The 288,358-nt window shown below is 35.4% G+C and overlaps 5 protein-coding genes and 1 non-coding gene across 11 annotated transcripts; 2 read left to right on the top strand and 4 right to left on the bottom strand.

Annotated features, from left to right (window-relative positions):
* Positions 1-5,130: 5,130 nt before the first annotated feature.
* Positions 5,131-7,816, bottom strand: LOC142977694 (uncharacterized). Its single transcript, XM_076121768.1, has 2 exons — positions 7,740-7,816; positions 5,131-7,661 (listed from the first exon to the last, which is right to left on the bottom strand). The coding sequence occupies exons 1-2, from the start codon at positions 7,792-7,794 to the stop codon at positions 6,691-6,693; spliced, it is 1,026 nt and encodes a 341-aa protein (XP_075977883.1). The 5' UTR covers positions 7,795-7,816; the 3' UTR covers positions 5,131-6,690.
* A 128,571-nt stretch (positions 7,817-136,387) lies between these two features.
* Positions 136,388-136,460, top strand: TRNAA-AGC (transfer RNA alanine (anticodon AGC)). The gene has a single exon. It is a non-coding gene; the product is annotated as a tRNA-Ala (tRNA).
* A 155-nt stretch (positions 136,461-136,615) lies between these two features.
* On the bottom strand, positions 136,616-138,203 carry LOC142977747 (glutaryl-CoA dehydrogenase, mitochondrial). The gene has a single exon (XM_076121829.1). The coding sequence runs from the start codon at positions 137,955-137,957 to the stop codon at positions 136,686-136,688; it is 1,272 nt and encodes a 423-aa protein (XP_075977944.1). The 5' UTR covers positions 137,958-138,203; the 3' UTR covers positions 136,616-136,685.
* Positions 138,204-155,830: 17,627 nt separating this feature from the next.
* Positions 155,831-163,281, bottom strand: LOC142977712 (UDP-glycosyltransferase UGT5-like). Its single transcript, XM_076121786.1, has 5 exons — positions 163,124-163,281; positions 162,802-163,039; positions 160,977-161,575; positions 156,701-156,923; positions 155,831-156,377 (listed from the first exon to the last, which is right to left on the bottom strand). The coding sequence occupies exons 1-5, from the start codon at positions 163,124-163,126 to the stop codon at positions 155,869-155,871; spliced, it is 1,572 nt and encodes a 523-aa protein (XP_075977901.1). The 5' UTR covers positions 163,127-163,281; the 3' UTR covers positions 155,831-155,868.
* A 4,922-nt stretch (positions 163,282-168,203) lies between these two features.
* Positions 168,204-288,056, bottom strand: chas (chascon). 6 transcript variants are annotated; one of them, XM_076121793.1, is made up of 12 exons: positions 287,769-288,056; positions 264,457-264,559; positions 240,209-240,245; positions 239,924-240,093; positions 239,656-239,734; positions 239,186-239,376; positions 185,077-185,229; positions 182,857-182,958; positions 181,051-181,201; positions 180,777-180,863; positions 172,041-173,259; positions 168,204-169,831 (listed from the first exon to the last, which is right to left on the bottom strand). In XM_076121793.1, the coding sequence occupies exons 2-12, from the start codon at positions 264,538-264,540 to the stop codon at positions 168,643-168,645; spliced, it is 3,462 nt and encodes a 1,153-aa protein (XP_075977908.1). In that variant the 5' UTR covers positions 264,541-264,559; positions 287,769-288,056; the 3' UTR covers positions 168,204-168,642. The 6 variants fall into 6 exon arrangements, with proteins under 6 accessions (XP_075977908.1, XP_075977909.1, XP_075977905.1 ...); XM_076121794.1 differs by lacking the exon at positions 287,769-288,056 and adding an exon at positions 275,135-275,338; XM_076121790.1 differs by lacking the exons at positions 264,457-264,559; positions 287,769-288,056 and adding exons at positions 240,341-240,616; positions 261,695-261,924.
* On the top strand, positions 185,236-186,241 carry Ntmt (N-terminal methyltransferase). Its single transcript, XM_076121795.1, has one exon. The coding sequence runs from the start codon at positions 185,558-185,560 to the stop codon at positions 186,224-186,226; it is 669 nt and encodes a 222-aa protein (XP_075977910.1). The 5' UTR covers positions 185,236-185,557; the 3' UTR covers positions 186,227-186,241.
* Positions 288,057-288,358: the final 302 nt, after the last annotated feature.

Genomic DNA, 288,358 nt, shown 5'->3' with positions numbered 1-288,358 from the left:
CCTAACGTCAAACACTTGACACGAATTGGACTTGGCTACGTTGTCTTCACTCATCGGTTTTAATGAGATACGTCACGATTTGAGCAAATCAATGTTGCTTTAATTTTGCTCTGTATTTCATTAATAGCTTTCTCCCGTGACTTCGTCCACCACCTTAATTTTCCCATTATGCGTCATTTTCCCGGGGTAAAAAGTAGCCTATGTCCTTTCTCGGGTATTAAAATATCTCCATACCAAATTTCATACAAATTGGTTCAGTAATTTAGGCGTGATTGAGTAACAGACAGACAGTCATACAGACAGAGTTACTTTCGCATTTATAATATTAAAGTATGGATTAATTGTGTGTTATTATTCGCGGTCCCCACAACAAACGTACACAATGCTATTTGTTTAACCAAATCTAATAGGATATTCTTCGGAAGCAACTCTATTACCCACTATGTATACGAAGCGGAATAATTCCTTGGGTGTGTAGACAGAAATTAATTTTACATCGGTCCGGAACCGCCGTAGGGACCGAGTGGCGCGCAAGTAATTATAAAATTCATTCACTCACCTCATTTCGTACTTTCAAAATATCTAGGGTATAATATTCTTGAATTAAAGTGTAATTCCATTGCGGTGTTCTTTTATGTAAAGATTTGTCTTACATGTTTGTTCATCTATCTATACTTATATTATAAAGCTGAAGAGTTTGTTTGTTTGTTTGAACGCGCTAATCTCAGGAACTACTGGTCCGATTTGAAAAATTCTTCAGTGTTGGATAGTCCATTTATCGAGGAAGGCTTTAGGCTATATATCATCACGCTACGACCAATAAGAGCAGGGTACCAGTGAAAAATGTTACAAAAACGGGGAAATTTTTGACCCATTCTCTTTTATGTGACGCAAGTAAAGTTGCGCGGGTCAGCTAGTTCATCATAAAGTTAGTGGTAATTCTAGTGTCAGAATTGTTTAACAACCGGGTTTTACGTGTCCTCCAAAGCAAATAAATGTTTAGCTCAAATACCTCTTTGCGGTCACCCATCTATGTAACGTCCGCGTTATGGTTACTGAACCCCCTGATCGCTTACTCGACAGACATATTGTTATGATAACTATTTATAAAGTAACAGTATTCGTTGTTTTCGTCTGGAGTCCATCGGTAGTACTTCGCGAATCTGTGCTATTAAGTAGTGTCAACTGAACACTTGCATTTGTATGTGTGAGGTCATTGATATTATAGTTTCTATAAAGATGTAAAGTTAGGTAAGCTACTCTACTGCACATGGAGTTTCTTCATAGTATGGTTCCTTGTCCACCGAAAAATATCACGATATTCGATCAAATTAAGTGATTTTGTACATATTCAGTCACAATTACTCAACTTAACTTGTTCATAAGTGGCATATAATACAGGTAAATACTTGTATGTCACAGAAAGTGTGTTCACCGATTCCGAAATAAACATATGCTTACGAAAATCGAGAATAAGCCCACTGTTTCGTTTTGTCAAAAAGCCAAGCGAGATAGTCATACAATACGTTGCTACATTAAAATACCTCACGTAACCAACAAAACCGACTTCCCTATCACATTTGTCAAAGAGAATCACAAGCCAACGCTAGTAACAACCGTACGCGAACAATATATCATTTCACAGATTCTTCAAACATTCACATTCCGGCTAGGTATACTCGTACAGTGTATACACGAACGGTGCAAAAGTTATCTAAGGAAACATGTTGAGTACCCCCACCCTTTAAAATAAATCATATGTAATACCGCATCGAGGGTGCGGAGTATGATCCTGCGCCTGTTCTTTGAAATTACTTAGAAAATAGTAGTTCTTATAGCAAACACAAGGTGCGCTAATCAATTTCTTATATAGAACTATCGATAGGTACTTTATACCAGAGTTGATAAAAAAAATATATTCTGCAATGCAGAACTATTCGCTTTATGATTGGAGCTTTGCCTACGATTGAACCTATTTACCTTGAATCTAGCTTGAAATTTAAAAGCAGGTTGCAATGACCGTGATTTTAAACTGACAAACTGCAGTGACAGGGTTAATTCCCGAAAATAATAGTTAAGAGTTGATAAGAGTTTAAAATAGCTACTCTGAACAATGTTTAGGAATTTTAATCCAAGGTTGGGTAGAAATGTGGATTTTCCTGTCAGTACATTTGCAGCAGTGGCTTTGAGTTTGGAAGTGTGCCAGATCGATGACAATAAGCTTACCCGTTATGTCATGAGACCTTAACTTTTCTCAGAAGTAGATGGACAATTGACTGCATGTACTCTTTCTATTTCTTTCTTAGCGTTAGTGTTAAAATTTACAAAATATGCCTTAATAGTAATTATTACAGAGTTCTTTAATATTACATACGTTCATTTTTCTTTCCCATTCAAAAAAACTGCTTGCTGATATAGTATTGTTCAGAATACCAGCGTAAAGTAGCCAGTCCACTAATATTATCTACTACCACGTCAAATTTCATTCACATAAGTGTAGCCGTTTTCACGTGCAACAGGACCAAACAAAACACACGTGTTTAGACGTAGGTGGAGTAGGAAGCGTAAAGTGAACTCAAACAAAGCATCAACTCAATAAACAAGACAAGAAATGTTCCGGTTAGATATTTACGACGTCATTGACAAACGCTTCTCAAAGCATCACAAAGTTTTAATTGCGAGCGCCATCTCGCGGGAGTTAGTAGTATCAATATTTTAACGAGCTCACCGAAACACCGGGGAAGTCATAAACGTTTCTATACGACTGCGACCACTAGAACATTTCTAAGCCATAATGACGCAAATAACTTTCGTGTAGTCTATTAAAGCTGGCAAAATACACGTTTGAATGTACTGAAGTATTTTATTTGAAGCTTGCTGCTTATGTCATTCAACATTGCAGAGTTTATGCACCATTTAGGACGGATTTTACAATTATGACATGGACTTATAATATCACTAGCTGACCCGCGCAACTTCGCTTGCGTCACATAAGAGAGAATGGGTCAGAATTTTCCACGTGATGATATAAAATATGTTTTTTTTTTCACGAAAAATATTCTCAAAATTATTTATATCTTTTAATATAACGAAATCGCGCTAAGGCATATCCGCCATTAAAACAGTTGCCATGACAACGGAATTTTGTTAATTCAGTGTCATTATATTATTGAATATTCGCGACTTCGTTCGCCACCTGAATTTACCCGGGAAATGCGTCATTTTCCCGGGGTAAAAAGTAGCCTATGTCCTTTCTCGGGTATCAAAATATCTCCATACCAAATTTCATGCAAATTGGTTCTGTAGTTTAGGCGTGATTGAGTAGCAGACAGACAGACAGAGTTACTTTCGCATTTATAATATTAGTATGGATAATAATATATGCTTGGTCTATCAGTTACAGCTTTGTAGAAAACAGTACAGAAAAAACTAAATTGCCTGTTCCCTAAATTTCAAAATCAGTTTTTGCCCAGTTGTTACACCTGTGAAGTCCATCAAAACTGAAAAAACCTGCAGTACACAAAATTCGGATAGTTACAAACAAATTCAATCATGATACACACCGAAAACACCAACAAAACTATACATAAAACGGGAAACAAATACGAAAAAACAATCATCAAAGGCAAGGAAAAAGTCTAACGTGGAATTCCAACCGGTAGTTTAGAACCGGCGAACTAAAGCAACAGATTAAAGCTATATACTGCAATAAAACGGTAAAAGGTTAAAGGGAAATGTAGGTACGAGCAACAATAAACGAGAGCAGAATATTCGCTTTGCATACTGCAGTAGGAATGCGCTCGCACCGAGTACTTCGAAATTAGAACATACTTTGTTGTAAATTTTGCGTAACAAGCTTTCCACTAAGCGTATTACGTTTGGTAAAATTTTGTCAGAATACAATTGGGTTTCAATTCGGAACTAGAAATGTTGCAGTTTCTTCGGAAATAGTTTGCACAGCTTTTCTCTGGAACTGAGGATCCTGTTACCAAATACAATCATGTTTTATTAGCGCATGGAATGGAAAAAAAGGTGACATCAACGAACTAGAACTAGAATAAATTTCAACAAAAAACATGTATTTAACAACATTATAGTAATAATTTTCGAGGACAAATTCTAAACACAAAAGCATTTTATTTGTAATATATTTTTTTTTACAAATTTCAAAAGTTTCCTTAAAGTACTTGAATAAAAATACAAAATCAGGAAATGCATTAAAAGTAAGTATCAGAAAATAAAATTTTAAAACTAAAGAAAGTAAGCTTAAAGTAATAATATGGAACTACGCAGCTACTTAGTGTACTTAGCACCTTTCAATAATGCTCTTTATTCTGCAGAGATTCCAAGAAAGTAGGAACAAATGAATTTTCTTTTAACTACGTTACAGTAACCTCGGGAAGAAAGTTCAACTAGCACTTTGCGGTTTTTTAACAGAAATAAAATTGAAAAAGAAGGGAAACTAGCTACCTTTCAAAGAAAAATCTTTATTTAGAGCTTCATCATTTTCTAGAATCTGGTAAAAGAAACACATGTCTGTAAATGTTATTTAAGCAAAGTAATGTTTCTCTTAGATTTGTACTGTAAAAATTTAAGTAGAGAATACTTTAATACCTGCATTTAAGTAGTATAGAACACATAAGAAACTCAAAAACCACGACACTAAAAAACCTCAACTGTAATTTAATAAAAAGTGGTGAGAGCTTAAAAAGACATGTACATGATAAAACCAACTGCATAATGCAAATTGTTTTAAAGGAAGGACTAAGCCTATCTTCGCTTGACGAGTGGCGAAACTTCAGAACGGCCTCCACATGATTTTAGTATTCAGGTGGTGCGCGTCGAGCCGCCAGACATTAACCTTTAAAAAGGGGTCAATGCGTCAAGTTTTGTCCCCTAATATCTTATTCTGGACGACGATTTGTCGAGGGTTCTGTTTGCTGAGACAAATACTTACTGTGAATATTAATCGTGGTGCAACATCATTATAAAGACCATTAAACTCCGTTCATAAGATTTTAATAACGGGGACACCCTTGTTAGAATGTCATTTCTGAAACGTGAACCTTGAAGTCCTTTTAGCAGTTGCAAACTTATCTAATATTTGAAGTTCAAGGTTTAACACTGATGTGTAGGGAAATATGTAGGTATATTTTGGCAAATTAGAAGCTTTTAACAATAGCTGAAATAGTAAAAATACATTACAAGACAAAAGTAAAAGATACAATAACGGTCCCAGATAATAAAGCGTCTAAGAAAAGAAAATAAATTGATATAAAATTGAGAATCGATCGGCGCTTCCTCTCCGCGTAACAATAACACTTTAAAGGAAAATCTACTTCCTGCTCGAGTACATTTTACAGGGAAGTTCGAATGGCGAGTGACTCTGTCAGGTGAATAATAAATGTGCAGAAAGTCACCTGTGCTTTTATTTCTGTTGGCGGCCGCGCCGTAGCCGCTAAACATGCCTCACTGTTGCCGAGAATACACTCGATTAAAAAATAAGATACTTTAACTTTACCACGCTGTTGCTGTATTGTTTTGCACGCTGAATGCAAGAACGTTTATAAATAAGTATTTTATATAGCAAGTTAGTGCTGTTTGTGTTACGGTCGTGGATTTATGTAATGTTACTTGTAAGAGTAGTACTTATCTTTAAGCTGCAATGTAAATGTAAACCTTTGACATTTTGAAGTCGAGTGTGAAGTGCAGTATTTATTATGTATACAGTAGAAATAATAGAAGTATAATAAAGCCTTCAAATAATTTTCTTATAAATCTACGAAATTTTGCGAAATTTCGTCCAACCGCAGTTAAAATTATACTTACTTATTATTGCATATTATAGTAGTTCACATGAGCTAAGATTTGTATTAAAAAATAGTAAAAAACAGCAATATTTGCTCTTTTCGTATGAGCAGTAAATAACCTGTGTTTTGAAATAGAGACGCAACACCGAGACATGCGACGCGACATATGAGGGAAACACTTGTTGCCGTCTCTCGCTGAAGCCAATCATTTTTTTAAACGACATCTATTTTATAAAATGGTTTTAAATCTTATTCTGTAATATTTTCAAAGTCAGTAGGTGGAAGATAAACCGAGTCAGTAGTAAGTGATAATTGTCTCATTGGGCTTAATGGAGTCCTCAAGTATAGCATTTTCTATACCTTCCTTACATTTTTAATAGCAATTTAATAAATAAATATATAAAAACGTTGTGTGCTTCTCTCGGGTAAACAAACAATAAAATACTTGAATTGGGGTGCACCAATAATAAAACCGAACTAATTTAAAGCCGATCTTCCAATAACAATGTTATACACATGAGTTGGAATACAAAAGCCGATGCTTGCTTTACGAGTGTGTTCTAACAATACCAATTTTAGAGCCATGTCGAGTTGCAGTAGTTACCGGCATTGTTCAGGTTTTATGATTCCAACGCTCGTTGGATATGTGAGAACACTGTCATATACATACATAGTTATACTCAGTAATAGGATACTTTTATTTGGCGTCTGTTCAATTAACATGAACCTCAGTTAACACAATTCGTACAACAATGCGTTGCGAAAATAGAATTTTATTTAGAAGCTTCTTCAATGTAGTTACAATTTCGACTCATTTATCAAATTCACCGCTAGTAAAAGTGTTTAAATAAAAAATCTGTAACGACTACTTTATAAAAATCTAATAAAAATGATACCGATTGTACGGCTCAAAGCCCGGCGCTTTAAGAATAGGTCTATGCAAATACCCGTCATAATACAAACCTGCTAATGGTTTGAATTCATTTGACGTCGGTAACATTTTCCTTAATGAAGAGAATCTCCTCCATCTATCATCTTGTGGCGGCGGCAGAGGTGATCCATTTGTGTAAGAATTTGTCGTAATTGATAACTGATCAATCTCAGCATTGTTATATAGGGCGGGTGGATAGACACCTTCTATTAGACTGTCAGTCTCATTTACTGATGGATACCGAGTAATGTTCAATGGATCTGACGGCGCAGGCTTTGTTATATTTTCTTTTAAAATGTCTGTACTAGTAAAGTTTTTCCATTGATCATTTTCTAGAGGGGGGTAAAGAATATCATCCGGATTCTTGACTGTAATTGTCTGTGAAGTTACTTCTTTATTGTCATATATTGCATTAGGATATGTTACCGTAGCTTCTGTAGTCGTATCCAATATTGTTGTGAGTTCTTGAGTACTTACTTCTATCGCTGTAGTGGTTTCCGTAGCAGTAGTTTCACTTTTTGTTGTAGTTCCATCCGTTGTTGCATTATTATCATCATTGTTGTCATTACCTGCGTCTTCATCTGTTTTGACATTTTTCATATCTTTTTTGCTATTGTTCCCTCTGTCTAAACCTTGACGAAAATTGACTTCTATGTCGCTGTTTACTTCATTCGTTTGAATGTCGTTGTCTCCTTCCATGATTGTATCAGAAACAGCAGAAGAATCTTCACTAAGCGCGTCATTTATATTTATTTTATTCAAATGTCTTCGAATATCTTTTATTGGAACAATGAAGACTGGTGTGATCAAAAACGCTGGGAATTTCGCTGCGATTGCGTCTTGATCAATTTTGAAGTCCCGTACGTAACCAAATATAGCCAGTTCATTCTTGCGTTTCACTTTGTTTGATTTATTTTCACCTTAAAACAAATTATTGATAAGTATCACAATTATATTCACTTAACAAAAATACTTATGTTTTAAATACTAAAACTTACAAAGCACTGTATTATTTAATATGAAAAATGACACAAAGAGAGCACTGAACTGCATTTTGCGTAAACTGATAAACAAATGGTGGAATCCATCATTAGAAAATAATGTAGATTGTGTCTTGCGTAACTCGGAAATGTTACAGTATATGTAAAAAAGTTAGAGTAAAACATTGTATCTAAATATTTTTAAGAAAATGACGTGATAGTGTTAGACACACAATAATTGACTTTTCATTAATGGGTTTTAAAAAATCTATTCGACATAATATGGTTCATTCTCAAAAAGTTTACCTCGAGGCCTCACTAAAATGATTCATAAAAAGATTGATAAACGTACGGTAAAATGAAAATTCCTCTCATTCAAAATATTATACTTACGTTTAAAAGGAAACTTGTTTAGTTACGAGTTAATTTAAAACCTCGTTTCGCTCCACAAAATGTACTCGCAAAACATCCAATTTTCTTATTAAAATGTTTACGTTTCATCTGTTTTCATCAAATTTAATCTTATAACCCTCCTTCGCGTGTACTAAGTGAAGTGAAATCGAAAATAAACATAAACCACATCAAAATGCGGGCTTGACAAGCCACCCACTCTGCTTATGCTATCTTTCTTTCACAATATTTATCATTTAACGCGTTTACCATGTTACGTGAACATTCGTATGTTTGTATCATTTAAACATTTCCCGTATCCCAAGTGGGAGGTTTTATTTATTTACTTTCCTGGTCCAATGTATTAACATCATCTTTTAGACTTGTAGGTTGAAAACATACGATTAGCGCCGGAGAACTGATCCACAACAAATTGTAACCGAATATTGAATCAGTTGTCTTAAACTTATCATGACTGTATTTTATGAACCCTTTCGTTTTTTGAGTAGGCTATGAAATTAGTCTACCTAATTCTTTGCTTTTTTCTGTTACGAACAATTAACACTTAACAGTATCACCATGTGTGTTGAGTCAATCTTTAAAGCAGGAATTTGTATAATTCAATCAAAAGATAATATATCTCTATATTACAAGTTATATACGAAACATTTGTATTAAGGATGACCTAAATGTTTCTATAATTTATTTTATATTTTTTACTCACTCCGATAACACACTGTATTAGTAACCAGTCCTTCTATAAACACCCTTCACCTAGCTTTCCTACAACTCAGATACATAATATTCCTATCTAATATTACGATATGTTTCTCTAGAACTACAACAATGTAGAGTGGAAAACTTTTCAATAGAAACTTTTGTGGTATTACACTGAACATGAGTTCAGTAATAACAAGAATATTTTGATGGTAAGTATATTACTTAAGTTACTCGGAGTATTTTAACAGTTGTTCTTCGCTTGGAGTCCGTGGGACGTAAAGCTGTACCAATATTGTTGTTGAACAGAATGGGGTTGTTTTAAATGGTGTTGTTGCTTGAATAATTGTTGTTGGATTTGTAGCGTGATTCATGATCAATGACTTTATATTATTTTATGATATACTAATGCGAAAAATGCGATAGTTTGTATTAACGTATGTATGATTGATACTCAATCACGCTTAAATTAAATAACGGACAAAGAAACTCGGCACTATGTAGTTCTTGTACCAGATACTAGCTTTAGCCCGTGGGTTTGTCTTAAGCATAACTACATTGCTGGCAAAAAAGGCAATTGTTAGTAAGAACTGTCAATTTTCTTTTTTATGTATAAAACTTGGTTGTCAAACCTTCCATCAAATTTTGACTTAATGAGCAACTGTACACATATTAGCTGATGCGGCCTGTGATGTAGACCATGACAAATCAACATGTTACAGTTTATAATATATTTCACACCAAAATAGATGACTTCTTTGAAAAGCAACATGCAAAATTAATGAACTGATTATATTCCCAGCAAATCACATTAGCACACGTGTCATCGGCACGTGTTCCCAAATTAACACACCTACGAAACACCCACTCGAAATGAAACTCAACTAAAAGTTTATTGATACCGATATACTCTCATAACACAAATAGAAGTAGAAAACAAAAGATTTCAATATAACAAAAGTATAATCAAAAACAGACATCGATGACAGGTAAAAAGCAGCCATTATTACGATTTTGTACAAATGAAAGCGTCTCCCTTTATTTCGTCGGTCTTCGGTAAAAATAAAATATCCTTTGAAAAAATAATATCAACTCCTAAGGGAGCGGACGAGATGACAGTTTTAGAACAAAGCATTTTTTTTCCTATTCGACGAACACGTGTACTTTTTGTAATAATTGATACCGTTTATTTATATAGGTATCAGAATATAATACTATTGTGTCACGTATGAATACAATAACAGGCAAAGCGGAGGCGTATTAATTCACCCACGATTCGTTATTTAGATAATGGTCCCGTGACTTTTCCTACAGTTTCTCAATGATGCGTGTCGCTACAATCAATTTCTTCATCATAATACGGCCTACATAAGCATACGAAATATACTCATTTTACTGTAAGACACACTCAGAAATTCGATATTAAAATATATATACAAATGCTTTTTATCTCAAAATAACTGCTGAAATTCGGTCTAAGCTTCCAGTTACACAGCAAGTAATAAATAAATTCCAAATATAGAAGCAAGATATTAAACATATTACTCGTAACATTGTAGGTATAATATTATTATTTATGAACTAATATAATTCGCTTTACAAATATGATCTGAATTTTGATAAAACGATGACGAAACAATACGATAGCCCTTTATTTTAGATGAGTGACAGAGATATTATATACGTTTTATATTACGATAGGTTTCATCATATGCGTCGACAGATGTCGCCCGAGGCGCACGTCAGCTGTCTTCGTGACGTCACCATCAGCAGCATTATATTTGCGAGATTATTAAGCTTTATTTACAATATCATATATCACGTTTTAGGCACTTCATTATGATGCTTGCCGCCCACATGTACCCGACAATGGCGACAATTATACTGTATATTCCATGTCAAATTATACAAATGTCTTTTTGAAAGCTTCCGTCAGCGTTGTTTACAACTCAAAAATAATAGGAATCACGTAATTACGCACGGCATGCAATCAACGCCCTAATTGAACATTAAACTAAACCAATGTTCCGATGCCTTCTATTTTTATACGGGCCTTGTAAAAACTTTTTCTTTAACATTATCGTCAGAGGATTTTCACGAGGCTTCATTATCAAACAAACGTTCTCTTAACAACCGTGAATAAAAGAAAAGCAGAATATTTTCTAACTAAAATGTACCGGTAGGTAAACACTGACCTATCCTTGTAAGATTCTAGCTCGAGCTCGAACGTGATCATGAACCCCTATAAACCCAACCTCACACGACAGGCACAATTCCCTCTATTCTATAGATTTTAATCAAACATTCTATACATTTAATCTAGCGCAAGTAACAACGGTTTGAAAGGACATGCTATATAATGACGAATACATAACTGAACGTATTCACTCGAAATAGGAGCACAGTAACCCATTTTAGACTCAGCTGTCCAATTTGAGCCAAATATTCAAACTTGATGTGTCGCCTCAACTACCACCAAGATGGAAACTACTGTTCTGTTTTAGGAACAAAGGTACAACCGTTACTACGAGATCTCGATCCATCCAATATCTGTATGAATGGAATATTGAATTATGGTAGCCGTTTGCAAGTATTGAACCGTTTTGTAACCTTTGCGGAAGTGCGTGTGGTGACAGTCATGGATTTGTCGGTGTTTCGTTTCCAATATGTTTTATTCAGATATGTAGGACGATAAAGTTCGAAACAAGGTGATCGTGTAGGTGACTTTGAAAATACAAGTGGAAATCCTACGCGCTCTTTTTAGAGATTTGAGAGTAGGCATACGTTCTAAGGGTGACATTTAACTATAGAGTCTTGTTTAACTAAGCAACTTAAGTATATTTGTTACGTTTATTGTAATAGTGGCCAGGAAGGCCCCGTATTTAAAGACCACAATAAAAGTATTATTTCTCATAAATTTAGCAGTTTCTTTTTTACATATTTTTATCACACCTCTCTAAATGTCTACATTTATTCTTTTTACGTTGCCTAAAGACGGTATTTGTTACAGAGCAATCAACCGTTTTTCTTGCGTTACTTCCAAACAAACACATTCTCTAAAATATCACCGTAATCTTCAAATCAAGTGTTCGGTTCCCTGAACACAAGCCTTTACTAAAACCCTCGGGAGGAACATCTCTTGTGGTTAGTCTAGACAAAATATTATTATTAATTAATATACTACTAAGACCCGAATTGAAACGAGAACTTACCCTAAAGACATTAAGAGGCTTACGTACTATATTAATAATATTATAACGCAACGCCAATCACGGTTGGGTTCGATACAAGGAACATGCGAAATTTGAAGATAGCAAGTTAGTAGGAGTTCCACGGTTATCTACATAGTTATATTATGTGTGTGCTCGCTTTGTCATAGTATATTGTTGAAGCAAATTTAAATTATATTTCGCCAAGGCTTCGGCGTTAATTTATTAACTATCGAAGTATCAATATCTAATAATGTTGAGTCAATGACTTTTATTGTGTTAATAATTCATAGAGTTTAATGAACGTTGCTTTGATTTTGCGCTAATAAATTTAATTGGAAATGGGACTAGTATTTTATTGACTGAAAAGCTTGTTTAAGTAAAATGTTGATAGCATCTACTCAAACCCTTTTTATTGAGATAAAAAAAAAACTATTATGCAATTATTACTAAGGCGTTCTTAGATAAACTAAGATACAGATGTTATTATATTTGTATTCTTACTGCCTCGTTCCTTTTCTTATTGCAATTATGCGTAAATAAATCCGACTAAAACTTTTTACTTTTGCCCTCTACAATATCAAGATTGTACATAGTACCTATTTACTTTATATTTGAAATATACTTCATAATACAACACCTACAATAGTTTGGTACTCTTATCTTGAAATACGACAACATTGTGTTCTTCGAGGTATAAAATAGTGAAAAAAATATTTTCTTTCAGACTTCGCCGTGACGTGGGGCAGTCCTCAAAGTCAAGTTATTACAATGTTATCTTTACTCGAATACGAAGAACTTTCTTTACGTTTGAGTATGTGTACGGTCAAAATAAAAAAAGGTATACATTGTAGCATTTTGACTTTATTTTTATGTGTATCCATCATGTATGCTACTGCTGATCTAGCCGCTCTAACTCGATTTCTGGGTCGGACAAAGTTCTATTAGTTTTTTTCTAATTTCTGTTAGACAAAAATCTCAATAGTAATTTGTAATCGTGCCCGTCTTAACGTCAATAGGCTCGTCCAGTGTTTAATACAACTAATACCGTAAATTGGCCAACCTTTGCCTACACCTACGTGTAACAGGCGTGATTTTATGTATAAAATAAATTTATTGTTTATTTAATTTAAATAATTTTACCATCACTATGTTTTTACTGTTGATTAATAGCAATAATTAAATGGGAATTCAAATATTCTTACACCCAATTTTAAGAACTATAGCCTAGATTTTGTTTATTTAGGACAAAAAATGGAAAAGTATTTCCAAAATAATATATCAGTTAAACTATGTTTATTATATTAGGGTTTAGTATCGGGTATCTGAGGTCGTCCGCCGGGAGTATTTCGATACCGATATACGCAGTTACAGGTCCGATCCATAACTTGCGGTCCCACGACGGCGTTCAGCGGTCTATTACAATTATGTTGCCGCGATTACTTATTGCTTTTGTTATAGTTCACGCATCACTTCTGTCTGATTTCAAAACTTCGTAGACTCAGTAGAATATTAATGATTGTTTTCTCCTTGAGAATGTAATTATTTTGTTTAGAATTGTTTTAATAGTTCGTGTATTAATTTTAATAGAGTGCTCTACTAACATTAAAACTGTAATAACGCGATCATGTCAGATGTAAGCGGTTTGATTTAAATGTCGAATACACTATTCTAGACGATTTTAAATATGATTTTCGTACATAAATTACTTTTCATTTTATTTAAGAACTAGAACTTAAGTAGGTATAATCCCGTGATGTTGAAATAACTTGTTTCTTTTTGTAAGCTTTGTGCTACGTATTTTTTTGCTCTCGCAAAATTTATTTACCGATTCATTTATATTAAACTCATTCTTATTTTATGCCCTAAAAATAGGTACAAACCTTTTCTCAGACATTAATCTTTAGTATAAGATAAGACTCGAGATATTTAAAGTCCCAAAAATGGTAAAACCTAATTTCCTAAGACGCTCATAAATATGACAGTCTAAAAAGTTCTGTACTTTAAGTCTTTATACATTGTTATCTTTTATGAACATTATCCATTTACTTTTAATTTTCTTCATACTTATTTTCTTAACATATTACTTGTTGGAATATATTTAACTAGAACTCGAGGAACACATTAAGTAATTGTATCGCTTGTGCGGGGAAATATCCTAACTCTTATCATCCTCGATTAACGGCACAGAAGACGTTGTTTAATGTTCGTAATATATTGTGTATATATTATTCTACGGAAATTGAGTCGGCCCACGCAAAAAGATGGCATGTTTGAGTTTGAGTATGTTTGTCTTCAATTTCGGACCGGTAAAATTTTTATTTCTAAATTGTGTCGATCGGGTTCAGTTCGGCTCAATGTCTGAGCGTGAAAACGGAGAATCCCAATCTCTCTTTCACATTACTCCACCTTTTGTACACTGCGAATTTACATAAAGAGCCTCACTCGGTCCTTGGGGTACCTTTCCGGGTTTTCCATTTTGTGCTTGAATGCGACGTAGCGGCCGGGTCCTAACTATAGCCTGAATCTGGCGGCAAAGCGGCTGCCTCGTTTTATTTCGATCGAACCACAAAAAGGGTTAGGTTTTTCAACGGCTGACTGTACATTTTTTGGTAATTGGAAACTATTCGCTTTATGAGGGTACTTTCGAGACCTCGGTAATGTAAGCTAAAGGATATTTTAGCTTTAACGGTACATTGAAACTGTTAATCTTGTGTTTCGATTTAGTGCGTACCCTACCGAGTAAGGGACCCAAATTACGGAGCGTACATACTGTATATGTTCAACATGACCTAGAAAAGTTTTCCATTAAATCGAAAAGAGGTATTGGGGAAAATAAACTAGAAAATGTATTTAATTTTCCGTAACGGCATTGGCACTTCACTGAAGTCTGACAATTGTGATAAATGTTCTTTAGAACTAGCAATGAAATATAACCGGCAGTCAGTAGACGCAATCACAACTTGGCACGTCAACCACTATCGCTATATGATGTGTAGATGTGTCAATACATAGAAAAAGAGACGAAAACTTCAAGAACACGTTCTATTACCCAACTGAACTATTCTCACCTCCTCGTCTCGCCCGTTCGTCTCATAAAGTAAGAAAATCGTCGGCCGCGGACGATCAGCGAAAGTAATCTTCGCAAACATTCTACCTCCGGGCGGAAAACAATTTTCACTGATGTATTTTTTTGAGAGGCTCGTGTGCTCCGGCATTATTCTCGAGTAATATAGGATTCGAGTTTTTTCTACCGTTCGTAATTTAAAGAGGGTTATACTAGCGACTTTTTTCCTACAGCTCAAATTATTTGGACCCTATGTGGAGCGTCCATTGTTGACCGCAAATTCAACGCCGCGATTCCTCATGAGATAAGCTTCTAAAATTACCACATTTCTCTTTCTACCACTATTTTAGTTAATCCGAATTTCAAGCTAAAAATTCTCAGCATTTTGCTGTCAAGTAATATCTCAGCGTAAATTTTACAAATAGCAGACAGTTATATTTTATCAGATTAAAATCTTATTTTATAAAACGTATTTATTATTGAAATTAGCAGCATTCCAAAATGCACGCAAATTAAACTTAAACAAAAACTAATAAATTATTCAAATACAAATAGCAGACATTTTAACTCTGCAAAGACTAACGATTTTCGAAATAATCTCTGAGTTTTCGTTAAATAATGGATGTGCGTCATAAAAGTCTATTAATAATATTTTCCCGAAATCCTATTGCTTCCTTAACGTTGTTTACAATTCCAACCCGTGACGTCCAAAATAACGTAATAGAAGAATAATGATAATATTTTTCACAATCTCACTTCATAAATAAATGGAATAAATTGTCCCAGTGGGAGGTGCGGTGGATGTAGGTATTTATTTATAGGATCTGAGCACAGGTGGGTTCGGGTCTTAGCAAACGTGTTTTACGCTGCCCCCGGGCACCCCGACGTGACGCATTGGCGGCCCGAGACCATTACATACACCAGCATACATAACTTCCTACCGTAATTATTGCTGGTCTAAAACATAAGTCTAAGGTAACACTCCGTTGCGCTTTAGGAGATTGTCTTTTGATGTTGGCGTATGATGCATAGCTTTTTTATCGTTCAACTTATTTATTGTCTTATTTAATATCTCAGATTATCACTATGGCTAGTTAAATCTGCCCCGAAAGGCCAAACAACCAGAAACCGTAATGTGTGTTCTAAGTTCTTAGTACCGTATAATAACAGATGGCATTGCTCACAAGCCTTAAGTACACGTTATATTTCAACTCTTATAACCTTAAGAAAACCCAACCACAGGTAACTTAGTTACTATTCAACGTAAAAGTTTTTCTGTGATAGCTCTATCGGAGACTCTTTGTGCCTTAAGCTGGATTAGACTAAATGACTTTTGTTGTCAGGCCCTAACAATCGAGGTCAAGTTCAATAATCCTCCCTGAAGGTCACAAAAAGGCGAAACGAATGAATAAGAATTATTTACATTGTTGAAAGTTCTAACGTCACTCGAATAGAAAGCTTCTTAAATCTTAATACAATATTTTTATGGAGGAAACAGAAGGTTTAACAAAAAATAAATGATAAATATGATTCTGTTTTTTTAACAATGCAAATAAAATAATAAAACTTTAACTCATAGTCATAATATATGACAATATACCTCGATTGTCCAAAAATAAGAGATTCTCGTGTATAATTTAAGAAATTCTTATTATTGTTCAAATAGTTCAAAATAGTAGGTTAGTTTGGTAATGTTTGCGGTAATATTTGGCAATCGACTCATCGCCATTTATACAAAAGTACTAACTTCTACTATTAAACGAAAAATTAAGGGTTCCTATTATTTTACAGAGTAGTTATCCTTTCCACCCAGTTATCCTTTACGTTACAGATAAAAAAGCAAAAAAACTAAATAAAAAATTGACATTTTCAATATACCAACGCCATCATTTAATTTTATTTCCTTTGCTACAGTTAGGCTGGAATTGTCGATAGCCTGCAACAGTATAATATTCGTAAGCTACGGATTAGCAGACTGTCGATATTTCGCAACAAGTTTTATCTTTACGTTCAATTGCTGTAAGCCGGATGCCAGAGAGATGATACTCCATTGGAATGGACCGGAGAGATAAGTGAGAAATATTTCATCAAATCTATTTCATTTTTGTTGTTTTGGTATAAAAATTATCTATATTAATTGTCACTGCTGAGTATTTCCCATAAGGTATGGCTATAATTTTACTTATTTTAGGCTACTAGCATCTTCCACCGTTAAAAAAATAGATTGATATTTAGTTGAAAGTTTTCTTCGTCCCTAAACTGTTTCAAACACAGTTTCACTTTGATAATTTAATTTTCGGTTGCAATATCTTACTAACTCTCATCTGCACATATATCGTGTTTGCGATCTTAGATTAACCAAACCAAACATTGATCACGGAAATATCTACTCCAATCTAACCTCCTATCATAGCGATACTCAACGTGCCTTCGCAGAACACCGAACTTCAGAAGTTCATAAATTAATTATTATCTTAACCTACATTCTAATTCCCTGTAATTACATTTCAACCATCAACATCCTCAATGTATACACGCGGTTTTCTTTCCTAATTTCCATTACGAGAATGAATGCGTACAAGAAACTTCTCGACTCATAAAAAATAAATAAAATGAGTATATTATATTTAATATTCACCGCGTACGATTAAATGAAAACATTTCCTTTGAGCCTCTTCAGTAGCGGTATAAATAAGGCCCTTGACGTAAAATGACGAAGATTTTTTCACGTTTTTAACTTGATTAACTTTAAGGGATTCTCGTAAAAAGGAACCAATCTATTTCTGAGTACAGTTGTATAAAATTTAAGGTGCAATATTTTTTCTTTTTCATTATTTGTTTGTTTTTAAATTTTGTTAAAGCAGTGGACATTCATAGTATGGCTCGCTCATCATATTTTTTTCTTCGCGGCAAAAATAGAACCGCAGACGGCGACCATTGTTGTCTTTTTGCTTTTAGTTTTTGTTTGCTCAGCGTTCAGGTGTTGACTCAAAAATATTGCAACGCTTTTTAGAATGAAACATCGGAAATTGAAATCATTTTCTTGTACAGACTTTTCTTTATGACCAGACTATGGGTTTATAAAATAAATGTCGCCCGGAGGTTTGTAATTTTTATGTTGATCTAAAAGAGTCTGTAACGAGTTTATTTTATTACTTAGTATTAGATATTCAATGTTGTTTTTTTGATTGCCTCTGTGGCACAGTTGTTTAGGTCGCCACGCCGATATCATTGCGTCGTAAGGCCGTGGGTTCTATTCCTACACGGAATTATTTGTGCGATCCACAAATAATTGGAAAAAAACAAAGATTGTTTGAGAAAACACGTTAAAAAGTTGTATTTCTTTGCTAGGCAGAACTTAGACTTCATCAATACTAAAGGATTTACCACAATAATTATTCACTTAAACAAATTCTTTATTACAAAAAACCCGATGACATTGATAAAAGTTCAGGAACGTGGATCGATATTGCACATTTAACAGCTCCGAGTTTTTCCCGTTAAACTTTTGTTGAACCCATAACTTTGGCCGTGGAAATTTAATCAATATTCCCTTTCGCGTTTAAAACATCCTTTTATATTTTATTTTGATCCAGCTTTCCACTTTATTAATTTTCGTCGGACAACAGAATTCTTTTAGTAGGTCAACGTCGCTGCTCGCTCCGAATGAATCCGGATCATTGATTTCCCAAGCGCATGGTAAAACCAAACGTGCCTTATTTAAATACTGAAGTCCTGCCTTTGTCGCAGTATTGTAGGCGTTCGAATAAAATTGGCTATTGCACACAATATTCCACGTACATTTGCGAGGTACAAAGATTGTTCGGTGGAGTGTTAAATCGCTATGCGACACAACTTAGATCCATGCTAACAAACTATTAGTCAACTTTTAGGACAAGTAAAAAAGTGATCTTATGCTTTTAATTATTAAAGAAGAACTAGATAATAATAGATCGAGTTACTATTTAGTACTGCCAAGCACTGAAAAAAAAATTAAGATTGTTTTAGACGTAACTAGGATACAGCCCGATGATGACATTCTCTGCTAGGTTAATATTCTCCAGTAGTCGCCTTCGTGAGATGTAACACACGCGACCAACTCGCCACCATGTTAACACACGAGTCTAACGCCATTCTAACAAGTAGAAACAAAATCAATATTCATTACGTTAATAATCATAAGGCTTCAGAACACGCCGAACTGCTGAATAATTTATAAACACAGGTATGTACCGGCCAAGCCTACATTAATCAACTTAACTAAGATTGTTCTGTGGACGTTAGAATTGGGTATTTCATCAAAATATCATCCTAAACAAACATATGGCCCTAAACAATATGAATTATTCAGCAATAGATGACGGGGTTCAACAACAACACGTTTGACTTCACCAAAATTCGAATTATTTCCTTAACAAGACCCAAACTTGTACCTTCGAACCTATAATTATTAAACCACTAGTTAGGGGTAGTTTACTTTTCAATTTTGGTGTTGATTGCTAGTATTACAGTACCTTAAGGTTGTCGAACAAATATCAAGCAAGTTGATTGTTTAAACCAGAATTGCTAAGATAAATATCTTGTTTTCGACCTCAATATTATTTCGTAAATTAAATTTCTTAGACTTGTGGTAGTGTTAAAAGCTATGACTTACTCGGCTTTTGCTTGTACCTCCTCCTCCCTCGTAGTTATTAGATATGATATTTATCTCTAAAATATGTTTGAAAATGTAGGCCTAGGTAGCTGAAAAAAATTAAAAACATTAATAAACCTTAATTGCCTATATTGAAAACTAATTATGTTTGTCCTAAGCTCATTAGGTATCATCAAAAATAAATTAGTCGACAATTCAGCGACCATTCTCCGTAATTGCCATCAAACTGTGTAATATTGAAACAATTTAAGTTTTCTCAGTACCTCCCAATAAATTGATACCAAATAGTAATCGTCTTAGAAGTCACCGTTTACATTAAATTAATTTACAAGGCACAACCTCATTTCGATTTAGCCTTGATAGAAATTCGTTGAAATTAATTGAAACCAATATTTAGATAATATTTTAGAGACTGTAAAAACACTGTCTAAATTAAAGTGAAATATTAAGTTCTCAATGCTTCTTATGAAGTTTGAAAGTATTTTAATATAGGTTTTATTATGTCTAAAAAATAAAGTAAATAAATTTAAGCTTTCATTAAGAAACGATGATTCCTAGAAAGACACAAGTTATTTATCTTGAATGTCAATATACCATTATAAAATATTTAAATAACGACCATTTTAAATCAAATATGTAGGAGTTTCTAGCTAATATACATAAGTTGTTTGACTGGAATCTTAGAATAAAATATCTAAAACAACAGCTTTCTTTTTACGTTGCATTAAGGTCCTTTAATTTCGCGTCGTAAAGGTACAGAATCAGATAAAATCATTAAATCAGTGTCATTCCGATGTCAGATCGAAATCCCTGCATTTTCCTTAAACGAAACTTGTTGGAGAATAAGAGAGACGCAAGATAAAGGTATTTAGTAATGTTTACCTTCGATAAAAACTTTTACATCCATCTAAGGCAAGCTACTTACAGTTATTTATGTTTCTTTGCCAACTTTAATCCTTTTCTTTTTCATTGATAAGAGAGGCTTCAGCGAGTTTCAAAGTTTGTAACTGCTTTCAGAGTAAGCTACTTTTTATTATTTATAAAAAAGTATCCATTTAGGTAATAATGGTTATTGTCTCAAAAAGCAAAGTTTTAAGAGTATTTTAATCTGAGATTTCTGCTGTTCATTGAATAATTTAGATGTTTAAGTTTTTACGCGATGCTTTCTTGAGAATTGTTTTAAAAGTTAATGTTTTACGGCACGGGATTGTTACAGTACTTTTACGTTTGTTTTTAAACCTTTTGTTGTAATAAATTTAATTTATTCGTATAAAAGGTCATGGTGACATGAATATTTTTAAAAAGAGTCACGATTTCAAACAACGTAGATGTTAAACTAAAAATACTTGTAAAAGTACCATAGTCTATCATATCGGTAGGTTTTGAAAGCTCTATTAAAATATTCTTTAGATCGAACGTAGCCTATATGAAGGTGGTTTAAGCGTCAGCTCTACCATGATTACGTATCTGAGGAAATCAAAAGTACGCGAGGTTTCATTACCATGTTTTCCTTCATCTTAAGAACTAGTAAGTAACCATTATTCTTAACATAACTTCGAAAAGTAATTGAAATGCTGCTTTAGGTCGAAACAGTCGAGCGCTTATCTTAATGAAGAATACATAGACCAATTGGATATCACAGTAATTTACATTAGCAATGAAGTAAGATTTGTTTTACAATTACTAATTTAATTTAAGCAACAAATTCTAAACTTACCACTTAAACTGTAGATATAAATAAAAACAGATAGCGCCGTAGAAAAACGTTTCTATTAAACATACTCTAAAGTTGAGAGCACTTTCCAAGAAGTTGAAGTGCTTCTAAAAGTATTTGAAGTAAAGCCGTAGCAATACGGATTTTTATGATACATTTTGTTGTTAAATGGATAAATAAAATTATAACTTTTCGTTGGTGTGCCTTAATTGTAATCGCTCTAATCTATGCGATAGGTATGAAAGAAAACTATAAACTTTGTTTTACTCTATACAGAAAATTTATTCGCTCAGAGATTGTTAATGCATGCTTTTTTAATTATGTACTGTTCTCAATGTAAGTGAACTACTTGTTTTTCTTGAGAAATAAATGTCTTTAAACTGAACTATGTCTTATTCAAAATTTGTAGTCGTTGCTGGTAGAATCTACATTTGATTTATATAATATTAACTTTGTTACAAGGTTGGAAAGATATTTATTAGACGAAAAATACTTGTATGGTAAAACTAGAAAAGCTTAAGCTTATTCATCCTACGCAATACTTAAATTTTATAAACAATTTCGGTTGGTTAAAAAAAGTGTATAAAGCAAAGCAAGACATTTAAGTATATACATAGAATATATTCATATTACGGTGCATTTACTTCTAAAACATATTACAGTGCGTTAGAATTAAATTTAAAATCATATAAAACGCTGCATTAAGTAAATATCAACGGAATCAATGACCAATTTGAATGCGTATGACGTTCAAATCGTTCAATATGTCTGTGAATGCACAACTCTGTATAAAATTTGCCAATGACTGGCTAAAATTAGTCCAACGGCAATTGTTCAAGCCTGCTGTTTCGATTCATACAAATAGTATAGCATATTCATCGTTGCTAGTAATATAGAGTAAATTAGATATTAATAATACCGAAATAGCAATAGTAAGCTGAATATACTGCTGACTGCCTCCGTGGCGCAGTGGTTTAGGTCACCACGCCAATAACATTGCGTCGCGGGTCGCGATTCCCACAGAGGGTTTGATTCTCACACGGAGCAACTATTTGTGCGACCCACAAATAATTGTTTCGGGTCTGGTTATGGTTTGTGTCCGTTGTTTGTATGTTTGTAAAAGTCGCCGCGATGCAAGAGCAATCCTTAGTGCGGCAGTTGTCTTCTAGAAAATGAAATGAAGTGAATATTAGAATTAAAAGAGCAAATATCATCAGTTCGAAATGTCAATTTGTTTTTTATATTTTTGTACTTGTAATGGAGTAGGTACTTGAGGCTGTCGCAGTCACTAGTTGATTATAAGCAAGAGCGTCTCGCAAAAGGTAGTCAATGCCAAAACATACCACCAGTAGCTCAATTCCCTACAACTATCGACTACCGACTACCGACCTGTCATCGAGAAATTCTGTATGAAAATCTAATCAGCGCCTCTGACGGGTGTCGCAGGAAATATTTTGGACAGTACATTTTAAATGCCAAAACGATACTCGATAGTACCGACTGTACAGAATCGCGCTTCTAGAACATCATTCATTTTTTTAATAATGCAAATTAAACGGCCAATAGAAACCTGTACAAATATTAGTATAGCATTATACGCAGGCATTTTATTAGGCATATTTTGTTTATCATTTATATTTTCCATCGAATCACTAACTGAATCAAAGTACAATCGGCGCGAGTTCGAAGAAATACCTACTAGGTATTTTCTGAATTATTTGTAAGGTATTTAATTACATAAATGAAAATTCAACATCTAAGATTTGTAATTAGGAACATTTAGGCACCTGTTATTACTGATTCTCACTAAATTAATTTGAAACGTTTCGTTGTATTTCTCTTAATGTGTGTTTCGTATTATTAATATTCAATATCCAGGACTTTGAAGTAATTCTTCTATGAAATCTGTCTTAGAGGTTATTTAGAATCCTGCTATTGGTGTGACCGTCAACCGGTTGTTAGTTAAACTTAATTTTATAAATAATATTAAGGATCTGCACAACGTAAGTAATTTTTTTAATAGCAACACAGTAATATCAAAATAATCGCCAGTCAAGTATAACAATTTGTATGATTGCGGATAACGAAAAGTAAGTTTGCAGGAATCGTAACAAGTGATAATCTTTAATCCTTGTTTATAACATGTCATGAGAGTAATAGCGCGATTCTCTACTCTCGGAACTGTCAAGTTTTGAAAGTTTGACAGTTAAAATGTACTGCAAATATAGTATCTGCGTCGCTCACTAGAGGCGCTGATTATATTTTCGTGCAAAATTACTCGATAGCTCGCCGGCTGTTCTATAGTCGATAGTAGTAGAGAATTAGCTACAAGACGTAGCTTTTACTTGTATATTCGGAAGAGGACTCAAATATGTTTGAAAATCAACTTACAAGATAGTGTAAGCATTCGTTCTATCTCAATAACTCATCTGTCAAAGTGGGCAAACGTCATCGTTATTCAATTATGTCGAAATCAGCGCGAGCATTAAGTAGATCACTTCTGATTCCCTAGAGATGCGCGCGTGACGTCTCGTCTGTGGGGGGTTTGGTAGACTATAAGAACAATATTATTTTATTGTGTTATAGATTATGGAAGGGAGACTGCTTCGAATGATCATTTTGAATAAACCTATATTATTTGCTTGTCTGAAAAAAATATTAATCTATTTGAATGTGAATCATTATCACAATAAAGCAGTCATCTTCAAAAAATTTATGCAGATCAAGAAATTGATTTCAAGTGTAAAATGGATGACTGGGTTCAACGAATACGGTAACTTGTATTAGACATAGGTTTTTTAGTGTTTGAAAGTCGATAAATAACTCATTATACAACTCACTAATACCACTCGTAATAACACTTGTTACAATTGTCGACCATTTATTTTTGTTAGAAAATAAATAAAACTTATTTCAATTAATTCAAAGGTTTGTGAAAAAAATGTTCAGCTTTACAAAATAAAATATTACAATACACCAAATCTTATAGATCTCACGTTATCGAAAACATCAATAAACCGAAGGCAACAGACTGTACTCTGTTGTGAATATATTTTTGACGTGCATTGTGCCTCAGTCCCGTGGGTACTGGCTGACAGGCGCCCTCAACTTGCAGGTAATCCATTAAAGCCGTGAGTAAGTCGCCCTACAATAACATAATGCCTCCCTCCATAGTTCGTAGTGCCTTCGAATTTTAGCCTAGCAACTGTTTTCTTACCACAAGTGTGTAACCTAACCTTAAATGGAGTTTGAAGTACAAAGATTTATCACTTACCTATCTCTGCTTCTATTAGCGGACTTAATGTACATGGCTATTTGAAAGAATCGACAACGCGTTATGAACTATGTTTAAAACCCTTTAAGAGGTTATGTTTGTATTTACTTCTAAAAACAAATATTTGTATTTTTATGTATTAATATGTATATTTTTTAATTTTTTAACAGTGTTGGTGCTAGTGTTTAAAAAAACCCTAAAGATTTTTTTAAACACGAACCATGATAAACTTAACAGTATCTGGGGGCACGGAAGTGCCCCCGCAAGTCGAGCAAAAAAAAAGCGGCACGGCCGTAACATCCTTTTCTCGAAGCAATTCGGGCTATTTTTGACACCCCTATAATTTCGTAGTGGATAAAACAAGAAGCCTGGATTTTCAGCAACTAATCAGTCATTGTATAAACACGGTATATTTAAAATTTCAGTCAATTTGAACCAGTCGTTTAAGAATGACAACTTGTTAAAATTTTGAATTTTGTCACTCACTGATTCACTGACTCACTGACTCACCGATCATCAAAAGTCTAAGGTACTTCTAGCAGACTTAGAAGCTTAAAATTTAGAATACAAATAGGGTTTAGTGTCTTAATCATGGGAAAAATTCAATATTTTCTAATTTCGGTCAAGTTTTCTAAATACACTAACTGCAACAATAACTTTGTAATCCCATATAAATGTATAAGATTACAAGGTTACATTTGCAGTTAATGAATTAAATTATTATTTCTGTAGAAAATAAAATAAATAGGTGTAAATATGTATCTACTATATGAGACATAACGGGAGAGGGTATAGGGTGGGTAAGGGTGTTTAGCCCATGAAACTGAACAACATTCCCATAGGAAAATATGTTGAATTATGAAAAAAATACGGCTTTCCATACAAATTGGACTTATGTTTGCTCTATTCGCTCTACAAAAAGAAGTGAGATGCCATCAAAAACATTCTGTAAAAACCTCAAGTCTCGCCGTAAAAAGTTGTGAGATCGATATAATACCAAGTCGATTAATCTATTTAGTCTCTACTTAAAGGACCTTCTGTCTTAAGTTATTACGTATGTTGTTATCATGCCAATTAAAAAAAAAATACCTTTAAAACAAATAGATCGACTTGGTCATCGCAAGAAAACACAAATTCGCCATTAACATTTCAGGAGCATTAACTTCTCGTCGTGCTGTGTAGTGTGATACATACTAATAATCAAATCATGCGATGGCCAGGTCGGTCTATTTGTTTTAGAGGTATTTTTTTAAAATTGGCATGATAATAACATACGTAATAACTTAAGACAGAAGGTCCTTTAAGTAGAGACTAAATAGATTAATCGACTTGGTATTATATCGATCTCACAACTTTTTACGGCGAGACTTGAGGTTTTTACAGAATGTTTTTGATGGCATCTATAGTTTATTTAGGGTTTGATGCAAAACAAATCTATTGTAACAGCCATAGAAATAACTATTAAGGGTCCTATCAAAATCCAATTGTGTAAGGTCAAAAGGAAGTATCTTTAGGACTTTAAAATAATTTATCCTTTATCCAAAGTATTCACTTCATTTAAATGGGCGGAAATGAAACCTTTAGGTTGCTTTGAATCGGGCAGATCGGTCATAAATCAGTTTTTATTAGATTTCAATATTACCTATAGATATTAAACGAGTGAAATTATTGCGAATCTTTCAAAGTAATGGCGTACTCAAATGTGTAAGAATTGTATTTTATGAATGCGATATTTTATATAAGTTACTTTTAGTAATAATTTATAACTATTGGTACTGGTAACTGAAGTCCTGTGTACTAATTTGTACAGGCTCTAATGTGATCAAACAAACGATTGTAGCTGTAATGACTAAGGGCAGTAATAGCATTTGTAATCTGCCATTTCTCACCTGCTTCCCGCCCCAGCTAAGCAGTAGCTTATTATTCAAAGTATGGTGATTGGGTGCTCCTTAAACGGGAGCTTTGATTATCATACTTGAGCGTGCGTCTTACTCCAAAGACACCATCAATCCTATTTGGCTCTAATTATAGGAACTAGTTGCAAATCTCGTTCGATATAGACGCTAGCATTTAACCATTACAGTTACGGGAAAAAGATAATCTTCCCCTGAGAGCAGCAATCATACTTCCAATTCTTGTCGAAGAGTTGAACTGTTATAGCAATACACTGAATGGCTGACAGGCTAACATTTATATTATTAGTAAATACGAGTTACTTCTACATCGTACATTTTATTCTGAAACAAATTTCACGGTAAAAGAACTTTAACTTTGAATGTTATCGCCAAAACGCTGGCACATTATGTTGCATAATATTTTAATATGAAGCCAAATAGGGAATTTATTCAAGTATCTTGTTGCGCTCATAAATAAGAAGTGCAGGAGTAAAAGAGTGGTTGTGTGACAAGATAGCTGGGACACATCCTCCCTGATGGTTCCGCCGCCAGCCCCGTGGCACGGCCGTGCATTACTGAAATACTTTATTTTTCACATTTTGTACGGGACAGACGCGCGGTTCAAACGCGTTGTCTTGAAATTATGAAGAATGTTCGTACTTAAACTTTACTTAAGAATTAATTCCTTGATTTTTATTTTGTCCATAACTGTCTATGAAAGTATCTCCGAACGTCTAATTTAATCCAGAGATATGTAGGTGGGTCAACCCTTAATCTGTGTTTTCACCAAAAATAAGTGAATCTGTGATCTTATTGCTTGTATCTTTTTAGCAAAAAAGAGTCATCAATTTTAGATATATTTTATGTAATTGTACTCCCTTTATATGAATTCCTAAATATACATACATTACTGCAGCTACTGCGAATGTCAAGACAATAGAGACTTCCGTTATTCTTGAACTACGATCGAGATACTCCCAGAATACTCCTTCGACACCTCATTACAAACGACGCTACCAATAAACAGCGCCTATAATATTAATGACAACATACATAATACATAACTGATGTCTAAATATTTGATGGCGAAAGGGTAGGGTTCCAAATGATTACGGAAACTCATTTACGTCTATTTGGAATGCAATTAAATAGCGCGACGCAACTGATGCGAGTATTTTAAGGTGGTGTTACACTGATGAGTTTAACCACAGATATGTTTACTGTGAAAGCTATTATAACGAACCAAAACTATGTTAGAAATGCTACTGAAATTGTTAAAATAGTCTTTTTAGTACATTTCTCAAACGGAAGTAAAAATTACTGGCACTGGAATTGGTGGAAGTCTCTGGTCGCCAATTGGTATTCTGGTGCTTAGAAAAGTTATCTAAGTTTCCAATAGGCTCTGAATTCGTCTTGGTGAAAACAATTAACGTCCTCGAGCAAACATGTATCTATTACTTTATCCTTAAATAACAACGATCTCTGACAAAGTCTACAGCTTTCACCCTCTTACAGACTTTTCGAGAACTTACCAGCATTTTCATTTCAAAAACTACGAAACGCCCTCAAATTAATGACTACTCTTTGAATGCAAGCCCAACAATTAGATACCACTAAACAAGCACATTTAAGCGCTAACTATCCCCTAGTTAGTGAATAGACAATCCCCCTAACCCCGTGTTAAGTAACAAGCATTGATTAACTACTGCGTTATTCAAACGTAACTATTAAACGGAAACGCTAAAGGGTATGCACGTGCATGTGTAATGTAAATCGACCGTGTTGTTTGTGGATACTAGTGCGCTAGTAGCTGCGGCTATTGGGCTGGTGTTCTAGGCTTAGTTTACTGTAGAAACCCTTATCTAGTACTCTAAGAATATCTAGCACGTGTACCAAGTAGTACCGCAATTTTTTACTATGATACGAGTTTTGGCAGTTGAAATTGTGTTAAAATAGTTCATGCGGAATACGCTTGGAGCGCTGATTAGTGTTTCATACAACATTTCTTGATAGTAAACCAGTTTAGTCTATAGTGGTAGAAAGTTCCCTCTGTGGCGTGATATTCTACTCTCGGTTTTGTCGAGTATCTGGAGTTTGACAGTCAAAATTGGTAAAAAAAATAGTTCATAGGGAATACGCCAGAGGCGCTGTTCAGACTGTCATACTATTGGTCAACAAGATAGCTACTCTGTTATTGATAGTGGTAAGGAATCGCCCCTAGGGTCGTTAAGGTGTGGGTGAACTTTATAAATAACTGTTTTATAGCTAAAAATACGTTTTGAAAGTATCACGTTTCAAATATTTTTCGTGAGATAATTTATGGATAAAAATGTTACTTACAAATTTTAGAGATATTATCAGCCTGTCATACTCAATTTATTATGATATTCTGTAAGATAAAATTTTAATACAGTTAGGTAATTTTTTTTCTTAATAGCCTTTTTTATTTTTTTCAATAGTTCGAGCATATTTTAAACTTGTTATTATCTTATTTTTTATCTTTCGATAATTATGTTTTATTTATCTCATTAAAGGTTTTTAAAGTCGACCGTTAAGATTGCAACCACGTTTAAAACGTTCGTTTGCTTACAATTTGTGAATAAATCATTCTCTTCGGAACAACAAGATAGTGCGTGTTGCTTTGGCAAATTTATTTTTATATTTTACAGACTTTGAACAGGACTTTTGAGAATATTTTCTAAGGAAATGTTGATGTGCATTTTCGTGGAAAATTAGTGTTATAATGTGACACAATATCTTTATTACAGTCCATATGACTGCATACGTTTGTGTGCACGCATATTATGTTTTCTTGCGCTAGTCAATGTGCAATTTTTTTACACAAAATACGAAAATTGGTCTGTTTTTGCAATAAAATTGCAATCAATTACTTCAACATATCGTACTTCACAAGTTAATACCATATTTTTTTTGTGACATTTTTTTTTATTTTGACAGTAAACAAAAAAAGGTATAAGTTTCCTGAAAATCCTGTAGTTCCGAATAAACTTCATTATTTATTTACGCAGCGTTAACATTGAGTTGAAGAGACACGGTAATTTTGTTTCAGGCTGTAATCCGATGAAACGGACAATTACTAGCACTTATCTAACAGGCCGTAATTACAAAAGTACGAAGCCGTCTAGAAAAAAGAAAGTGTGCTCGAATTACTCAGAAATCTAGTGAGCGAACATTCGAGTCCAATTTGGTGGTGGTACTACAAAAAATACTTAAGTACTTGTATTTACTTGGCACAGTATTAGTAGTATATCATTTGTTACCCAAAGATTAATATCGGTAGCGCGATTCTTTACAGTCTGTACTATCGAGCACCGAGAGTTTGACATTTGAAATGTTCTAGAAAAATAGTTCTTACGACGCCCGCTAGTGGCTCTTATCAGATTTCTATACAAAATTATCTTGGTAGTTAACCGGTGGAAGATAGTTGATAGTGGTAGAGAATCGCGCTACAGATGGTATTTTTTAAATATTTTGGTATAAAATAAAACGTGGTATAATGAAATGCCATTATTAATGAAGAAGTACTTTTAAGGAATAAAAAGTTGTTACAACAATTCAAAAACACAAGTTTTCAATTTGTTATTCTGTTTGAACGTTTTCCTCCACCGTTAATTCAATAGATGATTAATTTTTAAAACACGTGTATAAATTCGGTATAGTTAGGCTGAAAAAAACCTTTTCTTATTAATTATCTAGCGAAAATCCGATCAGCGCCTCTAGCAAGTACCGTAGGAACTATTTTTACAATAACTTTTAAATATCAAACTTTCGATATTCTATTTGCAGAAATGCAAAATGCGATAGAGCTTTGTAATTTCCTACACTGCATTATTCTCGGTCGGGGTACCCGAACTTTTCTTAGTCTGGGACCACTTTTATACTATTCTTGTCAGTAGGGACCACTTTGTAAGTATATTAAAAATAAAGTGTAACAATCATCTTGAAATTTTAAAATCATTGCGGACCATATTTGGTCTTTCAGTGGTCCGCGGACCACTGTTTCGCCAAAGAGATCTTTACATTTGGAGTAGTAAACGTAAAATATTGGATAACTTATTTTCAGATGAGGAATCAACATGGCAAGGGGAAAGTTTGTAGCGGCGAGCCAGTAATCGTTTATCTTGTTCAAGGTGAAAAATAACTTCATATTTCCAAGTTTTGCGATATATTTGTACGTGTTATAGCAACATTTAAACTGCGAGAGATATCGTACAGTTTAGAGTTCACGTTTTATCTGTAAGAAGTGGATGTATATTATTTCAATAGAGCATACTTCTGCCTCTACGAATTTTACTCTTAACAGTCTATTTATGTCTAAACTAGCTCGAATGTTTGTTAAATAACTAACTGTTTATATATTAAATTTATCAACTACATAGCGTGTAGACAAATACAAGTAATGGTTTAGGTGTATTGTTTATATTTTATGAGCCATATTCACCTTACTACAAATTATTAACAGGTAGGTATTAGGTATAATAACGTCCTCCTAGCCGATACGGCTACGGCGGTCAGTTTCATTGAAACTGGCCATCTATGCAGGACTTTGTTTATAGTGTCCAAGTGTGTGCACAATACACAGGTACACTCTCTATTCCATCACTCTCATAGTCCGGTGCGACGGATAACCGACACAACCAGTGAGAGGTCAGGCGCAGGACCGACGGCTTTACGTGCTCTCCGAGGCACGGAGGTCTTCGACCTCAACTTCCCAACTCCGGGCAATCTCTAAGAAATTCTTAACAGAAAATCTCAGAAAAGACTTTTTGGCCCGACCCAGGATTCGAACCCGAGACCTCTCGCACGGCAGCCGCATATACTACCGACCGCACCACAGAGGCAGGTATTAGGTATACCTATATAAATAATAACTCCCGAAACACTTGTTCTTCATACTAATCAATATAGGTACATTTTAGGATCATTACGACTTATCAATGTTCAAGAAAATCAACAATTATTGTCATCGTTGTTTTCTTTTTTTAATATAAACTTAACAGGAACTTTTTCAGTTCAATAAACCTTTTGTCAATAAAATGTAATTATGAAATCGACAACATTGTCTTTTTCTAAATTAAAACAACAGTCATCGATAAAGTTAATTATTGTTTGTACATATTACAAACTCATATGAAGTAACCAATTTTAATTATAGTGTTCGTGTAAAGCAGCGACGCAAAGCTATTATTAAATACGTACCATTCCTCGAACAATCGTATCGAACGGGAACTAACTTAATATTTAAAACTATCCTTTGTCCTGCCATCGTATTGGAAACAGTTTTCAATAAAGTGGTTTATTAGAAATACTACACTTATGATTGAAGTCAAAGTAATGGTAATTATTTTTCAATTTATACGAGCCTGATTCTGTAAAGAATTCATGGGTTTAAACTACTTGTAGTATATTGATAAATCGGAATTTCAGCAACAGTTCCATAACAAAACATGTCCTTTCTAATCATTTTGTACTTTGTGCCTATTGTATAAAAAACAGCGCCTAATAAAGTCCTTAGAACACAACATTTTAAGAGCCAAAACTGTACTCTCTAAATGTGTATAACTGGAACTGTAGGTTCAATATTTTATCGAATTTTTCTACCTTTATTATTTGCGTAACATTGATAAATAGTTTTTTTCATATCCTTTATTATTAAGGAAGATATCTGAATTTACAAGTGAACATTCAAAACATTTTTTCTTCAGGGATACTACCTTTTTCTGAGCGAGTGTAATGCATGATGCTCTTCAGTAGCCAATCAGTCAGAAAGCACCAAGTATAGTTGTTAATTAAGATCATCGCTTGATTCCCGCATTGAAGTAATGTTTGTATGACCTGTGGATGCACGCTGAGTGTTTGTGAATCATCTACGGAAGGAGTTCAAATGCCCTGTACTATCGGCCCACTTACAATCAGATGTACGGCTTTCATGTTACACTGGACTACGCATTGCTTGAGAGAATAAAACCTACTCTATTTACATACTTATGTGTAGTTTATTTAAATAGGTATTGTTTTATTACAACGTGTCATGTGACTTTCTACGGTCGGTATTATCAAGCATGACATTTAAATTATGCTTAATAGTTGGTTCTTACGGAACCCGCTAGGGGCGCTCATCATGTTTTCATCCAATATTTAGCGATATTGTAAGTGAAATAAAATTGCTTCTCTAAAACATCAAAATTCTGTAGAAACAAAATTCTTTATAGTAATGATTATTATTATTTTAACCTTATAGATATATTATTTACAAAACGGGCATACAAATTAATTACAAAATAATTTATATATTTCGATTTTGGTTTATAATAGGTTTCCACTAAACATTTAACGTGCGTGTTACGAACAATTCTCCGACACATTTGCGGTGACGTGTCTATTCAGCTGATCGGTTTAATATAATACGTAATAGAATTTACATCACAATGTATTGAACATTCATGTATGAAATGCTAAAATCAAATTAGAACTGACGCACTTTTCGTTACATACAAATGTGATAAAGTTTCGTATACACGGATACGTCGAGATGAAGAGAAACACGCAATAACAGTAGCGCAATGGTCTTTAGTTGGTACCATGGACTAGCGAGCGTTTGACAATTAAATTTACAAGACTAAAATAGTTCTTGCGAAATACGCTACGGGCGCTGATCAGCTTTTTACAAACAAATTGCCCGAAATCACCGCAGAGAGCACTTGCGTCCACACGTTCGTCTGATAGTCGCAGTGTCTCTGTTCTATTACCTCTCTATCACTACAGTTTTGACGCGAACACAGAAGTGTGTCTGAAAAAGGTTTAAACACAGACATGTCCAGATGATAAAGAACTATCATAAAGAACTGTATTTATTTTATTACCAAAATAAAAAGTTTCCGGAAAACCAGTTCCTACTTATTTTCAAAACCGATTGCAATAATTATAAAGATATTTTCGTGCCAATTATTCATAATAGCTTAATTAATTGGCAAGTTTCCCCATGTAAGCACGGCTTTACACCAATATGTGGATGGTATTGGTAAAATTTGTATCTACTGTTCGTTGCATTTTGTACTAATTAAAAGCTCGTACATTTGATTCGCTGCTCACGCGGAACCGCAGAAATGTATGGTTTGCAAAATCAAACCCCTGTGATGGGAAGCTATAATTAAAAGGAATGCAAATAAAAATATTTATTCTCATTGAGGTTGAGTTTAAACAGGATGTTATTTATGGAACGTTAAACATACCCAATGTATGATCCATACTCGATGTATTAAATTATGGTGAAGTAACTAGTATGCTATAGGCTATTACGCTAAAATTATGATTATAGAATTATCTTGTCAAAAGAAAAGGTACCTTGTTACATTATATATTGTTATGGATTTAAAAAATATCTTGTTTTGTGCCCCGGGCTAAACGAAATATGGCACAAACGGATACAACTCAAAAACAAGTTTTTCCTCCAGAAAGATTTCTTTGTATCATTTTATTTTGCTATAAATTTTGTTCTAAACTCTTGTCTGAAGATCATACGTAAAATTCAAACATATAAATGTAATTTTCAGCTCCGTACATATTTACTAAGTTTACTTCAGCAAGTTACTTGGGCGCTAACTAAACACAACTTTTAGCTTTCCCAAGAGAGCCTTGGGGACTTGTCTGGATAAAATTTCGGTACCTATGCGAAAATCTAGGACTTAAGTTTTTAATTGCTGTAAGCAAAGTTCCATTTGGGAGTTTAAACGTGGTATAACTTGTTGATAAAGTAATATTTCATACTCAGTTATTCAATTTTAGTACAAGGTATAAGACTCACAGTGACATTCAAGCAGCCGGTGGAAAAATAAGTAGAATATAATAAGTTCACAGACTTAGGAAACGTGTAAAATATGCAAACTTTTATCTGTTATTAAATACTTTTACGTAATCTAATTATATATGTTTCTATGTGATTAAATAATTATTATACAGTTTTTACCATAAAATAGTTGGCAAACGAGTTTCAACAGATTTATTGTCTAAAAAGAGACAAAATCTAATTTAATGTTTTGTTACTACACAAAGAGCAAATACATTTAACTGTAACACAGGGCTACCCTAGTACAGGCTCCAAGTCTCTCAAAGGTTTATTTTCTATTGTGTACCTATATTCATTGTAATACTGAAAAATTGTACTTACCTTTGAAGAGAAATAAATATATATTTTTTTTTTTTTTTTTTTTTATTTACATACGTTACGTTAAAACTTGTCTTCACATCAAACTATTCACAACCAATCCGACAAGCCAAATCAAAATCTGTGCACAAAAAAGAAACAAAAAAGAATTTCCAACGCAAAGGCACATGCTCTATGCCGACGCTGTTTGCACTTAATTAGCAACAATCGCTTCAAGCACTTTATGACGCTGGTTTCATCACGCCCTACCTACTGATATGGGGATTTACGTTTCTGTGCGCTGATTTGATGCTTTTGATTCGTAGTCGTACATTACTCGCAACTTGCGCTGTTGTATCTATGTATGTTGCTTTTTTGACTGTAATTTGATTTACGAGTATTAAGTTGATCAAATAAAATAGCACTGGACATTTCAATCATAAGGTGAGACGATACGTCAATTACTTAAATAAATAAAAGTCGTACTTACAGAACTCTCTTGGCTCTTCAGGGCATAATAATTAAATTATTACTTGTAATACTATGTATAAGATAAAATAAATTCTACCCATATATTATACCAATGTATATTTCTCATGAATGTTCTTTAAAACAGAAATACGCGAATATACATTTACAAATGTTCCGTATATACCAAAGGCACACATTTCTATTTTTGGTTCAGATTGAACTTTAAGCATGAAATGATGGTGAATTTCGTTCTACTCATTTTGTGTTCCGAATATTCGAACATCAAAGTCTGGCAGAGTATAGATTTTAGCAGTGAAACTAAGATACTCTCCGTACATAGCGAGTAGCGACATCGTTATCTCGATGTAAGCGATACGTCACGATATTCTCACAGCTCCGCAGGTTCCAATTAATTCGAGGGAGGTACCTCTTCCCAGCCAGCCTTCCTATAGATTACTTTTCGTATAGATTATATTCTGGGTGGAACAAATTGAAATGGTTTTCAGTTGACTCTGTGAAAAAATGTATATCAGAAAATACAACCTGGAAAATGTAATGCTAAGGTATCTGTTGTATATGAAAATAGCTTCAGCTCAGACATTTCTACGAAAATGTGACAGAATTCTAACACCTACAGAAGCGCTAAAAGCCAGACGCTTCCACGTGTTATTATTCAGCCTACATTTGCAATATTGAGACGAAGTAATGTATTGTTTATGTAGTGATAGTGATTTTAATTTTGGCTATGAGAATTGAAGAGATTGCACTCCAAATTTGAGGCGCCCGTAGCCAGTTGCGCTAACCGGTCGGTAAACGATCTGTGGGTTAAGCAAACCTTGGCGCGGTCATCCCATAGATGGGTGACCGCGTAAAAAGTCAGTCCCGCTTGTTGTCAATTAAGATAACAGTCGTTAAGCCACGTCAAAGGCCTTCGGGTGCTTGAACAACTTTGTCACTAGGTTGAATATACACTAGGCATACATTGTTACTGCATAATTTTGATTTCGTAAATATGCAATTTTATCAACAATTGATATCAGTAATTATCTACAAGATATTTTTATCGAGCGCTTAATGCTTTTACAAACGAAACCCTTTCTTTAAGCCGGGATAATGCCAAAATAACTAAACAAAACTTTCAACTAAATTTTCTGAGTATTTAAATTAACTTTGATGTTCAACACTTATTTTAAACCCTTTGTGAAAACTTTTCTTGTACGTTTTAGATTCAAATGAGCAACTGAAAATACATTGTTTCGTTTATTTTATAGTTATGTATAGAAAACAATAAATAATGGCCTCTAGAACAAAAACAATGTAATAAATACGATTTTATCTTTTAATAAGTTTTCACTACATAAAACAATATTTAATTTTATTTCTCGATAAAAAACATATTTTTTTTACCATTTTTCTTTTACTGAATCAAAAATTAATGTACTATAAGCATAATGTATCTATAATAACATATTTTTCATAATATGAAAGTAAACATCAAAGTGACTAATGTTATAAATTGATAATGTTGAAATATGATCGGTACATACATTTACAACGAATAATATTTTAATGCTTGAAATAGCACATCCATTTATTTCTTTTTAATCATAAAATGTTCACTTTATGATAAAAACCATATTAATAATAAAAAATCACTATAAAATGTTTCTATTAATAACGTGAAATATCATTGATATAACTCATAATTCTCACTGGCGACCGTACTTACTACTTATGATTTCATTATTTTAATCCATCCATCATATCAATAACAAATAACATTCCCAATAGACAGGCTCACAATAGAAGATCTCATTTTTTCATAATAATATCCCCAAGAAATGGGCCATTATCTCTTATTTATCGCTTAACTCGACAATTGTATGAGACTCAACTCTTTTTTCTCAATAATAATTCTTTTACGTTCATATAAAATTGTCATTTGTGTACACTGTCTAAAGTGTAATACGTTTTTATGAATAAATATTAATCTGAGTGTCCATTTTAATTTACATAAATCCACTCGAACAATATTAAAAAAGTTATCAAATAAAGTGTGTCGCCGAATGCATTTGTTGATAGATTTTATAATACAAATACATGAAACATTAGTCAAATGGAATTATTTTGTATCGGGATATTAAAATCTGTTGAATATGTGTGCGTTGTTCATGAATCCATTAACATCGTTTGAGTTTCATTTGTGTTGCCATCCAAAAAGGTCGACACCGTTGCTCCCTGCTTTTACCATATGTTTTAGTATGATGCCATTTGAAATGAAATACATGTCATTGTGATTTTTTTTATTTATTTGAATATCTCTCTTGTTATACCTAAAGACAATGTAGCTCGATTCTCTATTACTATCGACTACCGACAACCGACCTGTAATCGAGAAATTTTGTATGAAAATCTGATCAGCGCCTCTGACGGGTGTCGTAGAAAACATTTTGGCAGTACATTCTTAATGTCAAAATTTCGATAGCTAGCCGGTTGTCGGTAGTCGTTAGTGGTAGAGAATCGAAGTAAATGGTCAAGTATAGCAGTGGTAGCAACGTAGATGAAACATGTTCACCCTTTACATTGTCAATCACAGTAGACAATGGTGGGGAGGCTATTTTACATAATACATAATAGGTATACGTTATAATGCACATTTTTGATATACATATTAACATAATTCATTACTAAACTTTCTATAATTTGTCTGAACACAATGATTACTTCTGAGACATTATAGAATTGAGTCATTATTTTTTATGGACACCTAAATAAAATTACTCACTGGAATAATTTATATCAAAGACAACAAATTCCAAAAATAAGTACATAAACTACACACGTGTTTTAATATTTGTTTCGTCTCTGTTAATTATAAAGAAACGTGTAAGGCGCTTAGTGTCCCGAGACAAATAGATACTTTTACAAAGAGACGGCTTAATTGGAATCGCATTGCAAACGAAGAGGGGACTCTACAATAAAATTCTAATTAACAGTTACACGGAGATACAATAATTTAACTCCCAACTCAAACATTTGTCGTTTTCATAGCGAACCACAAAAATAATTGACAGAGAAGGTACGCAAAGGAAAGCCCGGCCTCTCTCTACAGCGCATTAAACAGACTGTTTAAAGAAAAAAGTTGTTTGCGCTTATTGTTAGAGAATATTTCCGTCCAAATATAAAAACCTTGCATCAGAAAAAACTTGAAAAGCATTCTCAGCGCGAAAACTTGGAGGTTTTAAGCTCACTCAAACTGGAAAGTTAGGCAAATGACACCGCCGGGACAGAAATATTTGCAATCTTCTCAAAAACCGAGATGGGATGCTGTCTTGAAGTTTTTCCAAAAGGAAGTTGGCCCGAAACGAGTGGCGTTCTGTCGCCGCCGCTTCATAGCTCAAACAAGACAATAGATACCAGAATAGTTGAAATGTTAACTTTTGTTCTTGTCGTTGACAGCCAGCCTTTTCAGCGAGGATTTCTCATTTCTTAAGGCCTAGTATTTACCGAGAATAAAGAGACTTCCGTGAGATGTTGACTGGACTTAACGACTTAGTTACATATTTATACTGAGACCTGCAGCTTAAAGCTGAATCCGGTGAATGAAAGCAAATGATTTGAAGCCATTAGCTTAAACATTAATATTTACATTTCTTTATAAACAGTTTTAAAAGGGATTCATATTTCTATCCAATACGGTATATATACAAAGATTAATACATATGTGATAGTAACAGTGTTGTCTCTGAAATGTCATCGCCGATCAACTAAAATCTTCAAATAAGATCCAAGATCGCCTAATGAACACAGGTGAATTGTTACTACAATGTAGTCGTCGTAAATTCCTTACCTTAGGATCAACATTGTATGAAAATTAAACTTTAGTGCTACTATATAATACGTTCGTAAAACCGTATTTAATGATCTGATATTTGATTAATAGGGAAAACCGATTATTACTGCAAAAGGTTGTTTGTGACAAAGTAACAATAAACTAATCGATTGTAGGTCTGCTACACCACGACAGTTTTAGTAGATAAATTTCAAAACAATTGATACAGGCAAAATAAAAAAAAAAATGAAAATCATTTATTACCAGTCTAGTATTACAAAATTATGCTTATATCTACGACAACCCCACTAGGCGCAGCCTGTATCGGGGCTAAATCAAGCCTGCCTGTGACAAAAGAAAAGGGAGGTCCTCTTGATAGATTGACACGCTTTTGGAATTTTTGTGCTGAATGCCTCAGTCTATCAGAGACAATGAAAAAGACAGTTAATTCATCAAAGCAGTCTTTAGCTGACATAGGACGTCAAACAGGTACAACATTGACAAAACGTCACACGTCAGGAAGCAAACTTTGTCGCCCGTAAAAAAAAATGGACAAGCTTTGCCTTCACGCCCAGGACGTCGGTCAAAAGACACAAAAAACCTAAGGTGACATCCATTGACACGAACATTTTAATCAACAATTCAAAAGTCCGGCCGCACAATACGCCGGGGGCATAATCGCCGCGTGTCGCGTGCGGCTTGTTCGGGAAATGAAAATCGGCGGCGCACATCCTTTCGTCGAGCGATGCTAAATTGGAAAAGCAACACCTGTGCCTGCCGTGTTTTCAAACAACACTTCCCGCTCATCCGAACACTATTGACGTTGCCAACTTAGATTTTATGCGAGCAAACTGTTAATTGTAACTTGCTTGTTTACGGTTTGTACAAGACTTTTCCAGGAATTGATCGGTTTATCATTAAGTTGTGGAAGTTGAACATAATTTTGGAATGTTAATTTTAATTGAGTAGCTCCTTTGATGCTTTGCAGCTGTGTTTGATATAGTTTAACAAGATTATTCTAGAGGGCACAAAAACTTCGTAACCCAATAACTATATTATGGAACTACAGATTCATCTTTGGTAGTGACATAAAGCAGTGACGCGAAAGTTCTTAAAATAAACCAATCACATTTTGTTGTAAATGAAAACATACCTGATACAAAGTTCGTATATAAACATTATAATTATAAAACCGACAAACATTTTTCCAACTCAAGCCAAGGTTGGAGGTACACATGATAATTCCAAATATAATGGGGTGAGGACACGTACCGCAGGAATTATCGAACGGGTTGAATTCAACGCACTTTCCGAGTTGAGAATTAATTAATCCGGATTTAGCCTTCCCTCACGGCAACATGAGATAAAATGAAGCAGTAGACACATACTTAGTTGCGAAATGACGTTAACGCCACACAATTTTGTACCGTATTTAAGACCGTATATACTGTAATAATAAATGTTACGTTAGTCAGGTGTTATAATATTCTGAATAAATAATTTGGTTGCCTGGATTGTGGCGTTATATGAAGCCTAAGATTATAATTGTATTTTTGGGGTAAAGATCTATTTTAGGATATTTGTGACATTATTATCCGTATTTCTCGTGTACCTGCTTTAGTCACATTTGAACACATAATGACGTGAAATACACTTACAATTAATTAAACCGTGCCTATCTCACATTTCAAAGCTTTTTTTTCGACCAATAGTAGGTCTACTTTAGGTACAGAAAAAAAGTAGGTCATGCATATTTGCTAGTTTTTAGGATGTTTTTACTTACCGTGGAACGTGATTCGTGGTCAATAGATAAAGAGGACCAAAGTAAGTATACATGATCCGAAAACTACCTCATATTTGTACATACATACATAGTAGTCTAGAAGTTTAGTTGGCTATATAAAATGAGACATATTAGTCACTAGCTGACCCGCGCAACTTCGCTTGCGTCACATAAGAGAGAATGGGTCAAAATTTTCCCCGTTTTTGTTACATTTTTCACTGGTACTCTGCTCCTATTGGTAGTAGCGTGATGATATATAGCCTATAACCTACCTCGATAAATGGGCTATATAACACTGAAAGAATTTTTCAAATCGGACCAGTAGTTCCTGAAATTAGCGCGTTCAAACAAACAAACAAACTCTTCAGCTTTATAATATTAGTATAGATTCAACGAGACACTTCAAAAGCTTAAAAAGGCTGATTCAAAAAATTAGATGGATATTGAATGTTGTAGGTTATTTTAAAAGGTCATAAGTAATATATACAGCCAGATGCATTCCACTAAGAAGCTACAATGTGGATATCCGCAGCAGCTGTTTACGTAACGCAGATAGTAATCAATTTGAAATCGACCGTTCGGCATCGAATACCGGCTCGTTTCACATATCGAGCCTCGCCCACCATTTCATGTCAATAGGGCTTTTGTATGGAAACCGCACAGTGGTCTAGGCAAAGGTGGTCTGAGCAATTAGCAGATAGCATTGCCTCCATCTACATCATTTTGAGATATACGGTCGGTACGTTCAGGTAATCATTTGGTTGGTTGGATATTCATTCAGAATTGTAAAGTTCATAGAATACTTTTTTTATTTTGAACGCAATAGATAACTACTTAATTTATATAAATTCGTGTGCTCGAGTTCATAAGATTGCTGAACACAACAGATTACTCAACAGGAATGTAATGAGGCAGGCTAATAGAGTAGGCTAGGCCTGAATTTAATATTTATTTGGGAAAGAAAGTAATGCTTAAATAAATAATTGACATCCCATTTTTTAAAAGATTAATCCTGTAAAATGTAGGTACATTGTTTAGCATCGGGTTAAAAGTGCTAGTTTATATCAGTTTACTTTAGTTCGATTCTTTATTACTATCGATTACAGACAACCGTCTTGTCATCGAGAAATTTTGTACGAAAAATTGATCAGCGGCTCTGACGGGTATCGTAGGAATTATTTTGGCAGAACATTCTAAATGTCAAAATTTCGACACTCGATGGTACCAACTGTGCCTACAGAATCGAGCAACGGAAAGTTACTTTAATAATTTCATACTAAAGAATGTATGTTAATTTTCACAGTAATGTGTCACAGTGTATTGCTTATAGCGTGGTTCGAGCCCTTTACTAATAGCAGCCTACTCTTAGCAATATCAGACGATACGAGTGAATGAGCTTATGCAATTTAGTAAAAGCTATAACTAACTTAATTGAGCTCTAATATCTGCTATGGACATAAGTGCTTCATTACTAACAAAGAGAGTAAATAGATACTGGCCAAAATGCTGACTACAAATTATAACGAACGGGTTAATTCTTGTAACTTTTCTTTATTGGTTTTATGGTTGTTTAACATCAACATCAAAATACTGTGCTTTTGAATTTCAAGTGAGTCGACAATCTTTAGTTGTGTAGCCTCAGTTGGGTAGCCTTTTGTTAATACCTCATGTTCAAGCCCTTGAATTACCTCTATTTGTGAACCTAAAATAGGTACACTTCTTTCTAGTACTTTAAAAAGTAAGTTCTTTCAAAAAATGTCTGCAATATCCCAAAAGCACACCGTTAAAATGCTTTTTCTCGTTTACTTTTATTTAAACAAGCTAACATTGTTTAAAGAAGTATGCAAAACTTTATTTATTGGATATTGGAACACACTATGCAGGCAGGAAATTGATAATTTTGGATGTGGTCCAACACTCCGACACTACGATAAAACGAACACAGCTATCAACGAACGGCTTATACAAGAGCATCTCCATAAAAAACAAACTATATTACTATTAATATAAAAATATATTTACAGACAATTAGTAACATTTGAATTGTAGGTAAACTAAATATAACTACCGATGTTTATACATCAACTACTTCAAAATAACCCAGAAAGCTAATTAAGCATTTAGCCCAAATTACCCGTTATTACACAAAATTAGTGTAATAAAACTCGGAACGTAACTCGAATGCCTGGCATAAAAACCCAAACCTAGATTAAAGAGCATTTAAAAAATCATAATAATACGATTTGGGTGTTTAAAAACGCGAACATCACACAAAAAGCGTCGATATTTGATAAATACGGCTCTGATGGAATATAAATTAAATAAGTCGTAGGATCTCCTCGCTGAGATTTTTATTGATGGGCGTAATTTATTTGAACGGCACCCGCAGTGTGCTTCGGGAGAAATATGAAAGGCATTACAGCAAAAAGGCCTCTCCGAATTTATGAGCATCTCTTTCGTTGTTTGATAACGTTCGAGTTTTCATGGCGGTACGCGCAGGTTTCAAAACGTTCGTCGATTGGCTTAAAAGCTCGGAACTCGAGTCGAAAAGAAGGCTAACATTGATATTTCAAAGGAGTTATTTAATATCAACAAGTTTCCTAGTATCTGGTGTATTTACGGTAGCTATGTTATCGATTGGCGGCTTACAGTGCCTCGTGAAGCTCTACTAACTAAATTACAAGTTGTTCAGTTAGTACCAGGGGACGATGTTAAATCGCAATAATTGCTACGCTAATACAGCAAACGTGAGATGTTGCGATATTGCTGCTACGTAATTTTATTTCATAACCATTCTTGTGTCTTAATTTTACCGTTATTGGATTTATTATTTATGTTTATTACTACGTAGGTATATGATTTATTTCTAACAAGTTCTTTATTATTAGAAACAAATTTATTGCTGTTTGAATACTATTAGTATTGATCGATACGTACAGCAACTTTATATTATAAAATAAGGTCATTATAAATATGTAGATACTTTGCATGAAGATCAACATCAATATAATTTTTGTATCATATTGAAATATCAATATTGAAAAACTCTCATTATTCAATTAATTTACTTTTAATATAGTCATAACATTGTTATATTTAAACGCAAACTAGAGCGCACTTACTACAATAAGTATTTGTTTGCTGCCGCTCAATAAATAAACATTGTTTCTCATAGTTTTCAAATTTAAATTAAACCACGCAAAATGGCGGATACAAACTAAAAACGTACGTTATTAACGAAATACCGAAAAACCTTTAACCCAAAAACTGTGGCGATATAGCAAATATCCACATTTTTACAAACTCAAGTAAGCATACCGCGGCTGAGCGTCGGGGGCAAAACGCTACATATATTTTTGTAATTAATTTCCCAGGTGTGTAGTAAACAACTGAAGAGAACCCTATTCCATGTTTATGCTTCTTCCCAGGGCACTTTTATGAACATATTAAGCTGTCAAACATAAAATTTTCTTTAGTTTCCACTACGCATGTTTAGTGGTTACAGCTTACTAGATATTTGGTGTTCTTTGCGGAAATCTAGAGTTAAACTGAGGTTATTTCAAAACGTGAATAAAAATGTTACTTTTACAATTATTTTACAAAATTATCTTTATGTATGGTTAAGTAATTTTTTGTACTTATGATGTAAGTATTTTAATATCACCAATTTGACTTTAAACAAAGGTTTAACTTAAATTTCTTTCTATTATTTTTTATTGATTTGTGAAGTTTATCTTCTCACATTTGTAAAAAAAAAATCCATAACCTATTTTAGACTTTTTATTACGATAACTTATTTAAAATTAAAACAAAATTATAATTTAATTCACATCAGGTACCTTAGTATTACGTTGAAAAATAATCTTTACAGCTCTAAAGTTTAATTTGTATCGTGCAAGCATTATAACGCAATCCCTTCCGTACCCTTCCTCGTTTTACGTCCGTACGTTGTCTAATGAGCGAGAAAGAATGGACGTATGAGAGATTAATGTCTCGACGGCGGACTAAAGCCCCGCGCACATGAGCGACTTTGGGATAAGTTGTGCGAACTTGGTGTGAATGTTTTGTTTTGATATTTGGAAAGACTACTTTTTGTGTTAATGAAATAATTTATTTTTGAGACTAGAAAAGTAATAGTTTCAATTTACTGATTAAAACTTACAGCTGAACTATTCACTAGTGTGTTCTATAAGAAAATATAATGTTTTAAAAAAAATATTTTATTTGTATGTTTTTATTTAACATGGTTCCGATTTTATTTTGTCTCGAAAATAAATTCAATAGCTAAGAGAATAAGAGAGAGAAACTAATGTTATTTTTTTAGTATAAATAAAAGTATTTACTAAGTAGCTTTTAAACACAAATACATTATACATAGCTGTAACGGAAAATAAGAAGCCCTTATTATGCTTGGATAAGAGCCAGTAAAAAAGAAAAATCGTTCGTCTGCGGTCCACTCATAAGGCAAAAAGTATAAAACAAAATATGGGCTCCCTACAATTTACTTAAAGTGCATTACATGTGCCAGCACGAAACGCTACGACAATATTCCCAGAAGTCGGTTCTAAATAAAAGTTTTGAGCTAAATACTGCAGTCTGGAGTTCACGAGAAAAGCGTAGCATGCGGGTTACTGCACAAAAATGCTTTGGGGGTTTTCCAATAATTGGTTTATTAAGAACTTAAGGTTTCGTGTGGTTTTATTTCCTTGTGTTTACTACGAAAGAGGTACAAAGTTTTTTTAAAACGAAATGGCTAAATACCTAATTTCCTGTTTTATATTTAAGGTTTATTACAATTGTTTATTTGAAATGTTGCTAGTCTTGAAGAGACACATAATTAAAATGGTCATACATTCAATCACGATGAATACAGCCGAAAATATCCCAAACAATAATGCATTTGGGAATCGATTCTACTCAACGTTCTGGTTAGCGGCAAGCCAAAATTCCCAATGCAGCCAACGTGCAACCGTTTATGAAGTTTGCACATTTTGGCTTTTTTCTTTTCTCCAATTTTACGAACTCAGCAGCTCAAGTTTGCTGAAACGTGATTGAGTAACACATGGAAACAATGCTTCATTTTATTTTTGGGGTCCGGATAAAAAGTGGCCCTTTCTCTTCTCGTAAATATCCTACGAGGGATTCAACGCTGTCCTTAGTTCCGCTGGTCCGTGAATGAGTATCAAACAAATAATACGATTAGGTTTACACATCGAAGGTTGTGTTCAGGAACACGAGGAGATTTTGTTTGAAACGTAAAATGGTTACTGAATACCACTTGGGTGCTGATTTTCTACGTAACTTTGGTTATTTGAGTAGCCTTTGTTGTTTAAGGACGAATTTTGTTAAATTCATTTAATATTTTAATATAATATTCGTTGCGTGGACAAGATATATTCAGTTGATGACTCGATGCACTTTTTAAGTAGTGGTAGAAATAGTAAATAGGAAAGCGGGATAGCGCTGCAAAATGTAGGGGCGATTAGATAAACAAAATTTTGTTTATTAATAGTTCAGTTTATTATATTCGTCGTTATTTACTTTGGATTTTAGCATTAACATTCAAATCTAAATGGCTGTCGGTAAATACATTAATATCAGCAAATCCTAAACATGTATCAACAAGCACACATTTCCACGATATTAATTAACCTTATTCAATAATAACTAAATTGAACCGCAAATGCGTTTTGAATAGTACTCACGTTCGCAGCTCTAAACAAAATTCCTAACTACTAACAGGATCGTATAATAATAAATTCCGATGGACCCGAGAGTGCCCTCCCAGGATCCATGGTACTGAATACTTGAATACCATCGAACGCTAACGAGCGCCAATGAATGTCGATTTCCCGTTAATTCCGACGTATATTCGTATATTTCTAGAGGCTACCGAGAAATGATAATTACAAAATATTTCATTAATATTGGACAGTGTATTTATAACGTGTATTGGGCACGGTGCCACGCCAGCGTGCTTTTATTACTGAGAAAAGCAATGTTAATTTATTTAATCTTTAATCAGATTGAAGATTTTTGTATTCTGATAATTGAATTCATAGAATAGGAAATCAAAAACGTCGAATTTATTTTAATTGAAAATGTTATCTCTATATATAATTTATGAGGATGAGGCCGCATGGTATGTTTAGGTGTCTAAAAGTAAACAAACAAATAGGACCTTTTTAAAATATTTAAGCCGGACGCAAAACATATTACAAATAAAGGAGAACTAAAATAGAAGATTGCAAAGTGAATGCAGCTTATTTCGTTAATTGACTGTTTATTTTATTTGCGCAATCATGCCAGACGTTTTTCTGATTCCAGCTTAAAGTTAAACCGTTTAGATCAGTAATTATAATAACACCGCAATGACAATACATCCAAATTCCATTATAATTTATATTATTTGTGTTCCGACAATATTGACGTATAAAACGTAATTACTATTAAAATTAAATATTTAAATAATCACATTAATTTTAATTATGTTTGCTTTTGGCAGAAGCTTACCAGGAATTAAATTTAAATACGATTTTAATAAAATATATTCGTCCTGCCACTTTATTCGCTTCACCCCTCGAGTGCTGCATACATTGGAATAAATATCTCGCATAGGTCAGGATGTCCGTACCAAACATCATTGGCCACTGAAAATAGTATTAATATTTCGTCAACATCTTATTACACATAAAACAATCCCTAACTAAGATATTAAAGTACAAAATGAGTCCAAGTAACCGCGTCAGATAAATCTTCGGAACAAAAAAACCTTTATAATTAACTTAACATTTGCTCTCGTAAAAGTTAAGTAGATGCCATAAATTCTATTTTCTTCTAGATTTATAAGAAATAAAAAGGAATTCACGGAAAGTCCCTAAAACTTTTTTGAAGAGTTCTCAACTTCAGCATTAGAAAGGAAATTATCGTGGCCCAGAGGTATAATTTCAAAAGTTCCGTGCTGAACGGAGTGGGCCGCCAACACCGACAACTTTTAATGTATACTTCAGCTTCATACACTAATGTGATATTCAATTCTTTTTTGCTGAAGTTTGATGCATATATTCTGCGTAATAATTCGCGGAACGCGATTTTTCTACTACTATCGATTAACGAATAAACTAGCTACCAATTTTGTTAGAAAAACTGCAACGAAATTCTCTGCCACTATCGAAAAACAGCTATTGAAAAAAATATTATGAAAATCAGATCAGCGCCTTTAGCGCGTACCGTAGGAACTATTTTTGCAGTTTATAATTGTTAAACCAAATACTTCCTTAATACCTACTGAAGGAAACCTCGTAGGTCTGACGTTTGACAATTATTTGGTCAATGGATTGCCGTTGACCAAACAATTGTGGCTGACTAAGGTTTTAAAAATTAGCGAGTTACATGGCTTTAAAAATGACACGTTGTGTCATATACTATATCATATGTGGCCAAGAAATTAGATTCTGCAATTACAAAAACCAATAGGCAATATTTCTATACCTGCAAGTCAGGCTGCAACATATATTGTACAGTGTACACACAAGCGATACTCGGTGTAGATACGCAATAGATCATTGAACACACTAGAATATTGATGGTACGTAGTTACCTATCATCGTAAATACTCAAGGTATGTACAATATGTACATACACTATTGTACACATGTTCCTTAGCATAGAATTCGCAGTATATACCTATTCAATAAAATATTCATACATAATTCACACTTGTTATACCTGAAGATGTGGGCAGGAGTGTACGAACTACACCCACGTTGCGTCATTTCGTTAGTTCCATTAGATACTAGATGACCCAATAGACGTCACATTACTAGAGCCTCCGCCTCCGTTACCCTCTAGACAACTATTGAGAAATATTCTGATTGAATTAAAAAAACCAAAACTTCTTTGTCCACCCAGGAATCGATCCCGAGACGTGTTGCTTTAAAATTGTCTATTTTTTTTTACATTTATTTAAGTGACAATTTACAGACTGAATTGTTAACTATAATTCTTTTTTGAAAGTGTGGCAGTCTATACATTATTATACTCGTGACTCCACACTAAACATCACTAGATTCTATAAAAATACCGAAAAAAACAAGGTAGTAATGAAATACGTACCATGTTTACTAGTACGCGATACTATGTCACTTAGAGAGTAAGCGTAAAATATACAAGCTGTTGGAATAGCATGTACCAAACAGCATACATGAGTACGTTAATGTAGCAGCACTTTTGTGACATACTCTGCTCAAGTACTCAAATACTGGCTGAGTAGAGAAATACTGCGCTTTGACACTGCTCTTAAATAAAAAACATTTACCTACATTCGATTTTAAAACACATCGCTGATTTTTTTAAGCCATGATTAGGAATAATTCATGCTATTTTTTAATTATTGTTAATGTCTTATTGACATCGACAAGAAAATATGAGTAGTTACGCAGAAAGTATCTTCTTGTATCAAAGCACTGCCTAAATTGGCGTGTCCTAGTATGCGTGGCAATAAAAAAAATGCTTAAAGTCAAATACTAAGATCAAATAAATGCTAAGTCAGAGCTACAAATATACAATTGAAAATCATTTTTTTGAAAAACAAAACAATATCTTTAAAAAGTAATTTCAAACACTGACAACAGAAAACCTCATAATTACAATGCAAAACACATTTTCTTTGTGACAAGAAGTATGTATCGTTACACAAAATAATGTGAACTACACTCGTTAACAGTGAACAAACAGCTAACCAAAAACGCGAGACTAAAGTACTTGCACTATCGTCCGACAACTTAGTAGAGAGACTCATGCACGACTCATCTGGATAATAATTAATAATAATTCTGTGTCTGTTCAAAATGAAGTAGTGGTATCAAATTGGCCACCGATAGCACTACTGTAGCACGATTCTTTACAATTGGATCTATCGAGTATTGAGAGTTTGACATTTAAAATGTACTGCCAAAATAGTTTCTATGAAGCCCGATAGAGGTGTTGATTGTCATACAACATTTTTCGATAGCTAGCCAGTTGTCGGTATTTGATAGTGGTAGATAATCGTGGTACAGGACTTATTTCAGAATGTTGTATACTTTTACTAGCCTTGCATATACGGCTGTCTACTAAGTTGTTGGTCTACAACAGTTGCATTGGCTCGATACCAAGCTATCTCAGACGTGAGACGATGTAACCACAGTACGCTAATTACATACACATACGTTGCTTACAAGTAGGGACACCTAATTGACGTCTCGACGGATGTCACTTAGCAACGCTTCCGTCGTCGCGCCGAAGGAAATTAGATGGTTTTATTACATTTGTACTGTAATTGGTGAATGTTATTGTTTTTTTTCTTGAGTATTGATTGGCTGGTTTGTTTTGTTTGGGAATACTCCCAATAGGAAAGTCAGTAATTGAAAACAACTTGCTTTAGCAACAAGGGTCGGAAATACATCTCCAATACAATTTTGAATTAGCAATGGCTGATAAACAGAATAAGGAAACTTTCTTAACATAATATGCGACAGAAAACTGTTTCTCTTTTTGCGGATGTACACTTAATCTTGAATAGTGCGTAGTTCACAGTTACGACAAAATATGACAAAGACACAAAAAATCCGAAACTAAACCAAAACTGATATATCTCCCATATCTCATCGAATCAGCACACGAGGCGGTCTGTCAACAATGAAAATAGCAAAAACAATAACGACAATATCATATATTTTTGTATAGCACAATACCGATGAGAGCACGATGTTTATCTTAATAATCTCTCGAACAAAACGGCTATATATTAAAGAGTTATCAGCAGATACAACGATTGTTTTCCGGATGTAACAGTCTTGATGTTAAAATAAATAAAGGCGTACATACAGCACTCGATTTCCTACGTTCCGCCGCTTCCGTTCCACTTTGCTAGAAAAGATATTTTCTCGCCTCTGCAAGCTTATCAAAACCTGGAAATAATGATTTACTTGAAGTATGCTGTGTTGAAATATGTGTTTTCTTTTGTTATATGATTTATATGCTGATATTGACAGTATTATCTGTTCTATCTTTGGCATGGATACAACACAAAAATCAGTCTAAGTCTGTTGATGTCACTAAGGGACGTCCTTAAATTTGATCAGTTTTGCCACTTAATTGGCCATTAAGTAACAAAAAAAAGCAATGTTATTGGTAGTAGATATAAACTTCAGTTATAGATACCATTGGATACTTACGACGTTTTAATTTTTAGTATGCTGTAATCTATACTAATCTATACTAATATTATAAAGCTGAAGAGTTTGTTTGTTTGTTTGTTTGTTTGTTTGTTTGAACGCGCTAATCTCGGAAACTACTGGTCCGATTTGAAAAATTATTTCAGTGTTAGATAGCCCATTTATCGAGGAAGGCTATAGGCTATATATCATCACGCTACGATCAATAGGAGCAGAGTAATAGTGAAAAATGTTACAAAAACGGGGAAAGTTATCATTAACTTAAGTGACGCAAGCGAAGTTGCGCGCGTCAGCTAGTAATATTATAAAGCTGAAGAGTTTGTTTGTTTGTTTGTTTGAACGCGCTAATCTCAGAAACTACTGGTCCGATTTGAAAAATTCTTTCAGTGTTAGATAGCCCATTTATCAAGGAAGGTTATAGGCTATATATCATCACGTTACGACCAGTAGGAGCAGAGTACCAGTAAAAAATGTTACAAAAACGGGGAAAAATTTGACCCATTCTCTCTTATGTGACGCAAACGAAGTTGCGCGGGTCAGCTAGTCTCCAATAATTGAAGGAGGATATATCTATTTATCTTTAATAAAGGATAGTAGTGTATCCTTTATTAAAGATTCATAACAATAAATAAATAGTAAGTAATATAACCTAATTATTTATTAAAACACCCCACATATATGTAATCTAGCTTCCTTAACAATATTATGTTTTCAATTACTCACAAAACTTATCCTTATAAGTAGATACATAGGGAATAATAAATAATGCTGACACACCTTAACCCCACAAACCCATGCAAAGCATAAATTGAATTAGATGTAGGTAAACGCTCCCGACATCCCGAATAATCTTTTAATCTCAGTAAAGGAAACACGGTAGTTATATGGTTAGCTTGAACGCAACTGACGGATTAAGTTACAATCATTTGATTTATAAACTATCACACTTTATTTCAAGTACTTATTTTTTAGCTTCGTGGCGATCCTGGCTTTATGCCTAATACCGAAAATACAGTACTCTATAAAATACCAATATCAAAAAAAAATATGCCCAAAAACTTTTCAAATACATATTGGAAGCATGGTTACGGATGACAAATAAAATGCAAGAGTTCATTTTTCAATAGAGCTACCTAAATTGTTCTTACAACACTTGGAAGTGATAGAGTAAAACTGCCTCCTAGCACAATATGTATAAAAAAGAATAGCCCTGAATAAACGTCGCTATTATAATGATTGTTAAAATCAGTGCGGCCAGTTCCAACAAAAATGAGATATTTGTTATTTTTTTTTTTATTAAAAATTAATACGTTTCAACAACAGTGCAGAATGATTATAAAGGGAGTGGGAAAGCATTAAATAAATAATTTTAAGACGTGCCTCAGGTGCAAGAGAGTTTTTGGTCCAAGCTTTAAACCGCACCTGTTAAGCCATGCACTTTGCTGAGTCACTTTTCGGAAGATTTGAATCAGGCGATATCTTCTTATATGAATATCCTGATCTTTTTAATAAAGGTAATAGGTAAAACAGATAATGGGCAAGTAAATACATTAATTTGCATATAAAAAATCTATACTAATATTATAAAGCTGAAGAGTTTGTTTGTTTGTTTGTTTGAACGCGCTAATCTCAGGAACTACTGGTCCGATTTGAAAAATTCTTTCAGTGTTAGATAGCCCATTTTTCGATGAAGGTTATAGGCTATATATCATCACGCTACGACCAATAGAAGCAGAGTAGCAACAAAAAATGTGACGCAAGCGAAGTTGCGCGGGTCAGCTAGTAAATATTAATTTTATTTCTTAATTTGATTCAAGCAATTTTAAAGTCATGATTAAATCAAACATACAAACAAAGATATGAAATAAAATTATTTCAAAATCTTATTGTCATAAACTCAAACACTTCCTACAAACATTCAAAAGCTCTTAATACTAACATAAAACGTTTAGAACCGCCCATTCCGAGTGTATAATCTGTAACTCCAAAATGCAAACAGCAGTTAGGCACTTACGTATCGACTTCCAATAGTTTGTGTCTATTTGGTCAAACTTGGTGACATTTAAGTTAGTGCAAACAAGAAATAGGTCGACTCGAGCCCGCATCCAAAGCAGGCCAAATTACAACTAAGAAGTTACACATACAAAGTTGTGTAATATAAAGGCTGTTAAGTACCTCCTCACACATGTCTAAATTGCTTAAGTAATATTTATGCGTAAACGTAATTAAGTTTTACGGGTATTGTCAAAATAGCGTAACCTCTTAAAGGGTGCTTTGCAAACAACTTTGTAAAGGCATTCCTTGAATTAATTATTGTTTTTCGAAGGTAACGTTTGCGTGTTTTTGGTGATAACCGTTTTTCCAATCGTTATCATTTTTATCTATTAGACATTAGTCAAAAGAAAGTTTGATCCTTGGTTCTTTTTCGACCACTGTCCACCATTCTATGTAAATCGTTTCTACAATTACTGATCATAGCTGACCCGCGCAACTTCGCTTGCGTCACATAAGAGAGAATGGGTGAATTTTTTCCCCGTTTTTGTAACATTTTCACTGGTACTCTCCTCCTATTGGTCGTAGCGTGATCATATATAGCCTATAGCCTTCCTCGATAAATGGGCTATCTAACACTGAAATAATTTTTCAAATCGGACCAGTAGTTCCCGAGATTAGCGCGTTCAAACAAACAAACAAACTCTTCAGCTTTATAATATTAGTATAGATAAGAATAGACGCACTTGCCGCTTATGATCTAACAAATCAAAAAACACTATCAGCTTATCTGATATCTATACCAAACGCTTACAAAGATAGAAAAAAGTTTAAGTTGGTCTCAGCTTCGATTTCAGGAGGCAATTTGTCCGAATCCATAAATAATATATATAATTTATTATTATTTATATATTAATAAAGCCAAAATAAAAACAAAATTACTTTTTATAAACTACCAATTAAATCCAATACTAGTAAAGGAGAGAATACAATTTTTGATTAAATAAATGGGTACTTGGAATTCGTTCGTTACACGTGTCTCAAACAATGTCTGTACAATATCAGTTCATTTCGTCATTAAAACCAAAAGGAATTTCCATACAAAATGTTGTCATTAAAACATTATTTTGAACTTTACCTTACACGTGGAGTTTCAATTTTGTATTTAAAGACGAATCGAAGTATTGATACATAACTATTTGTACATGCGCGATTTTTTCCCTCGCGTTAAGCTGAGACAAAAGAATACTACTTGCAACGCCCCCTACTATTCTTTTCGACCTTACTTATATGTATTGGAACATTTTTTTATTTATTTTAAAGCTCTAAGAGCTGTTCGCGGTGACTTTTTCATACAAACAAAAAACCAAATCAGAAAAAAAGGTGTCAGGTACACTGCGGTAGCAGTGTGGCGTCGAATCTAACCATTCAGTCAAGGATTTTGTCGACAACGACGAATTAAACTCTGATCACTAACTAAACCGTTCATACTCGGCTAATCAGTCTAATCACAGCCAGTTTCAATAAAACTAACCGCAACTAAACATCAGTACCTCGATTCTCTACTACTATCGACTACCGACAACCGGCCAGCTATCGAAATTTTGACATTTAGAATGTACTGCCAAAATGTTTCCTACGACACCCGTCAGAGGCGCTGATCAGATTTTCATACAAAATTTCTCGATGACAGTTCGGTTCTCGGTAGTCGATAGTAGTAGAGAATCGAGGCACAGTACTACCGACTACCGACAGCCGGCTTGTCATCGAAAAATTTTGTATGAAAATCTGATCAGCGCCTCTAACGGGCTTCATAGGAACTATTTTGGCAGTACATTCTAAGTGTCAAATTCTCGATACTCGACAACACAGATTATACAGAATTGCGCTACAGATAAGAGAACATTAACCACAGTTGTTCCTAAAATCGAAATTCGGACACTCCACCTTGAAATCACACGCATGCATTAGGATTAAGGCTTAAACATTGTCGTACATTAACTGTGAATAATAGGCAGCTTAGCGACGGTCTGACCCCGTCACGGTTCGCCCCGTGGGTAGTTACAGCGGTTACGCTGAAGTTACGGACAGGAAAAACTGTTCGTTATTAGTTTTGTTGTTTGACTATAATTGGAGGTTAATAATGTTCGCTTGATGGAAAGTTAAGCAGTTCTAGATTGTGATGTGTTATTTCATTAATAATAACAAGTTGGGGAGATGTTGGACTAAAAACAATATTCGTTATCGTATAGTAAAATAAAAAAGTTATGTATTTTTGTATAAGTAAGGAAACCCGTTTTCTTAAATTCCAGGAAGAGACTCTTTCCCAGTAATAGGACTCAAGACAGCTGCGAGATTTTAGACACAGCAAACTTTAACGCCATCCTTAAGCAAGTTTAGTCAAGTTTTTTTAAAAACCTTTGCGACTAAAATACAGGAAACATATTATTATTGTGTTCGATCGTAAAATAACTTAAGTAAGAAAATACAAAACTATTTTTCCAATATGTTTATTTAATACATTATCTATTTATACAAACCCGTCTCATACAAGCTACCTACCCTTTCGTTTCGTATTCCCAAAGTTTCTCAGAAACATTAGCATAGGCATACATATTATACAGATTTGTGCCTAAAGCCGATATCTGTATTAAGCAAATCACACATAAACAGAACATATATAAGCAGTAAACAATCTGAATCCTCGTATTGATCGCGGCTATCTGGAATCAATTGCCTAATACGGCTATTGATACCTGATGGCTAACACCAGGCATACAATCGTGACTAGTCTTTAGGCATTATTAAGCTGGATATTCACTAGCGAATATGTTGCTATAACTATGTATATAACTATTGCATGTGACTCTTTCCAAAAATCCGTGCAGCAACCTTGCGCCAAAGCAAATGACGTTCGTTTCACGCGTAAACGCGCTGATCTTAATCTGCTCTCTTAAAAATTTTATTTATTAGATTTGTTTTAAATTTTAAATTAAATTTTATTTATTCTGCTTATGTGGCGCAATTGGTAGTATACGCAGTTGCTGCGCAGAGGTTCAAATTCAAGCAGGGGCCAAAATTACAAAAAAAAATATTAGTTGATTTATCAGACATCACCCGAAGTACTGCACAATTGGCTGTTTTCAATAAAACTAGCCGCCGTAGTCACATATCGGACTAAGAAATTATTTCTGGTCAGCCGCAGTTACTCAGACAGAAAATTCTTATACGATACTTTCTGTGTAAACCACCGGCATTCAAGACTTTCTAGTTCTACGTGTACTTTGCGTAGATAGAGAGTGTTGATTCTTATTTATCGTAGTATTACCAGTTAAATACATACCGCTCGCTGGCAAGTACGCGCCTTTAGGAATAATACCTCAATATTAATTCGGAATATACGTACCACGGACTATACGTGTAGGGATAGATAGCAAGTCCTAATGGATGGTGTATCTGTGGCTTGCTCTTTACTTTATGAGGTCATTGGATTCTGTTTACAAGATGGGTAGTGGTTAATAGTGTTTGTTTATAGCTGTATTTCCTGTACTGAGTACCTAGTATTAAATATAGGAACAACAACTTTAGTAAATAAAGTGCAAAAATGATAACTACCTACTCAATTTTATGTAATAGCACTCTTATAAAAAAGCCCGCAATGTGGCTTCTAAGGAATGCCTTGTCAATGAAATTTCTTGGCCTATCCAGCTGGACGGTACTGCGTCACTGCATCAATAAACACATAAAAAGCAGACTTTTTTTTGTAAAATAAATATTGGGTAGATCTTTTCAAAAGTTCTCAAAAAATTGCAACACCTATTTACAATAATTACTACCTATCGAGAACTAGACAAGACGACAACAAAGTTTAAAAAAAAACAATATGAAATTAAAAATACATAATTACAACACACGACGAAGGTTTAATTAAGAACTCTCTATCTACGTTGCCAGCTTCCCGTAATAAATCATTTTTCACCGTACACGGTATGGAAGCGACCACATAACTAGTAATAATTAATGGGGTCCATGGTTGTCATGTGTGTATGACATTGACGTCGGATCGCATACCCCAGTTAAATAAGTGATGACGAACATTAAAACGCTTGAGATTGGGTTTTGACAAATTGAACTTTGCTTTCAAGCTTTGAAGAAGCTCTCGTCCCTTATTGAATTAATGGGGTGATTACCTAAAATGTTTATAATTTTGGTATACTTATTATAAGGTTTTGATGTTTTGGAATAAACAAGAAATGTAGAACACTCTCCACGTTACTATACATATATAGCTAGTACAATATGGCCAAAACTTTAAGAAAATAATGTGAATATAATTCATTATCGCATCAATCTCCGTGCAATATAAAATAATAGTCAGTCAATGATAAAGTTTTAAAAAGGAACTAATAAAATAGTAACAGTGAAAATTCTATTTCATTTGTACTTAAAATAGTAGTTTAACTTTCAACTCTTTCAACAAAATCAAAAACTTAATAACCCATAAAATTAAAAGATTTAACCAACGCTTTCTCCTCAAGCATTGGAAACTTGATAATCCTATGAAAGTCTTGATAAAGACAGAGCTTACTTTGTATGTTCAGAGAGTGGTTTATTTGATCTTCATTATGAGATCGGTCGCCATATAACTCCTAGATTACCATAAGGTACATAAAACTCAAAAGAACGAAGTACCGTTATATAACCAAGTACTATATAAATAAGTTGTAAACCTCCGCCATGACCCAATTTTTTCCCACAATTTGTATGCGACGTAAAATCCTAGATATTGATTTATTCGGAATATCAGTAGGTAATTAGTTTGCAGATTGCGCCTTTGGTGAGTGCCGTAGGTTTTGTTTGTATGACTTGTTATTTTGTTCTTTTTAAAAGATTACTAGCATTTAGACTGACACGATTATTTATTTGCAATTTTGTTAACCTCACCGACAACGCTTGGCCGTTTACATCAGTATACAAAAAGTGGGGTACAATTTAGTAGAAACCTTTAAACGCAAATCTAATTCCTATGAAAAGTTAGACAAGATTTCCGTTTTCCTTAATAATTACAGTTTGTAATCCACGTTCGAGGTATTTCAAGAATGAATCAAATAGGAAAAAATATGCACGTCAGGCAGATGCCCCAAATTCGTATTTTTTTACATCGTTAGTACTAACGCTATATTCTTTACAAAATCCAAATGGTCTCTGTATTTTTTAGTACATACATTTAAAATAATGTGCAGCAAACATGAAGCTACAACAAACATTCATAAATACTAAGACGCCTTGTTTTATAAGCAGGTACCAAACAGCACTTACTACAAACCCTATAATAAAATAAATACCAACCAATGAGTATAGTTTCCTGATGCAATATTATTGATGATGATATTTCTCTATGTCTATCTTGTCTTTGTCAATTTTTTTTTTGCTGAAGCCATGCAAGTTTAACAATACAACAAAAGTCAAGGTGGCTTAACAAACCGTGTTACCTCAACAGTCGGTACAAAAAACATAACTCACTTTCAAAGTAATCAGATAAGAAGATACATTTACAGATATTTGTTCCTGTCGAAGTAGATTGCGATTGACGACAGTGAGATATTATCCTTTCTTGTTAAATTATATTATCAATTATTTTCGGTTCAATGGGCTGTGTTCCTTATCTTTTGTGCTGTTGTCTTAGAACGATACTGACGATCTAAATATATACTTTTTATTGATGTCTTTGTCCCACTTTAGTTAGATTCGGAGTAAAATGGACGAATTAAGTGAGCTCGTGTTAAAGATTCTCTGAGTGAGTCTAAGTGACTCGGCTTGGTGATATGCCTTGATTTACTTGTTCAGTTTTGGTTTAACTTCTGCCCGATGTTATGATTCAAATGTGTTTTAGAGTTTTCTTTTTTGTAGTTATTCATAAGCCTAAATGTACTTGGAGCTTTGACAAAAAATCTCGCCAAAATAAACCACTTTAACGAAATACAACAGGAAAGGAAAAAACAAAAGGTACAGGTAACCGCAAGTTGAAAATACATTTCAATTATTTTTCATATATTTATTTTAGTCTGCGTATGAGAAGTGCAATGTGTATTTTAATCAAAATATCAATCAGCATTTACCATCTGTTCACATATCTCGCGCTTCAACAAGACAAACACGCGTCGCAATCCACACAGATTATGACATGCGAATTAAATCTCAAACAAACATCATTGATTGATCAGTTGATTGTACAATCAGTGTGACCAATCAGCCGCACAGGTGATTATCATTCATGGAACACATAATTTTGTGGTTGATATTGGACGGAGCGACATTCAACGTCACATTAATCGCTAGATTACCGATACAAATGATATTTGATTAGCCGTCAGGATTACATTGTAGTTGGGATGACATTTTCCGTAATTGTTCTGAATCATCCAATTATATTATTTCCGGAATATTTCCATTAACCATCGCCTAAATTGGTAGTTTTTCGATTCATTTACAGATACAGAAAAAAATGCTTTCTTCGAAGCAGCACTTTACACCTCAAGATGTATTGCACTAATGCGTTAGTTAGTTTTAAATAATAATATTATACATGACAGGGGTATTGGAAGCTTGAGAATTGAAGAAGAATCGGGAAAAACATAATGCCACCAAAAACATTCTGTAAAAACCTCAAGTCTCGCCGTAAAAAGTTGTGAGATCTATATAATACCAAGTCGATTAATCTATTTAGTCTCTACTTAAAGGACCTTCTGTCTTAAGTTATTACGTATGTTATTATCATGCCAATTTAAAAAAAAATACCTCTAAAACAAATAGACCGACCTGGTCATCGCATGATTTGATTAGTTAATGCTTCTGAAATGTTATTGGCGAATTTGTGTTTTCTCGCGATGACCAAGTCGATCTATTTGTTTTAAAGGTATTTTTTTTAAATTGGCATGATAATAACATACGTAATAACTTAAGACAGAAGGTCCTTTAAGTAGAGACTAAATAGATTAATCGACTTGGTATTATATAGATCTCACAACTTTTTACGGCGAGACTTGAGGTTTTTACAGAATGTTTTTGGTGGCATCTCACTTCTTTTTGTAAAGCGAACATAAGTCCAATTTGTATGGAAAGACGTTATTTTTTCATAATTCAACATATTTTCCTATGGGAATGTTGTTCAGTTTCATGGGCTAAACACCCTTACCCACCATATACCCCCTCCCGTTATGCCTCATATAGTAGGTACCTATTTACACCTATTTATTTTATTTTCTACAGTAATAATAATTCATTCATTCATCAGCAATTGACCTAAATGAATAAATGATTTGATTTTGATTTTGATTTCATTAACTGCAAATGTAACCTTGTAATCTTATACATTTATGTGGGAATACAAAGTTATTGTTGCAGTTGGTGTATTTAGAAAACTGGACCGAAATTAGAAAATATAGAATTTTTCCCATGATTAAAACACTAAACCCTATTTGTATTCTAAATTTTAAGCTTCTAAGTCTGCTAGAAGTACCTTAGACTTTTGATGATCGGTGAGTCAGTGAGTCAGTGAATCAGTGAGTGACAAAATTCAAAATTTTAACAAGTTGTCATTCTTAAACTACTGGTTCAAATTGACTGAAATTTTTAATATACCGTGTTTATACAATGACTGATTATTTGCTGAAAATCCAGGCTTCTTGTTTTATCCACAACGAAATTATAGGGGTGTCAACAATAGCCCGAATTGCTTCGAGAAAAGGATGTTACGGCCGTGCCACTTTTTTTTTGCTCGACTTGCGGGGGCACTTCCGTGCCCCCAGATTTCAATCATAAACACTACGATTACATTCAAGCTCATTCTACCTAATTTTTACCTAGCAACGACTATTAACAAAAACGACTTATAAACAAAATCTCAATTACAGTTCCTGTAGCCACTACTAAAAGATATCGGTTAGAAGAAATATCGGCGGGTACAAGTCGACAAGCAACTTCGGTGTAATATTTATGACTTTCATTTGTTATTTTGAGCCTACAATTCGTCCCATTGCTGGGCAACGGTCTCCCCTTTTCTTGTCTGAGATCTCTATCTTGTTTTACTGGCGGGACGGTCCAAAACCTTAACGTCATTTGCGACGATGTCGGACTTGACATGTTTATTTACTGTGTGTATTTATAACGTGAAACGGGTCCCACCTGGTGCTGTTTTGTTTAAAGGTCTACGTCTATGACTTGGTCGTATTATTAGCTTATTTAGGTCAACTGTTTCTTGAAATTCCGGACTTTAGATATGTATTTGTGTCTCAATATTTCCTTATTTAAATATTTCTAAGTAAGCCTAGACTTTCTTTGAAGATTGTTTTTTTTTTAAATTGCAATGATTGTATGCAACAGCAGCTACCAATCTCTACCATCCTCAGACTAAAGATCCGATGACCTGCGGGCATATCACGTATTTCAGATGACAACTAGTGTACGTCAAATTGATAGTCACTACGCAATACATTGCTGCTTTGACGTAAAGTGTTAATCACTTTAATTTAAGGGGAAAAACAATGTATAGCATAGCTGCTTTCAAATGGTTGTCAACTGAGATACGTGATAGCCCTCCTGAAGCTACTCATATTTCGCTTGAAATCAACTAAAGACAACTAGAACATGGTTTCTTAATCTACCTGAAAGCAACATTCAGAGCTAAGTACATGCAATATGACGTAATCAAGCTCAAACGTTGTCATAGTATAATTATTTCCTGTATCACTATGCATACAATCATACAAGTTGATGGTATCGATGTTGACGTCTCAATGGACTCACAGTTTAATCTAATGGGGTCTCGGTATCAAAGCATTGTGTCAGACGAGATATCTCTTGTTAGAGAGCATTTGATCTTGAAGCATTAGTGTATATGCTGAGTGACCATTTGACAATGTTTACTGCTAATTATTTTGATTGAAATTGTGTACGATGATGTAGAGATAGCTTCAGAACAGGGTAAAAAATATAATATGTTTAATGAACACATTGAATATTGATTTCCACTCTCGAACATCGAAAATAAAATCATCATTATTAGGTACCACCGAAACAATTAAAACTCGCGCTCACGATTCGATAATATAATCAAACTAAGTTTTACCTGTCCTTCATACTCATACCGGGAAAAGATCGTTGGGCAGCAACGAGACGGCGATTAGTCAAAATATCTCCGTATCTATTAGAAAATAAGTAACTGAACTGGGTGTCTCCGTGCTTCGGAGGGCATGTAAAAAGTCGGTCCCGGTTGTATTCAATTAAGATAACAGTCGTTAAGCCACGTCAAAGGCCTTTCGGGCGGCTTGAACAACTTTGACACTAGGTTGACCACTAACCATACGATAAGAAGAAGAAGAGATAAGCACAGGTGTGGAAAAATCTGACCATATGCGAAAATAAGTAACATTAATATTAGCATTTAATAATCTTTAAATATAAAATACACGTGTCATATGACTGTAAAGATTTTCAAGCTAGCTCACTTACAAAAATGTGATGTAGTGTTAGCAATTTCGTTCTGCACCGCTATCGCAGTTAGTTATATGAACTTATGTGCCCCACCTGTTACGGTTATGAAGTGTGAAGCTGGAACTACTGTACGTATGTGTACTTTAATTTATTTTTGTAAATAATTACTTCACATTTTCTAAGGCAAGAGACAGATACATAAAGTAATTTAATTGTAAATATAAGGTTTATCTTATTAAAAATTTCAAAATAAGCGATAATATTTATCTGTGAAAGTCACAAAATATTTTACAAGTTTTAAATGCTTTGGCTTGACGTTGAAGTCATTTCAATAACGTATCTATCTTCTTTTGAATTGCATTGTTTGTGGGACTTTTTCAATTCTCGTCGAAATACAAATTATCAAAAATAGCCGTGATGCGCAAGTTCCTATTACAACTCACATGGCAGTGCAATTTGATTTCAAAAACCAAACCCCGTCAAGATTCAACACGATAAAATTTCCATTACTTTGAAAAGTTGTTCAAATAAAAAACCCAACCCTGGGAAAATCTCCGAAAATTATAAAGCAAAGAAAAGAAAAAGAAGGTGTAAATTATCGTGATATCCAGTCCATTATCGCACATAATGGCACTGGGCCTTAAACCGACACGAACAAAGGCGGTGCCCGTTTCGCCCCCCATTAAGCTACGCCAATGCTGGTCAATGAATACAAGGACAGCATAAAGTAGACGCAATTCAGCCTTAAAGCCGTAAAAAATTACAGGGCGAAATGGGTTACAGTCGTTACGTCGCATGCAGGATATATTGTGGACGTACTTACTTCCGTTCCGTGACTGTACTAGCGGTTTACGCGGTTGTCTTTTCAAAATACACAGCGGATGATGATGCGGTTTTGACGTGAACGATACCTGGCATTATTATGCCATGATTTCCATAGAACAAAACAAACATTGTAGTATTATAGTTTCCTTCAAGAAGTTAAATAATTTACATCTGATCTGTATGAATATTTAGAGTATGAACGAGTACCCACGATATCATAACAATAGCTAACTCCTCACAAAGGAGCTGCCTCGAGCAAACTTGCAAATTCACGACAAATTTCGAACTCTGCATCGGTTGCACCGCAAGTGATAAAAGTGTAAAACATACAGTACTTTTGTAACGAAAATGTTTTTAACTTAAACAGGTACTAGTTGGCAAGAAGTTGCGTTGCTTTGCCGCAAGAGTTTGCCAGCCAGTGGCCTGGACGTAAACTTACTACAAAGTTGATTGCTTTGCAACCTCACTCGACACAAGTTTTACTCTGATTTCTATACTACGTCTTCAGACTCTATTCATGACTCCATTCGGTTAGCTAGTTACATACATTTTATTACTTTAGTACGACTTCAATTCAATAAAATTATTTATTGTGTTTAAGTTTAAAGCAACAAACTTTATCGAGCCTGAAGTTTACTGGCTTCACGCTCAATTTACATAATACGAGACAAGAGATTTCAGTAGACCAGACAGTTTATTCATCTAATCAAAAATCCATTAGGGCAATACCAAAAATAATTTGAAAGAAAAAATGTTAAATCAGTTTTCCTCCATAGACATGACATTGAAACAAAAAGAAAGGAACATTACCCGACAAACTTTGCAAGACCTACAACGCTGTAAAGTCGAAAATAATCGCTCCGACGATTTATTTTTTTGCGGAATAGAACCTTGTTACGAATAAATGGGTTAATTACAACGTTGGTCCGGGAATATTTGAGCTTCGAACCAAAATGGCTTATACAGGAATTAAAAACTCATTACAATTAGCGCGCAACTGCCAAGACTAATTCGTGCAAGGAACCGTAGCTCAAAATTTTAAATTCACGCTCAGTACCGACTTTAATTAAAGTATTGCAGCAATCGCTGCAGTTATTAGAAATTATTTTAGTTTCACAAGATCGATAAAGTTAAATATTTGATGGGCACACCAGGCTTCGCGGCGACTGCGAGCCTTTGTGTTAATGGTAACTAATTCTGAGAGTTCTATTTGCAGCATTTGTCGCCGGGCTTTCTGTCTTTTATTAGTATCGGCCACTTAGCACAACTGAAACTAAAATTTACTTCACTAATGGTTGGTTTCACCACTTCTGGATAAGTATCGGTTAGCTAAACTAGTCCAATATGCTGGAACCGCTGCCTACAATACAATATTTACTATGTTATTTTTCATTACGATCCGTAACAAGTAATAGATTGTCTTAGAGATAATGTTAAATGATGTCTAAAGTAATAACATTCAAGCAAGTGAATATTTGTTATCTGGCATCTTATAATAACATCTCTTTTAGATAGTTATAGGGTGATTATTTTAAGATCCTTTGAATATCTAATAGAAGATGTACCAAATATTTATATTTTTAACAACGTAAATATAAAAAAATATGTTAACTATTTCAACAAATTAAGTACAAGTCTTAAAAATACAGTATAAGCTGACCGAACAGGTTGACACTGCACCCACAGAAAAACGATTTCCAAGTTTCATGATAACAAGCCTTGGTCGTAAACTGACAGTCTTAGCGATAATGCAGCAGAAGATTTTGAAAACTATATAGAAAGTTCCTGTATTATAAGGTAAATTTCTAAAAGGTGCCGAGTTGTTCTAGGGTTTCATAGTGAAAAGGGTAAACCTAAGCAAAACGGGAACCCTACTACAAAGACCGACTCGCACTTGGTAAGTTTTTTTTTCAATAGTGTGCAACGCTATATCTCTTCTATAGACAGATATATGACTTCAATAGTAGGATCAAAAAAGTCCCGAAGTGTTTGACATAGATCACACAATCAACAAGTCGGAACGTCATTGGACTGACAAGATTGAAGGCCCGACAGTGCGACCGAAGCAGACGTGTCCTTGAATGGACACCTCTAACCGGCAATTATACAATACTCACGTAGCACTGGACTCCAATTCTGTTGCTATTGGAGCCTATCCATCAATTTGGAACGACCAATATGATAAAAGATACGAATTGTGAGGATTATTTGCGTAAGATTTGGATGTTGCCTCTCGATTTTGTCGTCAAATGCTATTTGTTTCTGCTATAATACGCACAAATTTGAAGTTAGAAATGTGGTGTCAAAACCTAAAGTTATTACAACTGTTACTCACAGTAATTTTATTGTAATCAGCGTATACATATACATATGTTCTTTCATGTGGATTACTCATGCGTAGCTACGCGATAACATATACAAAGTAATCAACTTCCAGACTATCAACAGCGGCTGGGCTTTATTACGTTAAAAACTTTAACAAATTAGTCTAGCCTCGGGTAATAACACTCAATATAAATAATTTCTCCTGTGAAATAATGCCAAGTTTTACGCTAGCTTGTTCGTTCGGAGAGTTGGCAGCTATCGCGGCCCTACTGCTTGTGAAGCCTCATTTTAACGCCGGCATTTCCGTCCTGCAGCACTTAGGTGACAAGTTTTATTGGAGGCAAGAACGTTATTTTATGGAACATTTTTGAATGTTGCTTTCGTAGTTTTCGGGTGTTTAATTATTTGGGACTTGAAAAATAAAGCATCTCAAATCTCTGTCACTGAAAATCATTCAAGCTTGTACTGTTATGTTAAGCCCGAGGCCTTCGGGCGGCTTGAACAACTTAGACGCTAGGCTAAATAAATCAACGCTCCTTTTTATTTGTAAAGCAAGTTGCTAAAACTAAGAAAAAAAAACAATTGCAAGTTGCCTAGCTCGTAACATTTGTAAAGAATTTGCCGTAATGCGGTTATGTAAAAACAAACTGAGTGCAAAATACTTTCAAGAAACAATAATTATAGTACAATTTACGCAAACGAGCAGAATGTAAGTGGAATACAATTTTAGCGAATTCTTGGGCAAAAGAATGCGAAGCCAGGTAAACTGTTTATTTGTTCCCGACGTTCGCGTCTATATTTTATGCACAAAATATTTTAAGGCATTTAAACGATGGCCTGCGAAATGCTCTCGAGGTTTCACTAATGCTGCTAATCTTATTTTAATTTATATGTAAATTCATTCTCGGCATATTATCTCCAATATTCCGGCCAAATGTTCCGAGTTCCAAAACTTTTTTTTGAGATATTTTAATATTATAGCAATCTCTCGCTTATTTCCCCTTTTATTACCTCGACTTTTATCTTTAATTCCGCAGACATGCCATAGGAACGCAATGATTACGGGGGAGAATGGGGTGGGAAGAAACAGAAAGAAAAATGTATAATGAAGTCCCGTCGAACCCCACTTTCGCTAGCTTTGTTGCCATTCTTTAAATCTAATCAAGGGTTATACAGTGTAACGATAGATAAATGAAAAACGCAAATTCTCCCCCTTGTATCGGCATGTTTACACCTAAAGGGAGGTTATTTACATGTAAATATTTTTACTCGTAAGGTCGGAAAGATTGTTATCGTGTAGTCTATTAACACATCAGTTTATCTTTCCGCCCGGGGCTCACGGTGACTAGATAATATTGGAAAGTGGGGCGGAGCGCATCATGTAATCAACAAAGGCGGTGTAGTTTTAGCTAACAATGCAAACCTCTCTCTGAGAATGTGTAATAAGTTAGTTGCGGATTTTCCGAGGGATAAACGCTATCTATTTTAAAGTGTATTATGTAGAAGATACAACTGGGTCCAGGCATTTTTTTTAAATTGTAATACTTCATTAAAGCTTAAGTAGTTAATAATTTAAATGTATCTTGGTTCGCTCAGTAATTTATTGAACAAGATGTAATTACCTAAAATCTCCATTTCCTTTTAAAGAAATTAATTCTCTGGAAGGAGGAAATTGTCATAATATTTCCCTTTCCCATCTGAGTTAAACATGGCGAGAAATTTGAGTAAAAATTACACATTTTTTACTTAACCCAAAAGTTTTGTCGGCTTAATTAAGTTCTTCATGTTAGAAACTTAAGATTCTGTTCATTTCCGACTCAGAATTTATTGTTTGTTGTGTTGAGTTTAAGCACTGTTTTGCACAAAATTACACTGTGAAAAACATACATTAGCTTCTTATCGTTCAAATAAACATACACCTTAAGGAGATAAAGAAATGTTTCTATGTTTTTTTTAACCATTCATGTTGCTTTGAGGTCTTCAAGTGTCATAAGGCTCTAGGTACTCATAACAAACACAAGTGGAGATTCAATTAAATATAATTTCCTTTTCTAACCAGCTTTTACATTGTTGTCACAGCAATAAAAAGCATAGTCATCCATGCATATATAGTTAATTAGTACTGTCTGTACACTGTAACTGTTGTGGAGTTCATCGACCTCTCCCCTGTCTACTCATTTGCAGGTTGATAAATTAATTATAAGAAAAAATGCGCTAACGGCTGCAATCTCTTTTTATTTTTTTTTAACCCGTGATTGTCCCACTGCTGGACATGGGTCTCTCCTTGAACTTTTTCGGTTAGACCTTATCCACAAGGCCACGTGCAGGTTGCTAAATTCAAATAATGTGCTTAAAACTTCCCTATAAACAAAGTAGCAGAAACATAATTAATATAATCAGCGTACCTTTACCTTCAACAAGAGGTCAGAACATATCTCTTTTATTTAATACATTGAATACAACACAACCGTTTCCATAAAAAGGTTCTACGAAAAAGCCCGGAGTTATCGCAACATATTCCCTCTGAAACACAAATACCTTGACGAAATTAACAGAACCTTTTTCTATATACACAAACGTCATTTATTGTTCCGCGAATGGTATCCCGAAATGAATTCACATGTGTATTTCCTGCACTCACACATGTGCAATGCATGTGTTTACGTTAAGCTATGATGTCTGTATTGTGTTTCCTTATACAACACTAGCTGATCCGCGCAACTTCGCTTGCGTCAAATACGTCACGTATTCGAGAATAGATCATTTTCCCCGTTTTTGTAACAATTTCATTGGTACTCTGCGCCTATTGGTCGTAGCGTGTTGATATATATATAGCCTTTCTCAATAAAGGTTATCCAACAGTAAAATAATTCTTCAATTTGCACCAGTAGTTCCTGAGATTAGCGGGTTCAAACAAACAAACTCTTCAGCTTTATAATACTAGTATATATGTAGATAATACAGTAGCCGATAACTGTTTCTCTGTGTAGAGGGCGCCACATAGTGCGGTTAAGGTCATGACGTTATTACTCCATGTTTGGTTCATGGGTTCGTACACAATGTTGAGTGAAGGAACACTATTTAGAACGATGCAGTCCCCTCGGTAAGATGATGGAAAAATTACGTAGAAACTTAAAAATTTATAGTATTTTATTTTATAACAAACCTTTTTAGTGCATACGTTTTGTCTCGAGATTATTTTTTTCTGACCATAAATCAGTAATGAAGATAACACCTAAGAAAAAGCATACAAATACTTCTTTAAGTTATTTTGCAAAATTTGCCCTTCATTTGTATGTTTGTTAAGTGTTCCGTGACACATAAATTTTACATTTCTTTTACGAAATTGGTCTTAGAAACAATCCAAGCATTTTAATGTGTTGGCTTTTCATTGTAAGTATATAAACAAGACTGATTTTAAAAGAAAACTGAGATAACTTAATATAATAATAACTTACTAGAGCTTCTAGCGATAGGCCACGTGTCGTCGTTCACAAGAGCATGTACCACACTTGGACGCAGGAGTATCTCCTAGTTAATTACCATCACTTGACACCTGCCTTCGTGCACTACCTGTTACCTAATTGACAGTGGGACGGCTCGACAACCAAAGCTAGGGAACGGATTTACCGCCAAATTTTCCCCTCCGTATGTCTGACGCCGGTCTACTGTAAAAATACATTGTATTGAATCACATTTTGCTTTCGGCGGTATCGGGCTATTTTTATACTATTTTATCCGTGCTGATTTTTTAAAGAGCGGCTGTCTGTGTCTTTTTAAAAGTTTGTAGTTTAACATTGAATTAAATTGTTTCAAATCACTAGATCAGGACGTATATGAATAACAATTAAATATATAAAAAATATCCTATTACTATAATGATGTTAAGCAATTAGGACATATTGCATCCAAAGTAATTTGTTTTCTAATCTAGCCATTAAAGTACTAAGTAATAACCATAAGTACCTACTTAGTAATCAGCTGCTCACAATCAACAAGCTTTAAGTGTTTTTAATGAAACTAAACTTAGGCCTTCATAGTGAGACCAAGTTATAAGTTTTCGAACATTGATTGTTAATCGTAGATCTTTAGGCAGAACCCCAAACGTAATAAACGATCCCGTAACCGAGATAGCTGTAAACAAAAATGCAAAGAAAATATTCTCTTATTTTAATTTAAACCAACAAATTACCCAAAAAGTACATTTTAAATTGTTTATTTTCCTAACAAATATATCTGTACAATCAAGGTTCCCCTCACACTGTTGCAATACAACGGTGTTTTATTGTTAAACGGAAAATATACAGTGCAACGTCGAGCCAGTGGGGAGCGAAATTTTTCACTTGTACCTGCGAATAATTCCCGGGTACCGAGTAATAGATTTCGAAAAAGCGGAAACGAAGTCAACCATAAATCCAACTCCGAATGAATAGCCATTTAAAATATCTGAATATGCGACACTGAGGGTGGCGTAATATAAAAACTAACTATTCAACCGAGTGACGAGATCCACCATTCTCTTGTTTCCATTTAATTAAAGTGAAATTCAGAGTCATGGCTGGAAACGAACCGGCCCGGGATAGCTAAGCTCACTTGAAAAAAGTTAGTTTAGCTTTGCAAATGAGATTAAGTCTTATGGCGGTGTTGCTCTTTATATCGTCCGTATTTAGTTCACCAGCTTTTTGTGAGCAAACTTTAATATATTTTTGAAACGTTCCTTGCGTTTATTTACAGGATGTGTTTTGGAGTTCGTTATTTAAATGAGATTCGAATTAGCTTCACCCCTCCAGTGGTTTATTATTTTTTTATTTCGCATTTTTCCATTTTTTTCCTCGTTTTGGTTTTATGATCTCTAATATTTTGTCGAATTAAACTAAATAGAAAAAGTTTGCGTTTTAATTATTAATTGATGAGTTTATCTAATAGTAAACAATAAAACCCATAAAAAATAAACTGCAGCGTAGAAGCAGTGGCCACTAAAAAGATAATTAACTGACAACTCTTAACGACGTCCCTTTACAACACAAAAGTACAAAATAAACAAACAAACGTATCCACATAAGTTTGTCATTCATTTGCGAAGCGCTTTTTTTTTTTTTTTTTTTTTTTTTCTTTTTTTTTTTTTTTTTTTTTTTCGTCAGGAAAATGCATTACTGCATGTCCCGCCCCAGGGAGGATAGCGGGGGTCTGTCGGGCTCTCCCGCCGGCAAGGCGTTCCGGCTGACTTGGGCATACCGACTAAAAACCTGACGGTGTTCCTTCTGCGGTCACCATAACGTGGCCAGGACGCGGTACCTCCGATCGGATACTCCGCGTCCCAGCCGGTGACAGCCCGCTTTGTATGCGGACCCTACTTCGAGCGGGGGCAGGCACGAGGATTGCCCCCCCCTAGCTCTCCACTTCAAGGGGGTGTGCCAGGAACACACAGCGCACTCCCCACCTCTCGGACCTGTTCCCTGTCCAGGCGACGGAGCGTTCCGCCTCCGCCGCCCACAGGTCCGCGTCACGGGGGCCGGAGATCATCCCGGCGCCTACGACGCCCAGTGCGTCTTGCGCGGGAAGGGAGGGGAGCGTTGATTTCCCGCTCCCGTTCCGCCGCCTCTTTTGCGGATATAACTTCCTCGCAGAACAAGGCGACGGCCGACCACGCTGCCTCGCTCCCGACTATGGACAGAACCACGGCCGAGAGCGAGAGGTCGCTCCCGACTACCCCGGTCAATTGACGGCGCTGCGACGACCACGCCTGGCAGTGTGCCAGCGTATGCAGCGCCGTATCGGGGCAGTCACCACAATGATGGCACCTGGGCGTCTGCTCACGGCCTATGCGACACAGGTACTTGCCGAAACAACCGTGTCCGGTCAAGACCTGCGTCAGCCGATAAGTGAGCGCGCCGTGCCCTCTCTCCAGCCACTCCGTGACCGCCGGCCGCACGGCCTCGATGGTAACGAGGCCGGCGCTGGGGTTCTCCAGTCGCCGCTTCCACGCCGCCAGGACATCTTGGCGGAGCTCTGCTCTCCGCGCCTCCACTTCTTGAGGCGCTGGCAGTGAGCCTCCGCCTCGGGCTTCCTCGCGCCATGTATAGAGTGACGCGAGAGCCTTCGCGTCCAGGTCCCACGGCGGCGTTCCGGCTAGTAGGCACGCCGCTTCGAATGAGATCGTGCGGTAGCCTCTCACGGCCCTGACAGCCATCACGCGCTGCGGACGTCGCAGCGCGGCGATGTTTTTGGCCGACAGGGCATTGGCCCAAATGGGTGAGCCATATAGGGCCATTGACCGCACGATCCCGGCGTACAACCGTCGACAGGTGTTGTTTGGCCCCCCGAGGTTCGGCAGCAGGCGTGAAAGAGCGCCCGCCGCACCTACGAGTCTGGGGGCCAGCCGACTGAAATGGGCTGTGAAGTCCCATCGGCCGTCGAGAGTTAGACCAAGGTACTTCATCGACGATGCAATGCCGATGTGGACTCCGCCTACGATGATGCTGGATCCTGGAGGCGGGCGGCGTCGGGGCCCATGGAAAAATAGGGCCTCCGACTTTTCAAGAGCCACCTCCAGACCCAGCCGCCGGATGCGAGCGACGACCTGTGCGACCCCAGCTGTGGCCAGCACCTCCGCGTCGCGGTGCGTCTTCCCCCGGGCTGTAACCAGTGTGTCGTCGGCATAGCAGAATATGCCGACGCCCGGCGGGAGCGCACCGCGCAGAACGTAATTATAACCGATGTTCCACAGGAGAGGGCCTAGGACCGACCCCTGTGGAACCCCACAACACACCACTTGGCGTGACCAGCCATTTTGACCCGGGTAGATAATCGATCTCTCCTCCAAATAAGCCCCGATGATACGGCGGAGGTAGGGTGGCACTCGGTGATATTCGAGTGCCACTCGTATGCTGTTCCAGGGGAGGGTGTTGAAGGCGTTGGCGATGTCGAGTGACACCGCCAAGACGACCTCTCCCTGGGCTACTGCGTCCTCCGCCAGAGCCCGAACGCGCGCGATCGCGTCAATCGTGGAGCGCCCTTTGCGGAACCCGAATTGTTCGTCCGCTAGGTCCGGCCCAACACAACTTAGGTGCGTGACGAGGCGGTCTGCAAGTATGCGCTCGAAGAGCTTGCCCACCTCGTCTAGCAACACAATGGGCCGGTACGCGGACGGCGAGTCCGCGGGGCGCCCCTCCTTCTTCAACAGGACGAGCTTCCCGGTCTTCCAGAGTGCCGGGAACTCGCCCCTTTCTATGCACGCGTTAAAGAGCCCTAACAGTCGGGGCTCGAGGGCCTCGCGAGCCAGGACCCACGCTCGGCCAGGAATGCCGTCAGGCCCTGGGGCGGTGTTCTTTGCCGCGAGGCGTTGCACCGCCACCCTCAGGTCTACCCGGGTCACCGGGGGAATTTCCTCCTCCTCCTCTATCGTCGTCGTCGGCGTCTCGCCCGGCGGAGCCATTGGCGGCGGGATGTGTGCCGCCCTGGAAGGAAACAGAGCGGACACCACGTTCTCGACCACCTGGGGCTGGAGACTCTGGGTTAGCGGGGGGGCCCATGGGCGAAGTTTGCCCCTGACCCAACGATATGGGCGCCCCCATGGATCTATGTTTAACGTCTCCAGAAGAGTGCCCCAGGCGGCGGTTTTGGCCCTGCCGATTTCGGTTGACAGGGCCTTCTTCGCCGCTCTGTACCTCTCGTACAGCTCCGCCTCTTGTGACTCCGCGTCTGGGGGTCGGCGATGCCTCCTGCGGAGGCGCTGGTAGCGGCGGCGAGCCGCTGTACAATTCTGGCGCATTTGCGCGATTTCCGCCGACCACCAATAAACCTTCCGCCGTCCGGAACAGAACCGGACGCGGGGCATCGCTACATCACAGACGCGAGTCATGTCTGCCCGGAGCCTGTCCGCTTCCGCCTCCACGTTGGTGGGCTGTTCTCCCGACGCCTGCGAAGTCCAGGCGTCAACGATGGAGGCTTCTATAAATAAATCTTTATCGAGGCGCTTCAGGGACCAGCGCGGTCCTACTTCAACCGGGGTTTCCTGGGCATGCAAGGCCCTCGAGGTGACCGGGGAGATGCTGAACCTAATGTACTTGTGGTCAGATAGTGTCTCAACCCCCTCGAGGACCCTCCAGGACTGGGCACGAGACGCAAGTGCGGGGCCGGCGAATGTGAGGTCGACTATGGACCCACCCCGCCGGCGCACGCACGTGTGCACGGCACCCCGGTTTAGGACAACAAGACCCGTGGCCGCCAACCAATCTTCCACTTCCTCGCCCCGCGCGTCCGTAGACGGGGAACCCCAAGCCGTGGATTTGGCATTGAAGTCCCCAAGGACCAAGGCGGGGCGAGACCTATCACGGCCGACCACGGTGCCGATCCGCGCGAGAAACGCCTCGAATTCGGCCAGGCTCCGGTTTGGCGAGAAGTAGATGCCGACGACGACTATGTCTCCCCATGTGACCGCCACATAACCATGGCCCCTCGCTGTGGGTACGAGGGGCGGGACTCCGACAGCGGCCGGGGAGACTATGGCTACTAAGCCGTCTAAATCACTCGCCCAGTCATCCCTGGGCGGAACAAAGTAGGGCTCTGCTGCCACTGCTAACTTTATGGACCACTGTGCCAGGCTTTGGGAGAAAAGATCCTGGGCCCTGGCACAGTGGTTCAAGTTTGTTTGGAGGAGACGGAGAGCCATTAATGTTGGGTATCCATCTCCACCACTTCCGCCGGCCCATCAGCGGCGTTAGAAGCCGCGGGCCGGTCTGACGCCTGCGAAGCGGCCTTGGCCTTCTTCGCAGTCGTCTTCTTCTTCTTACCCTTTTTGGGGTTTTCCCCCTGGCTTCTCGTCCTCTGACCCTTTGGTGGGGCGCAGGTTTTGCTCCCAACTATATGCGCCGCCGGCTTGCCCGCCGCGGCGCAAACGGCACAGTTTGGAGCTTCCGAGCACGACTGGGCAATGTGGCCCGGCTTGCCGCACCGAAAGCACGTGCCGCTTCGGTCAACCTCTGACGTGCACCGCGCACAGACATGGCCTCCTTCGAGGCACCGATAACAACGGCGCTCGCGCGGTGGGAGAAGCTCCACCCGCGCCGACACCCATCCGATCAAGAGACGGCGGCCATCGACGAGTTTTTTGGCCGCCGCAACTGGGCAGCAGGCCCAGATAGATCCTCCGCCATGAGGGCCGAGGCGGATCTGACCCAGCCGGACGGAGTCCGCTGGGCACTCGCCGGCCCTGGAGAGAGCGGCTTTAATTTCCTCCGGAGAGGCAGAGTCGTCCAGGCCCGTGATCCGTAATTCGGCGGTTTTTGTGGGCCTGGACACGCGGACGATGTCCTCCTTGAGGACCTCGCGAAGTTTGGAGGCGAAGGCATCCGCTTTTTCGGCTCCGGACGCTCCTGGGAGCTCGAACATCCGAGCCCCCGTGGCAGCAACCCTGAACCTGACGTCGTTGGGGCCAATGCCCAAGTCGGCCAGGTTAATTTTAGCCTTTGCATCCCCAATGACGTCTTTGTATGTTGCGCCATTTTTCGCCGCCTCCGGCTGCAGTGTTATGACGACTGCAGCCGATTTCGGAGTCCGGAGCTTCGACGCCTTCTTCTTGGAGGCCTTCTTCTTCGCGGTCTTCGGCGCCTTCTCTTTGGGCGCCTTTGCCGCCTTTCCGTTCTTGCCGACGAGCTGCCACTCATCGGCAGCCGTCGGATTAGCGGGCAATGTTTTGGCCGGCATGGCCGCAACAGCGCTATAAGACGGCTGAGACTTTTTGCCCCGCTTTCCGTTTTTGGCCGAGGGAGCTGCTGGTGTCGGCGCGGTGGCGGGCTCTATCGCCGGCGCAGATGGCGCTGCCGTCTTGCTTTTCCTGGCGGCGGGAGTGGGTGCCGCCGCCTTCGCCGCTCTAGCGGCGGGCACAGGAGGTGCCCCTACCGCTTTCTTGTCCGCCGCTAGGGGCGGACGAATGCGAGGCTCTGGCGGAAGCCGGGCCTCTATGGCCCCGAATCGGGCGTCCACCATGAGGCGGAGGTCGGCGATGGCGCGTTCGATGGACGGAGGCGCCTGCCCAGTGGTAACGGGCTGGGCGCCGGTGGTGGTTGTGCTGATATTCTCCACCACGGCCTTAAGCGCCGCCATCTCTTTGTGAAGATGGTCGACCTCCGCCTTTAACCGACTGTTCTGGGCCTGGAGGGCCAGGTTTTCTTCAGACGCGGACCTTCGGCTCAATTCGGACGCCGCCAGTTTTATATTTCTGGCAGCGTCTTTGAGGGACTTCACAAACGTCCCTTTTAGGTTGCCGGACTTGTCGGCAACCTCCACGACTGCCTCCAAATTGGACAGGATCGTGTCCGCCAGTTGGACGGCGGATTTGTCTTCGGGGTCAGCCTCCGACCCCCGCTTGCTCTGCGCCTTCTTCTTTTTCCGCGCCCCATCCGACTCCTCGGACTCGGGGCGCGGGCGTCTCTTTCGCCATAGGCGACCACTCACTGACGGATGAGTGCCGTCAAAAACAAGGCTCATATCGGAGCCAGTGTCAGAATCGACACTGGATTCCTGAGCATCTCGTCTCATCCTCGTCCTCACGCTGGGGCTCCCAAGATGGAAGGGGAGCCGCTCCAGCACCATGGCAGGAGAAAGGGGCCTGGAACCCCCTCCTCCGACAACCGACGAGGGTCGTGCAATACTGGGCGTGCGACGACCCTCCACAACTGCGCAGTCGAGACTGCCAGGCTTTTTGCCCCCGATCTTCTCATAGTTGGGCTTCTCGCCCCTCCCACTGATTTCTTCGTTTTTGTTTTTAATAGATGACAATTCCATTTGAATCCCACGAGTATGGGGGAAGTAAACCGTCCACCCAGGCAGAGCCCCCTGTACCTGGGTAACCCTATTACACGGTGAGGTCGGGCAGGTTTCACCGGATCTTACAAACTAAATTTTTTTATTGAGGTTAAGTCCTCTTGGCCCGGCCAGTTAAGGCAAGGCCCTCGGTCCCAGCATTGGCCGCGAGACGTGACCACGACACCTCCGCTGGGATAACGAGTTTGAGGGCGGTGACCGAAGTCTGCCCACCCGGAGACGATACCGAAACCGGGAGAGCCCGCCCTCCCACCGACGGATCACCCGTCCCACATCTGTGTCCTCTGCAAGCAGAGGGACACGCACAGTGATTTTTTATAGAGGTTTTCTTCCTCGCGATCGCTGTCTCCCCGACCTCCGACAAGCGACCCCCGACCCTGACCCAAAATTTGAGCCAGGCTTGCGGTTTGGGTTGGTTTTTTATGGAGGTTTTCCTTCCTCTCTCGCGCAGTGGAGCTCGCGCACCACCGCACGGTATGAAGGGACCTTGTTCTGAGCCTTATGGCCCCAGAACGAGACGGTCCCTTCGGGCCTGTCTTGGCTTCGCTACTGCTACTAAGCCCCCTCACCACGACAAGGTGCAGACCCACGAGGGGGTGCGAAGCGCTACCGTAACGTCCCGTAACCCTCAGGTATGTTTAGCGTTAATTAAAATTAGCCCGCACACGTGTCAACTGTTAGTACAATACATATTAATTCCCCCCTTACCTAGGCATCTGAAATCAGAACAAAACCTCCTTTGTCGAGGGCGAGGGGTTAAGATTAACGGCAAGGTACAATTTTATTAGCATTTTTTCCTCTTTCCGGGGTGCTAAGCTCATTTCCTCTCTTGTAATTTATTGCGGTGGCACTGCGAGCGAGAAATTAGTGATATCAAATACCAGTCATAACCCACTCCCCGTATTTACTTCGAGGAAATTTAATTTCAGAATTCGATTAAAGGGAGATTAAGTAGAATTAAAAAAGTGTTTCACGTTCGCAAAATTTTATTTTTAGCGAATTTCATCATCTATTGAAGTAGGCTAATCCGTGTTTAACACAAAAAGTAATTTCGGACGAACGCTTTTATCCTTTTCTAATATAAAAGAGTGGTCGTTGTAAAAGAACAAAGTACTCGGTGGTGTACCGGAGCACTTTAAGCTACATTTACATACATATGTAAGTGGCTAAACGTTCAGAGTAGATGCAATGGCTGTTTTAATATTATTGAGAAGAAACAGTAGCTAGACTAGTAGGTTAATAGAGTAAAGAACTACTTTGTATGATGTCGTATTAAAAACAGTAGATCCCTACCATGCACATCCTGGAGGTAGATATTAATGTTTTAGATACTAGTAAAAGCTAAACGTTACTATTTACTACCAGACTTATCCTAGTGTCGCCTAATCACCAGGCGCATCATCGCAAAACTGATTAGAAGTCGTCATGGGTGAAATCGTCTGGAGAGATCATCATTAATAGTCCAGCTTTGTTACTAAGGCTAATAAAAAGCACGAGTTACTGAGAATTCTGAAATATTTTCAACAATTCCAACAAAAAAGTATTACAAATTAATATTCATAACTTACGCTATTTGAACTTCAGATTAAAAACCAATCGAATAAAAGGTTTATCAAATAAGAAATATCCTTGAATTAATTGCTCCATCCACATCCGTTAATTTTAATCAGTTCAGAATGAACAAGAGAATTACATTTAATAAGTTCAATTTGGACGGTCGCCACTATTACACAATTTATCTCGATGCATTTATTTCTCCACTTATCATTTTAATCACATCATTATTTTTACGAATATCACGAAAGCCTTATTTATCCCTGATAAGTGTTCATATGCAAAAGTCTCTCTGTCGGCTTTATGACTATTATTTTTGCCTAAACTATGAAACTAGTTTGGGTGTATTCTTGTACAAAGATATTTTGAGACTCGAAAATGGATATAGGATAGTTTTATCTATGCGGGTAATTAGACCTATAAGAGTGACTATATGTAGTGTATGTGAATGATAAAATAATACATATTATTTTATATAAATAGTGACTGAAATATTTTGACGAAACCACGTAGTTATTACTTACTATTGATAACTTCTATGTTTCATTAATGTAATTAAGAAACATTACGTAATTGGAAAAGCAAATGCGTGATAAGTTGAAAAGATATCCAATTTAGTCAAAGAATCTTTTATACTATGTATCTCATACATTAATGAAAAAAAGACAGATGACAAAAAACCAACACTATCAAAATAGCAAACGCTATCATAACCAAGAAAACAACGTGCTCATCAATCACAAAACAATTCACTTCAAATCACACCCTTCTCAAATGGAGCCAAAACTATGTCACTCTATAAAAAGCACTACACAACTATAGCAAAGTTCAAACAACCCCCTAAGTTACGTTGTCTGTGTAAGAAACTACGATTTCATCCTTCAATCAAAATCGGGGCCATCTGTATCCTTATTCGGCGAGCCAACTCGTGCATTACCGAAATTGCTCAGAACCAATCTTCTTTATGCGATACGTTGAACATTCCCGACTTGCAGTCATATTTATTACGTGATTGATTTACGCTTGGAAAATTTAAAGTTTTGGGAACAAGCACGGATATTACTTGGGAATACTCGAGTTACGTAGTAGTATTTTATTTTTGGTTTTGAATTTATTCTGTAGCGGGATGTTCAGTCTTTACTAGAGATTAGTGAGATTTTGGCATTTGATATGTACTGCAAAAAAGGTGCTAGAGGCGCATATCAGATTATTGTACTAAATTAGATGATAACTAACTCATTGGCGATTTGCCACACAGATGCTTTTAGTTAGTGTACTAGCATAAAAACTAAACTTAACATCATGTTAAATTTACATTTTATCATAGGTGAAGCTTTGTTTGTTATCTGGGAATATTTTGTTATATTTTTTTTAATCCCTTGATCTAACGTCATACAACTTTGATTCGAGATAATAGTAATAGTCTTTTATCTATCTACTCGTACTTTAGAAAATATTTGTATGAATAGTTTATTTTAGGAGATTTTTAGATTTTATAGGAGATTCGCTGTACATTTACGGAACCTTAAAATTAAAAACTCGTTAGTGATTGATGTGTGTGAATGTGTAGTATGAGATGATATATTACTAAAAACATGACGTTTCGTCGGTAGCCCGATTCCCAGAAATATTCGTTTCATTTATTAACAAAAGGGATCAATATTAATAAACGAAAGTGAACAGTGTCAGTACACGCCTAAATTTTAAGTCCCCGTATGACGAATAAAATTATATTAATTACACACCAATTACATAAATGGAATATATAATTCGAATATACATACCCAACTTCAATTACTAAAACCTAAACAAAACTGTATTTCATTTTAAATGAAATGAATGAGTCCCGTGACACCCACTCCAACTCTCTACTAATAGACACATTGATGAATCTCTTGCTAATGCAACATAAATGTTGAGAAAAACTTTTGATTTAATAAAGGTACTTTACATGGCCACCGGGGGCTTAATGACGCTATATTTACGGATTACATAGGAGGGATAAAATGTAAAAAAAATCTCCCAAACATTTTGCGCAGATGGTGAACTGAATTAACCGCAAACTTGGCCCATTATTAATTCTGTTTTCGTGTAGCCGACGGCTAATGTTTCAGCGGGCTTATTATTGGGAAATTCTGTAATGACTGTTAATATAACGATCACGCCACAGCTTCGGGCACGCGACCACGAATAAGGACAAGCTGTAGCAGAGTTCAATGCACCTACACTGTAACTTCAATTGGGTTAATCATATTATAAGTTCCAAGCTTTATTAGAGGCGCAGTTGGAAAAACTGGAATTAGAAACTATTTCAATTGTACAAAACTTTATTGCTATACTTAGTTTTAATCAACTTTGTTGTAGGGAAAAAAAATACCTACATATTTTACCTTAACCAGTAACATTTTTGGATAAAAAATAAAAACTTGTTAAATCTTGTTGGCTCCCCGCCTTTGAGCTTTGATTCATGGCATATTGAATTTGTAATTGAGTAATGTACCCTTGTCACGCCTCTTTAAAAATATATTGTTCAAACAGCAAACGAATTCAACAAAGCAATTGAGTTTGACTCGAGACATTTCTATTGAAGCATAATAATCCAAATAGTAGACTTAACTACATAAATCTACAAATAAAATGTACTACAAAATACATTTTAAATCCATATCTTAACACGATCTGTACACAACGTGGAGCGCGTCGGTCGGACCCATTCTCCACTATAAACAGTTATCTAATGCCTCCCCATGCATCCGGGGAAACGAAAAACTCTCGAGTGCGAATACCCCGACATGTGATGTTGAATCTACCAACAGATAAGAGGTACTTTTATCCCATTCATGTCTCCACTTGCGACCATTTTTCATGTCTTTGTTGGGCCCGCAATAGGCATTACGTTGACAGTGACGCTCACTATCCCTCTTCATAGAGATTTTATATTTTTTAAATTTTTCATCGCACATGTTTCGTTCGATGCGGTCATGTTGGCATGATTGATGCTTGTTATAGGGGGATTTCGTTTGAAATTGTTGATGAAGCACGCAGTCGGCGAGTTAAACCATCTGTCAAAATTCATACGCGGTTTTAGTTGGGTTCAATAGGCGTTTTGGATATCCGTGGAATAGATTTTACTAATAATTTGATGTGATACGCATATTTAAGTGAGATATCGTGATTAAAAATATCGTTTTATTCACGCTGTTCAACTCAAATACATGTTTAAATATCGATTAGACTTTCAGCATTTTGAACATACACTGCCTGAGCAGCTCAATGAAGTGGTATCTCCTTGTAATCTATAACATTAAAACTTCCCATTCGAATTCAATATAAGAAATAATGTACAATTAGTCTACACATCATAAAAGCAATCGCCAATGCTTAGTTTAAAAGGAAGCGGCAAACGCAAATTAAATTCTTTCTAAGATCACTATGGTGTAAAACGTCTGAGACTTGTTTCATTATTCAGATACTTACCAACTCAATATTTCCACTCGACAAACTCTGAATTAGCCTTTGGGAAAAATTTAGAAGCGGTTAAAGTTTATTAAATGCCATATTGGGCAAGCAACGCGGTGTCGTTAAATTAATGATTAATTTGCTTTCAGCTTTAGTGCGATATAAAATTTGTTGTCAACAAGCTTTTAATATAAATAAACGATTTATTTACGAGAGAGTTGAGATGAGTTTTATATTAGCCTTGAATTATATAGAGAAGTGAATTTTCATGTCTTCTATTTGACAGTTATTACGCGATTCTTGCAAAATCTTGCTTAAGTAATAATAAGGTGGATTATATGCGTATGGTGACATGCATCCATATTGAGGCTTAAAATTCAAAGTATTTAAACACTATTATCGCTAACCGTGTTTAATTTACTAAGTAATTTAAAAGCACAATGCAAGCAACTAATAATTTTAGAGTCATAATTAATTCCGTCATTCATCCAACCGCAATTTTCATCTTCATAATCATGAAGTTCGCCAATAAAATACACGTACATAATTCCACAGAAAACAAAACATGAAACCGTAACAAAGTTCCGATACGTTCCGTTTCATAAAACATTCGCTCACATACCGAGGAACAACGATTTGTTAACTAACATGGAACCGGTTAACCTAGCCGGGTTCTTAAATCAAACAAGCAAAACTTTGTATCGAGTAACCGCTGAGTTAAGGCCGTCTTACACTACATGTAGTTGGCAACTGTACCAATGTTATTACTTGCTTGCTTTTCTGAAAATACAAGTATTGTAATGTAAGGTATAGGATTTTTTATTTCCACTAGTGCTGAGTATTCTGTCCATTCTTAATTTATATATTTTACGTCATTATAAAATTTTTATCCCATGCCAAATGAAAATATTAACATTATAATATGCTGCATTAACCCCCACTGCACGCAATGAGAAGGCTTAGCTAATTATGTTTTAAAACACAGCTGCAATTTAAGCCGAAATAAAAAGAATAGAAAGAACAATTTTTATTCTTTTATAATTAAATTTTAGTTTTCGATGATCGAATTGGTACAACCAGTACAGTGGTGAACCTATATGCAGTTAAATTATTATTACCGAAACTCCGCCACTTTTTGAAACGAAATAATTGTATTATAATTCTGTTTTAGAATTATGTAAGTAAATCGAATATAAAATATTTAATATGATTTATTCGGCAATTTTATCGCTCGGTGTGTGCTAGATTTATGACGAGTAGTGAATGGGTAAATGCAGAGCGTTTCAGCTTTATATTACTTCTACATAATTACTTCGTACTCGGGACGGCCAATATTTCATTGTTATTATCAAAGTTAGCTTTATTTTGTACAATTGGTTTTACTATTTTGTTGATTTAGCGCTGGTTTAGTACCATATGGTGTTGTGTATCATCGTTAGAGAGAAATAATATGTGCACCGCGATGAACTTTTAAATGAAACATGTTTTATTCAGATTATTGCGATATTGTCCATAATTCTATATTGCAATCCTGATTTATTATTTGATTGCATTAGTCGTATTGCGGATTAAAATGACAAATACAAAATATATTATTAGATAGATAACCTTAGTTGACAGTGATCACGATAATGTTTATAGTCCACTGATCGAACACAACCTCCATAGTAGTAGTGCAAAATAAACAGCAAAATAACATCAAAGAAATTCGTTGAAATTGTAGTACTTCACTGGACATCGTGGCGTTGTACTTACAAATCATACAGTAGCTCGGTTCTCTACTACCATCGACTACCGACAACCGGCTTGTCATCGAGAAATTTTGTACGAAAAGCTGATCAGCGCTTCTAACGGGCGTCGTAGGAACTATTTTGGCAGTACATTCTAAATGTCAAACTCTCGATACTCGACAGTACAGATTATACAGAATTGCGCCACAGGTTGTCAATATTTGACACTACAAAACTTCTGTCCTACAAAAATAAGTGTTTGAATGTACTAAAAATGCCATGTAAAAAGGTTGCTTAGTAACACGCAATATGGGCATAAAAATACTATGCTTCAACATCACGCCAATCGCCTTTGAAACTAGCCCATACGAACACAATATCTATCCATATTTGCATTTACTTAGTCGATAAGCGCTTACTATGTTTATTGCTTAATTTCGTGCTATGGTACAAATAAAATTATTTAAATCGACCCACGTCGCCGTGTAGGGAAGTGCGTTGCAAGAATGAGTATAATGGTGGAAATATTCTTAACTTTTGTGCTTATCTACTGTATCATACGCGTAAACTAACACATTGTTTATAAAATAGTGATTAAACAAAACAGAAATCAATCAATTAATTGACAAAATCACTAGACTCTTACAGGTTCAATTATATTATATTATCGGTCATTTCAGATTTCTGATCGTCACGTAATTCTTCTTCTCAGCGGGTCGGCTTTCCTGCTCTTCTTTTCCATTACATTCTATCCTAACGTTGTTGTTGATTTAAATAATATTTTTATTCATTTTTACGTCTAATTCTTTCTTATCATTATGTACTTATGTAAATGAAATGGGCTTTATAGTTTAAAACTTTAAATAATATTACATGCTTGAAAATCACTATACATTGCAACATATTTCAAGCACAACAATTTTACTTCCAAAATACCACGACCAGGTTTTCAAGTTTCAGTTACGAGCATACAAGTTTAATAACACCTATGCAGGCTAGCATGTCTAAATTAATGTGTGCCGTAACACACACAAATCACACCACCTCCGATTATTTATCGTGGAACCGATCTTTTTAAAGTTTTTTTTTCAAACACGCTAAGCCAGCATTAAAGTTTTCGTTGTGCATTATAAGCCGTGGCGTGGGTCGCGTGCGAAGAAGTATAGAAGTATTTTTTTAATGCCATGTCATTTTAACAATGGCGAATTTATTACTGGAAAATTCGCTTGAGTGCTCTCATTTATATTTAAGTTTTAGATTTGATAGACGTTAAGTATAATTCTTGTTTTTTTCTATAAGTTAGTGCTGCAAATAATTCTGACATCACCTGTCTTGTTAAATTTACAGGTATTTTAATAAAAAAATTTATACCCATTAACATAATAGTCATTTACTTAATAAGTTTAGCTACTCCAAGCTATTACTGAAAAGCTCAATCAAATTTGACACGAGCGGAAAATTCTTTAGGATTGATTTTTCCATCGTCAGATTACTATCATTGGATGATCATTACGTAAAAATCAGCCTTTAGTCTCTGATGACTATTGGTTCCACTCACGAACAAAAGCCACCTGCTTTAATACATAAAGAGTTTCAATTAATTTATAGCACTTGTAACATCAAACAACTATTATTACTTATAAGAATGCAGCGCGTGACCACGGTCGATGCAATCCGATCGAAACGTCGGATACACAAATAATCGAACTTTTAATTTTCGTCTGCGTTCAAGACTCGTTGCATTATAAATATTGAGCCATGACATTGTTTAATATAACGCAACAACATCACTGGTTACAATAAAATAACGTTACCAATTGTGAATTAAATTTAATTAACGTACAACAACAGAATTATAACGATGTCAGTTTAACAATTTAATTTCAATAATTTTCGGTACACATAATCCAATCATAGTTTATTAAGTTACAACTCTGGTTAATTATTTATAGAGCACATTATAACGCTCGGGGCAATAATTTAACACGATTAATACAAAACTCGAAGCAGTACATGTATAGTCGGTTATATGAGTTATTGTCTACATTACTGGCTGCGTATCAAATGGTATATAAACTTATAAAGGTAATTTGGAAACTCAATTGACAATACCTCCTCAGTATTATAATAATTCTTGGCCAAGGAATCAAGCTTCTGTTGGGAGTAGTACTTTATTCATTTGGAGCAACAGACAAAAAGAAACACTTTTTTATGGAGGAATGGGACTCAAACCAATTTCAAGTAGTGTGGAAAAAAAGGTAATAAAGTACTCAGACAGTTATCAATGGTACTTATTTTAAACAGGAGCATTTCCTGTTTGATATAAGTTTTTGACGAATAGACTTATGATTTAAACGGCCCATATTAATATTTTGGATTAAAAAGAACTCAGTCTCTAAACCAGTTCTACAATAAACTTTCCATAAAATTACTATCATAAATGTAATAAATAAATAAACAAACGTCTAGACTTTATTGAATTAGTATATTAGACATAGTTGATAAAATTACAAAGACGTAATAACATTTTGGAATAAATTAAATATTCGTTGTATTTTTCTAAAGAATAAAACTAGGGTTTTATAATTACAGTCACAAAATATTAATTATTATAATTATATTCAAATTGAAATTAAATATAGAACCCCTGTGATCATTGAGCGTAAATGTCCTTGCTATTATCATAGCTACATACATATATCAAAGAGCTTAATCAGTAGTCATGTGTAGTGTACCTATCTATTACATATTATACATGTTGATTATTACAATAAAATTTTTATATATTCATTCCCTGGAAAGGTCAAACCATCGTCAAAATTGTTCAAACTGACCACCTAGTTACAGCAATTAATTTTAAGTTCTCACTTTTTTTAAAAATGTAATTATTTTAAATCCACAATTTGAAACATTTTACAAAATCAACTTAATTTGTTTCCTTTAATTAAGTCATGTCACCTCTTTCCTTTTTCAAACCGGAATTGAGTTACAAAACGGTCATTCTAAATTTAAATTTTTACTCCATGCTGCCAGTGTTAAGTCAACTTTAACGTTTCGTTTGACGTCGTTCAAATTAAAAATGAACGTTTAGCTTCAACTATTTTAATTGCAATGTAAGGGTTAAAATGGCAAGGGAATTCTTTGTTGTGGATCAAAGTTAAAAAAGGAGTCTTGAATTATCTACCATCGCAACTCCTGGACGGGGCACTCATAAAAAAGTGGGCAGAACCACCGACGTGACTGCGATATGCCCGTGTTTAATTTTGAAACGGACGGAGGCGAGAGATTTTAATGAGAGATCAGGTTTTTCAATTATCCCCACTTCTTTTCACGAAGTTTTACGTCAGATTTTTATCGGCTACGTACTTTTATGAGTACTGCAGCATCCAGAAACGTGAATAACCTTGGATAAGTCACGTCAGCGTTTTAATTTATTGGTTTATTTTTAAATTTGATGAATGAGGGCGAATATTTTATATGAAACACGTTGATTTATTTGCATACTCATTACTGAAAAATATTGAAATTTATTTCGAAAATACAGTTTTAAACCGACGAGTGCCAGTTAATATAAAATAAAATCATTTTTAAAAAGAAAAGGTAGAGTTGTATGGATATATTTTTATTAAACTTTAAGGCAAAAGCAACATTATCGTAATCCCTACCCGCACGACACCTTTAACGTACTCAAACATTTTATACATTCTTTGTATTATAAATAAAAATACATGAAGCCTTATCATTTAGGTAGAAATTCCACGAAATTATCATGATCGGTATAATTTAATAGCGTAACCATTAAATACATACAAATCGTCAAAAGCATACGAAGAAACCAGAGACATCAAAGTTACTTGGAAACTCGGGGATTATTGGATTTATTTATTTTCGTCTTTTCACCCCAGGGTCAGATAAAAGGTGCCTTTATGTCGTTTCGTACTTTACTGAGCATATTTATTTCATGTTAAATGACTCCGAGAAGTCGGACTAAAGACTTTTTGATATTGCTGTGTGATTATTGACTTCGGTTTTATCAAAGAGAATTATAGCGAAGTTGTTCACCTGGTGTAGTATAAAATTCTTAGTAAGTTTAATAATAAGAGTTTTCTGCTATGTATCAAAGGTCAGTTGATGGTCATAAGTGATGAGTATATAAGTGGCCAATTTGCAATACAAAAAGTGACAGTATACGTTAAAAAAAAAACTTTCAAAATACCAAGCTGCTTAACAGTACCGACGACCGCTGGTCATAGTTTCTCAAAATTGTCATTAGGTCTGTTTGCCAAATGGCCAAAATATTAAACACCTAACAAGGTAATAATATATACCGAGGTGTCTAAACATACATAATATCACGCAAGTTTTGCCCGAAGGTGTGGGCAGAGGAGAATTTTATATGTAACTATGTAACAGAGGGGCAGCCTGTAAGGTGTCCAAACTAGATTAAAACTCAAAAATGCATTGTAACCACTCCTATCACTACGTACAAATACAACAAAACATCAAACGAAAAAGTACAAAACTATTTCATACATATCACACACTATTCACTTTGTACGATTTAAAACGCTTTTATAACTGTTAAGCTGAGTTCAGAAACGAATACAAAAACCTAACGGACTACTGCAAGTTTTTAATACATTTTTTGTTCAGAACTCATGACTTGTGTGGCCGTCCATCCGTCTGTCACAGCCTTTGTGTTAAATGGACGAGAGTTCGGAAAATATTTCAATGAATTTTTAAACTAAAAACGATACCGCGTTTAAACGATATACGTTGTAACGTGAATAAGTAACGTTTAATTACTTAACGATGACATTATCTCCGTTGTTCGTTACAGTTGAATTTATAAAATTGAATTGAATTTGTACTTAATAATTTAATTGTGATTATAATAAATAAATAATTTATTTGACTAAGGCAAGAGAAGTAGTAGAATTTATTAATTCTTTGATAAGGTTAGTATTCATTTTTGTTAGGCATATATTATTATTAAAAATATAACAAACTGACTCTGTAATGCGAGCCATAACTCGATAATAATATTACATTTTCACTACAACGAACAAACGCGGCGACGATGTAAAACATTTACATCACAAAGTACAAGTGGCCTACCTACTTACAATAGACGGAAACATTACATTATAATACTCTACAGTTCCACACCACAGAGTGTTAAACTCAGCACCTATCTGAACACGTTTTTGCCATAGCTAAATAACCTCCGTAGATAGGCCACTTTTTGTTCAGACGATAAATGATGCTTCTTGAACACGAAGCACATTGTTTGTTGACCGCTGTCGTGTTTATGGGCTAGAAACGGCGCGACGCCACTAAACAAGATTTATTCACACTTTACTCCAGCCAGTACACGTTTGAGTTAAGTTGAGTGTAAAAAACAAGTTATAGAGCATATTGTGGGGACTATTGTGATAGGCAGTCTCGAATAGGAGGAACGTAAGATATTGGGGTGAATTCCTTTTGTTGTTACTTTTGTATTATTGATAAATGACTTACTTAGAAATGGAGTAAACGGATTGAGGCACTGTCACTTGCATTTTCTTCGTTGATTAATAATAATGATGCTGATTTTTAGTTATGCAATAAATGCTCCAAATTTCAACGGCCTATAACTGACTTTTCTTATTAGAAAACTTATTTTTTAAGCACGATCAGAATAACAAGTCTTATTCAACAAAAGAAAATATAAATCTTTCTACAAAGGACCTTTGACATTCCACTCTTGCACTTTACTACGATGTCTATCTTAATTTAAACTTCAATCTTTTTGTATGATTTGCAAATGAAGTTAAAATTTAATTCCCTTTTATTGCGCCTCGGGAAAGTTCAGTCAGGCAGAAGTAGAATCAACTCCAAAAATAACTTTCTATTTGAAAAACGGTTGTCATTTGGTAAATCATTTTGGACGAGGAGTTTCTCATTAACCGGCGGACGGCTTACAACTCTATTTTTACTCGTAAATACGTTTTAAATTCCCAATATTTTAAAACCTTTCTTAATTTAAAAGGCCCTAAAGTGCTTTTCAGTGCTTCCCTGTCTATCCACTTTACCTTTTACCAGTTTCTCGACGAAGACATAGTTTTAATTGGACTCCTTCCGCTTTGCTTAAGGTCTCTTAATTGAATTTTTTGCATTTTAAATTTGAAAGCACTTAATTTGGAAGTTAAGATTAATTCAACTCATTATACGTTATAAAGAGTTTAAAGCTTAAAGAACTTCTTGCGTGATCCCGCATTCTAGGCCGTGCTTTTAAAAGTTCTTGCAGCTTAATGACTTGCTGGAATTTGGAACGCTAGACTAGTTATCAATTAACTATGCAATAACTACTAAGTTTTTTATATTTTAGTGTTTTATACAATAAACTTGTGTGTTACCCCCAGTTTTTATAACGTGCAACCAATCTCCGTTACATCAAAAAACACAATGTATCATGCCACAAAGAAAGTAGCGGCACAATAAAAACTAATAAAAGTAAAGTAAAGCGGTGAACAGCGCAACATTCACGGGTCACGGAAGGGTGTTGCAAAAACTCAATTAAAACTTACCTAATACGTGAACGGAACTAGCGATCTTTTGTCTCATTGCTGTGATTGAACTGTGTCAATTTACTATAGGAATGTAGCAAGAGCCTTTTTCAGTATCTTCATTTCCGCGAGACGAGTTTCGAAACTCCTAACGCCTGATAACGCCCTAGTACTGAGCGTAATTGCGATTTGTTTTTCTTTCTAAGCACTTGCAATAAAACTTTTCTTACGCTCCAGTGTTTCTGTAGTGTTAAAGTTTCAAAATCGAATCACTGGATAATTGAAGTAGCAACGTTGTTTTAGGTGTACAATATATTTTTAACTGTGTTTTTTAGTTTATTAATAGATAAATGATGGTTAAAATTTAGGTAGTAAAGAATACTTTATAGACTCCTAACGACATGTCATTAGAGATCGTACATATTCGCGTCCTCACGTGGGCGTCTGACCACAAAGAGTTTTACTGGTCGTCAAAACGTATAAATATTTTACACAGAATATGTATGTGTATTGTTACAAATGCATTCATCTGCTTTAAAAAATCAATCACATTTAACGTTGAATCACAATAGTGCTCCTACATGACCATTCCGATAGCTATTTGTTAGAAAAAAATCAGATCCCACTTTCCTAGTTTTAGTAAGACCTTTCCGTGATCAAAACCACGAAAATAAAGATTTATTCTGACAGATTTATACTCCATTACTTAGACAAAGGGAGCCTAGAATAAAATCTGTCCGAAGTCAGGAAAGTAGGTAATAAATTCTGTGCATTAGGTACAAAAAAACATGTCCTACATTTGCGATATTTGCTTTAAAGAATAAACATTTTGAACAAATTGAGTGGTATGCGGGCGAGTAGTCTTGGCCGCGGCCCAGAGCAAACTAAGAACGGAAAGAATCCGTTCCCAGGGCACCAAGTTCGGTTCAAACTTCACAAATGACACCAAGGAGACCGCGATAATTCACGGGCTAATGTCAAAGTTGGGACTTGTTTGAAATTTTTACCAACATAAAGTACCATTATTCCGTCCTTCCGTTTCATTCGGTATTTGAAACTGTTTTATGGTAAGTGCTTTATTAAATTAGTGTCATTAAAGCCATTAGGGTAGAAGGGTGATAATATGGAGCAAGTTTATGGGGCAAATTATGAACATGATAGCGTGGTGTTGCGGTTATATAAATAGTTAGGCTTATGCGTAAAGTGGATGAAAACTTAATCGTTCTGCAGATAAATAGATCTTTTATAAAATTTTAGGGCGTAACGTTAAATATTGGCATTTCAAAATAGTATTACAACCCTTATTTATATTAAGTTGCTTTCACTGTTAGTGTTATTTACGGATACACTTTATAAAGTTCGCGTAACTATATTCCCAAAAGAGATAAACTACTCAACGGATTATCGAAGAATATTTTACCAAAAATAAAATACTTTTATAAACCTGCTACTTTTCCGCCTCTGTGTTTTAATCTTATTGGTAAATATCGTTTTTAAAGCCGTGTAAAGCGCGTTGAAATCCGTAAGAGTAGTTTAATGCGAATGTCAATATTTTTGAAGGCTGTTGGAACAATGACACTGACTGCACTGAGTATTTATTATTATTTTAAAAACAAGCGGTTCGCCCCGACTTTGCCCAAGTTATATCGAGAGTTAACCGTAACTAATAGTACACGTAAACCTCACTCAAAAATGGCGTCGTTTATTACTAAGAACCGCATGAAAATCTGTTCAGTACAATTTGACTATATCGCTAAAAGACAGATTGACAAACACAAAGACAGACAAAGATGGTGAGAGGACTTTAATTGATAACATGAGCCGATAAACAAAAAAATAAACATTGTCAATACTGCAAAAAGCTACAATAAAGTATCCAATTATACAAATTAAGCATTGCTTTAACAAAAATCAAAATGTACAGACGTAAAAACTTGGTTCCACTTTGGCAGTGACATGTTGGCTCTGCGACAAGAATTCATTAATGTTTTTCAAAACTGTACGCTTCATTTCACTTCAGAATGGAACTGGACAAGCAATATTTTGGAGGTTTTGTTGTCTTTGAAGTATTTTTTTAATGATTTGGATTTATATTTAAGTTTATTTAAAAAAAGCTGTTGTTAGCATCTCTAAAACAAACATGCGAAGCGATTTCAATGTGATTATCTTGACGTTAAATAGTTTATAATCAAAACTAACAAGAAAGTTAAATTTGAAAAAGTAAGATATTCTTTTAAAGTTAGAAAAATCATGTAAAATATTTCACAGCAAGTACCAGTATACTAAGCAACTGTGAAAAATAAAAATCTCAGTCAAAAAATCAAGGTATACTCTTAGATACTCATAAACCCACATCTGTACAAATAACACAGAGTTATCGCTTACATCTTAAAAAGAAAGGATTGAGACCCACCTATCGCGCACATAGCACATTTATCAAGTTTTGTATGGCGCATATAAAGTAAGTAATATATGTGCTCCGTCTCGCATGATCTCAGTTTCGTGTCAGTATCAAACAAAAGCCGAATTGTCTTTGTGAAGCGGGAACTGAATAATACATTTCACTTGAGTTTTAACATGACACCTCTTCTTTGTTTTCTGTTCTCGCCACTCGTCACAACAGACACTCAGAGATATGAACATACATATTTATAGATGTGCGCACACTTATAATGTCGATGTCTACGGTAATTCGTAGCTAGTGCTACGATTGCTACGGTGCTACGAAGGTGCTACATTAATGCGTGTAAACTTCTACACCTTCTGACTTTGATGCCTTATGTGGTTAAAGGGCTTGCGATAATGTTTCTCATTCACAAGCTATACAGCTTTTCAACAAACAAACACATCAAATATATTATGTATAGTACTAGTAGTTCAAAGTCACATAAATTACTCCGCTCTTATTATCACTGCACTTAATGTCTAATGTAATGGCATTAAGAGAATTTGTACTAAAGCGATAATTAGAGATATAAACCTAATTATCAGCCCATTTGCATACTAATAGGTTTTACTGTCCTCAGGCTGTATCACATTACTACATATATTCATTACTTATTATTTTCGAATAATATATTTTTAAGTCATAAAATGTATTTTCGAACAGAACGTAGCGAATTTAAAATATTCTTTTTTTATTTATAGTACTTAACTTAAAAGTACTAAATGTTTATGGTTAACATAAAATATGTTATCGAAAAATTATGTATTACAGTTAAATGTGGATGGAAAATAACATACGTAATCCTAGGAATCCCTATTTATTAGAAATAAAAATCTACATCTGGAAACCAAATAAATACTTTATTTTTACAAACTGCACACAAACTAAAATACATAAAATATCGTATGAAAATATAATACTTTTACCTCAAAGCTTTGATGTATACAATTTGGGTTTATATCAAATCTTGGTTTGAAGATACACGATATTCAATATATTGCATCAGACATGATTTCCTTTGGCAGATAGATAAAAGGCAGTTCGCCTTGTATTCGGTAACAGAAAAATTGTATCTCGCGATGGAAACAAAACTATGTGCAACAATTGAATAGAATTTAGTAAATAATAACTTATTATGTACTTTATTAGCTTATGTATTTGACACGTTTCACGTATCTTCAAACAACTTTCTATACTTAAAAAAATATGTAAAAAAATTTTACTCGCATCATTATCTTCTCGCTATAATATAACGATTTCAGTAAATTACCACGTTGAGTCTGTGAAAAGATCTTAAATGAATTTGTTACAAAAATATACTTAGTACGAGGATACAAAGGGAACACTAATAAGGGTCGACAACCTGAAGAATAATGAAAGATTTGAATACCTATTGTAATCTTTTCGTATCCAGTTCCTTCAATTTACAACTTAATGAGATAAAATAATACTCCTACCTTGCCTTGTCATCTTTAATTTGAAAAGAAAAAAACCTTAAGCATATCTGAAATTTGGCCTGATAGCTTAAGGTAGAAATTTAAAATCTTTTATCGTGGAAAAACTCAGTATAATAAATTTATTTCCTTTCAGTGCTAGGTACCTCGTGAATCAATCACTGTAATTTGCGCTCGATCACTTTTAAGCTTTTTTTTCCAACGTGGTAAAATTAAATTCCTTTGAGAAATCCATACAACTTTCGCTCGTATTAAGTTTTTATGGATTTTTTTAAGAAATTGGTTTTAGTAGTAAAAAAAGACAGTGAAACGATAATTGATTTGCTATTGAGTTTAGAGAGAAAATGAGATTTAGAATACAGCCCAGTTTAGGCAAGTAAAATAGTAAATGTGAATTTGCTTGATCACAGATCACAAAGTCAATGCGTCCTATTTCTGGTAAAATAGTATAATTAAAAAAATAGCCTACTTTAATGGTTTTCACGCAACATGTGACAAATGTGACTAATGGTCGAATTTTGTCTTTAGAAAATAAGAGGACTCCAACTAAACTCTTACTGACGGATTGGATAACTAAAATTTATATACCTATTATGCATGACAAACAACAGTCGTTTAAAAAAAAAGAATATGTAGTATTTGCGTCAAAGAGTTACAAATATACTTGCATAAAATGTTTTTTTATATTAGTATAGACATGGTATGGAGTATGGACATAATACAACACAATCTTAGCTTGGAAAATATGTTAGAATATACGATAAAAATGTTAACAGAGTAAATCAAGTGTATTCAAAAGAAATCATGTAGACCACGTAATGTTTATTCTCTGAACGACGTATGAATATGTTAACTAATCTCATATTCTTATGAATTTCATGAATACAAGTCTCAAGACTTAAAGACATGACACACTGTACGATTGCTTACGAAAAAAAAGTTCTTTCTTGGTTTTCACATGCGCTGTCTTATTTTTTTCTATATTGTTATTGTTACTGGCAACCAAAACCGTTCTCGAAAACACCGATAGACTGCTCAGTACAAAATAAGGAGGTTGATTTCCCGGCATTTTTAATAAGAAATTATCGCAGACCATAGAGATTGAAGACGATTGTATCAAAGTAAAATAAGCTTCAAGCACAACGGGCATGACTGATATACACATCTTTGTTGATTTAATTTATTTTATTATATAAATTTTATTATACATATAAATGGCTACCCATAGCCTTCAAAGTATAAATTTTGTTTAAAAAATATTTAACTTCTTAATAAAAGCAACGTCTTCCCCACACCGTCTTTCAATACCAAAACAAACCTCAAGTCATCGGTGTATATATCAGATAGCCCCACACGTCCTTATATCAAGTAGCGTCGGCAAACACCTAACGTGCCGGGGGCATTTGTCAACTTCACGGACAAGGCACTCGTGCACCACTTCGGACAACACGACACTGCAACATTATAACAATAGAGCCTGTATCTAAGGACGCTCGAGCACCGAATCAATCAGACGACACGTGTAAACGACTCTGAAACACGCTCTTCAATGCTTTTAAAGTTGTATGAATATAATCTAGACTTATACAGTCTGTATATGATATGAAGATTGCAAGAAACTACTACGTATATTTTTACGTCGATATCATCATTGTATTGGAAGACATTTCGTTTCTGTTGTATCTATGTGTAAGGCGATTTGTTGACTCGGTACGATGTAATAAACTGACTTTAATATTAGTATAGAAAATGTCTTTAAACTCTAGAATGAGTGTAGTGTGTGTCGCGTGTGAGTGTATTCAATAGGTCACTGATGTCATTTTAACCTAAATTATTATTGCTATTATTTTTCTATATTCGAAAATAAAATTGCTGCTAACCTTTTTGAGGCCTTAAATATACCAAAAAGTTATTCTAATCGATAATAGCAGTTTAAGTCACAAAGCAAAATACACTTCTCGTATTGATTTAAAGACACATTCGTTGCAGTGGATTTATATACGTAACTCCTTTCAAATACTTCAGGTGAACGTAAATGTTTGAGTTCGGTTTCAAGGCACGCGCAACCGAAATTATATAAATAAATCGTAAGTTCCATTCCAAAAATAGCTCTTTGATTGTGATTACACATCGCAATCCCAAAATCAAATGAATATTTTAAACAGTGCTCTGTTTTGTACCAACTTTATTTTACTGCTTAAACCATACGTAAGAAGCAGACATAATACTTACCCATAACATTTTTTTTCATAACAACGCTCACTTTTTAAAGTCACCCTCACAGGTACATATATTATATTGATCTAAGAAAAGAAATACCAAAATTATGTACTTCCTTTCGGGAAAGAGGGGTTCAAAAATAATAATCCCCTAAAAAACGCTTGATTTGTCAAAGGATTTACTAGCGATTTTTTTACCAACGAACCTTTACAAATTTGTTATGCAAATGGAAAAGCCTTATTACACTTCCTTAATTATTTCACAGGCTTTACCCAAGCACAAAGTCCCTCTAATATTTTATGACGTAATTTAAAAGACTGTCTTTGAAAACGAGTTTTAAGATGTCCTCTGAGCTGCTAGAGATAATTTTATGTCGAAATATCGGATCCTGATTACTTGAACAAAAAAAAATATTCGGAAGGAAACACAATAAAGATTGTGGACGAAATCAGTTTTTAGATTCTTTGTAAAAAACGACGCGCGGATTTAGCGCATCAGATTCTTTTGGGAACATCGTCTTTATCGCGGTGGAGACAAATCACGCAGAATTTTAGAGGATTACATGCGTACGAAACATTTTATCGGACGTAGCAAGAAAGTTTTTTCAAAGATATCTAAAGCCCCCGATCTCCCTATAAAAGTTGCCCTAAACTTTCGCTTCCTGCTGCTTTAATAATAGCCACTTTTTCTTCACGTATCGTAATAAAGAATCTACTATGTTCACGGAATAAAGCTATCCTTTCATACTTAAAGAAAGCAGAGATAAAATCAAAACATATAACATTTTATAGCCTTGATCTACATAATGGAATAATAAGTACGGATCCCCAACATTACACCGGTTTTACAATTAGGTCGCAGCTAATCCCGATTGTGCAAGTACATACACAAAATGTTCCCAACATTTAAAAATATTTTTCAAAATAAAAGTAGTAAAGGCGGCTGGAATTTTTTGGTTAAATAACAACAAAGTTGGTAATACCAAAGTATCAGATGTAGAAGAAATCAGTATTTTAGTCAGAACCCCACATACCAAGGAGACGTAAATCAAACGACTTCTATTTGCAAAGGGGGTACATATCGTATGTCCAAAAAGTACTTTACATTATTCACAGGCACCCTTCACGTCAAACATTTCACTCCGCCGTACTTAAAGTAAAAACTAAAAGTGTTGTACGTAACACAAACATGTCAAGCCAGTCACTCACCAGTTACTAGCTAGGTAAAGATTGGATATTTTTTTCTGTAGCTTTGCAAACATCAATCCTTTTACGCATTGGTATGCAGGCTGCGTGGGTCGAAATGCAAAACACTTACCCTCGCTAGAGTTCAAAGCGTAAACTTTTTCTGTCCCAGACATTATTCCAGTCTCGTAGTTCTGCAGCTTTGCGTGTTTGAGGTTTGGAGTATTTTTCGGTTGAGCCCTGGTTTCATTAAAAAGTTGCCTCCCGCACAACTAATATTCAAAGTGATTGAGCAACTTTCAATTGCGACGATGGAATTGTAAGCGCGCCTTTGTCGTGATGATTATGAATTTATAAAAGGCTTACAATGCTGTTTTTGTTGGTCTGCGATCGGTTTCAGTAATTCGTGGGTGTAATTGGTTTCGTGAGTAGTGGAATTGTTGAATGATTTAACAAAAGATTATTTTTAAATAAACAGAAAATTGAAAAACCGAAAAGAGGTTTTTACAAGTAGAGGGCCGTTTTTGAATGAAACTCATTTATAATTTCGCTAGAGATCTAAGATATCAATATATTGGTTTTGATTTATTTATATTAAATAACATGACGGCAATGCCGCGTATTTCAATAGCTCATTTGCTATGCAAAAAAATAGGGTACCTGCGCTGTCTATCATCAACGAGCTATTCAATAAAAATGCTTACATTCACAATAATCTCGTAAAGTCAGCCTACATGTATGAGGCTACGTGGTAAGCTAATTTAGACTTAGCTAACTACTAAGTGGATAAGTCAGTGAACTAGTCAGCTAACAAGTTGGCTGTGTGAGGTAGACTTAATACAAATACGGAGTTGGCAAGTTAACAGCAAAAACGGAACCTACGTGTGATTAGATATTACTTGATTGTTCGAGCTTCGTAGCGGTCAAATTCTACATGTATTACATGTGTATTAATATAAATAAATTTAACCCATTACTGTCCCACTGCTGGGCAAGGGTCTCCTCCCGTAATAAGGGAGGGTTTAGGCCTTGAGTCCACCACGCTGGCCAAGTGCGGGTTGGGGACTTTGCATGCCCTCAATAAATGTATTAAACAAATTTTAGGCATGCAAGGTTTCCTCACGATGTTTTCCTTCACCGTTGGAGCATGTGATAATTATTTCTAATACACACATAACTTCGAAAAGTCATTGGTGTGTTGCCTCGGGTTCGAACCTGCGACCACTTGCGTGGGAGGTGTCAACTTATACCACTCGGCTATCACGGCTATCGGCTATTAATGTAATAAAATAAAATATGATAAAGATACGGCTATCTACGTGTTGTGCAATGTTAGTATCAACTCCAAAACTTCTAAACCTTTAACGAAAAATATTTCGAAAATAATTTAAAATTAAGTCATTCATGAATAACTATTAAATACTAGGTATTTGCTTATTTATATTAAGACTTTCATATAATACACATAGGGGGTTTTCTATCAGTCAACCTTAACTCTTACTTTTCTCTGTCAAATCTTAGGCAACAAATATTCGCCAAACTATTAACTACAACATGTATTTTGATTGTACTTTTTAAATTAAAATATACGTTGTAGTATTATAGTGCAACATACAAAGCCGGAACTTTATCAGCGGAGGACCTAAGCGGCTAGTAAAGAACAACTGCGGCGCGGAAGTGAGCTAGACTAGGGATTACTGCTATAGATGTTTTAGTATACTGTACTCCTCGAACTAACTTCAACTTGATACAAAATGATACACATATCTATCACTGAAGTTTGTTTTGTGTTATTATTTATTATTGATAAACAGCTGCTGTCTGCTGCTAGGTGTTTGGATATTTTGATATTAAACCCATGTTACTTACTGGTACATAATCTATCATGACAAAATTAATATTACCAATTAGAATTCAGATACTAGCCAGTTAATAAAAGATGGGGTTGCATTCGCTGTTTTAATAAAATGAAATGCAATTTATAAAAGACACGTTCCTTAAACAGAGAAAATATTATTCCTATTATTATTTATATTACATACTTTTAACACACAAACAAGTGTTTTTATAAATCACATACACAAAAACCAAACAAACCCAAAAATATACTACTAATATTACTATAATTTTTCGTGACAACAAAGTCATATAATAGAGCTTGTCATTAGGCACATATTATAAAGTTGGTGTACGTATTTTACTCACACATCACATTAAATTGTATAATATGTTTTATCATGTATACAATATCTAATGGCCTCGAACAGTGTAACAGTAGCTACAGAGCCTAAGCTCTAATTACACCTAATGTTAGTCAAACTACAGATAGTTAATAATCTTGAGAGCTGTTAGATTCACTTACAGATTAATTAACAATTGTTATTGTGGAAAGTTGTAACGTGTAATAAATCTACCATCATAATTATCACTATTTACCTTCTATTTAAAATAAAGTTGTTAATTTTGAAAGCAACTTTGACCTTATCTGTATAATACATGTGATTCCTTAAAAACAAAAACTGTATATTATAATTAATGTGTATAAGAAATTTTTATTTCTCTATGTATGCTTATCTCCAGAGAGTATACAAATCAGGGCTTTACTAATAATCAAACAAACTTTAATACGGAATAATTTTGGATACAAAAATCAAAGTTTCGCTAGAAAAAAATAGCGTTTTAATTATATTGAACTTACTATAATAACAAAAGTTAGTCCACAGATATATACCCTTAAGGCACAACTAGTATTTTATTTAGACAAGGTTTAGTCCTGGCCTTTGTCCAGTAAGGGGATATTGCTGGCTAAAGTAACAGCGAGACTAACAAGATGTTGTGAAAACCGATACACAATCGGACCAACTTCCTATTCGCAGATAGATTTGCAAAATAGACTTACATAGTTGTAGAACTTAGTCCTAACTGACTGAATATCAATGCGACAGAGGTGCAATGTACCTATGAAGAAAAATAATGAAATGACTTTTTAAATACTGGATTAAAATAATTTGAGATTCTACGACATAACGATATATGTAGACATGTAACCGTGCTATTAATTGATAATTTAATCTATCAATTTCAAAAATAAAGGGGTTGTTCACATCTGACGGAAGATGCGGGTGTAGCTAAGTATGGTCTTCGGATTAGCGTGTCATCGGTAAAATGTGTAAAGTTGGACGTGCTAATATATTTTTTTAGTTAAAACATGACGCGACCGACAATACGCAACGGATTTTCCGTCAGATATATGAACTGATCCTAAGGGGAAGTGTTTTGTTGGACCAGTTTATATTTTCTTTACCTCTATTATTAAAAATAGAATTTGAACGAATCTTTAAAAAACAACACCATTTTACAAACTCACTTTTTGTATCGCCAACGTTAAAAAAGATGTCAGTGCTAATTTACGGGGAACAGGTACTAATCAATAATTAAAATATTAAGCTACTTCCCCGAAGCGAAGTAATTAAAAATTCAGAAAGCTAAAAGTAGCATCACCTCTAAAAGTATTATCAAGTTATTTTGTGCATTGAGGGATGGTCGAGTAATTAGACCTGACAGAAAATAATGGCCAAGTTGGGGGACTTGAGTCCTTTTTACCTGCATCATTTATTAATCAATCAGTCAAACCAAAACAAGCCTTGATTACCCTAATGGAATTGTTTCCAGTATTTATAAAATTACATTTCCATGGAACTGAATTCTCGTGAATTTTTAAAACTTCTTAATGGTAATGTTTTAAGTCGTTTTTACATTGCATGTATAAACGGACGGATTGCCACTTTTTTACGTAATAAACTATTGAAAAAATACTTTTACCGAGTAACTTTAAATCGGTTAATGTTTATAAGTACATATTCTTAATAGATTAATCAAAATATTTGTATGTAGCCGTCACATATCAAACGACATGAAAGATAAACAACTCGGCGAGCATTGGATTTTCACGCGAACAAATCACTGAGTAATTTCCTCAAGATACACGTGGCTAACAAATCTTGTACCGCAAACCTTGATTGTTAATCTAAGCCGTGTTTGGCACCTTCCTTGGTATCAATTGGATCAATGGGCATACGAGCCCACGTTCCACCGTGCAATACATATTCTTCCCTGTACCATTTATATAATCGGAATCTCGAGTTCGGAATGTAAGTCGACTGCAAAGCGATATACATCTATTTTGTGTGGCCACCTCTCCGCTTGATTTTTCTTTGCTAAAAAACGAAGTAGAAGGCAAAGATTTATGGTAGTTTTTACAATTTTACGGTCAGCGAGTTCGGTTGGAACGCCAAGGGAGACATTACAGGATATCAGGATATCGCAGATTTACTTCAAACTTGATGCCTTCTCTGGAGGGAAATCACGAAATGGGGTATCATTGCAGCATGATTCATTCGACAGCCGCCGCGCATATTCCTGTTTAAAAATCTATTCCACAGCTGTGAAATATGACCGACACGTTTTATTCGTCGCTAATATTTATGTTTACAGTTTAGGTTATTATTTAAATAACAAACCAAATTAGACAACATCTGTAACAAACAATGTTTTGGGTACATCGAATAAATAACAAAAATTACAGACAAATATTAAATACAATACCGTGTTTATGTTCTTTGTAAATAAATAAATGACTCCTATTTTTCAAAGTAAATTAAAACCTCTCTTATTACTAAATCAGCCGCTACCCCTGCCAAAAAGGAAAACTCGTCATATTTTTATATTTATGCGATTTACATTTGCTTTCAAAGGCCACATTAGCGAAATTTTCATAACAAAATGCTGGGGTAACTCGAATAAAATCTATTTTCCCTTCCAAGAGCGAAGCAATAAGGTAAAGCCGCAATTTTAAGCGCACCTAAAAATTGCATATCATGTTCCAAAATCGATATCGTTACATTTTCCTTATTCGCACTGGGAACACATACATACAAATATCACCTTGGCATGTACGCATAATATATATTAACGATCCCTTTGGTCGCACACAAACTGATATAGATTATCAACCCTTGGCCCTTATTCGTACAAAGCCTTTATCGAGCACGAACCCTAGAACACTTCAAAACAAAGAAAAGGTCGGATAAGAAGATTATAGTGCCGTCGCTTAGTTGAAAAATGAAATAGAAAATATAACGCGTATTCTTTGTTTGTTGTCAATATTGAACCACTGATTCAATAGTTCGTATGCAATGTTGAGTGAATTTGCATTTTCAAGATTATCTATTGAATTTGAATAGCTCTTTCAGCGACGTCATCGATTTCGAAAATAAGGTTGGGACCTGTCAAAAATAATTCCATTTTTATGTGAGGGGTTATCAAGAATGGGGAGAAGAACCCTCCTCGTTATTCCGTCTACGTGCGCTCAGTAACGTCTATTTTCAAGCTAAATATGTTTTAAATTGCCATTCGCCTTCAATGATTACGACATAACATATTCTTGTTCCAATAAGATATAAAAATGAGCAAATTATTTTTCAAGATGACACGAATAAGACTCGAAACTTGTTTGGCAAACAACTATAAGAAGATTCAATTTCGAATCTATTTAATTAAAAAGGAACTTTTGTTTTCTAAGTGCACTTCAGACTTTCATTTAAATTCAATGTTTCAAATATTTATTCATGTCTTTAATACAATATTGGCTTTGTTATTCAAGAACCTTATTTATGTTTAATGATCTGCGTTTGAGAAAACGTTTTCGTGAATAATGTGGCAATAAAAACTATTTTATTTTTGCCTTCGCAAACAAAAATACGGCGTCAGCTCTGTCGTTGAATAGTTTATATGAATTCAGACTAGAGGGAGTCTTGAGACGTAGAAAGAGGGACTAATGTGTGAGCTATTTTGAGCAACTGCTTATGCATGGAAAGTAATTTCACAATAAAAAACATTAAGTTCAAATAGAATTGACCGAGGCTTTCTCGTATTACAGTGGTAAAGGAGCAGCGTAGAATATATTTGAAATGAACACATAAACACTCGAGCCATAGTAAGATTGATTGGCAAAACATGAATGAGAAACGAAACTTGAAGAAAACACAATAAATCTCCGTACTTATATAAGTGTGCTAATAAACGAGGTAGAACGACGCCGACCTAGCCCTTTCATCTGACGCTGGCCGTAAATCCAGAGACGAGAAGTGCCTGCCGTGATGTATTCCCGACATTAATGGAATTACGCGGCCGAGCGATATGTAGCACTTGTTGGTAGACTTTAAGGATAACAATTTGTATTGAGTGGTTGGTTCCCGTTTCCTCCTTAATTTACACGGTTAATGTTTATTTCAATCATTCTTGTTAACAAACGGACTTGTGCTGGCAATTTGTTTAAAGTTAATGGAGTAAAAGTGTTCGCTTATTTATTGGTGCTCTGGTTAAGTCGGAATGGAGCTTTGGACCGCTCAATATGAACAGTTTTTACCCTAATTGAGCTTTTAGGAATAGTTGTCATTTCCGCCTCATAACCTTAAAAATACACTTTAAGCTATTTATTGAAGTTAAACGAACTCGAACAATTTTTTTTATGTATGTAAAACAGTTTGTAGCTGACATTGAATAAGTAAAGCAATAAAGGTATAATAATATATCTACTTAAGCTTTGCACCAAAATACTGGCTTGTGACATGACTTGGCCGGCGACTCTCCAGAAACCGCACAGCGACAAGAGCCTAAAGATGTCCCTCCCGTCCCATCTTAATATTATTTCAAAACTCATCAATAATTTATCTTATTAGGCACCCCAAAGGCACGGTTACCGTAAAGACCAAACGTAAACCTAATATCCAAGTCTGATTGATTGAAATGTTCAACAAATTATGGAGATATTTCTCTGTGAATATCAGAATAATATCGAAAACCAATACTCGCTCGTTTAAAAATCAGTAAGGTCTAATTATTTTTGGTGTTGAAGGAGCATGAGGTTTGGTTGTTTAAAATTTGTACATAAAGAATAGCTGTCTTAGCTATAAACGTCATGTAAGCACTGATAATGCTGTATTTCACCACTTTCAAACAATATATAAACTGTGAAAAGGTTTACACTTTCGTCTTGTATTTTTTTTGTGTCTTAGAGAATATAAAAGAAAACACAAAATGTCTTGCTTTTAAGACCACTCTCTACTGATACATGCTACTATTGCATGAATACGCAAAAAATGATGAAAGGGGCCCTTTTCCACCAAAAATACATTAAATTACAAAATACTGTTAACAAAAAACAGACGTGAAAACAATAGCAGCATTGTAAGCCTTAATATCGCATAAACGATCGCACTACAGTACACACAATAAAATTATGTTTCGCTTTCATCATTCAGGTGTAGAGCGGGTTGTAATACCGGCTACAATTTTTGTAAATCCACAAAGTACGCTGGATTCAATCCCGGGATACAACGATGTTCCTTTGAGCGCTGCATCCGTGTATCAAAAACACGCCAACCTTTTGCAACGAGAAATAAAACATGGACAAAAAAAACCCTTAATGAACCACGTGCTTCTATGCAGGATATATGTATGTATATAGCTTACTAAGCTTACACATCTATCGAGGCTTATCTCAAACGCTTCATAATTAAAATACGGGTACCGAAAAATTCTTTGCAGCAACGACGACGGATTTCTTCTTTGTTTATTATTCTCAAATATATTGTCGCCGGTTTGTAGAGCTTCGTAATACTACACAACAGAATATCGGTGTTTTCGAAGCGCAGCCGATCAGATCCCGAGGGATTGTGATATTTCGAGTTTAGAGTGGTTTGAGGAGACTGTCGGTACATATCTATACGTTGTTATTGATTTTAATAATGGTTGGCAAAGAAACACTTTGTTCTAAATTACATCCTAGTTTTATACTAGTTCCTAATCTACATAACTTTATTTTACGTATCGTACCGTCACCCTCGTCTCATACTCATCATTTCCTCTTTGTCACATAAATTTTATTCAACACTTGCACTACGTAAATATACTTGAATATGAAATTTTTAATATCCTCGAGACAAGCGAAACTCTTGCCCCGAGAAGGTCGTGCCTTCAATATTTTATGAACACTTAAAACTAAATTAGATTTTTTCTCGAGTTTGAAATAATGTTCAACGTTGAAACACCTCCTTCAAGTTATGACGCAAACTTAGACTAGGTACAAGTTTTGTAATTAATAAATCTTTACAATTAGTTTGTACTTGAGTAGTGCTTATGAAACAACCTAGTTTTATTTAAATTGAAAACGCCTTTTAATACAATCAACGAAGCTAGTATAAAAGTTTATTATTTTATAGAACTCTAATAAAGGTTTTATGAATTAAAAATAGATTCAACGCTAGTTTTACGAATAAAGTTATTTAAATAACAATAAAAAACTGATAGGGTAGAATTGAGGTAATAAACATTGTAATTATTTAATTTTGAGAAATGCTTTTTATTACGCTGCAAACTTTAATCGTTTTATTAAATAAAGTACAAAATATATTTTAACGAAGCTTATTTCACTTTGTGTGTTATTTATTTGTTTCAACTGTACAGAAGAGTTCATGATAATTCTAATAAAATTAGTTGTAGAATGAAATAAATAAACTATTTTAAATTTACTTTACCTCTTGCGATTAAATAAAATAAATTAACTTAGGTACTAAGCTGTTTTTGATTTTTTATTATTCGAAATAGCTGTTGGCTACCAGTAATTCATTTAACATATTTCATTTAAAATCTTTCTCACAAAGATGCAAGCTCACAAAAGGTCCAAAGCCAAACCCTACACAGCGGACACAGCGGAATGTCGAACTTGGTAACAAAATGTTCGTAAATCAAGGGAACATCGAGCAAGTGAAGCACGACTCAGCTTATCCGGCACAAGATCCGGTCAGATCTGGGCCACATCTAATCGCCAAATACACGGATATTCCATTTGCATTGCATCCGTTACGGCCCACGCAACCAACTGAAATTCATCCGAACGTAAACTATCAGTTTTAACTTGTAATGATAACGATTGGGAAAGCTTTACGCAGTTTTAAGTAATTTATGAGTTTTTTTATCTTCTTGAAGGTATGCAAAGTCCCTAATCCGCAATTAGCCCCTCATTACGAAAGGAGATCCTTGCCCAGCAGTGGGACATTAATGGGTTAAATTTATTTATTTATTTAATTATCTCGTCTGTAAGAGTCTACAATTACTATAAGGAACAGGACATCTTAGCGACGATTTTTTGTACCACCTTTAAAAGTTTGTATAGCCTCGTTAACTTAGTAAAATTAACAATTTTCGGAATAGGTACTCTTTAATATATAACGACAATATAGCAATAGTTTGCCAGAAGCAACATAAAACAGGTAAAGTTTTGTAAGAACATCATATTTATTACTTACATAAGTTTACAAAACGATTTTATTTTAATAATAAATTCCACTTTTCTCTGATATATTACCTACTTAATAACTTACAGAACAATAACATTCATAAAAGTACAATAAAACAGATACAAATCTAATAACAAGACATACCTGTGATATATCAAAACGAATGCGAAACCAAAACATTACGTATGCATGACCGATACCAACGAAAAGACCGGACAGAGATATGAAGTACCTACGTACACGGAATGTAAAGGGCAGACGGATAAACAACTGCTAATATTTAGATAAGGACCGACATTCGCAAAACCCCGTATGACCAACAAACCAACAAAGTTAAGGTTGCAGATAAGGGAGACCGTAAAACATACGTGCGTTTTCTTTGTACTGCCATCGAGTTTTTTGTACAATGTTGTACAATTTGTTCCATTTTGGTACAATTTGTGCCAACATGCAGGGGTTACAAGGGATTTTTAAATTGTTTGCTATGTAGCTATGGCGGCAAAGGGAGTTAATGAAAGGAGGTTGGTGCCTATTTTGCTTTATTGTCGTTTCGTAATCAGGGTCGGTACGCTTGTGGTGTGACTACGATTATTATCACTGAATCCCTGTGTCGTTGCTGTTTGAAGTGTTCTGTGTTGTCTTGTATATTGTACAGCGTCCAGTTAGAAATTCAGGTGGTGTCGGTCATTTATCTTTTATAAAATAATTGTAGGGGTTGAAATAAAGCTAATAAGTTGTTGACTGTGTTTTTTTGCGCAAGTACAATCTCTTTGTCCCTTCTGTTCTGTTATAATCATGTATTTAACCCATGTTTGATATGCCACAATCATTGCGGTTGAAATTTCACAAATCATAAGAGGCGATCATAAGTCACGTGTCATTTGAAGCTGTCGACACACAATCAAGTGTACGGCGCATATAATATCTGAGGTCATCGGTAAAACATTGGTAGAAAAGGCTAGAAAAGACTAATATTTAAATGAACGCGGTTATCACAGTTGATCGAAACGTCTAAGTGGTTGCGACTTTATATTATAGACAAAGGTACTAAGAAGTGTTTCTTGCAGTTAAAAATAACATTCGGAAGGCATAAAGCAATAACATAACCTTACTCCCTTTTAAATCTATTATGTTTATATTAGTCTATTCTATTCTATAGACTATTTCTTTTATCTGTACTCTCTATATATATCTCTCTCTCTTCTCTGTATTCATTCACAAAAATAAAAATTCAGCCATCTAATTTTGATAATCATAGAGAGAAAATAAGCATTTATTACTTTACGTATAAACGACACGCGACTAGCGGTTTATATTCCAAGAACATACAAGCACGGTCCAAGAATTCATATATTACATTTCCAGATATAAATCTAAAAGGAGGATGTGATGTATGGAATAGTAAAACAGGACATTGAAATAAAGCACGTTACGTTGAAGGCATTACGCAAGCGCTCCTCTCTATACGACGAGAGAAAAATCCCAGGTATTTCTGAAAGGATTCCCCGTCAAACAAAATGTTCTAGCAATTTAGTTATAGATGTTGCGACCTGCAATGAATAATACTGTAAAATATAACGAGGGTGAAAAATTGTTGAAATTTTTTACCTACTAGTTTTGTTTTCCGTCTTCGTTAGTTCGTTGTGTGATAGATTTGTGCAAAATTTCTCAAGTATAGTTAGTTAGGTAGTTATCAGGTCAATAATAAAATATTGATTGACGTTGCCAAGTCATAATATCGAATTACAAATGAAATGTAACATCTTAGACAAAAAATAATTATTTATCTCGCGTATCAGGAATCAAACGTTGAACTTTGACGATAAGAGCACTTTACCATTTAGACTCCCAAGGAAACAAAATTTATATTTATCCAAAGTCCTTGGAAACTCGTTCAACATTAAAGAAACATTTTTCTTAGATACAAGCAATTAACTAACTTTGTTTGACTCAAATTGAATCAAGAATGTACCATTGTTGCCATGGTGACGCGGATCAATGACCGTCTTTTCTTGGGACGTCTAAACAGTTTTGCAGCCTGTAACGAACTTTATAAATAGGCTTAAACGAACAAATTCCAACGTCTAAGTTGAAAAATGTTGAGAGTACCTTTTCTTTTCAATGTTCAGAAAATAGGCTTAGGAGATCTAAATTCTCCAAGTAATGCATGAGACATTTGAATACTTAAGTAGACACTAAGCATAACGACGCTGTCCTTCGAAGACCAATAAAATGCAGAGCAAACTTGTTCACTTTAAAATGTGTCACTTGGAGCAAAGACATTTACAGAACGTAATAACAAAATTTCATAAACGAAACGACAGGTACAGGTAGTTACAAAACTGAAATCTCCGGAAGCACGTAACATTTTCATGGCGCTCGGTGCAAAATTTTCACAAGATAACGTCACCTACGTTACTTAGTTTTAAGTTTTTTCGTGTCTCTTGTTTCGTTTACACAGATTTGCATAATTTGTGAATGCTACTGTACTTCCTTTTATCGTTATTGTCACGCAGGGAACGATATCATCAGTGAAACTTTGACGATACTAATTCACATTTAATTTAAAGGCTGCTACAAAATTGTAAAAGGAAAAGTTAGCAATGGATTCACTTATAAACTGCTTATCCGGCATGATCGAACTATTTAGACTGTCGTAAGTCAAAACAACTGTAAGAAAGAAGCCAGTAGGGGAGCAACTGATTTATGGTCTTACTTTTTTACGCATGACTGCAATCGGAGATTCGAAGTCTTTAACGACAATATCATTCTAATTGCTTTTGAAATAAGAAGTATTTTCATAGTTCACGATGAGTTCAAGCAATTTGAATTGAAATGAGTGGCTGAAACAGTTATAAAGCCGTCGATAAATAGTAGTGGGAACAAAAGGTGGCAGGACCACAATGATTGAATGTTGCTCACAGAACGTTGTAATAGTTGGCAGACACAGGCACGCTTTGAACTCGAGCGCCAAACTCCCGACGCTTAATGAAAAGCCAGTTCGAAAACAGATGTCAGCCTTTTGTTTAGAGAAAATTGTCAAGACTCCAACTCAGTGAAAAATTGAGACGTGGCAAGATTATTAATGTGAGATTGTTATTATTGAATTCATTGTTTGAGTGGCTTAGAATTTTTGAAGCAAAATTTTGGCTTAATATTTTTAAAGCGTTTGTGTAATTTAGAAGCTATTGTAATTTATTTTTGGAATTAAGACGTGATATGCATTCTCATATTAAAATAATCTTGTTGAAATCATGTTAAAATAATTTCAACAAGATACTTCTTTATTAATGAACTTTTTTTTTATGAGAAGCTACTACAATACCGCAGGTAATCATAGAAACAAAGCCAACGACCAATGATTACTCCTCAATGCACCGATGGCTGTTGCAATTAAATATTTAAATAGACAGGCCACAATAATTAAACAGTACTAGGAGCAATTATCCCCAGCCTTTTTCCCGACCTCTCGAGTCTTTTATGTTCTACTTGAGAGGCGAAGACATAGTTTTAATTGGAGTCGTTTCGAGCCACGCAAAGAGTCTTTTAATTAAAATTTTAACTCTTGATATTTAAAAAAGTATGATGACTATCCGCGGCTATTGCTGTAACTTCCGCAGCGCGTACTTGTTTTTTTATAAATTCTTTCGAACTCGATGTCTGAAAATGCACTCCGGTATTCGTATTTAGATAAAGCAATCTTCATGAATTCTCCAGATATTTTCAGAATTCTTTGTGTTGTCTAGAGACAGACGCTGACGTTGTTTATCAAAGTTTACTACATTGTTTAGATGATTGATGCCCCAAGTTACACGTGTAAGCACTCGGCTAAGTGTTGCAATCTTTTCAGACATGCAGCCTTGCAGATATTTTAACTATCCAACTAAAATGCGAAGACACTTCAGCGTACGAACGGCGGAACTCTCAAACTACTTCGTGATTTATTATTGTAGTAAAACTATCTGAGTATTTAGTCTAGCGGTTTGCGCGTCACTGTTATCAGCATTTCAAGTTGGTGGAGCAACTTCCACCTATTACTTGGTAAGCAATTATTTGTTCGTTCGAAATGAATACACGACCGAAGTGGAATGGAAAACTTGCATGAATTTTATTGTTACGTTTACTGTTGTTTGTGTTTAGTTTAGTGGTATACCCGTTTGCTGTATTTTTTTTAGCGCTTCATATGGCACATATCACTAGATCCTTTTTTCTTGAAACTTTTGATCAATTAGAACAACACCTACTTGAAACGTTTATTTCATAACAAATATTGGCCATACCATCGTTATTAAACCTTTTTTAATACCCACGCGCTATTTCTTTTAAAAGTTCCAGGCTCGTTTTAAATTTAAACTTTTCATAATCTAATTTCCTTGTACCGCTCATTGAGTTTTTATCATCAAATAATTTCCGAAATGAATTATGATCCCTTTAACTGCTGATAATGGTACTTGTCATAAAATGCTGCTTTACGACATTATAGGAACTCGTAAAACAAACTTTGTTTATGCATAAACAGGTCCCGCGGGCTAATTATGTTTGATGGCACCGTAACACGTTACTTACATTTTAGTAATGTTGAAAATGTTTATGAAATATAAGTTTTAATTAAATGGACACTGTTTAAATATAGCAGCTTTGTTTCTATTACAGTAGTGGCAAACTATGCCTTAGTTAGAAAGGTAAAATAATGAGAGCTCAGTACTATAAGCAATGGCCTCCCACGCAGGAAGTTTGGATTCAAACTCGAGTCACGCACTTATAACTAATCAAAGTTTCATAAGCATTAAATATTCACTATTTCACGTCTAAACAAATAAGGAATAAACAAAATCTTCCCTATACTCCTACGTATCATCTTCAGGAGCCAATATTATTTTTATTCTTTATACTCATAAAGAATAAAAATGTACTAAAACTACGTGACACGTGATGATACCCACTTTTGTATTTTAGATGAAATAATAATAAAAGGTAATGTATGCAGGTTTAAAGACGAGTTCGTAAATTGCGAGTTCGTGCGTTATCTTATACAGACGTCACACAATGACACAAAAGAGTCTTTGGTAACGATTCCATATCCCACAGATAAACCGTTTCGTGCGGCTTCTGAACAAACAAACTCACCCCTTTTAATACCGTTATAATGAAACGCAAATTGAAAAAGGGTCCATCCGGTTCACAAATGACTTGTATTTAATAACATCAACACGTAACAATCTTGAGATACCCCACAATGCAGTGATAAATTGACTTCTCGGCTCCCTTTGAAACGGAGCCAATGAGTTACTGCGTTTTTCAAGGAGCAAAATGTAAATGTTTTGCCGAAGCTCTGGCAGGTATAATTTAATTTCATTTGGTGGAGTCGGGTTGATTATAAATTTAATTTATGTGAGGGCTGACGTCAGGACGAGACTGCTTGTTATTCGCATAGCGTGCAATTTATCGACTCGGCTGATGAGCTCGCTGACAATATGTAACAACCATTGAATTTTTATACAAGAACTGATTTATTTGAGTGGCTCTGCTTAACAATAAATATATTGATTAAAATAAATGTATTGTGCTATTCATCTGCATTCTACGAAAAGTAATATACTTAAGCACTCAAATAAATTATAAGCAGGTGTTTAAAGGATTGCGTAGGCTCCACGTGGGCGTATTTGCAAGTGTACGGGAGCTGTTTATTTATAGTTCGGTACACAGAGATAAGAATTTGTTTGCGAGCAAATAATTTTCGTTTTAGGCCGAAGTTTTTCAATGTAAATATTCACTGAAACGTAAATGTCATGAAGACAAGCGAGCTGTGGCGAGAGAGGACGATGTTTATGGTTTTACACTGAAATGTAAAGAAGTGTACACACATGCTGCCTTCACGGGAAAGATAACTAAATATATTCTCGAGTTCTGAGGGGCAGGACATTACTGGCGAAGCGATCGAAAATTGTGTGGATTTTTGATTACAATATAAAGATAGATCATGTTACATTGTAAAGAATACTAAATTGCACCAAATAATAATTTGTTGTCATAAATACTCGCAAAAAATGACAGTATTTGTTTGCATAATAGGTATTCAGCGCTTGAAAGAGATACAAGTAAGCGTTAAAAAGTTTCTTGCAATCATTTCTGTACACATCTTTAGTGCGAAACGATATATTAGTTTACTCATTTGAATAAACATTGAAACAAATACGTTTAAATACTAGTCAAAATACATTAATTTCACGTTCATTATTTTGAAATTTCTAATACTCTAATATAGTTTTCGTAAAAGTCCCAAATTATGCTCACGGGAGAACATTCAACTTTACAATTGCTACTAAATGACCTTTTAATATTACCCCTGTTAACACAACTCTCAACCTGTGTTTTGTTAAATTATACCATTACATTTTAGAGTTACATTATCATTAGATTAATGAACATTGGTACGTACACGGGGACTGTACAAGGAGTCAACGGTTTCATAGAATTGTAAAACTAAGTTATATGACGATACCATCCCAAAATAACGTGTATAATCTAAAATCCAGATTTTGATTAATTTTAATTGTGTACATAGGTTTGATCAAATCAATCAGTCGCTTAAATTGTCAAGGCTCAGCTTGGGAACTTCTTTTGTCGTCACTCTTTAGATGGTTTTTATTTACTGCCGTTTATTACTGAACACGTGACTGAAGTCTCCCTTAAACATAATCTAAAATAGACGAGATAAAAATACGTAATTTACAAGCTGTTTCAAAATAAATATGTGTAATATAACTGATCGATATACGCAGTCTTACGTACAAGCCGCTTAACTTCATAAATATTATATGCACCAATAAATAAAACTAAAGGAATTGCTTCACGGAAAAGTTATGCTCAGGGTTGCTCGTTTCGGTACGCAGCCAAAATAACCGCACCTACTTGTAAATGTAGGTTGTATAAATCTTTGAAACGCTTGGCAAATACATACGACCTCCGTTATAGAAGAGTTTAATCACGATAATGCCGACATGTAGGTGCATTAGAAAAATTGCGCGTATCAATAGCTCTTGAAGGGAATTGCAAACGTAGTCTGAATTTTACAATTGAAGAATAGAAGCTCTTTGAAGATTTAAGATATTATGTTAACGCAAATATTGAGAAAGGATAACGTGCACTAATATATTATGAATCTACCAGCTCAAGTCATCTATGATCCTAAAAAAATTATAATGGGTTCCGAAAATTACATTTTATGTACCAGCAATTGAATACACAAAATTGAAAGATAACAGCAAAATTTGATTAAATTGTTATTTTTGTCACATAAATACACAATTGTGAAATATTAAATTACACAAAATTATTACAAAATTTCTAATTTACAGAACTGAAAAAAATGTTTCGTTAAGTCCTATCTGCTCAGCTATCAGCTTGCTACATGAGTTTTTGTATTAGTTATCTAGGTGGCCGATTCACACAAAGTTGGAAGTTATGAAATAGAATATATTGTTTTATCGGTGATATATCCTATGATAGGCAGATAGCAATGAACATTTTGTTTACAAAACATGAACAAGAGATATACCTAAGAGTTACTTAACATGTTTATTGTATGAGTAACGACACCATGCATATTCAATAACAGAGTAATTAAGGAAAAAGTTATTCTATTATTCATATTTGTTCTGAATCAAACGTCATTCTTGACCAGTGTTTAAACAAAAGTGAACATAACAGGACGATTAATAAAATGGTTAGTTTTGTGGAACAATTGTGGATCATTGGAATAGGCATTACAGCGGAATGTTTGATCATACAAGCCTCGTTATTGAAAGTGCTGCCAAAGATAAGAGGACTGGATCAGAAGTTGATTTTACAACTGACTCTAACAAGATGTGTTCATTCAATTGTGGAATATCATTTGACGCAGCATGTTTACAATGTTAACACTGATATGAGGGTAATCATGGCGATATATGTGTTGCATGTGCAAGTCGAAGCTGTGTACTTATTCTGGATGACATGTTACACGAAGATATTGCACGATAGAGTTACATCACCGAACATTCGAAAAGTATATTTCTCAAAAGTTGCAGTTCTTGTTTGGCTGTTTTCTTTATTAATTGGACTCATGATATTCACAGTATGGTTGTTAAAACTAACTCATTTCATTCAAGTGATTGTATCTATTTTGTTTGTATTCAAATTTGTGGTTCTTGTAGTAAATTTCACATTTTTTGGTGTGATATACTACATTGTAATTAAAAAGCAGATTGAGAATAGGAAAAATAATATTAGTTTGCCTGAAAACGTTATTCAATTTATTAAAGTGTGTACTATTGCTTTTGTTCTTTTGTGTTTGACGTCATGTCAAGTGTTAGTGAATGATAACAATATGTTCAAGTTGTATACTGTGTTTAGTGTCCAGTTTGATAAGTCGATGAGTTATTTTATGTGTGTGTTAGGGTCATTTCAAGGTGTAGTCACCACTGCTGTATTTTTCTTATTGATGAAGATCAAGTTACATGTAAGATTGTATATATGAGGAGCAAAAATGTGGTAGGCCGAGTGCTAATTTAAGCAGTGTTTTAAGTATGGAGCTTAAGAGGAGACTAAGTAAATGCTTAACGTTTTCATTGTTGTTTTTTGAGATTATTTTAATCAATGACTCGTCTATGAATATGGATAATGGTGGTTATATTATTCTTAATTTTTAACTTATAATTGGATGACTAAATGAAAAGTGATGTTATTATTTCCTATTATGGTCGATCTTAGTAAATTACGGGTATCTTATGCAATTGCCCATAAATATAATTACAAAGTAATGATATTAATAGCTTTAAAAGTATACCTAAATTAATCCATGTTGGTCGAAAATTATTTCTGGAAAGGAAGATGACACATTGTGGTATATTATTATCATTTGTTACGCTCAGTTACCATTCCTGTAGTTTTATAGTGGTTTTCCTTAACACTGTAATAACCCAATTGTTCAAGTGCATGCGGATGGATTTCATAAAGACAATTTTATATGATTTTTGTGATTTGTATGTAGAAAAGTCCTGTGAGACGTAAGTTTTGTATTTATATGAAGCTGAGACTGTACTTAATTGATTATTTATGATTAATATACTATACTTAAGTAATTAGCTGTGTGTTATTTACATTCTTCTTTAAGTATTCATTTTTTACTCATTAAGCACCTTTGTAACGATCTGTAGCTCGATTCTCTACTACTATCGTCTACCGACAACCAAACTGTCATCGAGAAATTTTGTATGAAAATCTGATCAGCGCCTCTGACGGGTGTCGTAGGAAACATTTTGGCAATACATTCTAAATGTCAAAATTTCGATAGCTAGCTGGTTGTCGGTAGTCGATAGTGGTAGAGAATCGAGCTACTGAAGATATACTGTAATCGCTTGATATAATGTCATGAAATCAATGCAATTGACAAGTTTCGCAAGTATTCGCACATGATCTTAGAGTACAAACTAAGACTTATTACTTACAATTCAAAGCGCAAGTACTTTACATTACTGTTGCGATAAGTTAATTCAAATAAATAATCTGCTTGCATGATCACATTAATTCCAGCGTCCTACTCTCTTTCTACATTAACCTGAATTACCAAAATCCTTTAAGCATTTCTAACGAGATCTTAGCAGGTCAACGCACCTATTCTCAACTAATTAAACAAGCACTTTTATATTAAACCGTCTCAAAAATGATAATGAGATATAATTCCAGTGGAAGCCGGCTATTACGCCGGTTGTAAGATAGTCATCTGCAGGACGGCGTTTCATTAAAGGAACAAAAGACAAATCAAAATAAAGGGGTGTTCCTGACTTCTTTTAACTTGAGAAATCTCTTTTACGTCAGTCAAAATTTAATTTGTAATTATAAATTTGTACCTTCTATTAAAGGTATGCTATTAATTGACTTCAAAAGAACTAAAATTAAATTCGCTCAGTCGTTTTGTTTTGTCTCAACGGGAGCTTGGATTTGATCAAATTAATTTTATTACGTACAAGCTGTTGTTCGCGAAATTTTGATTGCGTGCGCTTGGATTAACTGAAACGTGTACTATAAGTTAATACATTTTACATATTATGCCTCGTGTAACTCGTGTCTGAGCGAGTATGGAGTAAAAATAAACTCGTTAACGTGTTTTCCAATCTCCACCTACATAAGGTTTCAAGAAGATATAAGAAGAAAGTCAATCAATCTACATAATATAATAATATATTGTGCAGTAGAATGATAATTTACATTACTATACGTGTGTCTGTCAAAATATAAATGGGACAAGTATACCAAGCAAGAGCATAGGTATTCGGTGGGTTCAAATTCTTTGTAATAGCCGTAACTCAAACTGTACGCATACTACATACATTTGCCGATAAATACTCAAGTACTTTCATGTTAACACAAACAAATTACGTAACGACACCGGCCAAAACATTAGGCGGCAGAGTAAGTATGTGACAATACCGATAATAAAACCCGTTACTGGCGAAAATCCTTTGAAACTCAATGTGGGCTATCCACTGAGTGCCGTGAGCTTACCATAAATAACGTTTACTGCTCGGCGTAGAGGTGTTCAAATTGCTTCCACGTGATATATCCCACAGTCCAAGTACGTTTAGCCATATTGAATTTTTAAGCAAAGATGGCCCGGTTACACACGGTCGTATGCCGCGCTGTCGCTTTTTGTGACGCTCGTAAAACAAGCAGCTTTTTAAATTGAGATAGGTCGGGTCCGGGCAGGTGTTTTATAAAAATTTCGCGTCCATAACTGATGCGCGGAGGTGTGTCGTTTATATGAATTTTGAGTTCGACTCAACTGTTTTTGACCACTCCACTATAACGCGTTTTTGTGAACATAGGTCTAAGCAATGCCTAGTTCTCGGTAGAGACTAGTAGTAATAGGTTTTTGTCGTTGACGACTAAGGACTGTTTACTTTTTTGTAGCTGAGAGAAGTTTGGCTGTCGCGTTTAGGTTTATAAAAAAGGTTGTAGGTGCCAATGATAGATGATTTTTGTCACAGATTACAAAAATAGTTTAGGCATTATTCGTCTATTAATTTTAATACTCAATCAATCAATCCAAAATATTTATAAGTAACTTCAAACTTAAATTTTAGTTTACGCATAATTTTAATTAAACTGTAACTAAAATATAAACTTCAAGGAATGAGATATCTAAAATAAACAAAGAAAATACCGAAAATAAAACTTGCAACGAATTACAAAGTTTATTTTCAATCAGCTTATCTTCGTTTGGATAGACAGGCAAACTTTAGCTGCGTCGAAACAATCTGCCCAGAGACATTAGTCAAACTCGGCTTATTGCTGCCAAAAATAAACTTAATGTAATCCCTTGAAATAATAATGAATTAGAAAAGCCACAATGAGTATTTCACCGTCATTGTCACGTAGTCATTAGACAGACATCTTTTAGATTGCTTCGAAAGTATAACTAAACACCTTTGTAGACTTACGACTTTTTGTAACTGAACATTGTAAGAGTAACGAATGAAAAAGAAGAGTTTAAAACCACATCTGCAAACGCGTAAGTCGATTCACTAGACAAACGTATTACATTAAACTGTAGAAACGTATTTTTTTATTTGCTTGACGAATGACCGACATGATTTTAATAATCTTTAATATCTATCTCTTGGAGTTTTTCGTTTCACTGGTTATTAGAACGGTGTAAGCTCATATTTATATACTCACTCCACACACTTAAAATATGCGAATTAACCATCAAACAACATACCATTACAAATATTCAAATACTGTACTCGTATGTGCGACCGCCAAACTTCTCTCAGCAATAAAAAAGTAAATAACGCTTAATCGGTAACAACAAAAACCTATTACTACTAGTCTCTACCTAGAATTAGGCTTTGTTTAGACCTATTGTTCACAAAAACACGTTATAGTGCAGTCGATCAAATACCGTATGTATTTGAATATCTAAGCAGTAAACTACGTAAGCGACGGAAAGTTGCAAGTGTGCACAAATTACACAGTCATTCGGCAGATTGATTCAAAGAATTTACACCTAATAGAAATTCTGGATACGTTGTCTATCAATCTGACACGTACACAATGAATATAGTGGCATTCGCATTAAGCGCTACAAAATAGATTGAATTTTCGGCTTATGCTAACAACGTATTCTCGAGCGCCTTATAATAAATCCTAGATACGATCGCGAAGTTACTGTGAGACGGAAAACTCGACGTTTGTTATTCAGATGCTGAAGTTTGAAAATATGAAAGCAATAGTATAGCTTGCATACTTTATAGGTTGTTTAAAAAAATATTTTGTATCGGTCAGCCACTTGGATAATGAAAAATATCAGTTGTGTTTTTTTCCAGAAAATTGAATGGACTTTTGTATCCCAAAGACTTAAATTGGAAAAATAATAAAAAACATGAATAAACTCTACTTTTTAGCTACAAAAATATAAACATAAAAATTGAAACAGCAATCGTTTTGTAACTTAGTTTGTAAATGATTACAGATACATGTTCTGATGTAGTGTTAGCAATACGAGTACATTTCTTTATCTTCACCAACCGTAACATCATCCAAAATTCTAACATCAAATTCAAATACGTCTTTTCCGCCATACTTTATTTGCATCTCAGTATTTCTTCTCCTCAACGTGAAAAAGCACGCAATGAATAAGTTAAAAGAAGGCCACGGGCGGGGTCACCGACAAAAGCGGGAATAACAAGCGCGTTTCCCAACCCTTGAGACAAAAGAAAACTCTTCGACTAACGATGTACTGTCGGGTACTTGACACGACGCTGCTGCCATTTCGGGTATTAATTTTTAACATGTAGCTATATTTTTCAGCGACATTATTTTCTGTATACACCTGTTTGACTGAAGCTTTCGTCAATGCGCTGAAAACTCAGGTTTAGTGGCATTGTACTAGCAGAAACAACGTAACGGTGAAAATTTCTGAGCTAAAATATTGTTTTTACACGTCACATCCAGAAAAAGCAACCCAAAACTTCCTTCCGAGAAAGTAGGTTTTTTTTTGGTTTTGTAGAAGTAAATTATTTATTCAGACAAACATGTTAATGGTAAAATGCGGCTGTATTTAAACCACTACAGTCATGGGGTTTATATTTCTTAAACTATTTAATGATCCATCAATTTCCACACACTAATAACAAAAATGTTCTACCGCTAACTAATATGTGAATAAACATTATTCCTAAAGCATGTAATAAATGTATGCCAACGACAAAGCGTGGAGCGTACCTCCATACCTACTTCAGTGAAAAACTGTTGCAATTACTTAGGTGAGCAGCGCACGGCACAACCTTACCTTATTCGAGGCTAAACTGTTTTGAAAACAGCACAGACTGCTTGACCGAAGGACATTTACGTTTTAATGTGTGTTAAGGTAAAAGGAAAGTCTAATAACTGAATTAAATAAATACTTCTGTAATTAAATATCTGATTTATTCGTTTAGAGCTTTAGGGAAAACAAACTGATACATTGCGTCATGTAATCATCAATAGATACATTACAACTGGATGAATTTATCATTTTAATAGTGAGTGTTATGGTTATGGTACCAACAATACAATGCCATGGTATTAGTTTCTACAATATATTTGTAATTCTAAAGGCCGTTTGTTGCCGTCAGAATGTAAAAAGCACTCATTAAGCTACCTAATTAAAGCAGTTAAAAGCACACAGCCTAACACAAACTTTAAAACAATTTAATACCGAAAACGGTGAGCAAAACTAAAACAAACGAAAATTCCATGAAATTGAAACACAAGGCAATTTCATTAGTTACAAACATAAAGTTAAATAGAAACTCTGTGCAATAGCTGTGTTGGTACATTGAAGGAAAAAGCGTGAAATGGTATCAGGCAAGAACCGAACGGATCGTGCAATAAGCGGGAAGCTATAAAAAGCTAGAACATTAACAACTCGTCCGGGAATAAAACCACGCTATAGTAAAAAACAGAGGCAACACCCATTCACAAACAATGAAAATACGCATACCTACACACTAGCGGTGTTAGGACCTAGATACACTGCTGCACGGTGAATGGTTCACTATTTGTATGGTGAACAGAGAGTTTATACGTGAAAAACTATTTGAATACATGGATCCCGGTCACCTGACAATGTACTATTGTATGGCGCACAATAAAAGCTTATCGATACTTTTGTCGGCTTATTTTTATGATATGAACTTTTAATCTATCTTGACATGATACTGAAGTGCAGGCCATTGTACGCATCTGTTATGAACCATCGTCAAGAATTGTTGTCTAAATTTATCTTTATAATAGTGGCCAGTCTTATATTTTCATTTGGTTTTTATTGTATTTGGTTTCTATTAAGTACAGTTGCTCATTTTCATAAGCTATTTTTGTTTCACTTGATTATAAAGGTTTGTTTCATAAATATCTCGTTATCTTAGGTCAGAACGCTGTAAATGGCATTTATTTTCTATTTTACTACAAGTATTACGAACCTTAAGTACCCAAAACCAAATGGCCTTAATCTGAAACGACCCCAAATATAAATTGAGATTGCAGACCTAGCGCTTTCTATTAGTCCCTTATGTGTAGAACACATTAAACTACAATTTGTACACATACACAAAGTAATGTAAAAAAATTGTATTACAATCTAACACAAACATTTCTACCAAGAAATTTCTACATACATACATAAAATCGTGCCTTCTTCCCATAGCGGTAAGCAGAGGCCAGAGAAAAAAAAAATCACAAAAGAAAATTCTACTGTAATGAAAAATCATGATACCATTAAGATTACTTAGATTCAAGATTTCAAACAAAAACGGAATACTAAAAAGCAACACGCAAATGAAAAATAACAGTTATTCATGTTAAAAAATAATAGGTACCATATCAAATGTTTCCGTTCCCGAATTAGTACGACCAGTGCGACCCCTGCACCTAATAATGATGTGTGGTGCGATCGCATGAGTGGAACAATTATACAAAAAGCTTAATATTATTACAGTATTTTTTATTTTTGACTAAAGCACTTTAGTTCGATTTATTACTGTTGCTAACCGTTCATTTGCCATTGCAAGATTTATTTGAATAGTATCAAATGTAACGTGTTGTTTCGAACGTAATTTAACATTGAAATTCTCCACTCTAGTGTATTTTTTGGTTCAAATAATAGCAAAAGCTTTCGCTCATAATAAGAATCGACGTCTATACACACAAAAGTTGGAGAAATAAAAGTAGGAGCTCCAAAAAATTACACATATATTTTCAGTGATCTTTTGTTCCTTTTGTAGACTGCATCAAAAAATTGCTGGTCTGGTAAATAACTGGTGAATTCATCAAACAAATATTAAATATTCAAAATATATAAATGTATTATTTATTTCTTTATTTAATAAGGATGTTAGTGTTGTGTGCACAGAGCTCTAGGTGTGGCAAGTACCGGTCTCATTACTGCAACAATTTGTCACGGGCGCACCGAGCGTTTCCAACTTTACACTAGCGACGGTTGTCTTACCTAGCATTTGATGTGGTCGCTTCCAAAGTGCGTACTCGTCTCGTCTTCCCGTATAAGACAGTCCTTTTAGTAGATACTCTCAAGTGTTGGTTTTCCGCAAATATCAACAAGAAACTCCGTAGTTTCGTTTCAGATCGATTTAATACGAAATCTGTTTTATAGACAAGAACTTCTGTTGCAAAAATACTAAGGTTTTGTTGTAGAGGTACTTTCATGTACTACATGTCTTTGTGACCCAAACCTAACAATTAATTTAGTCGCGGCACTATTGTTTAGTGGACAGAGTGACCCTAACAAAAATATCAAATTAAAACCACAAAAAATCATAATTAAACTTCTTAAAAGGGGTAAACCAACAGATGTTAAGTTAAAAAATATGGTAATTGTTAAAATTAAACAAGCAATCTCGTTGTGTACCAACGGGCCCCGACTGGATGTCGTTCCGTGAAAATGGGCAATTGCCTCTAAATGTACCAAGTTTAAACAATGATTAGAATCTGGATTTATAGTAATTTGCAATGTAAATGTTAATGGAATCGGTTTATGACCTCCTTCAAAAATATTACCTTTATCTACCTAGGTTATCTGTATCGTTTTTTATTCGATTGTAAGTTATAGATAACAGTGTTTAGTATCGGCTTAAAATCGACTCTCGTTATCTTGAATCGTTTAGTTGGAAAGGTTAGTGGGCCGTGCGCCTATCGCTGTATCTATTCAATCCACCTGATGGCCAGGTACAAAATTGTATTGTGAAAACTGTGTTTCTAAATAAGTTTCAAATAATGTGTACCTCAAAATCTGCTAACAATCTGAATCACTTTCACATTCTACTAAGAAAGAAAAATGTCTTGGTTTTATCAGCAACATCAAATAGTGACATAACATACAAACTTTTTACTTATTGTTAGTTATTTTTTTATTGACACAGCATTGAATATTATTCCGAAACAACGCATTCTTCGAGCTACTGTCCGAAATTATATCAAATAAGTTTGCATCGTTACAGCAAAACATGCCCTGAAATGCTCATTTGGCCGTTATTAAATCATACTCAGTGCGAATACTTCAAATATCTAAAATTCAGCGAACCGAGTCATTAAGCGGGCATCATGCCACTGATTCATATGAAACGGTAGCGTAACAATATGCGGGTATCAATAAAATATTGGCAGCCATTTTGAATATTTACGCTCTCATTAGCCCCGTATTTTCGGTTTACATAACATAACACGATTAAAATTGTTTAGGAACCGTTTCATGTGTTTTGAAACTCAGTATTTCAAAATAAGCTGCTACTATAATATAGGTCCCCAACCCGCACTTGGCCAGCATGGCGGAGTAAAGGCATAACCCCTCCCCCTCGTTTGGGAGGAGACTCTTGCCCTGCAGTGGGACAGTAATGGGTGAAAAAAACATGATTTATAAATAATTTATTATTTTTCATAAACCGTATCTCGAAAACATTTTTTTATAACTCAGAAGAATGCGTGACGCTGCCAACAAAATCTGTTATTGTTTTTAAAATATTAAATAACTACCATCTAACTTTAAGAATAACTAATACTATTCAATATCTCCAATAAAATCCAATTAGAAACTTACCAAACTTTCCGATCCCCGTTTAATTAATTTAAAACAATAAAGTAATTACTAATTATATCTGCAGCTGTCGTGTTCAAAAATACTCTGGTATCAATAAAATATTGTCAACCATATTGAAATATTTACGTTCTCATTAGCTCGGAGCACGCATTGGCTGACAACACAAAACCAATCCTGCGCTCGCAGTTGCATTTTACTAATTAACTCCTTGTTCGATTCGTGTCATAACGTAAATTACATTTCCAATATCTTGCACTGTTTAATTACTAATTATTTTTTTCATTTTGAAACTTTGACAAGTTTTTTTTTATAACTGTAGTTACTAAATAACTTGGCTAGACGTAAAGATGGAAGGTGGACTATATAAGTCGTTACTTATATTGAGTTATACTTATATGATTGAACGGGTGTAGATCGCAGGGAATTCCTACAAATAGATGGTCGGACGACATCGCGAAGTGTGTAGGACTGCAATGACTGAAACAAGCGCACGATCTTAAGAAGTACTTACTGACTATAATTGAGGGGGAAGCGAATACTGAATTGTGTGTAGAAGTGGGATAAATAGATAAATACATAATCAGTACACTTTATAAAACAAAGGCCCCGCGTCTTAGTGACAAACTCAAAATCTACTAAACAATTTCCATTGTTTAGTACGTTCAACTACGTTCCACGGTCTTGACCAAGAGGTAGTGATTCAAAATAGTTAGTTCGTTCAATCATGAATTCAACTCGACTTAACGAAAAATTACGACATTAAAATGTAATAAGTTAATTAAAATGTTACTAGTATTTTAAATTAAAACAATCTCTGAAGTTTAGAATGTTTGCTATTTGAAACTTTTCGCACTCATTAGAAAATCATATTATATTTGGGCACTCGTATTCTAGTTTATCAAATGTTGTTATCATGCCACGTTTAAATTCAAATGAGAAGTATTTAACCAGTCACAAATTAATCCCGTCAGTAATTATTTTATCCGATAGTTATTTTAACCAGAATATTCTAATTTCGCTTTGATTGGTCACGTTTTCAAAACGTATTTGTAAAATGAACAGAGATTAGCAAATAAATGCATACGCTTGTGTATTATCAAAGTTAATAACTCCGCCGATGGCGATTAGGTACATTCAGTAGGTATTGAAAGTTTGTGTTTCACATACTCTATTTACAAATATTCGTTATTTACTATTGTGTTACCACCTCGTGAATACTCTAGATTGGGGACATCTAGTCGTAAGCTATACTATCCCTCAAAACATATTCTCTGGTCTATAGAGGTACCTCTCTCTTCCTGGCTATTCGTTCCATATGGTGGTGGGGTCAGCCTACCGTAAACTTGCCCTCCACTTCGCCCTATCCTTGACGTCCTTGCAATACCATGTTTTCGAAACGTGAAGGCCCTATGACTCGACAAATAGTTTCCACAGTTAGATCAAAATGCGTCCACAGACTGGATAAAACCCGCAGCAGCTACCAAATAGCTAAGCAATTTAAATACATAACATGTTCCGTAATTTGGCCAAAACAAAAAAAATACACAGTTTCAGAAAACTGAGGATAGACTTTTCTATTCCGCAAGCGTTGTTTTTCATGAAAGTTTTCACATTTCCGTTAGAAAAGTGGAGCAGTTGCAAAGTTTAGCGTAATTTGCATCTCACTCCCACAGATCTGAATCACAATGAGCCACGAAAAGCAATTAATACTTGAAGTGGCCCGATTCCGGTTTAAAACTAAGTGCTCTTTTGAATTTTCATCCTAATTTACATCTATAGGAGGAGCAGATTCGATGAATGCGTCCAAAGAGGTGGAGGTTGTGTGGATGGTGGTTGAACAATGGACTAGCTCAATTACTCCGTTCGCAGTCGGTCTTCAACTTGTGCCGTACAGTTTCCACTTCTATTATTACAATTTCGGTTGATGCACTTTGCTTTACTTGGTGTTATTTATTGTATGGTCATGTCAGTTCAAATGATAATAGTTACCATGTCACTTATTAAAATCACTGCACAGATAATTAAGTGAAAGAAGATAATTATAATAACAGTCTACGATAGACCACAAGCACAATATGTCAAAGATTACTTGCATTGCAATGTTATAAAAACTGTAATCAATTTTCCAATAAATGCCTAAACTCTTTACAATTTTTGTAGCCTGAACATTTTCTAATAGCAATACATTTACTCCGTCAAAACGCGGCTACTTAGAGTTTTTTGTCAGGCGCCATATTTAAATAAGTACCTTGGGGACCAGAAAGCTGCCAGAATGTTTCAAGGAAACCACTTTTACCCCTCCCCGGCGTTTTATCGCATTATTAAAATAAATATTTTAAAATAACGAGCTGTGAGATCGGGTTTGTTACATCTTTGTGGGGTATATCCGTTTGTCGCACCCAACTCAATTGTTTTTGTTCATAAAGGAGATTAAATATGTCCTGATCGCTGTAATCATATTGCCTAGAACTCTGATTGTTTTTATAATGCGAATTGCTTTTGTTTTGTGTGGGGTGGAATTTTGCGTATTTCAATTTTGAAGTTATGATGAAATACATATATATTGTTGTAGTGATTTATAGGTATCGCTAAATGTTAATGTATGAAAGACTAAAGTTGTTGTTGGCAAGTACAATGGTAGTCTTGATTACAAGGGTCAAGGCAACCTATATAGCAAGTCTCACAGCTCATAAGATTATAATATTGAGTATTCTCTATTCGGACTCAAGGCCTAACCTCTCCCCCTCGTTTGGGAGGAGACCCTTGCCCTGCACTGGGACAGTAATGGGTTAAAAAAATATATCTTTTTATAATCAAACTATTATTTTCTTTGTATAATTTCAATAACAATACGTTGGCGATGAAAAATATTAGCGTGCTGTTACATAACACAAACTTTTTGTACAAACCGAAACACAAAAACAAGTTAGTGAAATAATAATTTTGGGCAAACAATAGTCGGCACTAGGTACATAAAGGAATGTCTCTTATCTTGTAGTTGTTAGATAATTTAGATAAAACGTTACTGGGGAGTTATATCAGCAAACAATGAACTGACAGGTACATTATACAGATAGCAAATGAAACGGGAATTACGTTTTTAATTTTGCACACCTACTTATTTGTAGTGCTATACGTCCTCTTTTATCTTTTTTAAGCTGGGTATTGGCTATTTTTCTCTTTAGAAATTGACTCCGTGTATTGTTATTACAGATTATGTTTCTGCTAATAGTAGCGCAATTTTGTACCATTATCGACTATTGACGACTAATTGCTAGCTATCGACAAAGTTTGTATGAAAATCTGATCACCAAGTGTCGTAGGGATTAACCTATAAGTATATTTTGAATGTCAAACATCGATACTAGCGATTGTAGGAAACTGCATTACAAATCTAAAATTACTCTAATATCGTTTACTCTAATATTGCATCACATCACTCAAAACAACAATATGTACATCTATCTATCATTAGAAATACACAACCATTACAAGTAAAAATCTTTCATTTCCTTTACACAACAACAATACAAGATAAATATTGCCAGCGAAACAAAATAACCCTAACAAGCAAAGCAAAAAAACAATTCCAAAAATAAACTCTCAGGTGTCCGTCCAACCCCCTCGGGGAGTTTCCACCTTGTCGTGGTGAGGGGGCTCAGTAGCCGTGGCAATCCAGCCACGGTGAAGCTAGGAGGGACTCAACCCGTAAGGCCTGACGTAAGTCGGGTTCGGGGGCTGCCGCCTCTTTCGAGGTGGTGGTCGCGAGGAAGAAAACCTCTATAAAAAATTACCCTTTGGCGGCTCCGTTCCTCATCCCACAAACCTTCGGGTCGGTGGTATGGCGAGCGGTTCTGGCTGGTGTGGCGGGAAGCAACGGCAGGTAATCTCCTCGCGGGGATTGCTGGCCGGGGCTTCCAGGCCAGTGGGGGGGAGGACGGGCTCACCCGGATTCGGTATCGTTTCCGGGTGGGCAGACTTCAGTCACCGTCCTCAAACTCGTTATCCCGGTGGAGGCGTCGTGGTCACGTCTCGCGGCCACTGCTGGGACCGAGGGCCTTGCCTTAATTGGCTGGGTCAAGAGGAGAAAACCTCAATAAAAAACTTTAGGTTAGAATGCCCGTGAAACCTGCCCGACCTCACGGTGTAGATAGGGTTACCCAGGTACAGGGGGCTCTGCCTGGGTGGACGGTATATTTCCCCCATACTCGTGGGATCAGTATGAATATTGACAATTTAAATAAAAAAGTTTGTGGAGAAGTTGGGGACGTAGTCCTTGTTGTGGACGAGGGAATATTCAGGCGTCCTAAGACGCCTGAAAATACCCAGAGGGTGGAAGGAGGTGGAGGGGGTTCCAGGCCCCAGACGCTTAGCGAAAGGGGTTCTAGGTCCCGGACGCTTAGTGGAAGACGTTCCAGGTCCCGGACGCCTGTGGTGTTGGGGGCCTCTAGTTCGGGGCAGACGGACCAGCTCGCTGAGCTATCCGAGGCTGAGGAGCCTACGTTCTTCAGGCGTCCCTCGATTAGTGACAGCGAGTCGGAAAGGGACGAGGCTGCCTCTTCGGGCGGAGCCCCAATATTCAGGAAGGGGCGCCAGGTAGCCAGTGAATCAGGCAAAGGCCGAAAGCGGCCAGTATCAGCCATGCGCCAAGAGGCCGTGCCTCTGGCCAAAGTGAGCCCACGCAAGGGTGGGAAAAAGAAGAGAGGGAAAGCGCGATCGTCTCCCGCTAGCGAAGAGAGTGGCCTCAGCTGTGTCGTAACCGGGTCGATGACCGACCTGGACATAGCCCTGAGTGCCGATGAGGGAAATCGCCTCCAATTGGAGCCAGGGCCGTCTGACCGGGAGCTAGAAAAACTGACCGCGACAGACATCGCCCAACTAATGTTGCGGCACATGGATGCCGTCCGCCATGTTGCGGACCGCTCCAACCTTAAGGGCTCATTTGCTAAGTCCATTAAGGAGGCGGAGAAGGAAGTCCGGCGGGCGGCATCCGAGTTGAGTCGGCGTACCGCCTCGGTCGAGAATGTTGCTTTAAAAGCAGAGAACCATCGCCTTACTCTCAGGGTTGACCTTCTCACCAAGGAGGTGGCGGCCCTGAAGGAGGTGGTGGAGTCCTTGTCGGCTAGTTCTAGGCCGACTGAGGTGACGTCGGAGGGCGATTTTGATCGGAGGTTTGCCGATTTTCGGCTATTCTTAGACGCCCGCTTCGGGGCAATAGAGGCCCGGCTTCCGCCGGAGCCTCGCCTCCGCCCGCCTCTAGCAGCGGACAAAGGGGTGGCGCAACCAAAGCCCGCCCCGCAGACTAATGTCGCGTCGGCAATTGTCTCTCCGGCCCCGGCTCCTTCTTCGGCCCCCTCATCTACCACTGAGAGAGATGGCAAGGCCTCCAAGGGCAAGGGCAAAGGCAAGAGGAAGGGGAAGAAGTCAGAGGGGGGAGTTGTACCGACTCCTGCCCCTGCTCCCGGCCCAAGCCAACCTTCTTCGGGCCTTCCGGCGGGCCCACCGCTTCCGCCACCCCTTTCAGAGGGATGGAACGTTGTGGTGCGTAAGCGCTCAAAGAAAGGGGCAAAAGCTGCTGCACCGGCGCAGACGCCTATAGCCGCAGTAACCAAGAGTCCTGCAAAGAAACAGGAGAAAGCGGCGGTCGCACTGCGTCCCCCGTCGGCGGCAGCAATAATTTTGACGGTGTCGCAGGATGCCGTCGCGAGAGGCATCACCTACGCTGAAGTGATCGCCAGGGCGAAACAGAACATCGTCCTGGCGGATCACGGCATCAGCGGGATCGCCAAGATCTGCGTCGCCGCGACTGGCGCGCGGAAAATGGAGATCCCCGGGCCAGATGCGGAAAGAAAGGCGGACTCCCTCGCGGGGAAATTGAAAGAGGTCCTGGGGAGTGACGCGATAGTGTCCAGACCCTGTAAGTGTGTGGATATACGAATTCGCGGTCTGGACGACTCTGTAACTCCAGAGGAAGTGGCTCAGGCGATCTCGCGAACCGGAGGCTGCCCAGTGGAAGCAGTGAAGGTTGGCGCGGTCCGCAGCGGACCACGCGGAGAGGGTACGGCCTGGGCAAAATGTCCAATTGTGGCTGCAAAAAAGGTTGCAGATGCCGGAAGGCTACTGGTGGGGTGGGTCTCGGCTCGTATTAGTGTCGCTGAACCCCGCCAAATGCGCTGCTTCCGGTGCCTGGCCGCCGGTCACGCCCGGGCCGTTTGTGATTCTGAGTGTGACCGCAGCGACATCTGCTACCGCTGCGGTCAGGCCGGGCATAAGGCGGGGCAGTGCTCCGCCGCACCGCGCTGCATACTGTGCGTGCAGGCGAAGATGCCGGCGGAGCACCGTCTTGGGGGTCCCTCCTGTAGGGCCCCCAAGCCCAAGAGTAAGGCAGGAAAGGCCTCTCAAAAGACGGGGGGTAAGGCTCCCCAGAACAATATGAATGGCCAGCCGTCACAGGCCGGGGAGGCAATGGAACTTGGCAATTAAATAATGGCCGAGATCCGTCTCCTCCAGGCGAACCTTAACCACTGCGCTGCAGCTCAGGACTTACTTCTCCAGAGTATGGCGCAGTGGTTGATACACGTGGCAGTGGTCTCCGAGCCCTACATGGTTCCCGCCCGTGATAATTGGGTCGGGGACCTAACGGGCACGGCGGCCCTGGTAAGGTTGGCGTCGCACGGCTCGCCACCCTTCGAAAAAGTAGCGAGGGGTCGCGGATGCGTGGCGGCGTCAATGGGATCCGTGACGGTGGTCGCGTGCTACTGCTCTCCGAACTGTGTCCCGTCTGACTTTGAGCGATTCCTTCAAGAGGTGTCGAGGCTCGTCAGATGGGCACACCCCTCCCCCGTTCTCGTGGCTGGGGATTTCAACGCCAAGTCTGTGGCGTGGGGATCTCCGGCAACTAATGCCAGGGGTCAGGCGTTGGAAGAATGGGCTGTATCGCTTGGGTTGGTTCTGACCAACCGGGGCTCGGTAAACACGTGCGTGCGTCAACAGGGCAGCTCGATAGTGGACCTCACGTTCACTAGCGCCGCCCTGGCACGCCGTGTCCAGGACTGGAGCGTGCTAGAGGAGGTTGAGACGGCATCCGACCACCGGTATATCCGGTATCGGATTCAGCCTTCTCCGGCCGCTCCGAACAGTCCGGGTCGGGCCCCGGGTGGGGCCGGCCCGCGGTGGGTGCTGGGACGTCTCGACCGAGAGCTGCTGGTCGAGGCGGCCTTGGTGCAGTCCTGGAGTCCAGCGCCTGAGGGTCCGGTGGACGTGGAGGTAGAGGCTGAGTGGCTCGTGGACGCGATGTCACGCGTATGCGACGCGTCCATGCCGCGGGCCCGCCCCTGCCTCCCTAGACGTCAGGTGTATTGGTGGTCACCGGAGATCGCGCAGATTCGACAGAACTGCGTGATCGCCAGACGTCGATACGCTCGAAGCCGGCGTCGTCGCCGCAACGAAGCCCGCGAGGCCGAGTTATATGCTGCCTACAGGGACTGTCGTAGGGTCCTGTCGGCGGCTATTGTGGAGGCCAAACACAAGGCCTGGGAGGAGTTCCTGGACACGTTAGACCGGGACCCCTGGGGGCGGCCCTACAGGATGGTGCGTGCCAAACTGCGCCCCTGGGAGCCCCCAGTGACGGAGAGTCTCCAACCCGAGTTTCTGGAACAGGTAGTGGCAGGCCTGTTTCCGGACCGGGGGGAACATCCTCCCCCGTTTGCGGTTGCGGCGGCGGTGGATTCGGGGAGCAGTGGCAGTAGTGAGGAGTTTGAGGAAGCAGTCGCGCCCGAAGTCACCTTGGACGAGTTGCACCGGGCGGTGGACAGGCTGAAGGGCCGTAACACCGCTCCGGGGCCCGACGGAATTCCCGGACGGGCATGGGCATTGGCTCTGCCCAACGCGCTCGAATCCAGGGTGACATGGCTGTTCTCCTCGTGCCTGGCACAGGGTCATTTTCCCCGTAGGTGGAAGACGGGAAAATTGACCCTGATCAAGAAGGAGGGACGCCCGCCAGATTCTGCGTCGGCATTTCGTCCCATCGTCTTGCTCGATGAGGCGGGCAAGCTCTTTGAGCGCCTTTTGGCAGCTCGTCTCACCGAGCACTTAATGGGACCGGGACCGGACCTCTGTGACTCGCAGTTCGGGTTTCGCCGGGGCCGGTCCACCATTGACGCGATCTCGCGGGTGAGATCCCTGATTGGGGACGCAGTGAAAGGGCGAGGGGTGGTCGTGGCGGTGTCTCTTGACATCGCCAACGCCTTTAACTCGCTTCCCTGGAGCTGCATCCTCGCTGCGCTCAGCCACCACCGCGTGCCGGAGTACCTGCGGAGAGTGTTAACATCTTATCTCTCCGACAGGTCCGTAGCGTATCCCACGCGGGACGGGTGGTGCCAGAGGATCGTCAAGTGCGGTGTTCCACAGGGGTCGGTACTTGGTCCGACGCTGTGGAACATCGGCTACGATTGGGTGCTGCGGGAACCACTCGTGGCGGGGGTCGACGTGACTTGTTACGCCGACGATACCCTCGTCACGGCCCGCGGCGATACATACCCAGAGGCGGCTCTCTTGGCCACGACCGGCGTCGCCGAAGTCGTCAGCCGTATTCGGCGCCTGGGACTCGTGGTTGCCCTAGACAAATCCGAGGCCATTTGTTTTCATGGGCCTCGGCAGGCGCCGCCGGTCGGAGCGCAGCTAGTGGTGGGCGGAGTTTCCATCAGCGTTGGTAGGTCGATGCGGTACCTAGGCATCGTCCTCGACAGCAGGTGGAACTTTCGGGAGCACTTCCTTCGCCTTGCACCCAAACTTGTTGGAGCTGCTGGGGCACTGGGAAGATTGCTTCCGAACCTGAGGGGGCCCTCGGGTGCATGCCGCCGGCTTTACACCGGCGTTGTGCGCTCGATGGCTCTTTACGGGGCGCCCATCTGGGTGGATGCCCTGAATCGCCGGAACACTGCGGTCCTTCAGAGACCGCAACGAGTGATGGCGAACAGGGCCATACGGGGCTACGTGACCGTCAGCTTTGGAGCGGCATGTGTCCTCGCCGGGACTCCCCCATGGGACCTTGAGGCTCGTGCCTTGGCGGAACGTTACCGTCAGGCGAGAGCAGAGAGGAACACGGGGACCGGATTACTGCCAACGGGGGCACTCGCACGGCGTGAGTGCCGCGACGAGATCGTCCGGCAGTGGTCCGAGCGGTTGGTAGAGCCAAGCGCCGGTGTTTTGACCATCGGCGCTATCCGACCGGTCCTGGATCGATGGGTCAACAGGCGACACGGGTCGATGACCTTCCGGCTGACGCAGGTCCTCTCCGGGCACGGTTGCTTCGGGAGATACCTGTGCCGGATCGGCAGGGAGTCGACGATGGCTTGCCATCACTGCGGCTGTGCCGAGGACACGGCGGAACACACACTCGCCGTGTGCTCGGCGTGGTCGGAGCCGCGCGCGACGCTTGTTGATGCCATCGGAGCCGATTTGTCACTTTCGACCGTGTGCCAGGCCATGGTCGACAGTGGCGAGGCATGGAGCGCCATGGTCACCTTCTGTGAGGAGGTGATCAAGCGCAAGGAGGAAGCGGAGCGGGTCAGGGAGCTCGATCCCCTCGCTGACCCAAACCGCCGACGCCGCGTCGGGCGCAGGCGGGTGGCGCATTTGCGCCGCCTTCCTCCTTAAGTGGAACCTCCGGGTGACGGAATTGGGACTTCCGTCGCCCACAGGAGAGGTGAGGTTCCCAAGATAGGTGATGGGCGGGTGGTGTCACGTCCATCGTCTATGGTGTTTGATGCCGTCACTATCCACCCAGGCGGCATCACCCAAGGTAGGGCCCCCCTACAGGGGGCGAGCCGCGCATGGCGTGCGTCTTGCGGTACTAGCTTATTGCGGTTATCCCGGCGCACGTCTTTGCGGAAGCGGTTGGACACTCGTCAGGTTTTTAGTGGGCTCTACGGTGGACCACATACCCCGTTTGCGCAGTCCCAGTGCGGCGGGGACCTAGCCGGTGGGTCGACTTTTTACAGCGACCCCGATTGGTTTCCCTGACGAAAAAAAAAAAAAAAAAAAAAAAAAAAAAAAGGTGTCCGTCCAAAAAGTACGGACGTAACGCTAAAGAATTCATGTGGCAAGCTATTTTTTGTTTTAACTTCGTCTACATGCAAGCCTGGATTTGTAGTTGCCAGTCTGGCCTTGGACATACACTGTCTACACCTCGAAACTTACTAACTGTGGGCTCGAGGTAATTTAGTTTGACAACTGGACGGCAGTGTGAGTAACAGGTAAGCAATGATAGTCTATTTGTATGACCGTTTGGCTGAACAATAGTTAGACTACGGCTAACTATAGGTAATTGTATGTATGCTAGATGACCGTCGAGTTGGTAATAGAAGTACTATTTCCAGCTTTGCTCAAGATTCGATAATCAACTACCAATTCATTGACATAAATACGTGAGTATATCGTCGTTTATGATATGATAGAGAGATAAGAAAACACATACTCAATGCTGAAATGAAAAACTGATTTCAGAAATCTGAAGCACTTTATATCTATTGCATTTTTAAGACAACTATCGGATGAGTTTCCCTATAGAATCAACTCTTTTTAGTATTCCCAGTTACTTTAATAGTTAGAAGAACTCAAATACAATTCAATTTTAAACTACTTAGTTTCATTAACTAGAGAATGTTAGTGAAAGAATATTACGAAATACAATATTGCAATTAACGCATCCAATACAAAAACTAATATCCGGATAAATACGCCAACCGACTTTGTACCATGAATATAACTGTCACTATTTTCCCTCCCTACCCTATATTGAAGATGATTCGTATGCAGCAGCTCAACCAACCTTATTATATACGTGATAAACAATAATAGTGATCATTATGCACATAAAGTGATGTTATAGTATGTGTAAGATGACAAAAGTGCTCGTTTCCATACGATCGTCTGCTGTGTTGCTGAGTTCTTTATTCGATTGTACGTTGGTATAATATGGGTATGACAGTAAAGTATTGTACGTTATTCCTTGTTTTGGTCGTCAATTGTTTAGAATTCACTGTACTTCTGTTGTGAAAACACCAAGAAAAGAGTGGTTGTGTTCAGGAAAAAATATTAATTATGTAGTTGCGAGAGTCAATTGAAACGTTGGAATAACTATATTGAGTGTTGCACATTGTATAAGCGATGCTTGCAAATGTTGCGTCATTTTCCTATTATCTATTCAAAACAGTTCGTATTTATTACGTTTTAGGGTGCATTTATATCCAGTAATACTCAGAAGTGGTGGTCCTGTATGATGAGGTATATGCATGTGAATGTGGCAAGGGAATTTTGTAAGGATCGTACCAAGCGGTTTTCTTTTGTCTCTGCCTACCTCTACATGCGTAATTTTATTTATGTATGTTCATTTCTAGTTCCTAACAAAATCGAATATGTGTCGCTGCTTAGTTATAACGGACAAAAAGCCTAGAATTTCACATTTCATTACATATTTATCCTCCTAAACTATTACCATCCAAAATACGACACAAACAAAAACTGAATATCACGTTTATTATTCTTTTGATACGAATGTTAGCTCATGATAAAGCCTAATGTACTAAATAAATACAAACTCACGTCAAATATTGTGTAACTTGAAAGCGACTTGCGCTATCTTCACACGTTAGTATCAAAATAGTTCTTGTTGCTAAGTGAATATTGCAACTTTGACTTGCTAACTTGTGCTCTCAGAGTGTAATATCTAAGACCTGTTAGAACTCTAGAGGTACGGAACAATTTGATGGTTGAAGTGAAATTGACGCAGTTACATATCATAAAGAGCCGGTTTCTCAGCTCATGAATAAGTGTCCGATAATCTATCCAATAGTTAAAATGACAGCAAACGTATAGAAAAACTGCAAATTTCTACCTGAAAAGCTAATTGATACTTACTTGGGTTAAAAATACTAGTAACATTTTCAAGGTTCTTACATATGAATTTATCAAATAGAAAACCAGAATAGAATAAATAATAAGAACCAGGTTTAAAAAGAATCGATTTCATACTAAGCTAATAAATATATTTCCAATAAAATAACAGCCATATTTCACCAAATTTTCAAATGAAGAAGCACTGTTAGACCACGTAGCATACGTTGTAATTGAAATAAAATGAACTGACACAAGCAAATCCTTACAAAATAATTATATTGAATCCTATTAAAGCAGTTGCATAGTAATCTTACGATAAAATTCTCCCCCTGATCGTCTTATTAAAATACATATTGTGGAACGAGTGATGTTACGTCGCATCGCTAAATCCTTACGCGAGGGAGACGCGTTCAATTGTCTTTCTTAGATTCATACATTGCATTGTAACGTTTGAGAGCAAAGTGTGATGTAAATCCCAAAAAGTCGGTAAAAGATGAAAATGGATATATACGCATTAAATAAAAATAAATATAAACAAAATTAAAGAGAAATTTAAAAAAACATGTTTATCATTTGAAAGTAGTAGTTCTCTGATTGTTTTTCGTCTGGAAAATTGATACACTATAAAAACAAAGCCTATTTATTTAGCATCATCCGAATTTTTCATTGCATAAGTGTAATTATATCATTACGATATTTGTTTACTTAGCTACAGGTTTTTCCTAAATATATTTTTATCATTAATTTAATCAGATTTTTTATTTCTGCAAGTCAGCTGGCTTCGATGTTTTTTATAAAAAAATACATTGGGCTGGTCTATTTCAACTTAGTTTCTATCGGGGGCGTAGCTCAGATGGTAGAGCGCTCGCTTAGCATGCGAGAGGTACCGGGATCGATACCCGGCGCCTCCATTCTTTTTGTTCATTTTCTTGATCGGTTAAGACTGTTTACTTACATTACTTTACGCAATTTATTGTTCTAATAGCATAACCTTTGAGGTTTGTATGTAAAACAAATACAATCATTTGTTTTACAAATGGATTTTGAAAAAAAAAAAACAATAATGTTAACAATTTCTTTTTATTTACAGTAACAATAAAAATATATACAAAGAGACAATAAATGCTGCGTTTTCTTTAAGAAAAGGCGGGAATTCCTGTAATAGCTCTGCCTAAAATCAGTGCGTGGATATCATGAGTTCCTTCGTAAGTGTTGACGGCCTCTAAGTTCATCACGTGTCTTATAATATGATACTCATCAGACACTCCGTTACCTCCTAACATGTCCCTCGCGGTTCTGGCAATATCCAACGCCTTGCCACAATTATTTCTCTTAAGTAACGATATCATTTCGGGCGCGGCTTTATCTTCGTCCTTCAGGCGGCCAACTCTCAAACAAGCCTGGTACCCGAGGCTTATCTCCGACATCATGTCAGCTAGTTTCTTCTGTATAAGCTGGTTGGAGGCGAGCGGTCTCCCAAATTGTTTCCTATCTAATGTGTACTGTCGGGCGATCCGCAAACATGTTTCAGCGGCACCGAGAGAGCCCCAAGCGATCCCATATCGCGCGTTATTGAGACATCCGAACGGCCCCTTCAGACCTACTACGTTGGGCAATAAATTGTCCTCTGGTATAACCACTTCGTCGAGCAATATCATGCCGGTTGCCGAAGCTCGCAAAGAAAATTTACCATTGATTTTAGGTGTATCGAGCCCTTTTTTGACTTGCGATCGTTCTACGATGTAACCTCTTACTTTGCCTTCGTCGTCCTTCGCCCATACGACCAATATATCCGCGATTGGAGAGTTTGTAATCCAAGTTTTTGATCCTGATAGCGAATAAGTTTTGTTTTTAGCATCATATTTTGCTCTTGTTACTAAACCACCTGCATCGCTGCCGAAATTAGGTTCGGTCAAGCCGAAACATCCTACAAGTTCTCCCCTTGCCATTCTCGGCAGATATTTCTGCTTCTGTTCCTCACTACCGTAATTGTATATGGCTCCCATCGCCAAGCTGCTTTGAACGCTCATGGCAGATCTATAAGCTGAATCAACTCCGTCTAATTCCCTCGTCATCAGGCCATATGTGACGTAACTAACACCCGCGCAGCCATAGCCTTTAATAGTACAGCCGAGCGCTCCCAATCCGCCGAGCTCCTTGTAAATTTCTCTATCAAAAACTTCATTTCTGTTCGCTTCGATTATCCTCGGCAATAGTTTCTCGTTGCAATAAGCTCTGAACGAGTCCCGAATCGCTTTTTCGTCGTCATGTAATTGTCCATCTAAATTCAGTGGATCCTCCCAGTTGAATGTAACTTTCGCATTTTTTGAGCATGTGGTCGATAAAGCTCTTATGCTTAAACTATTTTTGCACAAAGATAACAATTTCGTGGACACTGACACGGCCATGGTTGTTAATATACGGAATGATACTAATAAAATGTCGTAACACTTTCTACTATCAGTTGTTTACTGTTGTTTATCACAAATGTACGACTGACTTTTCGTATGCAGCAACTTCAGTACAAATTAGTAGCACAAAATTTTCACTCAATTATCTAGTAATTTTCCACAAATTTGTGTTATTTAAACATTAATTTCACAAATTACGTCCAATACATAACCTCTCCAGTGACCTAGAGGAATTGGTACAGTTATAGCATTCCGCCGCTATCTTCATACCGTTGAACTTCACGTCACCTTCGTCAGGGCCGCGCATGTGTGCGTCAGTTATCTAATTTCCAAGCAATTTTTGGTGGGTGTGTCGTTTTTATTAACAACCTTATTTTCTACGCAATAAAGTTACAATTGACGCATACGTTTCGTATGACAAATATTATTCCATGATTGTTATTTGTTTTTTATCAATTTACAAACATGTTGATATGCCTCTTGACGATAAAAGAAAAGTAAAGTCGATTTAAATGAGCGCTTATCTCAACGTTACATCTTAATGTTATGTAAAATTACCACACAATTCAAAAAAACTCTTAGGTACTTACTCTTTCAGAATAATATTGGACAAAGTTCAAACATTTTACATACTAGGTATATAAACATTGTAAATAATAAATTAATATTTTATGAAAATTTTGTACATATTCAATGGAATAAAACAAATTAAATTTACAAAGAAAAACATGTATTATTTTCGCCATAACCAACTCTACTGCGCCATGACCTACGCCAACATACCTGACCGAATACTCAGAAACAACGTGCCTACAACAAAAAACACAGCAACTCGTAATTCGTACAATGTAAACGATTTTACTAAACAGTTTCAGGAGGGAAATTAGCACCACTTTTCCCTTGTAATTTGGAATTAGCTACGACAAAAATGTCGAGTCGAAAAAACTCGGTGCAAAATACAGAGGAACTTTAACTAGGCTGAAACATACGTATGAACTGGTTTGAACTGCTTTAGGTACCTAGGTGTCGGTGTATGAAGAGCTATTGTTACCTAGTTAGTATACTCTTCAACTGTAGTAACTTGGTTTATAGTAGGTAATATTGCTTAGAGAATATTTGGGTCTTGAAATAATTGGGTATGGGTGGCTTTATATCAATGGTGACGAGGACTTAAACCCGTTAGACTTTAGACAATAAGGTTTAGAATTTGATAGCTTGAAAAAACTTCTACGGAAGATGGTTAGGAGGACATAAGTTATCAAAGAATTCAAGCAGAAACGTACTAAAAGAACGCATGCTCGATACAATTTCGTAGGCGCTATATATCTACCATTTGTGTTGTGATGAGCACAAATATGATATATGTACATACCTATATACCTAAATAAAAAATAGGCCAAAAAATATTTTATTACATTAATTTAGAAATGCAAGTCGATAGAATACCGTACTTTCTTACCATAAGAGTCAAATCCTCAGTGTCGCTGTCCGATAAAAAACCGTTTCACAAATATTTAGTAAAGCCCAGCATTTACAACAAATTGTTAACCTTAATAACTGTAGTATAACAAACCGCCACCTATATTACCGCAGCTAATGTTTGGTTTTAATGTTCTAGTGAATTGATTAATATTTAATACTAGTTACAACCAGTTAGTTCTATTACAGAAACATCTAGTTATCAAATAATATACAAATGTTTTGCTATTATTAGATTTTAAATGAAATCTATTAGATGAAGAGTCTCTCATATTCTACTTTACTCATACAAACACAAATCTAAACATTAACTACATCTATGTATCTTTTGTACTAATACTGATATTGTTAGTTTCATCCCACTACTAGGCAATGGCCTTTCCCTATCTGCTTGATCTCCATTCTTCCGAATCTTTCGTCAATTAAAAAAAAAAAAGAAGATCGCCACTATAATTGTATTTAAGCCTTTTCGTAGCTGATACAACTACACGTAGAGTTTTCTCACTATAAAAGGAAGTGAGTAACACGGATGATGTATCTTCTCAAAATAAAAACTACAACGGGATTATTACACCAAAATAGGGAAACTACCATTAAAAATGAACAAAAATTAGTTACAGCACACGATGAGACAGTATGCGGACAGTGTGTCCATTTGTTTACGCCGTAGGGTAAAAACCACAGCGTTATGAATGCGAACAGCGTTGCAGCTAGCAAACTACAATGTTTTTAAGTTTTTCTTTGCGTAGACGAGCGAAATATTTAATTTAAACTAGCTCACAGAAATGTGCCACATGTATGTATTTCTGTTATTATTTATGTATTGTTCGTTTTCTCTGTTGTGACGACATATTTTGCATACCTGTGTTTCATCAGTATTATAAAATAAAAGGAATGAAAAATATTCTCTTGATTAGACTAGATTAAACTTTATTTGGTCGTTACTTCTGAAAATGTGTCAACACCTGAAAGCTTACCAGTTTGTTGGATATAATCATAATGTTTAAACCCAACATTGCTAGCAAAATTTTACATTCTTCCCCATTAGAGAAATTCGATCGAGACGTCATATGATATTTACGTAACAATGAATATGAACCAGACAGAACGAATTTACTTGTGCAGTAGATCAAACAAAAAGGCTCAACGTAACAATGTATGATGTATTTATCTAGAGCGATACGTAGGTGGAGTATATCATCCGATTTGCCCAACAATGCGGATCCTCGTAACACAGGGGGATGAATCTTCTATAAATTATTCACTCTCTATTTGCATGACAAACGACGGGAGAGCAAGGAAGGTCTAAGACCTTTTAATGGCACCTCTTCGGCCCTTGTTAACTGTATTTTAACCACTCCATCCTTTCACACTTCTAGGATACGACACTCTTTAATGGGCCAGTGATTTTTCCCAGTCATATGCAAATGTCAGATTAGCATACATTTTATTCCGAGCTCCTGTTTTAGCAGACAACGTTGATGATATTAAAAACGCAAATTCTCTTCTTGATGGTTATTGTTCAAGGCTTTTGTGTTGGCTCTTGTAATTTCGGGGAACGGTGCTGAGTAATTATGAAATTTTTACTCGGCTACTTGCATTTTAATTATGTTTTGAATGGCACAAGTCTACTTACATGGTAATTTGCTTATTTTTTCACGGTAACATTTCGCAACGGCCATTAAAAAAGTCATAACGCATCGAACCTTTAAATTTACCTTGGCACAGACAATACAAATCAACAATAACATTGAAAAAGTTCGACACAAGAAAAGTCCATAAAGCTCAAACTGCAACAATAACAGATCGTTTCGAGACACTCTAAATATCAAACGGTATATCCGACAATGTCTTCAGCAGCTGCATAATATAAAGTGCCAGTTGAAGCGACGTTCTAAAATTAGAGCCTCCAGAATATCGCCACAAACATAAATGGAATAGTCGTGTAGTTCGAGAACCTAGAAATACGAGATAATCTTCGTAGGTACCGTCTAAGTCGCTGTATGAAATTGGTTTCACTGTTGGCGTAAAGCGATTTTAAAATAGAATAGAAGAAATATCAGAGGATTTCACACGCGGGAAATAGGTGTTAGTTGTGGATAGGTATTCGATGTACGCTTTCATTACGTGTTTGAGACGTATCGAGTGCACTGCTGAAAGTAGGTGTCTGTGTCCGTGTTAGTGCAAGATTATACTTGTGCACGCTGTACAAAATAATTCATAAGTTTAACTTTGGGAACATTGTGGCCAAGTAAGCTAGGCAAGTACGACTCCTACGCATTTAACTTACGCCGAAACGTCAATGTATGTCGTGTATGTATGATCACATGAATCGCCGTAAATTATTATCAAACCAAGGGTATTTATCAAAACAAGCGTTTTCATATTTTGTAAATATTGTCAACCGTGAGAGTTTATTATGACAGCAAAACCGTTTTTTAGTTTACGAGGTTACTAAAAAAGCCGGTTATGTTTGAAATTGTTGTTAAAGTTTCATTCAAATCTGTTTCAGCCTGGAAACTAAAACATATTTCTAAAACCGTTCGATTTACATAAAAAATGGGCGTAGTTAAAATTAGTTTTGTTTCACTATCGAGTGCAGTTTGAAGCATTGTATTTTGAAACGATATTAAAAATGTTTAAACTTCCAATTTAGGCTTTTAGAGTTACAAAACCGTCACTTCTTTATTTTACAGATATTTTAAAGACAAGCACTGACATTTACGCGAACAATATTACTTGATTAATTTTATTGATATCGGTTTCAATTGTTCTAAATAAAAACACCCTTCTTCTTATAGCAAATATTCACTGGTTTGTGTTTGGATTTTAATAGTAGCAGCCATCTCAAAAAATCGACATAAAGGTAAAAAATATGACACGTATTCACAAAAAGAAACCGCCACGACTACGAATACCTACGCAAAAATAAATATCCCGAAATTCAATATTGGGCTGTTTAATTTTGTTTCTATTCACTTGTTATGACTTCTAGAACAGTCAATGTAAAAGCACTTACATAATCTCTGAATAAACTTGACAATGTTCAGAGGCAATTTTCTCATTAATTAAGATACAACGCGAGCATCATGGCCACGCCTTCAGAACTGCTATATCGCGAGATTAATGTAATCTGTTATAATTAGCGCCCAGAGATTGCGCCCTACCTCCGTTTAATTGATTAATTTACTATGAAAAGAGATGAAATACTTGGCTGTTAACTGTGCTTCTATTATGAGCCGTATCGCTGCTGAGGAGTTATATTTGTAACCAAAGAAATTAAGATACAACTGACGAGTCGATATTCTATATAGTTTTTTGTTTTAGAAATTGATCTAATATAAAGGAAGATCCAAAACATCAATGGAAACAGACGTCAATTCAATATTTTTTTTAAATTAAGAGAAATTTAATAATTTTGAACCGATGCTAACCCAACTAGCACACAAGCTGCTTATACAGTCGTTATACAGCCTGATAGTTGCATAAGAGTCGTTCAAATGCTGTACAATTCTCTATAAGGTGTATACTAGCTATTTAAAAAACCCTTTAACAGCTAGGCGGGACAGTAGCCGTTTAGTAGGAAACTAATGACTTATAGTGATATATGAGCATGTAATTGCATCGCTAGACAGCCTAGGGAAGTATAACTGAGTTAATGGAATCTTCTATAACACCGTTAACTGTATAAGGGGACTTTAGGAGATAAAGGAGTTAAAACGGAGTTATGCGTTGCGCTTATAGCGCTCAAGAGCGTAAATAAGCTTTTTGTAATGCCTTAGGTTCTATAACAGATTTTTTTAGGGCTAGTGTATTACTCATCTATAAAAGAGTTGCGTAGGTCTTTAATAGCGCCTTGAGCGTTATATCAGATATTTATATGGCTTCTGTACGGCAAATAGATGTATAAGGTATCATTCGAAACATTTTTACAGCCATGGGGATTACAGAATTATGTTAAACACCTAAAGCGCTATAACCGAGTAATATACCTTTATACTAAAGCTTAAAATTATTATCATAATATATTTACATAGGTGCAGTGGTGGTTCAGTCTGTCAACTGTTTTTAAAGAATAAATAAAATAAATAAAATAAATAAAATAAATAAAATAAATAAAATAAATAAAATAAATAAAATAAATAAAATAAATAAAATAAATAAAATAAATAAAATAAATAAAATAAATAAAATAAATAAAATAAATAAAATAAATAAAATAAATAAAATAAATAAAATAAATAAAATAAATAAAATAAATAAAATAAATAAAATAAATAAAATAAATAAAATAAATAAAATAAATAAAATAAATAAAATAAATAAAATAAATAAAATAAATAAAATACATAAAATAAATAAAATAAATAAAATAAATAAAATAAATAAAATAAATAAAATAAATAAAATAAATAAAATAAATAAAATAAATAAAATAAATAAAATAAATAAAATAAATAAAATAAATAAAATAAATAAAATAAATAAAATAAATAAAATAAATAAAATAAATAAAATAAATAAAAAAAAAATGATTTTCAAACTATTTTAATATTCAACGACTGACCCCTAAAAGTACGAGTAAAATGCTGGTGTGCGACCAAAACAGTTATATTGAAGCACTCCTATGCCACAACTGCAGAACCTTGAGGTCTACAACAGCAAACACTAGAGCCTTTGTACAGCTTAAGGCGCTAGAGCAGATGTAACCAACTCTGAGAGCTGCTTGATCGAGACGCCATTATAGCATTTGGTAAACATATTTTTTGAGGTTATTACGATCTTTTGAAGATCATATAAATCTATAGCCTGGTAATTAAAATCATTTTTTATTACCTATAACCCTAATTAAATTATCTGTAACCCTCAAAGTCTTATTTATGTTCAAAATACAATTTCCAAATCCACATATCTATATAATTTTTGCATTTAAAACTGAATATTTTGAGGGCGCATGAAAATATTGACGATAATATACATATATATTGACAGCAAACTGGAACTCGCACTTTCATATCACGTACACAAAGAAATAAAAGCGATACACTACTTGTTATTTTAATAATCCAATCCGTAAAAATAAAATGTCTCCTCATTTGTCACTGATGATTCATTTTAAAAAAATATATTTAGTTTACACCATAATAAACCGACCATATTACTAATTTAGAGCGTTAGCATTTATAACCGTTACACAGTAGCGCTAAAATAAGGTAAAGGTGGTATAATCGCGCTGCAAGAGCTTTTTCGAACGCTCGTGGCGCTAACCACCTCTGTACAACAGCTGGTAAGCGCCACGAAGCTGCGAAAAAGCTCTTGTAGCGCGATTATACCACCTTCATCTTATTTTAGCGCTCCTGTATTACTACTATACTACGTACTATTATAATTACTATTTACGACCACTGTAGATCCAATGTCGAGCTATAAGCTGGACAGTATGGGCCTATTTGACGCTACAAGAGATCTGTAGCCGCTTATAGAACCACTATACTTCTTACTAAGGAGCCTAAGGCGTTATAAAAATCCTTTAACCGGCCATTGTGCAGCTTGTTATAGCGCTTGTGTGCTAGTTGGGAATAAACAAAATAACGAAATGAAAATAAAAAATGTTTGAATAAAAAAAGTAGTTACCTACCAAGAAATAATTAAACACGACGTGTTAATAAACGTGTTAAAAATGTATGACAACAAGGGTACCGAACACCATTCTCATCAATATGCGGTTTAAACTTCAAATTGAAAACGAGCCGTCAAAAACGAGGCACAATAAATTTCAAAGTATTTATGCCTACATTATTATGTTTTATACAAAAGGGACAAGAGTTGATTCGCAGTAGAACACCCTTTATTCTTGCATCGTAATTTTCAACTCCCGAAATACAAACTCGAAACAAATTAATGTTAAAACAAATTTCAATTGAACCCATTACTTTGAACTTACTAAGTTTGTAATTTAATGTCAAATTTTGTTACGAGCAAACTTTAACAATGAGGGCCGTTTGACATTTTGTATATAAACATGATACATTGTTGTGTTCGGTTTGTTTGTATGTAAGAAATAATGATGTACAGGTACTTTGAAACCCTCAACTTCTTCAAATGTCTCTTTGTACGATAGAATGTAAATTAAAAGTTTTGAAGACTGATGGATGCGACGAAATATTTTCATGACTTCTTTTAAGCAGGTTCCTGTTTCCACCACTAGATGTCGCTACATGAAGCCAAGTAAATATAAATTAAGGCTGTGGTGTCATTTGAGCTAAGCTAAGCTAAGCTCCGTTGCTAAGGCTGTGTCTGATTCACTGCCATAGATTAGTTGTTGATTTACAGTTTGAACTATACACTCTTTCAGACAAACATAATTCCTTTCTGCTTTATGAGGAGTATTAGTTTCATTATAATTATTTTAAGTGCATATTTATTTAGTAGATAAATAAAAATATATGTAAACTAATATTATAAAGCTGAAGAGTTTGTTTGTATGTTCGAACGCGCTAATCTCAGGAACTACTGGTCCAATTTGAAAAATTATTTCAGTGTTAGATAGCCCATTTATCGAGGAAGGCTATCATCACGCTACGATCAAAAGGAACAGAGTACCAGTAAAAAATGTTACAAAAACGGGCAAAATTATGACCCATTCTCTCTTATGTGACGCAAGCAAAGTTGCGCGGGTCAACTAGTGTATAATATAGATAGATGCATGTTAAATTTGACAAACATTTTTGCACAACTACTCTTAAGAAAATCACCTCATATTTTATAATACGGATTTTACACTAACCGCGACGTAAGAAATTGCATTAAGTAAAATACACTTAGCACACCGTCTTATGCAGATTTTATCACTTCACTAAGATTAAAATAGAACATTATTCAGTTTATTTACATAAATATTATTAATGGTGTTTACAATCTGTTTCTGACATTTTAATAACTTAATTAAGCAATTACAGCAGGTAATCGTTTTGTAAGATATAAGTCTTCGATCATAAACACGCCACACGGAGTAAAATAGCTGGAGATAATATGCTAGGAACAAAATCTCTTTGGTTTCAAATTGCGTGTCCTTTATACGTCGTACAGTCAGCTCCAAAAGGAGCTAATCATGCTCAATCTTTTGAAACCCTATATACTGAAGTGTGCACAATATTATTCCATTGAAAAATCATTTGCCATTGATTGAAATGTTTTATTCTAACTCATTCTACCTGATTTTGATCAGTTATTTATTAAAGTTACGTAACACAGAGGTTTTGAATGATTGAGTATGATCAGCTACTTTTGGAGCTGACTGTACAATGCTATTACACGATGAACAGTGTTTCTTTGTTGTACAATGCTATAAAGAGTAATTTTTATATATTAGTTAGAATGGATTATCTAACTATTTTCAAAGGGTTTTTTTGCTTGAATGTCTGATTTGACAAACCAGCACTGCCGAATTGCATCATCATAGTACTAGTAGTTTAAGCGAAAACACTTCTGTACAACAATTTGATGAACAGTTATTGCTCTCTGTACTGAAATACAGTTGGTTTATCATCATTGAAATGGATAAATCTAAGATATTTTCAAAACCATAACATATAACACCACTAAAAATCTAAATGACCTCGAACAACTTGAAAATTTCCAACATCTTTAAAACGGTTTCAATATCGTTTTAAACTAAGTTTTTAGACATTTTCAAGTGCTTCATAATTTATCGAAAAACCTAAATTACAAAGAAAAAAAATCAATTTTTATTATGATTGACGGGCACGAGGTAGTTCATTACATTCAGGTCGAAACGCGACAAAAAAATAAAAAGTCAGTCTTCAAGTGTCCTATAAGAGTTCAAGGTAAATTTTAAATATTCGAGAATATAAACGTGTTTTACATATTATACCTTATTTTATGTTAAAAATATAAAACCAAACCTTTGCTCTGCAAAGTGGAAGTATAATGCTATTACTTAATAAGTTATTTTTTCTTCTTTTTTGAACTTACCTTTGCAATAATAAAACATAGTCACATGTGACATTTGTGTGAATAAGGTCAGCCCTAAAAACCACAAAATAAAGAATTATTTTTATATACTTAGTAGGAGTTTTCAGTACATAAAAATACTTAAATTAATGATTTTTTATGATATTTGAAACATCTAATACCACTGTGATTGAGATCCAAGTTTAGCAAGTACAATTTAAGCCTTACTGATTACATATACAATGTTCCTTTGGAATAGGCATAAACATTGTACGATACTAACAAACACTCTTTACTTAATCCATAATTTTCGTACATCAAGTCATACATACGGGTATAATAGTATGTTCGCTATGTACGAGTATGTATTAAACTTTAATTTTCAATTTAAAGTAATGAACAATAGCTGAAACAATTTCAGTATATCGTCAACGTATCACGTAAACTGTTGCAACATTGTATTTTATTTGTGCATACAGTTACAATGTAAACATTTTACATTGCTCCACACATTAGCTTACAAATAATAGTACACCACATATAAGGCGAGGTGTAAATCAAAGCTAAAATGTTTGCTGAAAGGATCGTAAAGTGACATCACGCACGTGTACATACTAGTATAATAAAAACATATAAATAGGAATGTCATTACTCCCTCATTTCATCGCTTATTATACTACGATAAAATACTATAATATGTCTTTTACCATATATTAGGTTCCATTAAAAAAATGTACGTCTATTTATGGTAAATAATATAATACAACATAATTTCATAAAAATAGTAATCGCAGATTATGTTACCTAATCAGATGATCGTTTCTATCAGGAAAGATATTATAGTTATTTTTGGATGAAGCTTTCGTAAAACATTTTCTTTTCAGAGTTCAGTTTCTTAATGATACGTATCGCTTAAAAGAATCGCAAGATGTTAAACTAATTTTCCAAAACTAAATCCAATGATCTGATCAGTGTTAACACTATCAGGATTAGCATTATCTCTATGATAACCGAAGCACGTAGTACTACAGCCTACTTCAAAACATATGCTCGAAGCACTACAACAATCCTTTGACACACTGCACGGGAACTAGAAGCACGGACGATTGTGAAACAGAATCCAATACACTCTAAACGGGACATCTCATCTCCGCTCACAGCAGGCCCTACAACAGCTACAGTGGCTATATCCAACTGATATAATATCACAAAAGCTTCGCAAAACATTCCGCATTCAATTCCACACAGTACATCACGTGTATTGTGACGTACAAATAAGGTTTTTGTTCGCGTTCACCAAGCAAAAAGTTTACATGCAACGAGTTAGGACATAGACTCGCGTAAAAAGCTGTTCGCGGATGTCGGCCGTACTGTTATGATATAATACATAGTGTACGCATTGTCTGTTTTGATTTGTTAAACGGTTTTTTCTGTACATTATTCTTTGTTTTGTTGACAGTTGCCTTTGTTTTAAAGAGAAACGAAGCAGCTTTAGCATATGACCTAAGATAATTTAACTCAATAAAGAAGCAAAGCAACTCTTTGGCCTTACAACTGCATGGTTTAAGTATCTACTAGATACAGAATTTTGATAAAATTATCTGATGTCCAAACGTGTCATAAACGCATTTATCAACACTCAACAATCTTGACGTTTTTCTCACATCACACAAATACACAATTTACAATGACAATTTAATATTACACCTAAATATGCACTCCAGCAACATACAGAAGCCAAAATAACCGCAACATACCTAGATGCTTTAGCAAAACTAACAAAGTAACAAAGAGGAGAGACTTAGACATGTTCAGTCGTCTGCATCTAATACGGTTACCATGTCCGGCGGAGAACTGTGTAAATTATTTATCACATGATTTGCACTCGCCGCCACACCACGCCGCCAGACCCCGCCGCTTCAGGTACTATGCCGTTTTTCAATTGTTGCTGTAATTTAACGTCACTCGCTTTCAAGGTAAAATGTTGTTTTAATTTTAACAGCGCAGCGTATAATATTGTATATGCATTCAAATTGTATTTTGCCGTATAAAATAAATAAATAGTAGAATCACTTAGCGCTATTTGGTTGAATTGTATTACAACTACAAAAAAGCTTATGATTTTTGTTTTAGAATAAGAATAAGAATAAGAATTTTTCGAAAAGAAACTCTAAAATAATTGATTATGAGGTGTATACAATTTTACATGCCGACTAACTTACAGCCGAAACCGTTGTTTGTTGTAAGCACAGTAAAATTGCCACAATCTGATAACGCTATTTTTATTATCGTCATGAGCAGCCTTTTATAACACAAGACATATGAACGTCCTCATCTTATATAAAGTCCACTCATTTTAGTTATACCTAGAATAAACTTATCTTTTAAAATAATTTCCAAAACAATAACACAGAGTATAATCCATAAAACCCTGCAAATCGGTGCAAACGAGCAGCGCTTACAATAACTTAGAAAACTGACATCGTTTCGGGACTGATTTTCATTTCCCAAGCGTTTCGCATTGGCGTTAATTCCCTTCTGAACGGCGGCCAGATTGCAAAGTTTTAATTGCAAACTCTTAATGAGATAGGCTCGGTCTCGAAATAGTCCAATGTCGCATATCAGTTACAGTACTAGACTGCGCATAATGCAATGCGGCGAATAATTACTTCCATACCGTCTGTAGACAAAATTGACACTAATTAAGTACGAATTATGCGGTTTGAATACTAAGTTTATTTGGCAATTAATAAATAGAGTGTCAGAATTTTATTCGTGAAATTGAAGCATGAATTTATTCGATAGTTGTACATGTATGTCAACGAGTAAATTTTATACGGCTGTGTATTCCTGTTACGGGCTTAAAGCACATCGTTTCGGAAACAAAGGTGGAATTTAATTAATAAAAGTGTCCTTATTGTCCTCCTATTGCCAAAGAGAGCTGTGTTATATCATGTAGAGTGGATGTGTAAATAATAAATAAACAACCAATTGTTTTTAAAACTAAAGTCCGTTACCCGTAGCGCGATGTTCTTCAGTCTATATAAATATCGAGGTTCACATTTTAAATTTTCGGCGAAAATGGTTCCATCAGCCGCCACTAGATGCGTGTGGCATAGTGGTAGAAAATCACGGTACTGGACCTAACTGTATTTTCTGTACATTTTAATAATCATAATGTTCAAAGCAATGTTTAGTCACAAAAGCATTGAATCTCCCATCTCATAAACATAAGTTACCGCAAATTCTAGTAGGTACATCATATCTACCGAGAACAACGAACAGTATAGTAACCTAAAATAACATTGAAGACTCACACATTGACAAAATACACCCCTCTATCTACATAGTACCGCTAACCAGTCTAGACCAATTCTAAGATATCAAATGGAGGGTTGTAAGCTTAGTGCCCTGAAACAGGCTCGCAATGGTTTAGACTGCAGCTTTGCACTTGTACTACTGTGTGTGTCGTTATGTGGCTGTGTGGAACGTGAATGTTTCGGAATAGTGGCGAATATTTTAGTCGTTGTCTTTGTATAGGTGGATAAGTGTAGGTCTTGATACCAATTGCAATTATAGCAGTTATTTTGAAATTGTGTGATTGAAACAATTGCTGAAAATCAGGGGTACTCTCATAAAGCTTTTTGTAATTAATAAATCGACAGAATTTACCACCAGAATTCACTTTACAAACCACCCAAAAAAACAGGCATAGTATTGCAATAAATGTCCGAATATTCATTATTGTAAATTATTATTGACACGTTAAATAACTTTTAATGATCTATTCAACGTAATACTAACAACTATCTCAAAATCTGTAAAGCAATACCACTAATCAAGAAATCTAACCGCTTTTGAAAAGTTAATTCTCTGTATACTCTCCACACGCTTCGCTTCCTCCTAATCCTGATTACACCCACATACGGACATCACAGGTATATCAACACGAGATTAGACAAAAAAACCAAGCGAACGTTCGTTGCCAACGTATTGATTTAAATTTGCGTCCCGTCCAATCTCTGTTAGTTTTCCGTTTACCTTCTACTGCAGACAGACGACTGATAAATTAATGATAGGTGTATACGTCCTGGTAAATGTTTGTTTTCCGATCCCTATGGGATAGTCTCGAGTTTTGTTGTTCAGTTTTACTTATGAAATGTGTCGTAGAAACGGATTTTCTTTGCTCTCTATTTTTCAAACACGATATAAAATAAAAGACGTGTAAATAATTATTTTAGTAAGATATGAAATAAGAGCTATTTCTGTTTTTAAATTAGAGCCAAATATGTTTCAAGTCCAACTTTAAATAACGAATAATTAAAAAAGCATACATTATAACAGATTTTTATGAGATTTCTCGGATTCATTTGAGTAAATGCTAACTCACGTAAAAAGGTATACATTGGTTATAATCTAACAGAAGCATAACTAGCGTGTATTTTAGAAAAATCGAGATTTTATCTACCGCTACAATAACAAATAATTAATAAAACAATTGGTATTTATCAGTTAAATAACTGACCTGTATTTATAGACAACCGTTGCTCTGACGCACTAAATTACATAATATGATGTATTGTATATTATAACTTCGTTAAAGAATTAGTTAAGGATAATTGCACAGACGGACATACTAAGTGTTATGTTATTGCCCGTAGATTTACGTCATAACTCATAGACACATTGATTTAATGCCTATTCCCTTTCTAGAATTAGTTTTAATGGCGTATTGCAAATACATAAACCATATGATACGAGCAAAGAGTAAACAAAACAATCATTATCACTACCAACTATAGATGAAATACTAGTCCGAAATAAAAATAATTTTATTTTAATTTTTATTTATTTTATTATCCTTCAATAACTCAGTAGAAAGCCTTGTATGCAAGGTGTGCGGCTTGCAGAGGAATACAACATTCTGAATATAGAACGTCAATGACCCGCGGGCTTATGCAGATGACAGTGGTCTGTTCGATACAAATACTTTAATTTTGGAATACACAAAATCATAATCTCGAAAAATATCATGCCACGAATCTCTATTAAGTTGTCGAACTATAGCTTACCATTTTTTATTCACATACGTACGTTTTTTTAACAAGCCCTTTTTTGCCTCCACAAGTTCTTTGAACGCAAAATAAACAACGTTCACCTCAAATAGTTTTTACTTATTTGAGTTATCTATAAAAAAAACATCTTTTTGACGGACAGCTTAAAAACAGAACCAAACACAAAAATGTACACTTAAATAAATGTTATTCGCAAGTAAAAATGATTATTAAAAGTTGTAGTATGGAATTGTTGGAAGCGGTTGCCGCATTTCAATTTGTAGGCTCAGCTGGCTTGTCTCCAAATGTTATCTCCCTGTATCAAAAGCATTTCAAAGATAGGACACGTCATACGTTTGTCTACATTGCAAAACGGTAGTTTGAATATAAAGTGGTTGAACTGCACATACAATTTGCAAACAAACGTATTTCTGAGGTTTTATTCAAAATCACGTAGACCTAATTGTTTTCTTCTTACGGATAGCTACGGGATGCATGGAAAATATGTGATGAAGTTCAAGTTTTACTTCAAAATTAAATCAGTAACTAGGTAAGATGGCGAATCAGGCACATTATAGTTAACGTATATTTATACACTAGCCGACCCGCGCAACTTCGCTTGCGTCACATAAGAGAGAATGGGTCAAAGTTTTCCCCGGTTTTGTAACATTTTTCGTTGCTACTTCGCTCCTATTTGTCGTAGCGTGATGAAATATAGCCTATAGCCTTCCTCAATAAATGGACTATCTAACGCTGAAAGAATTTTTCAAATCGGACCAGTAGTTCCTGAGATTAGCGCGTTCAAACAAACAAACTCTTCAGCTTTATAATATTAGTATAGATTTGGAACAATCGTAAACTAGAGCATAATAAGAGAAATATCAAAGAAAGTATAGTTTTGCCTCCGTACATAGGCACGTTATGCTTTTGTTATCTGAATCAAAAGGTCTAAGAAACTTTGAAGTTCAAAACGTAAATTCTAAAACGAACTCTTACAACTACTGAACTAGTTATCTCACAAAAGAAATTAATTAAGACTGCCTACATAATCACAAAATACGACTTTGTACGAGGTACTTCAGATGTTCGAAGTAAAATTTTTAATTAACTTAAAATTAAAAGTAAACTTGTAAGGTTATTTTCAAAATTAAAGACATCTACATGTACGATAAGTTAAAATACACTAGTATACCTGCCTTCATTCATGTAAGTGCATATTATAGGTATAAAACCAAGCCTTTATTCTTTACTTAATCAAAAGCCTTCGTTACCTTTTTACCTATCTTATACTGCTTTAGTAGATTCATCTATCCATCGTTCTACAATTAAAAAAATCTATCAATTACTGTTATTCGTGTACTAGGCTTACTACACAATCTTAACTTCCTAACTCCAGGCAATTACTGATAAATTCTTGATATAACAGCTCTGAAATAACTTTCTGAACCATCTCTTCTTTTCTTCTTCGGATTCATTACCGTCGCGTACATAACCGCACCAAAGAGGCGGTTAGATAATACATACAATAAATTAGATAATACTTATAATTGGTACTCTTGATAACCACTTGCTCTCTTTCGATCAAAGTTCAAAAGGTTAATTGTAGGGTCAGTATAATACGAAGAATATAATTACGATATTCGATGATGTTCTAGATGCAAATTAAAATATATTTATGCAAACTTGTTATTAGATATGGTTCATTAAAATTTCTGCTAAACACAATTCTATGGAGTTTCAATTGCTCTAAGGATCTCGAGTTACTGTTCTTATAATGTTTAATTTTAATAAAAAAATTGTGATGTCAGGAAACCAAATTCCAACCAAGATTTTTATTTAAGATTAGTTTAAGCTAAAACGCTATGCTTTTATCCCAGCGCTAAGCAGAATCTTCACGAAGACGAGTTGCTATAATTCAGTTAACAGATTATAAAATTGTGAAATAGAATTAATCTGATAGGAAATTATCAATATCTAGAGTTTTGAAGTGTTTTCAGTCACTTAATATCCACTCCTAAGAACCAGCAGCACTACTGGCAAATGACGAATAACGGAATAAACAAATATAAAAATCCTTAACTGTTCGTCATATATCAACAAAAGCATAAACTGCAATGATGAAGCGGTTTAAATAGTTGCAGTAATTACAGAATTTGTAATTTGAGGTAATTTATGGTGTTCCATCCATAATTACTGCGGCCGCAAAACAGTTCCTACGCAATACTTACTGTAGGTTATTCTTAATGATTTGTAAACGGTAGGTCGTTTTCTGCTTTTTGCGTCTTGCAAACAATTACATAATCTCAGTAAAAACATTTAAAACCAGTCATTCTCATTAAAAAAAGAAAAAATGTTGAGGCTCCTTACCAAACTGGCCGTAATGATTTTTAACATATAAATGTATTTTTTGTGCCAATATCCATATCGAAATTATTTTAAACAGGTTGCAGCTGCAAATGTGATATTTATAAGTGACATAATACCATCCTTTAAAGTAAAACAAGTTGGCAAAAACTTCAAACACGTTATTGCTGGTATATTTTTGGCTCACATTTAAAAATCATAAGCGGTCCAGCTACGCGAGCACGAAAATATTGAAACCTCATTTTTGTCCTGAAACAAGAATCACAAACGCGGGAAAAAATAAAAACAAACTGCGTATGCTAATGAAAGTCTGAGTCCACATGAAAGAGAGAGTGGGAAGCAATCTCGGCGAGACGCATTCGAAATTCATAAGTCAGTAATAGTCCTCTCTCATTGCAGGCTGTCGACATCCGCGGACAAAAGCCGCCCTAACCAACCTGAGCCTTGTCCAAACACCAAGGTTTCGTTCAAATATTTGTCTAATTATAAACGGGACGTAGTTTCAGCCACGGTGTTAGGGTTTCATCTTATTTATGAATTTGTTAAGCGGATAATAGAGTTTTGGTTGTTGACAGGTTTGCCGACATAAATACCAATGATAACTTTTATTAACATACCTTTTACAGTTTCGCGTTCCAAGACTTACCTATATAAAGCGGGAATTATAAGATCATGCATTTTTCCTTCATCCTCTTTTGCAAAATTTTGCTTAAAACTGCTACACTGCCAAAAGAATAAATAAAATAATGATTTAATGTGTAACTTCCATGTCGGTTTTGCTATATTTTTTGTATAATATACAATGTCTCATTAGTGTTACTAAAGTCCAAGTCACATCATTTAATAAATATGCGGTTCACTTGCAAGTCATGTTAATAAACTAATATAGGTACTAAGACTATTCATTGCAAGAATTTCAGAACTCCATTTTCCTTAACCAAGACCAGCTTTCTAAAGACTGTGCGCATTACTACAACTCAAAACAATAATATAAGTAAGTAATACAATGTAGTTTTATCACAATATTTTCACTATTATTACAATTTCTTCTTTTTCTGTTTCTTCGACTCGTATGTATTCGCGAGGCTCATGACAGTCTTCGTTATTTTCAACACCACGTAGATAGAAGCAAGTGCAACTATCAGGATGAAAGCGTAAACATCTATCATACTGTATGCGACCCAGCTTAGTTCCATAGCCGGATTCTTCAAATAATCGGCTCCGTTATTCCTTATAACGTACTCGATCCAGTACATGGCAGTATCCAAAGCACTCATAGGCCTATCTCTAAACCTCTGAGACATTTGCTTAGCTTTCTTTGTATAGGACTCATCCGTAAGCACCTCATTGAGAACATTCCACAAGGTTTTTTCATTGATGTCGTGATATTCTAGAATTTTCCCGAAGCCGAGATACTGTGCTTGCAACAAGTTGTTGTACTGATCCGCGTAAATTGGAATACCAATTATCGGGACACCGTGGAAGGTGGCTTCTTGCGTCCCTATCAAGCCTCCGTGAGATATGAAGACTTTTATGTTCGGGTGCGCTGCAAAAAAATAATAAGCAAGAATTTTACTTACAAAATATTATTATTTTGAGGATATTTCCAGAATGTTAAAGTTATAAACATTAACACAGATCTTTTACAAATTAAATGGTAATATCATGTTCCTATACCAAAAATATATTCTTATTCTGCGTTTCGCTCAAGTATGCAAACATTGCAAGTGGTCATAAAACGTGTTTACATAATGCATAATTTGAAGTCACGTTACTGCTGTTTGACGTAAAATATCACCTACACACATTTAAAAGTTCATTCGTATGGATTGAATCGAATGAGCGTTAGTAATATCAATGAATACTTACAAAGAATTTCCTTTTGAGGCAACCATTTCCTTACAATGAGATTTTCTGGTTTGTTCTCTAAATTGTCGTCTTCCCACTTCCACAACACAGTCTGATTGAGTTTCCTAAACACGTTGAGGACTGCATTCCTTTTCTCAGTTGGTAGCTCCGAACTGCGCACGTTTGAACCAAAGTTCATGTATACAGCTCCATGCTTCGCGTTGTCCAAAACTTTTTGGAGATCCTGAACAAAAACATATCTCATTAATAAACGGAAGACTTAACACGTGAGATAAATGCGGACGACCTTGTGCAAGCCTTTTTGTGCAAAACAAAAACCTGTGAGTAGAGGTGTCGATTAAATTAAAATATAGCACTTCTAGAATTTCATTTGATAACAAAACTTATTAACAGCGAAGTATGACTTTATATCGTGTTATAAGTAAAACAATTAATGATAAAAATCTGCTTTTATCATAAATTATGTTCTAAACAATTCCATTCAATCCAAGGGCATTGCCAAAATTATGCAATAGACAGACCAAACATATTATTTCTGAGCGAAACTGAAAACGAAATTCTTTTATAAATAGGAGCCTAAACTTAACATGTATTTTTTTGAAATCGCTCATTTTTGTCGAAAATTTAAACAGTCGCAAGTCGCATTTGTTTAAGGCCTCTTCAGACCTACAGCAAATTTGCAGAGTTTTAATACACAAACAAATATCAAAACTGAACACAACACACACACAATATACCCTTAGCCACAGTATTGTCCAATGTTAGAGATCGCATAGGGAAGTCGTTAGTTTGCTTTTCAGCAAAAATATTTAAAATCTGAGAAGCAATTTTTTTCGAGCTACATCAGGTATATTAAAAAGTTCTTAAACAAAAAATGTCCTTTTAATAATGCATTATTCATTCATTGTTTCATTATTTATGATCAGTGATTGTAAACAAGTTATATTTATAAATAAGAATTATGGCAATACTATGATCACATATTACGTGAGTATTTCGTGTATTGTTTCGGTATTCAACCTTGTTTAATAAATCTGAGGTCAAAAGCTTGCTGTACTCTTTACATACCAATTATATTACATAATATTGAAAGAGTTAAATATTTTTTATGATTGAAATGTCATAAATAACTTATTTAATGTTCATACTCTTTTATAAATACCAGTATTATCCGAACAATATTATTGTTTGTTAATCAATCACATTAATACTATTAAACGAATTTTGAAGAAGTTTGGTTCGCAGATAATGTACAAATTAGATTGGATTGGATATAGCACACAGGGTACTTTATATTGTAACCTGGAAAATGTGGTAAAAAAATTGTTTGGGCCGAAGAGCACAAGACTACTCCTAGGAGGCAAGACCTAGTATTACGACAATTATAGCCCGAGTCATGTACCGTTGTAATACAAAGGACGTTTTCATATTACACAAATCAAATGGGCGGATCACATTACTTGTTAACAATGCGAGATGACTGTAATCTTCCTAAATTGGATGCTTTACGTCGCAAAAACAGTATGTCTATTCTACAGTAAATAGATAATTACAACCATTTATCAAAATTATATCAATTTATACAATAATCTGTATTTAATTCCACTGTATAATACTGTATCTTACGAATATTACTACATACAAGAAGTTACTGAACGAAATACTGCTCAAATTTGGTACACAGATGGTTTATAACCTGGAAAAACGTGTGGAATAAGTTTTGACCGCAGGCTATATTTTCTCTTGGACAAACACGCTGGTCAATACTAATATTACAAATGCGACAATTTTGATATTTGAATAGATGGTCTTTACTTAATCACACCAAAACTACTTAACGAATTCTGATAAAAGTTCGCAGTGTTGTAGCTAAAGTAACAGTAATAACACTTATGCTATATAAATATACTTAGTCAACGCAGACGGAATTATAATACTATTTCATTAAATATTATTTATATCCTAAGCAAATGTTTGAATTTAAGTTCTCAATAAAACAGGTTTTTAAATACACGTGATCGAGAATAGCCGCTAGATTATTTCCTTAAAAGATTTGATGTCCTTTAATGTCCAAAAGATTTATATGTAACCGTTCGATCGGAGCAAGATTTACGTAACATTTTTAATTAAATAAATCATGTAACACACGATCATATTAACATTTTAAAAATAACGTCTAACTGTTACTCCTGTTCCAGAAGGTTCGTGGTTAATTTCTGAAAATAAGGTTTGTTTAATACCGGGTCTTCGACTTTCAATATTTTATTTTGGTGGCATAACAAAGAGACAGACAAACTGTCGCATTTATACTACTATTACTTTTATTTATAGGCATTTTAATTTATAGGTAAAATGTGAGGTTTTCCCGGTGACTTTCCATTTGCCTCTTTACTTTGTACTTATTCTATCAAAAGCAGGAAAACCAATACCGTAACTCTACAATGACATAATAAATCGATGACTAGCTTTAACATGACATTAATATAAAAATAGCAGAATACAGAAGAAGATAATGCCATTTCAATATAAACACCTCTAACCCTTAAATTGAATTTTATTTTATACTTACATTAACCGCGTCTCGTGCTTTATAAAACAACTCTAAAATAAAAGTTAATCTTAACACTCGAGTATGTCAATAAAAAACTATCTAAAAGTCTTTTTACAAGCTTTTATAACATTGACTTTTCCAACAAAAATATATTCCATATAAAACAAAAAGATTTCATTTTCCCTCGAGCTTACCGAAGAGACGACAGAGCGCTTAGGCCTAAAGGATTTTTTTGTCATTTTTGATGAGGGAATAGGTCAATCAGGTTACATACATAGACGTTTATACGCCCACAAGTAAGAAAACTTTGTGTTGTACACAATAGACGTGAACTAACACATAAACACGTAACATACGAAGGAAAATGCTTTATTTGTTCGGAAATCATACAAAATCGTGTAAGATTGGGAGTGGGTAAACTGATTCTATTGTTTTATAGCTACTATCCAGGTATTAACTTCGAAAATCTTAGGATTCTAAGAAATAAGACTAGGCTTTTTGTATTTGTTTCGTTTAAAAGAAGTGCTCGTTACTTGTTTAATATACTTTATTATTATTAGCAGTTTTCCTATGAGCAATTCACTTTAATATTTTATAATTCACGAGACCTAGTTAATGGTGTAGTTTATATGTATTGTAACTATCATATTGCTTTTGTACTGTTTGTTTCCAATATAGAGGTAAATAGAATGAAATAAAAGCTTTTTTTAAGTTCATACATTAGTTAACAATTTGCTACTTGTTTCAATACTTCGTAATTGAATTTAAACACTGTATGGTTATAATTTTCATTTTGTTATGAATTTATATATATTATTTTAATGCACCTTTGATCTCCTATAATTGATATAACTCATAACATTTAACTAGCCCTAAATTGAATTCCGAATTTAAAACGTATTTGTTGTTGGAGATCCATAAAAAATAAATAAGTAAAAAATGCTCTGTGCCACTCGTGCCTAGTTCTAATTTCCTAATTTCACGAAATTTTTATTTCTGAATATAATTTAGCCTAGTTCTAATACTATTTCTTCATCATTTTAAATTCTGGATACATTGCGTAAATAAATATATTCACATACACGTGAACTTTTAAATTTTCTTATACATTAGCGATTCGGAACATAAATAGAAGCAAAACAATATTCTTAATGTGTTTACTCCTATGTTTGCATGTCTTTTGAATGAACAAATAATATGTTACGTACTTCAAGACTAATAGTTAAGGTTCCATTGTAAGAACATCATTAATATCTATAACTACTTTTGTACAAAGTTTTTGTATATAAAATAAATAAAGATATGATAAAATGTATGGAAACAGACTACTAACGTTTTGACTTTGTATAATGTGGTAGTCGAAGTGAGATTGCTAATCGTTTACAATCTTCATGGTATTGTGAAGATCGTATTTTAAATTAAATATATTTATATTTGCATATATGTATAAACTTATTAATGTAAGTGAATTGTGATCACGTGTATTATTCCTATCAAACTACAGTTACAATTAGGATGTCAAAGCAATCATTAACACATAATACTACAGACGGAAATTGACCGCGGCTTCCCGTTTTAAGGAGCCTTTAACCTTTTAAACTGTTAAATCACGCGGCTACAAAAGTATACGGAAATCAGACAAATTTCACTTGCCAAATTAATCGATACTTATCTAGAGGCCATGTAACCGGTTCTAAGTAAAGTATAAGATAAAAAGCTACTCACCTGAGGTAGTTGAGTGTCGCTCTTACTTAAATGTACGCCACCGATTTCTACGATATTAGGTAGATAAGCAGCGGGCGGATCAAAACTGAAGTGTCCATTGATAAGTATCAACGACGCATTCTTTTGCAAGTCATACAAACTCGGCACTGGTTGCGGCAAATTGGGTAAATACTTCTTGACTAGCGCTTCCTGTTTCTCTAGATAAATGTATCTCCAATAGACGTATTCGTACGCAGTGAAGTACAAATTTCTCAGTCTCGCCCAGAAGCTTGTCGGCTCCCTGACATCTAGAAACTCGGCGACAACTGTGGCTAACTGCAGTGGGTTTCTCGTTACAATATTGTGTCTCATGCAGTTACCAAATGTAGTCACTAGCACAAGAGGCGTATTATATTTGTGTGCTAGAACATTCATGGCTTCTTGAAAGAATTGTTCGCTTATAACAAGATCGAATTTGATGTCTTCGGCTAGTAATTGTCTTACTTCTGTTGAGTTTAGTGTTAGTTCTGTGAATGCGAGTCCCCCTCTCCAAAGGATTTGTTGGTGAAAAGATTCTGCTGATATTTCCACCATGTTGAACACGTTTGGTCTGCCGCCACCTACAAAACGTATTTTATTAAAATACAAATGGATGGTAAGTAAAACCGAAAAAAAAAATTACAAATTAACGAAATAGGTACATGTAAAATTTAATATGTTCGTACGTAGTAAGGTACAAAAAAGGTATTTCTAGAAATATTTGTATACGGGCCATAAATTATTCAGTCATATTAATCAATAAAAGGATTTTGCGGATCATACTTTAGATAAGTAGGTATAAGAAGTATCTACTTCATATCTATCAATATACAGGTCATAATAATGTCCAGCTGTAATTGATAAAAGACGCATCGTAAAGTAATACATGGAAAAAGTGCAAGACCATCTCAAGTTAGCACAATTTTTTGCGCAATTAAATTTTACTTTACTTTGTATTGAACTTTTTAAAAAACATAATAAAAGTACTACTCAATATGATTCCCAAGTCTATACTAATATTATAGGTCCGATTTGAAAAAATATATCAGTGTTATATAGTCCATTTATCGAGGAAGGCTATATATAGGCTATATATCATCACGCTACGACCAATAGGAGCAGAGTAGGTAGGTACCAGTAAAAAATGTTACAAAAACGGGAAAAAATTTGACCCATTCTCTCTTATGTGACGCAAACGAAATTAGCTAGTGGTCAATAAAATTGTGCAATATTATTGACCGTCTACAGTCGGCATTAAGAACTTGTCATATCAGGATTAGGAAGATAAGATTTTATGATCGCAAAAATTGTCTAGTGTACTGACCTTGAATATTCAAATTAATTTGCACTAATTAATACTAGCGTCACATACGATTGGTGTATCATGTTATTAATTAGTTTTAGTCCGCGGCTCTGACCGTGTTAAATAATTTACTTTTATACAAAAAATACTGTACTCGGTATTTGTGTTAAACCTTTTAGTCGGCTAAAAACCATCTAAATCGGATCAACCTAAATTGGTTTGGCTTTCCATTTTATAATGTTAGTAACTTTATCTAATAAAAAATCACTTCTTCATGATAATTTGTATACCAAAAGAATACCAAAAGAATGTAAAAATTTTCAATTGCAGATTTGTAAAAAACAAACGTTCTCCAATGATTAAAGCAAAAACTAAAAAAAACATTACGTGCATATTTGGATTTGAATAGGCCGAACCACAACTTTGGCTATTATGAAGAAACGTATCGTCGATAAAACAAATTGGTACACCCTTTAAAATAATAATTAGATATAAAATGCTTACCTATAATTTCCCAAATTTCTTTTTTATCCACCATAACCTGGCGATAGTTAGGCGGAGGATTTGGTTCTCGGTGGCCAGTAATCACCGTAACATTATGTCCTCTTCGAGCAAGTTCCAATCCAATAGGTTTCAACATAATATAATGAGACTTCGACGTGAAAGGCACCACATACAAAATATTCGCGGGTTCACAATATTTAACCAACGCCAAGAAAAACAAAACTAATTTTATGGCATCCTGAAAAATAAAAAGTTCGTAATTTGAAAATTTTATCACAACTCTCGAACACACTTTAATATTTTTTTATTTTGTAATACGAACCATTTTTGTTTTTTTTTTTTATAAGGCAAAGGAAATTAAATAAGTGCACTAATGGACACTACACGCTGCACAAGAACATGTTACTAAAGTGACGGTCGATCTTCACAACAACCCGACTACACGTGTAGATAAAGCGGGGTCTCCACAATTTGATTGTCATGTAGTTGCTCGAAATAGTACTCGGTATTATTCGATCATTACCAATTTATGCTCACGTGTACGGTGTTAGCTATAGGTCATACTTTTGGTCGAAATAAAAATTATAACATATTTTAATACACGTTTTGAATAATTACCATATGCTGGAACATTTTAATTTAGTCCACATAGATATTGTCAGGAAAAATATAGGGATCTAGCGCCTGCTTTTAATCACTCTGACAAAAGAGACACGATTAAAAATTCGACCCGTAACATTGCATTTACATACGTCCATTCTTATATCCCGACACAGCCATACAGCAATTAGTGTTTATCACTTGCTAAAGGGTGTCACTGATACGTAATATTCGTGATAAGAACAGAGAAGATGTGACCTCTCATGACCCCTTTACAAGTTGTATAATAGGAAACTCTTTCTTGATAAACAATACAATGCTCACTTGTTAGAGAAACAATATTTTTTATATAAAAATACCGATATAAAATTGCGAATATAATTTAAACAAGCACTAAAAAACAAGACTAGGTTAGTTTAGCTATGTTTGCAGACGTAAATTTCTAAAATAATCTTGATGTTATTACTAAGTTTATATAAAAAATAGTATTAGCCAAAATAAATAACCCAAATTCCAGGCATTGGAAGACAAAAGTTTCCGATCTCATTTTAGGAGGGCAATGAAATTTTTTCTAATAAAATTCAGTCATAACTTGGGACTAAGTAAGTCCATGGAAATAAGCCCGGTGAATGACAATAAGCTCGGCTACACAGGATCTAAAACCCGTCATCAAATTTGGGTATGTGAGTTATTGTACTACCCTCTCTGAGGCTTAGTCCACATGAATAGCCACATAACCTATTACATTCTGAACACTATAATCTATTAAGGGTTTCACAAGATTCCAATTTTAATCCTCTCAAATATAATAGACGTTTAACAACATAAATGGTTTCTCATCAGCCTACAACATAAATTGAAACTGTTTTTGCTGATCAAACACAGAGATAATTTTTTGCATTGGTTCTCAACTTTTGTAAAAAAAAGTTGCTCAGTGCTTATTATTTTAGTCTATGATTTATAACTTTTTACAAGGCTATTTTGGGTGATTTGTTGGTATTAATGCTAAGTTTATTAATTTTTAAACCGGTCGACATTGCAAATCCCCGCTAATCCTAGGTTGTTTATATTCAAAACTGAATATTATATTATTTATTATCGTATCCCGTTGACATTTATATGATTTTTAATAGATATTAAATCATTGATATACGTCCATATTAATGTACTATCAATAAATATTAAAATCGTACAACCTGTATACAAAGTAGTAACCAATTATATATTCATAGTTATGTGTCTATTTATTGGCAAAATAAAAGCAAATCCTTTTGCAATAAAACCTCTTTCTAAATTCGAAACAAATAATAAAATCGTGGAAAATAATTTGAAAAATTCTCAGCAACACTTATAATATTCATTGTAACTATATTTTGAATCTGTGCTCATATAATGTCACATTAATTTATCAGATAACACACTAGGTTGATAAAACCCTTAATTTTAGGGTGGAGGTCGGCTCATTGAATAGTCCAAGATAACTATTATTATACTCGTAATTGTTATCCACTCTCATATCCGTATTATTGTATTCTGACAATGGCGATTCCACCTCTATTAAGTTGAAACAATTTGCTAGCAAAAGATGATAATAAGATTAGGGTCAGCATGCAAGAATGACTATTTAACATAATAATATTGGTCCGGTTTGTATGGGCCATGTCCGGGTTGAACCCTAGACCCGCCATTTGTATGTATAATTTTTGGCAATATAATTTAATTGCCATTGTGTATATTTGATTAAACTAGTTGATAGTAAGAGACGTGCATTTGCTTAAAAAATAACTTTTTTTTAATAGCAAAATATTTTAAAAACATCTATATTTTCATTATTGTTCAAATTAATATTAAGTTTATATTTTGTTGTTTAAGTACAAGATTCTATTTTTATAACAACGCCATCTGTGACGAATCCAAAAAACTAAGCAAAAGCTCCATTCTACAATTCAACGAACTTACTTTGGCAGGACACGCATTCATTGCCATACAAATATGCTTGTCTACACAAAGACATTAACTACATTGCGACAATTCTGGCACTAAAAGTTTTAATGGATATAACATTAGTAGGTACCTACTATTATTTTTTGCGTTTGCTGTGTTAATCAACCTTGTTGTACAAACGATCTCCTTACTTAGTGATAGGAATGCCATTAAAAATAAATCATTTTATGCTTGTTCTTCTATTAAATATAGACAGTTTCACGTGAACGAAGCCGGATGACAGCTATGTTATAAAATCGTGTATGTATCTCAATAGGCGGATTCAGTTGTGTATAGGCATACAGCAATTCATTCTTTGTTTCATTCAAATACCTAACTGTATATATTTCAAAGAAAACATGATTTATGAAGACGAAGCCAACAAAATTGTTCTTTCATAGCAACGTATGTAGGCTGTGTTAATCTTTGCCATTCGTTTTATTTTTTTCTATTGATTGTCGTAGTAAATTAATAGTTCTCACTCCTTATAGAGGTAGGTTAATGAATTATGGATAAAAAAAATCGTTGCGCTTATGTCTGCTGGAATTAAAGGCCTAGAAGTCTTATATCTTGTGTTGTAGGATAGAAATATTTATTTTTTGATTACAATTTAATTAAAAAAACTCTCCCTTCCCTGATACAAGACCTTAACTTAAACGGGTAGGGTTGGCAGTATTGCTAGTATCGTTAAATCAGTAAAACACAAAAATACATAGAAATGGCTACCTTATAATAATTTCTCCATGAAACAAGAATCTAGAAATATCTTCAATCGGCATTCATATAACTTTTTAGGTTTCAAAGCAGACACTGTATGCTAAGGCAATAGAGAACCAACAAAAAATGGCAGCAAAATGATTCTTCTGGGAAAAATAGTTCACGAACACATTACTTAAACGCAAGGTTTCTTCTAAGAGCCTTGCCTTCGTTGGACCTCAATAGAATTCAAAACCACTTCGGTAAGTGCTAGCTCGCCTTTCCAAAGGACTTCCTTAAGAACTTGTTCCGGGGACCCTTTCGTCGTTTTAGCAAATAAACTTGGACATTTTGCTAGTACTAGTTTGTGAATCTGAGGCTCCGGAAAAATTAAAAGAGCATTCAGTACTTTACAATGTTTTTCCTACAAAGGTACTATGTACTAAGGTAACAATAAAAACAAATATATTGGTAGACTAGCTGATACGCGCAACTTCGCTTGCGTCACATAAGAGAGAATGGGTCAAAATGTTCCCTGTTTTTGTAACATTTTTTACTGATACTCAGCTCTTATTGGTCGTAGCGTGATGATATATAGCCTATAGCCTTCCTCGATAAATGGGCTATCTAACACTGAAAGATTTTTTCGAATTGGACTAGTAGTTCCAGAGATTAGCGCGTTGAAACAAACAAAAAAAACAAACTCTTTAGCTTTATAATATTAGTATAGATAATATTCGTGAGTTGTTTGTTCAATAAATAATGCATTTTTAAATACTGAATTAATATTATAAGTTAATTTTTCAAATCGGACCTGTAGTTCCTGAGTTCCTTCAACCAAACAAACTCTTCAGCTTTATAACGTTAGTATAAATTGTAATATACCAATAACTTATAGAACACCTTCTGCGACATAATATCAATATTATCTTAAATCCCTTCTTTCATCGCTATTCTTTACAATAAACCTCTGCAACATAAAATTGCTAAGATCTTTATCATAGGGTCACAAAAACTCACCCTTCAAGCGCGCAGAGCACGTAACACCAACTGTCAAGTACAGACACGACAAGCGATAGAGGGAGTCACTGAGTAAACATCAGAAGAAGAAAACCTAACAATATTGTTACGGTTTCTAAAGAGAAAGGTGGTAGATTATTTAAAGCTTTGGGTTTACTTTTTGTCTTCGGTGATGATCGGTACCAGCGGTTGAAGATAGATCAATTTAGCTGTCGATAAAATTATAACAGTGTAAGAAATATTGGATATCCTTCTATCAATCAATATGTTCGACAAATTGATCGAAGAGTGAGATCCTTTGAAAGCTTATGAAGGTTTAGTTAAAAATTTTCAATTCTTTATGTATCGATTGCTGTTAAGACATTCTCAGTACTGGAGTTCGAAATGATTATCGGTAATGATGCCGTCCTACGCTAATTGATTTAAAATACAATTGCCTACGCCTCTCAAATGGTAGCTGAGGGTTTTTAATAGTTAGTAATAGTTCAAAAATAAACGCTACATGATTATCATGTATTCCGAAAGCTTAGAGCTGTAAAAAAATGATACATATTAATCGTATGAATTTAGCGTTTATTTCTGAACTATTACTAATTACTAAAGAAATCCCACAGCTGCCATTTGAGAGTATTTTCTTAAAATAAAACTAATAAAGATCCTATTTTAAGAGTTCAGAGAATGAGAGTTTGAAAGTATAAGTTACTGAACACGTTTGAAAACTAAGCGGAATCTAATTGAGTTATAGAACATCTAAAAGAGCTCTCACACATCGTAGCTTGGATTGTAACAATGCAAAAGTAATTTAACTTAGTTAGGTACTGAGTACGTGCATTCAAATTACCTTGTTCTTAGGTACTGGCAATTAGAAGAAGTTTTTAGATTTACAACGCGTTTCACACTTGAGAGAATCGCGTTCTTTATTTTGTGAAGGAAATTAAAGCCTGCGTTATAGTAACTAGGCAGCTTTTTCAACAACCTAAGTAATACTAAGTATGCAAAACACTCAATACATGATTATGTTCCTAATTTGTTGAAATGTTATTATAGTTATATAGTATCATTATGATGACGTAAAGATTAGAGTTAAAATAAAACTACAAACCTTAGTGCGTATTAACACATTATAATTTTATTGATACATTTTTATTATAAAATCTTATCTAATTTATTATTACTTAGATATTATTTACTAATACAGTATCAATACATGTTATTAAAAATATAAAGCTATTCACAAAGTTAAGGCTTTCGATTGTAAATTACGTACCCGAAAATACTTTATAATAAATTCATTACACTGGACGGAATAAGACCAATATTATAGTTAAATTAGTAAAGCTCTATGACTTTTTACATGATAACACGAAGCGGCTTACACGAACATTAACAACAGTTACTGTGATGATAATAACGTTAGACGACTTACTTACTAAAGCGTTTCAAACATTCAGTCTGTGTATGACTCGGATTAATTTAGTACTCTCGAAAAATATGGCAGAATAAACGTTTATAATTAACTCCCCTCCAATGTTATACACGTATCTAATAATCTCTTATTTTCTCGATCACTTTATAGTTGCTACTTCTTCGCTCGGCGTACAAAGGTCCATTCTTGGCGTCGTATCCGTGCGGGGAGCGGATACCGTTCTCTATATACTTCACGCTAGGTACCGGTTCGCCTTTGTATCCTCTACTCTTGGTCACCGAGTTTATTTCCCTTGACTCAATAATCTCCTTTGAGCGGCCGTCTCTGGATGGCACAACTTTCTTACTAACGGTCTCGACGGTGTCGGTAACGCTCGGACGTTCCGGATCACCTGAACGCGTGGTGTACCGGTACGTCTCTGAATAGTTATCGCTGCTGTTGCTTCCGCGTCGTATCGCCGGCGATTTTAATCTCGAATCCAGCCGGGACACGAACGGACTCGTTTCTCTATTGAGCGATTCTGTCTTGTATAGAGGCGTTTTCCGTTCCTCCGATATACGATCTTTATAATGTGGCGACGGTGTGCCGTATCGAGATGATAATCTGCTACCGTCGGACTCGTCGTCCGCGTGCAAAGTTTGATACAATTCAGGCGCTCGTTCACGGAGCCCCTTTAGAAATATCTTTTTCTTATCTGTTTCGTCGTAAGATTTGTTGTAACCGTTCGTGTGACCGTTGGTTACCGGAGTAGTTTTACCATATCTAGCTCCGAAGAGTCCGTCGCGCCTGCGCTCCGTTTCACGTGAAACTGCGTCAGCGAGGTCTCTCTGGCTACGATTGATAATGGAAACGATGCCTGGACTCTTTAACTGTTCCGGTGTTTCGTCGAGACGGCTTAGGTGGGGATTAGACTTATACATAGTAGAGTAATTTCGATTCATAGTAGATACGTAACGTGGGTGGGTCTCCTGTTCAGGAGCGCCCATAGCAAAACTCTTGCTCCTGTTGAGAGCCTTGTAGGTCCGCGCCGGTTTGGCAGGTCCTGGTGGGTATCCGTTGATTTTGCCGTCGGGCGTGGCAGTGACGTTGTTGGATATGTTAACGGCGCTGCTGGACCGTTTGTTGGGCGTCAGTTTGTGCCAGTACTTGTTGGAGCTTGGTTTCTCGGTGGTTTTCTCCTTGCGGTCGTGTAGTTTCCTCGGCAGCGTCTGAGCACTGCGCGTGTACTCCTCTTCGGGCTCGCTGTTCGGATTCAGTCGACTTGTAGAGTGACTGAATCGACCCAGCGTGCTCGAAAATTGACCCCTGAAATCATTACAGAAACAATTTTTACTTTTTTATACACTACAAGATTTATCGGTGCTTCGTGATGTTCCGAATAATAAGGCAAGCCCACGTACAATTATTGTCTTGTAAGTCGCAAAAAGTCGTAATCTTGTTGGTGTTCTAATAATTGGATTCAATGGGGAATCTCCTCCCACACCTCTAACGACCATGCTTTGTTTACGCGCGTTTAAATGCGTCTTTGTTAGACTCGAACAAATTATATCCAATTTAATTTAGGACTACCTAGTCTCTTATTGTTCTAAGTGACGCTAGAAACTGGCCCTGAAAGCGATCTTAAATGTTTATTCAAAACATGGCGGAAGTGTCTATTGTAATTTGCAAAAATAATTATAACAAGTAATTAACATAAACCTCCACCTATACACACAGCAGGTGTTTATTAAGAACATTTCCTCGGCATGAGTCACGCGGTTGTCATTGTGCGTACTTCTCAATACAGCGTATGTTTCACTTGACAAACACGAGTGACTCAGTACACTAAATAAGGGTTTCTTTACAAATAAAAGGCTTATTTGCCCTTAATAGGCAATATCCATGGACGGCGACAAATGAAAAAGGCAAGATATGCCGGAACGCGGTTTTAATTGAAGGAGCCGAGATTGATTGGTGAAACTATTGTATCTATTAATAGCCACTGGACAAGTAATTTTCTTTGTTTCGTAACTGTTTCTACAATTGGTGGTAATTGGCTTCGTGTTGTCTTAAAGTTATTTGCATTTCAAGCTGGCTAATTGGTGGTGTGTCTACATTTTCTGGGTCAGAGGTCTTTTAGAATTCTCCTGAGATCGTCATTATAAAACTGAATCTATAAAGCTCATTATTCCTTTTATACTACCCAATTAACGGTAATCAAATCCTTATAAGTCTCGAAGCAATACAAATAGTCTCAATACGCATGCAAGGCGTCTTGCAAAACGAGGTGGTCCTTTGAAACTTACAATATTCTCTTCATATTCCCTATTTTGGTGTATTGTATTTGCGAAGTTTGACACACTTCGCATTGTATTGCTTTCCGCAATTTCTAAAATGGCTCAGAATGTTGGTGTATGAATATGAATAATATTAGCTCCGGGTGAACTGCAGTGGTCTATTTGACATCATCGTCACGTACGCGACACACACCCAAGTGTTTGTTCTTAACATATTATATTTTATGTATGTGTGTGTTGTTCGCACTGGAGACATGCGATGCAATATAAACGATCTTACGATAGGTGTGACATGTTTGACAATACCCACTAGTACGAAAAAGTACTAAATTAATATTATTCTCTACTATTTTGAATAATCAGAGATTTTACTGTATGCAACAAAGGGGAAATAAAATCGCTTAGCAATTCCCTTTTATGAAATAAGATATTCTAATGTCATACTATGGACTTAACATGCTAACCTTGGTAATAAAACAATTTATAGTGTTATAATGGAATCTAATAGTGTCGCCTGACCTCAAGTATAAATTACAAATGCGCAAGTTTATAATACCTAGAACAATCTGATCTTAATAGTTTTCCATTTACTTGAGCAGAATCCTTAAATACTCAGAATTTATAATACATTCTATTGTCTAAGAACCTCGAGGACTTATTCTCCTTCCACAATAGGTGTATGAAAATGGCACTAATGAGTTCAACTGTTCATTGTAATGAACACTAAGTCAAGAATGCGACTGCAAGGTAAATCTTGCTACCTCAATATACTCGGTCCATGTAAACAATAGAACAAAGTTCGTGTGTCGAAACTGCTCATACAAGTTCTATACTCTTTTCAAAATACTATGTTAAACTCAGTTTACGAAACAAACCTTGTTCAGCCCACATGTTTACCTGTTAACGCGAAATCTATCGTTATTACTATCGGCTCGTATCAAATCTCCGTAACTTTATGATAATCTTAACACAAAGCATTCATTAAAGGTTTCGTCTACTTTAATGTAGGTGGACGCACGACTCGGTAGTGGAACAACATTCTATTTAAGGCTTATAGGATATTTTATGACAGTTTTATATCTCATCATCCATGAGCATTGCTAAAATTGTGCCTCACCATTAAAAGTAGTAGACCTTTTCAATAAAACCAAATATGAAGACGCGTATTAGTTTTATCACTAGTTGATTATGATCTTTATTGATGTCGCGATGACAATAGGAGGTAATTAATCACTCACCTTTCGCGATGGTCGCGGGCGTCGGCGGCGGCGGCACGTCTCGAACTGCCCTCGTACTTGTGCTCTCGGCCGTAGATGCTGGGCGCGAATGGGTCCTCCCCAAGGTAATAGCGGTGCGGTGGCGCGACGGGGGGCGCCAGCTCGCCACCGTACTGCTTGTAAGTGCGCGACGAGTGCTCCGGCGACGGCGTGCGTGACGTGCGCCACCGCGCCCTGCGCTCTGCAGATGCTGAGCGGATCTTCCCGACTAACTTCCGAATAGAGTTCCCGATCGCCGAACCCACTGACTTGCGCGCTGGCGAAGGCCGCCGACCATTATCAGCAAAACGAGTCTTTTGATTTTGCTTGCGCTCTTCTCGGTCCCGTCGTCTTGGAGGTGTACGATCCCTGTCTGAACTTTCACGTCTCTCCCTGGGCGGAGAGTAATCTGGCGGCGGCTCTACGGCTGCTTCCTCACGGCTGTCACGTGACCTTCCCGAATTCTCATTCCGGGACGAACTTCTGTAGCCACTGTCGTAGCGGTGCTCTTCTGACAGCCTCTGTTTCGTTTGTCGTTTTCGTTCCGGCGCGATAGGCCGGTAGTCGTCCTCGACCGAGGGCTCCCGGAACGAGCGGTCGACTTCGAGCGGACGGAAAGGCGAACCACGCGGCGGACTGTGCATTGTCGACGACGAAACGTAGGCGGAGTCGTCGCGCGAGGGCGGATGGCGGCGGCCGATGGGTGATGACCTCCCTTGCGGCGAGTCGCGCTTCCCGTACACATGTCTAGGTGAGGAGCCGTTTAATCGATCGTCGCTTGCGTACGGCGAACGTACTGTCGGAGGTGATGGAGATGAGCTACGTGGTTCTGGCATTCTAGGCTTACTGGCGCGTCGCTGCGACCAGTCCGCTACACCTTTGAAGTAGCCACCGGTCCTGTTAACAGGTGCCGCCGTTCGATCGTCAGAGGGCGTCGATGATTTCGTTTTGCGTAGAACTCTGTCTCCATAAACGGGTGGTGGTGGAACAGATGAAGTTTTGCCGTAGTAACCCTCGTCTTCGGCTTTGTTTTTTGTGTAGAAGGGGGGCTCGGGTCGGCGACCGATTTCCTCAGCGATAGAGTCGTGAGAAGAGCGGGACTCGCTGCCGAAATGATTTTCAAGCCACTTGGAAGTTTCTTTCTTGCGTGTTTCTTCTTCGATGTCGTAGTCGACGGGACGTTTGTAATCCTTGTCGTGATCTGGAAGCAGACAATGATATGAGCGCGGAGCGACGGCGGCGCGGGCGCGCGCGCTACGTCTCACGGTAGAGTGACCGCCCGCGTCGCATCTCTACCATACGCGCTATGGCGTAATCATTCAGTAAATAAGTTTGCCAAACTACCGAAGGTCAATGCGATGTATACTCGAGACAGCTTTACTTAACGGCTACGGGACATTATAGCACAAATTATTCAGTGAATGATAATTTCTAGGTCAGTATTGCTACACGTTGTGTTTATGGTGTTATATCATTATTGTGTCAACTTTGGTGGCTATTAAATTCAAATTAAATCGCTATTGTTTTAGATAGCTTTTTTAATTGCTGACCATTTTTGGTGAAAAGGGAAAGGAACATGTCCACTGTTTCCTGTCAGAGCTGAACGCAACATAAGTTTAAGATAAAATGCGTGCATAGTTGCCAAATATAAAAACTACAACATACGAATTCATAGCAAATGAAAATCCAAACCGATACAATGAACTCGTAAAACTGTTAAACGAATTCGGGATCAGCTTGTCATCAGCTGCAATTAATTTGAATAATTCGACAACGGCTTAAATGCCTTTTACAAAGTTCACATGTTAACCTATGGCATATTCGTAAAACTTCACATATTGCGAGATTGAAGAGTTGACGACATTATAAATTACGACATTTAACGGAACCGGGCTTCGCAAGTTTACACGCCCTGTATGTCTGACGTCATTGCGAAAACTTCAATTAAACACCCATAAATGTATGTGGAAATTTCACTGCGGGCCTCTAGTATCAAATCCGGTTGTAATGAATCATCTTGTGGAAATGTAGTAGGGCCTATGCGACGCGAATGGTCTAAGATTGTAATCTGATTTGAATATCATTAGACTTGCTATTGCATGGGCTGTGTAGTTTCTTGGCACCATCTGCCATTTCTACAATACAGCTTCATCAAAATAGTTGGTCCAGGAAACGTATGCGTCGCTTTTTTAACCCAAAGGCATGATATGTTTCACCATAGTGTGTGCCTAAAGATGTTCGTTGGGGAGATAGACCAAGAAAACGAAGCGTAAGGAGCTTACAACAATGAGACGAAACAGTATTGAAATAGTAATGGGAAAGAAAAACTAAGTATGGGATAAGTAAATCCGACCTATAAACTCATTTTTGATCCATATTATGCCATGACAGCTTACTCCAATATGAAAAATACGTCCGACTTATTTATGTTTTTCATGAAAACCGAAGATATTATTCTGTACCGTTATTATTCAAGCGTGTGTCTATTTACAATACATTGAATACGAGCACATGTGCAAATATCAAACGTACATTAAACAAAGAAGTCTGAATAACATTAGGCGTCCATAAACTTATGCTTTCTGAACTTTAATGTTTTATCACACTATTCAATGCTAAAATACGTCTTTGTTCCGATATTTTACGACAAAATGCATCGCTGTTATACCCATGTAATGTGTGTCAATATAAATAAATGGTAATACATAAACGAAGCACGATTTTACACAACAGTTTTCGATATATTTACTGGGAAATATCGAGAGCATGATTTTAATAAGTTATGAGTTGTGTGTAAGCTTTAAAGAAGGTTTGAATTTTGAACAGTTTTTAACTTATAGACCAATTCACATACTTTTTTTCCACTGTAATAATTGCTCGCTGAGTTGAGATTTATACCATTTAAATAGCATACAGATTTAAATAGTATTTTAAGTTTTTTTAATAACATGGACTGACATAACATGGACCTAAAATTATATTATGTTTTCATATTTTTGCGCTTAAAAATATTTTTTATTTTAACAGCCGCAATCTCTATTTAAACAAGTCGATACTTCAAACTCATGAAAGAAACTCGACAACAACAAACTCAATGTAAATAATATACCTGATTAAATATGGGATCATATTAACAAAATGTACGTGGCATGATACTTAACTTAATATTCTCTTAGTCAATTCAAAATGATCGCTCAATCGGACAACATATCACAATTTGAAACGTACGTAATTACGATACTGGAGATAGCCAAAATTATTCAGGGGTCCATTTAACCCAAGGTCCGAACGTGTCAAATTGAACCGTGTTACCAAGCAAACCTTTTTTAAGAAGTTAGGTACATTTAAGTGCTTCATAAAAATGAGGCTATATCGACAAAATTAATTAAACGTCATTTAAAGAACTGCATTGTGTATTAGTAAAAAAATATTATGCGACGGATAAAAAAAAACATGGAAAGGATGATCAATATGACAGATCATGGCTAAAGCTCCCAGAAGTACGGAAAAAAGGGAATGACTTAAAAGCACAAAAGTTAATACATCCAGTCTTTCACAAATCTTGCTTTACTGCAAGATTTTCATCACCATAATCGTCGCATTACGGTAAACCTGCGCTCTCGCATGTCACAATCGCAACTGTGTGGTGCGTAGGCCCAATGACTCTCCATAAACAGATTTGATGGACATGTAGCATTAAATTGGCCACTTTAAATCTTGTCTGGACATGCCACGTGTGTTTACAAACTCCTTAATTGTTAAATAAACGATTCTTCTACCTGATTTGTAAGGGAAAGTGTATACGATGACGAATATGTAAGATGGAAATGCATAATACGAAATATACATTTGCAGTAGCTACATAAATAAGTAAAGATACATTTTATCTAGAGCAGTTCCAATTTATTCCATTTATAATAAACATATTGCATATACAAATTATTTTTTGGATCCATTAATTATGATAGAGGTCCTTAAGAATTCTAACTTCTGGCTTACTGCGATTTACTCCAAAGGCTTAAAAAATCGACTTCTTCAAAGCACATAGGCACTCAGACCAAAATTCAAGCACTGATAGTTTATATGTCAAACTTTTGGGACTACTGAGCGATTTCGAATCTCACATCGCAGAATCAAGTTGATTTCTTATCTTAAACAAACTTTCGAGAATTACTAGTGTGAACAGAATTGCTAATACTAGGAAACCCACAATGGAAATGGTGTAAAAAATATCTCAATTATAATTCAATTTAAACGCTTCCTAACTTAGTTCGTGACACATTCTCTTCCCTATCAAGTTTTTACTTGGTGAAAACGTCGGCATTTGTCACGATGTACCAGGAAACCTCATCACTCATTCCTCTTAAGGGCAAAAGCGAGGCGTGTGGGCTCCTAACTGTCCTAGCAATTAATTTCCTTAACGGTTTACTAACATCAATTACTGAATATAAAACATTATGTAAGTAAATACTGAACTAAACTTCGTGTACCTGCGTCAAATTTAAATAAAACAATAGTTATGTTTTATTTACATGCATGTTGAGTGCAAACAAAAAATCGGACTGACAGTTTTGTAAATCACTAGTTCTGAAGCAATTCGCTTAAGTAAAACTATGAAAAAGTCTTCGAAAAAGTAAAACGATTCACGAGGAACATAAATATTGAACTGTTTATTCTAAGTTTACGCAAACAAAAGATATGAAAAGGGAATGCGTTGTAGATAAGGCTTTTAATATGAAAATGACCCTGCGCAGTCGCTACTCGGTCCATAACCTTACTCTAGCACCTACTTATAAGTGACCTAAGGTGCCCGTAAAGTTATAGCTTTAAAAGATTCCAACTAATTATAATAATTATAAAAAAAAGGTCAATCAAATGACATGCAGTTTTTACTATAATTAGTACATACAAATGAAAATATGCACTTTATCCTATTTATAGCTGCAGGCAAAAATCGTCGAGTAATCGCTTACAAGTCATATATTTTTATCATCATGTCGCTACGTCCTTTGCAACAAGGAAGTGTTACGATACATCAGAGTCGGGTAGCAGGCGAGTCGATCGATCAAGTCGGGCGCAACACAATAGCGAGCGATGTCGGCTAACTGTTGCGACAAGGCCGATATCTGTAGCACTGCCCAACATACCTGTATGAATAAATTATCTTTGAAAGAGCTTTGTGTTAATAGCTTTACTGTATAACACTTTAGACTGTAAGCATCTTTAGCCTGTCCAAATACGTAATGTATTATTATTTGAAACTAAAAGATTGCCCCTCCACTTCCTCCTTTGACTCAAGGCCTTACTTCCCTCGTTCCAGGTGGAGACCCTTGTCTAAATAATTATGGGTAAAATTTATTTATTTAGAAGAATGTCCGTGGTAAAACTGCTTTAACTGTCTGAGTATCACACATCCAGATACGTTTAGTGAAAGAATAATAAGCATACACATACATTCATCCGCACAAACACTTTAAAATATATAAAAGTAAGGCAAAAGTGGAAACCATATCGAATTTACTTGCATATTAGGTTAGGCAGGACTATCAGTATTACTAATGACTCACACAGTTTGTAAATGACGGTTTTACCAGGCAGTGAAATATGTACAATATACATCTATAATGTGACCAGTGACCACTGTACTTCTAGTTTATTTCGTTAATCTTTACAAACTATCGGATTCAACTGGAAACCAATGTAATTATATAGAAATTGTCACAAAATATTATACACAATATTCGATCTTATTATTATACAGGTGCGATAAAGAAATCACAGTGATTATTCCAACGGTTTGCTGGTGTATTACCATATCTAATGTCTGCTTGCATCATTCAATGCCTGCAGCGATTTACAGCCTGTATTACTGACTCATTCAACTAAGAATTGTATAAGTAACAGTTTGGTATCTAATGATATAATCAAACTGCAGCTATCTTGTTTTTTAAATACACTTTATGCTAAACATTACACCGGTATTTTTAAGGATTTTAGAATCGGGCAACATGCGATAAACCCAACTTTTAAGTTGTTACCCATGGTAGTAATGTGGGCATAGCAACAAGTACTTAAATTCGCAAACGTTTAAATATAATGAGAGCTACTGATATAATGCTTATTTTTGTCTCTGATGCACCAGACTTTGAATAAAGAGAAAGAGAAAAAGAAACTTTATGTTAGATACTTAAAACTACTTCTTTTCAATTGCGAATATGCAATTCCAGTACAGTTGATTTGACTGATTCCGTTCGATTAATTATATTAGGTTACTAGCTTCCTAATTAATTACAGCTGCAGTTGAACGACCAAAGCTCCAATTAACTAGTAAACTATCAATAAAATATACTACAGGCTGAAACTACCAATCAACCGCAAAACGACTTTATTGTTTAACAATACAAAAATCTAACCAATAAATAAATCTTTCAAATTCAATAAATTGACATACAAAATTGGAAACGCGTTTAATAGCTCAATAAAAGACATATTATTGAAACAATCAATCTCCGGACTTATAAAATAAACGTATCAATTTGCTCTGAGGCAACAAACTACTTGTCTTCTTGCCATATAACGATATACCGTCTAATAAAATGTATAATTATTTCATTGCTTAGGCAAGTCGAGTCTGCCCACGGCGCCAACAATATCTTGAACTTTTAAGGTAACTAGTTATTGCGAATAAATCTTATTAACTACCGCGGTATCCTCTGCGACGGATCCTATTGGTTGAATCTTATATTATTCTTTATTTTGACCAATCAGCGTGCGTTGATCAGGTTGTCAAGCTGATTTAAATGTTTTTAATTAAGATGCCTTTATAAATCCATGGTATGCGTATAAGAAGCAAATTGCGCGCTAGATGTGTAAATGCCTACGGTTTATTTATAGCCAAGTATTGTGATAATGTGCTGATAGTATGTTGGTATACTTGGTATTCATTGATATTCTTTTAACATAAGTTTAAATTATGCAGAGACTTTAGTCATGCTCTAATTATCTAAATCATGAAGACCGTAAGATAATGAAAAGCTTTGTAAGAATCGTATGTAGTAAATTCGAGGTTTTGTGGTTTTCCCAAAGGTTGTAAGGCCATCCTAATTTTATTATTGTTCAGGAAAAATAAAGCTATTAAAATAATAACAATTATTTAAACTAACTAACCAAAACCGGCTTAACGCGTCAAAGGGGTAAAGCTTAAAAAAATAGCCCTTTATGCCAAAAAATGATTCTCAGTCCGGATTAGTGAAAATAAATGTAAGAAATCTTTTATATTATTTTCTTATTAATTTGTTTGTTTATACGCGGCAATCTAGGTAGGTACTACTGGTTCGAGTGGAATAATTATTTTTGTGTTATTTAGTCTATTTACTGAGGAAGGCTCGCTACATAACATCACGCTACAACCAAAAATAATGGAGCAGCAACAAAAACGTCGTTAAAACGGAAAACTAAAATCCACGCGGATGAAGGAGCAAGAGGCCTAAGCGAGATTAAATAATTAAACAAGTTATACTTAACCATAAAGTACAGGAAACCTTACAAATTCTTAGATGAGTGTACCTACTGATGACAGCGCGCTTCCCCGAACACCATATCTTGGTGGAAATCGTGTTCCACCCACGTCCAAATGTTTATCTCACCGTAATATTAGTTAACATATTCGAACAAAAACATTATGACGACTAATTAATTTAATAGTTAGATCTGCCCACGCGTGTTTTAATCAGATTATGTTAAGATTAGGTTCAGGCCGAACTGAACCTGGGGTCAATTAGTATCCCACGCATACAATTTAGTGGATAAAACATAAAGTAATATCTTAAGGTACCTACGTTTTTTATTCCATGATACCTGTCGATTGTCGTGTCAGGTTTACGTTGCCCACCCGAGATTCATTAATATTTGGATTTTATTTTGCTATTGATACCAATTTAATGTGAACTCCGCGTTTTACTTTTAATTAGTGCGTGTGGACTTATAATAGTGTAATGATGGGGACAAACCATCCCCATCATTACACTATTATAAGTCCGTTATATTTTCAAAAACTCTGCGCACCTTATTTACGCAGAATTATTTTCTCCGAAAACTGATTCGTCATTTACAATATCCTACAATTCTTACACATAACACACATAAATTCACGTACTAAAGGTGTAGAAATACATAAAAGGAATACTATTTTGAGAGCTAAAGTCAAGGCTTTTTTGTTCAGATTCTGACACGGTCATACGGAACTAGGGCCACCAAGGTTGACTTCACACCGAAATGGTCACAATCCAAACTGACCCATTAACATAATGACAAACAGACAAACAGGTGATTCGTGAATGAGCTTATATAGAAGCGAATATTTCAAAGCAATAAATCACCGCCTATGTCTTTTATGGGAAACATGAATTTAATTTGTCAAATCGTTATAAATAACATCGCTTGATGTTTATAATGAATACTATAATTTAGAAGAATTGTTACTTAATTGTTAATTTCGCGTCTGACCTTTTCGGATAGTGTTCAAGCAAATTGATAAAGTGTTATTTTGATTTACTCCAAATTGCCCCGAGTTTAAGAATAGATTTTAGTATAACGCCATCTGCATTACAAAGCTTATACTAAAATAATTTATGTAGTGACATCTATGATCAAGTAGCAAAACTAAGTTTTATTGCCATCTAGTGACAGAAACCTTAACTAATTAGTTTCATTTCTTACCGTGTTGACGAAGACGGCGCTGTCGTCGCATTCTTACTGACAAACTATCCCAATCGTCATCCATGTTTGGCTGCCCTTCTCTCTCAACTGCAAGAAAAAGTATCGTTACTGTTATGAGCATACACAAAATGTAAACATATATTTGTGCTGGTACAGACATTTTTATATATTATTAAAGCTGAGGTTGTTGAAAAGCAAAGCCTTTTTATTCTCTCATTCTTAAGAATTTTAAAGGAAGTAATAAATTATTTTATTACAATTTCAGATGACCCACCTTCTTCAGTGCGCGAGCGTGAGTTGAGATGCGAGGCAACCCTGAGGCCGCCCGCCATCAGTTCAGTGCTGTGCTCGAGGTCCACTCGCTTGCGTCTCTCCGTGCCCCCCGTCTCTTCTACCACGCTCTCGTCGCTTGGTAATGACTTCGTCTACGAAATAAACAGAACTTTAAAATCAATAATTACCGCGACGATCTAAAAGACAGTGTTTGATTTCTTCACACACAGGACTTGTCTTTAATTACGTATTCTTTTATCCCGTTGTAAAAATAAACTCCGTCAATTTAGCGTTTTTATATTAAACTTTAATGGCCCAATATAACATTTTAACATCATATTAATCATCTTCTGGGTAAATCGAGTAATTTTTCCGAGGTAAGACTTTATTGATGATATTGTTAAAAAAATATTTTTACAGATCCTAATATCTTTGCCAAACTCTACATCTCGGCAACAACATAGTTGTAGTTTCGATACGACACAAGTAATTAAAGGACAGCGAAGAGTTAACACAACAAATAATCTCAAAATGTATTTATTCGTGAGCTTGTAATAACAATATTGTACTAAAATGAACGATTTCGCTTGTAACTACAGCGTACATTTGAACATGATTTACAACAGAATAAATTATAAAGTGTCGCTTTGATTGATAGCTAATTAAATGTGATAAAAGCTTGATTTGTAACCCAGTCATTTGTGATTAATGTTTTACGTAGCAATTCGGTAAATTGACATAACATGAATAAGTAAACAATTAATGACTGGCACGAAACACTACTGGTGGAACTTTGTCATTTATTGTGTTATTTCAAATTGTAGAGAAAAAATATTTAATTTTTAGTACCAAATCTATGTTTTAACTCGTAAGACATAATATTTTTGCATATACTGGTTTTCAAACCCAATTAGGTACATGACATTTGTTAGAGCTCAGAATCAGGTAAAGTGTTACCTAGTCTCGAGCTGCTACTAAAAAATTGCTAGCGGCAAAATGATGACCCAAGGAAGTAGAAACCACAAACGAACGCAAACACTTTTTAGGTTCTAATCTTAATGACCTTAGGTATCACTTACACTCTAAATACTTACGTGAATGTCAAAAGCTAAATGAACTTTTAACAAATGTTCTCAAGCGACAGCACTTAAATCATCAATTTACAAAACCATTTGCGACTCATTGCTAATCATTAAGTACCAGATAATATCTTCACAATCACGATCATTTATCATTTAATATCTAAGCGTAATTTCTGGGTATTTAAGCAACTCTTTCTTAGTTCTACGAGTCATTGGCTACTTATATCAAAAGGTGAATCTAGACATTTTGATGAATGACTGAATTGTATACAAGTCTGTCTATTTAGAAAGTTTAATAGTCGATCTATGAAGATGGTTTTTGAGTATACGTTTTTGTCAATAAAATTTGATATTTCAACATGATGCTTGATGATAAAATTTGTTTTGCCTATTTTATATAGCCACTTTATTCAAATTGCATACCTAAAGCGATAATTAAATGCAATTGTTTTGTAAAAGGCTACTGAGATTTTTTGACAGACAAACTAAGAAATAACTTATTGGCTCGATCCGGGATATCAACCGAAGTATCCATACAGCTGTTATAGGTCTCAGTACAATTGTGCACGTGTAGAATATAAGTAGTAAAAAAATATTTCAAAGGAAAGTCTTATATTCTATTAAACCTTTTGAATTAGTAAGGAGTTTTAGGCCTGATTTCTTCACATAAAATTAGATTCTACCCCAAACAATTGAAAGTACCGTAACTAATAATTTGATATTACCTCGTCCTTAGGTAGTTGTTCGTCACAGACTCGTTCCTGTTCCTTGGTGTGGCGTGTCTCCGTGACTATCGTGCCATCTGGCCGCAGAGCCCGCAGTTCCTCCTGCACAATACAAACACTATCGTAATATATACAGAAACACAAGTATTTAGACGAAATCTGATTGATGTAATTGTAACTGTACAATAGTAATCTGTAGAGCAATGTTTCTTACCCCCGGTTTCTGAGGTATAATTATTAGCGGTAGTTTATCTATTCAAAAGCGTTGAAACCCATATAATAATTAGTACCTATAACTTACACGTTTAGTATAAATATGCTGTTAATGTAAGAGCTATATTTCCCAAGCAACGGGTGTACGGAGAGTTAAAAAATGTATTGTGTTGTTTAATAAAAAATATTTGCACCCTATTTTGCATGCAAACATCCTGCTGAATACATAAAGAGAGACCCGAAACAATGTTATTGACTAACGCCACAACATAAAACTCAAGCCAAAATTACAGTGACAACCTACCAAGTGTATTTCGCAAGCGTTAATAAGTATTTACAAATGTTAATGTCTAGTGTTGAGGAAATACTAGTCCCTCTCGACTACTATTTTAATGTTCTAAGACTAATTGGTATTAAGTAATAGCCATAAAACACCGCATAGTTTGCACTGTGAAGAATGACTGAAGTGTAAAGTTTCTTAAGAATATGTACAAAGATGTGTGAAATACAACCACGATTCCCCATTTACAATGCTAGTCCCGTGTAATAGGGGGCGAGCCTATTGCCATCTATAGGCCACATAAATAAACTCTGGGCTACTTTTGAGAAATATAAACAAGAAAAGAACATTTGTTAAGAATATTTCACCAAAATCCAACGAATTAGCAATACTGTTTTAAATAAATATGACTGTTTGTTCTTATATTTAGAGCGCAAGATACTAAGTTAGTTTGTATGCACATGTCAAGCGTTATGTCAACAAGAAAGCCAAAAAGTTTCTCTCACGACGACCGCTAGATAACATTGTTTAGAAATGCTAAATCGCTCGACCCTTGAGTTTTCCAAAAAATCTAGTCACTAGTTAACTAATTCTAAAAAAGTAGTGTATATTTTTTTATTTTTTTGGAATAAGATAGTATGTAAAAGCAAGTATAGTAATGGTTTGAGTATGCGCGTCGTTGAAGTTATGCTGCTTGGTGGACTTAACTCTTTAACTTCACTCCCTCCTTCATTTCAGTCAGCACTAAGACGGTAATGGGATAAATAAAAGTTAGTATAGTACTTTTTAGATTATTATATGTACCTATGTAATAACACAGGCAGTACAACATGACCCGTAAAACATCTTTATCTACCAAATGTCCACGCTGTCTGCAATTAAGTATTCTAGTAGTGCTTTTCTGTTAGAAGTTCTAGTTATCTGTAGTTGTTAGAAGTTCTAGTTATCTGTAGTTGTTAGAAGTTCTAGTTATCTAAAGCATTCAAATTTTGCTAAAAAGATTTTACTTAACGAACAGACACACGTGATTAGTAGTAACATTGTCTCCAAGTGATAATTTACCTTAAACGCAATCTATTACAACATGACCATAACATGCAAATTTTATTTACGTTCGTCGCAAAAGTGTGAAGCGTAACCTCGCGTCTATTGAAAAGGTGACAGGTGTGACATCATCCTTAAGTATTCTAAATTACAACGTGTGATACTTAACGTGTAACGTGAATGTACGGCTACTCGAGGCCGAGATGGAAACAAACCGTAAAATTTGTTATGTGCTTAAATGTAAACTATTGCAGCTCATTTCAGGCCCGTTTTTTGGATGTGGTGTTTGCTTTTTCTTACAATAAATTGACCTATACCTATCTTTTTTTTTAAGTATGTAAATATTTTCTACACTAGCTCCATAGACCCATATGTCGCATATTACCACTTTCGTGAGTTCTAGGCAAAGAAACATCTTTCTTTTACCAATCAAAGAATCTAAGGCCCATTAATTCGCGACAAGTATTTCACAGAGTAATGAACACATTACTTTGCGACAAACCGTGTACTATTTTTAACGAAACTTCGACATATGTAAATTTAAGTGCAATAGGCAAAATTTATTTAGGATCTAACGAAGTAGAGGAGATAAATTAGGAAGGCTGACCCCACTACAATATGGGATTCAAAGTATGGAAGAGAGAGAGAGGAAAGTATAACTTAGTAAAGAAGGTATATCTCACCGTATCATCAGTGGTGATAGTAGTGTTATAAGCGGTGGTGTCTTTGACGAGCTTGGGTCCGCGCGGCACGAGCGCGAGCTGGTGCTCCGTCTGTGACCTCAGAGCATCGCGGATGTCTTCCTCCGCTGTCTCGTTTACTGCTAAGATTAGAGCCTGCAACAAATATAAATAACCCATGTAGAAAAATAATAAATAAAACATCATACTTTCAACTTCATAAACACAAAACCCATTTGTGCGTATTAAAAGTAAACTTTGTAATCCCACAATCGGTAGTCGCACTGATTACTAAACCGACGTAAGATTTATTTAACCGACACAAGCAATAAAAATATATCATACAAACTGTAAACTTTATTATTTTAAACGCCTAACGGCCTATCCTAGATCATACAATATGAGTCATGGCACGCAATAAAAGTGACATCTACAGAAAAACACAATAACTGTCAGTGACAACGACAAACCGTCAAATGGTACAATGACCGAGAGTGTATTTTACAGAAAAGCAGCGAGTTACTGGGCTAATGTGCCGGCGACTGTGGACGGAGTGCTCGGCGGCTTCGGCCACATATCGGACGTTGACATTGACGGATCCAAGGCCTTCTTAAAAGAAATTCTAGAATTAGAAGACCCACCAGATACCAAGCTAGCTCTAGACTGCGGAGCGGGAATCGGAAGAGTAAGCAAGTACTTACTAATCCCACAATTCGACACGGTAGATCTAGTTGAGCAGGATGAAAAGTTCATTAACACTGCCACACAATTCATCGGTAAAGACAATGCTAAGATCGGTACACTGTACAAAATCGGTCTTCAATGTTTCAAACCGCAAAAAAAGTACGATGTCATCTGGTGTCAATGGGTACTTGGACACTTAAAGGATTATGATCTAATTGATTTCTTCGAGAGGTGCAGTATGTCATTAAACAAAAATGGAGTAATTGTTGTCAAAGAGAACATAGCAACGGGCCGTGAAATAGAATACGATGACGACGATTCATCTGTAACGCGGCCCGTTGCACTCATGGAGAAAATCTTTGAAGAAGCTAAACTGAAAGTGATCAAAACAGAAGTACAAAAGGGATTCCCTGAAGACATATATCCTGTCTATTCCTTCGCATTAAAACCTGTAGATTATAATAAATAAAGTAATAAAATATACGCTGCGTTTATTTATATGAGTTTATTATTGAATGTCAAAATCGATTGGTAACAGGTTTCATTTACGAGCGCAGGGTATTATTTATTCAAGTCTTAATACAAGTGAGTTTATCTTTGTTAAAGTAGTGAATCGTGGTCCGAATTCGTGATTGTGTCGTTTAATAAAGTAGAATCCCGGGCGTGCCGTGGCTTCGCAACTTAGTCGCAAGTGCATTCACCGTTTTGGTGTTAAGTTACGAAATACTTGCGTCAGAACCCGCAAGGACTTTGGAATTTGATCTATCGGCTATAAAGCTTTGTTGATATCTATTACTTTTTACAAACCATTTTAAGAACTAGGTCACTTTGAAAAGTATTCCAATGGCCTTTGAAAATGAGCAATAAGTCTCAATCTCTACATCCGTAACGTATGGCCTGTAAGCGAATGACCCGAAAGTGTGGAATTTCAATTGCGCTAAGATCCGTGCAGTAATAGCGTATCTTTGATAATAATTAGCCGTTGAACGAACGATGATGTTCAATCAAAGAACAGTTAGCGATGAATATCGCACAGCGCTCTATTATTAGGGCCGCGTCAATTTTCAACTTGAAGTATCGAGCCTTGCCCAGCAATTTGATGTTACAGTTACATTCTCAAATGGCGGAATTTCTGTCGGGAACTTAATACATACGTTTTTACGCAAAACCAGCTTCGTTCCACTTCCTCGGAGACTTAATCAACATTTCAACAAACCTTGAACCGCTAAACGTCCTTAATGGATGAAAAAATATAAAATGTCACGCGCACTCGACTGCAACACGTTATTTTAGTCGATGACCAAACATATTTATCGATGTACACTTAAAATTTTAACGCTAGATGTGTTTACAATTTCGTTTCACGTATCTTGGTTAAAATATAACGTTACTTCTACGTGTATTCCCATTGAAAGTAGCAATCAGCCAGTCATGTCTAACTGTAAATTTATTGATGTTTAGTAAAGAAAAAATCGCTTCGCATATCCATGTAATTGCTAAAGCTTGGTTTATGTAAGCGTACGTACATTTGATATTCCGGCCTGTACTTAGATAATACAAATTCTCATGGTGCGGTCGTTGCCCAGCGTAATCTCGAATTAGATGTCTCTCTGTTAAAGTTATACGTTGAAGTTATTAAAACCGCAATTAGGGTTGAGTGACTCGGCTATCGCAGCTTAGATGAAATTGATAGTATATTATTTTTAGCATTAGCTTTTATCATTAAACTTTTATGGCATCTAATACATTTTTTGTAACCCCAATACAACGTAGTAATTATTGAAATGAAACAGAGGCGTATTATTTTTTATCTCTTATATCATCGAAAAGCAATTTCATTGCATCACATTTAATTTGAACCGATGAATATGTATGTAGAAACTAATTAAATCTAAGAAACTAATCTCCAATCCTAACGTCTATCCCACCGAAACAGGTTGCCGTTTCCGTTGAGACTTGCAAAAAAACGTTACATTTGAAAGATAACCGATGAGAACGTGACTTGGTTATAGAGAGCGTCGTCTCGCCGTCCGTGAATCTCGTACGAAATCACGCATGTATCCTACTTTTATTGTTTACGGCTTTACGCTACTGTAAGCAAGCAAGCATGAGCACGTGGAGTTCAGAACGGGTCACGGGAAAACGTACCGTACAACAACAATTTCACACTGCTTTTGAAAGTTTTCAATTGATTTAATGAGATGTAGGTTAGAAGCGAAACTAACAGCCACTCATGAACCTTGTGTTACTTGATTTACAGTATAATAACTGAACTTTAATATCATAATTGATCACAACCACCGACAAAATAATTGTGTAAAACACGAACAAATTCGTGAGTGGTAAGCGTTAATTTCAATAATCGCATTTCACATTCCATGTTAAAGTCGGTTTGTAAGAGCGTTAATTACAAATAATTATTTAACATTATCTGCAATCAAGCTAACATGTAAAGTAATGGGGAACGAAGTGTCTCTCGACCGGTCGGACGTCTGTCACGACAGACAATGTCGACTTGTCGACGGTTGCGCCGGCGCATATTTTTCGACACATTCCTCAGAATCGCAATGATTTAAATCTTTATATTCGCGAACATTATATCCTCGCACTTGATATGTGAGAATATTTCGTGAAAGGTGTTTCACGTATCCAAACTTGAAAGTATAATTTGAGAATGTTTTGATGTAGAGATTGCCTACTTTTAAAACTTTTTAAGAAAACTTACGTTAGTTATTCATTATAACAGTTAAATTATAAGTAAAATCCGAGATTCCGAACATTATTTTTAAATATCAGCCAATTAAAATCTTGGCAAGGTTACGTACGCACGCAATTGATATTTACTTCCCAGATCAGATAACAGTATCGATATAATATCAAAATGTAATACAGACTGGTTCATATTTCTTGTCTTTAAATGTGCATGAAAAACTTCTTTGAAGTATCATATTTATATTAACCCTTTCTATCTACTACCGTAAATAAACAGTAGGTACCTAATGCAAGGATTACTTAAATTAGGATTCGCTAAACAAGCTGAAGACCTGTGTGTTTAAAAACCGATAAAAATGAACTCAATTGTTTTTGTAATATAACTACAGCAGACCTACTTAATTTTCCAGGCAAAGTACATGCGTGTCAGAGATTCATGCATCAATAGACAGAACGGATGTTTAATATTGTAAAGTAATACTATAATAAATCTTACAAAAAGTACGTTTATAATAACTTAAATTATCCGCGCCATGTCAAGTGCTAAAAGTGAAACTTGCTATGTAAGGAAGCGGAAATCGTTTGCAAAACCTGTAAATTAATTCTTGTAATGCAAGTTTCATGTGAACATTTATATCAATTAATTATCCTTGTACATATTTATTTACGTCGGACATTAGATAACGACATTCTTGGACATATTATATTATTTACGTAATGTGTATGCAGATTTAAATTATAATAGCTGGCAGTCACAGACTAAAGTCATAGAAAAGCAATAATAAGTTTAATAATACTCGAAACCTTTATTTGTGTGGATGCCGTAATAAAATTTGAAAACAAAATTATTAAAGTAGCAGAATGCGACCAGCACCTGGAATTATTGTCAATCAAAAAGTAATTTATGGCACTCTTAAATTTGCATTATCTCGAGCAAACGATTGTTGATTGGTTTCAACAATTGATTGAACTGAATATATTTTTTTGCCCTGTCTTTAAAGTGAATATAATTTATTGTCTGTACAAAACAACACAGATTTCTCCTTACGATTTTTAATTTTTATTTGGCCGCTCGCATTTCATTGGACACTGAAATCGCCATTGTGAGTCAAAGACACCGCAAGCTTTGGCCTGTCATATGCAACTACTGTATCGTATAATGATTTATTCGCAATACGATACTGGAGATTTATCTAACATGTGACCGTTCCATGACATTGATTTAATTGAATATTGTGCCGCTCTTATTACAAAATAAGAGCAAGATTAAAGTTGATGCAATAAAATGGGTAGTGGGAGAAGACACGACTATCCACTTAGTTCTTAGCCGCCTGTGACAACTTATCCTGAATTAAGATGGTATCGTGCGAACTGTATCTTAGCTACAAACTACTCAACTTTGTAGCAAAAAGATCAATGTTCAATTAAGTACGATTTATCTGAAGGAAACAGATGTTGTTTGTTTGTACTTAAGTATGTTGGACGATTGTTCGGTTCAGTTGAGACATTGTGGTGCGCAATCATAGGAGTTTTTATTCAATGAAGACTGCGTTTCAACTATACAAATGAAAGATTTATAATCGAATTTCTGGCCCACGCTTTTCTGTATTGTATGAATTTAAGTTATAAAAGGAATTGATTTTTAAGAAGTAACCAATTTTCAATTTTGATGTCTAAAGTATGTTACTGTAAAGTTGCACCTAAAACCTTTTGCCAGTTCTTGCGTGAAAGAGTAACAAACGCCCTCACATACCATTTACAATATTAGTAGGAGTTACCTATCAATTATAATTTCTTCTCAAAAAAATAAAGACAGTCACATATCAGTACAGACATTGGCTGTTAACTTAAGATAACGGCCAATAAAAGTTCATCATAAAATTACGTTTTACACCGACAGAGGAACCTTTAAATGCCTCTGACCTCTCTGACCAATAGCCGCACTAAAACATTGCTCATCTCGCAAATTGTGCTAATTATTTTTACCACACAATCTGTATTGTCTTGTTTCAAAATCCAGTTACTAATACAATCCTTGAAATAACTCATTAAACATATTGGTAATTTATTAATGCTTGTGTAATATAGGCAATAAATCAAAGTCTATTCCTCTATTTTTATTGTAAGAAATTGCAAACCTAGCAGTTAAGGAATAATGTATGATTTTTTTTTCTATTTTTAACCTTAATGTATAATAGAATACGGGAATTAACGCGAACACGCATTTTACCTTAAAATGCCTAACGTTTCGGCGCAGGTTGCACTCGCCGTGGTCCCAGGCAGACTGACTCTGCCTGGGACCACGGCGAGTGCAACCTGCGCCGAAACGTTAGGCATTTTAAGGTAAAATGCGTGTTCGCGTTAATTCCCGTATTCTATTATACATTAAACATGCAACGCGAGAGTTTAAAAGTTATTTTTAACCTTGTTTGACAAGTGTAAAAATGATTTCCGTTTTACTCATAGGCTTACTTACATCGCAGTGTCAAACGCAGGCGGCTGAGTATCAATTTGACATATTAGTCTGCGTCAATTAAGCAATAAGGGAATTTATAAACTTATGTTTTTAGACGCGATTCCCTACTACGACAATCGACGACCGACTAGCTACCGAGAAATTTTGTTTGAAAATCTGATCAGCGCCTCTAGTGGGCGCTTTAAGAACTTTTTTCACAGTACATTTGAGTATGACATTTAAAATACAGTGCAAAAGTTCCTGCGCTGCCCGCTAAAAGCGTTGATAAAAATTTGTCAAATCAAAGGTTGTCAATAATAATTGATATACTACTATCAATTATTATTGACAACCTTTGATTTGACAAATTTTGATCAACAATTTTGCAGTACATTTGAAATGACAAACTTTCGTTACTCGATAGTACCGACTGTACAAAATCGCGCTACACTTCTAGTCTCTGGAATGTTTGTTGAGTGCAAAATATATGTCAATAGTAATACTAATTTATTAGTTGAACATAGCTTAAGTTTACGCTAGTGTCGACATCTTGAGCGGATGTAACGCAATAAAAGTTAACGGCAAAACAATTTATAGTGTAATAAACATAGCAACACCGCTTATATTGAACTTTGTTGTCTCTGTACGGTAATCTGCTGTTTTGCGAGTTTATTTACCATTAATAGAAACCTATGGAAAAATGATTAAAAAGAAAATTGGTGCTCAGATTTACTGATTTTGGCACAACACTGATAAAATTAAAAATAAATTCTAACCGGTAAAACTGATGGTTTGTCATACAAGTATTAAGTCCATAGAAATTAACACATACTTAACATAATATGAATATGAGTTTTGAGCAAAAATGGGCAACTGATTCACAAGATAACTTTTTGCCGAGAGTTCTTGGAAAGCCAAAAAAGCCTAATAAGGTGGTGTCGTACCGCAATCTCTTATTATTTTAACAATTTAATGTTGCGTAATGAGAGGAAAGATGCGAATCTTTTAACGGCCACCACGAACTTAAAAATAGAATGCTTCAAAACGTCGGTTATGCCAGGACTTTATTTCTAAGAAGTACATTTTTTTACTATTTTCCGAGCTCGTTAGGACAAAAATAAACTGTCGGCACGCTGGCACTTAATAATTTTATTTTTTACAACAATTCGCAATCTTATCGCAATTGTTTTTTGTTCCGCCGGTCGCGGTTAACTTTATTAAATTAATATGCCTAGATTGTTTGTTTTTTCAAGTAGTATTTATATTACTTTTGTACGTAAATGTATTTTTATAATCGTACGATTAGCACTACGCATTTAAAAAGCTTCTAAAAAGTCACCTTACCGCATCTGTCTGTTTGCAATAATCTAGTGAACGAATTTTCATGCGGATTTCACCAATACATAGAGTGATTTCCGAGATACATATAAGTGCAATAATAGAGGCTAACCCGAACGAAGTCAGGGCAGGCTCCTAAATTAAATATTCCACACAACATTGCTACGAATATTGGCTATTATTTACTGTATTGGTATCATTTAAATCGCTATTCCCAAGCAATAACATCAATATCTAACAGAAATTGTAAGAAGCTCTTTAGATAAAGCAGCATTATATAAGTCACAATTTTCCCATCGAAGTCGTAAGCAGAATTTACAAGACCGTTTGTTTATCTCACACCGTAAACAGTGTATGTTATAATAAAATAAAACAAGATAAGTATTATTGAGTACGATTGCAGTTATCTGGGAACTAACCCGCGTGGGCAAGCACTTAGATAACTCTTACGCTACGGTTCTTCATTCTTAACTAAATGCTAGTAAGATGTTCAATTTTCCTTTATATATGATCATCAACTCCATATGATTATTATGAAAAGGAAGAAATAAAAGAAACAGTTGAGAACGAGGACTTTGTGTATGTGTATGTTAAAGCTAATTCATAGAAATATTAAAATTGTGGTACATTTTTATAGAAAAACATTAACATCACATAGTGCACACACTGTCTTGATAATAATCGTCGTGTAAAAACCGATTCTTACACAGTGTTTTGTCTTTTTCACACAGATACAGTTTCAAAATTGATTGAAAGTGAGAAAACATTATGTGTGTAATCAAAGGTTACATGACGTTCATAAGGAGAAGTGTAAGAATAAGGAAGTCTTTTAAAATCTGTAAAAGAAACATCAATGACACCGCAGTGCTTTTAGTTGATTACAAACTTATATTCCCTTCTTAAAAGTTCTCACGTTCCTCTCATAACTCTCAACTAAAAGACGTAGTTTTCATAGAAACCTTATTTATTACTTATATTACTCATGTACTGTTATGGTAGTCGGTCCATTAATTCAACACTCGCTTATATTATATACCGCAAATTCTAAAGATAATAATTACTTGACCTACCTACGATTTTACGATACTCATTAAATACTGCAAAGTTCCTTAATAACTGTAAATTGAAAACAATTTGATACGGCTCTATTTACTAAAGAAATGATTAGGTTTATTAATATTTTGATTCTTGATGTTGTAAAACTATTGATCTAGCAATTGCGTCGTAAAATTTCAACTAAGTGATTGAAATATTAATTTGAAGGTATGTCATGTTAACGAGGAGATCCGGGAGAGAAACATTGTGATTGTTATTTTCTAGTAATTTATGTACTTTGATGAAAGCACAACTTTCTTTTTAATTTAATTAACTTAATTTTCATTTTTTATAAAAAAAATAATGACAACATTACATAGAATTGGAAAGAATTTAAAGAAAGGTCTTTAGCAACGATTACTGTGGGACCACGACACGTAATAGAGAATACTAATAAAAATGTCGTGATGTTAGTCAAAATATTTACTAGAATGATCTAAACTATCGCATAAATCTTTTATACTGAAAGTTGTTACAAAATGTTACCAAGACTAAACTCAATCGAAATTTCTAAAGCTCAATATCATACTAAAATACGTAACCGATTACATAAGAAGTGTCATTGACTCATTGATACATGAATATTGATACAATATTTTTGCATTTTTATAACAAACCTGTCTAGAGTGTTACTAATCGTCTGCCATTTAATATAACACATCAACAACAACAACAATATATTATAATAGCACATGCTGTGTCAACTACATACATAATGTAAATGACTGATAGATTTATGGGAAATATTTAAAAAAAACAGCCAAGTGCGACTTGGACTCGCGCAAGAAGGGTTCTGTACTAAACTGTGAAAATTACAGCTTTCTAGCTATTATGGTTTATGAGATACAGCCTGGTTATGGTGACAGACGGACAGACAGCGGAGGCTTAGTAATACATCAGTATGATATTTGTTTTGAATTTTTAACCACAGATTCCACCAAATAAGCAGATGAAAATTGACTTAACAAGAATGTTTTAAGTGTGTTCAGTGCATGTTTTGTTATTGTTCCACCGTGTAGATAAATCAAAACCCAGTTTTTTAATAAGCCATACAGATTTTGCAGCGACACATTTTCGCGCCTTTGTTAATGGGATCCAGCCTATATGTTAGTTTATCTTATGAATCGGCGTATCGTCGACTTTCTCGAGACATCTGCCGTGCCTCCTGATTGAACACGCGATACCCGGCGTAAAGTACTTAGAAATAATTTCACAATCATTCAACTAGCGTCTACCTTTTTGTCCCGTCTATAAAATAGATAAAATCTAGCCAGATAGCACGATTAAATGTTATAAGAGGAAATTCTTCATTTCTGCATCGCGTCGCAAAACTATATATTTAGTTTCATTAAATCTTAGTTTTCTTCGTCGCACAGAAACGCTAATGAGCACTAACTCGAGATGTTTTCTTTCTGTTAGTTAATAAACTTCTCAAACAAATCGATTGTCATACTTCAGATTTGCCTATAATTCAGCATCGCCTCGCTCGTTGGAGATTTATTTACAAGCGTGGCGCTGTGTCCCTCGACAACGACCGACCTTCGCCAGTCCACTGGAAGTCACCGACAACCGCTTTTTTTCTCTACGCACAATGTATTATACGAATAATTTATTACTTCAATGTATATTGAAATAGCAATTCGTAATAAAACGACCGTTGGAACTGGTTAGTGCAGGGTGGTCGCGCAAAATTACATCGGCTATTTTTTCTCATTTGCATCTATTTTTAATAAATCTTAGTTGACAACAAAATCGTCGAAGAGCAAAAACTTAAACGTTGCTATTTTTATGAAATTAAGACAGAATGGGTTTGTTTAAAGGAATGTGAGCAAGTGAGCATGAGTGTAGCAGAATCGACAGGTAGGTAAGGTATACAGGTGGGGTCGAACATGCCACGATTCTCGAGATATCTAAGTTGTGCATCGGCCTTGAGAAAGCCGCCGCCTGCTGCCGCTCGCTCCGCGCGCTGACCTTTCCGCTCCTCTCCGCCCAGCGTCGTTATTTATTGCTATCGAACGCGTGATAAATCCCCAGCATCTGTGCCGTGCACATCCGTGTTGTCTAGGACGAAATGAGTAACGAATTGTTTCGCGGCGCTGCTTTGGTAGCGCTCGATGACAACCACCAGAGAGCTGGTGACGCGCCCTCATACTTCTGATTTATATTTATTGTCTACCGCGATTCATGCGAAGTTAACCTTCTGCTGACGTGCTGTGAACTATTGATGTCTGAAGAAAAATATTTTCTAGAACAGTTGATGTAAGCTTGAATACTAAATGTTGGACCGTCAGCATCCTTTCGTATGGGAGCTTTACATTACTGAAATTACCTTGGGGTGTCATGACTTTCAGTAGCACTTAACAAAACATATGACTTAATCAATACTGGGATTTGCTTCTAAAATTGGATGATATTGTCTATCGGTATACAAGATTTGTTGTTTTTAACATACAGATAATGATATACTGGGTAGTGTGAAACTCTCCTAAAGTAAGCTAAGTCGTTTAAGTAAAATAGCTAAGCAGTAAGGTGAAACTGAATTGTTACGGTACCTATTTTGTCGCTAGTAACAACGATTTCGTGAACGATTAAAAGCCGCAGTAAACTGATCCAAGTTACCCCACGTCTCTATTTACATTCTAGCTAGGTAACTAGTTAATTGGCAGGTACAGTTACAATTTATTATATCAATTTCGCCATACGGTATGTACCGTGTTGCAACAACTTCGAGAACATAGTTGCCTTTTCCCGCTGGGCCATAGTCTTGTCCCGGCTTCTCAAGATCTCCTATCAACTTTAAACTTTGTACCGCTCGTGGCAGCACCGTCCTTTTATCAACAACTGAACGTTATTTATAGGAGTCTATATTGGCGGGCACATGATTTATAAGATGAACTTGAAACGAGGAACTGCACTCACTTACTTTATTCACTATCTCCTATTTGTACAAGTCTTGTCGTTAGCAACCTAATAGTTTATGAAACACGAAACCGACTCGACTGGTTCAGTCACAGCGGCCCAGGGCCTGGACCAGCTATAAGTCAACTGCTCTCTTTAGCAGCATGTAATTTTATTAAACTTGAATAGGGAGAAACCGCTCATTACTGGTAGCCTACATAAGTTGCGAAGAAAAGAAAAAGCACCGGGATGTTGTTCAATAAGTTGGAGGAGAAATTACTCGTTCGGGGAGTCGACAAGGTGAGCCAGTCACCGGTATGGTCTGTGAAAGTTATTGCTTATACGAGGAGTACGGGCCCGCCGCCGGTTCGCTAACAGACCTAAACATTCAGTTGAGCAACTTTTTGCGAATGTCGACGCGATAACATGAAAATGATTAGTGGCTGGAGTAACTGATATGAAAAATGAAAGTGAAGGCCGTATCAAAAATAAATAATGTCGACAGGTACCACATGAATAATACAAACAATAAGAAATAACGTTGACAAAGTCCGCTAATAAAATTGGTGTCACAGATTCAGTTACCAAGCACAAGGCCTGTAAATAATAATGCAAGTATCAAATTCATAAGTATCATTTGTGAGGTCGTATGCGATATTAATTGTACTCATTACGATACCTGTTCTACATATTTGTCCATCATCTGGTCTGGTTCATGTTTTGCATCAAATAGCGAGCTAATTAATCGTAATTAATGTCCATTTCGCGGATAATCCTCTATCTCGCATCTGTGAACGCGGCGGTATGTCGCCATTGTTTCTAAGCCGGCCATTCTCACGAGCGACATGAACAAAAACACTCACGCGGTAATCACGAGTCCTTGGCAATCACATTGACGCCGCCCGCGAAGTTCACGCGATTTACGTTTTTGCACCACTGCGCTTTCAACTGATGCCTATTTATTTATTTCACCACTTGAACAGTCAAACAGATATGTTTTACTGTCTGTTGCATCGTTTAAACAAACAACTAGAGCCATATTTTATTCATCCATATTATGGTTCAACGCCTTCGCTACGTAAATCTTGTCTTCATCTTGTCTATCGTCTACGCTTTTTACTGCACAGTTCCTTTTCCGTCAAAGCACTTAAATTATGCACTTCCTTTTGCGATTTCTTTCTTGAGAACATTACTTTTTTGATCTCATTTTCGTAATGACTCAAGTTTTAATAACGAAATTGCAGGCTAAAGCGCATTCAATAACTGCACTTAGGTCATTTTAACCACAGAGTGACACAGATTATCAAATTCTTAGTATTTCACATGGTAACACTGTGACAGACATTAACCCACATGCATAAGCTGTAGTGAACGTGACTATCGAATTTATTAATTCACGGTCAAAGGTATATCCAGGTCGGAACGATTCATTCATTTTTTTGATTCACAATCACACTTATATACAATCAGTATTCGTTTACCGTCCTTTCAGATCACGTACCATTCCTCGAATAATTGCAAATGCACTTTGGTATCTCATACGGCCATAGACTCACACATACGGTTTCATTGGTATTCAACATCGATAGCGGTTACTATTGGGAACGCAGTATTTTACGACTGCTCGTTGCATTAGACCATACAAAACAGGGATATAAATTTTGATGTAAACAGCATTATAGTTAGCTAAACTATAGTTTCAAAACAGTATTGTGTCATTCGTTGTCTCGATAATGCTAATACTTAAACTTCGCACACAGAGTACAATTGTACGTTAACATTTCAACAACGTTCGATGTCCATTGCACATTATGTTGAAGAACACTACAACTAATGATTCCAAACGCATTAAAGGTAATTAAATACATGAATAGTGCGTTTTTTACGTTTCAATAACGTATTTCGTAGTAAATTATAACCAGTGATTGTATCGTTTTATCGTGTCCGCTCTAATTCCAGTGTTTCAGGCCACAAAGTAGACATTTCGGAATAGTTGCACGTTCATTGAGTGCAGTGAGGCGCCAGCGTAATTAGATTAAACGATTCGCTTGAATTACGCCAATGTACATACTCAGACGGACAATAAAACGAACACAGGATGGCGTCTGAACGAGCCTTACTTACCAATGAATGACGACTTTACTCACACTTTGTATTAACATTGTTCGGTACTTCTTTAAATCCCTACTGATAGCGCTGCTAAGTACAAACTGGTTAAGTTAGAGCGAACCACATTGTGGTTTCATCGTTGCCAGTTTACATTAAAAGAATTTTCTTTGGTCTCTGCTTTCCAATATGGGAAAAAGGCTTAATATCTTATATGACCCGCGCAACTTCGCTTGCGTCACATGAGAGAGAATGGGTCAAAAGTTTCCCCGTTTTTACTGGATTCAACATTTTTTACTGGTACTCTGCTCCTATTGGTCGCAGCGGGATGATATATAGCATATAGCCTTCCTCTATAAATGGGCTATCTAACGATTTTTCAAATCGGACCAGTAGTTCCTGAGATTAGCGCGTTCAAACAAACAAACTCTTCAGCTTTATAATATTAATAATATAGATGTATGTTTTTTTCATTGCCCTAATTTATGATAGGGTAAAAAAATGAAACAATATCAAGCAAGCGCTAATGTTACTAAGTATCCAATAACATGTTATAACCGTTGTCCACTGCAATTAACAATTGCAAGTTACAAACAGTTATTAATAGCTGCTTTCCATACGTTCTCAGTGATGAACAATGTGAAGTGAGAACTTGGAGTGCGGTAGTCATCATAACTGTCCTAAAGGAAGTACAATTATGTTCGCGGTACCGTTACTGAAGTTCGCGCTAGAACACGTACATTGCAAGAAACAGGTGGAAAATACAGCGTTATAAGGGTGTAAGTACCATTACAAATGGTTTAGTGAGTTACTTTCTGTAACTGAGCTAAAGCGTGTGATTGTTTTTGATATTTGTTTGTAATATTTACTGACGTCCGTAGATATTATGTGTTTTCTAGATGTAGATGTAATTTGCGGTACCAATTATTTTAGTGTTTCTGGCTGTTATCGCGTAAAGTTTCAATCGATACATATCGGACATAATCCGCCTTTAAACCAAGAGACTCAGTTAGGCTTTATTCTTCGTTAAAAATAATATTAAGTCTACATATTTGACAGATAAGATACAGATATATTTATTTGCTTGCATATTGTCAAAGAGATTTTCATGCAGTCCTCAATACATAAGCAAACTAAATTGCCTGTGCGAGATAATAACTATAGCTTCACTATTTTGATGAACAAAAGCTAAATAAAACAACAATAGGAACCAAGTAAAGCTCTATTAGTTATTTGCGTCGTGTACGGGCCACCCGGGACGGAGACATGTTAATATTATGACGTAATAACTCCACTCCGATACAATAGACGTATTGTCATATAAATTGTTTGAATTAAATGTGCTTCTGATTCGACATTAAGGAGTAACGACTGCAGATTCTGATTAAAATGAACGGTGATACAATATTTTGAAATTACATTTGCAATTTAACAAAGTCTTAACGGATATCTATGAGCGGACACATACATTTCTTGCCAATTTTTGTTAAACCATCCTATAGCTAACAAAAAGATAAGAGAACAAGCTAAAGCAATTTAGGTATCATACCTAATTTACTTCAGATTATTCACATACGAAGTTTCCGAAAATGTATATAAATGTACTCGTATATTGCAGTAAGCATTGCTCAAAACATAAAGTTTGTTAGCCTTCATCAAAAACACGTGTAACAACACATAAAAACCTCTTATCTTCGTTATAAAACGCATCGAAGCGAGATTGAACGCAATTCGAATATAAAAAACACAATTATTAATTTGAGAAAAATTTACCTTTCTAACTCAACAACAAAAATTATAGCCCATTGTCTCAAAGTGGGTGCCGAGACACGTAACAGTTACACCACGTACATGTACGAGTATGTAAATCAATTTAATGAAGAAATGTTCACAAGGAAGGTGCTCAACTTCCGAAAGAAACTTCCAGAGGAACTGAACACAATAAAACCTATAATAAGCTGTAATTTTAACATGTCTTTTTGCCAAAGTAAACAATGTACCGCGCATTCCAGAGCAAAACCTTATCGAAACAATGTTGGTTATTATAAAATTATGCAACGTGACTCGCGAAGAGCTCCATAGTTTATTTTGTAAGGCAAGCATAATGGAATAGCGCATGTATTTAATTATCAGCGCAGGATCCGACTTAACATTCTAGACTCGATACAATTCAATTTGCATTGGAATCAGATTTTCTAACACGTCATCGTCCGATCGTAAATATGGGCTTAGTTTATGCATATCGCTTTCTATAATAATAATGAATGCAGCAGTTCTCCTTAACTGTCACGATACACTTGACTACAATGTCTATTGACAACATAACTCGAGTATCAATTACGTATTGAATGGCCTTTGCGATTACGATCTCAGCTATTGAACTGTGTTCTAACGCTGAGGTTGGGCCCGCGTTCACAATCACGAACCTACACTCATTTATCCCTACTTTATTGCTTTGTTTTTATTTCAACCTGTTTAATTGATTTTACTTAACAGTTTTCCAAGTCATTGAAAGTTAAGACGATGGGATAAACTGAATGGTTTTAAGTTACGGTTTTAAGAACCTAATGTAATCCTGCTTAGGTTATGAATGCTTGTATGCGTATTTCTTGTTCATAGTCTTTTGTATTTAGTTGAATAGAAGAAATTGTGTCACTTTTTGGAATTTAAGAGACATAATACACTTTCTCTAAAAAAAATACTCAATAGTAGTCAATAGTATTCCGTCACGTCATTAGTCTGAAATTTTTGAACCCTGTTTTGGTTACAAATGATTCATGATGCATTTTATGCAGTAATTGTACGAGGCATAATCACGATACATTATTTCGTAGACCAATACATTATCGAGAAAGCATCTACATAACATTGTTACGGAGGTTAGTTTACGATCCTGTTTACCAAGTAATTAAGTTTCCATGAGACTAGTGGTAGTAACTCTCCACAAATATGCGCTTCACTTTACATTCCCACATGTCAGCTCGTGACAATGGGATGCGGCGAGGTTGCTCACCTCGATTGTGCGCCCGCGCCTCACCGCAGCTATCTAATACTGTGACGTCGCATAATTAGACTTGAACCGATTGTGCTCCACGATATTGCATGTCGCTTTTGTATTTTACATTGATCGACTTGTGTGGGATCACGTGACGACTAATTGACAGCCACACATTTCTATAATACTATTGAACGCCCCCAAAGATTAATCGCTATTGGACGGTCGCATGGTTTTTGTAAATCAAGACAAATGTTCCATTATACTCGTTTAGTCTCAGTATCATTTAAATGTTTTTATGCCAATTGCCCGTCGAGTAATCTGTTATTGTCTAATTATGTTTTTTAAAGTAAACAAGTTCTCTTCATAATTGCTTAATTAAACAGGCTTCTCGCAATAAATCTGGTTGGAGGTGTAAATCTGGAGCGGTGCGAACATTCCGATGCCAAAAGGCGAGATATTGGAATGTGAGCTAACAAGGCGTGTCATTACATATCTACCTATATAAGTAGAGCTCGCAGGTATCAGGATTGTATAAATTATCCTGTCAATTAATGTTAAGTATATCTATCAAGTTTATTGCACTACTGACTCTGGTTTCGATTTCAAGTTTGATATGAGAACGAAAGGCTAGACTTGTACTTTATCGAATTCGCATTTAACCATAGTTCATGGTAGTTAAAGGGTACGGGAAACATTAAACTGAAACCTAGATAACAGTTGTATAAATACACTACTACTAACATACACTATTATATAAACGCCTACGTAGTTTGCACAGTCAAAGTGCAGGCTCAAAACCGAGAGAGCTTATATCACTAAAAGAGTTTTAAAACCCGTATTTAATGAAATTGTAAACTAGGTAAACGGTACCGATATTCTGCTTCATACGGTACGGAAACAAGAGATTTGCGTTTCCTTATCCGAGAGCAAACAACGCCGGATTCACTATACACATCACATCCCGTGGATTTCACAAGAACTGACTCGCTGTAATGGATGCAATGTACTTACTGCGTTTGCGATGCATTCGAGTTAAAGAGACGAAACGATGGAGAATTAGAAATCCTCACTTTGACTAGAGTAGCATTAAACTTATAATGTTGCATTTTATTAATGTTTTGACCTTATTTTGACCATCAAATAAAATTATAAACCATACAACTTCACTGAATCGTGTATTCGTGGATTCGAATCAGAATCACTGAATTCGTGGTACATCATTTTTATTGTTAAATAGTGGCAAGCCGCGAGCGAGGGTTATAAGAGTCAAAACTAAAGGATACCTACATCCAATATATTTATATCTCTAGCCATATTTATTATAAACAAGTAAAACTGCTAACAAACTTAAGTTCAAACGATTATCAAAATACGTCATCAAAACTACAAATTCAACAGTCACAAAACACGAAAACGAATTAATATAACCACTTAATCAATTAATCCGCCATAAATAACAGTGGTCAGGAACAGGTGTGTGCAACAACCGTCACTAATGTGTGTAAATAATACTCTAATCTGTTCATCAGGGTAACATTGGTTAGTCGGCGATTTTCCGCCGGCTGGCCACACGCTCGCCGGCCGTACTCCGTGACCATTGCGTTTACACCCCATAATGTGTACGTGTTGAAAACTGTTTTGTCAAACAGGTGGTATATGTTATTAATTACAGTGGTTTGTTATTATAAAGTGAGTGTTTATAGAGATCTTTTTTTTTAATCTTTTTTTTTATCTTTAGAAAATCGGTGTATAATTTAAAATCGTCTAGTGAAAAGCTGCAACATAACGTTGGATTCTATATATTACAAATATTTGTATTTTTGTTTACACTATATTTATCGATGCCTTAGCTTGTAACAAACTTATAATATGTTCTATCCTAGCTTAACCTACGAACATAATCAGCCTTGTACCTAACCACTAAGATTTTTCTTAAAGCTTTTCTACAACCGGAAACCGCCCTTTACGGCCTGCAGTTACTTTTACTACTTCTCGACCACCAAAGCCATTTTAAATTGTACTATAAACTATTAAAACTTTAATAATACCGATCTAAGTCCTGTTTACCGCTGCACTTGAAGTACATAGGACTTCTAATATCAACCGCAAAGTGGGCATCTCATCGTTTGTGGTTGAACAAAAAACATAATATTACGTGACAGGTTAACGACCTGTTACCACAGGAAACACGATAACAATGTATTTAATATAAATTACTACATTACTAATAGATTTTACATAATTAATGGTTTAAATAATTCATGAACGTAAATCTTAGTTATCGAGTTATGCATGTTAAATGGCTGGCGATAATTTTAATGGCGTTCGTTGATTATATTATTGATACGATGTGATGAAGTGTGTTGAATTTTTAAATAGTGATTATGATACATTTTCTATTGACTTCGAGTTTTTATGTCTGAAATCAGCGATTTTTTTAAACTCACATATTTTTAGTAGGCTTTTTAAAAACGATTAACTTGAGTACTACTTTTTGTTTTATGCCAATTTTGGACATTTACTAGATTTTTTTGTCATCAGAAGACTGTGGGACCAAGGTGCGGTGAATTAGTCATCAGAGATCCAAACCCAATATACTTTGCAACTTAAAAAACTTGTGTTTATCTCTTGCATATCCTTAATTCGTTACATGATGCTGTGAAGTTTCTAATCTCCAAACACAAATGTATAATTAAAGTTGTAATGTTAACACAGTACATAATAATATTTTGCATATATTTCAAAGGGTTTCATTACAATTCGGTGGCTATCTTAATACAATCTGCAGTTAACATGTTTATAGATTTAATGCCATCGTATTATGTAAATGCAGCTATTCAGAGCGGATAATAGATCTTAAAGACATGAATAAATGCAAGGGATAATACCTACTATACTACGGGATAAAGGTGAACGTATGCTGAAATGCAGGTTACGCCACGTTTTTTTTTTATTTGGAAATGTATAGCATTGAGAACTGTAGCGCGATTCTGTACAGTCGGTACTGTCAAGTACCGAAATTTTGACATTCAGAATGTACTGCCAAAATATTTCCTACGACGTCCGTCGAAGGCGCTGATCAGATTTTCATACAAAATTTCTCGATGACGGGTCGGTTGTTGGTAGTCGATAGTAGTAGAGAATCGAGCTACAGATTTCATAGTCAACTCATTCTAACCTTATTGTTACCTTGAATTAACAAATTCAACCAGAATGTTGATGCCTACAATACTAACACCTAATACTTAAAACTAGTGCTACTAATATATTACATGGGGCTGCATATCTTTTTTTGTACTACTGTTTTCCAGCGTCAATGCATTGGTATAACATTAATGGACTATTGCTTGCTCTCTTCATATATTATGTACTTCGCCACTGCCAGGATATAAAACCTCTTTTTTTATTTCAAGTACAGTACCACCGTTATCAACATAGACTGGTTAGTTGAGTTTTATTACGTGATCTAACTAAATTGCAGCTAAGATCAGTTGTGTCCGTCAAAATGGCGGGTGGAAAGTCATGAAATCGAATGAAACGTGCTCTATTATTTTGTAGTGTTTTGGTAGTATTTAGTAGCTAAGCAAAAATATTTAGTAGTATTACCAATACGATATGAAACGAAAAACAAAATCCGCCGCCAAGCTGATGTCTGGTTGGCGGGTGGTAATTGAACGGCGTGAAATGCTTTACATTTTTATATGTCAGATTTTAGTAGTCTATTGGTAGGTAAATAAAATAACATTAATCTTATCTACGTGCTAATAGTTTACAAATTAAAGGCATCACACACACTACATCGAGTACGCCTACGCATATTATCACAGCAATGATTATAAAAAATACTCCTCCAGACTATTAACAATGACACTCGTAAGTAACATTGCTGTGATAATATGCGTAGGCGTACTCGATGTAGTGTGTGTGATGCCTTTAATTTGTAAACTATTAGCACGTAGATAAGATTAATGTTATTTTATTTACCTACCAATAGACTACTAAAATCTGACATATAAAAATGTAAAGCATTTCACGCCGTTCAATTACCACCCGCCAACCAGACATCAGCTTGGCGGCGGATTTTGTTTTTCGTTTCATATCGTATTGGTAATACTACTAAATATTTTTGCTTAGCTACTAAATACTACCAAAACACTACAAAATAATAGAGCACGTTTCATTCGATTTCATGACTTTCCACCCGCCATTTTGACGGACACAGATCAGTTTCATTGTAATGAGGTCTGTTGCAATCATTATAAATTGCTCTCAAAGTTTATATAGCTTTGGATTGTAATAGGTTTAGCAAAACAAGAAATAAATTATAAGACTATATACCTAAAACAACACATCATGCCGGGTGACTTCGAATTTTTATGTCTGAAATCAGCGATTCTTTTCTAAAACACACATATTTTTCGTAGAGGTCTATTTGATACATATTTTTTTACCAGACGAGTCCCTTCCAATGTAAGCAAAACACATTAAAATGGAAACTTCCAATAACCGTATGCAAAATTGACGAAAAGTCGTAAGTAATTTTATGTTGATGTCATCATACGCCCTTTTGATAGTAAGTAACAAACTGTAAAGCTAAATTACTTACAATAAGTAAGGTTTTAAAGTAGAACAAAAGTATCATCTATTACAAAAGTGCTATCAACTAAAGGTTGTTTCTTCGCGAGGTTTGAAAATTTACGAGATGTACTTTAGTACCGTTTAACCAATATGAAATAATGGCAAATAACATTGTAATGCTATTTGCAATAACGATGACCTTTTCTTAAAGATAAATCTACTTATATTAATATCAACAAGACACGATAGATTGTAATAAGTTTGATAATCTACTAGTTTCAGTGTCGCTATTACATGGATTTACATAATAATGTATGTAAATTATAATGTTAACTTTAGCGGTAAGTAGGGTAAAATGGATAAGTAGATTACATGTCATGTAAGAAACTAAAAGGTATTAATTTCGAAATTAATAGTTACACCATTCTATAAATACATGTCATGATAATTAACCTATGCTATTACTACTAGGCAAAAGTAGTTTCTTTTTTATTTTATACGTTTTTATTCGTATTTTTCTTGTTAAGAGACTTATTAAAGGAAATTGCTTGTATACATTATCGAACTTAGACACTTTGAATACAACAAAAATTATTCGTATATGTAGTATCACAAAACTATCCAAAATCCGGCGTGGAGGATTTAAAGCCCATCTCATATCAGGAGGAGAGCCTAGCCGAGCAGTGAGACATTATTAGGTAGTTTTGTCTAAAACCAAAGTCAAATTTGTAGAGCAGTTTCTTCATAACAATCTAACGGTCTTCCATAAATACCGCCTAATGTTAAAACCACGAAATAAAAATGCCATGTTACTTTGTTCACAAAGCCATCTACAAGGCGAACTAACATTGTTTTGCAAAGCACTTCTTGGTTTTTCTTACTGTAAATCATATTTATGGTTACTGTTAACGAAGCCTGTTTGCCACAACCGCTAATTCAAATTAATTTTTAACGGCTTCTAAGCAACTAGAAGTTGGTTTAAAGCTTTTTCTATTCTTTAGAAGAGTTGCAACTTTGTTTAACTAGAATAACTAGTAATTTATTTTACAAGTTACGTTTAGGTATTCAGAATTTTTGTTTGAAAATCTGTCATTGCCAATATAGACACACAAAAAAATTCAATACCAATTCATACTATTACTACTTAATTGCAAAAGTTAGGATAAACGTTTATCGTTAACACCAAAACTTCTCTAAGGATTTGGATGAAATTTGATAGTCATACATATAGTTGGAATACCAGATAGGATATTTTTACCTGGTAGTTTTTTTTCAGGCGGACGAAGTCGCAGGCAGAACTTAGTAAATATTACACCTACAACTGCTTAGAGGTACGTAAACTATAAATTAATTCTCAAACAGCATACATTCGAAGTACTTGTTCATTAACTTTTACAACTTAGAAATACTAATAGTAATTAGCCAGGAATAGTAATTACAAACGGAAAAATAGTTTCAATGTCAAAGATGGTAGTAAAACCTATTTTCTACTTAACATCGGAACATTTATTACTGAGCTTAAGTATGTTTGGTTACGCCTATGTATGTACAAGTTTTCATTGCCTATTGCCATGAAAAAACCAAGATTATGCAATGTCTAATGGCTGTAATTAAACAGCCCTACGAGAAGATTAAAAAATACTTATCGCACACTTATTTTTTAGTTAATTTTAGATTTTATTTTCAGTCTTAATTACTCGTTAACCTGTTCAGTTATTTGTAGCAATAAAAATTACATACATTTCAAGTTTTATTACAACATCAAGAACCAAAACAAACATTTATTTTTTCTCTCTGTCTAACACTTCCTGCGTACGCACACATGTGGGAACTTTCTTATGAAACTTAATAATATCCGCTTCATCGCGGATGATTCGCGTTGGCAAACGATTTACACCTGATTACCAATGGTTCTCGAAAACGAAAAAACTAAACAATGGTTTCTCTAATTTGTTTTCAATAGACACGCAACACTTGATTGAAATTGATGACGAACAAACAACGTTTTAGCGCCGATTTACTTATTTACTGTTTGCTGTTAGACACGTCGTTATAATAGGAGTTTTCTAGATTGTTTTTTGCCAGTTTTATGAATAATAATGCTCCTCCAGTACAAGAACTAAGTATGTATTGTACATCAGATACAAGAAAATGATTTAATACCCTGAGCTAGATATGCAAAAACTGCCTACTAAAGTGAAATTGTTGAACCGTAAAAAGACAAGTATTACCGACTTGTATTAATTTTATACGAAGAAGAATAATTTAACTCTATAGAACAGCAGCGTAGTAATTAAACTATTGGTGAGAGATGCATAAATAGTGGAAAGGATCGCCACCAGCGGTGGTCATCGTTGAACGCACTTTCATCATTCAAATATGAATCGAGTTTTAATCGAGAACCATTATTTATGTGAAACGATTAAAGCGAATCTACGTGGGTTTGTGATTAACCGAGTGCGGAGGGCGAGCTTGTTGCCGTTGCGGCGGCGCGGCGGTGTTGCCGTGGCTCGCGGGTTGCGGGCGACAACTCGCCGCTTCCTCATTGCTCCGCCGGCGGTTATTGCGCTTGCGCCTGCGCCGCCCCGCCGCACAATCGTCAAGTTCATTTCTCAGGGCTGCTCCTCGAGCTTTGTTCGAAATTAAATCTAATTTCTCGCCCATAGAAATAGAGCTTCATTCGTAATAAGTGAAGCCAAGAGTTTATTATGAAATATTTGTAGCTCTGTTACTTAATACCCACAAATGTTCCTTTAACGTGTTTTCTAGTTACGAAATGTTAAAGGCTTCTAAATTCAAGACTTTCGCAGACTAAAGATTCTCACGATCAAAGCCAATTAACACTTTTGCAATAGCTATGCAAACTGACCGATATGCTCAAACAATTAAGCCTGAAAACTGCACTAACTCGTTTGGTAGACATTCGTATACTTGAATAAACAAACTACAATGTTTCTTCGAAAATAAAATAGGAAAATTAGCCGTTACATGTCGATGGGCCAATTTCGTACGTGTTTGAAGAACAAAAATTGTACAAATTAAATATTTGATTACAGTTGGTTCGGTGTCGATTAGAGGTCAATAGCTCGATGTAACGGTATTGTTCAGTGAGGTGTATTACACGGCAGTCGCCGTATATATTTCAGTAGCACGGTTGATAATTGTATAATTACATCTCCATTAAAATGCCAATAAAATTGTCATACCTAGAAAAGAATAACAGTCATGACTTTTTCATTACCACGCAAAAGATCTTATAAATGAATATCAAATGTAAATGATATGAGAAGTTCGTAATACAATTCCATCAAAATTCGAATAATCTCATTCAGTTATTGAACAGTTGTTTCATGCAAAGAAGTAATGTAATACGTCACTTTCGATTTCGAATCATGTTTTTATTTTCACATACAAATGGATGAGAAACAGATATCAATAAATACTTTTATATCCTTTAATTTGTTCAATATAATTATAACTGCTTTTTTTTCAGACGAACGAAGCAATGTCCTTTTACAGATGTGTCATAGACCAGACTTGTATTATGTAAGGAGGTGTAATAGGTACGAGTATATGAAAAAAGAATTATTGTTTGTGGTAGACAACAAAAATGACCAAAATTAGCATAAACAGTTGTATGACGTATTTAGAGCAAAGTTTGTTACAAATGTTCTGCAGAACTCGAAATAACTGAAGTAATTTCAAGGAAATACGACCACCAATTTTGATGCAGGTGTAGCCAGTTTCCCGAAGAACGGGATCTCTGTTATAAATTCATTCATAACGGACTCGACCACTAGTAAAAGTCAAACGTTTTTATCCGGCTAAAATAATAAAATGGCGAATTAATTACTACATAAAGTACTTATAAAACATATATTTAGATGAGCAAAAATACACTAATTTGAAACACAGCTCATAAAATTGGAAATTAATAACCAACACTATAATTATAAGCTTTTAATTAAAATCCGTTTTAGTATGCACTTCAAACAAGCTGCAAAACGTTCCGGTTCACAATCGCTGACTTCAATATCACTGTAATTATGTGACCAAACATTTTATCGTGTGATTAGTCAGTACCGTTTAACACATGCTGTTCAAATTAACATTATGTAATTCACTTTCACTGCAGTCGGCACCATTCCTCTCTTTGCTCATTTCAATTAGCATCCGAAAAGTACGACTAGGTTTTGTTTTGCAAAACTCGACTGGTTCTCAGTCTTACATAAGATCTAAAACTGACCAATCAACCAGTTCGTTCATATGTGAAATGAATTTCACGGCTTCAGTACGTTATACATTAAATTTTATAAGTTGCGTGTTCGAAACGAGGGCGCAATTTTACACGGGAGTCTTATTGTTCTAAGTCTCATCTCGGTTACTTTCGATGATTAATATGTAGCATTTCTCTTTTATCGCTCTTTTAATATAGTGTGGTTGATGTTATAATAGAAGGTAAATACCGCCAAGCTATCAGCTACGATACGTTTATATCATACGCATCATATGAAGTAATGCACAATTTTGTATACAAAAGTTTCTCTTCTAGTGGATATGTTTTAATCCATGGCGAAGCGCCACCGTTTGTCTGCAAAAGCCCTAAGATTAAATTGAGCGAAACAGATTATTCTGGTACTGTTAAGCGAAAGCAGAGAAACTTGTCATTACTTATGCACTGCGATCATGAAACCTGATGCCGCTGCGTCTAGTATAAAATTATTAAGAGCTACAATTTATTTCTAAATGAATGAAACTTCGAGAAGCGATCTATTTGCGACTCTCTTTGTATCGAGTTGCTTTCGACAAGTTGATATAGAAAGTCCACACAAGTTGATGTAGAGGACGTTAAATGACATAATTTATCAAATTTCCGATTATCAAACATTTCTCACGATCATTTTTGATCGTTCTGTTTCGTTTGATACGATTTTGTTATTAATAATAATTAAGTACTGTCCCACTGCTGGGCTAGGATTTCCTCCAGAAAAAGGATACGATTGTTTGATCAAATTCTGCTGTGTTTTAACACGATGAACTTATACGTTGTATGTACAAGCACTTAGCAATACTTCAGAAGAATACACTTTAAACGTTCTTTTATACTTACGTTATCGTCAATTCCCGTGTTATGGTGCGCTGATTCTCATGGGCATAGTTCCAAAGTTACGTTACTACGAACTGACGGTAAACGAATAACTTTTGTTGTCCACCGTGAGAATTTAACCCGGACCTCAAGATTAGAATCACTTACACCGAATAATGGTTAAAATCATATTAAAACGAACTTACTTTAATAGGCATACTGACTGACTGAATTTAGAAGAAGAAAATTCTACTTATCGGAATTTAACGAAATTTAGTACACAGATAGTTTATAAACTGAATTAACATATAAGATATTTTTTTATCTGGGGACGTATTTTCACGCGGTCGAAGTCGCGGGCAGAATTTAGTTAATTGTTATACCTATTGTAAATACAAGTGAAATTAATATTTCGCTTATTGTAGGTCAAGTAAGTTAAGAAAACATTTTTCGATTAAGGTGTTCTATACTACATTTTGTACTCACGTTCAAAAATCTCTTCACACACTTCAGTAATTAGTTCAAACAATCATCCGTTATTACTCGAAACTTAATCTAACAATCTGTTATTTGATACGCCGGCCATCATTATAAAACGATGGAAAAAATATACCCATTCACCGATACAAAAGCTTTCGTTGTTAATGACAACGAATCTTGAATGTTCCAATATATGACCGCCAAGATTGCACTTATTTTTTTTTTTCATTCGTCTTTTTAGAGTGAGCATTTATTTTTCAAAACTATTTAAAAAAAATGGTAATAATATCATTTTTATTTATACAGTAAGGTTTTTTTTCTTAAGAATACAGCTGCCAGCATCATTTATTTATAATATTCAAGGGTGTTTGTCTTCTATAATATTAAAAAAAGAACGCAAATATTAGTCCCGCAGAAGTAGCATGTGATGTGATATTTGTTTTTTTTTAAATGCATAATATTTAACCTTTTTTTATGATGAGCTAGTAAAACTTGTATTTCGTGATTGCGGTTAGAACCATTTTGGCGGCCGGAGCATGGCCTCAAACACCGAACTTTGACATTGATGAAGAATTTGGCAATGAAACCAAACTAAATGCATACATGAACTTATGCAAGATAAATATTCCCACACGTATATTGAGATTATAAACGTTTTATTTACATGTGAAAACACATAAACGTAAATTATTAATTGCGTTCTTTTTTTTCTCAGATTCGCTATAAAAATATATACTTTACATAACAATATTTTTATGCGAAGTTGAATATAAATCGGTGTTTTTATGATTAATCCAGGATTACTGCGGTACTTGTAAAACAGAGCCCGATGTTAACACCATTGAAGGAGAGGTAATGGTTTTAACGAGTACAACCTTTTATAGGTGCGTTTCACAACAGCTCTAGTTTCCGTTTTATTATATAACCTCAATGAAAATGTTCCAACTCGAGTAAGAACCTATTAATTAGCGAATGAGCCATTGTTCCTCATTCTCAAAGCAGAGAAGAATTATAGGCGTTTTATGATTTAATGAAGCGTTGTTTCGTGGCAGAATCCGTACAATACCATAGATTATAATGCTTAATTGTAGCAAATACTAAATAACGAATCCCCGACAAACATTATTCAATAAAAATACCTATAAATCTTTTACATCAGAGAAAAGCGTTTTGAAATTAAAACGATGATTTCTTTTTTATTTGCTTTTTAAAACATCATAATAGTTGAAAGAGAAATATGATATTCTTTATTTGAAATATTTACTATCGAAAATTAAAAGTCTTGGAATGTCGAACGTAACAATACTGGCTGAATGAACGTCGATAAAAAACAAATTAAAGTGAACGTGACCGACAATACTCGTCACGTTGTACTTTAAGTACAAGCACAGCGTGAATAAATCTAATAAACATTTACTATTAAATTTGAGAAATATTTTAATGTAACTTCCGCTAGGAAACTCACTTAGGACCGATATAACCATTAAAAACAGGAAAACATGATCGGAAAAGTAAGTTGAGTAAATAGATAACCATAGTCCGTCTTCAGAGTCAGTGATATAATCTATACTAATATTATAAAGCTGAAGAGTTTGTTTGTTTGTTTCTTTGTTTGAACGCGCTAATCTCAGGAACTAAAGGTCCGATTTGAAAAATTCTTTCGCTGTTAGATAGCCCATTTATCGAGAAAGGATTTAGGCTATATATCATCACGCTACGACCGCTAGGAGCGGAGTAGTAACGAAAAATGTTACAAAAACGGGGAAAATTAAGACCCGTTCTCTCTTACGTGACGCAAGCGAAGTTGCGCAGGTCAGCTAGTAAACTATAAAGTATATTTCTGTTTATGGCACTCACACAATAAATCTTTTAAATTCAAAATAGGTTTTCAATAAACTAATCAGCTTCAACGATATTAGATTAGCAATGAGAATCAACCGCAAATTGCCTGCTTATTCAAGAAAATTCGCATACTTTTCAAAAGAGAGTACGATAGCGAAAATCGAAAGCATTTCGCGAAAGTGTCTTTTGTTTATAAAAACACACAATTAAGTGTGATATAGATCTGCGCACATGTTTTATTGTACTTATTATTGCTGCTCTGAACCCTTGAACGGTCGGCGAAGGCGTGGCGACGCAAGTAGTTGAACGAAGCCTCCCGGTGGTAACATCGTTTCGCGAACGCTCCGGGGACTAATCAACCGTGGCGAACACTTCAGTGCCTTTTGTTTTTATGCCGACAACATCGCTGATGTTCGTCTAATTGTGGTGTACGAGGGTTAGATTTGATCGTTTTTGTTTAATGTTCTCAGAATTTTAAGGTTCGTTGCGTGTCGTCACGGAACAAACGTTCATTCATTTTGAAAGATGGGCGTTGTCAATTTTCTTGTAATCTTGTTAATCGAGAGAACGTTATTGAGGAAATGGATAAAAAGTTTAATGAGTTTTAATATGCGTAATATAATTATAGAAAGTAAGATTCGAAAAATCATCAATAATGTTTAGATTCTGAGCATCAACGATTACAACAATGATGGGTGCTAATCGCAAAATCAACAATTTACTCTGAGGACAAGTTCTTTGTTATTCCGTATTATGTAAAGTATATTAATAATAGACACATTAAACTAAACGTTATCGGTATTGTTGTGCAACATGATCGATGATGGCCACGCAACGGTCGCGATAATATCTCAGCAGCATTACCTATGACACCCACAGCGATAGCGATCTTAGCACACGAGTCACTTTCACGCACGCCTACTAAGCGTTTAGGCAACGCTTTTTATTTGCTTTTAAGCTCTATGTAGACTGATCCACTTTAGAAAGCACTTGCAAGTGCATATGCCAGATTATAACTTTTATTTTGTTTTGGCACACCTGCAATCACATGTGAAAAGTAATGTTTTGAAAATAAACAAATGTGTTAATGGCACTAATCATTATGCACTAACATATTGGTCTCTGATCTAGGCAGTAGATAAAATTGACAGAATTTTTTACATTTCTAAAAAGAGAAATTACATCTGAAAGCTGAAAATAACAAGATATTTAAAAAGTAACATTTTATTTGAAACTTACAAATACACTTTTGAATTGGTCCTTGACTCTGAATATAGACTGATATTGAGTCATACAGTAATTCTAATACGTCGTGAGATATCTATGTTGCGTATATGGGGCTAGATAATTCTTGTTATAACTGTGTTATCTATTACGATATATATTATGTATCTCTATTACGTCCTAGGATTACGCTGGTGTAATCAGGCCATTTAGCAACCAACATTCACAGTGTGCATTAGGCCTTAGGCAATTCAACCATTTTTTTATTCGCAATTCGACATCAACCGAAACAAGTTTAAACCTCAATAAAAACTTAATAAGTGTGAACTCCGATTCTCTATGGGAAAGATGGAAATTGGAGGAATTAAATTTGATAAAACTATTATCTAAATCTCGAGACGAGTTATCTTTTTACTCTTTGGGTTCCAGAGCTATTTTAACGATGTCAAAAGTTACAAAAAGTTCACGAAGCAGGTTGTTAAGCCTTAATAGGGGAACATCTAAGAAAAAGACATTAGGCTCCACGTTATCTTTTTGAACAAGACGGTCAGAAAACTAAAACGACATGCGCATAATGATATGTTTTGTTACGGATTCTCCGAACGCTATTTCGGGATGTTTTCCTACCGTTGCATAAAATTTCTAATCGTTATCGATTTAGAGGTAAACAAAAAGAGTTTGTATGCAAGCTAAAGCTCGACGATCAATCTTAGCCCTTTCGAATGAATATCTATATTTTCTACTTATAACTTATCATTGCGTAGATAACAACAGGCTCTAAATCTTGCTAAGAATTTAATTGACACATTCGCTAAGCGCAAACGTCATTACAAACGGATGGCGGCTGCTTATCTGCGAAGTAAACACTGCAGTGCCTTCGTAACGAGCGACAGCATTATGAATATCGATAATACGTTAAGGCTCTTGTTCATTGGTAGGCTTTTACTGATTCCCGTCTTTATTTTTCTTCAGTTGACCGTGACGGTTCTAAGAAAAACAAATCACCAATGGGTCTTTGTGCGTTTGAGGTGGGAAGCTTTTCCGGAGTTGAGTCAATTGTGCTGTTGACGCAATCGAATATAACTTAAATGGTATCAAGTGAAAATTTTACTATAACGTACTGTAACTTCATGGATTCATCAAATGATTGTCATACACAAAAATGGTTCGATTGAGGAGTAGTTAACACAGCTGCCATACTGTCAGAATTTTTACATTCATATTTTTAATACCGGTGTCTTTAACAGGAGTAAACAGCTATCTAAAGGCTCATGAACATAAAGCCTTATTCTCATGTGTAGGTCGCAGCAGTGTGGAGGCAAGGATCATCAATAAGCATTGCTCGGGGGCATCGCATCCGTATACATCAGCCCGATACGATCGAACACTGTGTCGCTTGCAACTAAACTGTGCAATTATGTGATAATATACGAGGCCAATGCGATCACCAACCTTCGGCTTCACGCCTGTCTAACGTGTTATATAAAATTATGCGACTCTTTAATTTAATTACACTGCAATAATAATGAGTATGTTATCCAGCGATTATGTAAAATGTTTATAATTAAATTCGATTGCAAACAATCTTATCGAGGATGCATTTGGAACGCATTAATGAGCTTACAAAATCTACGCGCATTATTCAACCTAGTGTAACGATGCGGCAAGTTTTCGTTTTTATAACTATAATATCATAAGAAAAACTAATAGATTTCCGATGGGATAGACTTTCGTTAATGGTTTTAAGAAAAAACTTATGGCATCTTTTTTTACTTTTTTTTTTTTTTTTTTTTTAAACAACTCCCGCACTAAGAATTGCTCTTGTGTCGCGGGGACTTTTACAAACATACAAACAACGGACACAAAGCACAACCAGACCCGAAACAATTATTTGTGGATCGCACAAATAATTGTCCCGTGTGGGAATCGAACCCACGACCTCCCGTTGCAGTGGTTTCGGCGTGGCGACCTAAACCACTACGCCACGGAGGCAGTCAAGTTACTCGCTTATTGACATGGCGTCCGCACGTTATTTATTGTGTTACAAATTGTATTTCTTTATTAGACACGTACGCACGAAATTACAGCTGTAATGGGCTCGTCGGATACATTTTTTATTAACTTGCGTAGGTACTTAATTTAATATGTAGAAATTGCGAAATTGTTTACGACTTCAAGAAAGAAAGCGAAAAATATATTGTATTTTTTTTTTAATTCAGTACACCATTTCAAAAAAGGTCAATTTAAATATACGATATAAAAAAAAAAAAACAACTCGAAAGTCAGCTATGCTACAATTATACCCATGCTTATGTATCAAATATGGAACAGGTGAACAAAAAAGTTTGACGCAAGCTTACATACACTTACATACCAGAGCACTTTCTCTCTCGGCCACTATCATTACCGATGGCCAGTGTTATTGCCCTCGAAATATTAAAGCCTAATACTATAATCGTAACCGAAATCATTTTCTAACTTGTTTACGTTTACATAACATCATCAGAATGGTCGGCTGCCTTTCTCCGTTCGTTGACCGTCGTCCACTCAAGGCCAGGTGACGGCCAATTAAATGCTTTTTAACACATTTAGCTGACGCTTATTATGGATAAGCAAAGCATTTTATTAGTTTTTACGTCTAAGCTTAGCTACTGTTCGCTTTTGTATTTCAAAGGATTATCTACTTATCGATGTTTTGTCTGCCCATTTTGGACAGTCATGACCGAACAATACAGTTAGAATGGGCTTAAATACACGGTTCATTAAAAAACGAATTGGCCTATTAACAGCTTCCTTTCAAGGCACTTATAATATTTAACAAAGACGCTAAGCCGATGACAGCAAGTTAAAGTAAGTACGGTATTTTTAAATGATGTATTCTTTCCGTTCACAAAACATTCAAGGCACGTTTTTAAGATACTAATCAAAATTAAACATTAGTATTCCTAAGTTGTTCAACATAAGAAATAGTTGTCTATTTCAATTTGAATTAATCATAACATCACTAAGTCTGAGAATTACATAAAATGTTTTATTCATTATGTAATCTTTATCCTAACGCCTTCGGCTCGAATATTTCATCAATTTGATTTTTAATTTCAATAATTATGATATAAACCATTTGAAGTCGCGAAATTGATTTCAATATATCGCCATTATTATGATAAAACGTGTTATATCATACATAATACGATATTTTATAATGCAACTGTCGAATTAATATTTGAAATAAGTTGTTTATTAGATGAAATATATATCTAGACATATTATGTAATTTTGCAGAGGCCAAAGGCTAAATATTCCGAGCAGCTAGACAAATATTTTTCAATACCAGTTGCAGAAGGAAAACAGACAAAATTTCTTAAATACGTCTCCGGCACTCTAAAGCACATTACAACGGTCATTAACGAACGCATTTTATGCAATAACAAATAACTAATAGAGTGTCTAGACCATGGATGAATAGCCAAGTATCCTGAAAAATCTGATGATAGCGGGTGGACCATAAACTGTTATAAACGCCAACGAACCTTTTTCCGTAATACTGATGGCCCAAATATTAACCATTTCACAATTTATATTATTACACGAACAAAATACCTTAACACGACACAGTTAAGTATTCTGACATCACACGGTAGGAAGTTTGGCAACAATGCTTATTGTTATAGATGCCGTTTTCTACAACGTAACAGTACAGACATGCGGTTACAGTTATAAAATATTTAATTAAAACTAACCTTTTATACAGCAAAATTGTAATTATAAATATGATTAGAAAGAAGCTAAATAAAAGTAAATACACGAACTCGTTCTAAGACCAACGAATGAATAACATGATGGAGATTCATTCATTATCATAAGCTGTAGTTTACAGACATACTGAAATACTGTAAATAAAATCGTTTTTCAGACATTGCGTATGAAAATACATAACATATTTCTTTGACTGTACGTCAAGTTCAAAGACATTGTTTTCGTTTTAACTACTATTTAAATAGCTTTTCATAGATTTAATTCCCAGTTTGTGCTATCATAACGAAAATATGACTGAGGACTGTAGATGCACTTTTCACTCCAAGTATTTCGCTTCCAAATTCTTTCGAAACACAACTTTCATAACAAACACGTAACCATAAAAAAATGCTTTTCGAAAAATCTAGCAAGTATAAACAATACATTTGCAAATCATTTATTCTATCCAGTCCCCGAGACCTCTCGATAACATCAAAGCTTGTTAAAAGGCCAAAGGCAACCATTAAAGAAACACATAACCAAATAAGTCTTTAAACTTTCTAACCATCAAAGCAATTCATTATTGAGTGATCAAAGACCAATAAAACTGAATAGAATCTATTGTGTAACTTGTATACTATGATTTTGTAAAGCGTATTACTCGAATATACGTCGTACTCTAGCAAGCTAGCAAGTTTACATTCGTAAATCGAGAACTTAACTCCTGTTTCTCGAATTAATCCTATACTGAAATGTATAAAAAAAATCATTATCATTGGCCTGCATTCATCTATTGCAGACGATAAGACCCAACAAATCGATAACTAATATTTGTTTTCGAATTAACCCTATATCTGTACGAAGTCCTTTTGACAATCCTATATTTTGACGACAAGTCTAAGCTGAAAAATTTGCTCTGAAACTTTAGGAACATCAACACAAAGAATAAAGGGCATAACTGCATCCAAATTTTAAGCGTCTCTTTGTTGATCGCATTGTCTGCATCCTGATCGGGACCAACATACAAAAACTAACATAAGCTTGATATAGTATTAAATGTTGTAAACCCATTAGGTACTATCCAACTGCTGGGCAAGGGTCTCCTCCCAAATTAAGAGAGGCTAAGTCTCAAAAGTAAAGGCAAAAAAATACATATTAAGAAAATAATCCGTTTGTCTCAATTTTTCAACCACGCAATACTACTAAAACGCATTCGTGTAAACTTAGTTCTGTGTACAGTCGGATCGTTGCGTTTTTGCCTGTGCTTACGTAACGTCAACCGCGTCAAGCAACGTCATGCCGGCTTGTACCGACTCTACAGTCATTATCACATCGTCTAAGTTAAACGAACAACTAACAATCGGCTTTCATTTTACGTTTTTGAGGAAACTTTTTTATGAATGTGTTGTTTCGCTGAAATATACGTTTGTACGTAATTGATGTAATCGGCTTTTTTGAATAATAAAGTAATTTCGTTATGTAGTTTCTTTGTATTATAATATTACGTTTTGCGAACTCTGCTGTATCAGAATTTATTAAATATTTTTATTTTTCACGTACGTTAAATAATTTTTAGAAATAAATAATGTGACAAAGTTCAGTAATTAACAAAATCAATGCATTGGCAGACGACCACAGAATTCTTTACGCGAACCGGAAATCGAATCGGAACTTAACGCACATCAGTGGCATACACTACCACTTAAACAACAAAACAATACTTCACCCGTAAAATTGAAGAAAACACTTGAAAATCCATTCAAAAACTAACTACAAACGTATAGATTTTCTTGAAAGTCTAGCAGGTCGTTAACACCTTCAACATTTCGTAGAAACCGCGCAAACGAAGTAGCTTTTACACGAGTTCTAACAAAGTTTTACGAGTTTTCACTAATCCTAAACAGAAAGCGGTGAAACTGCACTGTACACTGCCTGCCACTATTATGTATCGCGTCTTAGCCTTTCAATGCACAACATAAATGTTATGTTGTTCCGACCATGAGTTACGGTTTGATCATTCAGAAAGTCACAACTTGAATGCAATATTTAAGTAGGTTACGTTTTCATAAATTTTAAAATTATACATCACTTATCGATAATCACATGTTATCTAATATTACATGGGAATTAACGCGATCATTAGTAAGCTGAATCAATTTCAACAGGTGCTAGTGGTAAAAACTCTAGTCTGCCCTTTTTAATCGCTAAGTACCTTTTATTAATGATAGTATATGTTTACAAATCACTATATTGTAACAGAAATACAGTAAACAATATACTTTTTTACACTAATAAGTCACAAATGGAGACTATAACAATATTGTTTCTTTGATTCATTACACAAACAAATCTACGTTACAATAAAGATAGTTGTAACGAAAATATATAACAAAATTTACGTCTGCTTATAGAAATAGCAAGTAACAATCTTCCGTCGGTACTTTGATATGTTACCGAAATTATCGACATTCATTTCAGTTGCCCTTTAGTAAATCAGCGTAAAGGAGTTAAGGCAAAGCCTCTTGAACGAACAATATTTCTTACTGAACAACTTTATAGTTACCGTTCTAATGCACGGCTATTGCGTAGAAATTATTTATTATTATTTGCAATAAACAAACAATAGCGTTAAAAGCTTTTGCACGTTTCACGAAGTATGAATTATGAATTATTGATTAGATAACCACTTCTTTACTATACAAATCACAACACAGAATATACTTCTAAAAAAAGAAATTTGTAAAAGACCTCCAACAGAGTTAAAGAAAAAGCCATATCACGTGACATTTCTAGCTTCGCACGTGAATTTAGAAAACAAATTTGAATTTCAAAAGTTCTAGGTCTAATGTTAAAACATACGACCTTTAACGGATAAAAGAATAAAACAACTGACAGTGTATTTGTGTAAGAGCTGAATATTCATGTCCACGCCAAAGGCGAAACGTCTCACAAAATTTTGTACCACAAGTGCATTTTTATATCTTCAATCTCGATAACTCTACGTAATAAAATTTTACGAGCCCCGGTGTGTAATTTAAGTGATAGAGCCATATTCTCGGTAACTGCTTTCGGTACAGATTTGTTTTCAATTAGTATGTTATTATGATTTGTGAAAGTTGATCGTACCTTAGAATTAAATTGTTATCTGTGATACGGTCCTCGATCAGTCTTGATGTTATTTTACTTAGGGAATGGTGATTGATTGAGCTCTATATTTATGTACCAATACTTTTTTCTGTATCTCCAATATTATTATAAAGTATTTTGTACAATATCAAAATCAAATATTTGATAGTATCGATAGTATAGACTGTTATAAATCATGAAAATAGCACTACAGAGTCTCGGAATTTCAGGGGATATACGCGAGGCTGAAGTCAACACAAAAAGGCCTTTTCCGACTGCTTTTATATAAAAAAGTTTTCGTCATCATTATAATAATTATCTTTTAAGCAATTAGACCACTGCTTAAGTTAACGTTCATAATTTCATACTGTAAAAGTTTTTATTGATTTACAAACCTTGCATTCTAGTTTTATTCTATTCATCCTCTCAGACGTATCGAGTGCGTTCATTGAACGCTTTTTGCATATCTAGTAGGCGAGCATTACTCAAAAAAATCTCTATATATAGCTCTCAGTACAGTTTGATTGTATTTATAACTTGAATTAAAGTGTTTGAAAGCCTTCACGATATGTTCGACATCATTTATCTATAAATAATAATAACAAATTAAGTTCAAAACTGGAAAACAGATTTGGCAACCTATTTGTCATATTTTCTGTAAGACTCGGGAAAGTGAAAAAGCCCTCAATTGCGTAGAAAATGCAAATAACAAGTTTTACGGGAGCAAAGCCGGAACGGGCCAATAAGCATCTTAGATACAAATTAAAATATTTTCTAAACTAACCATAATCATTGTGTTCCTGACATTACAATGTGTGTCATCTTGAATAACACACCACTTGAAGTGTTAAATTGATTGCAACAGGTTAAATGCAATGTGACAAGTCATGACAGTTAATAAACATAAAAGCCTATGAATAGTACAATGTCATTTAAATTTGCAAATATGCAATACCTAGTTATGAAACATCTGTTTACCATATTCATTTTATTAAGCGTCTTTCTCGTAGATAAACAAAACTTTATCACGCAAACACACTTTTTATATCATTTTGTAAAAAGTATAGCTTAATTTTATACGCTCACTAAATATAACCATGGCTTCTTAGATCCAAGAAAACGGTAAAAGAAACATTATCCCTATAAAAATATTTACACTTAGTCCATCAAACTCACAAAAAAATTATGACCAGTTTGAAAAGGGTGTTACAACTTCAACTTGATTTAAAACCCTTTCGCCTATGTGTCTAATACTAAGTCAATATTGTAGCAAAGGGATGGCCCTTAAGGACGAGTCCCCCCCTCTTCCCGCGAAGCCTCTGCCGGTCCGACGAGATCCAAGACGCAAGAATGCTGGTCCCACAAGTGGTTCGCTTTCGAAATAACTCCTTACTCGCGAACATTTCTTTCATATTGACTCGAGTATTTGTAAACATTATCACAGAAAAGTTTACTCTGAATCGTAAAATTCTATATTTTGTTACAACATAAACTAAGTGTCTAAATCTTATTTATTTAAGTGCTAATATTTTTAAATATTATTATCAAATAGGTATGAAAACCATTTTTTACTATTTTGTGAGACTTTTACTAATTTTCTATACTCTCTGTTAAATCATTAAATTTAAGAAGAAAATCTGTTATTCGACTGCCAATCTTCTATTAATTTCAATGCAATTTAAGAGGTACAAACTTACAGCTAAATGCCAGAGATAATATTCTGCGACATCAAATATTAATGTACGCAAATGTCCAGTAACATTATAATGTCAAATTCATAAGATGCAGCAGAAATAATATTTTCTAGCCAGTTCCATAAAAACACATTAAGTAATCTGACTAGAAGTTAATAATATTCATATGACACTAGATTGACATTTGATTATTTTTAATTTTAAATATGAATCACTCTTGCGAATATTTAAATAATAGGGTAATTTTTGCTATAAAAATGCATGTTTATTTGTAACTGATTTGCAAACCAAATTGCCCTTGCGCATATTGTTTCCTCTTACACTTTTAAGCATCGAAGGTTGAATACAATCCAATAGCTGATTGTTGTTTTGTTATCAATATTTATTGAACAGTTTGTACACGACGTCTACACCACTACCGCATACTTCATTACATTGAGAAAGCACGATTCATCGTCTGAAATTGACAAACCATTTCTATCAAAGCTCAATTTGTGACTAATGAGACTGTTATGAAATCATTTACATGAATTATATAACGATTATATTGCTATTTGTTAAATAACATAATAGCAGATCATTATCAATTGATATATTCGTAAATTCTCTAATAACACCATGCGGACGTCCTAAACAACTTCCTAGAAACCTGAAGGATAATTTATAAAACAGGATTGGTGCTCGCCGCCGACCGGCTGATACCTGATGTTTTCTTATCCTCGCAAATTATACTTATTAACTACCGCTCATCACGCAACTCCTAATGTAAATACTGTAGGCCTACTGAAGCATCATCTACAAACTACTATTATATTCCACTATTGAAATAATTCATAACTTGCAAACTTGTTCTTACAGTAACATGTCACTCACCTTTTCAATCTAATTTCGTCACCACCGAAAATGTATTTTACAAAATGTCACTGAAAACAAAAATCCAATAAGACACAGCACCATTCACATAATAAAATTTCAATTTATTTCCACTGTAATGTTTTATGTTGTTATCTGAACAAAAGAAACTTGTATACGGTTGAGAACAGCTAACATGGGCGACGAAGTGCAAAAGAGTTCAACGAGTGTAGCGAGCTCTCAGTCCGCAGGCCCGCCGTGTACTGAACCCCGGCCGGCGAGGCCGTGCACTATCTCCTACGTAAGGTACCTGATAACGCATACCGGGGAATCATCTTGATTATTCTTGATACTTACACTTTTGCCCCTAAAAATAGTACCTTTTTTACATTTCACCCGCGTTCATATTTTAATTTAGATTTTTTATTTGGTAGTTTGTACGTGCGCGCGGTGCGGTCGTCGACTACGCCGCCGATTGATACAATCATGGGCGAAAAGTAAATGGTTCTTAATAAACGATGCACCGCAAGTGCACTAAGTTAACCTTTTTATCGGGAGCTTTAAGCTCGGCGGTGAGTTAAATAAAGTGGTTTCTAAATATAAACGGCGTATCTCGACGCGCCATTGGCAGGTGCGAGCCTACGCATCTCGCTTTTTTACCACCATCTCTATTTTTTATTACATTTTGTGTTTTTTTAAAGGGACAATTTTATAATTAAAGCTAGTGCGTTTATCGCGGACCGGGAGAAGTTTTACCGAGAAACTGTGGCCGATGATATCTATATCTTATCCAGCCAACTTAGTACTACAAAATGGTAATTAATTTTATTTATTAACAATGTCCGCTGCTTGTTTGCGTGCTTTTTATAATTAATATGATGTTTTACTAAAGCTATCGCATTTTTCAACGTTGTAGTTATGAACGAAGATAACGTCGTGAATGTTCGTCGTAACAAATAGCACTTATAAATAAAATTAATTGTTGTTTGCGTTAATCGCACCGGCAATCGTAATAATTCATTTTCAGTAATAAACTTTACACATCAATTATTTTTTAGTTCGGAGGCACTGTGTGCTCTTTAGATTAAAAGCCTTTCTCATCAAAACGCGCCGCAAAAAGTTAAGGAAAATTATAACGAATGATTGTGTACACAACAATAAAATAAAAGTAGAGTAAGTGCATGGGTGAGTGACAGCCGTCTCTACGCTGAGCGTAGAGTCGGTGTACAATAATTAAACAGATCGTAATGCGAGTATGGTCCCACGGCCCGCTACCGTTATCGCGAGGAAGGTAGCTAATGAAACAGAGGAAATTATTGTACTTCTGGTGGCACAAGCCATGAGATGAAGTTGATTTAATATTAGTTATACTTTGAATTACTAGGTGAATTAAACCAATAGCTTTAAGTAAAGTAAGCCGGTTATTTTGTTGTAAATACTATAGAATGTGACAAAAAAAATAAAAGAAACAAAAGTTGTAAACTATGTCTAAACATTTTTTACATCCTTAACATCTGTAATCAAAGCGCTATTGGCTTTGTCTAAACAGCCTGTTAAGACCTTAAAAGGTCACGAATCATTAGCAGTATATGAGTATACACAATTTTTCATCAAACTAAGCACCAGATTATGTAGTACGTTACAAATATAATAGGCTTTTTCTCTCTAATTCTTGTACTTTACACCACACAACGCTACCATGATAAATTCTACACATTGGAACGCACGACAAGCTTCTGCTCTCGGCGTGTGCTTAAATCTTAACTAATTTCCACCGCGCCCTTATCTAATCTCGTGTCATCAACCTTTTCATTTAAAACTTCATGGTCATCTTACAAGAATATTTATAACAGCGACTTTTTAAAAAAAATACTGTTATTGTCAAAATATTTTTATAAGTACGGTTGATTCAAATCTGGTATGAAACATTATTAAGAATAATTTGTTATGATGCGCTATATATTTGTTATAATTATGTGTAGTACGACTTTAGTCATTAAATTAATCACTTCAACATCCTTTTTACCTACTGTCTCATTCCCTACGTTTTCTGCACATACATCACGCACTACAATGTAACCTAGTAATTTGCATTTAATGTTCGCCTCATTACCGGCACGCGAACATCAAACGCATCAAACGACACCTCATCTGTCGGCACTCGAGATAAACCACGCAATTTACTGCAATAAGATCCCAATTACTCTATGTAGAGCGGTAATAATATGAACAATTTTGACAGTATTAGTAGGTGCACAGTGTGTTGACTAGAAAAATGCGTGGTTAAGGTGTAGCGATACCAATAGAAAGCGCCGTGACAGTTTCCACGACACATCGGGGTCGGGCATTGTGCGCCCGCGCATTGTCTACGCTTCTGCTTAATTGCACCAATGGGCGAAGAGCGAGATGAACTTTGCGGACCTATAGCTATGAGTCGTAAGCGATCTAGGGCGGACACTGCTAACGTTTTATTGATCTGCTGCTTTGTACTGAGTAGATCTTATTCCAAGCATTTAAATGTCAAGACGTGATACACAAAGTATCTTCTGTTATTGCGTAATGACGATTTTGTAGGTAGTACAATTACAATTTAGATGATCAACCAATAAAATATATTTTCCAAATGTTCTATTTTTGTAAACATATTTCCCATATTCAAGATTTAATAATACATTCATATCAGCTTCACAGATTGTAAGGCTTCATTGGCGAAGTATTGGCATTTGTAGTTTATGTAAATACTTGCACAATAGCACACCTTGGCCCAGCATCTAAACGTAGCCAAGTGTTGCATTAGTCAGTGGAGGCAAATCAATCGATCGCCAGTAAACAGTTGGACTAATGATCGCTATCTGTAGTTAGTCGATCGACGGACGATTTATCCTCGGTTATGCTCGTAAATTACCGCGCTAGACGTGGGTGTCGTGAACTCGGGCCACTTGGGGTTGTAAACTACTTGGGGAAAAAGGACTAGTGTTTTTCGGTGTTCTTATTATACACTTACTTATTAATTGTTTGGATTTTTTCATAAATACGACTGTATGGATACTGAATACTCGTTCTCGTGATATGTCTTTAACGTTATCACAAAAAATGCTTTTTTCTAAACGACAAGGGCATAATAGTATAGTTAATTGAAAGTTATAGCTTTTCAGCCGTTAAGATGATGAACCTAAAGCCCCACATACTATGTACCTAAAGGCTTGTTTATTACAGACCTTTTAATAGCAACCAATGCTTACGTTCATTCTTAACATCCTTTTTATATAAAACTTTGTACAGAGGCTCAAAGTACGTTCCAGCATACTAAAAGCCTGTAATCAATTGATTAGCGCATTTGTCGCTGTTTCACACTTACTGATAATCGATTACTACGACACATCATCTAGTAAAGCCGGCTACGACCATCATCATTATTTATACACGTTGATTAACCTTTCTTTCAGTATTATTGCTTGTATAAGAATATTATTTTTTATATAATATTTCAGGTGAACAATATTATGAATTCAGTAATCAGAAAAAAAAATAAGAACATCAATTATATTATTTACTTAGAAATACGACTATAAGTCTATGAATACTGTATAAGAATTTTATGAATTTTTAAGTAGTTAACGAATTTTCTTCTTTTTTTTTGCGATAGACAAGGAATAGTTCTCTTATAATTCTTTAATTCGTGTTTATTCAAATTTATACAAACACACTTTAATGAAATAACTGAGATCTAAAGCTGAAACCACAAGTGTATTTTAATTAAACAGCCTTACGATCGCTGGACAAGACCATCTCGCTATTATAATTGTAAGGCCAGCACAATATCGGCTAACAAGCACAGAACAGAAGGGCGGGTAACACTATATCGTTACTTACAAACTGTTTGTTACAAGCTTCTATCTCTAATTCCACACGAAATTGCCGTGTTCTACACAAGGATGGAGAATTTACTTTATTAGAAAATAGCTTAGGCTTGCTGCCACCTGTGCGGGGACTTTTTGAAATCGCAACTTAGAAAACTATGCCCTTCTCCCGAAAGGAACAAATTATTACAATTTAATCCAAATCTGTTGTATAGTTTAGCAATCAAAGAAGAGAAGATAGAAATACAGATACTATATATTTATAATAACTACATAAATCAAAGTATAACAGCATAGATTCTTTAACCTTTTCCTAAATACCAGTTAAAAACTATTTTAAATCCTTCAATCGTCTTCAACCTTAACTTTACCATTGATTAAAATAGAGAAGTTAATACTCCCATACATGACACGTATTTCGTGATATAAATTCACAAGTGTATTTGGTATTAGAAGCAGCCCTAACACCTCGGAAACGCGGTGCGCGTACGCAGCCGGGCCGCGCACAAAGGAGCGGGATTTAGCCCACAAAGTATTGTACATCCTCACGGAATATATTGCCGAAGCACGCTTAGGGATAGGCGTGGTAGCTAGTTCTCAGTGTACAGGTGGGCACTCGGTATCTTTATTACTATTTATTTAATTATACTGAATGTGTGACGTCATTTTTTTTCTCTCTCTACATAGAGCTCTGCTACACTCAGTAGGAGTGTTATCTCGACAATTCAAAGGTTTTCCATTATTTGAAATTTATTTACTTTTTTTATTTCACACCTGTGTTATAATCGGAAAAATTCAAATAGTTGAAAATTAAGAAGGAAGGATTGTTTCCTTTTTTTTCATGTGTTTTGGAAGCAAGTTAAAAGGAGATGGTTTGCCTATTTATACACCTTGCTTTAGCTCTGTATTCAACCTGAACCTTCGTGATCAACAGTCAGACAATCCATTGGGACCACCCAAGCATTTTATTACCATAAAATTTTCTAGACCGTGAATATTGTAAACGTTTGTAAGCCTTTCACACGTGCTTAATTCGATAAAATACGCCAAACTTTAAACTGTACCACTTACGTTCTGTAAAACTAGATTCTATGCTGTTTTACTTTCTTTTCCTCATAAAACAATGTGATCAAAAGTTTGAAATATCTTCTGACTCTTATCAGAAGCGAAAAATCTACTTGAAATGAGAACTAGTATCGTATTGTAAATTGATCTCTACGTAACCTAGTGCATACATAAAATTTATTTTTTAAATTATGACTAAGCATTAGATAATAAATAAAATATAAGATAATAAGCATCTAGTCCAAAGCAATTTTATGTATCTATAAACATAATTATATCTGATTTTATTTAAAATCTTATTAAAATGCTCAGATGACATTTAAATCGACCGGATTAAGACTGTAACTACCTTCAAATCATAATACAGAACATTTCCTTTTTAAGTAAAGGATATTAGTAATATGTACATACTTGTATTATATAATTTTACTGTATGAAAAACAGTCAAGAATAGCCAACTTAACTAGTTTTTACTAGCACTATCAAAATGATAGACAAATCTCATGTTTAATCTAGCATTTAGTGCGGATTAGAATCTATACTAATATTATAAAGCTGAAGAGTTTGTTTGTTTGTTTGTTTGAACGCGCTAATCTCAGGAACTACTGGTCCGATTTAAAAAATTCTTTCAGTGTTAGATAGTCCATTTATCGAGGAAGGCTATAGGCTATATATCATCACGCTACGACCAATAGGAGCAGAGTAGCAATAAAAAATGTTACAAAAACGGGAAAAAAATTGACCCATTGTATACGCAAGCGAAGTTGCGCGGGTCAGCTAGTTAAAAATAATTTAAAACTTGCAAAAAAGTGGGACCTTATGTCCTAGCGTATAAATGTAAATTAATTTAGTTCTCTTTTTATCTTCTCCATAAAAATCTAAACGTCCATGTTTATCTATCCATACTAATATTATAAATGCGAAAGTAACTCTGTCTGTCTGTCTGTCTGTCTGTCTGCTACTCAATCACGCCTTAACTACTGAACCAATTTGCATGAAATTTGGTATGGAGATACTTTGATACCCGAGAAAGGACATAGGCTATATATCATCACGCTACGACCAAAAGGAGCAGAGTAACAGTAAAAAATGTAACAAAAACGGGGAAAAATTTCACCCATACTCTCTTATTGGACGCAAGCGAAGTTGCGCGGGTCAGCTAGTAAAAATTAACAACAAGTCGACTTTTGTTTGACCCTAAGTATACGTTATATCTAGTTTACTACTCAACTCACCGATCATTGAGACAATATTATGTATAAAATTATAGGTATGTCCATTATTTTGTAAATATAAAAACTCGTTTGGTATAAGATAGACTCTAGTCTTGATTTCAGTCTGGCGTCGTGTGATCTTTGGACACAAACCTTTCAAAACAAAGTAGTGATTACGTTACTTATATTAGCATTAGTACGTCATAAAATCTAAAAAATATTAGATAGAATACGGGACTGCATCCGTAAGTCGTTGCCTATATTATTAAATAGACCATATCTTGCAATCTGTCGGCTCTGAATGGATAATAACGCAGAGTCCGGCTGACTCTTCTATTACGAATAGGACCTCACTCCCGCCCCCTGGCTTGCCAACAAGGATTCAACCAGTGCTTAACTCTAATTGCTTACGTGTTTTGCAATTCGACTGATTTTACCATTTATAGGGCTGTAAAATTTCCCTTATCTTTGCCGATTGAATAAAAATTGCATATTAGTGGCTGGTATTAATGCAGATGGTATATCCAAATCCATTGAAAGAAGTGAAATAACAATATTTTTTATCTACATTTGCGAGTACCTGCATCTCTCTCTATCTAAAGGATCAGATCTTCGGTCACTCTTAACTATCAGATTAGAATTTAAGCTTACATAATCCCTACGAATCGGCATTTTCATTTAATTTTAAACGACTTTGAACAACTTCAAACGCATAAAACCTCGAGTATATTGTTAGTTGAAATCGGATAGATTAAACGTGTCTATTTAATGCAAAATTAATGTTTTCTCAATGTAAATTTTCACTCGTATTGCTTGGATATTCTGCTTCACAACAATGTAGGGACATGTTCGACCTATTAACAACAAAGTTATTTGTATTTGTCTTTGTACCATGCAATTCGATACTTCCTATTATGTAAATTCGTTTTGCCGAAACAATAAGGATATAATTTTACCTCAAATTGAATTGAACTTTCTTAGTGCCGCTAAAAATCCTAATCCTATCTCAACGATCATTGAACAAAGACCGCCTTAAAGACGTTTCGGAATCGACAGTGAGATTCTAACGACTCTATTTTTGGGATAATGAAAACTGACCAAATCAACTTATAAAGTGTCATTTAATTTAATATTTTTTTATAAATATGTATTTAAGCCTAAAACTTCGATTTATTCATCAATTCTTTGCGAACACTAACATAATTATATACAAAGCACAATTACCGTGTTCAAGGCAGACCGGTCAAAGAAAGCTAAATGGCTATACTTTTGAAGATTTACATACCAACGTCTCAAGCTGTGTGTTCGATACATTCATCATCGTATCATTTGAATAGCCACTAAATTGCTGAACGCACGCAAATAACCGATTTATACAGACTTTTTACTTTTTATACCATCGCACTCCCGATGAGAATGAATTTATGGATATTATATGTATTTATGTGGTGTAAAAAGGAACTTTTATTGTTTAAAAAACGTTTCGTATCAATTTGCTTTAACTAATGGAGAAATCTTTATATTTGTATTGTAAAGTATATCCAATGAGTACTAATTAACTAATTTAATAAAATACTATAATAGGTATAAGTAGATACTTCACAGAACCGGTGTTATTTCAAAAACTTTATCAATAAAATATCTTGATCACAATACATTACTTCTTAACACCATATCAGGCAGGCTATACCATATTTTGTAATCGACAATATCTAAACTAACTCAAACCAAACTCTACTCAAGGTATTTGTAAATTCCATGCTCTATAAACTATCCTCGACAGTAATCCAATCCTAAAGCTACTTACAAATCGCAATCAAGCCAAACATAACTCAGCAACTTCACTAAACAGCGAAGGAACAAAGCGTGGTGTCCAAACAAGGCAATAAATGCACCACACCTCAAATGAACCTGTTACCAACCGCTACTCTATCGCATTCAATTTCAAAATGTCAAAATAAAACATTATTATTATCCTACCCTAACAGTACACGAGTATGTCAATACAAATGTAATAAATGTCAAGAACGGAAACGTTATTCGTATCGCCGACAAGCTCGCTACCATTAGATCCCATGAATATTCCAGCGCAATGTCGGCCGCTAGAATTCATTCGATAAACGGTATATAAATCGATGGAATACGATTCACTTCAGGCGCAGGTGTGTATTGAATTATTTCAGCTCAAGGCGTAGACCTTACTGATTCAATTAGATACTATGCCAATAGTAATTAAAAGTAACTAACAAACCACTTACTACGGTTACAACGACTTTAGTCCTCGATACGAACTCACATTATTCGTTGTTTACACTACCCTACGCTATTCGCACGGCAATATGGTAATTTTAAACTGCATTGAAAATTCTAAACGATATTTCAACTGTCTAATCGCCTGTAGATGTGGTTTGATAATCGAATGGTACTCGGATCAATTCTAAGCGCGACTCCGGTTTCGTGCGGCAACAAACGCAAAAGGCCCCAACAGCGCCACGTAATTAACTTTAACGATACATTGTGGGGGACTATCGCCACATTTTTGATTTATCTATAAAAATGCCCACACAACACTCCCTTTTGTTCCGAAAGGTCAAGGCCGATGATAATGTTCACTTCGAAAATATTGTTCATTGACGATTGAAAACAAAACAGAACAAAGATCCGCAAACGAGCTGTATGGTCAGCAACAATGTACATTAAACGAAATTATCGAACGCAATAAATCTCGTGATGCAATGCCAGTCCAGTGCTTTTAATTAAATAGAAATATTAATGGAAGCTTTACTATTGTGCAACATTTTAATAACGAGAACAATAGATTGAGAGAATAAGCCGTAAATCTCTCGCCCTCAAACGCCGCAAACAATATAATAATAGGCCAACGTCCAAGTTCATTAATTCAATAGGCCGTTCTAAATTTGCTTAGCGTGCAAATCTACCATATAAATATTAATGTTGAGGCACACGCGGTACACGCAACGCGAGCTGCAGGGATTCATAATGTTTGACAATGAACAGGTCCCATAGTCGAAGATAATTTTTCGTAACATCACCTCGTAGAGGCTATATCTAAGATTGGATCTAAGAGGTGATCACATGAATTCTTGGGCACACCGCACGAGGCTTGTAGATGTTATCTAAACATCTTAAATTATTGTCCTGAGAGCGGCTACCTCGGCTCTCATCTAGCGTTATAATCGCGGAGTCGACTACAGCCTCCCCTCGACGTTACGTTGGAGGAGGCACTCGATCTCTGCTCGATCATGTCCAACGTCAACATAAACTCATATTTTTATTCTTACTCAAGATAACTAACATTACATCTTAACGAACTTGGCAAAGGCTTTGTCACTTTTGGGAACTTTTAATTTATCATACGTCATTTGTGTCTTCAAAAAAAGCAGTTTTAGAGTGAACTAACTGGTGTATTTATCACAAAAAGTCTCATTCCATAATTTCGGGCACACATGCCATACTTGTTGCCAAAAATGGTCCTCATTACAAGACACGCGACAATAGATGACATCACGCGGGTGCAATTTTATACAGGAGTGTACAAAAAAGGCCACATCCAAGAAGTTTCGCAGCATTTTGTAAATGTGAAGCACATATTTTGTGGTTTTATTGCTATCCGCGTTGAAAGCACGCCGGGCACTCCTACTAATGCTCGGCGTAAGGTCAAATTACTAGCCGACGTTGCAAAGCCGAGTGCTTAGATAGGCACTGTTCAAATTGCGTCGAATAAAAAAATAGGTTTAGTGGGATTGCAAGCGTTTCCAATTGACTTTTACGCCGGGAACTCGAGCGAACCCAATTCAATCGATACATTTTAATCTTTTTTCTCAAACTCTTGATTCGTATTGTAATCGAAAAAATCTTATTCGTGACCATCCTTTGTAAATAATGTTATTCTAATTAGAGTTTATATACGTTAATATCAGTCGTGTATATAGCAGCCTAGTAATCATTGAACGTGTTTGCAGCAGAGTTTGAGTATGAGCCAATGCGTCGTATTCAAACAGTGCATAATTGATGGCTTGTTGCATTGTTGTTCATTAGTTTCATTTAGGGAAGTGACAACAATGGTCGGTGAAAAAAGGCCTCTCGTGAGGACGTAAGTGGTCAAGATGAGCCGTAAAATGTGAAGGTTTGTTAAGCGCTTGCTCGGGGCGACAAGCAAACGAGCTCAGAGCAAATGGGCGATCACTTTCGTTGGAGCATCACTTTCGATGTCGCAATCGCCTTCTATACATCTGGGTCGAATGTGCAGAGCAAAGGCCGAATTGTGATGCGTCCGATATCCTCGTTGCGTATTGCATTCATGTTTATTTTAGCTGCAGTGGAACACTAAATTAACCGTTTTGTATTTTAGACAGTGCTACTAATGTAGATACTAAATGATGGATGCGTTCCGAATGTAATTGCGACGAGGTTGGTTGGGTTTAATAGGATTATTTGCCCATTTAAATTATGTTGAACATACGTTTCCCAAATTTATTCACAAATATATTAACTCTGATTCATTTGGTGTTCGTGATTTGGGAGTGTATTAGCTTACTCAATTACCAGTAACGGATTAGGGTTAACAAATAACAATGGTCCTCAAATAAATAGTAATTCACCTGACAGTTGCTTTAGTTAATACCCTATACAAATAAGGCCGTAATTTATAGATACACTCTTTCACAATTTGTAGCGAAACAAAGATCTAATTTATCAAAACAGTTCGCGAAAATGTCAGCGTAATCAACACATGATTGGCGCAATACTTAGGTGAGTGGTGCTTATAAATAAATAATTTGATCATTTTGCCAGCACTTGTGCCGGCTGGTTGCAACACGCGGGTCACGGAGCAACCTCAGCCATCCAGTCGATCGAGAACGGACGAACGTGAACTGTGAAGCAGTACAGGTACTTATTAAATACGTTTATGTGTTTTGAATTGAATTAAGGTATTTTAGGTGCTTTTATCAGGCAATGTTTTTGCGATGGGGCCTTTGGTAGAAAGAACTATACTTACGTTTAGAGTAAGATACGTTTTTATACCAAGTTCTTAGCTAAAAGCTTGAACAGAAAATGATTTCATTAGATACCAGAAATATAATCCAGACTAGTACATACTATGAAGTATTCGTAGCCCATCGAACCAATAGAATAAATAGTTTCAAAAAGCTCATGACAGTATTAGATAAACAAAATCTAATGATTCCTAAATAATATCAGTTTTAATATCAAATCGTTGTGCAAATGTGCAGAACAAAGCGGTATCCTCTGGTTGCGCGAGCAGTGCGCAGGGCGCAGTGGACGCGGCGCGGCGTGGGCGCGGCGCCCGCGGCGACCTATCTCCGTGAACAAATTATAATTTCAAAATCCCCATCGATTTATGTGGACGCTCATCTGAATAAAGCGGTGCTCCATTTTACGCTTCGTATCTTACTATTGTTTCTCGCCCGCAAAAAATAAAATACCACGCACTTTCTGACATCCCCTATCTGTGGATTGACAATGTCGCAAAGGCGCAATAAAATAGCACGGAATTATGTTAACCAGATAGTTTTGTGTGGGAATATGTTCAATAAATATTTTATACAAAATACTGATGGCCGAGGCGCGCGAGATAACGCTCCGGTAATTCGTTTCTTGGTTATCGAGAATCGATTGATACGCTTTTAATAGTCATTCTGTCATCAATTTGGATTTAAATTGACCGATAACTCTTTTCAAATACAAATCATTTTATTATTTTACACGTCGATTGAGCAATTGTTTTGTACATTGTAGTAACATTTAAGTGGCAAACATTAAAGCAAACCATTGGTACGAAACATTTAGGCGTAAGTTTATGTTACGCGTAAATAATAGGTACTAGAGCATCGGACTTTCTCATTACATGAACAAAAAGCCTCGTAGGCGTGAGGTGCTTAAAGAAAAATGGTGTACCTTGTTGTGATCGTGAATCACGGGTATGAATTTAAAGTTCTCGTTATAGGAAAAAGTCGAGACAACCGGCGCCGATGTAATTTTACACTGACTATTTATATTTTTATCTAGAGACTGGAATCTAAAGTATATCGTCTGGAGGATATTTTAAGCATTTAATTAGTAGAATAAACGTGGTTCTGAACTGCTTTTATTGGTATTTAGGGGTGCATGGATTCTGTTTTATATTTTTATTAGTTAACGATTTGTAAACTAATTTTAAGAATCTATTAAATAGTTCATAAAGACGGGTTTTCAAACCTCATCTGGTTAAATTAGATCCCAATCATGATTAGCTAGATTAGAGTGGGGAGATTAGAGAATAAATAGAATAGAGCATCATAGAAATTAACAGAAAACCTATTTCAAACTAAGGTATTAATAAAAAGACACTACTAACACATGATAATTGAACGATTGTGCATATCAATCAAACTCACAAAAAAATTAACGGATATGAACCCAGCGAGAGATCAGATAAGTAGCAAGTTTGCCTTCAAAGTCGACCTCGAGTGAAGCTCGCGGAAACAACGTCAAGATGTACAGTTACAATAAGGATTATTGAAGATGTCTCATCATACTGATTGTATTAACTTATCAAGTTATGATCAAAATTCATGCACACCTTTTTACCAAGTGCTCGCTACACGACTACGAAGTAATGTTGTTCCTCGATTGTTTTTTTTTTAAAGCTCTTGTATTGTAGTGACCCAATAATCCCCATCCAGTCCTCTAAACTGTTAAGTAGTAGGTTCTCTTCGGTAATAAAATGGGTAGATTACAAACCCAGGACTACTCGGTCGCAAGACTGATGGCTCCGCCATTGAGCTACGGCCGCCCGGCTGCTTGAAATACATATACCTACATCCTACCTTTTATTTATTTACGAGACACAATCAATGATAGCAATTATGCTTTAAAGTGAAATAAGTATATGAAAGATTTACCAATAATCTAGGTAAATGTCTACTGAGCTGCCTTATCGAAATTCCAGCCACCTCTTTCATAAGATCAATTCAAAATGTCTCTGATTTTCGCTTTATAACCTACAAAGTTCAACTACTTAGCAATAATGTATGCAACAATGTAATATTCACAAGATATATAAAGAATAATAAACGTCTTTAAGAATATAAGTAGTACAATTTACAAGTAATATTGTTATGTAACGGAGGCTTTACAAGACTTTTATTCATCAATTATTGTATTTAACTGGCTTTTGACTTCGACTTTGACTGCTGGGAACCACGATAAATATAATATTTTAATGTATTACATAATATTACGCGTGCTCTTTTAAATAAGGGCAAAGAGGCAGATGTGTCCAAAACTACATTACAATCAGATTTACCAGCTCTACTTAAAAATCGCTTAAGCCTTGCTTGAGCTTACAGTTCTAAGCGAACCAAAGAAAAATGACTATGCAGATTTTTCAACTTCAACGGTGATCATTTTATTTATTATTATTATTTATTTATATATTATTCGGCAGTTGTGAAACGGGCACTAATGAGCTTATTACTTTCTACAGGGACCCTCAAATTTGATAATTAATCATCAAAAGAACAGGTACGAATACTCTCTTCTTGACTAACAATCGTAATCTCACTTACCTTCTTTTAAAGTAAAAAATTCGTCTTGAACTTCTCATTACCAACTTCATATCGAATTTAATAAAAATAATAAAAAAACTGCTATTAAAATATGCCAGACATATGTATACGGACAGACAGTTCTTTAGAATTATTCTTGAGTTTTATAATAGTTTGTTATAAAGGTTACGTTTGCTTCTATTACACTGATTGGTGTTTAGCAAATGGTTTGTTGAACATTTCGATGATATAATTCGCTTTAATTGGTGTAAATTGTACCCTGAAGGCTAGTGTTGTAATAATATAGGTAGTTGTGATGTTGATGAAATAACTGTTCTATATCAAACATAATTGGGTTTTACATTTCTTGAGGGTATATAAAGTCCCCGCACTTGGCTAGCTTCTCTTGTTTGGGACGAGAGCTTTGCCAGTGGGACAGTCATAGATTAAAAAATATATAAGCATGTTATTGTCTTTAAGTGTAATGCATGAGACAATAGGACTTGCTTAAATGCTATGCATTATTGGGCTAATATGACTAAGTATATTGTTCGTTTCAAACATTTTTATCTGAGCAGTTAACTATAGCAAGGTTAAGTGTATTTTCCAGTTCCACAAATGTAAACTTCACATACAACAATAATAGTAAATAAATCGTTCATTTAATCTCATTACCGTAAAGATAGGTAGCACTAGTTAATAGATAGAAGAAATTAACACGAATAGAATACGCAGTTCACTTTCTATTCAAATCAGATCTCTAACATATAAAGAACGTTTTATCTCAAACCAATTGCTACCAAACTACATGAAAACATAAATAGCAAGTAACGATTAGGCACTAGGCAGCAAAGTGTTCTAAAAATATATTCTTATCTTTCAGAAATAGCTCAACAGTAATAAGGAGAGCTTCCCATGGCTCCATTAGCGTCTATCAGCCGATATCGAGGGCTGGACTCGAACCTGTGACACTGCGACCGAGGACGGTCCGATGTGTCCTCCACACACTATCTAAGAGGCCAGATAACGACGTCATCTAAGGGCTAAAAGCGTTTGTAAATTGTAGCCCTCGCGATGTTTGAAGGGTTATTGAATTTGCGTACGTTATGTGCTTCAAAGTGCATTCCGTTTTTGTTAAAACAAAAGTTGACAACGATAGCCTAGCGCCAATAAAGTGGAAACTTCAAGGCATAAATAGTATATAAAAATTCGGTTTGCAAATATTTTTCGCATAAACAAAGATAAGTACCTAATGTAATGGTAGAAAAGCGTGCTATTTAGACATCACGTTTATATTGATAATTATAATTAATGAACTCAATAATTACAATATTAATGCCAACGAATAGTTATGAATTAGACAATTCACGAAAGTGCCTTTCAAGGATACACGAGATTTATGAAGGTCCTTTAAAATGTTTAGCGAAGAAAATAATTCTTTACACTTGAACGGTATTTATGCACGAAAAACGAAACAATAATATAAAGTGTGTACTTACATCGTGCGTGGTGTCTCCCCTGTGTATCCTCTCCTCAGTCTCCTGCACGCGCTCCGTGATGTTCCTGGTCAGCACCTTCAGGTCCTTGCTCTCTCGCACCTTGCCGTCAGGGTTGGCCACCACCATCGACGTCACCAGGACTTTAGCGCCCGCTGGAGCCACCTCACCACCCAGGATCGGAGCGTCCACTTCTGTGAATGTAGAAATGAGGTTATAGAAATAACTAAAAAATGTTTTGCTTGTGTTTTTAAGAATAACGTTGAGATCTGCATTACATATTTTTAACTCTAAATATTTTTATATTCTTATCCTTAATTATCTGCTTTTGTTACTTGCCGCTAGATGGCGTTGCTTGTCACAAACTAATGTCGTTAATAAAAAAAATGTTAATCAATTTAGAATGGTTGACAAATTACTTCAAAAATATTTAAGCAATGCTACAATTTTATATTTGTTTTGATATTATTTACCATCAGTAGGCGCTCCGATGGCTCCACCAACGGGGTTCGGCAATGCTTCTTCGCCCGCTTCATTGTCAGGCACACGATGCTGTAAAATAATAATCATTACTGTAATAACAAAGAAATCAGTAGAAAAGATTATTTCGGTCGGATTCCAACTTAAAAAGCGTTGTTTTGTGTATTGTTTCATGTGCGTTTAATAAACGTATAAAATACTGAATTCCAACGGCAAAGCTACGTATACCAAGTTATTAAAAAAGATATTGTGTCAATATACCTCAGTCTGTTGATAGTTAGTTGTGTGAGTATCTTCGTTGACAGAGGTGGATATCTTGGGCCCGGAGTCACTGAGAATTCGTCCATCTTCTAATATCAGCTCGCGCTTGACCCTAGTCGCGATCTGTCGAGTCGTTGTCACTTCGCTTTTTTTCCGCGTCACCCATTCTTCTGCAATTTCAATATGAAAATGTTAAAATACTACTAGAAAGAAAACTGATCATCGTAGTAATTATGTTTTGTTAACAGAAATTTTAAGTTAATTGATTAATCAAAATATACAAACCTTCTTTGGTTGTTGCTATCGTATCTCCCGGTTCCGCCTGTAACAATACAAAAATAGAAACATTATTTTTACGATCCACAATTTGTTAAATAAAAAATATTAGGACAGTGCGCTTATAGCGCCATCTCTTACCGAGTAGCTAAACTTATACAAGTCGTAGTTAGTATGGTTAGGTGGGTCGGACATATACTGCAATAGTACGCGTGGCCGTCGCTTGATGGCGCCATGGTCACTTAAAGTGAAGACTGTCACCATTAAAATTCATAAAATTATCACTTCTCGCGGAAAGTAATTATTGTAAAAACACTATCAGTCACGATTCACTTCACTGTCTATTCATAATTGTCAGTTCTCCACATTATATTGTGCGTTTAAATAAATAATGTTTAAAAAACATTACGATTTAACCTACACATAAACACAAAATAAACTAAAATATTACATTAGAATTTCTAGTAATAAATATTCACACGCAAGAAAAACTGCTTGCGAATATCGTGTATTCTAGCTCTGTGTTAATAATCGACTGAAGGAAAATCAAGGCTTAGCTGTAAGTTAGTTAATGAGGCGTGGATTAACATTTTCTTTTGGCACACAATGCTGTAGTAACGCGATGAGTATTCCGACCATACGTCGGCGCTTCCGCTGGGACGGTACGTTTTATTGAACTCTGATTGAATATAATATTTGCATAATATATTTTAAGTACAAAAACAAAAAAGTAAAAAATATACTCTCTATTTTCTGATCGAATATTAAAAGTCACAAATTGGCACACAATTTGTCAATGAAACAAATATTTGTGGGTGGAACAATTATTTGTGTAATTTAAGAGTCGTACTTTGTGTCCGTTGTTTGTATGTTTGTAAAAGTCCCCGCGACGCAAGAGCGACTTAAGGTGCGGCAGATGCCTTTTTAAAAAAGAAAAGAAAAGACGAATCGAATTAAAAAATAAAGAACTATATTTTTTATCATTCAATCCATTTTCTTTGTTCACGTTTACCTAACTTCAAGTTCAAACGAGGCATGCGTAATAAAATCGCAGAAATACTTGACTACTTGAGTAAACCACGTAAGGCTCTCCCTATTTGAATTTCATGGTAGGTCTGTCCTTGAGTGGTTGTACATTAATAACGGTCTGTGAAATACGGGTCTATTCAAAGTTACATAGTCTATGAATCGCATTGATTATAAACGACACGGAAAGTTTTTCCATTTGTGTACCCTCAGGGGGACGTAGAAAATGTTGCACGTGACTGCAAAATTTATTAGTCTGCGATGTTCAACCAGTCATACTGTCTTTTAAGTATAAAAGTAATGTTTTAAAGAAGTTTTTAGAGTCTGCAATGTTTTTTTACAATTCACTAATACGGTATTATGATTTCTATAACAATAGTAACTATCTACGTGAACCTATTTCACTTAATTTTATTAAATGAAACAAAATTTTCATGTGTTTAAAAATTAAGGCTGGACATAAGTTAAAAGAAAGTTTATAGTAATGTTAATGTAAAGGTAAAATTTTTCACGTAGCCATTTTCTTTGATTCCATGCAGGTTAATACTAACATACACGAAATTTTCTTCTAAATGTTTCCCGACTTCTGATTGGTGTAGTGTTACATTCCCCTTTTCCACAAATTCATAGCTGCCGTCTAAGCTAATATTACCTTGTCCTTGTCACATTTGGCAGAATAGACAAGGACATCCATTTAACCACTACATTCCTATATGGAAGACTTGTTCTCATTCAAGTTAATCCAACACCTAATTATCTTTTCCAAATAAACCACAACTCCATTACTTAACAACCCAAACAAACAATGCAACAATGACATACTTTTCTCTAATTATAACTTACGTCTTTTTTCTTCGAAACATATAGTCTACTACTAACGTGTTTCACACACAGGAAAGCCATGATTAGCGTGACATTACCGTGATTTTATACCACTATCGACAACCGGCTAGCTATTGACAAATTTTGTATGAATACTATCTGACCAACCTACAGACTAAATTTTTTTATGAAATTTTTAATTTTCAATTCTTTTTTATGCTCCATAGTACCGGCTGTAGAAAATCGCACTACAGTCTAAAGTTACTTTACTTTCAAGCCCTTCTTCAATCGAATAATTTGTCAATATCGACAAGTCGCAAAGAGGTCAGTGTCCTTTGGAACACCTATCGACAAATTGTTACAAAGATATATGGCACACACAACACGCGTTGACGTTATCTCTCGTCTCGTCCCGTCTCGTGGAGTCAGATTGATGTACTTCGATTACTAAACACATGTCTCTAAACTGATTGCTATCGACCGTTGATGTTTTATTTAAATAGCGCCTCTGATCTTTGTGTGATAGTGTTTTGATGGGGTAATACATAAGACTGTGTAACGGTGCGGCTATTAAAAGATCACGCTACTCTGTAACACTAATGTCAGTTGATTTACTGACATGCCTTTTTAAAAAAACATGGTCTAGTTGTATTTTCTGTTTAAAAAATTATAGTTGTTACCAGTTCTAATCTATAAAAGATAATCTTAAGGATATGATATAAAAAGAAGGCATTAGGCGTTAGGCCAGAAAGTAGCACGTATGTATGTACGTGAAGAATAGCGTTTGCTCGTCATTCCTTGATACAAGGTGTCTCATTGCCATTTAAATTTGCTAAAACATAAATTTACAAATCTACTGGCCCTCAAATTAAAACTGTTAGAGAATGAAATGGGGATAAATCACCATTTTGTTTTAAACTAAACAATGTCGTAATACCAAATTTCAACTAACCAAAAAGCTTTAAAGAAAAGAATCTAAAATTGATTGGCGTTGTGGTTCATTATTTTGATCATGATTCATTCATAAGTCGCTGATCAGATCATACGTCAATCAACAGAGTGAGAGACTGTCGTCAGAACAAACACCCGCTCACCTTGCCTCAGAACTTCATTAACATAGTTATTAGTACATTCAAACGTGTTTTATAAACATTCTTTATAAATATTTATGAATATGGATGAAGAAAGAATGAAGACATCATATTCATAATAAGAATTGTAATGTTCCTAAACCTCCGTTAAGATAAACATACTTACGTAATGGAAAATATTGTAACACATTAGAAGTATTCTATAACGTATTATGATCTCCGAATACTTCCATGTATGTATGTTCAATGTATCCAATAGTTTCAATAACATGTTATCGGTGAGTTCTATGAACACTTTTCTTTGTTCTTATATAAATACAAAGTCCCTTAGTCTACTATACTCAAGACCTCACGTCTCTCTTACTCTAGGAAAAGATCCACGGATAGCAATGGAACAGTAATAAGTAAATTTTTATTTCATCATCATTGTTTGATAACAATTCAAATACCAACAATACATTAATAACTGCTACGCCATAAACATAGTTTAGCTAAATAAATGCATTAACGTATTAAAACCTTTTCTTTGTACCACCAAAGAGAAGCACATTTGTGGTAACTAAGCAAATTGCTAATTTAACAGTTGAGGTAAGTGTTATAGGATTTTTCTGCCAAACAATGTCAGCATTTACAATATTCCTCCGTGGCTTGGAACCGTGCCCTGTAAATAGCAATTATCCCAGTCTAGGTAAGGTTTAAGTTGTTCAGACTTAATGGGATATCGGTAGAATAGAAGCACCTAAACGATAAATTGTTGTAATAGTAATAATATAAACTATACGGTTAAAACGAATATCTCTTTTGTTAATCATATTCTAAATTAAAATCATTTAGACTGGCTTTACCTCCGAATATGGCGGTTAAACGATTTTGGAGGTTCAACCTTTCCGACCAAAAATTATAAATATTTTTTTTTATTAATGGGACTGAAAACGTTCATAAATTATATCGTCAGGCATTTAGAAGATTTCATTATTCAGAATAAAAACCAAAAGAAATAATAACAAAATAAATATGAAAATTGTGCCTTATAAAACACTACACCCATTAATTAATAAGTCAAACAATTACAAGACTTTTCAATGAAAAGCTATCCCCATTCGAGCAATAAAAACCTACAACAAAAAAAAACAGTTTAATCACCCCATGAACAAGGAAATTGTTCAACACTATAACTTTACACGATCAACACTATAATTAATATAGCAATTATAAACGACACGTAATTATGTATTAGTGAGGTGTAATGTTAGTTGTCAGTGACAAAGGTCGCGCCCTTGGTTGCTCAGTGCAGTGTGACCGGGTGCATTGTGAGCCAACGGGTGCATCGTCTCAGTCACTGGGTGCAACCGTATTGTTCGCCGCGCTTGTGTTTAAATCGGTCATGGCTTTTGCACCCGCTTTAGTAAGAGTTGCGTAGGTGATTCGTGTTATGCGTAATTTGATTTAGGGTTTATTTTACGAAGTAAGATAACTGTCTTCAATCAATTGTTTTAATTTTTTTTTCATATTATGTTGATCTATCAAAACTTATTTCATCGTCATACAATTAACGCCCTAGGAAGCCCTTGTATCGTATGTGTTTCAGTAGAAAAGCTTCAATAAAAGTATTATTTTGCATGATAAAAATTAAGATCCCTATAGCAATTCTTTGTTATTGTAGTAAGTCAAATCAAATATGACTAAAATAATAAACTACCATCATATTTACATTACTACGCAATATTTTCTCGAGAGACAATTTAAGACGCTATGAAAACATCAAGACTATACAAACATTAATAAAGTCTAAACAATATAAAAATAAACATCCAAAATGCTTCATAATTGTCTACAAGCTTTTATTTATAAGATTAATTGGATAACAAAGTTGGATACATAAAAACCTAATTTCTAGAAACGATTTCTTAATAAAGAAAATTAATCTGGGCCTGGCCTTATTTGTACAAAACGAGTTCTCTTAAGATAAAACTTGTCTATTTTATGGGTTCTCCATTCCTATAAATAGTCAGTAATGACGGTAATACCCCAATATTATAATATCTTCATAGTTATCTTGAATTGTAAACAATTAATATTCTAAAATCAAGCGATTACAGATAGCTATATTAATTATAATTAAACTAAACTTTGAAAATCAGTATCCAGTTGCCGCCAGATAAATATAATCTAATTTTCGTATGGAAGAAACGTGAGCTGTACATATAAGTGGGTAGATAGAGAAAAGAATCGGGTCTAATGTATGCAAGATTTCACATAAATCAATCCCGATTCCTTTGAGGTTCAAGCAAAAGTGTTTTACATCTCCAATTTTAGCACCTAAGGGAGCAGACGTAGAATAATCGGATTCCAATCTGTAAAGATTGTTTTCGGAGCTTTAGTTAGGTAACTAACTAAAGCCCCGAAAACAATTTCAAATAGCCTATAATTATTACATCTCATTTTTATATTATTGTTATATAAACTCGTTTGTACATTACCTACTTTTAAGGTTTAAACGAATGTTGTCAAACTCAGAGCTAAATAAAATAACACATAAAACGAATGTTCCGAGCTACGACCGGTGATAAGATGTTTATTGAGTTTTAAATTAGTCATTTTCATAATTCATCCTTTTTTTCTAGAATATACGAGTTTAACCTTTCAGAGCCTTATACGTTTTTATTCGGAACCAGTTCGATGAACCTGTACAATTAATGGCTTCAATGCTAAATAAAAGTGGAACGACCTCAACGTACTTGATGCACGCAAACCTGGAAAAAACTGCAAGTAATATAAAAGCAAATAAAATCTATTTAGATTTATTACTATCATCATAATCATAAATATAAATTTTGCATGGTATCTTACGCCGCCGTGGAAAAACCTTGTTTACATTATTATTTTTTTAGCTTCAACCAGTGTTTGATCCACTTTATTAAGAGATTTCTCTCAATCTTACGCGCTTTTTCTAGATTTTAGATACAGGATGACGAGTATGAAATAATCAGGTTCAAAGAAAACCCCTATCGTGAAAGAAAGTAGGTACATGCGTATATCTCTTTACTATAATGAAATTCTGCCGAATCTCAACCACTTGAATATAATGTACATATATACCAACGTGAAGTTATTCGAACAATGTAATATGACATTATTTCGATAACACAAACGTGCTTATTCAGTAAAGCATTCAATTAATTCTCCACAAACATCCCTGCAACTAAAGCTTTTCAATTAAAATCGACGTGCGCTCATTTCAATACATTAATAATATTAAATTACTTATTAATCAGATATTATTAATGTTAATTATAACAAATAATTGCGTTCAAAATGTTTGTAAGTAATACAATTTCATTCCACTCTCATTAATGTCAGCGGTTGATGGAAATAAAGCATTCATTTTGTATTTGAAAGCTGTGAATTTATTTTGGACTGTATAATTGCGAAACCAATTTTGCGGCGGCATCCCCAGTGCGCCCCTCTGTTTTGAAATGACCACAATAACTGAATTAAGATTTGTAAATAGATAACATTGCATATTCAATCACTGCTCCCCTTGTTTTGAAAGGGATCGTACTGACCCATTACTGTCCAGTAATGGATTAGTAATTAGAAATCAAATTAAAAAGCTCTTTACAGTCTATTGACGTACTTACACACAGTCGGAAAGGGATCATAGGTTTATGTTAATAAGAAGTGTTTTGAACAAGAGCATTGCCTTGTGAAAATATCTTAAAATATTTCTAACGGAGACTTAACAACAAAATAAGTGATTTAATAGAGCAGCTTAACTTAATAATATCGCCATTATTGGTATAATACGCCTATCATAAAACCTGCACTAACCGTTTTTCCATTGTTTTCTCTACGAGGTCTGTGGTACAAACTGTGTTTACAAAATATTTAATATTGATCCCTTGTCCTGTACAAAAATAGGGTTGCATACAAAATCGGTTGTTAGTCGGCCCGTAAGCTCACGTACCGCTGCGGGCTATCACCGATATCGACCTCAGCCATCACTCGGACACCCGCCTTGTGCGAAACAATGAAGTGTTTAGGACCAACGTACAATACAATATTTAGACTGCCGCTAATGGGGAGTATCGCCTTGTATATAGGGCTGTTACGTTTAACGAATTTCAATTAGGGTTTTGAGGAAGAATATGGCACAGATGCTTATCTTGTAGGAAGCCCAAAATATGATCCGAACAGCTTTGTTTACGGATTCATATTAAAATGGACTATTCAGTCATATAATTTTCTATTGTAAAGTAAGTAAACGAGCTAATTCCAATCCGAACCCGAGACTTGCGATATCATCATTGCAAAGGTATTTGTATGCTTATCTCGATTTTTTTCTTTATAGCCTAGGACACCCTAATGCTTAACTAACAAAGCGATGCAATAGAGGCCTAAGTAGACTTATAATACGCAGTACTTAACCTATATCTACTTCCATATGTGCGCCAACCCTACATATAGGCACGGGCCGCACACAATAGGGTCTATCTACGAGCGATCTTCGTTCCACCCAATGTAATGGAACAGGGCGTTGTAACAGATCATAAACATTGACAGCACACGTTTACAACCTCCATTCGATCATGTATGCTAAGTAATACCACTCTCATGTATGTAGGTTTAACAATATTTAACTTAACTACCGTAGCCTTCCGAAACGAACATTATAAACTATCGGCCGGTATAATATGCTATCTATGGATCGATTTGCTTATCTTCAGTTGAACTAAAGATAGAGTGACAGATTATGTAAGGAAGATAGGGCAAAATTAAAATGAAGATGCAAATATTATACAAGGATAACATATTTATTTGGGAAGTAAATATAAAAGGCAGCATTGCAACCATTTAAAACTAGATTTTCGTCCAATTTGCGAACGACCTTCGTAAGGCCTGATGGCGGTGATTGTTTTTAGCGTAGAATTTGTCTAGTTAAGCATTATAAGTAGCCGTTAAAGGGGATGTTGGTTAAAAATGATTCTATAGGTGTCAAATAACGGTCTATTTTCTTCCAAATGAGAAAATTTTATCACATTTCGCTTTCATCTCCAAGGTTTTGAAGGTCAGAGTATGTTATAAGAGCCCAAAATCCAACAACAGTAAGCTATTTGTCTCAACTTAATATTCATTGAAGATTTTACACTAAGTAGTATACAATTTGACCTTTAATAAGTAGGTTTACATTACTTCCTTAATTCCGCGTTTACTTTGCTAATCCGTTAAGTATGTTATTATTGTTTCGTGATAAGAAGCAACCATATTATAACCAATTTTACTAACATAAGCCAAGCTTAATGAAAATAACAAAACGAAAAGGATTATATTTATATTTAACACAATATAACTGGAAATCGACCTCCAACTATTTGGCGATTATTTGTAATACAAGCTTAAAATATCGATATCTAAATAACATTTCAAGGTTTAAAGCGAAAATGTCTGCAACCGGTAATGTACGATAAAACTAATTCTTCATTACCTTTAAACAATAGAAACTATCAATCAAAATATTTTACAAACATTCCATTACATTAGTTTCACAACAAGAAACAAAAGAATTTCGAAATAATTTTGTAGTAAGTGCGTGCTTTACTTCTATTGCGTTTAAAGATTCTAATCTGTGCGGATTTAAAATATAGCCAGTGTGTTATTTTTTGTGTCAAAGATGATTGTGATCTCAAATGTAAGATATGATTTAGGTAGGTCTAGTATCTTGAAATCGCTGAGAAAAATAACTTGTTTACCTTGTACAATGTACAAGCATCAAGGGCCCAAGAAAGGATTTTTATCATAGTTTATTAAATCAAAATTGCAAACATCCCAGTAATTTGTGTGCCAAATAGTCTTACTAGTCGTTTTTTTTTTCATTCAGAAACTTTGAAACTGTTTAATATGAAAAACTGGATAATTTTCATGCTCCTTTGACGACAAAAAACGGTGACTAGATCGTAAATCAATAACGTTTAAAGTGCTCGAAACAAATATGGAACAACATAAATTCTCATTGCGTGTCTCCAAACCTTACCAATGAAATTATCTCAAGATTTATTCATTCATTTTTACATACGCGCATATTTCATGTCCGAAGAGGAAGTTAATTAATAAATAATTCATGGATTATTCTCTGGGCGAGCCTTTAACGTCCAACTGAGCTCATTTACGAAACGCACCTAAAGGTCAACGTGAACAAGTGAAGTATTGCCAAAAGATATGTAGGAACAAAACCAAATTGGTTCCTTGACTCTCACTTAAAGGTCGATGGGTAAATTGGTAAGTGTTCAATTATAAAATAACATTTCATGCTTGGCTGACTTATTATAGTAATGAGTGAATCTCTTCATGGAATTTAGGGACTCTTATAACTATTTTATTGATAAATTATGATACTATGACATGCGTGTCAAACGAAACGTTTTTGCAGATTGGGGTACAGTAACATTATTCTCAACTAATCGACAAATTTTGTAAGGAAAAGACTCGGTACTTATTTAGTTCCAAACATAATTCATCTTAATTAAAACGTCTCACACGCAATGCTAACGTTTAGGTTTGATTCAATCGAAAATTCGCGATTACTTAAATATAAACACTCGATACAACGTTTAAGTGACCACAACATAGTCAACATACTGACGACGAGGAAGACAGGTGTGGTTTCACAAACATGGCTCAACAATCAAGATTAATAACAAACACGTCAACAGCATTACAAATGACATCATTACTAATAGATCACATTTTTTGTTCTAATGATCTACGAAATAACCTCCACCGTTATTAATCGTTGTTTTGAAACTATATGATTTAATTTATATTACTCCCATCTATAAAATTATATCACTTACAAAAACTTAATGAACAGAAACATAATTAGTCAGAACATCTTTGTTTTTTACTACAACTCATTCAATTGGATTTTGATTAAATCGATTTTTTGTTCATGTTTCATCAAATTGTATTCCCAGTATGAAATACAAATTGGTTAATAAAACAATTACATATTCCACGTATTGATATCAGTTTAATATTAAATTTTCCAAATACAAAGCTAACGAGAAATTCGCATTTAATTAACATGTGTTTAATGAAGCAAAGGTCAGTATTACTAAACCAAACAGTTTACGTTTGTGCGTCCGAACTTTGTTGACAAACGAGCACAAATACCCCGATGTGTAAACAATGAAAACATATCCAGTCCCATTCGTTCAATAACGAACTCGAAAATGTAAATAAAATGGCCATTAACTGTAATTGTTTCATATTTATTTTTAAATTACTCGTATGTACGTTGAGCAAATCAAATTTGTTATTCATACGACCGTGGCTAGGCCGGAACTTGCTAAATTAATAAATGTCAATCAGAATGACCACAACATTAAAATTGTGTGTGCGCTTGTTAATTCGTTTTGTTTTGTGATACCACAATACTGCGAGTTCGTTTGTAATTTTGTGGGAAATTCGAATTTGTTTTGAGTGATAGTGATAGTGATTAAAAACGACACGGTGCGGTGGCAATAACCGTGTAACACACGCACGAATGTAGGATTAAATATTTTGGTAGAGAATTAAAAAATGTTTTTACAGACCGGAATTTATGAAGCTTATTTGAACTGATATTAAAAGATTTATTACATATACACAACTCAAGAACACAATCAGGCTTTATTAAAATGAAAAGTAAAGCTACCCCTAAAGTTACCTTTGTACAGTAGTATCACTAACCCCCGGTATCTGAGTTACATTTAGCGGTAGTTTATCTATTCAATTGTGTCAAAACTCATATAAATAAACTACCGCTAAATGTACTCAGAAGCCGGGAGTAAAAAAATAATAGTGCAACATAGTATGTATGTAGTATGTATCTGTCATACTATATGTCGCAATAAAAACAGGTGGACAGTTTATCTTAAAACAATTAAGATCACCTGTCGTATTTTGGCAATATTACACAACAGTTGTCAGTAGTAATTTCTAAGCAGGTTTGAAACCGAGAGTATTGTGAGGGAACTGGCCCATTGACCGACTGCCTGACCCTTCGGGTGAGCAAGGCCGTTCACTTACTCACTACACTCGGTGCTGTACCGACGCACTGGCGCTATGAATCTTACCTGTTACTAATACAGGTTAAATCATATCGCTTATAGCCAGTTGTGTCAACCAAGTTAAGCAATCCTTAGCGCGGATACTATATAGATGGGTGGCCGCTTAGTGCTATAAGCTAAGCGATTCCCAGATTTGATGTACACGGCATAAGTTAGTCCTTAGGGGACAACTATTTGATAGACACTGTATTGGTTCTCTTCATTCTTAAAACGACAGCGAAGACCACTACCGTAAGACATTAGTGCAGTTACGAACTTTCGATATTATCAAGTTATCAACATCTGTTTTGCTTACAAGATAGGTATTTTACTTATGGTCGATTTTACAAGCGTTGAAGGTTTTTAAAATTAGTGATATCAATTTGATAACAAGTTACTCTAGTAAGCAACTATACACTGAAAGTGGTGTTAACAAATATTCGTCCACTGCCTGTCTGCCTTCGTACATGTCATCGACCCGTGCTGTTAACAACTTAATTACCGAGCAAGGTTTACTGTGAATTGTGTCAGAAGGCTCTCTGAAACAATTCATATTAAATCCAGATACCTACATATTCACAGAATACCTTTTACGTCTATTAATTATACTCGATTCCTGAAATATGATATATAATATCCCATATATTATAGTTATTATAAGTTTTTTGAAACGCAAATCTATGTTGATTTAATAAAAGCGAAAGTATGTCTGGTTACTAGAATTTCCCGACTACATTACTGGACCGATTCGGATGACATAAAAACAGTTGATAACTCAGGATTCAACCAAGGTTACATACTTTTTTAATAGTCAAACCCTAGATCTCTTTTTTAATTTGACAGATTACTCGTAAGCAGAGCTGCGCAAGTCCGCTAGTATATAATACTACAAATATTATAGCTACATTAAGTTCTTTGTTCTAGTTAAACCTAGGACCTTGAATTAGGCATCTATTCTACTATTAGCTTTATATTAATTAGTTCTTAGAACACACGAGATGCAGCTACGACTAGTGCAGCGATTTACTTAATAACCACGATTAAAATATGTAGGTCAAAACGACAAGATAATGCACTACCATGGTTGCTAATACCATTAAATGTATACTAACGACACCATGACTGTAGATCAGGCGTTACCAACCTTTTCAAAGTCCGGGACCCCTTTTATATTATTCTTGTGAGCAGGGACCACTTTGTAAGTATATTAAAAACTAGCTGACCCGCGCAACTTCGCTTGCGTCACATAAGAGAGAATGGGTCAGAATTTTCTATGTTTTTGTAACACTTTTTACTGTTACCTACTCTGCTCCTATTGGTCGTAGCGTGATGATATAAAATATACTTTTTTTTCACGAAAAATATTCTCAAAATTATGTACCTATATCTCTTAGTATAACGAAGTCGCGCTAAGACATATCCGCCATTGAAACAGTTGCCATGGCAACGGAATTTTGTTAATTCAACGTCATTATAATATTGATTTAACGCGACTTCGTTGAATTTTCTGAATTTTCCCGGGAAATGCGTCATTTTCCCGGGGTAAAAAGTAGCCTATGTCCTTTCTCGGGTATCAAAATATCTCCATACCAAATTTCATGCAAATTGGTTCAGTAGTTTAGACGTGATTGAGTAGCAGACAGACAGACAGACAGACAGAGAGACAGACAGAGTTACTTTCGCATTTATAATATTAGTATGGATAAAGTGTAATAATCATCCTAATTTTTTTAATTTTTAAGACCATTCGCGGACCATGTTGACTTCCACGGTCCACTGGTGGTCCGCGGACCACTGGTTGGCAACCACTGCTGTAAATCATACAATGTTTATGTGTATTGTAGAGCCAACTGCTTACTCCACGCAATTGTTGTTTTTGCGTTTATTTATTTAATGGAGACGCGTTTGTTTTTTGTGTTAGTGTATCTGCCAAATTGTATAGTTATATCTCTAGAAAACCGTATGTGACTAAGTGAGACAACATGATGAATACGTAGAAAAGTAAAACTAAAAGTCATACTAGGAAAACTAGTAGTTGATTCCTTTATTGTATGGACAAAGACTGCAATAGAAAATTTAATTGTATAACATTTGAAATATATATAATAACACTAGCTGACCCGCGCAACTTCGCTTGCGTCACATAAGAGAGAATGGGTCAGAATTTTCCATGTTTTTGTAACACTTTTTACTGTTACCTACTCTGCTCCTATTGGTCGTAGCGTGATGATATAAAATATGCTTTTTTTCACGAAGAATATTCTCAAAATTATTTAGTCGCGCTAAGGCATATCCGCCGTTAAAACAGTTGCCATGGCAACGGAATTTTGTTAATTCAATGTCATTATAATATTGATATTTCGCGACTTCGTTGAATTTTTTGAATTTTCCCGGGAAATGCGTCATTTTCCCGGGGTAAAAAGTAGCCTATGTCCTTTCTCGGGTATCAAAATATCTCCATACCAAATTTCATGCAAATTGGTTCAGTAGTTTAGACGTGATTGAGTAGCAGACAGACAGACAGACAGACAGACAGACAGACAGAGTTACTTTCGCATTTATAATATTAGTATAGATTATAAGCATTGCTTACTATGTTTGTAAACCGACTAATTACAATACGACTCAAATGAAAAGTGGTACATAAATATGTTCCGTAAACAACAAGATAAAATATTCAGATTTTCTAATAAGAAATGAAATCATTATTAAGAAAATCCATTATAATTTTATTCATATTTGGCGGTGGCACAGCATTCAATAAATATGTCTCGATTCTCAAAATATGATGAGCAAAGAATACAAATGTAGAACTAACAGGTCCACAGTAAGACAATGCATGCTTGAGCATGCTTGTATTAATAGATCGCTGTTACGTGACCATGTATCGGTGTATGTGTTACTGGTAAATATCGAACTACTGTCAATCTTAAGATTTCCCAGACAAACGTTTGATAGTTAGGATATTTACTGATAATCTTTAATTTCAAACTTTTACCTCCATTCGCTCTGTAATTTTTATTTCCACTGAGGCACTTAAGTTTGCTTTTGTTACAAATATTCTAACTTCTACAAGGAACGGATTTAAGGCGAATTTAATAGTCTTATAAAAAATGAAAACAACCCTCTTTCAATCGCACCAACATTTTATTCGTGTGGAAATCGACGCTACGATCATCAGGAGCCATTGTAGTAGCCACTGAAGTTGTCACATATTTTAATTCAATGATCTTAAGTTTTACTTTAGAAACTTGTTTAATGTTTTTAGTTTCAGAGGCAAATGATTAATTCTCTTAACGGGTAATCTTAAGATTATCCATACTTCAAACTTTTAAAGTAACATACGTAACTTGATGATGCATTTGTTCGATGCTCTACTATTGTGAACCTGCCTTTGTTGAGTTGTTTTTCCTGATAACCTTATCGGTAATGATGTTTGTTTTTTGGACGTGGTTTTTCCAGTCTAGTTTTAAGTGAGGAAAATAAGCGGTTGTTGTGATTGGAATACTAAAGACGCAAATACATTATTCAACAATATTATTTAATTATATTGTGTTTAATATCTTTGCTATCACGTCTCTTATTGATTGTATCAGTTATTCGCTAACACAGAGTGTAGACAGTCAGATAGAAAGCTACATAGATAATTTCGCGATGCAGGCAAAACGGAAGTCAGTGGTAGATCCTATAGCTTTGTTGTGAAATATTTTGCCTACATAAAGTTATTCCGTCAATTTTTAAAAAAGTTCGATACGCATTATGAATACAGTCAGTTTTTTTTACATAAAGGATGGAATCCAATTGGTTAAAGTAAAACTCGGACATTTTTGACGTCTACTATCTGTGATCGGAATAATCAGCATAGCCAATAATGCAGAACGCACGTGAACAGTTTGGTAACGTGAATAAACGTTAAATTAGCAGCTATTTACCCTGCCATATGCAACGCTTAATGAGTTAATAACGCTTGTGTAAATGTGCGATGTTAAATTGCTTAGAACCGACAAATTTAAATTTTCATCAAGACAATTACTACTAAAGATTTTGATTTGGATTTTCTTTAAACTAGATTACACAAAACTGAACTTCAAACCTCTAATATATTTATTTGGGCGACGTCAACCATTTTTCTCGTTATAGTTTATAACCTTCTTATATCTGTCGCTTTAGATTACTGAAAGGATTTCTTTATCGAAATTATTAAGATAGTCGTCGTCAAAACAGGCACTCTTAACTCTATTCATCATATAATATAATTATTCATAATAACAATATTTGGTCATTTTTCTACAGTACCTACAAAAGAATACAACTGCCTTAATTTATCTAACAATGACAACAACCTGCACAATACAACTACAAACATTTATTAAAGATTATTATATTCTCATAGAAACCGTTCACTGACCATTGACCTATATTAACCCAATTGTATCCATAAATAGAACATAAAACGAACACAATCGTCCAATTGTACATACGCAGCGGCGCTTGAGTGACCATACGTATCGAGTATCGTGGACTGAGTCACCGCAAGGCGATCCTGGCTGCAAGGTGACTGCACTGCCTAATACGGCTACATTACAAACCTTCAACTTTTAAACATTATGTATTGAATAACGTTTGATTAGGATATTGAGTCAGTTCGGGCTTCAATGAGTACAGCACTGCGTGAAAGTTAAGTCTTCATACTAATGTTATGAACGTGAAAGTGTGTTTGTTTTAAATTATTTGTTTGTGGGAGCGTCTTTCATGTTCTTTCTTTATGAAAACTATTAAACAGTGTAACGGTATTGGATTAAATTTGGCAGGGTGATAGTTTAAGAACCGATCATTGACTAAGTGGCTAAGCTGTGCCGGTTGGTCAGCAGAAAGATAATTTTCATTTGCTGCATTTTCAGTTAAATAAATATGCAGAACAGATTTCATATCTGTTTATTTCATGCAGTGATTCTGGAAAATACTTTAACGAGTCCAAATATTCTTAAAACTCAAAGATATATTTCAGTCCATTTGAAAGCTGTAGTCTCAGGAACTGCTTTCCCGATTCGGAGAATTATTTTTTAAAACAAAGGAAAAAAATATTTATTTCCGACAGCTGTAAACACGTTTAGCAGAATTTTATACTCCAGGAAACTAGGTCAAGCCAGTTATTAAAAAAAATCCTAGAATTTAATTTCATATGACATAGCTACTTACAATATGAGTGTATGAACAAGGCTTTGGTAGCACGATGGGTCAGAAATAGTTCAAATATGTATCACAAAGAATTTCTAACCGTCGTTGATTTCTACAAAAAATTGACAGCGGTCTACATACAATGTCAAGGCTTGAACTATTGTTGTTTACAATATGTACTCATTGTTACCTTCCTGGGTAATCAGAGGGAGATTTTTATCATATTCTCACAACACAGTAACCAACTAAGAACTATACTTATTTTACTTCGAAGAAAGAAGATAACTGTACCAAGGAACCTCATTTTCTCAGAGATTCTGTACCACCTAGGATATGTTTTAGATCAATTACTCAGAATCTTATACGCCTAAATATTAACCAACAATTACATACTTATACCAGACCTTGACTAGAGGATAGGTATAATAATAACAACTAATCCCACTTACGAAAATAATAGGTACCCAAAGTTTAGAAGCCCCCTTTTCGTCTGTAGTTAGTTATGACAAGGTTCCTGTCAACAATTTTTTAAGCTCATTTATTGGTACCATAGTATTTCGTTAAGGATAACATTGACACACGTTCAGCAAAGGTTTTAAGGTAAATACTGTAATTCTGAAATTGTACATTCCTGATGTTAATACGATTTTACATTAGACTTCTTACGACTACAATATGTTCTTGAAATACAGGATTGAATACACTAGTTAGAACATTGAGATGTGGCCTTCTTGTTTCTTAGAGATTGAAACTTGAAGTAAACAATAGACTTAAGTACAGGGCTTGTGAGACGTCATAAAGGCTTGGTCAAGTTATTATCAGTCATTCACTTAAACATCTACCAAGTGTTGTAAGGAAGTAAATATTAGTTCTGCGAGCTTATCTGATTGATCGTAATAGATAAAATACTATAAGTGCTTTTATTTGTAATTGACACGTGTAAAAATGTGATTCATATAGTCTATTCCGAATTCTTGTTACTCGGTTTTTCAGACAGCCATTGAACAATTCACATGATTAAAAAGTTAGGTATATAGTTAAATAGCGATTTCATTCAAGGGGCAACTAAGACAGAGTTGTGTAATAACATGTTATAATTAACTATTTGACTGCGACATCAGTGTGAAACTGACGGTCATGTAACAAAACTCCAATGCCCACTAACTTATCAATCAAAAAAGAAATTTGATCATCCAAACAGTCAGAACTTAATACTGTTGAAAACAAATAAAATAACCTTATCACATCTCTCAAACTCAATGCCTATTATACATTAGAATTGGAAATCACGTGTGAAAGGTAATATTAAGATCACTGACAGTGTTAATTATACTGACATTTCAAACCATTTCAAATGATCTCTGTGAACACCGGCGTCATCATTTACAATAGTTTTTATCCGACTGTGGCGTAAAGAGGGTAATGACTGGGCTATTAAATACGCAAGTATTTATGAATAGATAGTTCGCAGTTGCTCTGTTTAAGCGGTAATGGTGCAGTGGTTAAGGTATATAGGTAACTTACGATCGAAAAGTTTCGAGTTTGCATCCTATTCATTCGGAATAGGATCTGGGAAGGGCACCGATGCATATGGCATCAAGAATATAAATAGTCTTATTTTAAAACAATTACTGCTTAAGGACTTAGAATAAATACAAGCTGAGGTTTTCGACTGAGTTGTGTTATACAGCTAAAGAGAACCCCTAGAAAACCTAGTAATACTCATTAACAATTGTCACTAGTATCTAAATAATGATTATGCCAGTACTTGTACAATGTTAATAACTTGAAATTTATCATTCAATTATAATCATATTGCTTATTTCAACACGATAATTACACTCATTTCAATAATCATAAATTACGTTTTTTTAATAGCAATTAAGGCGGCGCGGGCGCACGGTGCTAAACGGAAGGTAAGTTACAAAAATAAATCATTTTAAGTATGTTTCTTTAACAGACGTGTGTATTTCCTTAGTTCTGTTTTTATTTTGATAAGTATATTTTATAAATATTGTAACTACCTTGTAATATAAAGTAAGACGCAAATCGTTCGTTTCATTGTAAAGGGTTATGTTCGAAGTTTAGAAACTCTCCTTCATAAGAAAGCCTGGAATATATATTTGTCATGGCCAAAGATTGTTAACTCTTTGCAACCTAGATATAACATAACAGGATCGAGTTAGAAGATATGGCAGAATAAAGCGTGATTTGTTATATTAAACACAAGCCTACCTTTTCGCAAAAAAAACGAAGTAATTACGATTGCAGGCGTAAGAACTACAACCAACTGCAAGATACAAAGATATATAAAAATATTAATTTCAATTAAAAACATTTTATACTTTCAAACTCATTCGGAAGCAACTAATCCAAGTTTAATACAATACTTATCTACATGAAGCGAGAGAATTCTTTTCCTATTCATAAATACCTAGTAGTTACACATAGTGCTTCTGCTACAGCACCTATTACCGTGTATGATGTAAACTTGTGTCGAAGGTGCCACGTGACACGTTTTTACAGTGATTTATGACGACTGCACGTGATTGACGATACACACGGAAATAAATATAGGTTTTTGCGACACGATATCTTGTCGCTGTATGACTAGTGAAAATGAGGATTTAAAATATAAATTAAATAATTTTCTAGTATAACTTTACATTATGGAAGTCTGAACTGAAATACTATTTTGGTATAACTTTATAATGAATTGGAAGTCTGTTATATGTATATTGCTGTAGGTTTTAGCAATCTCAGTAAAGTTAACTGATGGTTAAATATTTAACGAAACTCTTGATGAGTTTTATCTACATAAAAAAGGCCGAGGATGAGTAGGTATATTGCAATAAAATGATAAGCCTCTATGAAAAACTCTAGTAGCAATCCTCAGAAAACGATATTGCTAAGAAAATGAACCATTTATTGCACACCTGTCGCTCTGATTCTCAAGACTCAACACAGACATTTTAACTTTTTAAACAAATAAAAGGGTTGAAATATAGCATTTCGTTTTACATAAATACTTGAATTATTAAAAAAAACATCAACTACAAAATAAAACAGCAAATACAACTTGAGGGATAAACGTAAAATATTCAACAAAAAAACAATGAGACGAGTATCATGTTCCGTCAAGCGAAAACGGATGAAAGCGAGCATGAGAACTTTTTTATGGCACGTTGTAAAATTAATATATTACCAGCACGCGTGTCTGTGATGAAGATATTTTAATTATTCATTCATTCACTACTCATGAATAAAACGACTGTAATATTAACAATTTTAACGGGTTTTTTTCTTTTATTCGTTTGTTATTTCGTCAGTGTGTTACGAGTATAATTATATACTCTCAGATCGGAATATTTAAGAATTATGACTATTATGAGTGACATTGTGTGAACATAAATAAATATTTTCTTTTCTTGATTTATGTTAAAGTTAATGCGAATTTTATTGAATCTGATGTTTAATGATGTCTATGTAGCTCTTTAAATGACAAGTCTCAGGCGACATATAATAAGATCAAAGCAATCAAATGCCGACTATTTTTAGTGCATATAATTCACCAAAATCATATGTATATAAGGGCATCTACTTTCCCAATACACGAACCGTGAAGCCGGCATAAAACAAGCAATTCATTAGCCTAAAATACTTCGTTATTACCCATAAAAGAACCTGTGAAAAATCTCACAGCGAGTAAAAGCGGCAAATCTGGCAAACGACCTTTCATCCGCTCAATTTTACTTAATTCGACCCGATGTAGAAATGCGGTAGTCTACTCGGAATTTACATAAAATGGCACTCCCACGGCGCAAGGTGAACTGGCTATTCTTAAATTGTCACTGTTGAGCCCAATGTGCGTGAATCGTGTTGCGTAATGTACTACATACATCGTAAATTACCCAGAGCGTGATGTTTTACGGTAACGATGGCACCGAACCGCCACAATCCCATTACAGATATAGATCCCTAATGTGTCGTTTTATGAATAAGTTTACATTGTAGCGATAGCACTGCGAACTGGTACGTAGTAAACGGTTAAAGTACTAAATCCTTTCATCCAACTCAACCTGTTGCAGACCGCGTTTTGGTTCGGCTTTTCTGGCATTCGTCGAGTGTCAACCTGGAGTTTTCACAGCTTACAGCTGTAATACTCACGACCGTTTGAGAAGTTTTCTTGGCTACAATAAGCAAGAAGTTTGTTCGTATTCTAACATATAAGTGCAGTAAGTAGTAAGTATGGGATTGAGTAATTTTCTCATATAAACGAGCTATGTTTTGTAGAGATAAGTGCGAGGATACCGCGTTATGAAGTAACTAACCTTTTAAGAGGTGAATCTATGGCCAAGGTTGATGGTGCATAATTGGTGATATAATGATCGCAATGCATGCGAACGTTGTTACAAAGTCAAATATTTGAGGTTATAAAATAAAAATATATGTTTAATAATGCACTCTGACCCCTGGAAGTCAAGTCTTTGTTTACATTTCACGACTTATGAATTTCGTAAGCAGTGCATTATCATTTTGTACACAATGAACGCAAAACACGGATTTTAACTTTCGAGAAAAAAACTTCCCAAGGCTCTATTTAATTAAAAATTTGCATAAAATTACAAAAAGGGTTGGCCTACCACTTGTAGAATTTTAAAGGGAGCGAAAGCGGTTTTATTTTGGACACAATATATCTATACTTAAATTTAATTATATCATTTAGGCAACCATACTTATTACGCACGTAAAATCACAACAAATTTGTCTTTCGTAAAATAATAACTGCAATCAACTTGCAATAATAAAGCCACTTGGTCTCGTCTCTACACAGTCCTCAATTGTATTTTTCCTGCAGTCGATTCATTAACGATATCCGCAATGATTTTTCCATAATAATGAGCACGCAAGAGACCGGCATTATATTTCTTATTATAAGCACAAAAGATAATATTCAATGTATTATTTAAAGGTCACTGGTGATTTTCTAAGTACAATTAAATGGCACTATCTATCATCAATAAATGTAACGTAAATTGGCAAGCGTGAAGTCGAGCCTATTGCCTAAAAAATAGGTCCGTGAGTAAACCGATGTCGTGACCGATCTCGTTTTTAGAATACTCCGGCATTCGTGAGAAAATCGCACCCAAAACATCGAACACGGTAACTACTATAATTAGATCGCTCTCAATAAAAAAAAATAAGCCAAGGTCTCAATTCACAACATAACCGTAACACACGCAAATGATTCACAGTTGCGTTTTAATAACAAAACAAATATATATTTTTACGATTCAATAAAAATTCCAATGATATTATATTTTATGACGGCGATTTGCGTCATAAATTCGGCACGTAAACCAACATCACATCACAATGCAGTCACGAACAGATTCACAATTAGCACTTATATGACAACTATGGCAGACGTCCATGCGACTGATATATATTTTTAATTCGTTTCGTGATACACGCGGTTACATCGGCGAGAAGGCCGCGCGTCGGAAGCTGGGAACAGAACTAAACTGCTAAGCTATTGTATGCAGGTGGATTGTAGTACGTCCGTTTGCCTTATTATGGCCATTTTCCATTCACACAGTGGGGCAATTCACTCGCTACTTTAAGTCGATACATGTCGTTGTGTGACCAGTGCGGCTCTACGGTAGCGTTTCGGCAATGTTTGCAAGTAACATGTCAAGGTGATAAGGAATTAGCATAGCGAATCAATGTGTAAACTCCGTGATGTGTGTAAATGGTGTAAACGATGTTAGCCGTGTGATTCTGTGCGCTATTGCTTCACTTACTTATCAATTTTGTTACTCGTGGAAATTGATTTAGCATCCTTAAGCAATTTTTGATTTCAGCGTTTTTTGTAACAGATGTCTATTTTTGGTAGCTTTAAGATGAAACTGATAAGTATCATAACTTTTAAGCTTTCGCTTTGATACACTAATAAATTAAATTAGATAAAGAAATTTATTGAAAGTATAGAAATAGCAGTGATAGCCGAGTGGTTAAAGCTGACACCTCCCACGCAAGTGGTCGCAGGTTCGAACCCGAGGCAACACACCAATGACTTTTCGAAGTTATGTGTGTATTAGAAATAATTATCACATGCTCCAACGGTGAAGGAAAACATCGTGAGGAAACCTTGCATGCCTAAAATTTGTTTAAAACATTTATTGAGGGCATGCAAAGTCCCCAACCCGCACTTGGCCAGCGTGGTGGACTCAAGGCCTAACCCCTCCCTCATTACGGGAGGAGGCCCTTGCCCAGCAGTGGGACATTAATGGGTTAAAATTTATTTATTTATAGAAATATAGAATTCTGTTTTCTCGGCCATTCGTTAGTTCACTTACATCGCTCTTTGAACATATTGAAATGATATTTTGTGCGTAAACCTAAAATAGCGTATAATAAAATAATCTAACATTATGCAAAGTGATTAGTATGTCAGTAGTCACGACTTACATAAATCGTGTGATCATTTACAAATAAATCGTAACACTATGACACTTCTTCAACAAATATTACGTACTAGCTGACCCGCGCAACTTCGCTTGCGTCACATAAGAGAATCATAATTTTCCCCCTTTTTGTAACATTTTTCACTCTGCTCCTATTGGTTGTAGCGTGATGATATATAGCCTATAACCTTCCTCGAAAAATGGGCTATCTAACACTGAAAGAATTTTTCAAATCGGACCAGTAGTTCCTGAGATTAGCGCGTTCAAACAAACAAACAAACAAACAAACAAACAAACTCTTCAGCTTTATTATATTAGTATAGATTATAAGCACTATTGACGAAATACTACCTCTTACTGTCGCCCTGATCACAAGCTGCTGACCATGAGGTCTCAAGTTATCGAGTTTGAGACACTATGGTCTATTAATAACACGTTGCCCGACCCGGGTATCAACCCGGGCTATCGACCCGGGCTGGGCAAAGTACTATTGGTATTTTCTCTTTTAATTATAAATATCTACAATAGTACCGAACAGTACAATTGCATTAGGCTCGCAAGCTAAACTAAACTAATACGAGGGGCCATGAATATGAACAGCGAAACAAGGGTGTATCCTATATACCTCTGCCTATATTCGAGTATAACAGGCGTGATGTATGCATGTAAATCTATATTGACGATACATTCTAGAAGAAAATACTATTTGTCTTTAACTAAATGACCTCCTAAATCAGCAAAACTACGTGGTAGACGAAAAAAGTATAAAATTTAAAGGATGTGCAAAGTCAGTTCAAAGTCGATTTTTTACGCATCAGTTTTACTTTACGAGTATAATATTTACTAGAATAAATATATATATTTATTATAATTGACTTGTTCGCCGGATGTACAAACGTACGTGTTTCATACCAATTAAATTGACCAGTACCTACTGACTGTACAAAGTGCCTATCAAATCATATTGCGACTTTGTTATCAACTCCCATCGGTATTTTATTTGAAATTGATTAGCGCCTCCAGCCAGGCTGTCAAAATAATGTTTTATAGTTTATCAAAATTGCAATACCGACACTTTAAGTAGGACGGAAGTAACTATAGACAAGAAATATTCGTGTGTGATAATATTAACAACCACCTACCTATTACGGGCAGATTTTCCTTATATTTTCAAACGTGATTATTTATTTGTTGAACAAAGTTGTCATGACGTGTTACGACGGAAAAGCCGGTTAAGTATACGTATTAAACTAACTTTTATACATATTCAGGTTAGTGAGTTCCTTACGATTACAAAAATCTTTAGTACAAAGGACTCTTGCAAGCGATGCATGTAAAGATGTAGGGGAATTGTTTGGAGGTTATAATACGAGTATGTATAAAAATTCCATGTCACAATGTTAGTTACCGTACTCCTCCGAAACGGTGGGACCGATTCTCATGAAATTTTGTGACAATATTGAATATGTCTGAGAATCGGCCAACATCTATTCTTCATACTATTTTGGCACCATTTTTTTTAATAATTTATATGGCAAAACAACGTTTGCCGGGTCAGCTAGTATTAATATGAAAACAGCACATACGGTGGCTAAAGCCTCCTCATAAGTAGCGGCGATGAGCGGCGGCGACGCGGGCGGCGTCTCGCGAGACACTGCTGTTATCGGCATGTCAGCACATTACTGCACTCTGAAACAAAAACATATAACAACTTAATACAACCTGTTTGAACTTTGACGACGATGTGATTTATAAATAGGTCGATTAAAGTTCAATGTCGATGTTTAGTGTTTGTTGTTTTAATAGAATTGTAGATCTTAACATAGGAAGATATTCCATAGAGGCTTTAGCCACCTAAGAAAATTTTGTTTGTTTAAAGTGAATGCTCGTGATTTCATTAAGAAATAATAATACACGTTTAGATAGGTATTTTTATCATATCATTAGCATGTCCGTTGTCCAGTAGTAGTTTAAACTTTTAACTACATGGCACAAACGAAGCTTTCTGAGAGTTCAAAGAAGCAAGTAGGTATATTGAATCTTGCCACCACTATTTAAATATTATCTTTTGTATATGAGAGATAGAAATACTAATAATTTTTATAATCTTATTATTTTTCTCTCAAAAACTGTTCCTAATCACTTCATTCAGGATCGTGCATACAAAAAGACCAGTTAGCAGTTTAATCAGTTCCGGCTCATTAGCTTACTAAACACGGGGTAACTGTGGATTAATTGCGTTTAATATTTAAACAACAGACACACAGCTAAAAACAATATTATTTAAAAGATCGAACTGACATTAATTTGGTTCAAATAACAACATAAATTCTGTAGAGAGAATAAACCTAATTCCACTTGTATTTATCAACTCAGAAATTAGTAAACATTAAAGATCCAAATACGATTAAGCATTTTTATAACTTCTAGTTAGTTAAGACTTCGGCCAGAAAAAAATGTCTACACATTAAAAACCCCCGGTTTCTGAGGTACATTTAGCGGTAGTTTATCTATTCAATGGCGTTAAAACTCAAAAATAAAACGCTATCGTACAGAAACCGGGGGTAAGTCAGCTGGTGTTCTATAACAAAAGTGTATTAAAAACCACATTAAACATTCTACAAGCAAATAACCTAACACGCGTCTACAAAAAATAAAACATTTATCCGTTTCCATCTTGAATAGAAACGTGATTAGGTACCTACCTACTTGATTCGTAAAAATAGTTTTACGCATAATTGAATAAAGCCGAATTCGAAGCCGGATTTCACGTACTCACTTAATACCTCTTTAGGAAACAATACACAACGTATTTTTGGCTCTATAGAATAGAAAACATCAGTTAATTTGTCGATTTATATCTAGATTTACCTATAAATTAACTTGGTCAAAAATAAAACCTCAAATCGGGTGTGTTCATATTTTATTTCGGGATATAGGTATGTACCTATTAAGGGTTTTTACGACTAAATCTGCACGCAGAGATATTATATAACTACAGCAGCGAGAGAAAACCTATGTAGGTATGAAATGATTGTATCAGAGTATACCTACCTATTAACATTTTATGATTGTATTCGATTAATACAATAGGTTCGTCTTTTAGTCGGTCAACATTTACATATTATTATGTTAAATGTAGTGATCAATATAGTAATCATTTTCGACACAGACATTTCTCTATTAAATGATAGCATATATGTATAAAAACATCATTATATCAATTTCCAGATACATTTCTAAACAAATCTAATCAAAATTGATTATCGTCCTCCATTGACAGTCGAACTTACGATAAAAACGAACAGCAATTGATTCATCTGACCTCTGAACTCTATCACGTATTTGTTATTCTGTTCAATAAAGAAAAAAGAAAATAAACGTAATTATAGCTGTACACAAAATCCATTGCTACTCCAACACATAAATCTATTAACGTCAATGAGATAAGAATAACAATGTACCGTATTGCGAATTCGGAATATCTAAGTATTTGATCAAACGTTGGTGTGTTGGTTCACAATGGTGCTTGACCTTGGAGCACGGCGTCGATGTGACGACTGTATAAACACTCATTACCATACTCGAACACACCGTGACTAAGCGGCCGACAGGGGTGTATTATTATCGTTCAACAGCTCTACTTGATGATACCAAATTATATAACGCTTTTATATTCTTTGACAGAAGCAAAGATGACAAAAATTGTCAGCGAAGTTGCTTTTTAATTTCAGATTTCCATTTCCTTTTAGCCTATTTATTTCTTATTGCTATCAATTTGCACAATATGAAACTATTCTGAAGATATCTGCTGTGATCTTTGTTATGAATAAAATGATCAATTACATCGAAGAACTTCATATCGAATTAAAATACGGATGTGTTGATACAACTACCATTGATTTTATTTATTTCGTTACCAGTCCACCCCTTTGTCAGCAACCAACTGGATGTAATAACAAAATAAATATCATGTGGTTCACCGTTCTTGACTTTACGAAATACACGCGAGCAATATTAAACAGCCACTGACCGATTTGTTTAACAACATTTTAATCCCGAAATCGGATTTAAAGTGAAACACAAACCAATCATCATTACGTTCACGATGCTCTTTCCAATAATCCCGATGCCGCTATTAATTATGAAACAGCTTTTAATAAACGAAATCAGTGTTTAAATAACAGAATTGAATTAATCAGAATCTGTTTGTGAGAGTAATTGTTAATAAATAGCAATTGAATGGGTTAAAACTATTTTGAGCGTGGAAGCGTGAAGCTAATTGCCTCGATTGATTGGGTAACAGTCAGTTCAAGGTTGTATTTGGATGTCTAAATACGTAATCAAACAACTAATTTACGTCATTAGATAGATAATACAGGCTTCTTTATGGGCTTTTTACATGTAAATTAATATTTCTTCATAAATATGTGGCACAAACTCCTTAGCTCTACCTTTAATTTATAAACATTACAATACAATAACACATTTAAATCTCCTGAAGACATGAAATTTTGAAAATATTTTTTGAAATTTCGCATAAGATATGGCAATTGTTATAACTCAGGTAACTGGGTTGTGGAGGTCCAATAGGTAGTCGCTCCATGTAAAATACTGGTATCAACTATCCAGCTGCATCTGGTGAGACTAGAAGCTGGCTCCGCATAGTTGGAAGAAAGGCTAGTTTGATTGATTTTGAAACAAAAGCCACTTCATAGTCTATCACTTTGCCACTCTCAGCAAAAAACTGAGAACAATTTACCCATGTTGCACAAAATTTGTCACAGGCACCATTTTTTATGGTCCGATTGTTCAAAGCCTGTCATTTAAGAAGACCAACGATCACATTATAACGAATGATGTTTAAAATAATAAAATATAATGAAATTCAAAACGACACGAGAGGTCATCGGCACCCGTATCCGATGAAGGATTGTGACCGAACGATTTGACAATATGTCTTCAAAATATCAATTGTTTAATACTGACATGTGAATAAGACAAAAATAAATTTCGTACAAAAAATTGTATGACTTTTGGGTCGTATTTGGTTACTGACGGATAGTCGCTAAACATGTCTCCTTTTGTTTCATATCGAATGACTTTGAGCAACACCATTTGGCGTTAATAAAAAAATATAATTTTGATCTATACAAGAATATTATTGTTATATTTTAGATGTTTTAAGTGAACTTGTTAATTGTATTAGACGTTTCTAAGTTGATTTTTGTGATATCCTGCAGCTAACCCCGTTATTAATATTCAAATGCAATCCTTAATTTAAACAAAACATACATATTTTATTTGCCTTACTTAATATATGTGTTATCTTGCTTCACAGAAACATTTCAAGCTAACGTTTGAAATATTTTGATCTCATACGATGATGACACAGATATTTTTAGATAACCGATGACTACACAATAATATAAATTCTTCGAACTCATCAAATCCCAAATAAAGCCTTCATCTACCTAAATGATGTACCTACATATCTAACTCTATAGCGTAGTCAGTAGTGTATCCATTAAGGCTTCTGACTCGAGGTCCCGGGTTCGATTCCCAGGTCTGACAAAGTGCTATCATCGGTCTTTTTATCATTTGTACTAGATTATGCCTACTCTATAGAAGTCCGGAGCTTGGTACAGTTCCAGGTATGTGGCAATAGGCTCGCCCCCTAATACATTGGATTATTATTGTATTTCACACACCTCGGTCTTCACCTTTGGGTTTAACAGGCGTTTATGCATGATGTATCTGATGAGATGCATCTGTCATAAATAATCTAAGATTCAAGCAATTTCAGCCAGGAACTTTGTTTATAGCGATAATTCAAAAATATTATCGCTATAAACAAAGTTCCTTGTAAAGCCACTATTAACCTACTGACAAACGGACACGAATAGCCGAGTGTACGGTGCATCGTATTATAACAGACGATCGACCTCGACATTGTAAAATCAGATAAATAATGTATAAAATGTCCATAGTGGGAAAATTATACGACTTCTATTTACGGCTGTTTATTTCTAACGATGACTTCTTGTTTAGTCATTCGATTAACTAGCGATAAACAAAATGGATATGAATATGTCGAAAGATAAAGAGAATATTATAGAGAATTTTATTACTTAGTACATAATGCTAACGATAGATATCTATGAGGTGATTTGAGTTCTTTGTTTATACGTAAGTACATCCCCGCGACAATAATAATTACTTCCCGTATGTAAGATGAGTGTAATCACCAGGCAGAATTCACTGCCGATATTGTGCTTTGGTCGGAAAAGCTCCACTTTGCTCAAAGTGGCACATACAGGCATATTTTTTGTGTGAAGGTTGTCTATAAATTTTCATTATAACGCCTGAGATCAATTAGCACAATTCATATTTTTTGTGCAAAAGCACATAAGTTTTATTAGTCTTGATACCCTTTATATGCTTATAAAAGCCCTCACATACGCATAATCTTTCCTATTATCAATACAGGAACCTCGCCCGTTACAGCCTGTGGTCCGACTGACAGTGTCACTCAAAGTCCTGCAGGCATTCCAACGCGTTTTAACAGCCGGAAGCAGCTAGCAAATACTCCTGTACTGGCTAGGAGTTAGGACCCACGTGTCAAGTATAATGAAGTGGACTCTACAACAACTCTACATTAATACGTATGTAGATGAAAACTTTAAGAATATCATTGATTGTTTCATACAATAAATGTTAGTTTAGTTTCTCAGTAGTTATTTTAGGAATAGTAATCTAGATTAAAGTAGGAAAAAAATCCCACACGGTTGATCCCAAACTAAGCAGAGCTTGTATTATGATAACCAGATAACTAATGAACATAGACATGTAAATCTTTAATTAAAAAATAAAACATATACATCTAAATCGATTTAAACTCCACACTCGTGTATGTTACAATCAAGCTTATAATATAATCTTTATCTATAACAACATACGTCCGAAATACGAGAAAGATATAATAAAGTTGATGTCATAAGCTTATTAATCGAAAGTCTAACCTCGTAATCGAGTAAATAATTCTACGTGTGAGGGAAATACTAGAAAACTCGCATTCAATCGAACAAAAGCCATAATTTAAGAACGATCGAGTCAACTAGGTACGCACAATTACATGTAGGTCAACATGGAAGTGTGACATCTATAATTACAAAACAATCCTTGAAGTGCACGGGAGCCACAACTTGTTCACCTTTGGCATCGTATCAAGTGTGCTGCGAACATTCCGCTGCGTTTCCTCATTAGTACCACACTCACGGGCCAATACGACATAATGATGACTTAGAATACATAACATTATAATAATACTAGCAACTACCCGAGACTTCGTTCGCGTGAATAGTTTTCCGTGGTAAAAAGTATCCTATATGTTAGTGTAGGTTATAAGCTATATGTGTACCAATTTTCATGAAAGTCTCTTCATTTGTTTTTGCCTGATACAGTAACAAACGTACGAACATCGTTTTGCATTTATAATATTATAGTAGCATTTTCCTATTTCACGAATACTTGATTGCTGCTTCACCCCTTATAGTTACAGCGTGATGTTTTATAGCCTAAAGCAGGGGTTCCCAACCTTTTCTTAGTCCGGGACCACTTTTATATTTATCTTGTTAGCAGGGACCACTTCGTAAGTATATTAAAAATATAGTGTAATAACCATCCTGAAAATTTTAAGTTTTAAAATCATTCGCGGACCATATTTTGACTTCTGCGGACCACCGGTTGGGAACCACTGGTCTAAAGCCTTGCTCAATAAGTGTACTATTCTAAAACGAATAGTTCCTAAGATTAGCGCGTTCAAACAAACAAACTTAATGTTATTAAACATGCGCGTGATATATTAGGTTCACTTATCTATTCTAAAATAAATAAGTTTGATTATTTATTCTGAATAGCTAGCATGTGTTGTTAATCCTAATTGACCGGATGTGAAATGCCTAGGAATTCCCGCTATGGGCCAGACAGGTGAATGGTTTAGAATTTATTTTGTATGCATGTACACGAAGTAGGTACAAATTCTAACGTCCTAAGTTGATGTACGCAATGTACAATCAGGAACATTAACATGGATCAGAGGTTTTATTACAACAATATTACAAGTAAAGCTGAATGTTTGACAAGATCTAAATGAGGCACGGAAAGTAAGTAAGGATCGTACCAAGTAGCGTTTTTTAGTCACTGCTTATCCAATTGGAAAAAAAGCGTGATTTAATGCTAATAAATATGTTTTTTATTATTATTTTTAGTCGATTTTCTATTTACAAAACCTGGTTATGAAACTTAAACAAGTAGTCGTTGTTCAAAACAAGATTAATAGATTACTAAACCACATTTTTAGTTAATCATTGAAAATACCAGATTCAACAAGGCCGAATTATTTATTAACATAAAAACTATTTTATTTTAACACAAAAAATAATATTCGACATCGTTAAGCAATAAATATTAGACCAAAGATTCGCGTCTTTCCTACGAAATTACTTAAATCTGGATTTTTATCCTTGTAATTCGAATTATTTGGTTGATAATTAATATCGAATCATTATTTATTTCGACAAGAAACTTATTAATTACGAGTATTTCATGTTTTTCCTAAAAGAACCGGTATTAAATATTTAAGTCTAAAGTAAACATATGCTTTGAATCCCGTGACTTCGAGAAGCTTAATAGCGACCTTGAAAATATATAATATGGGTTTCTTGACACGAGCTTAATAATAATACAATAGATATGGAAAAATATAGTGCCGACTCGGTAACCTCTGTAGCATTAAATTATTTTTAAATAAAAAGAAACTGCCTTCAAAAAATTAATCAATAATAATTTAATCATTGTTGTAATTGAACTTGGTGTCCGTATCAGCAAAAAAACATTGAAATCGATCCACGCGCTCTTGAGAAATCGGGAAACACACATAAAAAATCGCATCGAATTGAAAGCTTTTCTTTTCGTAAAGTCGGCAAAATGTTTAAATTCTTATTATAACAGGAATTAACGTCATCAAGCTTTATTTAATAATTCTCTTTGTAATACCCAGTTATCAGTGACGCAACACGAAATTTCAAAAGCTATGAATAATCAAGTATTCCATCATTTCGAGTATTTTCGAGTACTCGATTCGTAAAACAACACATCATTAAAACAATTTCATCAAAAGCTTCCACGTATTATAAATATGGATGTAGGTAAATATTTATCTGACACAGGAACAATTATCGTTTTAAATCGATAAGTATCTTATCGATCAGTGAATAAAAAGTGCCGCGCAACCTTTTTGTCTGTACAAGGAGGTGCATACATGAATCACGCTGACCTCACCGGGAAAGGAAACTTGCCGATTGGGATACTTTCTTCAGATATCATACAAAAACTCTGCACTTGTAAATTTTATACTTATATAAAAAGCTGAAAAGTTTGTTTGTTTCACGCACTTAACTCAGGAACAACTGGTTTGAATAGACAACATATTTTTATGTCCATTTATCGAGGAAGGCTATAGGCTATATAACACTAGAAGACTATAGGCTAAAACGAGTAGAGCAGCAATAAAAATGCTATAAACACACGAAAACTAAAGACCACGCGGAGGAACACGCGGGCAGCCGCTAGCAAGAAATAAATGAGATTTTTGTAAAGATTATGGATATTAATAATGGGGTAATGCGAAATTTGCCCGAAGCCATTTAACTGTTTGGTTTCTGAGGACAGAATTCAATTTGTCAGACCGGTAAGGCACAGGTATGAAATGTTTTTGGGTTTTAACGATTTCAAGCTATCGAGACTTTTACATACAATTATACTGTGATCGGGTCTCATGGAGTTACAGTAGCCGAAACGTCGGGTATCAAATAAGGTACCATAAACCTTATTATATTTATCAATTATTACACCCGCTCACAAAATAATTACGTTTTTAATTCAATAGAAAATTAGTTTTCTTTTGTAAAAGAAAATTAAGTTTCTTATTTACTGCATCATGCTGCCGGATTTATGGACTAGTACAACTCCTGATTGGGCACCCTCCAGTCCAGACCAAACATGGAGCTGATGTTGCTGTGATCTGACGGTGTTTGTTCGTAATGAGAAAGGGTTGGCCTTTGCTCAAAAGTAGGATACCTAAAAGACAATTGAAAAATATGGTAATACGCTTTTAACGAGTATGAAGTTATTACTTAATTAGTCGTTCAACGCTAGTGCTTAACCTTTGAACCTTTAGGCATTTGAAGGGCTTGGCGTAGCGTATTCAAGTTTGACACAAGATTAACACATGATAATTTGTTCACTAAGTAATCATTTATGTATCTTAAGTAGCTTTGCACAGAAGTTTAGACAGAATGATTTTTTTTTTTCATTTACGTAAAAATACTGTCTTTGCTAAATAACTTATGCATTGCCTCAAAAAAGTTCCATTAATATGTATCTATACTGTTTGAATAGTTGGCTTTGTGTGTGAATACTTTGAATACTGAAAGCTGGCAAAATAAGTTAAAGACAGGTCTTTGGTATGTAGAGGTAATATACGACTGTATACTTAACTAATATTTATTTTTCTTTCTATAATTAGGTTCGTAATAGACACGAACTAGCACAGAGATAATGTTCTTACTTTTATGTGCCAATATATTATTTTTTTTATTTTAACCAAAGTAAAATAACAGTCGCCAAAGGGCCTCTTAGCTTAACGACGAAGCTTGAAAACGAAGACCTAGTTCAAATACCTCTAAGCATCACTGGATTTCAGGGTCATAACTCATACCGTCCACTAACGGATCCAGGGCCCTCCAACTTCTCGAGAATCATTCTTTGGCACCTGTCTAACAGTATAAAACTGACTGTGTGATAGCCTTTTTAAATTGGGTTAAGCAGTTGAAGAAGTGCCAATGTAGCGACTTTTTCGACGATAGAACAACACATAAAGCCGACCCCCTTTCCTTATTTTATATCAATGCTTATTCAGATTCAGGTATTAACGGTCATAAGTAACTGTTCAACATATTTTATTGTTGTCATAAATCTCATTTGCTTATTTCCTTAATTTAGTACCATTTTAGAAAAAATATATTCAAGCGACTCTAAGATGTCGCGTTTTTAAGCTTAATTATAGAAAATAACTGCAGATTTATTATGTTTTAGTCAAGTTTTGTAATAACGGATTTGGAGAAACATGAAGTCCGGAAAACATCGTTATTTTTGCAAATATCATCAAACACTTGTACTATGTAGTATGAGAATCAACCCCCGCATCTAGTTGCACATTGAACATACACACACTTCTAGGATTCGTTTGGAGTATAAGTATCATAAATTGCTCAAATCTTCTACTTAAATTAAATAAGGTGACCTAAATACTTTTACCAAAATGTGACACCATTTCTTAGTACCAACAGAATTCTCATAATTAATGCAAAGAGCCCGATTCAAACAGATCAGTTACATCAGTAGTCAGGTGGAGGACTAACATCAATCAATCGTGTAAATTATATTTGCGATGCTGATATCAATCATAGCGGTCAATACGCTGTCCGTACTGATTATGACATACATACTGGCAACATATGAGATTACTATCAATGTAGAGAAAAAACTAATGAAGATGTTTGAGGCTTTGTTGAGCCTTTTTTGTGAGGAAAGGGTATTATGTAAGTACGTATGTTAGTTATGATCGACAACCGGCTTGTTATCAAAATTATGTAGTAAAAACGAAAAGTCCGATTTTTCCATCACACATATTGAATACGATTAATGCAAAAAGTTTATATAGATCTACTGATATATTACTAGGGATCTTAAAAAGTGGCGGTCTTTGGTATTTGCTTGTACCCATAAGAAAACATCTATGTGTGTATGATTACAGATTCTCTATATAATTATAATCTTGTATCAAAATACACCGCAGAACAAAAATATTGATAAATAAAGAACATCCCTATTAATAATGTAGAATTCTATCGGTGAAATGTTTATTGATGAGCTGTGGGGTTGCAAGATTATTACAAACTCTTTATGATAACAAAGCCACAACAAAAACATTAATACCAGAAAGTTACTCTAGCATAACATCGATTGCTCACCCAAAACGAATCCGTTTAACGTAATTAAACAAGTATTCGACCCAACGTAGCATTTTCTATTCTGTTTCATACAACGTTATGCGATAATTACATTTCTTCGGTACGATATTTAGGTAACCGCCTATTTAACATGGATATTACACACATTAATAATTCAAACACGACTCACCGGTATTGGGAATATGGATTTGAGGTGGATTAGGTATAATCACGCACTTTGGTCGTATCAAAATGTTGATTTAAACGGTTATGTTGTTTCGCAATGTCTTCAGGTGTTGCATCTAAGCCGTCCGTCCGTTGAAGTATGTCCCTATTGCGAATGGTTCTCAGTGCGCATGCGTAGGAGTCTATCGTCCGCCCAAACTGCGCTTGCACAACTAACTCGTCAAGTACCCTCCCGTGAAATAAGCAACGTTAATTGTAATACAACAGACTAATTAACCGTGAAGGCTAACGGATTGTGTTCAATGTGGTAGCGATTTCATAGTCAGGTTTGTGCGAGCCTTTACCTAAAATAGTAAACAAACCTAAATACTTGAGACTGTTTTGTTTTGTACGATGTTTACTTAGTGCTTGAGTTTAATTTTATTGGGATTGGAATCGAATTTTAATATACCTGCGTTAAATTGAATTCAGGTAAACAATACGCAAGTGGTGTTGTTCACATTCAAACCATTATAATGCGAATTACGACAAGCCACAATATTTGCTATAAATTATGAATAACAGACTCGATTACAAATATAATTAGCTGATTTAATTTATTGCCTGTCACAAGCTAAACGCTATTACAATATTTAGATGCAATCCGCCAACGCGTTTTCATAATAAATAGCACAATAAACATTGAACATTTTTGGTCAGAACATTTGACTGTATAAGATAATTGTACATTTTGATAATTGCTGTACTAATCATACAATGAGTAGTACATGTCAAATGAGTATATAACGTTAAGAGTAGGAACTAGGACTACTGTGCGTAATAGGCATTCATCTACTTACTTAAGTTATGAGACAAGCGCATTGTTTAATTCATGAAATAACTTGTTCGGTTAGCATCCATAAAGCCATAAACAATGATTCCTACTTTCTCTCAATAACTCAAACGGCAAGTAATTGTTACATAGTATTTGTACGAAGCTCATCGATTTGCGAAACCTCACCAAACTCGATATCGGATTCGATGAAGATAAATAATTCATGAGTTCTTCATCGTACAGTAAGGTTTGAAGAATCAGTATTTATTGATGTTTGTGCGAGGAAAAATGTCGAAATAAATATTCAATTAGCTATTCTTAAAAGCCGATACAATCATAAGCGAAGCGCAATCTTCTCTAAACGTTATTACCGTAATATGATAAAGATCTTTGCAAGTGAATATTAGCGTTACGCGATTTTTGCTCATTCGCAATATGCAAATTAGTGACTGGTTCGTACAAAATTAGAGCCTGTATTTTTAAAAAGAACCCGATTTTATTGAATATTTCATCAAGGTTCATTAAATTATCAAGTAAACTCCACAAAAACTTGTCATATATTTCTTGTTAAAGCAAAAAATAGCGGATATTTTTATTCGTTCTGACAAATAATAAAGCTGTTTTATTAGATAATAATTTATAAAAAGAGACATGTTAACGTGAACAAAACAGTCGTAAAGATATTTGTCAACAGTAAAGAAATGGACATCGGAGTATTAATATTTATATTCATTGCGTGATAATCAACGGTTACCTTTATGAGATAAAACGTTAGAAATACCTGCTTTATATAACATTTCGGTTGAGTGTTGTCCATCAGTCAGTCAGTCACTCAGTCAGTAACGGAAGAGTTTTATTAACATTGATTAAAGAGTTTATTCATGCAGTAATAACAGATTCACAACAAAACTTCCTATCGTGTTGGAGTATTTCCATAAGCTACTTAATTTTGACATGAGAATTAAATGGGTCCTATGTTTTTCAGTAATAACATAACCAATAATTATTTCATTTAAAAATCGCGTTTGTATTTATACAGATCGTTTAACACAAAACAAATTATACTAAATTATCAAATTAATGTATTCAGAGATAGTATTTATAGATAAGTAAGTCTGCGCGGCGTAATTTCCATGTCAATGAGATGTTAGTATAATCGATGTCTTTCCTTTATGACAATTAATCATTTTTATTACACAACTATTTACTATGATGTTCCAATTACTTCACACGGTTAACTATTATGACAACATGACACACTTATATAAGCAGATTAATAGATATTTATATCAAAATCATTAACAAGAATATTAATTTTAATCCGTAGTATCATTTATATTGGCAATTATGTCAAATAAATAGAGTCGAGAGCGGGTTATACCGGCTGCTATAACTAAGTTTTAAATCAATTAATTCAGTTTTATAATAAACGCGGGCAAACTGGCTTTGTGTTGGCACAAGGCATTTATTGAACAAGTATCTCTGTAGGTAGGTAAATAGTTAACATAATATAAGAATCCATTCAAGTTTTGTAGCAACGGGTTTTAACGGATAAATAACTTATTACGTTCAACTTAAATAAATAAGAATGTGGTCGAAAACATGACGGGAAAACCTTGGGAATATTCATATGATTCAACAAACATCATAAGAAGTTACTACTTATATCCAAACAAAACGAGAGAAAGTTCTATGAGCAGCGAAACAAAAGCTAGCAAACTTTACAAGCTTATTTAATTAGCGATCTGGTATGCGCACACGCAGTTCCCGCGTTTCGTTACGCTTGAGTAAAAGCCGCCACACACATGCCAAACTTACATCACATCGTTATGTAAACGAAACGTTTTGACGAGCCTAGTCGTGTCATCTCTATTAATATACTGTCCAACCAGCCTTAAAAGACCCGACTAATGTTTATGCGCTTGTCAAATTTGAAGATCAACTTATGATGGATGTTTGACATATTTGTGCGTGGGAAAAACATAGTTTGGCATTAGTGTAACTAGTTCGACACTGTTTTATGCAGATGTTAAGTGATACAGGTTAGTTGGCTACACACGTTTTTCCAATTAGATTTCATAATTGCTTAAGCTGATCTTAACGAGGCATTTAGTTAGATGTAAGTTGATGAATGTCGCGGCAATTCTTTGTTATGTTAAAGAGTTAATTCTATAGACTAATTTGTACTGAGTAACCTTTTCAATAAAAGTGAAACGATACGCGTTCCCATATAAATAAAATCAATGTTTGAAACTCTATATAACAATACGTGTGTTTGTTTCACACGTCCTTAAATGTCACTTTTTATGAATGCTACGCAGTTTATTGATCTGTTCGTCACAGTCTTATTAGTCGATTGTAGTAATATTGTGGTACTGTCATGAGCACAGTTAGCTACACACTTTCAAACACGTTCATTTATAAAATAAATATTTGAACTAGCCGTACGTTACTCTAATATGATTATGATTAATCTTAGAAGTAAGTCATGACAAAAATGTTCGTCAGTCTTTGCTCATCGCTGTACATATCTATATTACTCTTGCTGTCTGTTTTTCTAAGGAGAACGTTACTCAAAAAGAGCCATTGCTAAACATTTTGTATTATGCAAAGTAGCTGTTGATATAAGAAAGAGGCCTCTCGAAAATTGTTATCTAAAAATACGCAACCAGATATTGGATGTCGTTAGAATAGGTCTGGTTACATCAACCTTCTTACAAATGTGTATGTAAATTTGTACAATTTATAAAGGCGAGAATGTTCTCGAAAAAATACCGATTTCGAGACAAAAAATATGTAGAAAAATGGTAATAAACAGTGATCTAAGTAAATAAATTATCTAATGTTGGTCTAGGTTGATTAATTGTACGATGCTACTCAAAACTAATACAAAAATAGACATTTTCTATTAACAGCAACGACTCTTATAGTATCCCTGGACTAAATGTCATTATCACCACAATAACGGTTAGCTAGTACCTAACTAAACCTACATACTAATAATTGTAAGTCTCAGTATAGCCATAAATACGGTAATAAAGAAACCATAACATAACCAACAACTACAAATGCAAAACCACAACTTTAAACTAAGTGGTAACTTAGTATGGAACCCTAGGACTGTAGAGTAATTACAAATTCCAGTTAACGTTAAAACAGTAACATTGACTCTATGACGTCACCAAGGTCGGTTTATTACTGGTTACAGGTAAAACCCACATTAACTCATTAACCTCATTTCACATCCGAACCTGCATGGTTTTTTGTTTTAGGTCTATCTTCAATATGTCACATTTACTTTGTAAACAATAGTATCTAAATGACTGTTGCGTAGCCTAATGGTTAAAATGGTCACTACTTAATAAACTATAGTATTCTTTAACGTAGTGTCCTGGGTTAAATTTCAGCAACCATCAAATATTTATGAAAACAAATCTTTTTCATAGTTGAAAATTGCATACATACGATAATTACTTATTAAAGTAAGACACAATACTTGTTCTTATTGTGGTGGTCCGTTTCAAGAATATACAAGCAAACAATGCAGTGTAACAATATAGAAATATTATTATCATCTACAGTAATACCATTTTCCAAGTACTTACTCTATAATACGGGCTACTACTTAGAACGTCCTAACAGATTAACTATCAACAAAGAAAGCTACACTTAACCCTCTTATGGTATTATAACACAATCACAAGGTAAATCATGTGCCGCCCAATTTACTATTCCATCCATCACTTGACGACATAGGCCTTCACGATTCGCAGTTTCGTGGGTGTTTCTAGGGTCAAAGTCGCGGGCCAGCCTCGACACCGACATTGCATGTTCTGCCGTGTGACGTGTTACGAATATAGAAATAATGTGAATTAACCAGGCTCAATGTCATTCGTTCCCCAAGCTTCGAATGTCTCATTCATCAATGCTATTGGACTGTGTGGGCTCAGGAATTATTATATGACTAGCTGACCCGCGCAACTTCGCTTGCGTCGCATAAGAGAGACTGGGTCAAATTTTTCCCCGTTTTTGGAACATTTTTTTACTGCTACTCTGCTCCTACTGGTCGTAGCGTGATGATATATAGCCTATAACCTTCCTCGGTGAATGGGCTATCTAACACTGAAAGAATTTTTCAAATCGGATCAGTAGTTTCTGAGATTAGCGCGTTCAAACAAACAAACAAACAAACAAACTCTTCAGCTTTATAATATTAGTATAGATGATGGGACTTCCCCAAATAAATTTTATTGCGTAAGATGTTTTGTTTGTTACCTAAGGGGCAAAGTGGTTTTTACGAATATTTAAGTAAACCTAGAACCATCTCTTTTTAATAGGGTATATAACAAAGCTTTTGCTCTCTTCAGCGTAGCATACAATAACATAATGTAGCTTAGTTACCAGATTTAGAAGAATTATAAGATAATTTGCTTGTATTTTAATCCTACAAGGATCCTTTATACAACGTTTAGTAGACTACTAAATTCTTTCATATATGTACTGTATACAAAGTGTGAACATTTCATATGAGTACGAAAAGTTACACATAAATTCATAGCGCGCTTTGAAAACACAGATAGCAGCTAAGAAATTACAGCAAACGGAAGAAAATAAACAAGAAGAAGACTTAAGAACAACAATCGTTACGTCCCACAAGATGCACATTCTAATTAAACACTGTGTCACCATCACAAACATTTGCAAAGCCTACAGATATTGTTTCTGTGTCCGGATGTTTGCACATACGTCTGTTACCCCGGTTCAGGGAAACTCACTGACTATTTGACAATGATTCACTTCAAACGACACTTTGAAATTGGATGTTTGCTCATTGTTTCTGTGATACACAGCTCATGGGATATTTGCAAGGTACTAGTATAGTGATTCATGCCATCAACAATCCCCTTGAACATAAAACCATGAAATACCTCGAGAGTTCATGACGCAAACTCCTTGCACAACTTTGCTAATGCGTGTGTGACTTTTCCCCTATTTACAAATATGACCATCAACGTTTTATAACTTTATAATCCTAATAAAATCGTATGGTAATTAAATTAACATAATGTGAACTGCCAACACGCAATACTTGACAGCAGGAAACTTAGTTATTGAAATAATATTGATATTACTTTATGTGTTGAATTTTAACTTGCCTGTTGGTATAATACACCGCTCAATGCCGTAAAAAACGTCTCAAAAACGAATTCTAACACAGTATGTATGTTCACAAGACACTAATGACCACAAAAACGTTTCTAAGAAGTGATATAATACATATTTAAGAACATTATGTTATAGATGACCCGGTGCCGCTTGAGTAGCCGACTGGCAAAAACTGAGGCAAGGCTGGCGCGGTCACAGTGGCCATCCTTTGAAGGTCTTTTAGTCACTGTGTCACCAGGAAAACTACTCAGGTATTAAGATAATGCTAAGATCAACGTGATGGAATGTCTATGCTAATCTTAGAATCGGATATAAATGTGATTTTTCCTGTATGTGGGTTGAGATTTTGCTAAAACCTCTAGTGAGGTGATTAATAAAGCCTGTTTAAGGTAAGTTTAACTTTATTCTGTGTCTAAGTATAGTATGCCGCAATAATCCTACAAAGTGTATGTATGAAATAGAGCCAAGTAATCTCAAATTCAACGATACATACACCGAGCAACAGTCACTTCGCTTTTGTTATTTAGATTCTATTCAACTTATTTATTTACAAGACCGTTCCTAAGAAAACTCTCGGCGATATATTTACACTTTCAAGAAAATCGTTGCTCTATATTCACTTCATAGAACTTCCCACGCGGATAACGCAGAATGTTCAGCCTTCGATCCTAGATGTCAACGTGCCATTTATTTGTATAAATGTACGTAGGATGGTGATGTAGGCTGACTTAGCTTCCTCGAGTAAACAGCCTTCCGCCCTTGCACCGTTATACCGCGACCTACGACTGAGGGAAATGCATTCCTGTAAACGAGTTACCATAATCTCTTCAACAAAAGAGGCAATAACTCGCGAGGAACGGATATGAATGTCTGTCGCGGCTAATAAAATTCTAAACAAGCTAGTCTGCGTTTTCATGTTTCTGAAAGTAGTTATCGTATGTTATTGTGCTTGGCTGTAATAATAGGAATATGTCACGTAATCTTGATGATATTTTTGTTGGCATTTTCGGTCCCATTGTAGTGAATAAATAATAATAAATATTAAATATTTATTATTTATTATTAATAATTACCCGATATAATTCAAAGAATGTTAAACAAAACAAAATCACGCATACCATTCTACTTGTAAGTGTTTGTACAAATAGAAGCCTTTTTAAGTAACGTGAAAATTGATTTCTCATGCCTGAGCTTCCTACCTTCGTTCCACAACAGAATTTTCAACAAACAAGTTCACAGATCTTCAAATATTTAGATACGATTATAGTATTTGTGTACTTATTCGCTAAGAACGGTAATTTACGGAACAAAACACAGAGTAAGACAAAGAATACTTGGTCATTATTTATAAACGAAATTCTTGTGGTTAAGCGTCACGAAGCAAAAATAGATATAATAGACACTCCTTCTAGCGTTTATTTGAGATATTTTTTGCGAAAATGTCAACATCGCAATTGGCTAAAATGCTAATTAATAACACGTAAGTAATGTATGTGTTCAAGTTTATTTTTTACAATGATTAGATCTGTCAATTTACATAATTTGATAAGAGATCCGATATTGGATTCTTAATTAATTTAAATACAGGTAGCTAATTGATTTTAATCGTACTATAAATCATAAGCAATTGAAGTTGGTATGTTTCTAATTAATACAATATTTAATTACATTTCAATCACGCCATAAAAAGTAAATCTGGTATACTTTTAGGACTCATATTCATTAATAAGAGTAATCTAAGGTAATAAAAAACATGAAGACATAGAAAACCAGTAAAGTGATACATATCAATATCGAAGAAAAATACATTTTAAAACCCGTCCATTCAGGCAGCGGAACGATTTGCTGTCGAATTAATAAAACGACCTGTAATACATCAGTCGACTCATAATTCGCTCAATGTAACGAGTAGTACTTGAGCAATGGTAGGGTGTTGCTAGTAAATAATCAGCTCGGGTCTACCGCGTCGGGAATGCGTTCAAACACCCGCCTCGGGCAACCGGCTTGCCGATCATAGCATTTAGGATACGTGAAACGGTTAACGGAATTTCAATTGCAGTAGCTGCTACAAAAACTTGAATGTGTTCGTGTGATTCTTACCGCGATAGTCCAAGTTGATCGGCTTGTTAGAAGTTAATGTAAAATATTTATCAGGTCTAGCGTTGCACTAAAAATAAACTTTAAAAAACCCCACCATTCTTTCCATGTAATCTAATCCAATCTGTCCCTATAGGTTTTTCAAGTTTAAACGAAATATCGGTTCATATTTTGCGCTGTCTACGACAGTGCTTATGCTTATACATTTACGTCGGTAAGCAACTGTACTAGTTAATCAGATATATGTAATGAATAATACCGGGAATGAGTATGAATCAGAGCTGAATAAATAGAGCTTTTATCTATCTCAATATTTTGTTTCAGTATTCATAAACCGAGTAACGGAATTTCAAGTTTGCCGAAACAATTAGAAAAATGCGAAGAACTGCGCACAGATAATAGCCGTGCGTATTTGTTCAGAAGTGATAATTAACAATCATTGTAGCTGAACACATTGTGATGGAAAACGTCCTCAGTCAATGACACTTTAATGGGCAACTATAGTTCATAGTTGTAGTTTGTATAGAACTAGTTCTATCCAAAATAACCTACCGTTAATGTATACAGCTTTTCCTTTTACAGTACTCTATCAATTAACAGTTTGTTTAACCGTTCTACCTCAAAACCTTAAAAGACAGCCTACTGTCATAACAATTTTCCCAAAATTGGGATCGTTGTCAAAAGTTTCTCGGCAGCGGACCACCACGAGTTTGAAACATTGTCCAATCACGTAGGCCGTCCATCTGTGATATAATAACCATTAATCTCTAAGTTTCCCACCAGTATCTGACTTATTACAAAATAATATCTCTACAGTACATGCATTCAAAATCTCGGTTCTAATTACTCAGTTGAACTCGTACGTAGCAACTAGCAAGCTAATGCGTTTATAAGAACTTATTTCCTCCAAGCAGCTAAATAAACAAGAAACATAGCTTAGTATGACATAGTTTCTTAGAAAACGATTGCTTATCATGCACGGATGTGACTAACATAAATCCTGTCCGAGTTTTTACGATTATTAGCCTTAGTTACGTACGTAAGACCGCACGTTGTCTCGTGTCAAATTCTTGTACACGACTACCGATATTGTTGTGGTCAAAATACAATTGGTTATTATTGTTTGTATTTCACAGTTTAGTTCGCGATGGCAACATAATTAAATTAATGTACCCGTAAATGTCCCCTTGCTGGGCACGAGGTCTCCTCTAGGAATGAGATGAACTACATAAGTATGGAAATAACTAAAGGTGAAGGAACTAAAGTTAAATGTAAAAATCAAGAAAATTACCAGGATTTCAAAATTTAGGAACGTTGAACGTGGTGTTTAAATCCATTTTACAAAGCTTTTGATGGCAGAGTCGTGGCGCATATTTTGTTATTAGTATTTCTTTCTAAGCTTTAAATATATAAATTAAATGACCAGTCTCTAAAGCATATTAGTTCCAGGCAGGTATTAAAATTTGCATCCCAGAAATACGTATTAAAATTCAAATGTTCATATATCATCCGCCCCACAAAACTAAATTACAAAAAGAAATGAATTGCCAAAGCGGTTTTCGATCGAAGCTCTTGAATTCACACCTAATGTCAAAGATCATTGATCTGGGAATAGCATTTTAATGTAACAAAGTAACAATAAAATCTATGTGATCGACAATGGGTGCGTAGGCGCAACTGACAAATAAACTGTTATTATTCTACAATCTAACACACAAACGCCTCTGCCAATGTTTTGTTCAGTTTTTTGTCAGCAACCGTATGAGTAATAATTATGCCGAGACTGTAATAATAATTCTCTTGTAATAACTGTAATAACATGTAAATATAATACGCGTGGTTGTTAATATAATATTATTGTAATGGCTCATTTATATGACTATATTCTTATATGGACTGATACAAGAATATTGTTTTGCGAGCTCACGATTTATGTTTGAATAAATATCACTTTGGAACTTTAACGACTTTTGAGAATCTACTCTCGACAACCGGCTAGCTACCGAGAAATTTTGTTTGAAAATCTAATCAACGCCTCGGGCAGGCGCCGTTGACATTATTTTTCAAGTACTTACGTTTCAAATGCCAAAACCACGTTACTTGATAGTATAGACTGTCGGGAACCACGCTACAGAACAATAATTAGTGTATATTTTTATTATTAAAACTATGCCTTTGTTATACCAATAAATAATACATTATTTTCTTAAAAAAATGGGCGTAATAAACATCAATGTAGCGACTACAAAGTCAAATGAAGATAAAATTAACAAGTAAAACAAACTTGTAGCGAGTAAGTGATTAACACACGGAGGGGTTATAATAGCCCTTATAAGAAACAATTACGAGGTTACAAAGGGCTAACAAGCCATCATTACTTAGTGCAACATTGTCCACTTAACACGTAAAGTGTATTGGACACGGGTCCGCGGGTAATTATACGACTACCCTCGTTTTACAAGCATGATAAATACAGTCATTTAGTTTATGGACGGTTGTATAGAGACGGCGTTAAATGCTATTGCTAGTGTTATCAAAATTGTACGAATATGAATGTATCAATAATGCAAAAGTATTGAAGCATGTTTGATCTTTGCTAAAAATATATTGATTGTAGAGTTTCGTAGACACATGATGGATATAAAGTTTTAGCGACGATACGGTTGCAAAAAATCTATATAAGTCTTCTAAAAATTAAAAATATACCTCTAGTTATTAGGATTTTGGAGGTTCCTACCACCAAATAAATGCAAAATATGGTAAAATAAAAACTATAACTATCGTCAGACTATTTAATAACTTTAACAAATCAAAACGTTTAAAAAGACATGATATTTACAAACAATGAACAAAGTTCACAAAACCAATAAAACTACGTTGTCAATGACGTTAGAACAAAATTACCCATAGACAATACTCGTCTACGGTTACAGCTGATCGGTTAGTTTGGTATGTTTTCTGCGCCCGCGTCGCCATATCCGCTCAAAGGCTCAAAGTACTGACGAAACCCTTAATTGTGCTTAGATTTTATAATTAACTAGCTGACCCGCGCAACTTCGCTTGCGTCACATAAGAGAGAATGGGTCAAAAGTTTCCCCGTTTTTGTAACATTTTTTACGGGTATTCTGCTCCTATTGGTTATAGCGTGATAATATATAGCCTATAACCTTCCTCGATAAATGGGTTATCTAACACTGAAAGAATTTTTCAAATCGGACCAATAGTTCCTGAGATTAGCGCGTTCAAACAAACAAACAAACAAACAAACAAACTCTTCAGCTTTATAATATTAGTATAGATTTATGAAAATATATTTATATGAAACCAGTACGTGTAATAATTTCTGCTCTATTAAGTAGTCATTAATTTATACGAATCGTTGTAACAAGTGAAAAAGTACGTATTCAATTATTGACATAGTTCGAATACTTTTTTCTTATTTTCCTTTACAAATTTTTAAACGATTTCTACTCCTATTTAAGTTTTTATTCTACTGCTTGGTATGAAACATCACAGAAATTGAATTATACTCCTATACGGTAAGAAAATTATTAACTTAGCTGTATAATAAATTTAAGCTCAATCTCTATTTACAGCAGAAAGCCAAAAAATTCCAACCCACGTTACGTCAGTTGTATTATAAGTTCCTAAATTAACAACAAACTAAGATAACAAATAATCAAATCAAATAGGTGATAAATAAACAGCCGTATTAATTCTAAACACAAGCAATTCCATTAAACGCTTCAGGAAACATGCATTTCCATAATCACATGTACAGTGTGAAGGCATTATGGTAATGTTTCCACATAACCGAGACACCTACATGCGTCATTGAACATTTTACATTGTGTATTCAACATACCATTGACACCTATGTCGAGTTTTCCGAACAAAATATACATATAGAAGGTTTACTACGAAAATTTGATAAAATATAAGCGGAAAATGAGATAATTATTTAGCATAAGTACTTGGTCTGTTTCGTCATTTTAATTCCCGGTATTTGCCGTGTAATTCACAAGTTTTAGTTTATTATAGTTCTATAAGTTGTTCAATGTTATACGAAATGCCTACGGGCAGTAAAAATAGTTTCAAAGGAGTTCAGTAGGCTGGTTGAGAATAGCTTAAATAGGTTAGCAAGGCTTCTTTTTATCCCTCTATGTAGAGCAGCCACGTGTAAGTAAGTTTTATCGACTTTATACGTGACATATATTTCAAGATCCCTTACAAACAACACAATACACTATTCTTTAAAAAGTAACCCGTACAAGGACTATCGGACCTACTAAACGTTAGCTGTACCATAAATAGCAACGGAAAATCTTCCCCAAATGCGGCACTGCACCTTATATATCTACTATTATTGTATTATATTATGCAGCTGCAATTAGCTTCAGCCATGACAAATCGGATGCCATCACTCATCGCATAATCGCATAAATACATAATTCCTATCATTACAACTAAAACATGGCCTGATAACATCGCGCACACGAAAAAAATAACGATCATAATCTTTGTAGCACATAATAGCATGTATAATTAAACAGTTACAAACCTCGGACAGAAAAAAAACACGTGAACTTCACAAAACACAACAAAACAGTTTTACAACAAACTTTCAGTCACAACACTGAAAACAATGAGAATAATTCACACGCTAATGGTTAAAAGAACACCAAACTACGATAATGATGGCACTAACATTCCAGCACGCGTAGGTTATTGTCAGTACAATTTTACAAGGACTTTTCATTCAGAAAAATACGTAAAATGTATCGGTGGAAATCGATGGTGTAATGATCGATCGTACACGCGGTCGCGAGCGAGACAGAGACACTACGAGTATGACACCGGCGAGCCTCGCCTCGTGTAGTGCGCAAGAGTGGGGGCCGCGAGGACCAACATGGAAAACTGCGTGGACGCAGCCCGCAGCCTCACCCGTCTACTTAATATCTTATTCAAATTAACCGACGACGAACCACCGTGCTCGCATTATCATCACAGGGAACAATCTGGTTATACTACATCCAAAACTGGTTTTATTAAAAACATCTTTAAGGTTTTTATCAAAGATTCTCCGTCGCATAAACAGCACTAAAACCATAAAATCAATACGGCGATTATATCATCGTGTAGATACTGGAT

The sequence above is a fragment of the Anticarsia gemmatalis genome, chromosome 13, assembly GCF_050436995.1.
Source record: "Anticarsia gemmatalis isolate Benzon Research Colony breed Stoneville strain chromosome 13, ilAntGemm2 primary, whole genome shotgun sequence".
NCBI lineage: Eukaryota > Metazoa > Arthropoda > Insecta > Lepidoptera > Erebidae > Anticarsia > Anticarsia gemmatalis.
This window is presented reverse-complemented; position numbering and strand designations above follow the sequence as displayed.

Excerpts from the sequence above, each read along its gene's own strand:
- LOC142977694 (XM_076121768.1), bottom strand. The coding sequence starts at position 7,794 with ATGCAGTTCAGTGCTCTCTTTGTGTCATTTTTCATATTAAATAATACA. Across the intron at positions 7,662-7,739 it reads ATTAAATAATACAGTGCTTT|GTGAAAATAAATCAAACAAA; the intron begins GTAAGTTTTAGT and ends ATTTGTTTTAAG.
- LOC142977747 (XM_076121829.1), bottom strand. The coding sequence starts at position 137,957 with ATGGCCGTGTCAGTGTCCACGAAATTGTTATCTTTGTGCAAAAATAGT.
- LOC142977712 (XM_076121786.1), bottom strand. Across the intron at positions 161,576-162,801 it reads AGAAATTTGGGAAATTATAG|GTGGCGGCAGACCAAACGTG; the intron begins GTAAGCATTTTA and ends TACGTTTTGTAG. Across the intron at positions 156,924-160,976 it reads GCGACACTCAACTACCTCAG|GATCTCCAAAAAGTTTTGGA; the intron begins GTGAGTAGCTTT and ends GTTTTTGTTCAG.
- Ntmt (XM_076121795.1), top strand. The coding sequence starts at position 185,558 with ATGACCGAGAGTGTATTTTACAGAAAAGCAGCGAGTTACTGGGCTAAT.
- chas (XM_076121790.1), bottom strand. The coding sequence starts at position 240,463 with ATGGTGACAGTCTTCACTTTAAGTGACCATGGCGCCATCAAGCGACGG. Across the intron at positions 239,735-239,923 it reads CTAACTATCAACAGACTGAG|CATCGTGTGCCTGACAATGA; the intron begins GTATATTGACAC and ends ATTATTTTACAG. Across the intron at positions 239,377-239,655 it reads CATCGGAGCGCCTACTGATG|AAGTGGACGCTCCGATCCTG; the intron begins GTAAATAATATC and ends CTACATTCACAG.